Source organism: Cupressus sempervirens, chromosome 8 (assembly GCF_028749045.1).
Source record: "Cupressus sempervirens isolate cs-2001-9-10 chromosome 8, ASM2874904v1, whole genome shotgun sequence".
In the NCBI taxonomy this organism is placed as follows: domain Eukaryota; kingdom Viridiplantae; phylum Streptophyta; class Pinopsida; order Cupressales; family Cupressaceae; genus Cupressus; species Cupressus sempervirens.
In genome coordinates this window covers 159429475-159717832 of record NC_143125.1, presented here as the reverse complement: position 1 = coordinate 159717832, position 288358 = coordinate 159429475, and the positions used below count along the sequence as shown (strand labels likewise).

The following is a 288358-nucleotide window of genomic DNA, read 5'->3' as shown; positions in this document are numbered from 1 at the left end:
TTAGTTCTTACATTTGCACTTTGAATCATTATGTTAGTAGCCTTGTTCAAACTTTTTTGGACCTCTCTCTTAGAAGAACAACTAAGGAAAATATCTTCATCATTTTTAGAATCAAATTTACCATTCTTTTAATCTTTATGAATGTAGAATCTACTTCCAAATATCTTGAAATAACTCATATTAGTTGCATTACCATATTAGAGTTCATAAGGTGTCTTGTTTGTTACTTTATTTAGTTGAACTTAGTTGAGAGTTTAAACTACAATGCTAATAAATTCTCTCCAAAAAATTTGAGCAATTCCTTTTTCAATCAACAATGTTCTTGCATAGTAAAAAATTGATATATTCCATCTATTGTGGTGTTCTTAGTGCTAACAACTATCTTATAATACTATGCTCAACACAAAAGTTAGTAAAATCAAAACATACTCATCACCTTTATCAGATCTTAAACATTTCAATTGTTTTGTAGTCTAATTTTTAATTCTTTCTTTATACCATTTGAACATATAAAAAATATGTGACTTCAACTTAATGAACATGATTGTCATCATCCTAGAATAATGATAAAATAAGTAAAATGAAATGTCTTTCACCATAATATTTTTCTACTCTCATTGGTCCACAAAAACTAGTATGCACTAATTCCAGGATGTCATTATAATTATAGGTCGTACATGAAAAACTTGACTTGTTCATCTTACCTAGTTGACATTGTTTACACATAGTATTCTCAGGTTTATGCAAATTTGGTAAACCTCTAACTCTTTTCTTTTTATTGACCTTAACCATGTTCTAAAATTTTACATGACATAACCTTTTGTGCCACAACCATACATCTTCAACTTTTGCAAACAAGAATGTATCATTTGTAGGATCAAGATGACACAAATTACCTTTAGTTTGTTCTCTAGTTCCAATCAAATTCTCATTATCATCATAGATCGTGACCTTTGTGTTCTAAATTTATAGCTCATGACTTGTATTATTTAATTAAGAAACACTCAAAATATTATATCTTAGTCCTTGCACCCAATATGTATCATCACATTTAATCTTGTCATTCAACATCAATGAACCTAACATAGTGCAAGGTAAGAGAATCCCCAAAGGAGATGTCCTAACCCCCAATAAATAACCACAAAATGAAAATGCAACAACAAGAAACAATAATTCAAGAGTTGATACCAAATCATAAGACTTTATTCATAGAAATAATTGATTACACATAATATGCCTAATTGTAAGGCCTTTTGGGTTAGTGCCAAATACAAACAACAATTGCAATATCAATTCTACAAGATCCCACAAGATCCAACTTACAATCTCAAACCCAACTAGTCTAGACCTACACTCTGGAAGAAAACCACCAAGGAAATCTTAACTTGTGCTCACAAGCCCACCAAGCAATCTCCTAGTTTTCCAAGTCACATCTACTAGCTCTTCAAAATTTGCATCTATCATCATCCTCTTCTTCAAGCTGGATGATCATAATCTAAAGAATCCACAAAACCCCAAACTTATACCCAACTAAGCCACAAGTCAGACTAGTTCATTACAAATTAAATAAACTCCCTTATATTAAATATATGTTGAGCCACAATTCATCTACAATATAAATTAAATAACCATACATAAATTAAATGCCAAAAAGTTAGCTCATAGACAACTTGGCACCAATAGGAACCAAGACCAAGTTGAGTGCCAGATAACACAAAACTAAGCACCAACAAATTTACAAGCACTGTTGATCTCCCAGTGCATGCTGATCACCATAGAAATTGCCAAGCTCCTAGGCCTTTCTGAGCTCCATAGACCATGCTAAACTCTAAGACCATGCCAAGCTCTGTAGTGTATGGTAAGCTCCTAGAGTATGTCGAGCTCCTAGGCATAAACTATACCCAATAATGACCAAGCACCACTCCTTTGGTGACTGAGTCCACAACTACAAACCAAAATCCCTCTATCGTGTAGGATTGCAAGAAAGTCTAGGATGCTCTTATATTAGAACCTTTACCTTTTACTAGACATGGAATGTCATTCCCTAATTTAATAGTTACACCATCATATTCCTCAAATTTATCAAACTTACTAAGATCTCTAGTCATATGATGTAAGCATCCACTATTAATGATCCATTTTTCATTCTTACTACTATGTGAAATAAGAGCTTTATCATCCTCATACCTTTTCTCATTAGGAAATTCTTTAACAACAACATACACCAATTCTACTCCATCTTTCTCATCTTTAGTATCCGACTCGATGTGCTTGACTGGTCAATATAATACATTAGTATTGAAGGATTGGACATCCTTTACAATGATTCTATGGTTAAACAATATCATATGTCTTACTTAAAATAGTATACTAAACTCATTTGATTTATCAATTTAGGAGCGTAAGCTTGAAATGATGACTGCAAAGTATATGCTCTAGTTTTCCTTTAAAGTCAGTATAACTAAAGAAAAGATGATTGCTGAAAGAAATCTATACTAGGAATGGAAATAAAAACAACTTAGAACTTAAGGTATTGCTTCAAATAGTAAACCTAGCTGTGCACCTATGCTGTAGGAAACAACCAATGGTTCTATTACCATGTGGCTACAAGAGCAACAGAGTATAACTACTTTAAGAAAGCTTAAGTCTAATTTCTACTTAATCATTAGCTAAGTTCACCTTCCATGTGGGCCCACATGGAAGAGTGACTGAATTGGAAACTCAAAGACTAAGATCTAAAAATATCATTCATTCATTCATGAAAGCATAAGTACAAGATGAAGATAACAAAGTTGTATTTACTACTTGCTGGATTATAAAATGGGTTCCTTGAACATTTCCCATATCGAATCATGAACTCCAACTTATTTATATACAACTAGAAAACTAAACTACCAAGAACTAAGATCCTCCCATTCAGGAATACAACAAATTTCAGTTAAAAGAGAAACAACAACATTTAATGCAAGAGTAAACCGTATTCAAATACACAAAAATATAGAAATGCATGACCACTGGATTTCCTCCAAAACAACCACTGAATTAAATGACCCAATCTACAATAGCAACTACCACTGACTGGAAATGATGGAGCCATTATGAATTTTGAAAGTAGCTCATTGTCTTGATGATGCCACTTCAATGTTGAGTCTTCTTTTGTCACCAACTTATCCTTTTCTATAAGAGATTAACACACACAAAAACTACAACACATACCAAAGATAAAGATTCATAATAAGTTTTCCTACTTTAGCATTATCCTCATCACATGGCTATAAGAACAATACCCCATTAATGTAGAATGGAAAGAATACTATATTTCATCATACATAATCACATAATCTATATATTCAACATATTCCTTTAGTCTTAAAAGTATCAAATACACACATAAGCATACAAATATAGAGAGTCTGAATATTGTTTATATGAGAACTCATGAAATACCAAGTCTTAAACTAGAAAACCATAAACTAACTAACCATAAATTGGGCTCATCATTACCCCCTAGCTTGACCTTTTGCTGGTCCCACAATAAACATAAATTTCTTGATTCTGGATGTCATCTTGTAGTCAGAAGCTGATTTCTGTCCAGTCCCTCCTTGGTAGAACTCCAATAAAATCCTTTGGTTTTCCTATAAATTTTCCACCTATTCACTTCCCCCACCATATCATAACTTTCTAAGTTCTCTGAATTTTCTCATAGAGGAGACATAAGGAAAGGTGGCTGAAATGTAAGTGGAATCTAGAAACTATGTCTTAGTCTTCCTAAGGAGATATACCATGGTGCATGCCTATTTTCCATGTTGAAATTAAGAGGTAAATGGGGATCCTCATCTCTTAGTTCCTTGGTTAAACTGAGCCAACACCACTAGATGGAGTTCATGGCTTTAGGAAACTCAACATTAGCTAACTATTCATAATCATCAAATGTTGCATTCTGATGTGGGTAAATGTACCTTCTGCCTGAGTCTAAAGGTACAATCCTTAACCAGTTGAAATAACAAGTTTTAGGGTCCTTAACTTCTAGTCTGAGATAGAGGGGAATTTCTTCTTCTAATTCCCTATTTATCTTGTCTTGGGATTCTTGACTAATTTCATTTTGAATCCAAGACATAAGAGCTCTCAATTAGATATCCCCAATGGTCAATAAAGGATTCTAGTCTCTATCATTTGAAACCACTAAATTATGGAGAAAGAACTCACACAAAAAATTATTAATGACTACAAGAGAATTATGAAAAGCCAGTAAAAAATGAGGACCTATCTTGCATGATGCAAGTCATCTGGTAATTCAATAGTTGCTCCTTAAGAAATAGGGCATATAAAGGAGATGGGGACCTACAACTCATTAACTTAGGAATAAGGGCTGTTACTTTGTTGAGTTTCACATGCAGTTGGTCTACTCTTTCTTCCTATTCAAGGGCTTCTTGATAATGCTCATCTATGACCCTACTCAATTCTTTCTTTTGTTGTTTCCATTGTTCTCTTTCTAAAACTAATTGATTAGACAACTGAAAAATAATAGATAACAAAGACACGTAACTAGACTTATTCGACATATAACTGATACAAGATTTTTCTTCTAAATGAAGAATAGGGGACTTACCATTTTTGGAACTTACCCCTTTCATGGGATCTATCCATAACACCATGTATCTCTCAATATTATTGTATTTCTGTGCAACAAAGGCAAATGCATCTAACTCTTCACTTAAAATTTTCTCTACTACTTGGATAAAAAGATCCAAGTTAACATTGGGGTTTTCTTCAAACAAACTCTTCCTTGTTATTGTAGAAGATAGTTCTAGTTCATCTTCTTCAATTGTAAAGAATCCCTTAGACATCTCAACATTTTTTGAGCCACTACAATTATCAGTTGTCTGAGGACCCTTAGAGGATGAACCTCTTCTCTAGAATCCAAAAGCCCACTCTTCAGGGCTAGAGGTATCACCAATTATTATAAATTATTTAGTCATTTGTTTCATAGGAACATATTCTTTTTCTATCTCAGGAGATTCCTCAAATGATTCTTCCTAAACATTCCTAGGTTGTTTTTTTTTCTTGACAATTTTAGGTTCAGTAGTTGACCCTTCTAGTGATATGTTCATAGTCACATTTTGCTTCCTCCTATTGCTCCTTCTCAATGGAGTTTCTTCCTTTTTTACTTGAACTTTCCATTTCCTATAAGTTTTTGTAGCTCTAAGAGATTTTTCCCTTGTCTACTGACACAAACTAGGAATAGCTTTTCTTTTCTTATCTATGCTTATATGAGAAACCCTTTTTGACACAGGAGTAGATTTTTCTGCAAAGGTATTTTCCTCTTCCGTGATCTGGGCTGACTTAGAAGTAGAAAGATGAGGAGAATATTTAGGAGTCCTAACTCTAGAATTTCTCTTAGAGGAAGGTCCTGGTTCAAGTTCTATAATAATTTTCTTAACCCCTTGTTTAGTTTGAATTCTCTTCCCAACTCTTTGCCCTATAGGCTCTATGGTTTGTTCTTTAAATCCTTGTGACATAAATTATTCCCATGATATTTTTGACTATTCTCTCAAAATATTTTCAAAAATTAGCTTAACTAAACAATGGTGTGAAACAAAGTTAAGATTACCTTCTTGTACCAAAGTAGCCTTCTTCTTTAAAGTGTTGATCATAAAGCTAGGATCATTCATGGGCCAATTTTTATGCCATAGACAACTTAAAAACTTGAAATGAATAGAATGCAAATATGTTTGCCATCCCTCACAAGTGAAATATTTGATAATATGGATTTCGCACTACCTAAATGGGTCTAGAAAATACATTCTATATGTACCTTGCTTCTTGTCAATATCTAGAGGTGGGTCTAAATGCAGGGTAAACTGTGCCCTAGACATTGCTGGATCGAGATTTTCTAAAAACTCTTCCTCTTCCTATGGAAAACCCATAACATCAGCCACCACTACTTGTGAAAATGGTACCCTTAATCCCTTGACCATGGCCACTCCTTCCTTTAATGTGCTAAAAAACTGAAATGCAACCTCACCATCCCAACTGGTGAGCCTCTTAATGTAATCAAGCCACCCTCTTGCTTGGAAGTATGACATACAAGCTTGATCATTTAACAAAATGTCATGCATTGTGGGTTCACATCAAATGAGGTCACCTCCAATCTTCAATTTGTCAATTTACCCCAAAATAATGTTGTAAGAAATTCAAACACACTAAAACAAGGAGTTTTTGAAATGACAAGCAACATAAAATTTTTGTAGTGCAGAAGGTTCTAGTATTTTGAAAATGAGCTCTTAAGTAAATATGAGTGCAAATCAAGAATATATCACACATCAACTGCTCATAATTACATAACCACATACTTTGTACTAGCCATCCTTGCACGATATGTGTGAAATAAAATCATAGTTCTTTAAAGACTGTCACACCACTTGAAACAAAGGATGACAAGAAGTGTGCAAAAGTACAAGTAAGATTTGAAAAGATTTTAAGAATAAAATACAACAATTTTATGAATACATAAGGAAATAATAATGATATATCTTCCCCCCAACTTAATTTAGCAATTGGTCCCATAATTGCGTATGTGATGAGGCATAGCTATGAGTGTGAAAAAAAATTTAAGAAATAAATACCTAGGATAGTGTGTAAACATGAAAATTTGTTGAGGACATCATTGTCATCATCCATGGGTGGAGAATGATGAAGTAAGCATTATTATAGAGAAATTACTTTCATGAAGCAAGTGTTTATTATGGGGTGATGAGAACTTTTTAAAGAGAAGTACTTAAATGAGTGGAGGGCTCATTTGTAGAGGTTGCAAGAGAGATATGATCGACGACAAAAGAAAACTACTCAATGAACTCTGCTTTACTCTGTCATTTGTGGTACAATTTCAACCTTTGACCATTGACTAGTAACTTGAATTGAATAGGATCAACAGTAGATAACTTGACCACTCCATTTGGAAACACATCAACAATTTCATATGGTCCGAACTAATGAGTTTGAAAATTCCCTGGGTTGTGCTGATGCCTAGAATCATAAAGAAGTGCCTAATCACCAACAAAAAACATTTTATCTCTTATAAAATTATCATGCCACTGCTTCCTTTAGTGCTGGATGAATTATGTATTATTCAATGCAGAATTATGCCATTCATCAAGGCCATTTAAATCCATAATTTTCTCTTGTTGGGTAGAAGTAAGATCCATACCAAGCTCCAAAGAAGTTTTTAATGTCTTATGTTCAAACTCCACATGCATTACAACTGACCTACCATAGACTAGCTTGAAAGGAGTGAAGCCAATTGTATATTTCTATGTGGTTTTATAAGCCTAGAGAGCTTCAAGAAGACATGTGGCCCAATCTTTCTTATGAAGTGCTACTTTTTTGGTAAGAATGGCTTCCAACTCCCTATTGGTAACCTCTACCTAGCCATTATCTTGTGGATGGTAGGGTGATGATTTACCATGTTGAATGGTATATTCCTCCATTAAAGTAGCTATCAAATTAGAGGTAAATTGAGCTCTTTGATCAGATGTGAACTCCCTAGGAACCCCGAACCTTGTAAAAATAAATTCATATAAGAATTTGGCAACATTGTTTTCCCTTGGATGCTTCATTGGTTTCTCCTTTGCCCACTTTGTGACATAATTGGTGCAAATTAGAATATAGGATTTTCCTTGTGAAGAAGGTTCAATAGGATCTACAAATTCAATCCCCCATTTATCAAAGGGTGCAACAACTATCAGAGGCTACAGAGCCATTTCAGCTAATTTAGTGGGTCACCCCATGCATTGGAATTTATCACATTCCTTGGTGTACTGATCTGCATTCTTGTGTAAGCTTGGCCAATAGTACTTGGTAGTTAATATTTTAAAGGCTGTCTACTTGGCTACAAAATGACCTCCATAGGGCTCATCATGGCATGCCCTTAAGATATCATATGTTTCATCTTCCTGTATATACCTATACATGACTTGATTAGGACCAATATAAAACATAAATTCAAAAATCCAAGAATAGTTAAAGCTCTTTTTAGCTAATAATTTCCTTTCTTTAGCAGAGAAGTGAATTGGCATCTTTCCTGTGGTTAGGTAATTAGCAATATCTGCATACCATGGATTTTGTGCTGATAATATAAAGAGATGTTCATTTGTAAAATTGTCATCAATGGCTACAAAATCATCAAGGACATGCAACTGAGAGAGAAAATCAACTACTACATTGGCCTTACCGGGCTTATCTATTATTGTGATTTCAAATTATTGCACAAGTAGCAACTAGCGAGCCAATCTTCTTAATATTGCAAGCTTATTCATCAAGTACTTAATAATAGAGTGGTTAATATGAACAAATATTTCATATCCAGTAATATAGTGCCTAAATTTATTTAGTGCATAGATCATTGCAAGAAACTCCTTTTTAGTGATTGTGTAGTTGAACTCTGCACCTTGCAAATTTTTTACTGATGAAATAAATAACATGCTCAACTGAGTCTATCTTCTAACCTAGCACAACACCTATAACATAGTTTGAGGCATCTATATGACTGTGAAAAGGAATTCCCCAATTGGGTCCTCTCAAAACTGGTGCTATGTTGAGAAACTCTTTAAGTTGTAGGAAAGATGTAGTACATTCAGAGTCCTAGGAAAATTTAGAATCCTTTTTAACAAGTTATAAAGGGGTGTTGCAGGTTGACTGAAATTCTTTATGAATCTTCTGTAATACCCAACATGTCCAAGGAAACTTCACACATCCTTCTGCTTCTCTGGCATGGGCAAGGTACTGATTACCTCAATCTTTTCTAGATCTACTTGGATGCCTTGTGGTGAAATGAAATGACCTAGTACAACTCCTCCTTCCATCATCATGGAATTTTTTTCACTGTTTAGGGAAAGGTTATAGTCTTGGCATCTCTTGAGTACATTTTCTAGGTTTTCTTTTGCTTCATCAAAAGTAGTCCCATAAACAATAAAATTATCCATGTAAATCTCCATACAGTTAGCATATATATGAGAAAAGAACTTATGACAACTCGTTGGAATGTGGCTGGAGCATTGCACAAACCAAAAGGTAAGACTGAGTAAGAAAAAATTCCTCATGGAAATGTGAAAGTTGTTTTGTCTTGGTCCTTAAAAAACCATCCAAGAAAGAAAAATATTTCTTGCCAGCTAGGTTGTCAAGAACTTGATCTATAAATGGCGATGGGAAGTGGTCTTTCTTAGTGGCTAAATTGAGCTCCCTATAATCTACACAAGCTTTCCATTTCCCTCCCTTCTTTGGTACTATAATCGGGGGTGAGACCCATTGGCTATCAAAGATGGGGTAGATAAAACCAACACTTAACAACTTATGTAGTTCATTCTTATATATCACTCAAAATAGGGTTGACTCTCCTCTGGGGTTGACAGGCAGGCTTGGATTCAAGACTGATGTAGATCTTGTGAGTGTAGAGCTTAGGATCCAATCCTTCCATGTCCATGTTGTCCTAAGAAAATTCTTGTTGATTCTCCTGTAGTAACTATAGTACAATTTTAGCATTGCCAACATTCAGCTCTCTCCTTGGACCAACTGCCATCTTAATGACCTTATCTACCATGAATATCTAAGAAATTGGAGAGGAATCCACCTCATGAGGTAATAATGAGTGAAAAAATTGGGAGGCTTTTGAATGTTGAGGTGTGTTCAAAGGTGGTAATTTGGTTTCTAGGATACAATAAGCTTGGGGACACAATTGAGACTCTACTCCATACTTATTCATGAGAATGGATGAAATTGCCTCATCTTCTTCTTGAGAAGCTACATATAAATCTTGACCTATCATCATTAGCTGAGGGATGGAATTGACCTCTAGATCTTCATCACCCAAATCTGGCCAGACTATTTGATCATCTTGCAACTGTAGTTGAGCAGGGGAGTATAAAGTCAAGATCTTAGTATGGGCACCATTGGATATTGTCATCTTCCTAGAATGACAAGCTATGTAGGCATCAATAGTAGCTAACCATGGTCTCCCTAGAATTAAAGGATACCCACCCATGCTATCCTTTGGGAAGAGGACAACAAAGTCTACGAGATACTCTCAAGAGTTTAACGTGACTATGACATCTTCTATATCACATTTGCCTTGATAGTAGAACTATTAGCAAGCTAAAGTATGGTTGGTGTTTCTTAGAGACCAATGATATGTAGTTGAGACAATACCTCTTTTTTCGTGACATTTATGGATGGTCATAGGTCAACTAAAGAATTTTGGACTTGCATTCCATGAATGGTTACAATAACCATAGGACTCCCAGGGTTAGAATATTTGGGTACAGTTAGTTTTTCCAACATCAGATTAGACAATTGTCCTAAGACATGAATAGTTTTTGGATCCTTCAAGACATGAATAGTTTTTGGATCCTTCTTCTTTCTTCTTGGGTGTTTGATACATGCTTCATTGATGGATTTAGTATAAAAAGGAACTTCCTTAATAGCATCAAGTAATGGTATTTTTACCATCATCTACTTCAGCTGATTAAATAAATCAGTTATTGCTTGGTTTTCTGTAGGTTGACCCTATTCTACCAACTTATAAGGAAAAGGGGGCTCTTTGGCTATAGGAGAGGTTTTCTAGATTGACTCTTTGATTTGTTTAGCTGAGGAATCTTTAACTTTGGTTATTTTAGGCTGTTGTGGTGAAGGAAGAGTTGTGTCTAACCTTAAGCGGATATCATTCAAGGAAATAACATAGCTTTGTTATTGTGTTGGTTGTTTGGTATTGTTGGGATTAGGATTAGGTTAAACTAGTAGCTAAGTTTTCTTAGGGGGAGTATTAGTGGCTTCAAGAGGAAGCATTAGAATCTACTATTGATGTGGTGACATTAAGGCTTGCTGACTAGATTGGTTATTCCAATTATGAGGTTGCTTCCATCCTTGTTGAGGTTGTTGCCTATCTTGCTGAGGTTGTTTCCAACCTTGTTAAGGCTATTGCCAACCTTGCTGAGGCTATTTCCAACCTTGCTAAGGTTGTTTCCAATTATTATACCCACTAAAACCAATATTTTGATGATTTTTCCATTGACTATTATTATTATAATTTTGGAGAGGATCTTGTGGCATACTTGGTCTTTGAGCCCATGGCCTTCATTCAGTAACATAAAGCACCTCTCCAGTTTCATCAATGGATTTAAACTTACTAGGCATTGGCTATGACTCCAAGCTTGCAAAAAATTTGCATCTATAGTTCCTTTTCTTCTCTCTACAATGTGGACAATATTTAGCTAAGATGACATCAACTTTGTCCTTCTTCCTTCTCACCTATATGGTGTCCAACTGTATAGCTACATCATTAATGATGACTTATTTGAAATTTGACAAAAGGTTTGAAAACTCCACCTTGGAGACACCAGAGCCATTAGACTTATGAGGTAGTTCTCTTAGTCCTCTACCTTTCTTTAAAGTAGCTTCGAAATAGTTTAGGCAGATATCTCTAATATCATTCCAACTCTTCTAAGTAATATCACCACCTTCCATAAGACCCAAAGCTTCAATGCTACCATCATTTACACCTCTTAAAAAAGATGTTTTCGAGACTCCTCATTCAATTGATGTTGTGTATTGCATTGTAGGTTGAACATGAACCTTGAGACATAGTCCTCCAAGGTTTCTTCTTCCTTTTGGAACATTTTGAAAATGTGGCCTCCTTTCAAATCTCTTCCTCTACAATACTCTTTATATTTTGAAATGAAAAGATTCCTCATTTCAAGCCAATCTGCTATAGTGTTGGCACCTAACCCCACGAACTATCTTAGGGAAGCCTCCTTTAGAGTGGATGTCAAACTCAAAGAGGAATGTCTCAAGGTCTTTTATGATAAGGCCATAGAATTTAGGTAATGCAACAACATGCATGTTCTTCAAATGTTGGTTACCTTGCTGAGTGGGAATAGGGAAAGGAAAGGTAGGTTGCACCATCCTTAGAGGAAGTCTTGGCTATTATGGCTAATAAAAATAAGGGCAAGTAGATTATCTTGATACTCTGGGTTAACAAAAAGGTCATTCAGATGGAATGATTCTTCAGAGGATGGAGGTGAAGGTAATTGTTCATATGCATCAATGAACATGTTCTCAAATGGTTCTTCTTCTTCTTGTATGTTCTTGACTTGGGGTTCCTCAGGCTTTAGGTTAGAAACCTCAAATGGTTCATCCTAAATAATGCAAGGAAGGAATCTCCCAAGATGATCTCTTCTTCTATGCATGCAAGATAATGTAGAATTTAACTAACATAATGACTTTAGGGTTGAACTATATTGACAACATCCCCGAAAATGGCGCCAAAAATGATTGGTCAATATAATACCTTAGTAATGAAGTATTGGATATATTTTACAATGATTCTATGGTTAAACAACATTATATTTCTTACTTAAAATAGCATACTGAACTCATTTGATTTATCAATTCAAGAGCATAAACTTGAAATAGTGATTGCAAAGTATATGTTGTAGTTTGCCTTCAAAGTCATTACAACTAAAGAAAAGATGATTTATGAAAGAAATCTATACTAGGAATAGAAATAACAACTTAAATTAGAACTTAGGTAATGCCAAAAATAGTAAAACTAGCTATGCATGTATGCTACAGGACACAACCAATGGTTTTGTTACCATGTAGTTGTATGAGAAATAGAGTATAACTACTTCAAGAAAGCTTAAGTCTAATTTCTACTTAATCATGAGCTAAGTTCACCTTCCATGTTGGCCCTCATGGAAGAGTGAGTGAATTGGAAGCTCAAAGACTAAGATCTAAAAATATCACTCATTCATTCATGAAAATATAAGTACAAGATGAAGATAACAAAGTTGTATTTACTACTTGTTGGATTACAAAATGGATTCCCTAAACATTTCACATATGGAATCATAAAATCCACCTTATTTATATACAACTAGAAAACCAAACTACTAAGAACTAAGATCCTCCCATTCATGAATACAACAACTTTTAGTTAAAAGAGAAACAACAACATTTAACACAGGAGTAAACCATATTCAAATACATAGAAATATAGGAATGCATCTGAAACATATAAGAGCTAATTTACCTTTACCCCTTGATAACCTCCTTGCAAGTAATGCTTCAATGTAATCCATGTCATCTTTTGATTGTGACTCACTTTCATATTTATTTCTTTGTTCATTATTTGAACTACTAATGGTTAGTGAAGTCTTGAGAGAATTTCCAAGTGTAACCACACTATTATCAAAATTGCTTAACTCAAATGCAGTCATCTAACCAACTAAGCCATCAAGTGTAAGATTATTACCACACATAGCTCCGACTTCCTAAATTGTAGAAAAATTTATAGCATAGACATGTGAGAGAGTTCTAAGGACCTTACTTACAACTTCAATATTACCAATGACACCTCCAAAAGCTTTGATTGCACTCACAACTTCCTTGATTTGGTTCAGATACTACACATCATTTTCACCTTCCTTCATTCTCATGTCATCATATTTTCCTCTCAAACTTTCTACTCTTGCTCTTAGGAAATTATCATCATCACTATGTATAAGTGCCAAATTTTCCCACATTTCTTTTGCATTAGTACAATTCTTGATATCATCAAACTCAGTATCATTTAAGGCAGATGTAATCTCTATCATCAAACTATTATGATCTTTCTTCTGTGCCACCTCTTCCACAATCATAGGAGGGGTAAGAGCAACATATACATTTTAAAATTGGTGTAGGGTATTATCTACATTACTAGATACATGTAGCCTCATTCTAATTTATTTATGAGAAAAAATTATCCTTATTCAACTTCGGTACCTCTCTCTTTTACATCTTCAGATCTTTAGCTCAAGTTCCTTTAGACTTTTTCTTCCAAGCACTTAGGTTTGATACCAATTGTAATATAACTAGGGAGGGGGGTTGGTGAATCAATTATCACCAATTATCCTATAGGCCTTTAAAATAATTCAACACCAATTTTAAATTCATAAAATTTGACAACAATATCTTAGTAACCATATTCAACATCTCGTATCAAACTAGTATCAACTTTACTTCAAACTATTATCTCATTGTTCATTACTTTTACCAAGTATTAAAGTATTAACCTTTTTTTTTTTTTTTTAAAGAGGGGTAAACGCTTTGACCTGGAGTTATGAACCAGTGAGGCCACAAATAGGGGACCTCATCCCCATGAGATTTGAACTTTGATGGCAAGGATAACAATGCAACAACTTAACCATCACAACATGCCACTATTGGCAATTAAATTATTAACCTAGTTTATACTGAGTTGCAACATTAACTAAATAACATGAAAATCAACTTTGCAACACATAAGAAATCACACATAGTTAATGTGAAAACCTTGTAAAGGAAAACAAAAACACCTGAGAACTGACAACCCAAAAATTTCACTCTTTTGAAGTGAGCTTGGCCAAGTCCAACCCTTTTTTTTTGGTTTTGGAGGGTGTCCCCACAACCCAAGCCCAATAGGTTCCCTTTATTGGGCGAGCTTGGAGTGAGACTAGTCCCTTCAACCATGGGATAACCAACACTCCCCCCTAAGTGTCTGTGGTGGGGTAATGACAGGTAGGGGAGTCAAACATAAGACCATGGGGATCACCCACAAACCTCAGGCCAACTTACCTAACCTGTGGGGGCTGGCCAAGAACAACCTTGTTAACGGTTTACATGCACAATTTTAGTGTGACCTAGTTAGAGGATTTTAAACAAATATCATCTAAACCTTATCAATCCTTGTCATTATTAAAGAGTGGCCTACTCTAAAGGACTTACAAACATCACTGATCAATGTTGCCATATAGGGTTTGAAAGACTTGTTAGGTCCACATGGTTAAGATATTTTATTTTCTACAATAGTAAGAAAGTAAAAATCAAATGATCTACTAGGTTTAGCACTACCTTTCTTGTTCAAATCTTTTCTTTGCTCAGTTTCTACCTTATGATCTCTTTTTGGTTGATTCACACACTATCTCTTCCATTTTAGTACTTCTCTTGCTTGATCTATTCACCATTGTTTCACTCATTTGACCTTGTCTTTTTCTTCTTCAATTCTTGCATTTCATCAAAAATATCAACAAATAATTAGGAATAAAAAATAATTATGCCTTCCATATACTTCTAGATTTTATCGCTTAATTACAATCATAGATCTCAGATTAATTGCATAAAGTTATTTGGTAAATATTAGTTTACCTCAAAGTCTTTGCTCACTCTAAAAAATAAAAAATATTCTCCATATGATCATCTTTGAATTATTCTAGCCATTGATCTCATAAAAAACTTCATCCTTATCCTTTATGCTTCTTGAACATTCTCAACTTCCATCATTTGTCAACACAAACTAATATTTTCTTTGTTCTTCACTTAGTGAATATTGCAACTTGACCTGGGTAATACAACACATTATTAAAACACTAGAATTACTTAGTTAACACTACTCTTTAAATTTTCTTTGTCAGGCATTCAATGTCAACTATAATCATTCAGTTAATATTGTGGTCCTTCTTTCATTGACTCGCTAGTTACAAACTTAATCACAACATAACATGATTGCAAAATAGATGTAGTGCCTCTCAAGCTTGCAGTCTATACCTTATTATATTTTGATCCAAGAGATACTTGTTACTCATGTTATTGGAGATGAGCTGATGGTCAAGTTTTATACTTTGATTTCCAGTATCATACATGTTAGATTACTATGTTGTTCAGTTGATCATATCTACATTATGATACCTTTTTGAGATGACAGTATGTTTTATGATGATATTTGGTTATTGATGTTTAGACATATCATCTGATTACATTTATATATTGGATTTGATGCTATGGTTATTTACTTCATTCTTGCTTTGTGATGCTTTATGCAAAAGTAAGATAGTTAAATTAGGCCATTTAATGCATTTATTTCTTTAGCTATATTATTATATGCAATTGCACTTGATCGTGTGTTTTAGTGTGTAGGAATTTTATCCTTGGCAGTGGCACATGGAGTTAGTGGTTCAGCTATTCATATTTAACCAATGTCATCCTTGTATGGTCGACATATCCTATTTAACTATTTAAATTAAACCCTTCGATGATTTAATAATCCAAAATCGTTTGCATTATGTGATTAGACCTGTGAGCATGTCTCCACATTTAGAGGTTCACATTTGTTGCAAAATTTATTAAGAAATTTTATGATTTTGGTTTAAGGGAATTTTGGGCTTTATCTTATTTAATTTAATTCTTGACAACTTTGTCATAGATGAATTCCAATTACTTGGAATAACCTATTTTCATTTGGATTGATTTAGGGTTTAACTAGGTGACCTAGGTATTTACCCTAATCCTTTATTCACTCAAAAAGTGAATAGGTATCCAAAAAGGAATTTTATTCCTCACTTCTCACTTTTTGAAACAAGGAAATTGAGAGCAAATTTCCAAATCCTCTAATGTAGGATTGTGTTTTTGTTTTTTGTAGGAGCTATGGGCATGGGATTGTCACAAGATCAATCTAATTGGATCTAGCTCAGGGAGATCTTGGATTGCCATGATTTTTGGTAGCTTCTGCAAGATATTTATTTTATTGTTCAAATTCCTATTTTTGCCTTTTTGACTGTTAGATAGGGCTCTCCTATTTTCCTATTTCAGCTTTGTTTCAGCTTCATTTTTGGTAGCTATATATTAATAGGTTGAGAACTAGTGTCCCCCTCCATTTCTAATTGATAGCTCTACCAAGTTGGTTGGGTATGAGCATTTCCCTAATTTTTGTGATGGGGGTTTGGGGTTTTGCATCGTTATGCTGGTCATTTTTGTATATGCTGTTCAAATCCAACTTTTATTGGATTTCTATGGCTCATTCACCCATGGGTTGAATGTGTTTTATTTTCATTGATTTTTGTCAATGTTGTGTTTTTTAGGCTTTTACCTTGATTTACATGCCATCTAGTTTTCTTGAGTTTTCTTTGCATGATGTTGGTCATGGACTTGGATTATTTGTAGGATGTCAATCTGACCATTGTTTCACTTTTATGTTGTATTGGGATGTGTGCCACATCCATACTCACAAGCTTGTATTTGGTTGAGTGTTATTTTTCTTGTGTTCTCATCCAACCCTTGCTTTCATGGTCTTTGTGTTGTGCCCACACACGAGCATGTGCGCATGCATTTTTGGGTGCTTGCAAGGCCCAATCTCTCAATTGTTATCGATGGAGTTATGTTGGGTTGGGAATATGCATTGCCTATGGGCACTCATTGCATGATGAGCATGGGTATGTAGGGTAGTACCATGGAGGGGCTTCTCTCACAACCTTGGTGACTATTTCCTAGGTTGGCATGAAGCAATTTCTAAATAAGTGATAACTAAATAAATTACTGGGTAATAAATCTAAGATAATAAAAATGTGAGCACCTAGAGTTGACCTGAGGACACAATGTGATGCGCTTCTTAGGGTAGTTTGATTCCACACAATATTTAGCTTGGACTACATGATGCCAAGAAACTTACCCTCCATCAAGTCCCTACATAGTTGACCTATAGATTGTCTAACCAGGACCTGTTGTACTTGCATTATCTCATGATCTTGGTTTTAGTTCTCTTTACTATCTAGCATAAGTGTTAACCATGGGCAATTATTTTGTATGTGTTTGTAGTTAGATCATTATCTCCATTAGCACAATAGGAGTGAACCTATAGGGTCCACATGGTTGGGAGGCATAGATACCTATACCATTGCTAGGGACTAGTGTACAAAGATAGTTTATTTCTAGTTGAGACTGATGCTTGATGTTTCACTTGGTATATTCAAGTTTATAGAGTATGTTTCTTTGTGATTTATGCTTTAATTGGAATGCTTGGAAATCATGTTTAGATGATGTTAGTTTCATTTGATGCATTCCTTTATTATGATGTTAGCATATAGTTAGATGATGTGATTCACTATTAGATGGAGTATTTGTGCTTTGCTGGTTTAGCATATTAGATCTTCATGTTCTTATGTTGTTATTATGTTGTAGTAGTAACACCCTCATAAGATATCTCCAACCATCTAGTTGGCAGTTTGGGATGTTATGTTTGGGGGATGGCTAGGGCCCTTGAGGTCTCATGATGCTATTATATTTGGGAGAAATCGAGCATGAGTTTAGTTGTTTATGTTTTCCTTATATGTTGTTACAGATTAGATAGTTAGATGGTTTCTCCTTCCTATTGCAGGGTGTCATGTTATTCTTGCGATCGAGTGTCCAAGCCTCAATTTTTTGGATCCAATACTCCCCAGTGTGGAGGTTTTAACTCTTTTATTTCCCTCTGAATGTAACACACCACAAACAAAAAATAAAACTAAGCTATGAACAAACATAAAGAACCATGGAAATTTTTTTAATTTAATCATCAAATTGCAAGATCAAGTACAAAGATTGAATCATTCTCAGAATTGTAAATCTCAACATAAAAGAATATATCATCAAAATATATTTCCATAAAAATGTCTATACATAATGAGTTTAGTACAATATTGATGAATAGTATCATTCAAAGATGCCTAGGTCCCACAAATGAAATTTACAAGTATCAAATTCAATTTCATGAAGTAACTACAACAGTCTTCCTTCACACTAGATATTCAACTTGAACGCCTGAAAATAACACAAACATGCAACACAACACACAAAGGGCTTAGTACACACTGAGTTAAAAAGTGTAGTCCACCTGCATACATGTCAGAATTAACATATATATATATATATATATATATAAAACCTTAAAGTAGATATCTAACCACATAACCTAGTGCAATTCTAATATTACTATGCAAGAAGTAACACCTTCTAAACAATGCAAAATTAAACTCGCACTAAGAATAACTAGTTAATGAACCATATATATACTGAGGTGTCATCACTATGGTGCTAAGATACTGCATCCGTATATGGTAAGCCCTTAAACAACACATAGTGGGGTTCTCTATAATACTCGTGAAATGACGCAATAGAGACTTGCCTTGTTCTCCGTACTTAATCCTTCTGGTTTAAGTCATAGGTAAGACCAATTATCTTTTATTTATAATTAAGCCTCCCAATTCATCTTAAAATTATCATTGAATTTAATTAACTAAATAGAATAAATTGATATTCAGCCACCTCGATATATGTTCACTACAGCTACCCTTAACATACACATCAAACAGATATTCTAAGAATGCACATGTAACTAATAACAAGTCAGCTTTCTCATGATATTACATTCTTCATCTTTTAAAACTCTCATCTTCTACTATCAATTTGAAAGTAAACTTAAGTTATTTTAATAACAGAAGTAAATACTACAATATTACAATCTCGTAAATATCACTAAACTGCTACATCAGTTGAATGATATTTACCAGTTGCAATACTGTACTACTTATCTCTGCTATTATAACAAACTAAGCTTAACCTTTGAATTGACCAAGATAATAATACAATGTACATATGATACCCTTGTTTCATTACACCAACATATATCATAATTTGTCTCATATTTTAATACAACTTTCCATTTGATCTAAGAATAGAAATACATCTTATTTCAAAACAATCTGTAAATGCTTATTAAAACACTTCATAATAAAATCAAGTATTACTAAATCCAAGTGCAGTCAATGCTGAACAAAAGATAACCTACAAGGTTACTGAATGTCCAAGTGTCTTTTGATGTTTTACCACAGTTTAATGGTGAGATACCACCCAGTTATATCTACAATCAGCATTCAAAATACAATATCTAAATTAAATTTGAAATATGACTCACAAATATGTAATATAACTTACATTACATCAATGACCAAAAAAATAAATGAATAAGATGCAAAATCCCAAAAAATAGTAAGATGCTCACAAGTTGTTCGCATAATAACCTTGGTGATACAACATCAACTACCTATATCTATGCTCTCAAAATAATGTCTTGTTCATTTGCAACCAATTCCACAACAATAGTTATTCATAACTCAAGTCTCCATCATAAATTATGGAAAAATTTATACTATCACAAAGTTTCTTGTTCGGAACAAGTTTTCTTTTAAAACATTTGACAAAATGTCATTTCCAAAACCATCACCAACTATTTACTAAGTTACTGTTTTCAATAATTTAACCATATTATCGGATTCGACATTTAAAAATAAAATAAAATGACAAAACCCTCGTATTACTCATCAATATCATAAAACAAGGTAACTATCATAAGGAATTCGAACTAACAATGTTTAGACATTATATCGACCATCTTTCATGAAGATATTTCAAAAATTTCATTACCCATAAAATGCTATGCAAATAACATGATAATTTAACATTGTTATGGTTTCACGCAAACCATTTGACAAAATGCCTCTGCCCTCGACAGTAGACACGAGCCCATTTTTTTAAAAACATTCTCAAGTCTAAGGCTAAGCCACTCCCATTTTGATATATATTACCAAAAAAGCTAGAGGTATGGGTTCTCACAAAGCTCATACCAAAGGGAGCACAAAACTTGCTCACAAATAACACAACAACCAGCATGCTCACTACCGCATCCATATGTTTCTCACAAAACTCAACTTGGTGGGAAACATATGTTTGAGGCGAAGCTAAATAAACATAAATGAAGCAACTTCCAGTCAAATTTCTCCACAACTTCCACATTCAAAGGTGAATATATGCAGAACTATGCATCGCACGTAGTGCATATACTCATCCCTGAATGTAAAATTTTACAATATGTAAATCTGATAACTTTTACATTATGCAAAAAGAAAGTAACATGGCATTTGCAAACAGAGTGAAAGAGTAGGGTAAGAAATTGCCCCCACCTGAAAAATTGAAGATGGAAGATTGTTCTTCAATCCAACTTGATGCCAAAACCCCAAAAACTAAATCCAACACCGGTGAGCAAACTCTACAATGTCGACTCACACAATTCCCAGAAGACTTCACAATGGAGTGAAGTAGAAACCCCATAAACAACAACAACCAACTACTGAGAAATAACTCCATCGAGTTAAACCCAATATGCAAGTTAACCTTCCAACCAAATCCCATAAAAATGCCGATATCTCAGCACAAAATCACAGATGTAAAATCAATAGAGCAATGTCGCTCAAAAATTGGCCCATAACCAACAAAAAAACCCGACTCACATCAAGATATGGCCGACTGAAACTTCAGTGCCATAAGTTTGGCAGTACCAAGTCCACCGCCATGAATTTGGCTCAAACAAAATAACAATGTTACCCTCCTTCATAGCAATCGATACCCATTTAGGGTTACATCAATGCTAAATTCTTAAGAGGTGGTTTAACTCTCTTTTAAAAAAAAAATAAAAAAAAATACAAATGTATATGCCAACCTCCACCTAAGGTGTTAGACCTTTAATCATAAGAAAACACATATATAAATATATAAATGCAACCCATGGTTCCCTTAATTAACAATTCAATATGAGTCATGAAACAAAACCATCTTAAGGTTAACATGATCTAAATATTTAATCCCTGGATAGTAACATATATGAAAGTACAATGAAGGATTCTGAATAAAAACATCATATAACTATTTAAGTATATCTGCAACATCAAGTCAACATACAACATGAAACAAAATGCAGTAAACAAAGAGTTAAAAACATAATAACATAATCGATAATCTATCAACTTGAAATCAATGATATGCCAAATTCAATTCATAAAATCCTAAATCACATTTATTGCTAAAACATAGTTCTTCACAGAAAATACATTCAGCATCAGTCTCATGATTCAACAACAGTATTATAACCAAGTTCTACAGAAATTCAATCATAACATCAGAACGAAATCTTAAAACAACAAAGTCCTAATTTGTAGAAAAACCCGAAGTAGTGGTTAGGCATGACACCGAATGTATGTAAATTTTTTTCCTTGCATTCTTGGGCAAGGATATTTCAAAATTGGGGAATATTGGTAAAGTATTGCACACCTTAGGGAGTTATGTCGTACAATACTAGAAAGTAGTGCATGACAATTTTAAGTTCTATCATATGGTATTGAAGAGTATCACACAACTATAGCACACCCTATCACGTGGTCCTTGAAAGTATTGTACAATACTGGACAAGTATCACATGGCTGTTTTAAAGTATCACTTGGCTATAGTGAGAAATATTGCATGGCTATAGTGAAAAGTGTCGCATGGGTTTGTGAGAAAACCTTCTTGAGCAACCAACAAGCACTTTTTCACTTGACCAAAACTTTTTGAGATATGATTTGGCTACCCCTTTCAGAGTTCTCAAAATCTAGTGTTTGACTTTTCAAATTCAGGGTCTTTTGGATTCGAATGTATTTTGTGACCTCGGTAGCACTGTTATTTCTTTGGTTTTAGTATAGCTTGGAGATTTTTTGGTTGCTTAGATTTGATGGTTAAGTCTTCTGTTGTGATCTTATGATCGGTTGCATGTTGATGTTGTTTAATTCGATGCTTTAAAAAAATTGGCTTTTATTTATCCTTGTTCGAAGGATCTCCAGGCAGGGCATTACAATACTCAAACCAACATTATACTATCATAGTCCAATTCATTCAAGTACCCATTGAACATGAATAATTATCAACTCTTGCATCATCATACTTTCTTCAAATCCTCTTCATCAATCAAATAATATGGTACTCTAGTGAATTAGCATAGTGTCTAACCAACCGAGGCTTGACATCAATGAAAATATAACAACTGATATGAATCTTTTACATACAATAACAACATTCTCGGTTACATGATTAGTTCATGTGATAAGTAAATGAATGTTTACTCTCATCTAAAGTAACGACCTCTCCTATGCCAAAAGAATCAACACCCTCTTACCACCATGTGTGTATAAAGGGAGTCAAAGTATGTAATGTGTAAGTTAAAATCTGTAACTACCTTCTATATATAACAAATTAAAAAGTACTGTAAAATAATTGTTAAAACCAAAAATTTAACTTCTAAAAGTTACAAGAAAAATAAATAAAATCTGTTAAAAATATCAATTTTTAATGTATTCAAATACTTATTAAAATCTTATCAATATTTTCTATTTATATATATTTTTAAAAATCACGGTGTTATTAAAAAATATAACATAAATAATCATTATTTATTTATAAGTATTATAATATATTATTGTTAAAAAAAAAATAAACAATTAAAAATTTTAAACAAACGACTTATTATTTATATGTTTCCAAATTAAAACGATAGAAAAAATATTGTATTGACCAACATAAAGGACACCAATTGTTAAAATTGTCATGAATGAAAAATATTATGAACAAAAATAATAGAGTAGAAATTACGAACAAATACAAACTAGATAGAGCAAATAAAATGTGACATGCATGTAAACTAAAGGGACTTGTGAAAAATATTCACATGAGCATCAACCATTGATTTTGTCTATTGGCTTGGCCTTTTCAAAAAAGAAATGCCTTTAGCATAATCAGACATTTGATCTTACTTTATTTATTTATTTATTTTAAAATTATTTATTTAAATAAAAAAGAAAGAAAGTAGAACTATTTTTAATACTATTCTTAGTAAAAATTAAATAGTTTCAAAATTATATGTAAAATATATAAAGAGATATCTAGATACAATGTTAACATGTTTGAAATATTTTTTTTATCTTAATCAATAATTACTTAATTATTATGATCATATATAAACTCTAATCTAATCCTAAATGAACTTTAATTTTAAATCCAACCTTAACCATAATATTAGAGTTCATTATTTTGGTCACTATGTGACTCTCCCATATGTATGCAACTCTTTTTGATGATTAATAAAATGCTTTAATACTGATAAAAAAGAAAATATTAGAGTTCATTTAAGATGGCTCTATTTTTTGTTGCATCTGCGGCTTGAGTTTCTATTAGAGTAATTAGTTATTTTCTAATTAGAAGCTAAACTTTAGGCATCTAATGATTAATTCTTTTATTAATTATTATCTCGCAACCAAGGTTTTACCTTTTAGGGTTTCTGATCTCCTTTATAAGGATGACCTCTCTTTGTAATTGGTTTACTTTTGATTAATATAAATTTCTTCTTTTTCTCATTAAAATTGTCTCCTTTGTGGATCTGGGAATCTAACATCCATAGCTTTTACTTCTCTCTTTTTGTGACATGGTATTAGAGCTGCCAAGAATAAAAAAATATATTGATCACATTGTATTCAATAATGATTAAATTATGCACATTGTGCATGATCTATACAATTATAAACCACCGTAAGAAGAGAAGTTTTGATGAATATGCAATCATAAACTAAAAGAGGAGCTACAATCAAGGTAGGTAATCACCCTTGATCAGTGCAATAATAAACTAAATCATGCATAAATAATGAACCGAATAAAAGCTATCCACATCCATTATTTACATATGATTCAATATATTATTCCACCTATCAAGAGTGATTACCCACCTTGATTGTAGTTCATCTTTTAGTTTATGATTGCATGTTCATTGTAACTGCTCTTCTTATAGTGGTTTATAATCGTATAAATCATGCACAATGTGCATAATTTAATCATTATTGAATACAATGTGATCAATACATTTTTTTATTCTTGGTAACTTTGATACCATGTTGAAGTTGATGAAAGATCAACCTCACAACTCTCAAGAATTGCCTACATGCAAACACCTGTCACAGAAAGAGAGAAGCAAAATTTGTGGAGGTTAGAATTTCCAGATCCATAGAGGAGACATTATTGATGAGAAAAAAGAGAAATTTCCATTAATCAAAAGTTATCAATTACAAAGAGAGATCACCCTTATAAAGGAGATCGAAAACCCTAAAAGGTAAAACCTAGGTTGCATGATAATAAATAATAAAATTATTAATTATTATCATTCAACCTAGGTTTTACCTTTTAGGGTTTTCGATCTCCCTTATAAGGATTGATCTATTTGTAATTACTAATTCATTCAATACAATTTCAAAATATTTTTTGCACATCAAGAATGTTTCATCTTCTGTAGGGTTGATCTTTCATCAACTTTCATAGTTTTAATATCATCTAGTGCTCATGGATCATGCTGAAATCATACACATCTCATGTAAAATGGATACACTAAAAGTGTCAATGGGAATTTTGTTACAACACACATGTTTATCTTCAAAGTTGAAGGACAATCTTAGGGGTCAGTAGGGAACGGGTCCAATTTTCTAGTGCATATACAATGAAGGGAGGTTATTTGAGAGAGGAAACACCTCTCATTATGATTTCCTATGGATGGGTACATCCAAAAAGGCTAAAGCATCACATAGAAAAGGGAAATGATAGGGTTTGGGAGGGGGGGAGGGCTTTGATCATGGGACTCCATTCTAATGTGAAGAAAACCTTGGGGAGATTTTTGATGGTGGATGATAGCTCCTTCAACCTATCTCAATGTACTTTTGCATTCATTTTAATGAAAATTGATACTACTCAAGGACTTCCTATAGAAATAAAGAATAGAATGTCTAAAGGATGTTTGTTATGAAGAAATATCTTTTAGATGTAGAAAATGCTTTCAAATAGGTCATGTGGTTGCAAAATATGACAAATAAAGATTCAATAAATTTGCTACTTGGTGGAAAGATGCTTCTCTAGAACACTATATAGTATAAAATACAAGGGAGAAACATAAGAGCTTCTCCCAGATTGTTATGTGGAAGCAGATAAAAAAACCCTTAGGATCACCTTTATATGATGTGTAACTAGCATCACAAAATATCTCCTTCACATGATATGTAGCCAACAACACAAAAAATACCCACCTTCTTAATGGGGGAAGATAGGGGGTTACAACTAACATTGCTACTCATAAGGGTAAAGAAAAATAAAATTCATTGGGCTCTCATGCACCAAAGTAGCTTTAATTAGGGAAGACCAAGTACATCATGTGATCTCCCAACAACATTATAAATTAGGAAATTGAATTTTCCAAAGTTGAAGATGGTTGGAACACTATGAAAATAAAAAAGGAGAGGAATTAAAAGCCACAAGATGCATCCTTTGATATGAATCTTAGATCTCAGATCAAGGCTGGGAACAACACTTAGGATTATAAAATGTAATCTCTTAAGTTTATGTTTATTGTTGCATTATGTTATTTATAAATGGATCTCTTTGTTTCTTATACTTCAAGGATGGTGGTACCCATATTGTTACTACCCTTGGATAGACCAAGTACTTTTTGGTTAATTTTTATTAATAAAATATTATTTTTACCGATCAACAAAAATAATATCATAACTATAACTAAAACTTGACCCTAAGTCAAATCATAGTAAAGATTTGAACCTAATAGAGTCCTAACCCCAGTCCTAATGATTGGTTTTTTAGCATGGCTAATAGGAACCAAGTTTTTGAGGGAGGACCTTACTTTTACAATCATATTTTTTTATTCATGAAACCCTTTTATGCGGGTTTCAATTTCATTGAAGAGCTTCCCTCAAGGGTTTTGTCTAGGTTTGTCTCCCATGGATTTTGGTTGAGTTTTGGATAGAATATTTTTCTTTAGGATTACTACTTTTCTTGGGAAGTTGGATACAATTTCTCAGCAAAGCCTCGATGAGTAGGTAATTACATTTTCTCATATTTCTATGTACATTGATTAGAATAAACCCTTTGCCAAATTATTTTGAATTTTTTTTAGGATCTTCATCTTGGTTTTAGTAGTTCAATTATGATTCTCTTTATTTTTGAAATTTGTTTTTCATGACTATGGACACCTTCAACAATAATGTCCTAGAGTGAACGAATCTATTGGGGATTTTAGGTCTTTTCCTCCCTTGACTGTAAAATTGGATAATGGGATGAAGGAAAAACCTCTATGATGGATGGAAGTGTAGATAAGCATGATTTTAGGCTAAGGGGAGGGGTCAAAAGATGTATTATAGAGATATGCAACATGATGAGAACTTCAACTAGTTTGAGGTGTCAAAAACATTGACCTTGGAAGAAGAGATCACATTGCTATGACTTTTGGGGCTATTATTATGGGTATGAATGTTGTATAGGAGAAATGGATTACTGAGGACTCTCAATCTTTGCAAGGCTTGCAAAATCCTCAAGTTCCTCCTAGTGGTCTTAATGTGAGAGATCAAACTAATTATAGAGTTATGTAGGATGATAATATTTTGGAAGAATTGGCTAAGGATGCATTAGAATATGGTAAAGATGAATTTTCTTCTCATGCTTTGGGCTCTTAGAATCAACCACTTAAAATAGGTCCTTCTAATAAATATTCTAAAGGTGGATGCAAGGAGGACCAAGGAAAGATTAAATTAATTAATTATCGGTGGGTTCTAGTTCATTCAAACCTATTTATGCTCATTTTTACTACTCCCTTTGATGCATATTCTCTCTTTGAATGTAAGGGGTTTAAATAGAATTCCTTGACAAAAGGTTATTATGATTTTGTTGCACTTCCTTCTTTGGATATATATTTTATTGATGACATGCTTAAGTGTTCTTCTAGTATTTTTATTTTTTGTTAATGTTAGTGTATTTCTTCTTCAGTTGTTCTAGTTTGGCTCTTTTTGGAAACCCAAGAAAGATTGTTGCACTTTGTTGGATATCTAGTCATTTAAGTAATTTTGTGGTAGCTTCTAGTTTCAAACTCACAGAGAGAATTTTGGTTACTAATGTGTATTGTTTGATTGACATCCTTGGGAAAATTATACTTTGGTCTCATGTAAGATATGTTAGATACTGTGCTCCATATCTTCCTTGGGTTTTATAATACGATTTTAATTTAGTGATAAGTTTGGAGGAAAAAATAAGGGGGGTCCCTAGGTTGTGTCCATATGATATTTTTTGTGAGAATATGAACCTCCTTGATTTAATTGATATCAAATCATCTAATATTTTTTATAATTGGGTTAATGGATGGTGTGGAGAGGGATCTATTTATGAATAGTTGGATATATTTTTAGTATCCTACTATTTAGTGAATAGTAGTTTGATTGCAAGTCTTCAGATCCTTGATTAGAGGGGAATTGATCATTGGACAATTAAATTTTTAGATATTTTTAGATTTCCTAAGAACCCTCCTTTTAAGTGTTAGCTAATGTTGCTTCATGATTCTTCTCTTCATAGCTTAATGGTCAAGTGTTGAAGAGATGACGACCTTTTTTATGGTGCTACTATGTATTCCATTATTAAGAAATCATAGTTGGTTATATTTAAACTTAAAAGTTAGAATAGATTATGCTATGGTAATCTTCATTCTATGAAGAGGCATATTCAATTGTCCCCTAATTTTATCACTCTCCAATTTCAAGATTGTTGTTCTTAGAGGATTTAGGAATAGCTGAGTTGCAAATTGTGCATGATTATAAGGAGTTGGAACTTTATGAGGATATTTTATGCAAGAAAAAGGCTCACATTGTTTGACTTTAGGAAGGTGACATGAACACAATATTTTATAATAATTATGTGCAAGAACATTAGAATAAGTGTTATATTTCCTCTATGGTTAATCAAAATGAATTTATTTGTCTTCTTTGTAGGTGTCGTCTCACAAGGATACACAATACTATTATGATTTCTTTATTGAAGACTCACCTCCTTTTATCTATCAAGATAATATGATTATTTATAGTATTCCCTCTTTAATTACCAATTATATTAATCATTGCCCATTTTATCTCTCTCTCACTCTCTCTAATTCAGAAGGGGTTATTTTTGGGATGTGTAAGGGTAAAGCTCCTAATTTGGTTGGGTTTCCTATATAATTTTTCTATGAGTTTTGGAAAATTATATTTGGATTTTTTAGAGGTGGTCTAGGGAATTCCTTGGTAGGAAATTTTTTCCTTAAAAGGAAGGAGCTAATACACTTTCTTTAGGCCTATTTCTCTTTGTAATATAGTGTACAAAATTATTAATAAATTATTTGTAGAGATACTCAAAATCTACCTCCAATATTTGACCTCAAAGGATAAAGGGGGTTTGGTGGTTGGGAGAAAAATCATGGATAGGGTGGTGGTTGCTTTCAAAGCCATTAATTCTATGAAAATTTCTAAGGATAAATCTATGTTCATCACTTTGGATACAACTAAAGCTTATTATATAGTTAACTAGCACTTTTTGCAAAGAATTCTCATAGCCTTCAGTTTTAGTTAGAGGCGGGTTGGTTAGATGACGAGTTGTGTTACCTCATCTTTCTTTGTTACTATGAATGGTGATATTTTTGAGTTATTTTGAGCTTCTATGAGTCTTCACCAAGGGGATGCTCTCTCTCTCTCTCTCTCTCTCTCTCTCTCTCTCTCTCTCTCTCTCTTTATTTTTTATTATTGTATTGGATAAAGGCTAGGGTGAATTTATTAAGTCTCAAGTCTCCTAAGGATTTATTTAGGGTTAGAGATACAATAATGGGATGCCTAAATAGTCTCATTTCTAGTTTGTGGATGATACTAATTTGTGGGTTTCTTGTCTTCATGAAGTTGAATATTTTAGTTAGAAGATACATATTTGTTTAGTTCTTTCAATTTAAAATCAATGAGCACAAATATTATATCTACTTAATTAACACTTGCGAATCTATTTAGAGAAGGATTTCCAAAATTTGAGGTTTCAAATTGGTTCTCTTCCCTTTCTCTATTTGGGTATTCCTCTACTTGTTGGAAGGAAACTTAGGCCATACTAGTAGGAATTTATTGATAAGTTATGTGATAAATTTAATCGCTAGAATCCTCAGAGGCTTTCTATCATTTCTAGGGTGACCCTTATTCAAATTGTGATCCAAATATTCCTATATATAGAAGTTTTTTAGAGATGCTTATGTATTTTCTCAAGGAATTTTTTGCTCTCTCACGCCAATTCATTTGAAGTGGTACTTCTCTTGCTTCTTCATATAATTTAGTCAAGTTGGGGTATCTGTGTAAGATAGAAAGATGGGGGCATTGATCTTCAACTTCTAATATTGAATGTGCAAGTTATATTGGCAATAGTATACCAACTATAATAAAGTTTGGGCTCATATTCTCACACATAAGTTTTTAAAAGGATTTACAATCTTGTATGTTTCTTGTTATCATTTAGAGGGAAGGGGACCTATAATTCGGAACACTTTCAAAATAAGGGCTCTACTTATTAAGAGTGATTTTTTTGGATTTGTGATAAGGGCTTAGAAGAAATTTTTCAGATTGATTATTGGGATGGTAAACCACCTATTATTTACATTTATTCACACTTACAACCACTTTGTGATAGTGTTTTCATGCTGGTTGGACTACGGTCACAAATTATAAGACTTTTTAGAATTTAGGGTTGGCTACTAGTTACAAATGGAAAGATTCACGTGAATGGCCTCTATGTGGGCTAGAAGAGGCTTGCCAAGAGTCGGATCAGATTTTTTCTTCTTGTGAGTGCAACTCTTTGGCAAAGTATAAGGAAATTCTAGCATGGGGTAGATATTTGTTTGATAAGTACGTTGTTTTTGTGGGGTATTTGGAGGTAGAGAGACACCTTGGTGGAAACATGTGCAGAAATTTTTTTCTTGGACCAAATACAACTTTTTCATGTGATTGGTTGTCCAGAATAAATGTCATATTTGGGATATTTAATGTAAACATGACTTCCTTGGTCCCTCTAAGTGTGTTTTGTGTCGTAATAGTGAGGAATTTCTTTCTCATGTTATCTTTCAATGCTCTTTATCTAAGGATATTTGATATTTCTAGTGAAGAATATGGAACCAATAATGTTGGTACGTCTCCTCTTAGGACAAGATTCGGGTCGCCTGGGATAAAGATCTCATTAAGACTTATTTTCTTCAAGTTGCCTAGATTCTAGGAATCTCTTTCATTATCTGGCATATTTGGTTAGATAGGAACCATAGTATTTTTCATGATGATAGGATGGGTGTCCAATAGTGGTGGAAAATTATTCACTCATTCAATGAGATTATCTTAAAAAGTGTGGTTTTATTAGAGGTGTGGATCTTGGATATGTTAATAGCTGCAATTGGCTCAATTTTATTGATTAGGGAGATGATTCTTCTCTTAGGGTGAAGAGTGATAGGTAGGTCATGAGGAATATATGTAGATATAATTTGAGGAAGATAATTCAAAAGGGTCAACAAACCTTTCCTTTGTAGAAGTTTTGAAAATTACCACTAAAGGATCTTCTTGGGGAAATTCGGGTCATGTTGGTATTAGTGGAGTTCGGTATGATAACATTGAAGATGTCTAGTTCAAATTTTCTATTATAAATGTCTTCATATGAATGAATACATGAAAGATCTCACCATTTTGTATGTTGTAGAGAAATGTTGTATTGTTGATTTGAAAATTATAATTTATGAATCTAATATTTAGGTGGTGGTGATTTTTTGAATACATAATAACTAGATGACATTAATCGACACTTAGCTTTGGTTGTTGGGTAAATTCTTAGGTTGTGTGTTTCTTTTGAATATAATATTTTTATTCACATTCCTAGGGAGTGGAATGGAGTAGCGAATTGTTTGACCAAATGAGCCTCTAATCAAATGTAGGGTTGGATAAGTTAGTGAATAAGGACAAAGTTGTGTAGTGCTCTTTTCTTTATTGGACAATAGGCCCTTCTCACTTTGTAATTCTCTTTTTATTTAATAAAATTTAACCTCTCTTTGTGTGTGTGTGTGTGTGTTTGCACGTGCACGTGGACATTTGTTTGTGCATAATTTTTTCTTTTTGTAATGTTTTCATATCAAATGGTTGTGTGATTTTTTTATTTCATTTTGGTTTTCATCACATAACATAATTTTTTTAAGAATATTTTTTTAGTAATTATAACTATTCACAATCAATACCAACAACTTTGTTTGGAGTGGATTGAATTACATAAGGTCAAGTACCTTGCAACAAATAGTTGTTTAAATTTGAAACATTAAGATCATAGAAACATATTAGATCTAACTACAAAGTCGAAAGGGAAATGCTACATTTCTATTGTCATGCATATATTTTTACAACCAAAATCACACCCTTTTTTTTTCATTCATCAATGTAACTCAATGTAAGTTCATTAGTACATTCCTTTGATCTACAATACATAAAACTACACAATACATTTCTTTTAAACATAATGAAAAGACACATCACAATACTTTAAAATACCAAAAATAATCCATTTCAAATACATTATAGTGCACACTTGTCCACTTGACATTACAAGGAAAACAAATAATGAATATCATAATTCTTTTTTTTCACCAAAATATGGAATACACATTTCTTACAATAAACCCTTAATTTAAAAGTACAATATAGAAGTAAAACTATGCTCCTTTTCCAACTTGCATTTCCAAGACACAAATCTGCAATAAAACAAGAACAACTATGGAGAGATCACCTTCCAACCTAGGCCTCTATGAGATCACAATTACAACATTGAACTCCAATAACCATGAGCTTCACAAGGGGTCACCTAAGTACCCATGAACAAAGGTAAAGGTGGGCCTAATCAAGGATGAGATTCCATACAAAACAATGATATTGAAGAATTCCATGCCTTCTCAAGGCTTCAAATACACACATTTCTCCATGCAATATATCCCCTTATTACCCCAAAAAGGCAAGAATAACAATAAGGAAGCATGAGCCCATACTCCATGCATTATCTCTTCTCCAAGTGAAGATACTCTACACTTCAATGATAGGACCAACTAACCCCTTCACCCAAGGCCACTGCTTCCCTCCAAAGGGTGAATGATGCCTTGCACACCCAAGAATAACATACAATCAAAATCACAAAAAAGGAAAACAATGCAAAATCCTTCATATCCAATACATACAAAATATGAATAATCTATTTTACATAACAATAATTGCATAGAAAAACTATATATTCATTTCCTACAACAACAACAAATGAACTACAAAAATGTAAGAGATTTGTTTCATGATAAGATCACCAACCTTGCTCCTATGCAAATGAAAATTAAGGTTTGAGAAGATATTTTCCTTCCTTAGTCTTTTCCTAATATATGAAAGCAAGACCCTAATTCTCTCTAAAATTAGTGAAAGGATGAACACTTACTAAGTCCTCCAAGGTCCTCTAAAAGGCCTCCAAATCCACTACCAAAACCATAGCTATAAGTGGAAGCGATAAAAGTACCTTATTCTTCCACTATTGTCCTGCTTCTATAAATGTAAGCTTAATCAAGAGTGGGGGCAAGGGAAAGTGATTATGACTTCTCCATTTCGCAACTTTTGAAAAGTGGCATATTTGGAGGGTCGTAACAATGTTCTATTCTAATAGTAAAAAATAATCCCCTAAATCATAGTACCACTATATGGGTTGGTAATTTTCACAAAAAAGATGTCCTAAGGTCACTTTTTAGCCCTCAAAAGTCCCCATGAAGTTTACTTTCGAATTTAATCTTGATGGGACCTCACATGAAATTCATTATCAAGTGGTTCAAATTGGCTACCCTATTAGGTTTGACCTTAGGGTAGGTGTCTCTTTCTAAGCCTTAATTGACATGTTATTGTCACATAGACATTACAAGTGTTAAGTGACACCATTAAAATATATTTGATAATACTATGATAATACTAGGGACATCTAAATCACAAAATGAATTTAATCAAACAACATCATTCAAATTATGTTTACAGATAGAAAACATCACAATGAGGCTTTAATCTCTTTAATAAATTAAACCTTGACTTTCACAATTTGCACATAGGTTTAGCCCCAATTCTCCAATTAAATTACATGGTTAATTACCTACACACTAAATTTGAGCATCAATAGTCCAAGGAAAAATCATATACATATGAAATCAATATTACATAATTTAAATTCAACATTGACATTCATAATTAAAAATCAAATAGCCTTTTCATTTCTAAAGAAACATTCATAAATAATACTTGCAAAACTTGAACATCGTGTAATACTCATCAAAATCAATTTTGACTTTAAACACAATTCATGTATCAGTTCCAACCATAAGTCATCATTAGAGTATACATGCAAGAATCCAATCATTGTATACTACCTAACTAATCTCAACCTCTACATTAACACATAATTCATTTATTTTAATACACATAATGATTAATATATGCAATAAAAATTAGGACCCTACATCACTTGTATCCATAAACGTATTGCAATATAAAATGACTTCAATTACCAACCCCATTTGCCTCTTTGTGAACATTATTCAAATCAATTACTATAATGTAATAATTAGAGTATCCAACTATCATCCTAAAGTGAATTAATAATAACTCGGTTCATAACCATACAATCATTAAGCTAACTAAACATAATTGTATGTATAACTATGTTGACTAAAATTTAGTAATCATCCCTAACATGAAACACATAGCTCCCTTATGCTATTATTTCCTTACCAATGTAGTCTAAAACCATGAACCAATGATATAATAACCTAATGTTTCACCACATAATATCCTTATATCATTGCATACAATATAATTCACTTCTTACCTCTAATATTACTTAGGCCAAATAATCACTTAAGCTAACTATGCATGCATAAACAAGAGGAGGACATCATTTAATCATATATAAATTTAATTAATCCACTGGCATCAATTTATATTACATCATTGTATAAACCAATTCAAAATCTCACAAAGAAACTCCCTATGAAGCACCTACAAGATGCATATTAAGGGGTAGTTTATTTAGTCTCTTAATGTCCTATTAACCTCTAGTTTCCTCCAACACACCATTCAAAATTTATTATCGAATCGAATACTTCTATTGCATCATAGAAATCATACATATATTAGAAGATCGTAATGCATTCAGTAAAGTGGCATACTTGTCATCAAGAGCTTGTCACTAGAGTCAAATTTCATAATGTATCAACGTAATGAGTGTAATAGGAGATCTATGATGGAATTAATTGAAGTACTATACATAATAGAATAGGGTCTCACACACATCAAACCACAAAAGAAACATGAATATGCCAACATGAAATGTAAGGATCCCCAAATCACCATAAGGAGAAGGGTACATATGCAAACATAATTTCGACAAAATTGCCTGGGAAACTATAACATTTTACCAACTAAACACACCATCTCAATATTCTAATCTAATCTAATCTATTATAGGAAAACATATTTCAAGGATTTAAATTTATTTAAGTTCTCGAGAGGAGGGGTCTCACATCTATTTAAAATTTCTTTCAAATAAATCTAAATGAACTAAATATCTAGATTGTGAATGCATGAAAATTGTATCACTCATAATATTTGTGTCGGAACCATACATATATTTATAGTGCATAGAACTTAAGACCAAAAATAAAAATATGAATTTTCATCATAAGAATAACCTTAAAGTTCATAAAATAATCATTTCATAGCATAGTTTGAAAGATTTTAAGTATTTACTTTAAAGAAGAATAACAAACAATTCTTGACATGTTAACATGAACCCACAATAATGTTGTGGTCTTGAAAGAGGTTATGGGAAAAAACCACAATTAAGTTGGAGAAATTTGGACTTCAATAGTGTATTGAGAGGGAATCCAGTTCCCTCTAGAACATGGTACACAACATGACATTGGAAAGGCAAGCTTATTTCCTTCCAAGAAAAAAATTTAAGTGACATAACAAATAATAAAGTAGAGTTACAAGATGCTTTGTGTGTGATCTATTTGACTAAAAAGCTCCATGTTCCATGAATTTATTTGGATGGTGATTTGTTGACTATCACCAATGTAATTTGTAAAGGTGAATTTGGTTACTTGATATTTGAACAAGTTTATTAAATAAATCAAATATATTTTAATTAAATTTGATGATTTTAAGATGTCATGTTTGAAAAGAAATGGAAACACACTAGCAGATGCACATTTGAAAAATGCATTGTCATTGATGTCAGATCAAATGAATGAGTGAAATATTTTAATAACATCCATGAGGCAAAACAACCTATGTGATCCACAAATATCCTAAGATAAAAGAACAAGCAAAAACAAAATGCATAAGCCCCCACCCACTAGATCTCCTTCTCTTTCTACAACTTGGATCTTCTGTATCTTGGTTAGGAAATCCACTACCCTAGTCATCTTTTTTTCTTCAAATAAAATTCTCAAGGTTTTCACTTTTAAAGTATCAATGTAATTCTACTGCATATCAAGGAAGATTTTGGAGAATTTCCTAGACATTAGGTGTGTGGATTTAGAACAACTATATATAGTTGAATGAAATGGAATTGAAGTGATTCAACAAACATGGTTCATGGATGGAGTGTGTCAATTTTAAATTGTTAGAAAAGAGGGTTTTTAAAAACTTCATTTATCCCTTTAGCTTGTAAGGTGAGAGATATTTGGTGAAGGATAACATGGAGGAAAATTTCTCTTAGATCACACTGAAATAATAATAATTCTTTTAGGGACAGATGGAGAAGCATTTGAAAGGGGGTATTAAAATTGATAAATCCCTCTTTTGGAAAATTATTGACTTAATTTTTAACAAAGATCTTATGTAGTATGAGCATACATACCAATAAAACATTAATATTGCTTTAATTTTCATGGATTGGGCACTAGAATTGGATTCCAAGGAGGAAGTGTTATGGTCCATGAAAAAATGGTTGCATAGAATTAAGTTATGGTATGGTTTCCTTTTTGGCAGTTACATAACCTAGGGTTCACTTGCAAGCTCACCAAGGGAACTAGTAGAAGATTGGAGACTTGAGACCTATTATGTACCCAAATTTAGTGGGAGTCATTGAAGGATTTCTACACACAAGTGAGCTAGAATGATGAAAGGAGGAGAAAGAGAAGAACATCATGGATAAATATGGTGACAAGAAGGTGAAATACAACCTAGAAGACCATTGGTATAATGAGCCTATAAGAAAGTTGAAGGCTTAATGTTGGTGTGGTCATCTCCATTTCCTTAGGTCTATTCTTCGCATTATGCTTGTTTAGGGAAGGATTTGGGTGGTGCAATATTTGGGTGTAGCCCAATTTTGTCAAATGTGATAATATTTGTCGAAAAGATGGGTAGCTTTGTTGTTTATGGTATCTGTTTTATAAGAATGAGAGTAGTTGTATATACCAGTTTCATTGAGAGAAATTTTATGTGCATTGGCATAGATTGTTGTGTATGGGGTTATGCAGTTCACTTTGGCTCAATGAAATAATTTGTGATTTTGTATCAATATTTTTTTTGTTATCAATAAAATATATAATATTTTTTTATAGGTAATGGGTCAAATCCTAAATCAATTATTTTTATTTATTGATATTAATTATTATTATTATTATGTGTTAAGTTTGAGTAGACTCAAACCCAAGATCTCCCACATGAGAGGCTCATAAGTTATCATTGTATTCTAGGCTCATTCCTAATAAAATATGTAAATTATTTACTAAGTAAAATAAATAGATAAATAATTTAAATACCAAATAGAGTTGTAATTTTAAAAAATGGAATGTTGCAATTTTTTTTAAAACCTTAGAAATGGGTAGTGTCAAGGGACCTCAAAGATGCAAGGAAAAGTTGACTAGGGATGTAGAAGGGATTGTTTGCAATAGACAATAATCAAGGGGAAAAAATGATGTTTTCTAAAATCTCCATTACATCTTTCAATAGTAAAGGATAGTTTTACATAGTAGGTGTTAGGAAAAATCTATCTCTTAGTTTGACTTTGTGAATATATGTAGTTAGCTGGTTAGGTGAAGCCAATAGCCTGGTAAATGTAGTGTTGGGATGTTAAGCGAGTAGTTCAAAATAGTCATCTGATGATAAACTTTCATGATGTAATCTCTTTTGAATTTAATATAAATACAAATATTGTTATTGATAAAAAAATCATTTATTATATAAATATTAATTTGAAAATATAAAAAAATGAAATAAATATTCTTCATTATTAATTAAAATTTAACTATCAATCACATGCTTTTATGCATGCAATGGTTAGCCAACAGTATTGTTGATTTGTAGCATAATATCATTTTTTCATGACATTTCAACAAAAAGATTTTGAGCAATGATCATTGTCTAGTGATCTTGGGTGTGCATATTTATAAAATTTGTTCTAAGACATGAGTCATTTATATAGTAGATGTACTCAATTGATGTTAGTTAACATCACTCAGAGGAGGGAAAGGACAAGGTAGATGTGACAATTGTCTTCCCTAGTCTCTGCCATAGTGGGCATGGGAGCCTCAGAAAAAGGAATGGAACTATAGCAGAGGTAAAAATATTGAAGGGAATTAGGAGATAACAATGAGCACACAATGAGGAGATGTTATAGCTTTAGTGGGAGAAGGTAGAATGTGGCAGGTGGAAGCAGTAAAAAATGTTTTTATCAACAACATGATAATCCAAAAGAAATAATTGACTCGGTACCAAATACAATGGACAAAAGGCTAGCAAATCTATGGATATATTCAGACACATAGAGGGAAAATGTCAGAGACCTAATGGAGACTAATTTTTTTCTAAACTGGGGAGGAGGATGGCTAACATATCCACATATCTGCAAATGAGTTAATAACAAATAAGGTGAATACTTTATTCTCAAATCTCTAATGAATGGGTTTTTCTTGGTTAAGCTAGGGAAAAATGGAAAAAATGAATGGATATTATTTAATGGATCATTTATGATGGGAGGGATTGGATTTTACATAAGATATAGGTTACCAAACTTCAACCTAAAGCAATCTTTAGTGGAAGAAGTCTCAATTTGGGTAAGGCTCTATAATCTCCCCCATGAATATTGGCATGAGGAGATCCTTGAGAAAATAGGCAATCATTTGGGAAATTTCATTTGCAAAGATGAAATGATTCATCAATAGGAATCTCTATGCATGGATATATATATATATATATATATATATAGGGTGTAAACCCCATCCAACTCTTCCATATGTCATGGAGATCAGAACATATGATGGATACTGGCGATAGGAAATTGAGGTGGAATAAATTGAAAAGAAGTGTGAGTTGTGTCAAAAGTGTGGCCATGGGAGGGAGGAGTGCACTTTTGTGGAGAAAGTTAAAGGAAATAAAGAGAAGCTAGGGGAAACACTCTTGGATAAATAACACATGGAAAGTATCCAAAGTAAGGAAGAGTGAGAATGGCAGAGGAAGTAATTGAGAGATAAGGAGTGGAAGTCAAGACCAGTGCTACTGACCCACAAGTAGTAAAGGATGGAAGTGTCTTAGAAATTGTTTCACCTTTTAGAAAGTGAGGATTGGCAGAGAAAGGCTAGAACAAATTTATCCCCTTAAGTTGTGGGAGTACTAAATGATCAAGTCTACAAGCTAGGATGATCAAGCCTTGTAGTCAGGTCCTTGTATCGAGGGTCAAATAGAGGCTAGGAAAAAGATGGGTATTGGTTCACTATGTCTCACCACAACTCCCAAATATGAAGAGACAACACTTTGTTATGAAGTATTGGTGCCTAGAAGTAGTTCAAGTTGGGTAGTAAACTTGGTGGTAAATGTAGAAGACTTAAAATGATAGTTGATAGCAACTAATATGGAGGAAATTTTTGGATCAAGCCAAGATGACAATATCCTTGGGGAAGTGGTTTTCAAAGACATCCAAATGTGTCCTGTTAGGGGAGGAAGATGCATACATCTACAATAAAGGTCTTGTAGAGTCTAAAGGATGGGATTCAGATGAGTGAGAAGATAAAATAGAGGAGGATTTTGTGGAAGATGAAGTGGTTCTCTCTCCAAGAATGATAAAAAAGGACTCGATTGGAAGAGTTAAATGCTCAACTGGAGGAAAATGAAAGAGGTCTGGTCAGAAATCTATTCAAAAACTATTGGAAGAAGTGGAATGTATGAAAGAATAGACCAAATTGAGAATTGGGAGTGACATTGAATTTTAGGGGCTGCAATGCACCTCACAAATGTCATTTGATCAAGCAATGTTTTGATAAAATGAAACTAAATATAGTATATTTATAGGGGACTAAATTCAATAAGGAGATGGTAGCTAGATATTTAGGTGCAAGGGTAAGATGATCAGGATGTTTCATGAATGTGGTGGGGGCTTAAGGGGGTCTAAGGATTTAATGCAATACTAAGTGTGTGAAGAAAAAGCTAATTAACCAAGGTCATGATAGGCTTATGATCATTGTACAATTTCTTAATCAGGATGTAAGTCTTTTTTTGATAAACATATATGGTCTAACTAAGACTAAAGAAAAGAAGGCCATATCGATTAAACTTGCTATAATCATTGATTCTCTTGAGAAAAAGATTATTTTCTTACTTGGATAGGGCTAGGGTAGGTAGGATTGGAAGGGTTCAATTTTTTTTTAGGATTTTGTAGCAGATGATGGCTTATGGGAGATTAGACTAAAGAGTAGAAAATAAACAAGGATGAATAGACAAGTTTTTTTTTCATGTATAGTTGAGATTGAATTGATTATTTGCTGGTGGTAATTGGAGAACAATTCAGGTGTTGTTTGAATCAAATATTCTCCCCTTGTTGACTTTGGATCATTTTCTAGTATTAATCAAGATGATTGCACATTGTACTCCTACAAGGAACCTATATGTGGTTTAGGTAGTAATGTTTTTATGACATGGTCAAAGTGTGGTGGATCAAGGCCCTAGAGGTAGAAGGTAATCAAAGTTTCAAGTTCTTTAAAAGAATACAACACATTAAAAAAATTTAAAACTTTGGACCAAGGACCACTTCAAGAATATTTGAAAAGAAAAAGAGATCTTGGAAGGCCAATTGGTGGCTCTTAACAACAAAATAATTGAGAAGGGAATGGATGAGAAAAATTTTGAAATGAAGAACCTCAAGTGTAAGTATATGGATAGTCTTGTGAAGGGAGAATTTTTTTGGAAGAAAAAATTTAGGGAGTCATGGCTTAGAGTAGGGGACAAGAACACTAGGCTTTTCCACTATTTAGTTAAAACAAGGAGATCAACCAACATAATTTTTAAGTTGCACCTTTCACAAAGGGAAGATATTTTGGTGGCTAAAGAGATTAATGCATAGGTTGTTGAGTTCTTTTTGCATCTTGGAGTGCTAGAGAGATTCGGAGGAATGTGAATAGGAACCATATTTTGGATGTGATTCAACCAACCTTAACTAGAGATGATAAAAAGAATCTGATGGCTCTAATTAGTATGATAGAGTTGAAGGTGGTTGTTTTGGGACTTGTAGAAGACAAATCTCTAGTGCCTAGTGGCTTTTGAGCTTTCTTTTACTATAACTTATGGAGGGTCATCTTTGTAGAGCTGTTAGGGGTGGTAGAAGAATCTAGATCCAGTGAGTTTATGCTATGAGATTTTAATAATACTTTTGTGGCCTTGATTCCAAAGAAAGATAGGGCTAATGGAGTGGAGGATTTCAAACCAATTTCCCTTTGTAACACTATATATGAGACCATTTCAAAGATTGCAGCGAACCGGTTCATATTGGTCTTGGATAAGCTTATTTCCCCTAAAAAAAGTGGCTTTGCATCTGGAAGGCATATTTTAGATGGTATCAATATGGAGCACAAGGTAATCCATTCAATCTCCACAGGTAAGAGAAATGCAATGATGTTGAAACTAGATATAAGGAAGGTGCATGATAGGGTAGACAAAAAATTCTTGTATGAAGTTCTAGAGAGATTTGGATTCAATGGTAGGTAGATTGAGTAGGTTAAAAGTATGACTGATGATTATAAGGCTTCAATGTGTTGGTTAGCAATTTGTCTTCCTTAATTTCAATGGCTTATACCTTGACTCTTAATGTGCCCAATGGTAAATGGAAAAAAAGTAGTTATAAAAAAAAAGGGCTAATGTAGTAATCTATCAAAGACACCTAAATTGAAAGAAACAACTCCCTTTAAATGAAAGATTTGCAATGAATGTGTTTTTAAGTTTTTGGGGTATGCTCTTCACTAGAGAGAAGAAGAGGCAGAACCAAATTTCTTAAAACTTCAAACAATCTAGGCAACTTTCAAAACTAACTCCTAAAATGCAATCTATTCTATCTAAGACAAAAAATTGAAATCATGCAAGACTATCTACCGCAACATGAGAGGAAAGAAAGAGTGATTAGTTTATAAATTCTCAAATTGCTGGAATAATTGAAATGTGACAATACTTGGATTGTACCCTTTTCAGCTACTTCATTAATCAAATCCTAATTTTCTCATACAAATTGTAAAACACACATGAACTAACATGCACAACACAGGGGAATAAAGTACTGAGAAAAGTAAAGATTACAATCCACTGAGATGAAAGAGATAACACAAAGTCTATTTGTAATCTTTCAATTTTCATTTACAACACATTCATTCCAAGTAGTATATAACAACTAAATGAATAGAAAAATTAAAACATAGACTCGAAGTCACACACAGTAGTCCTAGCTAGAGGGGTTCACCCACAAAATAATTTGTCGATCTTATTAACTTCACAAAAATTTACATATATAGGCCTCTCTAGAATAGCCAGTTACATTCGATGATTACATTGTAGAGAATCTCTAAACATAGGAAGCTAAAAATAGGACTTGACTGGTCATCATCCATTATAGAGTTTAAGCCTACTACCAAAAATTATTACAAAAGAGAACTTGAGAAAATAAGAGAGAAAGATACAGGTGTCTACGAGAATATCAAAGCATCAAAATATCTTAGGGGTCACATCCTTAGCTCTATATGCTTTCATTGCATCCATTACTTTATCCAGTTCATTGATACCTAGGATTATGATGTTATCAAATTGAATCATCAAGTAGTCATGCATTTCTGTTAGCTTGTCCACTCTGACAATATTTTATTGGAACTTTTTTGATGCTCATCTTAGGATGAAATCTGTTGCTGAAAGCTCTTGAATCTTTGACACCTAGAATTTAACTGGATCATTAACCTCATCAAAAAATGCTAAGAATTTTGTTTTCATTCATTCAATGTCCACCGATTGACCATTACCAGATAAATATGATTTCTTATGCAACACTTTCAAGTATTCAAAAATCTTTTCAATGACCTTCTACACTAAATCTTGCACATCTTTAAGCTCATTTTCTGATCTTAGAAAGATTTTCACTATGAACTCCAATGATTGCTTCCAATGAAGCAAAGGTTCTTGACTTGTTTTGAGGATCCCATGGGTCATGGTGATGTTAGTCTTCATATCTATCACCTCTTGCAACAAGGCCAATTTACATCAGTTTATTTGATGCTTTGTGAATGGTAGTTTCATAACTAGAGGCTACTTCCCTTAACTTGTCAATGTTTACTAAAAAATTTCCAAGATTCTTGATAAGAGGGGGACCTTAGCCTTCATTTGATAAATCCATGAGCAGTCAATTTGATCAAATTGCCTTTCCCATTGTAGCAAGTTCTTGCTCTCTTTTGCATTTGGATCAAATGTACTAGTGGAAGTGCTCCCAAGTGTAGCTCTAATGTAGGCCATTAGTTCTTTATTTGAGGCTTTGAGTACCTCTTTCTCTACCCTTAATTTTTCTAGTCTATCCTCTATATTTTCATTGGTTGATTTCCATATATTAACCTTGGAATCATGTACGATAATACCAATGTTGACCATTTTGATTTAAAACTCATTGGCAGTGAGCACATGGAACTTTCCCTCTTTCTGAGGTTCTTCTATCTCCATCAACATATGACCAGTAGAGGGAATAGTGACCAATGCTACTATAGACTTATGCTTCTTTGTCTTCTTTGATTGTGGCTGAGAAGAAGTAGCCTGCACGATGAGGTCCTTGGATGGGGCAACTTCCTCATATCTTCACTTTTTTTGATCAATGGTCTCTTCCAACCATGACTCGGTTGAGAGGACATTGATCTCATACTAAAGGGTTGTAGGATCAAAGAGCTTCCTCTCCATTGGGGGTGTCTTCTTTCTCTGAGTGGCAGTGGGGAAAGAAATCACTTTAGTAACTGAGAGGGCCAAAGTATCATCATACTAGGATGTATCTTTCTCTTGACCATCCATGGGATTGGTGTCACCATCAAGATTGATGATTTGGATAGGGGAAGAAGGTTTGGCCACTAATTTCTCTTGCTCTAGCTCTTTATCCTTCTCCTTATCCCCAAATTTTCTTGTGTCTAGGAGAGATCCTCCTCCGCAAGAAGGGATAATATGGACATTCTTCTTCAGAGGTTGATCTTTGCCTTGACCAATAAACTTGATTGGGCCTGCTGATGTTGAAGTGGCAACAATGTTGGAGGTAGTTGTAGTTGATTGAGAAGCTCTAGAAGCTAATCCACTAGTAGAGCCTGCAATTCCCATTCTTTTCTTTCTTGCCATGGTCCACTCCACCCATTTGTCCATCCTTTTACTAATCCCATGCATTAGGATTTCCATTGTATTGATAAAAGGACCTTCATGCAGGGTTGACACAATGGGAGTTCTCTTGATCTTCTCAAATGATAAGGGATGCATATAGGAGCCATCATCTGCAATATCAAAAACATCAACAGAGTCATTGTATAACTTAATTTCATCAATTATTAGCCTGGACCAATACCTCTCCCTAGTTTGGTATTCTTTGTGACATCTGGTCCAATAATCTTTAATGTCTAGAATATTTCTATGAGTATATCTCAACTTCAAATGATCTCTTAAGAAATTCACTGGGTCATATTGAGGCCTCAGTACCTCATAATCCACCAGTTTGATCTTGTTCTCAAAAATTTTAACAAGATTTTGGGCATTGGACCTAAAAGCATAGGAATAGGTTCCAACTACTATTGTGAAGGAAATTTTGGCTATTTTCTTTACATTAGAGCATAAGGTGTTTTCTTCTAGTATTTTTCAACTTAATTCAATGAGAACAACCTTGTCCTTAGGGTACCTAGGAAGCCTTTTGGGAAACCCATCAAAAGCACCGATCTATAGGTAGGAGAAGCTTTGGAATTGGATAAAAGAGCATCCAAACTAGACTATAGCTAAAATAGCTTATGTTGGAAATCTTTGCTTTGGGAAGCCTTGCAATTCCTAGCACAATCTCATAGTGAAGGAATCATTCACTTTCATGTACTCTTCGAAGATCCTCTGCAGCTAAAGTTGAGGGAAGAACTCATACACCCTCGTACTCTTATCATAGTCTTCAATTCTAGGAAGACCTGGCCACAGGTGATGCATGGCTACGATATATATTAAATATAAGGACATATAGAAATGCTTAAAGGCCTTAGCTAAATTTTAACCATGAGGCAAGCTCATCACATATGATTTTGGCCCAGTCAATCAGTATTCCTTTGGAACATATGGTTTGCACCAAGTGGAAGTGATGCTCAATGAAATCCAAAATGTCTTCCTTTCCTTTCAATCTTAGTGGCAGTGCCAGGATGTCAATGATTTCTCTTTTCAAATTGGTTTTGAAAAGGGTTTTTGATATTTTTCTCTTTTTTGAATGAGGTGTTTAGAACCAGGTTCTATGCATATCCCCTCTTCTCAAAGTATTCTTTTCTTTGAACATAGATTCAGAAGACTCAAAATCAATATCATAGTACTCCTCCTTCACTGGCACACCAAATGTAGATTGCATCAAGGCATTATTTATTGAGAGAAGGATAGACTAATACGGAAGCAATATTTTCTTTGTTTCTAGATTATATCTCTCAATACACTCTATTACTAGTTTTGGTGCCTACACAACCATGGGAAATCTAGTAGCTTCCACCAATCATCTTTCCTTCAAGTTTTGGGTGATCAAGTGGATGGGCTGAGAATTAAACCTTCTGTGGAGCTCACCTAGGTCATCGAATTTGAATGAAGTATTGGCTATTTTTTTTGATTCACTTCCCAAGCCTAGGAGTTGATAATAACCTATTTTTCTAATTTCCATTTTCTTATGATTTCAAAGAGGGAAGAATTGCTCAATAAATAGTCATTAAAAAAATGAGGAAGCAAGTTTGAGGAAAATTCGATCAAATAGATGCAAAAATTCAAATGTTGGCACTACACAAATGAAATTAAATAAGACCAATGATCATAATGATAGGATTTGCAATAAATTTGATAATTAATGTTATTTAAAACTTTCCATTTCTATGCATGTAAGGATCCATGAGCATGGAAATCATATTACTCTCGCAAAGTGATATAATAGTGTGAAAAGCCACTTACCAAACCAAGGGATTTTAGTTTAGTAGAAATTCCCTCATTTACTCTAGAATTGAAAACAATGATTCACACAATAAGTCTTTATATGTGGAGGGGAAGTGTAGATCCATCTTTCTATAATATTATCTTTCCTTTGATTCAAGAATGTAGTGTGGGCAATAATCCTCCAACACCTCGGGCATTTCTTTTTCTTATTCTCCACATCTAGCAATTTAACACCTGATCTCCTTTATATCGAGAATGCACCTTCATGACTGACCTATTTCTCTACACAGAAATGGATTTTGACCTTGGAAATTTGATTTGAGAGTTTCTTAGTTATAGCTTTTGCTTCTCTAGATCCTTTCATCATAAGTCAAGCAAGTGTATATCTGTAGTGACTCTGATCTTCAGGTTCCTGCTCGATGAAGTTCACCAAGGTGGATAGCTACCCAAATGATTCAAAATTTGAAGGAAACAAGAATACTGGAGCAAGAGAAATGTTACAGAAATAAGAAAGATTCATTTCTCATCGAAAAGATGCTCAAACAATATCCCAACCAAACCTAAATCACCTAAGCCTCAAATGCGTTGGAATGATAATAATCCTGCATGGAAAAATAAGGAAAAATGAAGCAAGGGAGACCTAGAAAAGACACAAAGAGGGAGTCTTGGAGACTTGATTTGAAGTAAGTCACCTAGGGGCTATCTTGACAAGAAACTAGACAAAAGCTCAATGAAGTTCCAACAACTACAAACATAAAAGGAATAGACTGAAAGTTGGCAATAACTGGCTCTGATTGAGGACTTAGGCAGTGTAAATATCTAAGAAGGGTCCATGAATCTTTGGTTTCACACTGTCAAAATGAAAAATATAGTGGAAAAAAACTAAGCTAAGCATACAATGAAAAGAAAAACTAACCTAGGAAAGTAGGAAAACAAAGCAAGGAAGAAAGAAGAAATAAAATCCTACCTAGACTAACTCTAACTACAAGTGTTACCTAATTTCAATTATAAATTTGATAAAGCTTCAGATCCTAGAAATTGTAAGAAAATGGAAAAATCTTGCCAGTGGGATAGGCTAGAATGAAGGAGTTATTCTAATTTACTTGCACAATTTTGAAAGGGTCTTTCCAAAGAGAATCAAACTTATGATGCTTACCTTTGGGTTCATGTGTCTTATCTCATAATAGGACCAGATTGCTTTCCATGAATTCCTTGGCCTAGATTTCTTGTCAAAGAAACTCTTCATGCTCTTTTGGTGCTCTATGATGTGGCCAACCAATTTCTCACATTCTTCTTCCATCTTAGTGAGGTACATGATTCACTTTTCCAAACTGTTATGAAATATTGGGTTCTCAATCACTTACTACAGTTTGTAGATGGATAGTTCCAATGGTAGGGGAATATTAGGTTTGACTCTATATATAAGCTCAAATAGGGAAATTTTGATGGCCTTCTTAGGTCTCACTCTATCCTCCCAGAGTGCTTCATGTAGCCTCTTGTGCTAGTCCTTTTGATTCTCAAAGACCAACTTCTTCATGATATTAATAAAGTTTTTATTCCTCGATTTTGCCTGGCCATTCCCTTAAGGAAAGTATTCTAAGGAATGACTGAGGTGGATTTTTTGTCATAAAAAACTCTACAATCTCTATAGAAGAAAAATAGGTAGCATTAAAAATTGACAAGCCTAATTGGTACCTCATATCTCACCAGGATGCTTTCTTTGACAAACTCGTAGACAATCTTAGATGTGGTTCTCTTGGTGGGCTTTGCTTCAACCCATTTAGTGAAGTAGTTTGTATGTATAAGTGACCAGTAGAGGAAGGGAGATTAATTGGACCAATGAAGTCAATTCCCCACTACTGAAAGGGGCCTTCTATTACTACTGGCTTTAGTGGTAGTGTAGCTAACTGAGGTTTACTAGAGAAAATCTTACATTTTTCACCCTTGGTCACCCACTTATAAGCATCTTTGAACATACCAGGCTAGTAGTAGGACTACCTCAAAATCTTATAAGTTTTCTTTATAGAATAAAAATTTCCACCACAGGCCTCATTATGGAATGTGTGAAGCAATCTCTCCTGATGAGGTTTATCCACACATCTCAAGAAGGTTCCATTGATTTCCATTTTATACAATAGATCATCATAGATGATATACTTGCTTGATTTAGTTCTGAGATCTCTTCTCTGCTTGTATGTCAGTCCATCAGGGTATTCTTTGTAAGGAAATAAGAAATATTTGAAAACCAAGGATCTTGGAGGCTAACCATTAATACTCTTGAGGTTCCTTCTTCTTGAGTAGACTCCTATTTTTTTTTAAATTACTTTGCATAAGCCATTTCCTCATACCAACTTTGTTGGTTTCAACTCAATATCATACTCTTGGAATTTGGCTATCTAGGCTCCTCTAGTATTACATCCTATCTCTTGTTGGGTCAAGATACTCTCGACGACTGAGTCAAGTACATGCATAACTAAACACCAATGTAATACATGAAACCTAAATTTCTTAAGCGTCCTTACCACCATGTACACATGCTTTTCCATTTGAGAATACTATAATTCATGCTCCTTTAGAGAGGTTCTCATGAAAGAAATAGGTGCTTGAATGCCCTCCCTATTTTATTGCATGAGTATGGCAGATAATGTGTGGGCTAATGCATAATAATACAATATGAACTCTTTGGTGTAATCTGGGTGAACTAGGACATGAGCTTAAGCCATGGCATCCTTGATTTGATCAAATCCTTTCCTCCTAGAATCATTCCACTTGAATACTTGAATACCCTTCATCATGTCGACTATGCACTTGGTAATTTTGAAGAAATCAGGAATAAAGCGTTTCAAGAAAATTTTTTAGTCCAAAGAAGGTGATTCCAAATTTTCTTAATGGTAAATTCAACTTTTGGATAGCTCTAACACACTCAAGATCAATTTTGATGCTTTCTTGAGAAACTATGTGACCAAGCAATCTTCCTTCCATAACACAAAAGACATATTTCTTGCAGTTAAGAGAGATTCCATGTTCCCTACATCTGCTTAGTACTTTCTCTAGGTCCTTCAAATGACTTTCTCTTTTCTTGGAGAAGATTGTTAGATCATCTAAATATATAACAATGATCTTGTCCTTGAGATCAATGAAAGATGAATTCATGTCTCTTTGAAAGGTGGCTCAACATTGATCAACCCAAAAGACATCCTATTATAGGCAAAAGTTCCCTAGGGGGTGGTGAATGTTGTTTTAAATTAATCCTATAGATCCACTTAAATTTGATTGAAGCATGAGAAGTCATCCAACATAGACATCATTTTAGAGCCAGCCACTGTCTATAGTAGATGATCCATGTTAGGTAGAGTATAATTGTCTTTTAGAGAGGCCTGGTTTAAATTTCTAAAGTCAACACAAATTCTAATTTCACCACTCTTTTTCTAGATGGGGACAATGTTAGCTATCTAAGTTGAATGGTGTATAGGATATATGATCCTTTTAAAAAAAATATTGAGTGGACTTATTTAAAGATGACATTTGAGTTCATTGGGTTATAATTGCACTACTTCTATCTAAAAAGAGTTGCTTCATGCTTAAGGGTAATCTTGTGTTTAAACCTGCCATTCCTAAAAGTTTTCATATCGTCATACATCCATGCAAATACATGTTGGTATTTAGAACGTAAGCCTTTTTCCCTAGTCCTTTATTCATTTGAGCAACTACTACCAATATTAATCATCTTACATTTGGAATAAGTGCCTATGTCCATCCCCTCAAACTCTCGAGAGGTTCCACCATTCCTACCCCTTTCCCTTCTGATATATGGATCATGTCTATCAAACAAATTTTCTAGAGAAATGAGGTGTCTAGTAATTTTTTTACCTTTAAGTTTTTGAGCACCAAGCTTCAAATCTTTCTTGTTGTCAAGGGAAAACTCTCAACGGGTACTTTCATTTCCTTCAAAGTATTGGTCATTGAAAGGCTCAGGCCCTTCTAGGAAATATTGGATTTTTTTATCACTGGTGAAGAGTTTCCATGATTCAACATTATTAGGTACATTAGGTCTAAAGAGAACTTCAACCTTGTATTGATTATCTTTGAATTCTTGATGCGAAAGCAAAAGAGAAGAGGAGATAGCTAACATATCTACCTCCGCATTTTATTCCCTAGGAATGACTTGTATTGAAAAGGCATACAAGTCTTCAATTTCATGCCAGACGCAATTCTTGTAGTTCCAAAGTCTTGTGTTCTTTAGAGTCTATTGTCCTTGGACTTGCTTCACTATGAGCTCTACATCTCCTTGGGCTTTTAGGATTTTCACTCCTCTTTTCTTTGCATCAATGATACCCAACAAAAATGCTTCATATTCTATATTATTATTTGTGTTCTTGAATTATAGCTTATATGCAAGTTGTGTCAGATCTCCATTAGGGAAATGAGCAACACGCCTGCTCCAGATCCAGCAGTAGCACAACTACCATCAAACTCTAATGTCCAAATCTTTTGATCAACAGGAAGATCTAGCTGTTCTTCTAAAGTGTTGAATTCAAAGAATATCATGTAATTCCCAAATTCCATTTATTGATACAAAATTTGGGCCTTCAGATCATTGGACTTCATAACAGTAAATTTAGCTTTCTCCTTAGGTTTTAGCTTAATATTTTTATTACCAACAAGGATTATGACATGAGACCAATCTAGTTTAATTTCTCCACCCATATCTTTGTAAAAGCTTCTATTCAAAAGTATACCATAACTATCAGGGATATTAGCCACCAAGATGGTTAATTCATTCTCTTTGCAAGATGTGCGGCTAAGGCTGCTTGTGCATCTTTTACTTGACCTAATAGGGGAACTTGTTTTTCATCCATGGAATAAAAATGTCCAAAGGTCTTGGTTAGAGATAAGCCTAAGGTTCTAGAAATAGTAGAAGGCATGACATTATTAGAGGCTTTCAAGTCAATTATACAATTGCTCAATTTATGACGATTTACATATAAGGACACGTAAAATGGATCGAGTTTTTGTCCAAGAGAGGTAACTAAAACTAAGGACTCTTCTTCTTTAAAAAGAATAGGTAGGATTGGTTCTTCATCAGTGGGAGGGTCACTACTAAAATGAGGTTGGTCATTGCTAATAGTATTATTGACATTAAGTTGAGTTTTACATTTAGCTTCACCTTGGCAATAATGTACCAGTTTTTGTAATTTAGCAGGGTGAGTTTTCAAGTAATCAAGGGGAGAAACTTGGATATGATAATTTTTGCAATATTGAAAGATATCAAATGAGGGATGAGGCTTACCATTTAGCTCAAATTTTAATCTTGTTAGATTTCTTCCAAGAAGAAAGTAGATGCACTAGCCATAGCTGGTAAAGAGCCATGACCCATGTTAGCTAAGAACTAAGTTCATCAGATTCTTATCTCTTTGAATTCTCATTTCTATAGTCATTTTTACTCTATCCAAGGTGGTGAAGCAATCACCTCCTAAGTCTAAATCTAATTCATACTCCAAGAAAAATATTTTAGAGTCACCAGGGGGACTCATTACTAGTATTGAGATGCATGTACCTATTCATCTCTAGACAAGAGTCATCGTCATGATCTGCTCTTAAGTGAGATATGCACATATTTTTCTTCTTAGGAGCAATCTCTATGGAAAATTTTTTTTTGAGTGGATGGTAATTATAAGGGTTTCCCTTCATGTTTCCTTCTAGGAATGTCCTAGTAAGGTTGTTGTTGGAAGGAATTGTTTTACCCATTTGCCTTTTACATGGAAATCATCTCATTTGACTATTTTTGAAGCATTGCTTCCATGTTATTGGTTGTACCGGTAGTAGAGTTTGTCAAAGTTCTACTCTAAAGCTCTCTCTTCCATTTCTTGATTGCTATCAGGTCATCCTCCAACTCTATCGCCAAGGTCTTAGCAGGTTCAAGATCAACCACATGTGCTCTTCTAATTTGAAAACTGATATTTGGAGAAATCAAACTAATGAAAACATCTTCTGATTATCTGTAGTTGGCCTACTTGCAACATGGATATAGTTGACCAATTTGTTGAACCTTGCAATGAAATATCTCATGGGGATATTGGGTTCCTTTTTAATTTATGTGAGTTGAGAGAACAAAGTGTGTTCATCTTCTGTACTCTTATAGCACACCTTGAATCAATTCTATGTTTCATCCCAGGTCATAATGCATCTGATTGGAAGATCTTGAAACCAATCAGCTGCATTCTCAACAAGAGTCTCAATGAACATTCTTACCACTACATCTTCATGCTAAGGAAAAATACTGCTACATGCTACAAAAAAAAGTAGTGATGTGCTCATTAGTAGAGACTTTCCCATCACCATTAAATTTTGGGAAGTTCTTTTGGAAAGCTCTTGGTAGGTCATTATTATTAGCAAGTCATAAGGGGCAAATAGCATTACCCCAGGGCACAACCATTGAAGTGGGAAGAATTACTAGTATTGGTTGAAAGGTGACGATAGTAGGGGCTACTACTCCATGTAATTTGAGAGCATCCCACAGTGACAAAATTTGAGTGCAAAAGATAGGAGTGGAAGAGAAATGACTGTGTCTCTGAGAGATGAGAGGGGTGGTGGAAATAGAGCTTCATGCATACCTTGAAACATTGGATCCCATGAGAAGGTTCTCCCTCTTCTTAGAGGATCTTCTATTATTGGGAAGTTAGATTTCTTTAATTCCTCAAACACTGGGTCAACTTCCCCTTTGCCATAAGCACTTTTGGTATACTTGGGAACTAGGGTGAATTGACTTAGTTTATAATGGGTGTGCTTGTCTCAAACTTCTTTTTTGCAACACACATTCCCAATACTCATCATTGGCTTCCTCTCTCTCTAGTGCAAAGCTAACTCTTCAATACTCATCAAGGGATTTTTGATTTTTCCATTCAAGTGTATTCAACTAGTTTATTATATCTTTTTGTTCATCTTGGAAGCCAAGGTTGGGTTGCATTACTAGGATTTGAACTTCATGAGGAGAAACCATTCTTCCTCATGAGCTAATAGGCATGACTCAATAAATTGAGATAGATCCCTAAGTTATCCTAGCAAAGCCAAGAACAAACTTACTAACAAAAACTTAGGACAGGAAAGTTTTCTCCCCAGCAAAGTCACCAAAAACTGTTGGTTAACAATTTGTCTTCCTTAATTTTAATGGCTTATACCTTGACTCTTACTATGCCCAATAGTAAATGGAAAACAAAGTAGTTAACAACAGAATGGGTTAGTGTAGTAATCTATCAAATACCCCTTAATTGGAAGCTGTAACTCCCTTTAAATGCAATATTTGTAATGAATGTGTTTTTAAGTTTTTGGGGTATGCTCTTAACCAGAGAGTAGAAGAGGCATAATTAGATTATTTAAAACTTCAAACAATCTAGGCAACTTTCAAAACTAACTCCTAAAATGCAATCTATTATATCTGAATGAAAAATTGAAACCATGCAAGATTACCTACCATAGTATGAGAGGAAATAAAGAGTGATTAATTTAGCAATGCCTAGATCACTAAAATAAATTAAATGTGATGATTCCAAATTGTCCCCCTTTCAGCTACTTCATTAATCAAATCCTTAGTTTCTCATACAAACTATGAAACACACATGAACTAACACACACAACACAAGAGGAATAAAGTACTGAGGAAAGTAAAGCTTACAATCCACTAAGATGAAAGAAATAACACCAAGTTTATTTGCAATCTTTCATTTTTAATTTACAGGGCATTCATTCTAAGTACTATGCAACAACTAAATGAATAGTAAAATTAAAATGTAGACTCAGAGTCACACACAATGGTCCCAGCTATAGGGGTTCACCCACAAAATAATTTGCCGATCTTATTAACTTCACAAAAAGTTACATATATAGACCTCTCCAAAATAGCCAATTACATTCAATGATTACATTGCAGAGAGTCTTTGAACAAAGGAAGCTAAAAATAGGACTTGACTGTTCATCGTTCATTACAGAGTTTAAGCCTATTACCAAAAATGATTACAAAAGAGAACTTGAGAAAATAAGAGAGAAAGATACATGTGCCTGAGAGAATACCAAAGCATCAACCTTTCTTAAGGGTCACAACCCTACCTCTATATACTTTCATTGCATCTGTTACTTTATCTGGTTCGTTGCACTTGGGATCATGATGTTATTAGCTTGAATCATCCAATAGTCATGCATCTCTATCAGCTCTTCCACTCTGGCGATCTTTGATTGGAACTTTCCCAATGCTTGTCTTAGGATGGAATCTGCTGCTGAAAGCTCTTGAATCTTTGACACTTGGAAGTTAATTGGAGTAGTAGCCTCATCGACAAATGATAGAAATTTGGCTTTTATTCAAGTGATGTCCACTAATTGGCCATTATTAGATACATATGATTATGTTTGCATCACTTTTATGTATTCAAAAATCTTTTCAATGACCTTATGCACTAAATCATGCACATCTTTAAGCTCATTTGTTGATCTTATAGAGCTTTCCACTATGAACTCCAATGATTGCTTCCAATGAAGCAAAGGTTATTGACCTATTTTGAGGATCCCATGGGTCATGGCGATGTTAGTCCTCATAACTATCACCTCTTGTAACAAGGTCAATTACTCCATCACTTCATCTGATGCTTTATGCATCATAATTTCACGACTAGACACTACTTCCCTCAACTTTTCAGTTTCTAACAACAAATTTCCAACATTCTCGATAAGAGGGGGACCTTGAGCCTTGATTTGATCAATCCATGAGTGACCAATTTGACTGAATTTTGTTTCTTGTTGTAGCTTTAAAAACAAGTTACTATTTTCTTCTACACTTGGATTAAATGTACTGATGGAAGTGCTCCCAAGTGCAACTATAATGTAGGCCATTAGTTCTTTATTTGAGGCCTTGAGTACCTCTTTCTCTGCCCTTAATTCTTCTAGTCTATCCTCTATCTTTTCATTTATTGATTTCCATATATTAACCATGAAATTATGCACAAGAATACCAATGTTGACCATTTTGATTTGAAAGTCATTAGCAATGATCTCATTGAACTTGCTCTCTTTTTGAGGTTCTATCATCTCTATCAACATATGACCAGTAGAGGGATCAATGACCAATGTTGATACAGACTTATGCTTCATTTCCTTCTTTGATTGTGGCTGAGAAGAAGTAGCCTATGTGATGAGGTCCTTGGATGGGGCAACTGCCTCATATCTTCTCTTTTTCTAATCAATGGTCTCTTCCAACCATGACTCAGTTGAGAGGACATTGATCGTAGACTAAAGAGTTGTAGGATAGAAGAACTTCCTTGCCACTGGGGGTGTCTTCTTGCTTTGAGTGGTAGTGGGGAAAGCAGTCACATTAATAACTAAGAGGCCCAAGGTATCATCAAGATGGGATGCATCTTTCTCTTGACCATCCATTGGATTGGTGTCACCATCAAGATTGATGACTTGGATAGGGGAAGAAGGTTTGCCACCAATTTCTCTTTCTTTGGCTATTTATCCTTCTTTTTATCCCCAAATTTTCTTGTGTCTGAGAGAGCTCCTCCTCCACAAGTAGGGGCAATTTGGACATTCTTCTCTAAAATTTGATCTCTGCCCAGATCGATGGACTAAGCTGGGTCTATTGATGTTGAAGTGGCAATAGTGGTCGAGGTGGTTGTAATTGACTAAGTAGCTCTGGAAGCTACTCCACTAGTAGAGCTTGTACTTCCTATTATTGTCTTTCTCTCCTTGGTCCACCCTACCCATTTGTCCATCCTTTTAATAATCCCATGCATTAGGACCTTCAGGCAGGGTTGACACAATGGGAATTCTCTTGATCTTCTTGAAGGACAAGGGATGCACATAAGAGCCATCATATGCAATATCTAAAACATCAAAAAAGTCATTATATAACTTAATTTCATCAATTATTAGCCTAGACTAATACCACTCCCTAGTTTGGTATTCATTATGACATCCAACCCAATAATCTTCAATGTTTGAGACATGTCTCTGAGCATATCCTAGCTGCAAATGATCTCTTACAAAATTCACCGAGTCATATTGAGGCCTGAGTACCTCATAATCCACCAATTTTATCTTGTTCTCAAAAAATTTAACTAGATTCTGGGCATTAGATCTAGAAGCACATGAATAGGGTCCAACTACTGTTGGGATGGAAATTATAGCTATTTTCTTTACATTAGAACACAAGGTGTTCACTTCTAGTATTTGTCGACATAATTCAACAAGAACAACCTTGTCCTTAGGGTACCTAGAAAGCCTTTTGGGAAACCCATCAAAATTATTGATACGTAGGTAGGAGAAGCTAGGGAATGGGATGAAAGAGATTACGAACTAGGCTATAGCCAAAATAGCTCCTAGTGAAAATCTTTGCTCTAGGTAGCCTTTCAATTCCTGGCACAATATCATAGTGAAGGCATCATTCACTTTCACATACTCTTCAAAGCTCCTCTGTAGCTGAAGGTGAGGGTAGAACTCATACACCCTCATACTCTGATCATAGTCTTCAATTCGAGGAAGACCCCTCCATAGGTGATGTGTGGCTAAGGCATATATTAAATATGAGGACATATAGAAATGCTTAAATGCCTTAGCTGAATTTAACTACGAGGCAAGCTCATCACATATGATTTCGGCCTAGTCAATCAGTAGTTCTTGGACACATATGGCTTGCACCAAGTAGAAGTGATGCTCAATGAAATCCATAATTTATTCCTTTCCTTTCAATCTTAGTAGTAGTGTCAGGATGTCGACGATCTCTCTTTTCAAATTGGTTCCAAAAGGGTTTTTATCATTTTTCTCTTTTTTGAACAAGGTGCTTGGAATCAGGTTCTCTACATATCCTCTCTTCTCAAAGTCTTATTTTCACTAAACCTAGATGTAAAGGACTCGAAATTAATATCATAGTATTCCTTCTTCACTAGCACAACTAATGCAAATTGCATTAAGGCCTTATTTATCGAGAGAATTATAGATTGATCAGAAAATAGTATTTTATTTGTTTCCAAATTATATCTCTTGATAAACTCTCTTACTAGTTCTAGAGCTTGCACCACCATGGGAAATCCAACAACTTCCACCAATACACTTTCCTCCAATTTTTGGGTGATTGAGTGGATGGGCTGAGAATTAAGCCTTCTATGGAGATCACCTAGGTTGTAGAATTTGAATGAAGTATCTGCTAGATTTTTCAATTCACTTTCCAAGCCTAGGAGTCAATCATAACCTGTTGCTCTAATTTCCATCCTCGATAAATGGTTGTTTAAATAATGAGGAAGCAAGTTTGATGCAAATCTAAATGTTAGAGCCACACAAACAAAATTAAACACAACCAACAATCCTAATGGTAGGATTTGCATTAAATTTGATAATTAATGACTATTTAAAACTTTCTATTTCTATGCATGTAAGAATCCATGAACCCGGAAACCATATTACTCTCTTAAAGTGATATAGTAGCGTGAAAAGCCACTTACAGAACCAAGGAATTTTGGTTTAGTTAAAATTCCTCATTTACTCTAGAATCTGGAACAATGATTCATATGATAAGTTTTTATATGCAAAGGGGAAAGTGTAGATCCATCTTTCTATAAGATTATCTTTGATTTGATTTGGGAATGTAGTGTAGACAATAATCCTCCAACACCTCGGACACTTCATTTTCTTATTTTTCACGTCAATCAATTTAACACTTAATCTCCTTTATATCAGGAATGCACCTTCATGGCTAACTTTATCGAAAGCAATTTTCTAGCATCTCCATGGAATATTCTCATACTATACTTGCATAGTTCTTTTACCTTTCTAATCTTTTGGAGTAGTCTTTTATCTTTCAGAAGGACGAAAAACACCTCTAAGACCAACACTTTTCGAAGGAAGAGCTACCTTAGAACATTTTCTCTTGTTTTGGTTAGTTAACTTGTATATCCTTGAGATGAAATTTCATGAATGGATTCACCATCATGGGCTTGAATTTATTCCTTTTCAACATCTTAGCTAGGTCCCATTGATGCATAAAATCTTTGAATAGAGCATGAGCCTTGTTGGCTTCAAAAATAGAACCAAACAATTTTGTTTGCATCAGTTGAGCAACATAAAACATGCAAACCCGTTTCTCTACACATAAATGGATTTTGACCTTGGAAATTTGATTTGAGACTTTCTTAGCTGTATCTTTTGCTTCTCTAGATCCTTTCATCATAAATCAAGTATATTTATTTCTGTGAATGCTATAGTGACTCTGATCGTTGGGTGCCTACTCAATGAATGTCACTAAGGCAGATAGCTAGCCAGATGATTCAAAATCCAAAGGAAACGAGAATGCTAGAGCAAGAGAATTGTTACGGAAATAAGAAAGACTCACTTCTCATCAAGAAGATGCTCAAACAATATCCCAACTAAACCTAAATCAACTAAGCTCGAAATGCATTGGAATGACTAGAATCCCTCATGGAGAAATAATAAAAAGTGAAGCAAGGGAGACCTAGAAAAGACACAAAGTGGGAGTCTTGGAAACTTGATGGGAAGTGAGTCATGTAGGAGCTATCTTGATAAGCAACTAGACAAAAACTCAATGAAATGCCAACAACTACAAACATAAAAGGGATAGACTAAAATCTGGCAACACAATGTTAGTTAATGGTAGCTCACAGGGCTTATTCTCTACTTCAAGGGGTCTACGGGTCTGCAACAATAATTTTTAGGGAGGTTTATTGTTAAACAAAGAAGACAATGCCAAATGAAAGGAATTTGGATTGCAGATGGTTTGGACCCTTCTACGCATTCCCAATTTATTGATGATATCTTTTTGGTTGGTGAAGCTACCATGAGGGAGGCTAGAGCTATGAAAAAGGTTTTGGACTCATTCAAATATGCATCGATGCAAGATATTAATTGTCTAAGGCAAAAAACTATTTTTAAAATGTAGCAGAGGAGTTGCAAAGGGATATACTAGGAGTCTTTAGTGTTTAGAAGGGGAAGTTCCTGAGTAAGCTTTTGGGGGTCCCTTTATTTGTTGGTGTTGGAAGAGCAAGTTTGTTGAATCAATTAGTGGATAGATGTTGTAAGATAATGGAAGGATGGAAATCTTGATGGTTTATATTGGTTGGTAATAATGAATAAAGAATGAGGAAGTTCTTATGGAATGGTAATAATGACCAGGACAAAGTTTCATTGCTAGTGTGGGATAAAGTAAACCAAAGTCAAGTAGAGGACTAGGGCTTAGGAATTAGGGAAAGATAAATGAAGCACTCAGTGCAAAGTTGGTGTGGGAAATGTATAGAAAACCAAATTAGAGGTGGGTACAAATTCTCAGCTATAAATATCTGGAGGGAGGATGTAGGGAAAATATTTTCAATATTGAGGATCCACCAAGGGGATTCACTCTTTGAAATTTCATTGTTAGTTGTAGGCTATAATTATGAACCATGTCTCATGGTTGATTGGGAATTGTTGTAAGAATATTTTTGAGGTGATTCATGGGATGGTAAGGAGACGATGGGAGTATTGATTAATGATCAAGCAATGGTCAACATTACTAAAGAAAGATGGGGATCAAAGGTGAGAGATTACATGGACTTGGAAGACAGAGAGCATGGGGAAACTTTGAAATGGAAGGACCATGGAGAGCTAGGATTAGAAGTGAATTCCTCACAATATTTGAAGAGATTGTTGGTCGAGAGGGATATTTCCCTAACAAAGGAGGAAGAAATAATTATTTGGTGTTTTTACAAGAGTGGTAAAATACATAGTTAAGCAAGGATACAACTTGTTAGAAAATGAGGAATTTGGGGAGAAGTGGTTCTTGGGGATTTGTTGGCATCAGGCCTACCTTCCTAAGTAAGGTTGGGGCCTTTACTTGGCTTGCAAGTAAGGGGAAAATTTTGACTAGCAATAGTGTATTGAGGGGGAATTTGGTCCCTATGGAACATGGTTAACAACAAGACATTGACAAGGTAGGCTTATTTCCTTTCGAGCAAAATAATTAAGTGACATAACAAATAATAAAGTAGAGTTACAAGATGCTTCATGTGCAATCTATTTGACTAAAAAGATCTATGTTCGATGAATTTTCTTGGATGGTGGTTTGTTGATTATCACCAATACAATTTGTAAATGTGAATTTGGTTACTTGGTATTTGAGCAAGTTTCTTAAACAAATCAAATTTCTTTTAAGCGACTTTGATGATTTTAAGGTGTCATGTTTTAACAGAAATGGTAATGCACTAGCAGCCACACATTTGAGACATGCATTATCATTGATGTTAGATCAAATGAATTAATGAAATTTTTTAATAACATCCATGAGGCCAAAAATGCTATGGGATCCACAAATAGCCTACAATAAAAGAAAAAGCAAACAAAAATGTACGAGCCCCCACCCACTAGATCTCCTTCTCTTTCTGCAACTTGGATCTTCTGTATCTTGGTTACAAAATCCACCACCCTTATTATCTTTTGTTCTTCGAATGAAATTCTCAAGGTTTTCACTTTTAAGATATCAATGTAATTATACTGAATATTAGAGGATTTCCATGGATGCATGGATGTAGAACATCTGTATGCAGTTGAATGAAAGGGAATTGAAGTCATTCAACAAGCATGGCTCATGGAGGGAGTGTGTCAATATTAAACCATTACCAAATAAGGTTTTTAAAAAAATCATTGTTTCCTTGAGCTTGTAAGGTGATAAATATTTCATGAAGGATAACATGGAGGATAATTTATCCTTGATCACATCGAAATAGAAGTAGTGCTTTTAGGGTCAGATAATGGAAAAGCATTTGAAAGGGATTTTCAAAATTGATAAACCTCTCTTTTGGAAAATTATTGATTTAATCCATAGCAAAGAGCTTATGCAGTCTGAGCATATGTACCAATCGAACATTAGTATTGCCTCAATTTTCACGGCTTGGGCTCTAGGATATAATTCCAAGGATCAAGTGTTATTGGCCATAAAAAATTGTTTTCCTGGAATTAAGTTGTGGTATGGTTCTTTTGTTTGGCAGAGACATAACTTGGGGTTTGATTGCAAGCTCACCAAGGAAACTAGTAGACAATTGGAGACTTGGGACTACAAATGTACCCAAATTTATTGGGAGTCATCGAAGGATTTTCTAAACACAAGTGAGCTAGAATGATAAAAGGAGGAGCAAGAGAAGAATGTCATAGAGAAAGATGGTGATAAGAAGGTGAAACACGAACGAGAAGATCATTGGTATAATGGGCCTATAAGAAATTTGAAGGCTTAACGTTGGCGTGGTCATCTCCATTTCCTTAGGTCTATTCTCAACATCATGCTTGTTTTGGGAAGGATTTGAGTGGTGCAATACTTGGGCATAGCCCAATTTTGTCAAATGTAATAAATTGTATTTGTCTAAAAGATGGATAGCTTTGTTGGTTATGGTATCTTTTTGTAAGAATGAGAGTAGCTATATATGCTAGTTTTCATTGAGGAGTTTTTTTTCACTGGCATAGATTGTTGTGTATGGGTTTGTGTAGTTTAATTTGGTTCAATAAAATAATTTTTGATTTTTGTATCAAATTTTAAATTACTAATAAATATATATAAATTTTGCAATAGGTAATGGGTCGAAGTCTAGATCAATTATAATTATTTATTGAGATTAATTATTATTTGTTGGTTATAGTATTTTTTGTAATAATAAGAGTAGTTATGCCAGTTTTCATTGAGGGTGTTTTTTGTGTATTGATATGGATTGTTGTGTATGGGTTTGTGGAGTTCACTTTGGTTCAATGAAATAATTTGTGATTTTTGTATCAATATTTTTTGTTATTAATAAAATATATTTTAAAAATTATAGGTAATGGGTCGAGGTCTAGATCAATTATTATTATTTATTGAGATTAATTATTATTATTGTTATGAGTTAAGTTCCAATATACTCAAACTCAAGACCTCCCACAGAAGAGGTTCATAAGTAACCATTGTGTTGTAGACACTTTCCTAATAAAATATATAAATTATTTACTGAGTAAAATAAATAGATAGATAATTTCAATACCAAATAGAGTTGTAATTGAAAAAAATGAAATCTTGCGATTTTTTCAAAACTTTAGAAATGAACAATGTGAAGGGACCTCAAAAATGCAAGGAAAAGTTGAACTGGGGTAGAAGGGCTTTTTTGCAACAAATAGTAATCAAGGAAAACAACTAGTGTTTGCTAGAATCTCCATTATAGGTTTCGATAGTAAAGGATAGTTTTACATAGTAAGTGTTAGGCAAAATATGTCTCTAAGTTTCTCTTTGTGAATATATGCAGATATATGTAGTCGGTTAGGTGAAGCCAATAGCTTGGTAAATGTAATGTTGAGATGTTAAGTGAGTAGTTGAAAATAGTTGATTGATGATAGACTTTCATGATGTTATCTCTTTTGAATTTAATATAAATACAACTACTATTATCGATCAAAAGCACATTTATTAATATTTATTAAAAAAATATTAATTTGAATATTAAAAAAATAGAAGAAATATTCTTTATTTCAAAATCTATTTTTAAGAGCATAATTTCAAATTATAAATTAAAATTTAGAAAACTAGAAACCACATGCTTTTATGCATACAATGGTTAGCTAATAAAATTGTTGATTTGTTATATAGTATCATTTTTCCATGACATTTCAACAAAATGATTTTGAGCAATGATCATTGTCTAGTGATCTTTGGTGTGCACATTTATAAGTTTTGTTCAAGGACATGAGTCATTTATATAGTAGATGTACTCAATTGATGTCAATTTACATCACTTTGAAAACGACGAGGACATGGTAGACAAGACTTTTGTCTTCCCCGACCTCTGTCGCAGTGGGCGTGGGAGCCTTAGAAAAAGGAATGGAACTGTGGCAGAGCTAAGGGTCCGTTTGGTTCGTGGAATTTAAAAAACCCGAATTTCTACAAACCTTGGTTTAGCCAAATCAAGGTTTTGCATATCTTCATTCCAATTTTTGTGATTTTACTGAAACTGTTTGTTTCACTCGGAAGATGCGTGTGAAGTGTGTAAGCTTGGAGTTGAAGGCAAATTTCAAAAAGTAGTCCAATCTATTATTTTTACACTCCTTAAAAAACAAAACCAGGTTTTGATTTTCAATTCCTGCCTACTAGTAGGAATTTGGAAAATTGGTTTAGAGGCAAAATTGGAAGTCACGTATGCTAATTCCATTTTGCAAATTTTGAAACAAACGCACAAATTTTCAAATCTAGGTTTTGAAAAAGCCAATTCCTGTCATCTTCCACGAACCAAATGGACCCTAAAAATATTGAAGGGAATAAGGAGATAACAAAGAACATGCAACGGGGAGATGTTAGGGTTTTAGTGGGAGAAGGTAGAATGTGGTAGGTGGAAGCAGTCATAAAGGTTTATCTGAACATCACGATAATCCAAAAGAAATGATTGACTCAGTACCAAACACATCAGACAAAAGGGTAGCGGACCTATGAATAGATTCAGACACATGGAGGGAAAATGTCAGAGACCTTCGAGAGACTAATTTTTTTCTAAAATGGGGAGGAGGATAGCTGACATATCCACAAATTCAAAAATGGATTAATGATAGTTGGGTTGCGTACTTTATCCTCAAATCTCTTACCAAGAGGTTTTTCTTGGTTAAGGCTAGGGAAAAATGGGGAAAAGAATGGATATTATTTAATGGTCCGTTATGATGGGAGGGATTGATATGATATGATATGATAGATTTTAATGATGTCCATGAGACTAAAGTAGCCTATGGGACCCACGCAATCACCCTCCCGAGACATGAGCGAAACTAGTCAGTTGCAAAATTTTGTTTAACTTGTCTCTCCTTCTCTGACGTTTGTTTGGATTTTACATAAGAGATTAGGTACCAAATTTCAACCATAAATCTTTAATGGAAGAAGTCTTGATCTTGGTAAGGCTTTATAATCTCCCCCATGAATATTGGCATGAGGAGATCCTTGATCAAATAGACAATTGTTTGGGAAAGTTCATCTGTAAAGATGAAGCGATTGATCAATAGGACTTCAGCCTCTATGCGCAGAAATGTGTAGCATGGAAACCCCATCCAACTCTTCCATATGTCGTGGAGATCAAAACATCTAAAGGATGAAAGTGTCTTAGAAAATTTTTCCCCTTTAGGAAAGTGGGGATTGGCAGAGAAAGGTCAGGACAACTCTTCTCCCTTAAGTGGTGGGAAAATTGAAATGATCAAGTCTACAGGGGATGGTCAAGCTTTGCAGTCGTGTCCTTGTATCGAGTGTCAAATAGAGGTTGGGAAAAAATTGGGTATTGGTTCGCTATGTCCCACCACAACTCTGGTTTCTAAAGAGACATGGTTTTGTTAGGAAGCATTGGTGCCTGGAAGTAGTTCAACTTTGGGAGTAAACTCAGTGGTAAATGTAGAAGACTTAAAATGGTAGCTGATAGTAACCACTATGGAGGAAATTTTTGGATCAGTCCAAGATGACAACATCCTTTAAGAAGTGGTTTTCAAAGACATCCAAATGTCTTCTGTGAAAGGAGGCAGATGCATACATCTATAATAAAGTTATTGTAGAGTCTATAGAATGGGATTCATATGAGAGAGAAGAAAAAATAGAGGAGGATTACATGGAAGAGGAAGTGGTTCTCTCTCCAAGAATGATAAAAAAAAATTTGATTGGAAGAGTTAAATTCTCAACTGGAGGCAAACGAAAAGGGGGTCAAAAATATGTTTAGAAACTGCCATAAGAAGCAGGATGTATGAAAGGTCAGACCAAATTGAGATCCAAGAGGGATCTTTTCCCTTCTGGAGAGCAATTAGGCTCCTTACATGGAATGTTAGGGGCTACAATGGCCCTCACAAACGTCATTTGATCAAGCGATGTTTTGATAAAATGAAACTAGATATAATATGCTTATAGGAGATTGAAGTCAATAAGGAGATGGTAGCTACATATTTAGGTGTAAGGGTAAGATGACCAAGATGTTTTGTGGATACAGTGGGGGCTTCAGGGGGTCTAGGGATTTTATGGAATGCTAACTATGTGAAGGAAAATTCGGTTGACCAAGGTCAAAATAAGCTTATGATCATTATATAATTTCTAAATTAGGATGTAAGTTTTTTTTTTAATAAATATATATGGTCTAACTAAGACTAAAGAACAGAAGGCCCCATCAATTAAGCTTACTGGAATTATTGAGTCTTTTCAGCAAAAGATTATTGTCTTAGTTGGAGATTTTGATGCCACAATGGAACTAGCTGACAAGAGGGGATGGGTAGGTAGGACTAGAAGGGTTCAAAAAGATTTTTAGGATTTTGTAGTAGATAATGGCTTATGGGAGATTAGACCAAAGAGTGGAAAATACACATGGATGAATAGATGAGCTATTTTTTTAGGTATAGCTGAGAGACTGCATTGATTCTTTGCTGGTGATGATTGGAGAAGAATGTAGGTGTTGTTTGAATCAAAGATTCTCCCCTTTTTGGCTTGGGATCATTTTCAAGTATCCATTAGGATGATTACACATTGTACTCCTGTATGGAACCCGCTCAAGTTTTAATATATGTGGTCTAGGTAGGAAGGTTTTAATGGCACGGTCAAGGTGTGTTGAATCAAGCCCCCAGAGCTAGAAGGCAATCAAAGTTTCAAGCTCTTTAGAAAGATACAACACATTATAAAGCTTTTAAAACATTGGAACAAGGACCACTTCCAGTTTTTTTTTAAAGAAAAAGAGATTTTGGAAAGCCAATTGGTTACTCTTAACAACAAAATAATTGAGGGTCCACGGATGAAATAGATTTTGAAATGAAAAAGAACCTCAAGTATAAGTATGGGGAGATTCTTGCGAGGGAAGACTTTTTTTGGAAGCAAAAGTTGAGGGAGTCATAACATAGAGTAGGAGACAAGAACACTAAGCTTTTCCACTATTGAGTTAAAACAAGGAGATCAACCAACATAATTTTTAAGTTGCACCTTCACAAGGGGAAGAGATTTTGGTGGCTGAAGAGATTAATGCATTAATTGTTGAGTTCTTTTTGCATCTTTGGAGTGCTAGAGAGATTCAGAGGAATGTGAACAGTAACCATATTTTGGATGTGATTCATCAACCTTAACTAAAGATGATAACAAGAAGCTCATGGCTCCGATTAGTATGAAATAGCTGATGATAGTTGTTTTTGGACTTGGAGGAGACAAATTGCCGAGGCCTGATGGCTTTCAAGCTTTCTTTTACCATAAATTTTGGAAGGTCATATGTGTAGAGCTATTAGAGGTGGTAGAAAAATCTAGATCTTGTAGGTTTGTGTTGCAAGACTTTAATAATACTTTGGTGGCCTTGATTTAAAAGAAAGAGGGGGATGGCAAAGTGGAGGATTTCAAACTAATTTCCCTATGTAACACTATATACAAGACCATTTCAAAGATTGCAACAAACTGGTTGAGATTGGTCTTGGACAAGCTTATTTCCCTTAAGCAAAGTGGCTTTACGCCTGATAGGCATATTGTAGACAGTATCATTGTGGCACACGAGGTAATCCATTCAATCTCCATAGGTAAGAGAAGTGCAATGATGTTAAAATTGGATATGAGGAAGGCCCAAGATAGGGTGGACAAAAATTTCTTGTATGAAGTTCTAGAGAGATTTGGATTCAATGGTAGGTGGATTGAGTGGGTTAAACGTATGATCGATGATTATAAGGATGTGGTGTTAGTCAATGTAGCCCACATGGCTTCTTCTCTACTTCAAGGGGTCTGCAACAAGGTGGTTTGATTTCCACGTTCTTGTTTATTCCATTGACAAAAGTTTTAGGGAGGTTTATTGCTAAACAAAGAAGATAAGGCCGAATGAAAAGAATTCAGATTGTAGATGGTTTGGACCCCTCTACGCATTCCCAGTTTGTTGATGATATATTTTTGATTGGTGAAGCTACCATGAGGGAGGCTAGAGTTATGAAAAAGGTTTTGGATTCATTCAAAGATGCATCGAGACAAGATATTAATTGGCTAGGGTGAAAAATCTATTTTAAAAATGTAGCAGAGGAGTTGCAAGGGATACAGAAGGGGAAGCTCTCGAGTAAGATTTTGGGGTCCCTTTATTTGTTGGTGTTGTAAGAGCAAGTTTGTGGAATCAATTAGTGGATAGATGGTGTAAGATAATGGAAGGATGGAAATCTCGATGATTGATATTGGCTGGTAGGATTACATTACTCAAATCAGTGGTTTCTGCTCTGCTAATATATTCAATGTCTTGCAACATTCGACCTTAAAAGGTGTTGGAACAAATTGAGCAAAGAGTGAGGAAGTTCTTATGGAATGGTAATAATGATTAGGACAAAGTTGCATTCCTGGCATGGGATAAAGTTTGCAAACTGAACTCAAGTGGAGGAGCAAGGCTCGTGAATTGGAGAAGATGAATGAAGCACTCGGTGCAGAGTTAGTGTGGAAAATATATAGCAAACCAAGTCAAAGGTGGGTACAAATTCTTAGCTATAAATATGTCAAGGGATAATGTAGCGAAAATATTTTGAAGGTTGAGGATCTGCCAAGGGATTCTTCTCTTTGGAATTTCATTGTTAGTTGTAGGCATTTGATTACAGACCATGTCTTGTGGTTGGTTGGGAATGGTCGTAAGAAAGATTTTTAGGGTGATTCGTGGGATGTTAAGGAGACGATGAAATATTGATTAATGATCAAGCGATGATCAACATTACCAAAGAAAGATGGGGATCAAAGGTGAGAGATTACATGGACTTGGAAGACAGCATGGGGAAATTTTGAAATGGAAGGACCTTTGAGAGTTGGGATTAGAAGTGAATTCCTCACAATATTTTAAAAGATTGTTGGTCGAGAGGGATATTTCCCTAACGAAGGAGGAAGACATAATTATTTGGCATTGTTACAAGAGTGGTGAATACACAGTTAAGCAGGGATACAACTTGTTAGAGAATGAGGGATCTAGGGAGAAGTGGGTCTTGGTGAATTGTTGAAATCAAACATGCCTTCCTAAGGCTGGGACATTTACTTGGCTTGCAAGTAAGGGGCAGATTTCGACTGGCGAAAGGCTTCAAAGACTTGGTTTTATTGGTCTATTCAAATGTTTCTTGTGTTAGGAGGAAAATGAGAATACTGACCGTTTTCTCAGTTGCAGATTCTCAAGGAAATGCTGGAAATTTGTTGTGAGAAAGTTGGAGTGGTTAGGGCCACTTCCATGTAGGAACATAGATTGGCTAGTTTCATGGCCAAGTATAATAAACTTTTGCAACTATTTGGGTGTTGATCCCTTCGATGGTGGTCTGGGAAACTCGCAAAGAAAAGAATCAAAGAATCTTCCAAAAGAAGTAGGACTAGGAAAGGTTTTCTTAGAGGCTAGAGAGAGCCATTTCAGAATTGGTAAGTAATGCAGTGTCTCGGGTGAATGTTACAAAAATTCACTTTTCAAGATCATATTCAAGTATTATTCGGTTCACACCCCTTAATGGGTGTTCAAGGGTTAAACCTTTAGAGGAGCAAGGTGAAAATGAGGATGATGTGAGAAAGAAGGGGGAAGACTAGTTAAGGATCCATTTTGATGATGCTTCTAAAGGCAACCTAGGTCATAGTGGAGAAGGGTGTGCAATCTTAGTTGTAGACAACAATATTATGGCTCTAGGTACGAAGGCATTGCCAAAAGGAATAGACAATAGTGCAGAATGCTTGGCAACTTTATTCGCATTGCGAATGGCAAAGAAACTTGGTGGAAAGAAAATTCATCTATTTGGAGATTCTCAGATTGTGACTAATGGAATAACAAAGGGTAAGTTAGAGACTTGGTTCCTAGATAACTGTTACAAGGATTCGAAAGCTTTTAGAGGGATTTGAGGCTTTTCAAGTTAGCCATACTAGTGGGGAAGAAAATGTGTTAGCAAATAAGATGGCTAACTTTGGAGTTGATTTGTAAGAAAACACGAATGTGGTGGACTTTAGATCGATAAACCTTTCATCCCTTTAAAGTATAGTCTTTCAATGATTTCCAATCCCTTTATTGGTAGTGATAGAGCAACTATGAGGTGGAGAGATTGGCAGTTTGGGTGCAGGCAAAGAGGTATGTAGACACGTGCTGGCGATTTTGGGTTGTGGGCAGTGATTACAATAATGGAATGATGTCATTTCTTGTGACACTGTGAAACGGAGAGAACTTTCTAAATTTAGGCGAGTATTTAGCAAGCCCACTAAGCCTTGGTCGCTATCATAAAACAAAGTGGAGAAAAGAAAAAAGGGCAAGAATGGAAGATAACTTTTATTTGATGATGCCAAATAAAAAATAGACATTAGGATTCTATGGCGAAATCACACCAATGAGATTGGGAGTCATATTATGCATTAATGAGGACAACTTCCTCAAAATTATGTGTGAATTGTTTCGGAAGGAGTTCACTAGGGAGGATTTTCATCCAAAGATGAATGTAGACATTTTGTCCCTATTCTGTGCATGGGCCTTTCAATTAGCACAAGACAAGACAAAGGTGGCAAGGATGGTAGAACTCTATGTTGAACCTAAGTGGTGTCTAGGTATCCAAAGGTGGTTGGATTTAGCAGAAGTTGGGCTTTGCTTTTGCACAACAGAGGGTCGTTGGAGGTGGGCCAAAAGGGCGAACAAAGAGGGTGCAACCGTTCATTGATTTTAGTTCTGAGATACCACTTTACTGCATTTCATGGTTCAGTAGGAGGATAATCAACGAAGGATTAAGGAAGAGTGGACGAGGAAGCAGAAAACAATGTCAAGCAAAGTTGGAGAAAGGGATGAAGGGGTAATCCCAAAAGTGGTGCCACCGCTTGTTTTGGTTAGAAAGAAGAGTAAGGTCAACGCTATGGGTGGTGTGATGGTCATTGAAATCAAGGAGGCAATGATTTGTCGTTGGAGTCACCATGAGTAAGCCCCTATGCGGTATTGTGTCAAAAGCCCATTATCTTTAGTAGGTTTTATTTATTTGATGTAGTTTGTTGTAGTTTGAATTGGTCTCTATGTCCATGGTTGAAGGGTGGTTGTATGTTTTTGTCTGATGCATTATAAGGATGAATTGAGCAAATCAAGCTGTTAAGGCCTTTGCTGTTGAAAATGTATAAACTCTATATAAAAATTTATTTGAAGTAATAAAAATATAACTTGAAAATAAAATTTAAAAAACATCACTTGAAAATGATATTTTGATATGGTTTATAGTTACAACATTTTTATGAGATTGTGACTTATTGGCTTATTGCACAATAATGGTTCCATGCATAACAATTGTAATGTAAGGTTACTAGTGAGAGGGTTGTGAGTGAATGTTTCTAGGAAAGGAAATAACAAATTTTGAAAACTAATATTTTCATAAGAAGAAAGCTCCCAATCCATTCTTATTATTTTTTCTCTTTTTGCACGCGCATGACTGAAATCTGGAATAAATTCTATTTTGTACTTTTTTAATTAAACAATTTTGTAGTTATATTTTAGTTATTTTTATCATTTTTCATTCAAATCATTTCAAATTCTTCAATTGAAGTCTAGTTTTATTAATTCTTAAATGAAATGAAATTCTAGATAGATAAAAAGATTTTGAATTTAATCACCTATCATAAATCTTTCATATTATCTATATGTTTTGGAAAAAGAAAACAAGAAATTAAAATTTAAAAGAAAAAAGACATTCTATTGAAGCACAAACATTAAATTTTTTCAAAATAAGACTTAAAAAATGTTTTACTTCAATAATTATTTAAACACTTTATAAACACAATAAAAAATTACATATTTTAAGAACATAATGTTAATTTATTAATTTAAATTAAAAATATATATTTTAATTTTTTAATGGGACTATCTTTCTACATATCATTCTTATATTTTTCTACTATTGATTAAAAAATAAATCTAAGATCACTTTTAGCTATTCAAATATTTATTTAAAAACTTCTTTCTTTTTGCCTTTTGTTTTTGCTTTTAAATTTCTTTAGAATAAAAAAGATAAAAGTATAGATATTATTATTATCATTTATACCGTTCATATTTAAAACTTGCACCCTTATAACTACATAGGGAGAATAAGTCATAATCTACATAAAATTCAACATAAAAATTGTTTCATTTTATTAACCACCACAATGAAGAAGCAATGTTACATTGATCACTCTAACAGAACAAAAGAATATAAAGAAAAATTTCAAATAGAATCTGCATTTTTCCTCAAGGCTGCTCTAACAGATGTCTCTCTCTCAAAAAGTCTGTCAATGAGTTCATTTCACTTCGTCTTTCTATTAGCAATTTGTTCATTTGATGTGGATGCTGAATTCTCCTCTTCAAAAACAATTTCATCCTTTTATTTAATTCCTGTGTCATCAGATGATGAGAAAGAATGTAGTATTTGTAGGGTAGCAGCCCTCTTAAGTGCACTCTTGTGTTCACATGACAATGAAGAAGCAATGTTACATTGATCACTCAACAGAACAAAAGAATATAAGGCAAACTTTCAAATAGAATCTGCTTTTTTCTTCAAGACTGCTCTACCAGATGTATCTCTCTCAAAAAGTCTGTCAATGAGTTCGTCCCAATTTGTCCTTTCCTTAGTACTTCGTTTAGTTGATGCAGATGCTGAATTCTCCTCATCTTCAAAAACAATTTCATCCTTTCTTTTAATTTCCGTGTCATCAGATGATGAGAGAGCATGGGGTATTTGTAGGGTAGCAGCCCTCTCAAGCGCACTCTTGTGTTCTTCCTTGTGTTCTCTCACCATTGACTCTCTTCTTTCCATCTTTTGAATGTAAGGAATCTCCATAGCTTCCTCTTTTTCCTTCATTAGCTGCAAGATAATTTGTAAAACTCTGTACTTAGAAGCAAGAATTAAAAACAAATTAAGCAGTTTGATATAATTGGGATCATCTAACAATGATCAGCATATTCAATAACATTCAAAAGAAAGTTAGTAGATAACCACAATCCATGAGACTGTCTGTAAGCTGCTTCTGGATTTTGATTGGGTGTTTTTTTCCATCAACACTTCTGATCCGCTCTATACTCCATCATTACGATGATGGAGAGCATAAGAGGGGAAAAAATTCATACGTATGCTCTAATCATCCTTATGGTGGATCATCGAGTGTGCTCTGAAACACTGATGGAAAAAGGATTCACACAATCAAATCCAGCACCAGCTTACAGACAACATTCAAATGGAAAGTATTACAAAGCATTATTGTTGAGCTACCTGAAAACTAAGCCACCATTCTTTATTCAACTAAGCACAAATTTATACACAAGGAAGCGCTGTGTCATTAAATACCTTTTAAAATATAATGTATTGAGCTAGTTGTATATAAAGATTATATTTTGATATTTTAGACAGGCCTTGAATGATTTCATAGTTGTCAAATTTGACAAGGATACTTCCTCCACTAGTGGATACCTAGTTCAATGTCCCTAAATTCTCAGACATTGTATGTGTTAAGTAAGTACATTTCCTACCCAGTGAATTCTAGGTTCAACCGTCAATGTACCAAAATGTAGTCTACTACCTTGAAGAGCATGCAACTCTTTAATGTTCTAGTTGGTTGGAGTAGGTAGATATCACTCCTGCTGTAATATAATCATGCGAATGGTCAATATTGCAATAATTTTTATGTTTAGGACATTGTTTATATGAGATTGTTGGCCCCTTTTATCACCTATTTTTGTATCAATGTCTATTTGGAGAAGTATTTCCTCAACTGATTTTCTGGATTTACAGGTACAATCCTTTAGTGTTTGGGTGTTCGAGGACCTTCATTGAATTTTTCTTGTGAATTACTCTGTCAAGGTTGCAGGCATGCTACAGGTAGGATCAAAGCTAGATTCTAATATACAAGGCAGGAAAAGGATTATGTATCGCAGATGTCATAGCCTTTTTGCTAGGGTGTTGAATTAATTTATACATTGTTTCGCTAGAATGTAGACTCAAAGCAACTTCTAGTTAGTACTTAGCCATATCTTTTGTAGCATTGAGGTAGATGCAACTCTCACAAGTTGTTCTATTTCCTCCTAAAAAATACATCTACTACTCTCTTTTTCATCAAGGGAGCTTCACAGCCAAGTATTTCATCTAGTGTCCAAATGAGCATTTATTCATAATTTTTACGAAGTATCAATACAGGATGAAGCTCTCCATTTTAACCCTATTTTTCAGCCTCAAGACTGTATCTTACAAAACAACAAGTGGTGTATATCTCTAAAGTCAATCTACATATTGACTAGAATAGAGATAGATGAAGTCCTCAATAAACTTTATGCAGAGTTGTACAAAGCTTGGAAAATGCTGATAGACCTAAAAGAGGTTTCTCCACTGGATTGTCATTAAAAAAAGGAACAGCCACCAGTTGTGTAGGATGAATATGTCAAAGCAAGTGAAGCATGATAATATATGATAAAATCTCCACCTGGAGCAAATGAGCATACAAGCAGAAATCTGGAAAAGCATGTGCTTTGCAATGAGTAATTGGCCCTCAAACTGGTCAGTGTAAAAAAATTAAGTAGCGGAACAATTTTACACTAATTTTGAGGAGAGGGTAATCTAAAAACTTTCTCAGATGTTTATAACCTTTACAGAAACTTAACAGAAATAACATTAAATAACATGCATATCACAACACGGTGATTTATGTAGGGGAAACTCTTTAAGGAGAAAAACTGAATGTACTTGCAATAACAAATATAGGATAGCAAGCTTCTCTCAAGAGTAACCAACTAGAAATCCGGAGATAACTTTATAGCTCTAAGACTCTTACACACTCTTCATCATACACACCTAAAATATAGGAGATACAATACAATAAATCATCAAACAGTATTACAAACCATAGGCTACAAACTACATATAAACTTAAAGCAATGCCCATCTTATCTCCAATCAAAGACACCCTGTGATGCATTAATTCACACACCGATATGTGGAACTCCCTTTTACAACTCATTTAGGTGTTCAACACATTTTTACATTTCCTATTTCATGAGACCCACATACCGGAGCCACAACTGCTATCACCTTCTAAACTGCTGTGCCATTTAGCCACATATTTTGCCCATTTGGAGCCTCTTAAACTTCCAAGATTGAATTCAATCTTTTTACCGACAATTTCCAAAAACAAAAACCTTACTATCTTCAGAAGTAGACATGATCTTGCAGCACAGATTTGCTGGCATGCTTTGGGAAAAGCATAGAGAAAATTCATGCTCAAACAGAAGACTTATTCAAAAAAGTAATCCAATGTAGATGCGAGGTTGAGACACATTTTCTTAGCAGTCAGTGCTCTGGACTGAATCAGATTGCCAATAATTTTGCACAGATACAAATACCTAGAACTAAAAAATGGGGAAAACCTCAATTAAATTGCAATTTAAACCCAAGAAAATCGTTCACCCTCACCTGCCTTATAAAAACGTCAATTTTCATTTTGAGCCTCATTTCTCTATTGTAGATTTTGATTATGGAAGAGAAAAAGTAGAGGTTATCGAAGTAATGTCACTTGAGACTAGAATTAACCAACATTGGATCAAATATGATCCATTAGAGGATGCTTATTTTTAAGTTTTTTTGGCAAGAGATGTATCCTTGGTACTGGAGACTTTGCCAAAGACATCTCTAGTCACAGGACACTTTCAGCCACCTCTTAAAGACTTCCACTATCTCCCATGCAAAAGGCGCCATCTACCACAGAGATAAAATATAACAAACCTCAATGTTAAATGCACTGGGAGGCAAAAAAATAAACACACCGTAGAAGGGAAAATAGGAACCAAAACAACACAAGCCAACTCAAGTCAACAAGGCCACAAGTATTTTGTAATATCACCCTCTAGTTTTTAAATTCGACATTAAATAGTTGAATCCCTATTTGAAATAAATAAGTAATCGTTTGAAGATTAAAATGATTATTTAAAAATATCTATAATAAAGCATTTCACTATAAAATATATTAAATTAAATAGCTGAATACTGATCATTAAAGTAAACAACTATAGATCAACAAATGAAGGAATAAATAAATCAATAAATATACTATTAAATTAATTATCCATATTACCAGTCTAATGAACATCCCTACCCAAGGGTAGGGAAGGGATCTATTTTTTTTTATATAAGTTAAATCATATTTGAGCAGAGGGAATTCTTATTGGCCAGGTAGATCATCGATCATGGATAATGGACACGTGACGATGCAAGCACAAATAGATTCATTGTCATGCTTACAAAGTACATACTAAAGCAACGCCTTGTCAAGGGGAGTTTAAAATAAATAATATATACACTGGTTTAGACTGCGGTGAAACCATGATAACAATCAAGGGAAATATATAAACCAACGATCACAGAACCAAACCAATTAGAAGGATTGATCGACAGACACCGTGGATAGGTGGACTATACATGGAAGTAGAGGTTAAAAGTGAAATGACAACAACATAACTATTGGGATGTGAGAAAACCGCCACCTATGATAAAGTGGCAACAAGAAAAAGGAGTATGATTAAATTGGAGATTGCAAAGAAATTAAATCACATTGGTTTATGGACTAAAAATAAAAGGCATTGCATCTCAACATGAGGACAGACCGAAAATGAAGGGAATGATTCTTAATCAAAAAACAAGGAATCAACAAGAGGTAACTGCATTAACTCCATTTGCCTAGTCATGTGGAAAGGAATATAAAAAAAGATGGAGCGAACAGTCCTAAACTTACCTGCCACCTAAGCAAGGACTGTTAAGTTTTCAGGCTCACTGAAAATGTAATGGCACTATATATGTTTTATGTGTTTTCCAAGTGCAGATCCAAATACATATATATAGGCGTAGAATCTATGTTAATTAATATTAGACATTATTAACAACACACACACACATATATAATTGATGATTAATCAAATGCAATAGTGTTTAACCAATAAACATAGGGGATTAACTCTAGATCAATTTAATTTGACTGAAACTACAACATTGACACTCTCTCCTAGGTAGGGAGGATTTATATAGAACAAATTATGCTCTCAACCATATAGAGAGATATCACCTCAATATGATATTTAAAAAAAAAACGTATTTAAGGATATTAACATATATCCATCAAAATAGATGTTATCTTTCGACATCATCCAAAAGTATGATTCAACAAGGAATATCAACCATATGATATGCATCATAGTTATATTCTCTTGGTATGTGAACTGGCATCATGTCCATGATGCCTACAAGAGAATGTAATATCCTAGAAGATATGGGTTATCTGATCTCTGGCACACTCTGGGACAACAATCGAATGTAATCTATCAAATAACAGTCATGATCTCAAGGACAACGACTTAATGTAGTCCTTCATGACAATTATCATGTTCTTCAGCACATTCTGAGACAGCAACTTAATATAGTCTATCATGACCTTTGGCACATTCTGGAACGACTTAATGTAGTCCACCATAATAACAAGTCAAGCCATTGTTAAGATTGTCACCTTACAATAGTGACCTCACAAACACATCAATGAAAGATCATTACCTTTTATGACATCATCCACATATACAAAATAGCAACTCACATGATATCCACCATGAACCATGTCAAAGGGTGGAACAAAGGCTTTCACCTCAAACTTCTCTCTCACAGAGAAGAATGCATTACAAAAAATTTCACCTCAAACTTCTTCAAGAAGATCTCAATTTGTTGACTTTTACGTCCAAGGTTGCTTGTTGGACTCCCTCTGAAACAAAATGTCCAAGATCCATCGATGTCAACTAAAGTAGATCCTCCAGTTACTCACTCTTGAGTTATTGTGATAAGATCATTTGAACAACCAATCTTGATCATAGAACAAAATTCAATCACAATCTGCTCCCTCTCGATGAAAGAGCTCCTTGTCTTGTCTTTATTTCATAGTCTCATATGTTACCACTCAACAACATTCCTAATGCATCATTCTTCTTTTCTTGGAAGAATATTCCTTTGCACATCAACATCTGTAATACAAGTTGCTCCAATTGATGACGTCCCTTCTCTTACATCTCCCTTCTAAAGATGGTTCAAGTGGGAATGGAACATTGGTTATTATTCTCATCCACAATGTAAAATTCTCACTCTTATATCATTGAACAATTCTCACTCTTAAGAGAAGCTCATTTATTTTGGTAATGTTCAACTTCAAGACGAAGTAGTCACACTTGATAATGCTTAGAATCTAGAGGATGATCTTGTAGTATCTCTGATGTATACATATAGGCCAGTATAGAAGCAATTGCTATGCATTTCTTGACATTTCAATCATTCCAATTCACAGCTTCTACTATAGATCTTCTTCGAACTCAATCACCTTTCTATTGGTAAGGCCAGAATGTCCAATTTGTTGAATCTCTTGTATTCCAATACTCTAGCATGATGACAAGAAGACTGAAGGAATGAACCAAGTTGTGTCTCTTCTGAACTACAATAATGTTAACCACATTAGCAACGAAGATCACTCCCTCCGAGTATCAATCATCTGAGCTCCTCATCCAAAGTTGCCTTTGAAGAAGTGTCATACTCCCTCTGAATCTGAAATCAATCTCCCTTTTTCCTACAAGTACGTTCTTGGAGGAAAAGATCAAGGCAAATAGCTCTGATAGTACATGTTGAAAATATAAATAAGAGATAATACTTCAGAATAATAGATCATAGCATTATAATATAGATAAACGTCTAATTTAAATATATGCTAAGAACATATAACCATATATTCCATCTTATATATATATATACCATAGTTACACCACCCTAGGGGATAGGGGGATGGGGGAATAGGGGGACAAGTTTCTGGGACGAGGGTATAAAGGGGCCTTAATTTGGGGACAGAAGGGGGATGGCGGGGGAACGGTGGCGGGGAATGGGGGGGCTGTATATACTATACATATGGTACTTAAAATGCTAGTTATGATAAAATGTATTGCAATATAAGATATAAAGATGTAAAAGAGTAAATACTTGAACATTGCATTAAATTGCAACCTCGACATTGAACATAAATAGTCAAATCAGCAATTAGTTAACATCCGGATGTCCCCCCATCTTCAGTGGAGGTGGTGGAATCTGGTGGCATTGTTGGGACGGGGGAACAAAGTCCCCAAGTACTCGGTGTGTCCAAGTTCTTGGTGCGTGGGCAAAAGGGGGAGGGGACGCGTCTCCGTGTTACTATGACTATAATCTATATTTCCAACATATTATTTCCTTATTAATACCACATATCAAAATCTAAGGTAACCAACTTCATTTATATTCATAACAAATTGGTTAGAAAATATATTTTACTTCATATATACATGTATATAATCACCATATATTTTAGGTTATACTATCTCATAATCAAGGAACTTAATATATGTTATGCACTTACTTCAAAGGGAGCGGTCCCTTTTCCACCCTTATGTCATCTCCTTATAACTTTATTTATTTATGACTCCCGTTACCACTAAAGCTTAGATTAATCTAGTCTTTTCTCATACTTATATTTACAAATGGCAATGTGCACGCCGGATGACATTTTTTATCTTTGCCCATTCACAGGGGATATTTTTAATAGCTGTTTGACTTACTCTTTCCATATATTTTATTTGAGCAATCTCTTCTGCTCCATACTCTTAATAAGCTCCTCATTGATAGTGTCGTATGCAATGATGAAAATGGTCTATGTAGACAGGAAGCCCATTACTGGTTGTCAACACACAGAAATCACTTACATGGATGCTATGTGTAATAGTTATATTTCTTGGTTGAGATGGGCCACCTATCATCTTGAGAAAGCATGATTGAATCAAATGCCCATTATCTGAGAGCATTAGTTACTCATAACATTGTTTCATCCTGACTTCCACAGTCGTCTATTCCCTTTGCAAATTTGGCGTTGGGCCACATAAATAGAAGTTGAGATTCAAATCATTTGTGTCTTGCATGAGTCTGCAGTAGTGTGGGGTGGATCTATTGGAGTAAAAACTCAACACGAAATTCCCATGATATATGCCTCGTTCATAAACTACCTCATTATTTATTATCACATAAGATCAGATGTGTTTGCATAAGAATTTCTACTTCTGTGATATGTACAAGACAATTAACTCTGTAATTAGAGATGCCAGATTGTTGTCGATGTCAATTGTAATGGTTACAAGGACCACCGCTAAAGCAATAATGAATATCTTTGGCCTATAGATTCTAATATGTATATTATCTTTTCTTGATAGTTCCTTAGTAAAAAAGGTATTATATTATGCCCATTGTTCAATGAATATGGTGGATTGATTGTTCGTATCTACTATACTTATCATGAGTGAAGTTGTATTCGACGTAATCTTTATTCAAAGTGAGGGTAGATTTGTATTCGTATCCTCCATATGAACTTTGCACATGTTGAACTTGTTGTCTATGCCTACATTTGATTTAGAAACAAGCATATCAACAAAGGGAGAGATTTTGGAGAGGCTTGTGGTTCTTATGTTTAGTAGCCAAGTCATACCTTCAAGAAAATAAAAAAGAACAAAGCTTCACTCCCCAATGTGATTTCACAGGTGACTTCCTCCTTGTATGTGGCTGTGTTTGCATCAGCATTGGTGCAGGTTGCCATCTATGTTCTGCGTCTGCATTTTTTTGTGTATTTGTGTGGGTACAGATTGTGCCTGTGTTTGAACCGGCATTGGCATTTGTACATGCATTAGCCTAAGATCACTCCAGCTTTTTACCTTGGCCTTTGTTTTATTTACCTGGCATTTTTCCTGTATATTGTTGTAGATTAAAGATTCCCTCTTGGAGAAGATGCCAGACAAGAGGGGATTATATAGAACATGAACAATGATTCATTTCTCCTTGGTTATTTCCCATGCATACAGAGTGTGCAGATTTTTTAGCTTTTGCAGATTGATGAATGTAAAGCTATGCAGAAAGCAACTCGATATAGATTTACATAGGATGGGTGCCCAACATATGATAGATTGCAAAAAGTCACTTGTTTGATTCCTTGGTAATGTGTAATACATCCCATCTCCTGATCCTTAGATTAGACTATAAACCTGGCTATTGAATATTGGAGAGCTATATAGAACATTGCTTCTCTTCTGTTCAATGAGATTTAGAATGTTGTAGATAGGAATACGATGGTCAAACATTGGAATGATTTATATTGATCAGATGTCTTCCACTATGTGTCCATTTTATCTTTGTTACGTTTGCAGTTGGCTCTGATACCATGTTATGTTTTCAGGATCACTGCAAATGTTATAGCACTGCATATGTTTTATGTGTTTTTCAAGTGCAGATCCGAATGCATATATATAGAAATAGAAGAGACATGTCTTTATGTTAATCAATATTGGTTATTGTAAGTCAATTTCCAATAGATATTATTAACAACACACACACACACACATATATAATTGACGATTAATCAAATGCAATTGCATTTAACCAACAACCATAGGGGATTAACTCTAGATCAATTCAATCCGACTGAAGCTACAACATTAACAAGAACCCCACCACGTGCATGCATAGGAAACAATGAAACTTAAGGATCAGGTACAACACATGGGAATTATCTGAATATAACTATCCATGTCAGCAATCATAAAATGGGAGGAATACCAAATACATGGTATTGGGCAAAACCAAATAAATGGTAGTCTACACCAATCAAAGGGGTCCGCCATTGTCAACGGTATGGGACAGAACGACGACATGGTTTGAGCATTGGGATGGAAGGAAGCGTGGGCAAGCATGGACCCACACGGTAAGTATTAAGGTATGACATGATTTAATTAAATGTTAATAAATAAAAAGAATTGTATTTTGAGTAATGTATTAATTGGAGTTGTGAATATTTGACCATGATTATTGGAATATGAGGGTTAGTGAATATTTGAATATTATATTTAAATATAATATTTAAATATAAAGAAATGCTAATATTTGGATATTATTTGAATGTTATAACAATAACAATATCATTTGAATGAACATGATTCCTTATGTAAGGAATATATAATCCTTTTATGTTAGTCAAAGGCACTAACCCTATGGAGATTAATGGGATTCCGATCTGGAGACGCCTTTAAGGTTGGCGTTTAAGATAGAGGGTAGAATAATGTAGTTAGATTTATTATTGTTTAAGTTCTAACATTTATTTTGCAAGTATTACTTGTCCCAAACTAACCCTAATAGTGGAGACATTACATATTTTGATGCAAAACTCAAAAGATATTAATATTTTTTTATATTCTTGCTACTGTACTTTTATTTCTGCTATATAGACTTTGCAATATACACAATGGGGCTGAATTCTACTAGATCATTGACAGTTATGAATTTGACTGTGATAATACATTTTGTTTCTTCATTCTTGTGTCTATATTCATAATTTCATATCATGTATGTGGTAACACAGAATAGAAAAAGAATTTGTAGTGTTGAAAGATTCAATTTGTTGGTTTGGGCCCTTGCCTTCAATTTTTTTATACACTTTTTTGAATTTGATTCATTCCAATGACGTTTTATTTTTAATGGATGTTTTGTCTCTAAATGAACTCTTTGCTCCTTTTATCCTATAAAAATTAGATTGATGTTGGATTTTTTATGCTTCCTTTTCTTCTAGAATGTTTTTCATTGCCTTTTAGCATTTGGGCAATACCCTCAAAAAGTTCAATGTCGTGATATTTTGTATAATTTATTAAATTAAATGAAAAAGATGGTGTTTCCAAGTAACCTTGTGCATTTCTAAAAATAAACATATTGGTATTTTCAAAGAATTTGTAGTTAAAAAAAAAGGTATTTTAATGTTCATAATTCATATACTCTTATAAAGTATTCAACTTAGGTTAGTAGTTTGGGACCTTGCAACCCTGGATTTTGGTTTGATCAGCTCTAGATCAAATTTATCATTTTGGGGTATGATTTAGCATGGGTACATTTTTTACACTATTCCCTTATATCTTCACTTAAAAAGGCAACTATATTTGTAGTTTGAAAATAATTTATATATATATAAGGCTCTGTAAGGCGCAGCCAAGGTTGCAGAAAAGGTATAAAAAATTTAGAAATAAAATTCTACACATAGGTTTCTAACGACATTAAGTTACTATATTTTATTATTTATTGAGCTCCTTCTTCAGGAGACTTTCACCCAACCCATCCAAACTCCTTTTTGAGGCTGACTTGAGCAGCATCCAGTGCTTTCTAAAGGGGATTTCTTTCTTTTGACCTCTTTCCAGCCATGCTCAAAGTAAGGAGAGGCCACAGTGTTTTGACTTGTAACCATAAGAGGACTCTTTTTCTTTGTAAGTCGTTGAATTTCTTGTTATTCCATCTTTTAAGGTGTTGGCTAAAAATTTTGTAAGCCACTGTGACCACAGCTTACAAAATGAGAACTTTAGGCAACGATGTAGTGAGATAAATTGCTCCTCTCAATAATAGGGGAGGCTCCCTTCTTACCGTAGGTGGCTACAACAAAGATCTAACAGGAATTGACAAAAGGATGGTTTACTAAATCAATTTGTCTTTTTTCAAGAATGTTTTTCTCTTACCAACTACTACTTACAATTAAACAAAAGGAATCTATTGCTACAGTATTATTGATGGCTTAAGTATCGATATAAGAATGACCTTAAGACAGCAATTATACTTGTGTGGTTGATAGCAAGAACCCAAAGTCTCCTACAAGCAACCTTCTTAAAACAAAAGGACGAATAGCTAACAAAGCTCAAAGTCTTTGTTCAACTATCCAGATATGAAATAATATACTAATAAATCAAGCTCAAAGTCTTCAGCTCTTAGTACTTGCTACCACTAACAAACCAAATTAGTCTCGTTTACGAATGCTCAAAGTCTTCCAAAAACAACATCAAACATTCAAATGCTTTTAAAAAGAAAAATAACAAAGATGAATAAATCAATGTAACATAAGAAACAATGACCAATTCCAAGTATCTCAACACAAAGTTTGGGAAAAACTTGCCTCTTTATTCACTTCAGAGATTTGCAACAAGAAATACAAAGCCTTCTAGTCACAAGCCCAATCATTTCCAATAAAGCAAAAGATAATTATTTACCATGAAGTCTCTCCTTTATATAGGAAAAACGAAGAGAGAAAGGTGGAGGAAAAAAGTGAAACAACCTCAATCACCAATACTTATCCTAACAAACTACTTTACTTTATTCAAAGTTGCATGTCTAATGCAATTGCAACTTAGCTACATGAGCTCATTGTACAGGTACATATTATCATGTACTTACAACATAGATGCTCTTTACATGAAGCTTTCCTATTACTAATCTACTTAAAGCATGTAAAAATATGATTTGGAGTTTTCGCATGGTATCAATTAGCTCTCCAAATTTCCATAGGGACTCTCGTACAACTGCAAGATCCATTCTCCAGTGTGTTGTAAGATCATGGTAGCTTTCCTGAGCATGCTTGCTGCCCTAGATGTTTCCTTGTTACAATCCTTATTTGATTATGCAATTCTTCGATGAAAACTTCCAATTTGCAAATGTGTCAAGCATACTAATGTTGAAGTCATCCACTTCAAGCTGTAGGCGAATAGCTTCTACAAATTCTATGAAAATTTCTTGTTGATTTCTTACTATGTTGTCTTCAATGATCTCACACGGTAACTCTTTGAAAGCTTCTCTGATCTTATCTTCTTGAGTAGATACCATAAGTACTACTGCCTTTACCTCTTCTATGAGCTTTTGGAGAACTTGTTTCTTGTTTTCCATCACATGCACAAAATCATGGTACATTTCAACGGATGTAATGAGATCATACCCACATAAGAAGTCTAAATCAACTTTGTTGTGAGGTTTTCACACCATCGCCATAAAAATTTTGGGGACCCCCTTTTTGGGCAAGCCTTGGCAATTCTCGCAGGTGTTGGGAATTTTTCGGTTGCGTTAGCAAAATTCGGAATTGTCCAGAGTTTTTGAATTGACGATTTTACACCTTGGACGTCTTGGTCTCTAGGAGGGATTTGGTTTGTTTTCACCTGTTGCAAAACTTGATTTTCCAGAACATGTAATTTTGTCCTTAGGCCAAACAGAATTCAAACAACATTTTTTTGATGGTTAAAGTAATTTCTGGCAAGAAAAAATTGCAAATTTTGGACTTGGATGGATTTTTTAAAATTTGATGAACATTTTCAAAATGAATTTTAGATTTAGCCATTTTGGGAAAATCTTGAAATTTTTCGATGAAAATTTTTTTTGATAGTGAAATTGTATTTAGAGTTTGAATTTCGATTGCCATGAAAAGGATTTATTTTGTTAAAAAATTGAAAGTGTATTGCAAAATTGAAATTGGATTAAATTGCAAAATCTCATTAATTTGGTTGAAATTTTGCTTAGAGGATTTTAAAAATGTTAAAGGAAATTGGTAATTTGGAATTGAAATTTGATTTTGGCTTGCTAGATTCGATTTTAAAGATATTTTAATTGCCAAAATGTTGTTAAATGAAAATTTTGACATCTCCTAGGCTCACCTTATTTCTATTTTGCAATTTTGGGTCAAACTGGCAATTAGAAGGGCCAATTTTACTATAGGGCTTATTTATTTCCATGTTTCATTTAAATCTGGGCTATCTATGGGGGTTTAACTTAAATTTTGTTTCCCTCTAGGCAAGTTGGCCCACTCTGAAATTCAAATGGAGGATATAAGAAGGGGCTCCTTTTCTCTTATTTCCTCATTCATTTCCACTCCCTTTGCTTGAGGTTGAGCAATTTTTTCCTCCAGCTCGGCGATTTGTCCTTGGCAGCGATTTTGGGAGGTCTGATTTTCCTCCTAAGGCAGCAATTTTTCTTCCTAGAGGCTGGGCGATTTCTGTCCTAAGGCAAATTTATGGGTGAAGATCTGAATTTTTGCAAGATTGGGTGATTTTGGAGGTCTGATTTTTCTCCTAGGGCAGCGAATTTCTCCTTCAGCTTGGGTGATTTTATTTGGTGGAGAGATAGGGCACTTTGTGGTCTGATTTTTGGCAAGTGTGGGTGATTTTAGATGGAGGAAATTCTGATGAGCAAACTTTTCTGCCCTAGGGAAGTGATTTTCCTTCTAATTGGGCAATTTTGGCAAAGAGGTTGAAATTTGATAAAAGAATTAGATTTGTGCAAGTAATCCATTTGCTAAGGCATCACACTTTGGGGGAGGATTGAAATTTCTGAGATCAGATCTGAATTTGAAGAGGCCCAATTTTTTGTAGAAGGCAGATTTAAGGTAAGATTCTCATTCATTTTTAGAGGTGAAGATTGGTTTTAAAGGCAGATTTTATTCCTTGATCTTGCTTGGTTCGTTTCCCTTATCTTCTTCTTGTACTATTCATCCACCACTTCATCATTTCCATTGATAGGCTGAAATTGGGAGATATAAGTGTAGATTTCATGATAGGACATTTGGAGAGACAGAAATAAGTTAGACCACCCTAGGAAAAAAGTTGGGAGATATAAGTGTAGTCCATCTTAAGGTAACGAAGAGGTAGAAATAAGTAGTAGTTTCACCCCCTAGGATTGAAGTTTGAAGATTGATAAATGTGGAGATAGGATTTGGAGAGGTAGAAATAAGCTAGATCCCATCGATAAAAAGAACTTTGGAGATTGATAAGTGTAGTCCATATCATTTAGAACGAAGGAGTAGAAATAAGTGTTTAGGATGGTGGATGTTAGTGCAAGAACCCAAAGGGAACGAATACCAAAAAGACAAGAAAGACATGATACCTAAGACCACCTTCTTGAAAGTGAGGCGAATAAGTGACACCAATATCGGCATGGTGAACATGGTACAGTTGAAGGATAGATTAAGGAAGGAAAATCCCCCATGGCGAAGAAGATCTACAGGAGCAGAATTGTACACACGGCGGCTTTCCCTCCTACATTGCCTTGTCTAGAATTGGTAATGGAGTGTGCATCCCGATTTGATACTGTGACCAAGTCTATCATTTTTGATGAGGGAAAGAGAGTGTTGGCTAACATAAGTGGACAAGTGGTCGAAGAAGTATTCAATATTCCCCAACATAAAGGCAAGAAGGGAGTTACCAAGTTGTCAAAGTTCACCAGGTCAGATTTCAAATCAGAGTATGGTGACCTTATTGTGCTTCTCAGCCAGATCATGGGTGTGGCTCAAGGTATGCAATTCAAGAACTGGATGTACTATTTTATTGATGAAATTGAAAATGGAAAGAGAAAATTTGATTGGGCTAGGATTATAAGTGAAAATTTAGAGTTACAACTAAGGACAATACAAATTCAAAAGCAATTCTACATGGGGTTCTACCTTTTCTATCTAATTGTGAGACTATATGAATATCCTGGACTTAAGGCTTTAGGAGTGATTGGCAAAGGGCCGAAGCAATGTTTAGTGCATGAGTGCTATCCACAACTTCATTTGCACAACACCAAAGATTATAAGATGTTTTATGATGCCTTTTCCATGAAGATGATAAGGATACGACAAGGGACGCCTGCTAGGAGGCTCTCATGAGAAGCGGAAAAAAAAGTTAGGAAGTATGGGAGTAGGTTCATCCGATTTCCGCAATTCACATATATTAAAGTGGTAGGGAGTACAGTTTGTCCCAAGAGACCTCCAAGGTACCCACTCAATAGAATAGTTTTGATGGAGTTGGCCAAGCAACTTGAGCATTATGACAAAATGATGAAACTTAAAGCTGAGACAAGGATTACCTTCTCATTTGGAATAGGCAATGATACTTGCCCCAATCCTGTCGCCTTTGCAGCTGCGAAGGAGTTAGAGCGGTACCATCTAGGATGGTATAGAGCAAGACAAGGATTCGATCCTAATGATCTTATCAAGGCATCTCACGAAAACACATTCAAACATATTCCTACTATAGAAGATTTTTGGGCCAATGCACAGGATGACTTTCATGTGAGGAAGCTAGCTTTCTCAAGATTGTCAATGGACATGATCAGGACAATCCGATGGAGAGGCCTTGATATTCCTGATCAGCTAGAAGATGATGAAAATGTGCTAAGGGAAGATTATGATACAATGGATGGAACAAAATTGGGTCCAGTGGATTGGGATGATCATCAAAATCCTTCCTTAGAGGCAGTTACAAGGACAATTGATCTACACACTGAGTCATGGTTCAATGAAAAGTTAAGGCAATTACAAAGTCGGAAGGTACACTTATGAGAAGATGAAACTGAAGAAAGAGGATCCAACGAAGTCAGTCGGACAAAAAGGTGGGGGCAGTAGCCAACAACAAAGAACAGTTAAGAGCAAGAAGAGAAATTTGGAGGTTGAGAAAAGTAAAGAACATGAGGAGCCTCCAACAAAGAGACAGAATGCAACGCCGTCAAGGGAGAGCATAGTTGAGGCTAGGAGCCAAGGGGTTAATACAAATGGACAAAGGGTCTCGGTAGAGGTGAGCTCTAATTCGGAATCAAGTGGTTACAATGGCAGTACTAAATACTCTCCTCTCTCAGAGAACCAATATGGAGATGGTATGACAGTCACAAGTGAAGAAGAGGATAGGCCAATTGATATTGAGGAAGTAAGCTAGGTGCCTAAGGCTATTGGTGATGCTTTGCTAGTTGAACCGATTCTAGATTTGGGGAGATGTACTGCACCACTATGGTTAAGGAAAATGCTTATGCCAAGAGGCGAGGTGGTGACTGTCCGAACAGTTGAAGATATTCAAAGGTTAGTGAAAAAGGAAGATAGCTTAGAAATAGAGACAAATTGCAAAAACGGTGGCAAAGCTAATCAGGAATGATGATGAGAGTCGCCAAAAGGTTCAAATTGCTATACCAAAGGTTATCAAGGCAGTGGATGAGATTGTAGCCTAGGAGTATGAGATAGTAGAGCATAACTTGGAAGGAATCACGAATGACATGGAGTGTGAGGAGATCTAGGAAGGCATGGTTTCAATTAGAGAAAAGTTGAGAAAGGTGAACGAGAGGATTGTAAAGTTGGACGCCGAAAACAAATATTGGAGAGATTGCCAGCCTATCCAACAGTTGCATCAGGCAGCCCTTCTGCAAGTCAGCGGGAGCAACATAGAAAAGATATCGGCTCAGCTGCACAAAATCAAAGATTGGATCAGTGATATAATTCAAGATGGGCGAAATTTCTTGCCTTCCTTTATCTTGACATTCAGGTCATTGGTGGCTATTAGAGACAAATTTAGAACATTGAAGGGGAGTGGAAGGATTTCCTTCCAGTCAAGAACTTAGCTATTCCCAGGCTACGGGTAGTTATTGGGTTACTGGAAAGATATTTGAAAAGAACCAAGGTAGTGGATGAAGGGGAAATGAGTACAGTGGAGTCTTGGTATGTTGCCTTGACCATCAGATTGAGGATACTTGAAGAGATATGGAATGAGATTGCATAGCATAGCCCAGGCATTGACACCTCCATTTCAACCATGTTGGGCGATGTTGGGGTTGCACTTGATTTTGAAGGTATCAAAGAGGAGAATGTCAATGAAACAAAGTTTGGATCGAGATTGGATGAGTTGGGGAAGATTGCAATTAGGAAGAAACATTTGGGCACCCTTGCCTCCCTCATTGCCTTTATTGGATATGCGAGAGAATATGAGAAGGATCATGAGAAGACACTACAAGCAGCGAGCAACATAATGAATTCAGTTGAGCTCAAGATGAAGCACACGCCTTGCCCTCCCATGAAGGACGTCAACAACAAGCTAACCAAGTTCATTGCCTTGGCTAAGAAGATGAAAGAAAAGGGTAGAATTATATTAGAGGATCATTTGATGTAAGCCCAAGTGGAAAATTCTCCTTTCTTCTTGGGTAGGATAGGTGTTTGATTTTGATTGGCTACCATTTTGGTGCCTTCTCATTGGTTGCCACTTTTCCCTTTTTTCATTGGTCCATTGATGAGGTGGCATCTTCTCATTGGCTGATGGGGGGGTGGCAACCCTAGTTAGGGTGTCTCGGATTTGATCTGGATCGTTGATTTTGCCTCTTAATCTCTACCGTTGGTTGTAATTTTGGCCCCTATATAAGGTCATTTGCTCTTGTTTGTAAAGGGTTGAAGAAAATTGTTGCTTAAAATAATAACAAAATTGCTTCTCTTATCATTGTTGTGCTTTGCATGGTGATTAAGAACACTTGGTCTTATTGCAAAGTTTCTACTTCCAATAGTTAAACTTAAATTCCATTGAAGAAGCTAAAGATGATTTTATGTCAAGAAAGTTGTTAAGCAAGCATACAAATAGATGGATAGTTGTATGGTGATATTAGTGGATGTTTGATAAGCATCCATAAACTAGGCCGCTAGCATCCTAGTGGTTTGTTAGGAAGCCTTGTGTGGTAATCTAGTCTTTATTTTCTTTGAATCATTGCATCTATGGAGGTAGCGTCGCTGGTAAGCTTTCATCAGATTTGATCCCCGCCCATTTGCTAATTTTTCCATTCATAGGAGTAGAAGTAAAGTAGCAAGTAGTTTAGTAGTTGGAGTTCGTTCAAGAAGAAAGTTAGAAAATTAGAAGCACTGCTGGCATACATACCCTCCATCACCATCAACATCATTTGGTGCCAGTATACATTGCAAAGCTAAGATTTCATCATCATCAAAACAAAAGTTTGACATCCTTGAAAGAACAATGTAAGCCCGCCTACATGATTAACCAGCAAATCACATTACTATAACTGAGTTAGTATCCACAAGTGTAAGGAACCGTGGGGTTTTTCTCATGTTCTTCATGAGTATTTACTTTTCAAGAGAGGGTTAAGTGTTTGGTATTCTATACCGAGTATTCAATTGCTATATGTTATGTTGTGGTACAAAACTGACATCAACATTATTTGGCGCTAGAAGGAGGGCCAATAGTGTTTCTTTTTTAGGACTTGTTGGTATTTAACTATGATGAAGGATGGTGCTTCCTAGATCAAATCAACCTAGAGAAACTTGGGGAACACTTCAAGATCATATTGTAGCCACTTTGTACTCAACTACTTGGGAGGAAAGTGAGAATACTAGAGAATATCTAGGCACCATTGATGTATTGAATCAAGAGGAAAGAAAAACAAGAACTATTGAAAGGAGAATTCAGAAAAGGTTGGATTGTCAAAGAGAAATAAAGAGGAAGCTTGAAAGAGAAAGGAAAGCACAAAGACAAGCTCAAGTGGCTCTTGAGGAAAATTCAAATTAGGAAGATCAATCGGGTTTGAACTATAGTCAAGCTAGATAGAAGAATTGGGTCTTTCTCCCCCGAAAGGTTTGAGAAATTACAATTAGATAGGAAGCAAAGGTTACTAAGATCTACACCACACCAAGAAAAGGATTTAGTTGAGTTGCAATTTCACAGGAAACCAAGGAATCATTGGGTAGCTAATACTTCAAGTTTAGCTAGCTCCTCAAGTAAGCCAGTTCAAGCTCAAGTCAATCAAGCAACGATGGCTCAACCACCATGGATTCAGAACATTGCCTCAACCATCTTATTTCAACAGTATCATGACTTACCGAAGAATTTGATGACATTTTGCTCCAAGTTTTTTGTTAATGACCCCAATCGGACAACAAAGGAGTATATCAAAGTATTTGAAGATGCATTGTGCAACAGAAGGACTCTACATGAGGATGTAGCGTGTAGGCTTTTCCCTTACTCATTGGGGGAAGAACCTTATTACTGGTTCGTCAATCTGCTAGTGTCATCTATAACAGGATGGGTTCAGCTCAGAGAAGCGTTTATTGGAAAATTTGGCATGCCCACACCATTAGAGTTACATAGGATGTTTGCGGACATTAGGAGACAATAAAGAATCAATAAGTTCCTTCAACAATCGTTTCCATAAGGCTTACACGAGATTGCAAGCCCCTCACACAATGTAGGAGGTGGGTTCTTTGGAAGCATATTACAATGCCTTAGACAGTAAGACAACTATGTTTACAAGGATGGTGAATCCCACTCCCACAACGTTGAATGGAGCTTACACTAAAGCAACTGAAATAGGGAAGCAATTGGGCCAACAAGGAATGGAACCCCCAAGTGCTAGGTATCCAAACAATCCAGTTCCACAACTTACGTACCGAACACCTGCAAATCAGCTTAGAGTACACCTAGGATGTCCGTTGTCTTATGCGCCACCACCAATGTCAATTAATCTACAAAGTGCAAGTTCATCCACAAGAAGGCAAGAAGGAAAGGATGAAATGAAGGAATTGATCGAGCAAGTCAAGAAGATGTCTACTGAAGTTATTTATTTGAGAAATCAAAACAATCAACTCCAAGCTTCCTAGAGGAACAATCAAGGAAGTAATCAAGGAAGTAATCAAGGAAATAATTATCAAAATCAAGGTGGAAGTTATTAAGGAGGGTATTAGAGAAATCATCAAGAGGGTATACCAAAGGAACTATCAGGACAGACACTATCAAAAAAACAACCAAGGTAGTGTTTATCAAAGGAACAATCAAAATAACAATCATCAGGGTAGCAACCAGTCACAAGATCAAGGATATAACAATCAGTCTAACCAAAGGACATGGAACACAGGCCCAAACAATGGAAATGTGGTGTCGCCACTTGATAATAAAGCCTCAGCGGATAGTAGGCCTGTGGACAGAATATTTCTCGCTGGGTTTGCCTTGTCTATATATTGCAAATTCCATGAGACTTATCAACATTCAGAGTTAGGATGTGTTGAGTTCAAGAGGGCATCTAACCTGTTTCAGAACATAGTAGATGAGTCAATCAATCAGGAAGATATTAAGGTCACGGGGTATGAAATTGTCCCATCCTCAGGATATGACCAATGCTTGACTTTTGAGGAGATTTCATTTCCACCAGAATTTGAAGCATATGAAGAACACCGAGGGAGATTTCCTCCCGAGTCAGCCAATGGGCCAGTTAGTGAGATAATAGATCAAAATGGGTATAGCAATGGGTCAGATTTTTCTTTCCCACCTTTGGGTGATGTTGTTCTAGTTCAAGGAATGGGTGGGAACCAAACATTTCAACAACCGGCTCGCAATGCAAGGTTTTATCAAAGGAACAATAAGAGGAATAATGGACCTTTCACGTCCTCCATACCTCCGAACAATTTCAATACACCTCCACATCCCAATGCAAGTAATGTACCAAATTCTTCAAGGGATGCACCCGAGTACACACAAGGCAACCATAAAAATGGAAGTGGACAACAATGTTCTCAACAAAGTACGCAACAAAACAATCAGGATGTTCAAGGATCATAGAGTGTCCAACCAACACAAGAAACAAATAGAGGAAGAACAGGGAACAATGTTGCGAATAATGATGAGTTGAAAAGATTAGGGCAAAGTGTAACAGAGGAGATGAAGATCAAAATGAGTTTCCCTTTGTTTGAATTGTTGAAGGTAACAGCAATTAGAGATACCTTCCTTAATAGTTTGAAGGACAACAAATCACAAGGGTCTCACACTCAAAGCACAATAACACATATTCAAGGGAGGCTTCCTCCTAACTTGGTACATGTGATCCAAGACATTCCAGGTGGGAACACAACGAATTCATCTCAAGGGATTTCATACGGTGAGATAGAGAACTCTACACAAGAGATTGCATACGGTGACATTAGTTATTTCAACAAACAGCCAAGGCCTCAACTAGTTTATGTGGCCCAAGGATCAATGTCGGTGGAACAACAAACTCAAAGGAGTTAAGATTCAGTAAATAATAAGAAAACAGTGAAGGTAGAAGTAGTTCAATTGACAGATTTCGGAGTGAAGTTGACGCAAGTACATAAGACACTAGTGGTATATTATAAAGGGAAAGATGAGCCAGCCCCATTCCTGCTCTCAATAAGGATATTTGGGAAGCTCCATCATAATTGTTTGGTAGATTCAGGAGCACCAAGTAATGTCATGCCTTTGACTATTTGTAAAAATCTGGGAATCACGCCTTTGGGATCAAACAGAAGGGTTACCCAATTGGATAAGACAGAAGTGTCAGTGGTAGGTGAGCTACACAACATACACATGCAGTTGGCATTTGATCCAAGGATGGAACAGGATGATAGATATTTCAGTTATGGATGTGGCTGATACCTATGGTTTGATCCTAGGTAGGGATTGGGCCAAAAGGTTGAATGGATACATGGCAACTGACTTTTCTCACATGTGGCTCCCGTGGAGAGGACTTGCCAACCAAATCAGAATTGATAGCACCTCGAGGTTGAAATTAACGGTTACTAAGTATGGGGAATCAAATGAAATATTGTTTGCAGAGACAAGTATGAACACCTATAGACCTAAGAAGACAGAAGTAATAACATTGAATATCATAAGTGATGGGATGGATTCCACTGAGATCTTGATTGAGTCGGATCCCAACACTTCATTCGACAATAGTGAAGACATGTTTGAGAATTTTAGAAACTTTGTGATTAAGTTTGTACAACAAGTAGAGTTGGGCAACCAAACATCGGTGAGAGACTTATTATTGCCCAATTGGTGTAGAATCTACAATGCCTTTTATCCGGCATTATCTTGCTCCTTGTGCACAATTGCCTTGGAACGAGTAGAGAAGAGAATCCTAGGGGCACTAAAACAAGATGATCAACATGGCAAATAGAAGGTTGAATCTCTACAAGTTGATGAAGCAAAAAGTAGCATGATGGGTGAAACAAAGAACCAAACTACACCACCTAACTTGGAAGTGAAGACAAATGATAAATCAAACAAGTCCAAGGGTTCCCGAAAGGATCATCATGAAAGTGATGGAGTATGGACTCTAAGGTTCGATGGTTCCAAAACTAAGCAAGGGGTTGGAGCCAAATTTGAGTTAGTCAACCCAATAGGGGCAACATATTTGGAGGTACATAGATTGCAATTCCCATGCACCAACAATATGGCAGAATATGAAGCTTTGACTTTAGGCTTCTTGTGCACTATCAAGAAAGGTGCCAAGATACTTCATGTACTTGGAGATTTATATTTGGTAATTGAGCAGGTAAAGCAAAAGTTCGCTTGCCATGACAAGAGATTGAAAAGGTACAGAAACAGAGTGTGGGATTTGATAAAGGACTTAAATGACTTTAATATCAGGTTTAGCTATAGAGCAAATAATCAGGTGGCTAACACCTTCGCACAGGCTGCAAGCTCACTAGCACCAATTAAGTTGGAAGGCTTGAAGAAATTTAAATTTGAGTTAGCATCAGTCTCATCAGTACCAGATAATGTCAAGAACTTCCAGGTGTTTGAAGATAATAGACATATCCTCAACTTCTTGACCAATTCAGATGTTTTCACAGCAAAAATCATAGATGGTGAAGTGGATGAAGAAGCAAAAATCAATTTAGAAGGAATTGTGAGCTTGAAGACAAATACTATTCCAAAGGGAATGATTGAGTTAGAAAGAATATTTGACATGGACCAATTCAACAAAGTGCCATATCAACCCACAAGGGGTGATGAATGCGAAAAGGTAAATTTGGGAATAGAAGTTTGTCCCAAAATAGTTCATATTGGGAAAGTTTGCACACCTAAAGAGACATTCAACGTGGGTCACCAATCTCGTCCCAGTAACCAATAAAAACAGAGAAATAAGGTTGTGTCAATTTCGGGAATTTGAATAGAGCATCAGAAAAGGATAATTATCCATTGCCATTACTAGATGAGATCTTACAAGTTGTAAACGGAGCACAAATGATGTCATTTATGGATGGGTATTCGGGGTACAATCAAGTGATTGTGGAAGAAGATAAATTGAAAACAACTTTCACCACGAAGTGGAGAACATTCGCATACATGAGGATACCTTTTGGCTTGATCAACGTAGGTGCAACATTTCAGAGGGCCGTGCATTATGCTCTCAAGGACTTAAAAGACAAGTGCATTATCATTTACATGGATGACATCATAGCATTTTCAAAAAATAGAGAACACATTTTGGATTTGAGGAAAGTTTTCATGAGTTGTAGAAGGTTTGGAGTTTCTTTGAATCCAAAGAAATGTATGTTTGGAGTTATTGAGGGAAAACTTTCGGGAAATGTAATATCAGAAAGGTAGATCCAGAGAGAGTGGAGGCAATTTCCAAACTAGTCATACTAGCTAGCAAGAAAAAGCTCAAAGCATTCTTTGGGAAGATCAACTTCGTGAGAAAATTCATATCCACATTCGCGGAGATTGTAAAGCCAACGAATGACATGTTAAAAAAGATGCAAAAATGGATTGGACTAAAGCAGCGAAGAAGGCATTTGAAGAAATAAAGCATGCTAACATTAATGCACCAAATTTGGTAAGCCCGGATTATGAGAGGCCATTCAATATATATTTTGTCGCCTCTGATCATGCATGTGCGAACATCTTAACATAGAAGAATGAGGTAGATAAAGAGCATCTAATAGCATTCATGAGTGCACCTTTCAGGGAGGCCAAATTGAATTATCCAAATGTGGAGAAACAAGCTTATGCCTTGGTGAAGGCGATGAAGAAGTTCAGGCATTACATCTTGACAAGCAAAGTACATGCAATTATGCCTGACATAGCAATGAAGACTCTTTTAATGCAAAACAAACTTGGAGAGAGAAGAGGAAAATGGGTCACCCCTATCCAGGAATATGACATAGAAATTCAATCGATGAAATTGGTCAAAGGATAACAATTGGCGTAGACCATGGCATCAGAAGGACCTGGGCTTGTGCAACAAGTTTACGAATTGGAGGATGTGCACCCCGGTGAATGGTACCAGGACATAATCAATTATTTGTTAAATCATCAATGCCCTTCACATTTGAATCCGATATAGAAGCGGGCATTGAAATTCAAGAGAAAAAGATACATGTTGCAAGGTGTAATGTTATACAAACAAAATCATGAGGGGATATATTTGAGATGTGTCAAAAAAGATGAAGCTAGAAATATTTTGGAACATTTTTCATGATAAATGGGGAACAGGACATGGATCAGGTTTGGCTACGGCACATTGGATACTAAGAGCCAGATACTATTGTCCAACCTCGTTCAAAGACACTCATGAGCACATAAAGACTTGTCATGTTTGCCAGACATCGACAAAGAGAGAGGAATCCAACAATGCCTTTGTGGCATATTATTGAGGTGAGACCTTTCGTGATGTGGGGACTTGACTTCATTAGTACTATCAACCCACCTTCCTCGGCACAACACAGGCATATTCTAACCACAACTGACTACTGTACCAGGTGGTCAGAAGCTCAAGCTTTTAAGAATTGCACTGCTGAGATTATCATCAAACTTTTAGAGGAAAGAATCACTACCAAGTTTGGGTGTCCTGCTTTTGCCTGTGATAATGGTTTTGCTTTCATTTCTTTGAAATTTCATAAGTGGGCATTCAACCATGGGATCATTTTAAAATCTTCATAAGGTTACTATCCCTAGGGGAATGGCCTAGCAGAATCCACAAACAAGAACCTTTTGACCATGCTCGGAAAACATTTACACAGGAACCTAAGAGATTGGCACACACAGCTGAGATATGCTTTCTGTACAGACAAAACAAGAGTTAAAGAGTCCATAGGAATCACTCCTTATCATTTGGTTTATGGACAAGACCCTGTGTTCCCGATTCAATTGAAAATCCCAACTTAAAGGTTCATACAGGAATACTGAGATGAGAATGAAGATAGAGTCCAAGTTAGGTTGGCTCAACTGATGCAATTAGATGAAAAAAGAGACGAAGCCCTACAGAAATTTGCTAAACATCAAGGGATAGTAAAGCGTTGGTTTGACAGAAAAGTGCAAAACAAGGCCTTCAGGATCTCTGACTTGGTCTTATATTGGGACAAAGCCCATGAAAAGAAAGGACAACATTATAAATTTGACAAACTATGGAAATGTCCTTTCCAGATTTCAGAGATTATCGGGGATAATGCATTTAAACTTAAGACACTCACTGGCGGGGATGTTCCATTGCCTATCAATGGGCAATTTCTCAAGCATTATTTCCAAGCCTAGGACTCCGTCCGGAGCCCTTTTTGTACATAGTTAGAGTAGATTTGCTTTTAGTTAGTAGATAGTTTGCTTTTCGTTCTTTAGAGTAGAGTTTGTTTTAGACCATTTGGCCCAAGGGTTAGAGTAGTTTCCCTTTCTGTTGGTTAGAGTAGTTTTCTTTTAGTTATTTAGTTTAGGTTTTGTGAGGGAGCTCAAGTTTGATTTGCATCAAGTCATCTGACTTGGGATCTTTTAGCTTCCCTCAATTGGAGAGCAATTTTGGTTTTGGGGCTTTGCAAGTGCAAAGGGGGTCCATGTTATCACTAGTGGGTGAGGTGTGTAGATTTTACATTTTTGGTGACAAAGCAAAGTCCGTCTTGTTCATTTCTTGGATACATTTGACAAGGTTCAGAGATTTTTGGGTGTGCTTAGTCGTTTGTCTATGGTGGGACTTGTACTAAATTTGGTTCAAACTCGATAGAGGTTCTTAAGTTATCTTTGACATGGTTACAACATTCTACTCACACTTAATTGCTCCGAGTTCTTGGTGTTTTAAAATAAATTTGGACTTAGTGAAAATCATACACCTGCTTCAGCGCCATTGTGGTCTTCTGAACCCTCTGCGGACTTCATTGCTTGCAAGCCAAACAAAAGATTGAGAAAAAGAGAAATCTCATGAGAAAAGAGAAAATGAGAATTTATGCAAAAAGAAAGGCAAAGTCAAAGTGAAAATAAAGATGAAATTTGGCTCAAGGGTGTGCAATCATCTCCACTGGTGCTATTAAAGTAGTCACTAAAGGTAGAACCGTGATTGCGGTGCTACAATGATAACTCCGTTGGCGCTATAGACACTTGACTAGCAGCGAAGCTCCATCCAGGTTGCTTTTGAAGTATGGATATTGTAATAGCTAAGCTTTATAGAGCTGAGAGATTATCAAGTTCTTGTCGAGCGGGGAATAAATCATTTGCACAAACGTGAGTAACTAATGGCCAGGGTGCTTAGGTTCAACTTGAGAGTTCTTTCCCTTGTCGAGTACTTGTCCTTAAGTGGATTTTTGGATAAGTCATCCAAAGATTTTTGTTCTAAGTTGTTTTATTGTTGAAATGTTCAAGAACATTTCACCAGTGGAGTCACCAAATGTTGTGAGGTTTTCACACCATCACCCCAGAATTTTTGGGGAACCCCTTTTTCAGGCAAGCCTTGGCAATTTTCACAAGTGTTGGGAATTTTTCGGTTGCCTTAGCAAAATTCGGAATTGTCCAAAGGTTTTTGAATTGACAATTATACACCTTGGATGTCTTGGTCTCTAGGAGGGATTTGATTTGTTTTCACCCGGTGCATCTTGAGAAAGACCTCATGTGCATCTGTTGATAACTTAGTCTTCTTTTCTTACCAAGTTCAACCCTTGTGATTCTGTAATCAGTAGGCTGCATGTCTTCGATAGATTTCTCACACAAGGTTCAACCACTCAACATACTTGATGTGATTATCATCAACTACCACTCAAGAAACTGTTTTAGCTTTCATATTCTTTGAAACCCTTGGTTTGCTTACTTGTCTGTCATCTTCTTCAAATGGAATTTCTTCTTTCTTTCTTTTCTGTGTAATAACGCTCAACCATGCAGGAAGACTGAAAGAAGATGCACTAGTTGAAGCAATCAGTACCATAGCTAACTCAAGATTACCTTGCATATCAAAAGTAACTATACCTAGTGTCTAAGTCTAAATGGTTGCAAGAGGAGTGTTATGTGTGACCTCAATCACAAATTGTTCAAACTGAGCAAAAGTTACATTAAGCAATTTTGTAGATCGAATAATGGCAGAAGGAATCGACAATAATATGCATCAAAAACATTCTCAAAATCATATTGATTTCCTTGTGTGGTTGAGGATACAGGCAATGCTGGTGTAATGGTCATAGAATCTTCAAAAGACGGATGCACCCATAGCAACACCTAAAGGCGAATCATCAAATTCATCTGATATTGGAGCTGAATCCAGAAGAGAGGTTACAGTGAGAACATCAAGAGGACATGAAGCAAGAGGTGATGACTCCTTTGATTTCCTTGCTTCATCGTCACTTGAGTCAACTTGAATTGATTAAGATTCAATTCCTTTCACCTCAAGTACTCTTGAATCCTTTCCTCCTTTGATAGATAGCTTGGGCAAACTTTGAACTAGAGGTTCAAATGTAGATGAGGACGTGCCGTCTTTACCTTTACCCTTTATTTTTGATCTCAAAGCAATCAGACCAGCAGGATCAAAATCTTCGCCAAGCTTTATCTTTATACATTTAAGACCCCTTCTCTTTATCCATGTGTTGGTATTAGCAAGGATAGATTGGAATCTATCCTAAATGGACGTACTTTCTTTGCATAACCATGTAGGAGGAAGAATAGGTAACTTCTCCACATCATGCTGAGAATATTTAGGATCTAACATTTGATGATCGTCTTCGAAACCAAGAGGAATTGATGCCAAGTTGAAATCTACAATCTGTTTCACAATCAACTGAGTATAATCCATACGCCGTATATCCACCTTGGTACGTACATCAATCCAGAGATCTTCTAGACGATGAATGTGCAAGAACTGCTTTCTCATCTTGTCATGCAATCCCCTCCAATCAAAAAAACTCCTAGCTGCATACTTTTTCAGCATGATCCTTTGGAGTTCAAACTCCATATTCTCTGCCTTATGCATAGTATCTATTGAGTATCCTCCAATCTTTAATGGATTTTGAGAGGAGATTCCAACTTCGGGTCGATGCAAACTAGACTAATAAGCCTGGATTTCCATAAGTTGTCTTGCTAATTCTATCGGTGGGATACCTTTCTAGTGTGTATGGCTCTCCCTTGAAGCACCCAACTCACAGATATGTAAAGTTGGGGAATTGTAAAATCATACAACCATACTCATTAACCTTGTTCCATGCCTCATCAGATACTCACTTATTAGGAAGCTCTTTATCAAACAAACACATAAAATACCCAAAGAAGGCATCTTGAACTCTTCTGAAGTGTATCCGACTTTGCTTCAAAGGCAATTGCTCATAGTACTCCCAAACATGAACTATAGACCTATCATATCTTGTTGATAGACCAAAAAAGGTGCCTATAGCAGCAACAATGCATACCATGTAGAAGTTCATGTTGAACACAAAGTAGATAGTACGTTCACCAATTTCTCACATATAGTCACTCACCAATTCAGCCCAAAACACATTCTTTTTTTATCATTTATAAGTGAGATGTACTTATACATCCAAAGTTCGAAGATGTTTGAATCCTTAAGCCTTGCCAAGCAACTGAGAAGTGTGATGAGGTCATTGATTTCTTCTTTGGAATCACATCTGCTTACTCCTTAACTGGCCATCTCACAAGATTTGATTAGCCAGTTGTCATTTACAAACTTGGTACAAGATGGAGTATCCTCATTCCACCGCTCCATAGCCTTCTTCCTTGTGATATTCGTAACAACTGGAGTGTGAGGAACATGAAATATACAATCAACAGTCTCAGGATCAAGACTAATAATAGTATTGTCATCTTGATCTTTGATGGTTCATGAAGCCACATCAAAATGTCTTGCATATACAAGGATGAATTCCGGTTCATGAGCTGCCAAGGGAAAAGTGGACAAATGATGAATATGATTCCACTTGATCCACAACATATCTTCGGTAGTTGCAATCTCAAATCTTGCAAGAAAGTCTTCAATGTTCATATGAGAAATATGATTCCACTTGATCCACAACATATCTTCGGTAGTTGCAGTCTCAACTCTTGCAAGAAAGTCTTCAATGTTCATATGAGAAATATCAGTATCCCGTACTTCATCACAATATGAGGTTACTTGTGATGAAGGGATGTAGTTACGATACTAGTCATACTAGTACTTCATCTTCTTTTTGTCTTTGCCCTTTGCTGAAGTAGATTCTCTTGACATTGCAAAATGGTACGCCTGCACAACTCAACTCCACCAAAAATGAGAAAAACAAAACCTTGTCCAAATCTTGAGCAGATCTAAAAAGAATCCAAGAGATTTTCAAATTTTAGATTTGTCCAAAGCCAAGACTTAAATAGATTCCAAAATCCTCATAACATGGTTTGAATTTAGACATGTGGATATGGTTAGAGAAATGCAATGCCCAAAATGTGAAACGAATTTTGACTTAGCAACTCCAAATGCAAAGACATAAAAATGACATCTAGGGAAAGAAAATAGCTTGCAAAATGATGAAGAACAAGCTGGAAATTGAAATACTTACCCTAAAATGCTTCTTGAAGTGATTGGAAAACACAATCCATGAAGAAATGTGAAGTTTTTTTACCAAAAACGTGCCCTAGACGAGCTGTTTTCTACCAAATGCGTGTATTGGAGAACATGTTTTTTCTTCAAAAATCACCACTTGGTAAAAAATGGGTCTTTTTTTATCAATAACATATGCCAATATGTTATGAAAGCTTAAACGCACCTTTGGATATCAAAAACATGTCACAATATGCACCAAAGCTTCCCAAAAAACGTTGAAGGTAGAAAAACACAATTCTTGGATGTGAACGCATATAACAAAGTCATGCAATAGCAAAGAAAATTGCCACCACATAAACTATGTTAAAATTGTTACATCCCAAATTTTGACCTAATTAAAATAAAGTTTATAGTCATTGCAATGATTAGTTAGAACTATCAAATGTCATGATCATGTGAAAAGGGAAATTATAGTTAACCGTTTATTTCATATGAAATTGAATTGTTATAATCTGATGAATTTAAAATTGATTAATTGTTTATCATATATACTTATTTATGATGGTAATTAGCCGTTGTTACATTTATCAGAAAATATATTCTTATTTAAATGAAGGAATTTGTTATTATTGTGGAAATGTTGCACTAGTGGTTGCAAGAGGAGATGAAGGGGAGAAAGCATTGCTAAACAAGATTCAAGGAATGGGGCACTATCCTAGTCTATTGTCAGATCATCAAGTATGACATCTAACTACCTTGATGAAGGATTTAGTGACTTCGCAATAGAGTACAACAATGGACAATCATGAGCTACTTGGTCAAACATTTAAAAAGAGAACATCTAAATATATTGTTAAGAGCAAATACCTCTCTGTTGCTCTAAGTCCTCGTCAGTGTTATTATTATTATTATAATATTATTATTATTATTATTATTATATATATGCACATGCATATATGAAGGGGAAATGATGTTAGAAATAAATCATATATTCTCTCTGAATCGCATACATATATAAACATACATACACATATAGGTATGATTATAGGAATAATCAACATGATGATTCCCTATATTATATATATATATATATATATAATAATGTTTTACTTTAAATCAAATAGCTTCGTATTATTCTTCTTTCACATCAACTTGGTGACCCATCCAAGCTGGTGCTCTTTTTAACCGAAGAGATTTTAAAAGAAAATATGAGTCAAGAGGTCTTGCCAGCCGATAATCTTGATTTTCACTAATTGCAAGTCTAAGCTTTATACCACCGTGGGTGTGGGCGATGAGATATTCATTCTAGTCTTTACCGCAAAACAAGAGCAAGTAACTTTCCAATATTTCGCACATAGAGAAGGCGTCCTCTATAATTTCCTCGCTTTCCATTCTCTCTCACCTTGTTACTCACCTCATAACTTTCTCAACCACTCTAATATGTCACGCAAGACGAGCTTGGGCGAGTTTTGTTACTTCACCCTTTTGATCAGGTTACGTTTGATTTTCCATCAGCAAGGATTTGCAGTATTACATTCATAGATATCACAATATGTGAGACTAGCAAGAATACCAAAGTTTGTTCAGATTTTCCTATCAGAAGGCCGAACGCATGGCCAAGTACAATCTATGTTATGATCAAGTCTCTATCTTTGATTTGATCTCATGTAAATCTATCTTTTTTTTTCTTGCAAGCTCTAAATACCGTGAGTAGTAAACTAAGTACATGCGAGTGTACGCTATACTTCTAATATATGAATTCTTATAATGAGACTGTTTGAAAGGATCTCTAGAGTTTGAAAAACTCCAAGGACTCACCAAGGCGGAGAAGCCTTAGATAATGGGTGAAGAGGAAATTCTTATAATGAGACCGTGTGAAAGGATCTTTAGAGTTTGAAAAACTCCAAGGACTCACCAAGGCGGAGAAGCCTTAGATAATGGGTGACGAGGAGTAATTCCTTGCAAGAAAGTACAATGCGATCAAAAGTTTCATGATTGGTAAATATCTCAAAATACAAACTATTAAAGAGTCAACTCATGAATGTCCAATGTTATACTCTGTTGACAAGTCGGGTGGTGGTGATCAGGTATTTGATACCCATTTAAATCCTTGGCCAAGGTTGTTTAAAGGCATGCTTCTATTATTTGATCACAAAGAGGTCAATGGTGGCAACTAACAAAGCAATGGTTGGAGGAGGAATATCCTCAACCTTGCCAACTGTTGAGCGGACACTCTAACACCAGAATGCTTGAATGGTTGGAGTATAGTGCCCCAAGCCTAACTCGAGGTAGGGAGGGTCTTTCTTGTTTTAAGATTGTGTGGGGATGATATAAGGTCCGCGGTTGGGAGGTTAAGCCTAAGTTAATGCTTCTCCTCTTCTCTGAAAATCGAGGCTTGATCAACACTATTACGAAGTAATTGTAAAATATTTACTTGTTATTAACAGAGACCGAGAGATCTATATATTCAAAAGAAAAAAATGATGTTTCCTTAGGAAACAATCATAAAGAACAGAAATGTTCTATTCTAGCTAAAAAAGCTAACAAATAACTACAACTAACTAAATGTTAGAAACATTCTAATATATAAAATAGATTACAAATAGATTACCATTAACTAATAATAGATGTTTATCTATTATCGTAATACCCTCCCTTAATGGTTAATCTATCTAGAGCACGAAGCTATCAAAAAGCGTAAAAGGCAGATTCTGTTTGCTCAAGGTGCTCCACACTATTCGTTGTGGGCTGCAAACTAGATTGCTTAGATAGGGCAGCTAAGCACTTCCAACATTCAACCTTCATGTGCCCAAACTTGTGGCAATAGTTGCATTGGATGTTTTTCTTCCGAGAGCTGTCTTAAGCTAGAGTAGGAGACTTTTGTTGAGACAACTATTGAAACTTGCCTTTATCCTTCTGAAAGGATTTAGCAGCAAAGGCTTGCTCTATGGAGGTGGAGCTAGAGCTACTAACAAACTGTTGTTTCCACCGATCTTGCTGAAGCAGAAGTGTGCAAAGATCAGTGAACTTCAAATCAACACCAGAAGACGTGATGTTGAGAATCTCAATAAAATGCTCATAGGACTTTGGTAAACTCTGAACAGTGATAACCACAATGTCCTCCTCCATCTTGCAACCGATGCCAAGCAACTAATCATAGATTTCCTGAATCCTATTCAGGTGAGCCTGGAGCGACGTTCGCTCATCCATGATAATAGAAAACAGAGTGTTCTTCAAGAAGCAAGCTCTTCTTTTGTCTGAAGTTTCATGAAGACCTTTGAGATGTGTCCATATCAAGGCAGCTATCTTGCCGGATTGAATCTGAGAGAGTTGATCATCAACCATAGATAATTTGAAAAGCATCACCGCCTCTCGATTATTCAAATCCCAAGTATCCTGATCAGTACTAAGAGCATTCAGACACTTCGTAACACCCAAAACAATTTGATCGGTATTCTGATATTCAAAAATTGCTATGATTTGCTGCTTCCAAGGGTCATAATTTGGACCATTGAATTTTGAGTTGTTCTTGAGTAGAATGTTTGTCAAATATGCCATGACACATTTTTCAACAAAAAATGGAATACCTAAAAAAATGGAAGGATTACCCAAAAGAGAGCTTGAAAAACCCAAAAAGAATATGTTGTCATTTTCTGTATCTGTTGGCTCGAAAATGGAGGCACAAAATTCGAGGTACCTAAAAAAAACAGACAACAATCTAGTTGAGATCTTGTAAAACCCACCATGAATCTATAAAAAAATTGGACCCAGTACAAAAAATTAGGGTTTTGAGCAAAAACGGCCTTGGCTACAAAAAAGCTTCAAACAATGGCGGAAATGTGTAGAAAAAAATAGACGGATCTGGACAGAAATATGTTGCAGAATTGAATCAGAAGTTGGTGGATTCAGATCTCTCAGAACAAAAACCCTAGTGGGATTATGGAGAGAGTTGGAAGCAAATATGCATGTAAATAATTTCGAAAATAAAAGACAGATAATTTCAACCAAGAAATTATATTTATTTTTGAGACAATTTAGAGTATTGACTCTGATACCATATTACGAAGTAATTGGAAAATATTTTCTTGTTATTAACAAAGACCGAGAGGTCTATATATACAAAAGAATAAAGCGATGTTTCCTTAGGAAACAATCGTAAAGAATAGAAATATTCTATTCTAGCTAAAAGAAAGCTAAAAAAGCTAACAGATAACTACAGCTAACTAACTATTAGAAACATTCTAATATTTACAATAGATTACCATTAACTAATATAGACGTCTATCTATTATCGTAATAAACACAACAATAGTTATTTCAGTTACATGTATGAAATCTGATTTCTTATCTAGCCCCTATTAATTATCAGCATGGATTTCATTTTATTTCTAGTTTTCTTTTCAAATAAACATAAATGGCTTAGATTAGAATTGTTGTTTTCTTTCAAATGATTATAAATGTTGAGAATATGATTTTCAGTTCATTTCAAATGATTGGACATGAGTTACAACGTGTTACTTTTAGCTATGGCCATTATCATGATAATCTTTGCTTGATGTAGAATCATGGTTTTTCCACTATGTGATCATTTAACGGCTATAAATTCTAGGGGACACATCTGTTTTATATATTTATAGTATAGGGAAATTACTTGGGACTTAACCCTAGGTAAAAATCATCTATTTTTTTAACATTGGGAAAATTCGTATGTTACATATGTATCAGAACGTTGGGTTCAACACTGAACCTAGGGCTCATCACTTTGGTGAATTAGTAAACATGAAATTTTTTAGATCTAAATGTAGCAAGATGTATACATGGAAAACTCCTCGCAAGAAAGTGCAGCACCCCATATTTTTCTACTTGATTAAGAACATGCCAAAGTATGACTACTCTTATTGTTCTATGCCCCAGGATGACGAAACCTTAAGACAAGCACTGCAACGAATAAAGAAGGAAAGGGTCAGATGGACTCCTGCCAGGAAGGCAACTTATACGGACAAACTCATCAAAGCATGGAATGCCCACCAGGCTAACCCCCTTATGCTCTTTCATAAAACTTGGATGGTGTGGGATATGCACAGAACTGAAACTGAACAGAAAATCCTAGAATAGGGCATCGAAATGTTCAAAATTATATTCTAAAACCCTCTAAAGAGGGAATTTTGTAAATAAAACCTACTACAATTGTAGCTAAGGAAATAAGAAAATAAATAAGTTATTAGCTAAATTCTTGTCTATTCTTGTGTGTTTCTCTTTCTGAAAGAAGAGTATGAATAGGAAACTGACTTAAAATTTGTATGTATTTTTTCAGGCCAACTAAAATAGGAAACATGAACAGCAATGGAAACACTGCAGACAATGAAATAACCAATGAAAACAATCCACCCTTTCCCTCGGATCTGTTGCTTCAGGTTTTGCAAGACACGCAAATGAAGCTAGAAAGTATGGAAAAGAAAATGAATGATCTAGCAGCCCAAATTGGGCGAGATCAAGACGAGATGCAATCCTCGCCTCCTCCCAGAACTGAATATGAAATTATGAACATAGTGAAAGGAATACTCAAGCCTCACTCACACAAACTGAGAATCAAAAGAAACTTGAAATAGTTAATGACTTATCCTCGGATATCAAAAAGATCAATGCTCCTAAGTTTTCTCATTCCAAATTCGAAGAGGATGCAGAAGCCTGGCTGACCGTAATGGAACAATATTTTGAAATTAGGAATTTCTCTGAAACCTCAAAGGCAGTTTTGGGGATATATCATTTTTCAGGTGAAGTAGCTACTTGGTGAGGAAACACCAAGGTGGAACTAAATATTAAGACAACTGAAATTACATGGGGTAAGTTCGTAACAATCTTTAAGAACTGATGGTTACCCCAAACCTTCTACGACCAGAAGTTGTTCGACTTCCAAAACCTTAGACAAGGGGATATGTCTATACACAAATACTAGGAAAAATTCACTTGTTGAAATATGTAACTCCATATCAGCAAGACAAGAACTTAAAAGTTAGAAAGTTTATCATGAGATTAAATAATAGGATCGGAGGAGCAGTAGATGTTCTTACTCCTCGAACCATGGAGGAAGCCCTAGAAAAAGTTGTTTGTCAGGAACATAAAGTAAAAAGAAACAATTCTATCTAGGATAATAGAAGCAAAAATAATTGGAACCCAGATGGAGTAGATTCAAGATCCTACAAAAAACAATTTAGGAACTTCAAAACCAACAAATTGAAGTCGAGAGGAAAAGGTAATAAAGAATTCAAAGGTAATTCCAATACGAATAGGAATAGTAAAGGAAATGAAAGGAAAGGACCACCAACAGGATGTTACAATTGTGGCGAGGATCACTACACCAACAAATGCCCTGGAAAGTTGAACACTCACCAACCACCTCGACCTCCACTACCTCCGCAACAGAACATTTATCAACAAAGGACTCATGTAGCACTAAACAACCAACAAGAAAAACAACAACTAGGTCCAATTGAAACTCCGTGTAAGATTTACGCAAACCCTATTTCTATATTAATAGATACTAGAGCCACATAATGTTTTCTATCCCTAAAGTTGTTAAGTAGATTTCCAAAAAGGTCTAGTTTTATGACAAAACCATAGACAGTTGAGTATGCAAACCAGTCAAGGGCTAAGGTAGAGCAGTGTCTATTTGAGGCTCAGGTTGACTTTCCAAAATTCTCTGCATAATTGAATCTATATGTAGCACCTATTGGGTCCTATGATATCATCATAGGCATCAACTGGCTTAGTGAGCACAAGGCCAAGGTTGATTGTCTCACCAAAACAATAGAATGTTTGGATGATCAAGGCAATTTTCCAAGCATCAAAGGAGTTTTGCATGAAAACAAACCACGCCAAATATTTGCCATGTAAATCAAGAGATGTGGAAGGAAAGGATGCCAAATTTTTGCAATTAAGGTTGAGGACTTGAGAGAGAACATAAATGATCTGGAGGATGGAGAAATTAACGAGAAAAAATCATTTGAGGATAAGTATCCATATCTCAAGAAATTTCAAGATGTGTTTCCAGAAGAACTTCCAGGACTACCCCCATCTAGACTGTTTCATTTTACTATAGACTTGGTACCTAGGGTAGAACCTATATCTCGAGCTCCTAACCGAATGACCACCACAGAGTTGATGGAATTGCAAATACAGTTACAAGATATGCTAGATAAGAAACTTATTTGACCTAGTGTCTCACCCTGGGGAGCCCCGATGTTGTTTGTCAAGAAAAAGGATGGAACTATACGACTATGCATAGATTATAGGATGCTTAGCAAGCTCACCATTAAGAATCGGTACCTGCTTCCTAGAATTGATCTATTTGATTAGATGAGAGGTGCTACTGTATTTTCAAAATTGACCTAAGGTCAGCGTATCATTAGCTTCGTATTAAAGATGAAGATATTCACAAGACTGCATTCAAAACTAGATATGGACACTATGAATTTACTATACTACCCTTTGAGCTAACCAACGCTTCGGCAACCTTCATGAACCTTACGAATAGCATTTTAAAAGACACTATTATTATCTACTCCCAAAATGAAAGAGAACATCAAGAGCACTTGGAGATAGTTCTACAAAGATTACAAGAACATAAACTGTACGGAAAATTTTCTAAGTGTGCTTTTTGTTAAAAGGAGATCCAGTACTTAGGACACATTATATCAGCCCAAGGAATAGTTGTAGACCTCACAAAGATTAAAGCAATCAGAGAATGGCCTACACCTAAGAATGTGACAGAGGTCTTGAGTTTCATGGGTGTAGCAGGATTTTATAGAAAGTTTGTTAGAGATTTTTCTAGGATAGCCTATCCTATCACCTCGCTTCAAAGAAAAGGAAAGAAATTCATTTGGACAGAAAAATGTCAAACAGCCTTTGAATATCTTAAGTAGAAGTTAGCTACTACACCAATACTTAGAGTACCAGATCCTCTGGAGAAGTTTGTGGTTATAACAGATGCATCCGAGGAAGGATTAGGAAGGTGTATTGATGCAAGAAGATCAAGTTGTTGCATATGAGTCTACAAAGCTGAAAAATTATGAGCAAATTTATGCTCCACATGATTTAGAATTAGTCGTCATTGTGCATACCCTCCAAATGTGGAGAAATTATTTGATAGGGAAGCCTTTTGAACTCCAATTAGATCACCACAGCTTGAAGTATATCTTTACCCAGCCTAATCTTAACGCCAGACAAAGGAGATGGTTGGAACTTTTAGCCAGCTATGATTTTGAAATTAACTACATTAAGGCCAAGGAGAACAAGGTAGCAGATGCCTTAAGCTAGCGCAGGCATATGTCCGCTATGGTCATCATAAATACCCAACTTAAAGATCAAGTACTGCAACATCTGACACAAGATGATTTCTACACTAAGATCAGCTACGCCCTTCTCAGAGACCCACAGGATCCTAGGTATAAAGATTTCAGAATGGAAGAGGACAAGATAATGAGATATAGAGGCAGGATGTATATACCCAAAGTTTCGGAAATCCAATGGATGATTTGAGAAGAATTCCACACAACCCCCTATTATGGACACCCTAGAGTGACCAAAATGATGGCAGATATAAAACCATTATATTTTTGGAAGGGAATGAAAAGAGAAATAACGGATTATGTGGCTAGGTGCCTAGAGTGTGAAAGAGTCAAGGCGGAGCATCACTACCTAGTTGGCCTCCTACACCCAAACAAGGTACCTAAATGGAAATGACAGGTAATCACTATGGATTTCGTACAAGGGCTACCCATGGCCCGAAACAGACACAATACCATTCTAGTTGTAGTGGATAGATTAACCAAGGTGGCTCATTTTATATCCGGTAATTGGACTGATGTAGCACCAGAAATTGCTCACAAGTTTGTGCGAGAAATTTTCAGACTCAATGGAATTCTAGAAAAGATTATATTTGATAGGGATGTCAAAATAACATCCAAATTCTGACAAACATTATTTTCAGCCTTGGGAACTAAACTAATTATTAGTTTTGCTTATCATCCGGAAACCGACAGGCAGACAAAAAGAGTTAACTAGGTTTTGGAGGACCTTCTAAGAGTCTATTGCATGGATCAACAACACCAATTGGGGATGTACCTACCCCTAGTAGAATTCACTTATAATAACTCTTATCAGCCCGACATGCTAAAAGAGATGGAAGAACAAATAATTCAAATCTGTTAGAGGCTGAAAGAAGAAAATGATAGGCAAAAAAGCTATGCAGATGCAGAATGGATACCTAGAGAATTCTCAGTAGGAGAAAAGGGTCTATTAAAGGTTAAACCCCAAAAGAGTACCATTAAGTTCAGAAAGAATGCAAAATTGGCCCCAAGATATGTGGGACCCTTTGAGGTGTTAGAGGTTGTAAACCCAGTAGCCTACAGAATTGCACTACCTCCAGCCCTTGCCAGGATGCATGATGTCTTCCATGTGTCATATCTTAAGAAATATATCACTCATCATGAGCATATAATTAATTGGAATGTTTTACATGTACAAGACCCAAGGGTGGTGGAAATAGAACCACTCTGAATACTCAAGGTGCGTAAGCTTCGCTTACGAAATCAAAACATAACCCAATGCAAGGTCTAGTGGGACCAGTATGCTTAAGAGAACACTACTTGGGAAGATTATGATGAGATCTTCCAGTAATAATCACCTTATTCTGATTACAGTCTGCAAGAACAAATATTAGTCAATAGGAATATCTTGTGAGAGTCAAAAACTAAAAGAACATATATACAGTTCAGATATGTTAGTATATCTAATCATTATTAACATGGAATCAAAGCCTTGCTAAGGAAGATCCTATTAGATTTGAGAGTGCAGGTTATCTAGAGTATAAGTTTGCTCATTTTTCACAATCAGTCAACTTCTAAGAGCACCACATTAAACCCATGCATGGATGGTAAAGCCATGCATGGATAGAACTTATTCTGCTGCAGATGTAATCAAATAATCACCAGCACTGCTTGTACTAACCAAATGGTTTATGTCCTTTAAAATGCCAAAAGTGACATCTGATACTGCTGATCATATCAGATGCATACATATTATCTACACGTTGATCAGATGCCAAAAGTTACTATACATTCTAAACACAAGCATTATAATACAGAAGTTACTATATCGAAATTTGACTAGTTTGGGATGCATTCAATGTCGTGAATAAATGGTGGGCAACTTAAATCATGTGGAGTTTATACCTACAAGATGCTTGTATTCAACGGAAGCATGACCATTCTGCTTTGAATAATATTTATCAAAAGTAACCATTTGTGCTTGCATTAAGAGTATATGATAGAAACTCATTTCTGATAGACATTGATAATGTTTGAGCAAGTATTAATTTTTGTTGTCTTCAGCTTGTTTGTAATGTCCCCTTCTCCGCACTAGACCTTATGGCGCCTTGTTGGTCTATCTTCCCATCCAAATAGGCTAACAGCACTTATTTTGAGGATGTCAGCTAGTCACAAGAGTCTTTTTGGTTTCGTTGGGGAGATATTTAAGTGGGAACTTCCTATAGTTAAGTCTATTTTATAAAGTTACTTTATCATTTAAAGTCACTTTATGACAAAAGTAACTTAAGTACTAAAAGACAAAATTGGTTTTTATCCCACATTGCCTAGTTGTTTGTATCTTCCCTCACATCGAGGTTATAAAAGTAAGGAGCTACATTGGGATTTACATCTATTAAATATATCAATATCCTCGAAGACAAATTTGGGTTGCTTAAGTGTGATTGGTCTTTCCTTAGAGATGAAACCCCTTAAGGAGAATCGAGAAGCTGGAAATAGCCCCAACATCTCTCTGTTCGTAGTCAGTTTGGAATGAGACGTGGGATGCTGGAGACAGTAGGAGAGTTTGAGTTTGCAGCAGACAGAAGAACACTTTCGATTGAAAGAAAGATTGCTTGAGCCAAACCACTGGCATACGGGTAGCAGCAACACGATTAGAATTTGAAGTCGGCCGCAAAGGTGGACTGTCATTCCACACACACATGATAGTAGTAAGAATCACACCTTTACTAAGACATGGCACGGGTTGGAGTAAGCACAGCAGAAGTCATTCCACGGGCTCGGGATTTACGGAAAAGTCCCCACACTCATGAAAACTTGCTCATCACCCTGCGAGGCTCTCATACACATCACAGTGACATCTATAGGGCAATATTCTGGACAAGTAGCAGTTCGGGTTAAGTGGGTATGCAACATTTGGGCAGTGATAGACGTCTCAAAGGTGACTAGACGATGGGCGTTATGCAAACATAGACAGTACAGCTGGACTTCCAACTACGGCATCCTCCCTTGGTGAAAACGGGTCTATACTACACTTATTCGAATTGCATATCCAGTTGTTGTATGTTATGTTAACCTTCTACATAAATTTGGAGTTCCATCCATGGTGTCTTGTATAGCAAATTTTAGTTTTTTGTTACTGTTGTAAATCCATACTACTCATTCTATACAAAATTAATGTTCTGGTGCCACCCTTAATGCACATTCTTGAAGTCACTAAATCATTTGCTTGTGTAGCTATTCCATGAATTTCTACTAATAATCAATAAAGTGATATTACAATAGTATCATTGCTTAATATCTAGGTTGCACACCAACTATTTGTCAAAATTCCACTAGTCAAAGTCTAAATTCTTTGATAAAACCAAGCAAGGATTCTTACAGTGGTGTCAGAGCCACAAGACCTACCAACTTGTGAGTAAGTTCTTAAGTTGCAGGCTGGGCTAAACAGAAAAAGAAAAAGAAAAATGATAATTAGGCAGAGGAAATCTTATAAATTTAGTCACTTCCGACCTGAACAGGCACAATCTTAAGATCAGATTGACATTGAGGACAGTTAATCAATTGATGAGGAGTTAACTTTTGGGGCAAGCATATAGGTTGAACAAGGTGAATAGGTTGAACAGGTTGAATAAATTGAATAGGTACAAGTCTTTCAAATGGCACATGAGGGGAATGAACAGGAACGAGAAGTGAGAGAAACCTTGCAGGCTATTAGAGATGGACAAAATAACATCGCTACTGCACTTTAGCAGCTTACAAGTGTTATGCAGCAGCTAGTTCCAACTCACACGAGAGCACCGAGTCATCACAGTGGAGGTAGTAGTGTGGCAGGATCACCCCGGGCTACTAGGGCTCCCACACGAAACACTAACAGGCCATTGATGCCCATTTTGAATACCGAGGAAGGGGTAGTATAACCCGCGGCACCAGGTTTACTCCCGGATAATGTTATGGCTATGTACGATGAATGGAATTTGTTCCCTGAGCAGATTAAACAAAATCTGACTTTTGTTCAATACATGAATTAGAAAAGGGAGACAGAGAAACCACAGCAGGACAGGAGGCCTAGGGCATAGAATAGGGACTTGAAGCACAGCATGAACAAATTATCTTTTCCCATTTTTGATGGCAGCAATAAGACATCTGCTAGAGCTTGGATTCACAAGCTAGACACCTACCTAACACTTAAGCCCATGTCGAAGACAAAAGCAATTAGATTCGCCACAATGCATTTAGAGGGAGCAGCATATGATTGGTGGCATCATGAGTAGGTCACCCAGGATCATGGTCTCATTACGTCTTACAAGACTTTCAGCTCTAAGTTGATCACCCGTTTTGACAGGAAAGACGTTGAGGTCTACTACAGGGATTTGGCGCAGTTGCGACAGGGTGGATCTTTCAATGACTTCATTGATGAGTTTCAGCGGATTTCAATGATGGTCCTAGATATGACAGAACAACTAAGGTAATGTTGTTTACTAAGGGTTTATAGGACGGATATAGAGGTTGGTCAAGGTCCTTAAACCAAACACTTTGGATGATGCTATTAAGATCACACATGATCTAGATTCACCTTCTTTGATACTATAGCCTCCTAAGAAACCTTATAAGGGGTCTACTTCATTCCAAAAGAACAAGAACCAGCAAAAGACTACCCCTCCCAGGTTGGACTTTGAGACACAAAATGAACTCAGGAGCCATGAACACCGGATCACAGATGCCTTGGCAAAGGCAAAATACATTATGTCGAGGTACTCTTGGAAGATGATAATGCGCAGCAGGGGGGCAGCGATGTTGATGGCAGCGATGAGGAAGAAAGTGAGGAACGGCTTCCTAGAGAGAGAGAAGGAATCCATGTCGGGATAGTCTCCTATCATAGCTTCCCTTTCCAATGATCCTATGGGTCACCCCTTTCGCTTGAAAGGTGTAGTTAGAGGACAGCGTATTGTGCGTCTCTTAGATACAAGTGCATCACATAACTTCATAAGCACGCGTTGGGTTTCAAAGAGAGTTACAAATTGATGACATACCCGAGTTCGAAGTTAAAGTGGCAGGAGGCGAGAGATTGAGGTGCACAAAGAAAGTGTCAAGGCTTTCGATTCACTTCGATTACTTTCTTCTTCACGCAGATTTTTATGTGGTCTATTTGGATGGATTAGATGCCATGTTGGGAAGACAGTGGTTGCAATTCTTACAGAATGGCTGACAAATGATTCTCAAAGCTATGCCAAAGGGTGAATCCAGGTTGATTTCAGCCCACAGGATGGAGGCTATTATGAGGCATGATGACATGGAGTGGGGAGCTCACTATTTCATTTCCTCTGAGACTACTTCAGACTCAAAACAACAGATTTAGGTTGACATTCAACCAGTGCTTGATAAGCACGAGAGAGTTTTTGAGGACATACCCTCAAGCATTCCCCCAAACAAAGGGTTTGAGCATATCATTGAGTTAGAGGAGGGCATCAAACCCATCATCACCACACTTTATCGTCATCCACGACACTATAAAGAAGAAATAGAAAGGACGATTAGGGAACTCTTGGATATGGGACATATCAGACCTAGCTCTAGTTCTTTCACTTCTTCAGTCGTTTTGGTGAAGAAGGATAACACTTTTCGCATGTGTATTGATTATTGTGCTATCAACAAGAGGACCATTAAGAACAGGTACCCTATTCCTCGCATTGATGAGCTACTGGATGAATTACATGTGTCAGTTTATTTCTCAAAGATAGATCTTAGATCTGGGTATCATTAGATACGGGTCCACAAAGAGGATGTGCATAAAACAACTTTCTGATGTCACTATGGACATTATGAGTTCTTGGTTATGCCATTTGGACTCACCAATGCGCCAACCACATTTTAGTCATGTATGAACCATATTTTTAGAAAACAGTTGCACAAGAGCATGTTAGTAATTTTTGACAATATCCTAGTTTTCAACAGAACTTGGGAGGAGCATCTGCAGCACCTAGATGAGGTACTTAGTATTATGGAGTACTCATTGTTTGTGAAAGAGTCAAAGTGTGATTTCGGATTGACTGAGAATTTTTACCTTGCTCACATAATAGGTGCAGTTGGGGTGAAGGTACATCGGGAAAAGATACAAGCAATCCTAGATTGGCCACCTCCGAGGAACGTATCAATTTGAGGGGCTTCCTTGGTCTTTGCTCTTATTACAGGAGGTTCACTAGAGGCTTCTCTTAGACAATAGCTCCCCTCACCGATCTCACACAGAAAGGAGTATTCAAGTGGACAGATGATGCAGAGGTGACCTTTGATAAGCTCAAGAAGGTGATGAGCACATGCACGGTTTTGGCACTTCCTGATTTCTCTTGCCCTTTTGTCTTAGAGTGTGATGCTTAAGGGAGCAGAATTGGCACAGTTCTGATGCAAGATAGGCATCCGATAGCTTATGAGAGCAGGAAGCTCATGGACAGTGAGAGATTGTACTCCACCTATGACAAGGAAAAGTTAGCCATCATGCACGTTTTAGCCAAGTTTAGATAGTACTTGGTGGGCGGAAAATTTATAGTTAAGACAAACCACAACAGTTTGCGCTACTTCTTAAAACAGAAGGATCTAAATGAAAGACAACAAAAGTGGGTCAACAAGATTCAAGCCTATGATTTAAGAACAATATAGTTGTTGATGCGTTTTCCAGAAGACCTTCAGTAGTAGAGTGTTGTGTCATTTTCGAGATATCGGCAAATTGGATGTCCCAATTGCTAGTTGAGTATTCTAAGAATACTCAAGCATCTCAAATTATGGATGGACAGCTCTAGGACAGCAGGTACAATGTAGTTGATGATGTGATTTTTTATAAGGATAGGATCTATCTCGTACCAAAATCTAAACTCAAAGAAAAGATTATGGACACTCTTCATGAGGCACCATCAGCCGAACACCCAAGTTTCTTCAAAACCCATAAGCAGGTCAAGGAAAGATTTTCATGGAAGGGCCTCAAGGATAATGTCCTTCAGCGTATCAAAGAATGTCGGACTTGTTAGCAAAACAAGTCAAAGCAGAGCAAGAGTTTCCAGCCGGATTATTACACCCTCTTCCTATTCCAACACAGAAATGGGATAGTATCTCCATGGACTTCATTACAGGATTGCCGAAAGTGCAGAGAAAGATTCCATTTTCGTGGTTGTGGACAGATTGACTAAGTTTGCTCATTTTTTTGCTATAGCGGCAGATTGGTCGGCCTCTCAGGTAGCTGAGTTATTTTTTCGAGAGATTTTTCGTCTACATGGTCTCCCTCGAACCATTGTGAGCGACTGAGATAGCAAATTTCTCAGCACTTTTTGGCGGGAACTATTTAGATTGGCATGTACGGAATTGACACCCAACACAAGTTACCACCAGCAGATGGATAGGCAAACTGAAATAGTAAACAAATGGGTGGAGGGTTATCTCCAAAACTATGTAGCGGGATAGCAGGGAGCTTGGATTAAATGGTTATATCTAGGTGAGTACTGCTACAACTCCTCCTACCATATGTCCATCCGGATGACTCCATTTTGAGCTCTCTATGGCAGCGAACCTCTGTTGTTTGTAGACCTAGCTTTGCAGGACAGCAGGGCACCACTAGTTGGAGATTGGATATAGGGTTAGCAAGACATTCTCAAATCTCTTCGAGAGAACATTCTACAAGCTCAAAATCAGTAGAAAATGTATGCTGATCGTCGTAGGATAGAGAGAAGTTTTGAGTTGGGTGACATGGTTTACCTTCATCTCCAACCTTACAAGCAGAGCTCCTTGAAGAAGAGTGGGTCCGGAAAAATTCAGCCTAGATTTTATGGTCCCTATCACATTACTCGAAGGGTTAGAGAGGTTGCTTATGAGCTGGACTTGCCAGGTGACAACAGAATTCATAACGTTTCCACGTTTCTTGCCTCATGAAAGCGATTGGTCAACATGTAGTACCCTCCATTGGATTTCCCCCACTTGATGTGGAAGGGAAGCTACTATTAGTCCTAGCAGAGGTGATTGAGATCAAAAAAAGGAAGCTACGTAATAGGTCCATCAAGGAGTATCTAATTTGCTAGAAGGATTTTCCATACGAAGATGCCACTTGGGAGAGTGAATCAATTCTGCAGCATCCGGCACTAAGATAGCTTGAGGGCAAGCAATCCTGGGAAGGGAGGACTATAATGTCCCCTTCTCCGCGCTAGACTTTATGATGCCTTGTTGGTATATCTTTCCATCCGGATAAGCTAATGGCATTTATTTTGAGGATGCCAGCCAGTCACAAAAGTCTTTTTGGTTTCATTGCGGAGATATTTAAGTGGTAACTTCCTATAGTTAAGTCACTTTATTTTATAAAGTTACTTTATCATTGAAGGTCACTTTATGACAAAAGTAACTAAAGTGACTAAAACACAAAACTGGCTTTTATCCCACATTGCCTAGCTGTTTGCATCTTCCCTCACATTGAGATTATAAAAGTAAGGAGCTACATTTGGATTAACATCTATGAAATATATCAATATCCTTGAAGACAAATCCGGGTTGCTTAAATGCGACTGGTCTTTCCTTAGGGACAAAATCCCTTAAGAAGAATCGAGAAACTGGACATAGCCCTAGCATCTCTCTGTTCGTATTCAGTTTAGAATGAGAAGTGACACGCTGGAGACAGTAGGAGAGTTTGAGTTCACAGCAGACAGAAGAACACTTTGGATTGAAAGAAAGATTGCTCGAGCCAAACCATTGGCGTACGGGTAGCAGCAACATGGTTAGAATTTGAAGTCAGCCGCAAAGATGGACTGTCATTCCACACACACGTGACAGTAGTAAGAATCACACCTTCACTGAGACATGGCACGGGCTGGAGTAAGCAGAGCAGAAGTCATTCCTTGGGCTCAGGATTTACGGCAGAGTCCCCACACTCTCGTGACAACTTGCTCATCACCCTGTGAGGCTCTCATACACATCACAGTGACATCTGCAGGGCAGTATTCTGGATGGGTAGCTGTTTGGGTTAAGTGGGTGTGCAGCATTTGGACAGTGACAGACATCTCAAAGGTGACTGGACAATGGACGTTATGCAAACATAGGCAGTAAGCTGGACTTGCAACTATGGCATCCTCCCTTGGTGGAAACGGGTCTGTACTACACTTATTCGAATCGCATATCCAGTTGTTGTATGTTATGTTGACCTTTTACATAAATTTGGAGTTCCGTCCATGGTGCCTTGTATAGCAGACTTTAGTTTTTTGTTACTGTTGTAAATCGATACTGCTCGTTCTATACAAAATTAATGTTCTCATGCCACCCTTAAGGCACATTCTTGAAGTCACTAAATCATTTGTTTGAGTAGCTATTCTATGAATTTCTGTTAATAATCAGTAAAGTAATATTAGAGTAGTATCATTGCTTAATATCTGGGTTGCACGCCAACTGTTTGTCAAAATTCCACTAGTCAAAGTTTAAATTCTTTGATCAAACCAAGCAGGGATTCTTACACTGTTAGATGAGGTTGGGAATCTGGAGTTCCTCATTGAATGAATTCTGGAAACTGTAACACTTATTTGTCATGATCCTTCAAGGAAATAATATCGCCAGTCAGCATTGAAAAATGTCAGGGGATTGCATATACAGTTTGCAGATCTTATGAATCGAGTAAGACATCACCATGGACAGGTGTTAATGGCTCGATCCTCAAATTTGAGGAATATATAAAGGAGCAAATTCAATCAGACGTCTCATTCCCATATGGTAGGGAGCTTCTCTTAATATTACAAGCCGTGTAGTCTTGCATTCAATCCCCCGATGGATGTGATTGTGTAGATGATATTAATATAATGACATTTGGTAAACAACTCTCTCTTCGGTAAAAATATGTCAATTCATGTACATTTTTTTCAGACATTACACATAGAGCTGTCACTCAAAATCATTCTTGAAGATCACTGTCAAAACATATATAGTTGACAAAGGAGATTCGATAAATATTTGATTAGTGGAGATTGTGGTCTACAAAAATTATTATCATGACATATTTTCTTTGGCCAGAGACATGAAGGATTTACGTTAATGCTAACAGCATGAAGTTCCACGTATTCCCTATGTTGTGCATATCACATTCTGAGGTTTGTTATCCATTTGAATATGGCTGTGTTGTTTGTTATTAACTTATTACGTTACATCAAGATGACAGATGTATTTAAAAGTTACGGTGCCTGTATCGAAGTCTTCAAAATTGTTGCACACAAAAGCTTTCAAAATTTAATCCAACCTTCCACCATACTTTCCATGAGTCTCAGCAATATTATCATGGATATCATGGAGGCCTTAAGTTTGTTTGATATTATATTTTATGTTAGATGTGTTAGAGAAGATGTCCAGTTAAGGGTGTGCGGTTAGGAATAGTTTGTGAAAGCTTTCTCAAATATTGATGAAATTGATGGTAAAAGGCTAGAGCAGTAAGAACAAAGTTGGTGAAGTTCCCTGTAGAGAGGGCGTCAAAATAGTATTTGTGAGTTATGGATGGACAAATCGACGAAGTTGGGATAAGCGAGCCTTTGAGAAGCCAGTATGGACTAACTCTACTGATTCTTCAATAGTTTTGTGGAAATTACTGTTTTTGGTGCCATCATTAGAGAAGTGATCCATTATTAATTGTGGAATAGTATGGGATTTTGTAACAGAATCACAACATGGCAAAGTTCAGTACATACCATATGCTTTTGGATAAAGCACTTCTAAATTGTGAATTGTACTAAGGAAAAAGGGGCTACTAATGACGAAGGGGCAATCCAGTCAAGCAATGCCTCATTGGAGGAATCTTCAGAGATATATGAAACGTGTCATTGGACTTTTGGTAGATGATGTATCTACTCCTGAGACTGCTGCTATATCAGTTAAGACAATTGAGTGTCTAAGCATACCAGGAAAAATAAAGCTAATGATGTCGATCATTCAGATTTTGTGGGACCTACCAATAATCTTGGCAAGATTCGAGAAAGGAGCAAAGCCAACAACAAAATGCAAGGTAGCTTCAGTGGCAGGATAATTTATGGAAGTTGGTGAATTAGAGGATTGGCACATAAATGATGCTTGCTGGACACAATCTCTGAAGTTTCAGATTCACATGAAATTTTGGACATCAATCATGATGCTGGTTAGAGACACTCTTTGTAGCAGTAGTAGAGAATGATGGTTCATCCGTCATGAGTCATTGCAGACAACTCAGATCTAATTGCATTCTTGGAGCAAGATATGCTTCCATGAGGGAGGGAGAAGCTAGAGCATCTGCTTTAATTGACTATCAAGGATTATATTGGTTCAAAGGGAAAAGATCATGTCAAGATGACTTCTCTACTGACCAAGAAACCATAGTAATCAAGGAGCAGATAGTAGATATACAATACATGGACATTCTTGGTGCCTTGCTTGGAAATAGCAAGGTAGCAAAGAAAGAACCTTACTACAGTCTTGTGACCCTAGCTCTATGATCTACCAACATAAGAGATAAGTATTTCATACCCTTGGATAATGTTCATTAGCTCATGCTATAACACTGGTATGACAAATCTTGTATGCTTCTATGATTGACATTTCCCTTCAAGATAGTTTAGTTTTTTCAACTATTTGGAATGAAGGATGGATCAAGAAGCATAAGAAATTGCATTCAAGGGAAAGAAAACTTAATACTTAAAGTTATGAAACTGAATTGAAAATGGACATCAGATTCAGAGGGAGTCAGATAATCTACTAGAGGAAACCTTGGACGAGAAGGTCAAGAGGTTGTTGCATGTACTTGGAGCTTCAAATAGAAGCCACATTATCATAAATGTTGGTGTCACCAAGCCTAGGGATAAATCCATAATTTATTACATTCACTCATGTCACTATGAAATCAGACAAGTACATTTGTGTACGGGAAACTACTCCTACAGATAATGTTGTGATCAAAATAGAGAGTTGTTAGACGATTTGCCAAGTGGATCTTTGATTACTTTGATCAATGCAATTCAAAGGGAGTAGATCGTGGAGATGTTTTCTAGACAAGGTACATTATCACTAAAGAACGAACGGCTGATATTCTCACCTAGTCTCACACCAAAGTAAAGTTTGTGCATTTTGAGACCAGCTTGGAGTTGTAAAGAATGAAGTCTTTACTAAGAGGGAGTCTTGGCATCAGTGATTTCATGCAATGTACTTTATTGGATTCTTCTCTGTGAGAGAGAAGCTTAAAGTGAAACCATTGTTCCACCCTTTAGGAGCAGTTATGATGGATCCTCCCTCTGATATGGTTCATGGTGGATGCCATGTGTGTCACGCCATGACATCACCGCCTAAGAGAATCTATGCTGACTCCATGTAAAATCTTTTGTTGTCATGTGTGTGACTCCGTGACTTTATGGGCTATTGTGGACAATATTAAAAGGTGACAATCTTTCAAGTAATGAATACTTGTATTTGACATTATAAGTGACAACTTTACAATGTTTTTTTAACTATCATGATGGATATCATGTGACTTGATATCTATGGGACATGTCATGGTAGTTAATATCTCTCGGACAATTTGATAGATATCATGAGACTTGATATCATTATGATCCTTTAAGAGATAATCATGGTGGATAGTGTATCCGTGGATATACCATGATTTATTATGGTAGACATCATGAGACTTCATTGAAGGATTTGATCAAAACAAATCCACATAGCCTTCGAATACCTGCATGCAAAAAACTTGTCACAGAAGAAAAAGACGAGAGGAGGCAAGGGTTTTGCTTTGAAAAATATACTAATGTATTCTCAGAAATGGAAGAGATAAAAAACAATTACAAGAGTTCAACCTTAAAGGTGAACGAAACCCTAAAGCCTAAGAAAGCTAGGTTGCACATTAATAATTAATAAAAGAATTAATTATTAATGCTAATTATTAATGCACCTAAGAGAAAGCTTAAGCACTAAACAGTAATAACTTAACTAATTATATCAAAATGATTTTAGTAGTAAGGAAACAAAATATTACTCTAACACCCCCCCTTAAGCTAAGCGAAGGGGAAAAGCTAACCTAGCACAGCTATGAAAGCAGGAAATGGGTTCTGGCAACAAGGCCTAATTAGGTACCCAATACAAGGAAATCTTTGTAGACAAAGGAGAAAACCCAGTGGAGAAAACTCCTCTCCAAAAAGAGATGAAAAAACAACAAAAAGAAAATGGCTCAAGAGACTCTCCCAAAACCATAAATACAACCAAACCCCCATGAGAGAGAGATGAGACATCAAAGCCCCCCAGAATGATGGAGTCCCTGTAGAAATGAACGAACCAATGGAACTCTAATGCAGAAGAAACAAGGGCACATAACAAGGAAACCACTGAATGACCGGAAGGCCTAACTAATGCTAAAAGGAGAAAACATAAGGATCCTAAAAGGGAATCCCCAATGTAGGCATGCTAACACTGTCATGAAAGAGGAGATGAATGTCCTCTGTAGAATCCACAACAACTGCACTTGAAGGCTCAATGAATGGAGTTGGAGGGTCCGGCAGAGCGGAAGTAGAATCTTGCTGAAGAGAAAAAACCTCAACTGGATGTGGTGTGGTAGTCAAAACAGTGATCTCGGGAAAAATACAAAGGTTCAAGTGTCCTGACTGCACCACATGATGCTCTTGCGAAACAGAAGAGTTGTCCTCCAACAGTGGAGATGGTGGACCAAAGTGTGAAAAAGTGTAGAGACGAGTGGTATGATCTATCGTCCCTACAGCAATAAGGCCTCTTGTTGTACTATCCCGAATGAAGACTGAATCTGCTGTGAACTCAACTGTCTTCCTTGATCCACTACATGTAATTTGATAAATCGAGAGAAGGTTTGCAAACAGAGATGGAACATACAATACATCATTGAATGTGCCACCCTGAATGCCAACTGAACCTTTCCCGCAGACTATTAAGGCAGTGTTATTCCCCATGAGAATATGAGGAATGGGAGAAGCCTCAATAGTGGAGAAGACCCCTTGAGAAGATGCCATATGGTGAGAAGCACCCAAATCCAGTATCCAAGGGACCTGGCAAGGGGATGCAATGGAAGCCCGTAATGCATGACCCTGTCCAAAATCTAGTGTAGATGATGAAGAGATGGAAGAAGACTGAAAGGCAGACCCCTCTGAGGTAGAAGAGGATGGAGATGAAACAGTGCTCTTCTGAAGAAGAGCTAGCAAATCTGCAATCTATTTCTCATAGCCATCAAATCTCTTTTGAAAACAATGTGACTCATCATGAGGTCCCTTCCGACAATAGGAACAGGTAAGAGTCTCAGTCTTCTTTTTCTCCTTCTTAGAAGACGATGAACCAGTAGAGTGTTGATACTAGGAATCTGATATCTGCTTCGGCTTCTGTGTATTCGGAGGTGACTTGGCAAGCAATGCCTATGACTGTGAACCTGTAAGTGAATCCATATTTTCATTACGCTTTTTAAGTACCACATGTATAGTATATGGTATATAGTATAAACACACCCCCTCCCTCCCATTCCCGGCAGCCTTCCCCAAATTGAGGCCCCTTTGTCCCCGTTGCCCGGAAACTTGTCCCACCGTCCCCCAGGGTGGTGTAACTATAGTATGGAGCTAAGGTAGGATAAATTGAGGAACAAGTCTGGATCAGAAGGCAGAAAGTTACTGAAAAGGTGTATTAATGCATTGGAGAGTCTGAGAAATGAATCTTTGTGTACGTTAGTGCATAATTTACCTAAGCATGATATTTATGTAAGCCAATGACAAGGAAGACAATGTGAAATAGGTACTCTTAGGTAGGAAAGGATTAATAAAATAATTTCTGATCAGCCTAGAGGCCTCAGTAGGTTTATATTCTAAAATTCTAAATCAAAACCTCCACTATAATGAAGAGAAGAGCTCCATTCCATGCGATAATCTGAGTGGTCGTCTTCATGGACGTGAGCAAGATGCTGGTTATCCTTGTAGTGATTATGGTGATCTCAATTGTAACTGTATGAGATTGCTATGTTTTAAGCAAGCTGTTTCGATAGAAGCCAAAATCACCTTGTTCATGTGGGCTTGGGTCCAGTGGAGTGGTGGCAGCTCTCTTAGTTTGTGTAAGAGTCTTGTTTAAAGTTGAACATCCAGTCCCATGTGTGATTGAGGCACGAGTTCCTGCAGCATAGAGAGTATGGATGTATTGTAAAGAGGTGGCTGCAAAATTACTTCAAATGGCCTCACACCTTAATGATACCCCCATGAAACTGAATACCTCACAATCAGTGTAATTGGGTGGAAAAGAAGGCCTAATACTTAGGTTGGCCATTGAGCTATTTCTTCATACTTGAGTAACAACTTGATGCTAACTGATCCTGTGTTTTATATATTATAAGTAATCAGAATAATAGCATGAAACTTGTTAGTAACTTAAGATACAACAATTCTTTTTGTGATTAGCACTAAATTCTCTTGATAAATCCCTAATTGATGTTGCCAAGCGTGTCTTTGAATAGAAGGGAAAGAAGACATTCAACACTATATAGGATTCTTTAGGATGGCAAGAATATAACCAACAAGACCTTTGGAAATTGAAGGATGACCTTCAGATACTTGTTTAAGACCAAGATAGTAATTATGAAAGATTACTAGCTAGTAAACCAGAAGAATGCCTAATGTTTGTTATCATGATTACATTGTATTCTTGTTCTCAACAACTTGTATGGAATTTAGCTTCTAATCCTGGTGTCTATCTGTAATGCAATAAGTGAAGGAAAAGTATCTCTAATCTGATTTGCATGGACCAATCGACCTGGCATCTATATATTCACTCTTAAGGACTTCAAGTCTGATCTTGGTTGTTCGAATTCATCTTTTGAAAAATCATATTGGTAAAGCCAGTTCCTCGATTATTTAAGAATCTGTAATCATCTTATGGGACAAGTGTGTGCATTACGTTGCTTATCTTGTAGAAGCAAACTATATTCCCTAATATTTCCTTGGAGAGAAGAAGGCTTTATAAATTCATATAAATATGACTGTAATTATATTGATTCTATTGTTAGAATTTGAAAGACAAGTTTGATGTCGAGGACCTAAAGAGTTTATGGAGAAGTCCAGGACTTGTAATTATTCATAGGATTAGAAGCTTGTATTTATTTTAAGATATATATCAGGATGATTTGAAATTTAATGTTGTCTATTCTTGTCTACATTGTTAAAAACTCCAAGAACGTCAAGCTTTCCAATGCGAACAATTTTATTTATATCTCAGAAACGTTCAAGTCCCCATTCAATTATATTAACAGTCATAACCCCAAAGAAATTCCTTATCATTGAATTAAATCCAATCGATTTATTTACAAGAGCTATTTCGCAATAACCATATACTAAAAAAAGAATAGGAAATTCAAATGTCCAATCAAAATTGAAATTGCTAAGGTCAATTATTTCCTGTCAATTACTAAACTGCCAGCTAACCAAATGGTTAGCTAACACTAACATTTAACAATAGCACAAATAAAACAATAGGTTGTATCTGTAACCCATGTTACGATACAACAAACAAACATCAAATGAAAACAGTAACACTTTTCGATCATGAGGACACCAAAAGCCATCTAATATAGTGAACATTGTTTTTGCTATTTTTTATTTCGTAAAAATGTTTCCTAGGTCAATTTCTCGTCTTATACCATGAGTGTGCCATCATTTTGTTTTGCTGCATTTAAGATAGTCCAATCTGATTTAGTAGGACTTATTTCATCAATGGGCCTTTGCAGGGATCAAGCAATGACTGGCATTCAGGCATCCCCACCATGCTCATATGTGGGTAGACCTGTATTTAGGCCATCAATACCTTGAAATCACATAATTGTCTTCACATCACAGTAGCAATCTCCTATTTTGACTAGGTCTTAGACAGTACAAAATTACAAATTGTAGTGTTACAGTTTAAACCCACAAAAACATATATATGGATATGTTCATATGCATTTGCATGTGTCTGTGTGTGTATATATATATATAGACACACACAGTTATCCATTAGTCCAAGATTTGGAAAAGTAATCAAGACAATGATCCAATGCAAAAAATCAAGCTCCAAGATTAAACTTAGTGCAAATACGACAACTACACATCCAATTTTTAAATACCCACTCTCAATCTGATTTGAAAATACCCCCCTTCCGCAAGATATATTCAATAAGAACTAACAGGTATTCAAATTAAATACAAGAAAACTAATGATTATAACAATAGTTCACTTTTCCGCATCAACAAAAAGAACTTATGCTATCTGTTGAAGGTCTAAAAGGTGAGAATGTTTTTGACATACTCCACTTACATCTAAAGCTTTTTTGGCTTCCCTCTCAATCCAAATAATTGCATGATCTGATGTAGCATTGCATGAAAGGACAATGTGTTCAAACCTGCCATCAACAGGTATAGCAGTTTTCACCTCTGGTGGGTATCTTCCACATCTATGCGACATAAGGTCTTAATTAGCTGCCGCCTCTAGTGCAGATAGCATTCAAATCAATGCATAATAATAGTCCAACAAGAAAGTAAGCAGTACATATACAAACAAGCTAAAGAGCGAGCTAAAGAATATAAAACAATGTTGATTTACCTTACAAATTTTTAACGATAATTATCATTCTAATATTAGCTTCTATCATGTCCTCATATCTGAGGCTAAGATACTTATGGTTATTGACTCTACTTGATCAATATTTGGCATACTTGCAATACTTAAACATACAAAGGAGATATATACATGATACCGATAATATATAGAAACACATATCTACATGAATATAAACATACATACCTGAGGCTGAGACTATATGACATGAATGCATAATTCTAAGAACACTTTAAAAGTATCTTGATGTTTTGTAAAATTGTTTTACACTGAATTGGAAGCAAAGAGAGGTTGCCAGGCAGGCATTGACATCATAAAAAATGTCATATTTTACTCTTAAGTAGAAGGAAGGAAAAAATTACATGTATAGGTTTTCCCATGAACTAGAAGTGCCGGCATATTCAAGTGTTTATAGCTATTAACAATACTTAATCTATGAATGTAAAATTAAAGATCCATCAACAGAAAAGTGATTTGGTTTTTTTCACAAATAATAACTGTGGGTACTGTATGCATGATTGAAATAGAATACATGTTTTTTAAATAATTTTAATTCTTAACCACTACAATCACACTATGTGAGATAAAACAATTTTATTCTCTTTTTTCTAGAGCATCATAATTCCTTTTTTAGTAGTGGATTAATCTGAAATACATTAGTTTAAAAAAAAGTGTGCATTAAATACTAAGAGAGGACTGATCTGTGTAGCAGTTCAACGAAAAAGACTCTTTAGCACACACGAGACATCATTCTTTGCCCATCTTTCCCCTTGCTCCCTCCAACTCTGAAGAAACAAATGCCAACTTTAAAGGTTTTTGGAAAGGCAATGAATTATGTTCCATAACTCATAGAAATATAAGTGCAAAACCAAATATCAAGAAGTATTCGTGGGACACCCCATCAATGTCATATCTGTGGGGTGGGGCACAAGAAGACAACCAATCAAAAAATACCAGTTTCTGTCCACAGAAGAACCATTTTGAAGGTGGCAGATCCACCAAGAAGCAGAGAGTTATGCCGGAGCAATTTCTGAAACTGAAGAATCCTAATGTGCTTGGCTTTAAATGGACACATATCTTATAAATCTGTCATAAAATGTTCCAAAGGGAATAAAGATGTTGCAACTTTTTGTATGTAGAGTTTTCGACCTCAAGGTCATTTCTCCACATTAAATATTTGTATCTTCTAGGTGGATGCATGGTTTCTCTACTTCTGTTAGATAATTTTTCTAATATCGTTCCTACATAAAAAGTTCTGTAATCACCATTCTATTCTACTTTTTTATTACAAAGTATATGTTGATGAGTGTCTATTCTGGAATAGGCAAGGGAGTTTGATTTAAACAAAGTAAATCAAATACGTCTTATTTAGGTATTCTGAATAATACCAATGCAAGAGTTGCACACTGTCTGGATAAGGCTTGATTACTTGCACATAAACCTCCTAAAACCAAAAAATACGTCCTATGGAAATCAATCAATTTGGAAAAACAAAAGCTAAACAATATTGACAGATTAGTGGATTCTTTCAAGACGAAATTTTGAAAAAGAAAATGAAAAAGAGTGAAAGTTGGAGAGAAATAAAAGATTTTTTTTCTGAAAACATAAGCAACTCAAAGTATCATGATAGGACAAAGTATCATGATAGGACAAGTAGCCACATATCTATTGAAATCATGATAGCTTCACTTGGAACAGTTTAAATTGGTGTTAACAAGATTTAATAATCTTGATGCTCAAATTTAAATCTAGCATTGTGAACATCAAACTTCATCCAAACTCAAAACCCTTCAAAATCATATGAACAAATGCCAAAAATGACTTTCTCAAACCAACACTCATCACACAATTCATTTCAAAAAACTATTAGTTGCTCCCCACAAGGTACTTAAGATTATCCCAAAAAGTTGACAAACTTAATAAAAAAGGTTGTTTTTCAGTCTCTCCCCAGGAAAAGTTTATTTTCATGCATATCACATCCATTTTGTACCCCTCTCAGAGGTGCATTCAACTGTCAAATTTGTTTATGAAATTAATTACATACTCTGTAGTCTGTATATCTTGATTAACTATTGGTGTCTTTTGATGTTCTCATGGCTCCTTGATTTCCTAATTTTTATTTGGCTGCTTTTAATTTTTCGGAACCATTCACTTTTAAACTAGAGGTTAACCTTCACTTTCTGAAGAGCTTCTTCTTTTTATTCTGTCTGACAGTAACTGGTTTATGTCTTGTTTGGATGGAACAAGTAGATTTGACTAGGCTTGTTAAATTCTTGCATCCAAACCTTGTCACCCATCAAAGACTTCTCACAACAATTTTGGATGCACTCTAACGACATAACCAAGTTTAATAACAATGTCAGATTCCGCTTTTTTCACTAACTGTTTTTGTGCCATCATACAGTCACATATGCCACACAATCTCTTCTTGCATCAGCTGCAACTCTCAATCTTCATGCTAGACTTTTGTATCTCACAGCACCTGGTGCTTCAGACTCAAGAAGTGGCTTTTTCAGATTCAAGAAGAAATTAGAACCAAGTGAAATCTGTTATTATGCACATAGCTTCATCATGTTGTTTTTGTGCTCGTTTAACGACAGGCAAAGTCTCAGATCATTGTTGCCCTCCGAACCATAGACGATCAACTGTTATCATCAACCCCCAATCACTGCTCTACTGAATAATGTAGATTGTATATATTCTCAATTGCCAATGAGAGGGAAAATTAATACCCGTGGTTAAATGAGTACTAGAAACAACACATCAGGCCCCAACATTATATATTTTTCTACTACAAGGGCACCAGAAAGTAAACCCTGCAATTCAAATAAGTGAAACTCAAGTTATTGAGTTAGGCATCCAAAGAGTGTATGCATCAAAGGAGCAGGAACAAAATTAGATTTTAAACTCCCTTACATCAACATAGTTGATTTCTTACGTGATAGTCATGAGATATGTAACTTGGCGATGAGCCACAGTTCTTTGTTACAATCAGTTTAGTCACATGAACAAATACAAACACATTTAAAAGGTAATCTCGCATCTATTGGACTATCATGTCTACAAACAGATCAGAACTGCAAAAAAAGGAATCTGGTTAAATGTCAGTACCATGATGAAAAAACATCTATTAAATAAGGATTTATATCTGATGTTAAACTAGGTTAAAGAATTCTCTCAGATCCTTGAGGCTTATCAGGTGCAAAAAAATTAAGAAATTAAAATTACCCAGGGAGGAACCTCAACACAATGAAGCAATAAATAGAAATGAAATCCAAATCCCGGGTCCGTGGGCCTCTTGGGAAATAGGCAATCAGGAAGGCAAAATTCATCCAAGAGAAAATCTAGTTGTGAGAAAATATTAAAACTTTACCTTAACCAATTCAAAACGCAGATATGGCGTAAAAAGATTGATTGCAACTTGTAAGGAATCAGACCCAGTGAAAAATCACGTGGATTTAAAACCTTGTGTTTGGCTCTATAGGTCTAACAGAAGCAAAGAGGTTTCTTCTCAGGAAGATAAAGTGAAACCCAGATGCAATGAAACAGTTAAAACCAATCAGATCCAGACATCATGGGACCAATCTCATTAATTAGGTTAAAGAATTCTTCGATGTCATTGATGCTTATAAGGTGCAAAAAAAATTAAAGAAATTAAAATTAACCAGGGAGAAACCTGGAAAAATTGAAAACAATAAATAGAAATGAAATCCATCCGGGTCCATGGGCCGATTCCTAGGAAAAAATTGGCAATCAAGAAGGCAAAAGTCATCCAAGAAAAAACCTAGAAGGGAGAAACTTTTAAAGCATTACCTTAGCCAATTTTAAATGCATATATAGTGGAAAAAGATTTATTGTAACTTGTAAGGAATCAAACCCAATGAAAAATCATATGGATTTAAAACCTTGTGTTTGGCTCTATTAGTCTATCAGAAGCAAAGAGGTTTCCTCTCAAGGAAATAAAGTGAAACCCAGATTCAAGGAAACAGTTAAAACCACTTAAATCCAGACATCATGGGACCAATCTCACTACATAATTGCAGCCATCAGGATTAAGACTGGAAAAGAGTAAGAAAAGGCTGAAAGACACCACCTAGACAAGATAAGAAAATAAAAATCAGTTTGAACTTTAAGGCAACACAAACCAAGTTCTAAAACAATTACAAAAAAAATCTTGGCAAGATCTACTCAACTTGTGCAAACATGAAGGACTAGCTTCAGCCCAAGAAGCAAACAAAAATAACGATGAACCAAGGTTGAGAGAACTAGAAATGCAAATTAAGATATTCATTGGTCAAATGAAACCAAAAGCAAAAAGATACAAGGTAAGCTCATAAAAGAAACAAGGCCCCTGAGCCTAAACCAGATTTGAGATTTATGGGAAGCAAACCAGAAAAGAAATGATTGAACTGTAATGTCCGCATATAGCAACACCGGAGGAAACCCTCGCTCTGCTCCCTACCTTTTATAGGTTGGTGTACAAACAACGTTTCCCCAGCCCGATCAAGGTTTTTGTCATACAACAGAATGTTGTACAGTAGTTTAATAGGTCATATAAAGGAATTATATGACCATACGGTGGGATTGGGAAGCCTGTATGGTGAAGTTAGAAGACCATACAATACAACTGATGCACTTGTACACTATGACTGTCACAACAGTTTAAGATGTTGTACAATACATGGATGAGATGGTAGGGGTCATACAATGTGTGCAAGAAAGGTTGTAAACAGGAGATGATAGGGAATATACAGTGGTGTGCGGAAAGAATACTTTGTCTATGGGTATTTACAGTTCCAACCGGACTTTGCAAAGATTATGATGGAAATAACAAATTCTTAGGCAAGCGTATCACACATAACATAGAGCACTAAATATTGATAATGGAATCCATAATATAAAAATGTCGTTGAAATTCAGTGTTACCAGCCTCGGACTCTGCTTGGACTCGACCAAGCCCAAATCAGGCTTCGACTCGGACTCAGCGTCCGGGCTTAGCATAGACTTGGCAATTAAAAACCCATGAAATTCAAAGATTTTAAAAAATTTTAAGTATTTTTCATGCATCATTTAGCCAATTAACATCAGATACACAATAATTGAGATAAATAGAAGCTACTTTGCACACATCTACAACTTTTCATAGATCAAATTAAGTATAAATGCGAATTTTTGAAAGAAATTACTTAAAGCTCAACTGAATAACATAATAGAAATATAGTGTCACTATTAAATGTCTATAATATTCATGGAATATGCAATCCATTGAATCAAAATTTCGAATCATATATCAATATAAAGGCTCATTGTAGCCTATGTCCTCCTACAACTATGCCTAAGATAGGTCATAGTAGACTCTAGAGCCATCATCTCTCCTTGTGTGTGAAGTTGAACCTCGGTGACATGATCATCCTCCTCATCCCCATACTCATCCTCATCATCAAAGTCGGATCCATCACTCTTAGCCTCAGGGTCCTACACTAGGTCTCCTTGTGCTCTTGCCTCCTCCACTACCACTGCCTCTACCTCTCGATCCACCTAATCAACCCACTCCAAGTCTTCATCACTGAAGACAGTATCAACTTCTAGCTTCAATTTGACCTCAAATAGCCAAGACAAGTTGCATGAAATAACACTGTTGAAGGCATGTTGAATCCTGAAATTTGGTTGAACCTAGAATTTTTTGAAAGCCCCCAAAATCTAAAACCTGCATTTTAACTCCTATGAAGCTGAAACTTATCTCGAACATTCTGACAGTATTTATACAAATGTAACTTAAAGTATAAGAAAGAAAATAAATGCAACTTATACATAAATGTTATATTTGTTTAAATTTTCTTGCCCCTGAGCTGAAAAACTTATTATTTTTTCATTGGTTGATGGCAGAGTCCAACCAGGAAGACTTGCCAAGTTAGTCAAGGCAGCGGCCTCAATGAGACAACCAAGACTCAATCAGGACTCGGCCGAGTCCGAGTCCAGAGGCAATTTGCCTCATTTTTCCCACCTCGCCTTAGGACTCACTGAGTCCTGTAACCCTACTTTGAATGCACAAATTGGGCTCCAACTGAAAGCCCCCAAATACAATCCATCAAGCAAAATAGGTTGAGGTCTTACTCCCACTATAACTACAAATACCAAGCAAGGAGGATCTTTCACCTTCGAAATGGAAAACAAGCTAATATCCAACGAGAACTCGCAATTACAAAGAAAATATAGATTCACCATGCCTACAACAAAAACTAAAGTGGACTTATATATTGCTTCGGAAAACATCTTGGAGGACTAAAAATGTGCTAACACGACCAAAACATTACTAACTAATAAATTTAAAAGGGGCCAAAGATATATTATTATTAAGTTTCGAGGCCATACACAATTAATCTTAAAATGAATTCTTTGATTATATCAAGAACATTCCTATCCTCCCGGCCCAAGAACTAAATATCTGGAACATTTCTATCCTCCCAGCCCAAGAATTGCTTTCCCTCAAGCAACTGCAAACTCGGATGATCTAGAATTTGTTCACCTTCTCGGGTGGCATCTTCAAAGGACAGGTCCTTCCAATGCATTAGGTATTCTTTAACGGTGTGTGACCTTAGCTTTTTCTCTTTGACATCAATGATTTCTACAGGTTTTAGAATTAGTTTTCCTTCTTCATCAATGTGTGAAAGTTCCTTCGACATTGTGGCATGTTGACCAACAATGTTTTAAGGAACGACACGTGAAAAACATTGTGAATCTAACTCCCCTCAACAAGTTTCAACTTGTAGGCAACTTCGCCCACCCTCCAAACCACTTTGTAGGGTCCATAGAAGCGCAACTTCAACTTCTTCGTACCACATTTCCTCAAGGAGCATTGTCTATATCGTTGAAGCTAGAGGTATACCATATCTCCTACCTCTAAACTCCACTCTAACTTGTGTCAGTCGGCATAAATCTTCTACTAGTTTTGAGCCTCTGTAGGTAGTCCTAAGAGATCTTAGGATATCCAAACTCTCTTGTAGCCAGTCATTGGACTTGGTGTGCAATTGTCTCCCAACATGAGATCCACAAATGATGAAGGCTCATTACCTTAAAGCACCTTGAAGGGTGTCATACCTATTGACATGTTATGAAGTGTTGTAACAATGCTCTCCTAAATGCAACCAACCCACGCCTTCTGCTATGTTGAGACGTAGTTCTTGAGGTAACCCTCCAACCACTTGTTCACGGTCTTCGTTTGGTCATTTGTTTATGGGTGGTAGCTTGTACTTGGCGACAATTTTATACCTGCCAAGCAGAATAGTTCCATCTCAAAAATGTTGAGGAATCAACTATCCCTATCAATGACTATGTTCTACAAAAGACCATGCATGCAAGACACCTCCCAAAACAATAACTTGACCACTTAAGTGCCTGGCATCTTGTGAAAGTGGCAAAGAAGTGTGCATATTTTGTTAAACGATCCACCACAACAAAGATGCAATCTCTACCTTGCACTTGGATTTTTTTTGTTGGCAAGGGGAGCATTCTTGTGCGTACTGCAGTACATTATGCTTAAGGCCCTTCTAAGAGAATCTTTCCTAGATATGTCTGTAGCTCTTTAGGTATCCCAGGTGCTTGGCAAAAGGTGAGTCGTGAATTCTTTCCTTCACCTTGGATTCAGATACCAAGTAGATTCTACCCTTGTAGTAAATGATGTCGTCAACCACCTTGTACAAATCATCTTGTACTTGACCATACATCAACTAGCATGCGAATGTATTCTTGGAGTACTCAACCAACAAGTGTGCCTACCAATCTGCTGAGAACATATGGCAAGTCTTCTTAAAAGGGCATCAACTACCACATTGTTCTTGCCCTTCATGTACTCAATATCAAAATCATATGCTTGGATTTCACTCACCCATTTTTGTTGCCACTTGTTCAAATCCTTCTACTCCAAGAAATATCTCAAATTGTTGTGACCTATCCACACAACAATTTTTTCTCCAATGAGGCATTGCTAAAACTTAACCAGTGCATGGATGATGGCAAGCATCTCCTTGTCATAAATGGAGTACAATTGTTCTACTCTCAAGAGCTTCCAACTCTTTAACATGATGTGGTGACACTCTTGCAATAACAATGCCCCAATGCCTTCATTCGATGTATTGCACTCCAAGATGAAGGCCCAAGTGAAGTTAGGTAGTGCCAAAACCAAACACGTACTAATAAATTCCTTCAACTTGTCAAAGGTGTGTTGCACCTACTCATCCCAATGGAAGGATCCCTTCATCAAATCTAGCAGTGGTGCACCAAGCTGTGAAAATCCCTCATAAACCTTATGTAATAGTTGAACAATCTTAGGACTCTACGCAGCTCCAAGAGTCTTGGGAGGCAATCAATCCAAAATTGCTTGATTCTTCTCTTGGTGTACTGTTGATGTGAGTTTTGTATCACTTACATAACATATTAGGATTTGAATATTCAATATGGGATATCAAACATGCAACTCCTCTCTTGAAAAGTTATTACTCATGAAGACATAAGCAATAGCTCCAATGTTCCTTACACCGTTGGATACTTGCTCAGTTTTATCGATGTGATTCGCTAGTAATCACATAGGCGGCCTTACGCTATTCATTCAAGGATGACTTGGACTTTGGTGGAATGAAGATGATGGTGACTCGGTTTGTGAAATGTGCGGAGGCAGATAATGTTGATGATGGTGGTGATGGAGGATGTGTCTGCCAATGATGATGTTGATGGGAAAGCGATGGTTGTCGAAGGTGAATGGATGTGTTCTAATACTTAACTTACTCCTCTAACTTGCTTCTCTAAGCTTTGACAACCCAGCTACTTACTATTCTACTCCTACTCCTATGAATGGAAGGTTAACAAATGGACGGGGATCGAACCAAATGAGAGCTGACCAGCAGCCTCACTTCCATAGGTGCAATGATTCAAAGGAAAAATAAACTAGTTTACCACACAAAGCTTCCCAACCAGCCGCTAGGATGCTAGTGGCCTAGTATTGATCCCTATCAAACATTTACCAATGCTACCATACAACTATCCATCTACTTCACTCCTACTTAGCAATTTGAAATGAAACCAACTTTAACAACTTGAAAGGAAATCCAACTAAGTGGAAGTAGAAAACATGCAATAACACCCAATGTTCTTGATCAACATGCCAATTGCAACAATGAAAAAGAGAGCATTTTGGTATTATCTTCGCAACAATTTCTCCAACATTTTACAAATGAGAGCAAATGGCCTTTTATAGGGGCCAACAATACAACGGACGGTGGAGATCAAAACAAGATCAATGATCCAGATTGGATCCTCAAAACCCTAATTAGGGTTGCCACCCCATCGGCCAATGAGAAGCTGCCACCTCATCAATGGACCAATGAAAAAAGTGCAAAAAGTGGCAACCAATGAGAAGGCACCAAAATGGTGGCCAATCAAAAATAGACACTTGTCCTATTCTAGAAGAAAGGGAAATTGCCACTTGGACTTATATCAAATGATCTTCTAATATAAATCTTCCCTTTTCTTTCATTTTCTTAGCTAAGGCAATGAACTTAGCTAGCCTTTTATTAACTTCTCCCATAAGAGGATAGGGTGTGTGCTTTGCCCTGAGTTCCGTTGACTTTGCCACGCCACTTGCTGCTTGTAGTATCCTTTCGTGATCCTTCTCATATTCTTTCTCAAATCCAATAAAAGCATTGAGAGAGGAAAGGGTGCCCAAATGCTTTTTTTTGATAGCAACCTTTCCCAACTCATCCAACTTCGATCCAAAATCTGTCTCGTTGACATCTTCTTTGCCAAGGGGGATTGTCCTTCCTTCAGTCTGTCCCTCATCCGTATCATGTCCACTGTACAGATATTGGTGTCGGTTATTCACTTCATTTTCGAGAAGAAGAAAGTTTTGGGCGTCATATCCTCTTTGTCTTTCTTAGTGTTCGCCCGCTTGGGATTCTTACTTGCACTATCATCCTCCATACTCGTCGCCCTATTACAGGATGGTAGAGTGGTGGACCAAAAGGCAAGAAGAACCAAGCAGAGCAATCCTTAGACTAGAACGAAAGATGGATGTCAGCTTAAGCACTCCTTGCAACTCTAGATGATGGAAATTCACCTTAACCAGTAAACTTACAGCGACTTTTCGAAACCTAGGATATGACTTTCAAGAAGTTCAAATCCCTTTGCAAATTAGAAATTTATCATGCAATTCACCTCCAAATAAAATTTCCCAACCTAAGGCAAAAATCGCAGCCACTTGCAAAAATCAGAATTTTATCCCCCACAAATTTTGGCTCCCACAAATTTCGCCCTCCACAAAATTCGCCAAGCAAGAAAAGTGCAGATCTGCTCTTGCAAAATCACCAACACCTTGAGAAGGAGAAGTGAGAAGTGAGGAAGAAATGGGAGAGAGGCCTCCTCTTATACCCAACTTTCTTCTTGGACCCTGGGAGAAAGAAAAACAAATAATTAATGTAAAATTATGGCCCACAATTAAATACTTAACCAAAATTAATTTTGCCATGATGAAAATTAACTTTCTAAATTGCCAATTAGTTCTAAGTTGCAAAAAGAAATTAAATGGTGCCTTGGAGATGTTAAATATTCCCATTTAATGAGGATTTAGTCATTAATACGTCATTAAAATAAGATTTTGGCTAACCAAAAGCCATTTTTCAATATTAAATTACCAATTTCATTAAAGGCAAAAAGTTTTCAAGACAATTTTAATCTATTAAAATCAATTTTTTGCAATTTCTTACCCAAATCGATTTTGCTATGCCAATAAATTTATTTATTTTGACAAAAATAAAATAAAATTTCTTCTAAAGCCAAAAATCAATTTTTGCAATTTTATTTCACCATCACAAAAATTAATCTTTTTCATCAAAAATAATCAAGATTTTCCAAAAGACCAAATTTAACAAAAATTTCATTTTTGAAAATTATCCAAATTTACACAATTATATCCAAATTTTCAAAAGAAAAATGCCTAAGTACAAAATTTACAATTTTATCCTACCAAGTGTTGCTCTTTAAAATTTGTTCGGCTCAAGGATGAAATTGGTGGCTCTAGAAAATCAAGTTGAAACCGGGTGAAAATAAATCTAACCTTCTCCCCACTGGCCCTGAAGGTGTCCAAGGCTCAAATTTTCAAAACTCAAAATTGTTGGACAATCCAAAAATTTGCCAAGGCAATTAGAAAAAAGGGGGTCCCCAAAAATTTTGGGGCAATGGTGTGAAAACTTCACAACATGTACCTGTACCCCGGGGCACTGATGTCATGACCCAAGTACAACATCTCGATCATCCCAAACTCACATTTGGACCTTTTGGCAAACAGTGATTGTGATGAAATGTGATGAAATGTCAAAATATTTATTATACTATCCTGATTTTTTTAATTCCATTCTCTTGTATATATGGATGAGATCATCTATCTCATTATATACAAGCAAGAGGTGCCCTTTCTCCAAGGGACACCAATCTTTTATATTAATATAATATATTTTAGATTCTTATATTAATATAAGGTAACATATTATCAATAATAATATTACCACAATTATTAAATTATACAATTATAGAATACAATAACTATACAATATATTATACTATAATACACTCTTCTCATAATGTAAATAATCACAACCTTTATGATATCTAGGTTGGCTTGTGGATTTTTTAGCACAGCTACTGTAAAATCAACACTCCCTCTTAGCTAAGGAGGAATCCATTTAGACTGTCACACAATGACCATCTTTGTATAGATAAATTAAATAGATTCTTTAATAATGGAGTGATATTAGATTAGTCAAAGAAATCATTAATTAATTAATGTCTCAAAAAATACTATATTTGAGACATTATTGTGAATTAGATATGTAAGCCTCCCAAGGCTAACTTCAACACTCCTTAGCTAGGGAGACATCTTTATTAGGTTAAGTTATATTAAGGTTTAACATTAGTACCACAATGAGATATCTCTACATAACATAACCAGATATAATATCCATCGTTGTTAATTTAGAAAGTTCACATTTAGGCACAACTTGGATATCGTCGTATGTGTTATCCACCTTAAAGGGTTTTAAGATATCTACCATAATGTCCTTGGATACTACCGTATGTGCTATCCTCCGTAATGGATTTATGATATCACCTTGGGTAGCACCAAATGCACTTCCCACCTTCATGGCATGTCCACGGATATCACCGTATTTGTTATCCACCATGAAGGACTTTAAGATATCTACCATTATGTCCTCGTATAGCACCGTATGCACTTGTCCTCCATAATGGATTTACAATATCTCCTTGGGTTGCACTATATGTGCTTCCCACCTTCATGGCTTGTCCACGGGTATCACCATATGTTTTATCCACCATTAACGATTTTTAAGATATCTAGCATTGTGTCCTTGGATAGCATCGCATTCTCTTTTCCTCCATAATCCACTTACAGTACCATCATGGCATGTCCTCAAGTATCCCCACATGCGCTACCCACCATAATGGATTTGTAAACCATCATTATGAGATTGTTACCTCGCAATAAAGGTAACAGTGTACAAGTGTCTTATCATTGTGAGATTGTCACCTGACAAGGATATTAATATAACAAGTAAAAAGTAAAATCACCACAAATTATCTCATGTAGTGTTATCATTGTGTCACACATGACATCCATCATTAACCATATTAAAGGGTGGAATAAGGGCTTTCACCTCAAACTTCTATCTCACAAAGAACTCATTAAGCAGATATCAAGTTTGTCTTTTTGAGCTCTTTGTTCAAGGTTGCTTCTGATAAACTGTCAGAATCCCTCTGAATCTAATATCAACCTTTTGACCTTTTTTTCCAAGATTACTTTTGATGAATTGTCAGACTCCCTTTAACCTCATATCATCCTTTTGGCATCCTTGTCCAAGGTTGACTCTTATGGATTGTTACACTTTGGGAAAAGTTCGAGCTCCCTCTACTTCTCAACTAGCATAGAATGGGAGTTTCACCACATCGACATCAGCCATTCTACCCACTCTTGCATATGGGCTCTTCTCACCAAGTACTCCATTCTATGTTAGTCAATTATGTTATTGGGGGCATTGCCACATCCATCATTTTCAGTAGTTTTAACAAATGGAGAAGAAAGATGCAAGAAATCATGTCTTTATGAAGAGGAATGTTGTTGGACTCGAGTCGTTGTGAACAACTTTCATTAGAACTACCAATCCGGCCAAATGTGGGCATGACATAGAGGATGGAAAAATTGTCTCATTGCCATGCTCAAACTATGGATCACTTGTCTCATCTTTCTGAGAAATTAAACTATCTCTTGATAGTCAATAGTTATCCTTAAGTTTCTAAAATATATTGTGTGGTTTAAGGGTATCATGCTGTCATATCATTGTAGAATATATTATTGCAACATGTTCAGGCTAGGCAAATATATTATCTCATAATTTAGATTTTGGGAAGGTGGTCACATTTGATAGAGCTCATATTCATCCACGCTCTTACTTCACCAATCGATCTATGTATTGCATCCATCATGTGCGATCTTACAACATCATCCTAAACACAGACCAGTCCTAGTCAAACTCATATGTGCAAAACCAAGCATCAACAATAGCATTTGGATAATGACTTTCATAAATCCCCTATTGTATTACCATGCAGCCATATTATAGATGACTCTTCATGATAACATTAATTTGCATCCCCTTAGTTTATCGTTGATAATCTTAATGTAATTGTTGATTATGGAAGTTTCATCGTGTCTTTCACAATCACATTCGATATTTGACATACTTGATGCTCAAGAGCTCACACAATATTTTGGAATTGTATAAAGGCAATAGTCACGCCCAATAATATTAATGAATATTTCGTGGCACTTGACTGCATTGTAGATTATGTCTGGTTCATGCGTGGCCTCTAAGAATATATTTATCCAGCATTCATAGGTACCATGTTTCCAAGTCCATGACATTGGATGATAATCTGGTTTCAATGCTCTGTGGGTCTCATGTCATTGGTGTTATCTATCAATAAACACTGGTCCATTTATCATCATTCTATGGCATGGGTATTGAATCCCCAACCCTGCAAACATGGGACTAAGAAAGATGTAGTGGTAAGTCACAATTGAAAATCCCCAAAACTGTAATGATCATTAAAATGGTCAATGTCTTGAGGATTGTTTGAATTTTCTATTCAACATGTTCCCTGTTTCTAATGCATTATATCCTATCACTATGGAAGAATAGTTCATTGACATCAATTTGAACCTGTCATCACTTGTAAATTCTTGACTTAGCCTGGCTAGGAAAATTGCTTTGAAGCGTTTGAATTTTCTATTCAACATGTTCCCTGTTTCTAATGCATTATATCCTATCACTATGGAAGAATAGTTCGTTGACATCAATTTGAACGTATCATTAATTGTAAACTCTTGATTCAATGTGGCTGGGGAAATTGGTTTGAAACACTGATTTTTATCGATGCCTAGAATGGGAGATGTAACCCCCACCCTTTATATGCAATGAGAATTTCACCAATGCTTAGTCCTTCCTTAGCATCCTGTAAGCCAACATTGGTTTGTGACAGTTCCAATGTGCCTTGCTTTTTACCAATAGGATATATGCTACAATGTGAGGGTGTAAACTCCACATTAGAATTTAACTTTAGAACAAACATGTATCATTCTTTGTATCACATTTCTTGTCATTGAATGTGTTACAATGGGAGGCTGATCCATGTGTTGAGAGTGGTCCAAACACCTGCAAGAAAACCCGATCAACATCTAAAGATAGCATAATGTGATCGCTTTTGTGTACCTTACGTTCAAAAAATGCCTCTACTACTGACTTGAGCACACTACTATTCTTCTTTGACACCTCCATTACTTTTCTTGTCTCCACTCAATTTGTATTTACTCAAGCCTTCTCTGCAAGAAAACAATAAAATCAATGCTTCAATGGCAAGTATAAAGATGCAAAGATGACTAATCACGTCTACTATCACAATCTCAACAATACATCGGCGGTGATTCAATCAGGTTGGTTGGAAGTAGTGGTAACAACTTGTTATGGATCCTGTAAAACCAATTTAAAGTCTCATATAGTATTTAAGAAAGATAATGCCATTTTAAATGCTCCCACACATAATATTATTGCAACTGTCTCTTGAAACCAAAATCCTGAAGACACTACCATACAAATGTGCACACTACACTATTCTCTAATCTCTATTTTAATAATCGTAATCATAGCATCATCCACAAAGGTATCTTGGTGTTTTCCGAAGCAAGGTCATTAATGGTAAAAAAAAAATATAGCAAGGTCGACCAGGAGTATCTCGAGTCCATCATGTGGTAGCCTGCATCTTTGAGGGTTGCACTAGCGTTCATCACCATCTAATCAGTATATGGTGAGTGCCAGATTCTTGGAGGCTTGAAGGCAACCACTCGAGGATTTGTTTCTGTCGTGTCCTTTCTTGGGAAAAAAAAACACGACTAGCACTAGTGTCATTCACACTAAATATGCCTTATTAGTTTTCTTAGGATCTGCTGCAAATCTACTAAGCACTATCATAATATTCAGTATGTGTGTTCCAAAGCAACATCCTCTTAGATCTATATATAGAGAATAGGTCATGAATAGACATGTCCCTTCATAGAACATGTCTATTCATTAATCAGATAATTAATATAATAACAAATTTAATCACACACACACACATATATATATATAAAATTATTTTTTTTATTTTATTTTTCTTCTCATTTAATAATAACCATATATCTCAAATATAAAGAACACATATATAATAGGTTTATCCAACTAAAGCTATCAAACATCGACACTCCCTCTTAGTTTAGAAGGATAACAACATAAGAATAAATATTACATCTGTTGGGACTCTTAATTTTGGCAAAATTTAGAGCTCAAAATACCATGACAAAGGGAGGATTTTCGTGTGTGATGTGTAAATCTTCATTGTACTGTTGGGACTCTTAATTTTGGCAAAATTTAGAGCTCAAAATACCATGACAAAGGGAGGATTTTCGTGTGTGATGTGTAAATCTTCATTGTTAAACATGATCCCACCATTCTGAATTCCAAAGGCCTTCAATTTGAAGAGGAATGAGTTGAAAGGTTTACAGCAGATTTTCTTAGAATTGATAAGATACACGAATGTACAGTTGCATGGGATTATAAACTTTGGAGGCATGTCCACTACAGATCCAGTGTGCCATATAATCAAAAAAGAATGGTAGATAATGTGGCTAAAACATATGATGTCAGTTTATCGAATGAAATACAGACCACATTATTATGTTTCTATGAAATGATGGGTAGTGACAAATGGAAAATCAGTTGATAAGCCTACGGCAGAATTCAGATGCTGACCTAGAAGCAATATACCACTGATTGAAGAGAGACTGTGGAATAAGACATGAAGACTTGATGTTGTATGGCCAGTCCATTGGAAGTGGACCAACATTACATTTGGCCTCCCGTCTACCAAACTTGAGGGCTGTTCTATCAGAGATCGTTGCATTCATAATAAGGATTAGATTTAGAATGTATTCCTGAGGACAGAGTTAATAGTCTATAACCAGAGAATGCCTTAGAAAGTCATTTCAATGGGTGTCTCACGTTATATACCAGAAATGATTGTACTTCCATCTGTTTCAATATTCCTTCAATGTTCTGGAAATCATTAACAGTATTTATTCTGTCCAGCCATCACCTTCAATTTGGAGAATTGCATATTGATTATATTATATCAAGATTGGTTAGCTGTTCCAAGATATTGATTGGATGGAGAAAAATATGTATATAATGCTGGATGTTTACGATGAAGTTGTCAGAGGTCATACAATCACAAATTAAAAACAGGATTTAGACACCCAGTGCGTGCCTTGAATGGAGCAGCAGCAGTCATATACTATGACAATTGACAATAAATTTTGCACATGCAGATTCTAGGTTTTATGATTCATGTATATACATTTGTAGCAAAGGGAATAACAACCATAAACTTTATATGTATATGCATTACCGCCCAGAAAGAGCTATATCCAGCAATCAATCAATACAATCTATGCATCTAGTCTTTGTGAGTTTTCAGTCAAGCACTGGAGGAAGAGATGTGATTAAAATCTGAAGATGATTATCTTGGTAGAGTTCTTGTTCCATCCATAACCAAATTCAGAAGACACCTGTAGTATTCCTATGTGCAGTTGGAGGTCTTACACAAAGAGTTCAAATCATTTGACTGTGTTCATCAACATCTAACTCTTCTTTTCTTTTTGTTTGCAGGCACTGAAGCGTGAATATTATCAACAGTGCTATGAACAAATACTCACGATGGAGGGGAGTCCTGGAGCGGTTCCCGTAAACAGCAAGTCTATGATATGATGCTAAAAAGATGCACCATCAGCCAAAAGACACAATCCCGAAAGCTCACAGTGAATTAGCAGCATGGCATTCGCGGAAGAAATCAGGAGAACGAAAGGAGAGTCGAGCACAAAGAAACCTAAACATGGCATTGTTTACACATGCTTAAGTATGAAGCGGAAGCATTGCTATGTACGCACGGGAGGAATCAAAAACACGCACAGGCAGGTTGGAGCATCATCGTGGCAGCAGGGTGTCGGGTTGAACATTTTGTAGTGTGGGATGTATTGGTTCATGGCAACACAAGGAAAGGAGATCACGAGGAGTCATCACGCGCAGAAGAGGAAAAAATTATTTGCGTATCCAGCCAAGTCGACTAAAGACAATGATGGGATGATAATGTCTTTACCGCCCAATTCACCATTGCGTTCAGAAAACCATGATTCATTTCTTCTTTGAATAGCCAGAGATTGAGAATGAAGTATAAAAACTTCTATGTTCGGGATACTGTGTGGAAGACACCAAAGCATCATGAATTAATTATTTTAAGCCGCCTCCTTTGATTATCGATGGTTGTTTTGGATTTACTACTAAATAGTTGTAATTAGGTATCGTGAAGGGGTGTGTCCATTCCTTACGTACCTTTTTACTTATTATAAATATGTAATACAAAGAGAGGAGAGAAGACAATATTCATATCCATATTTTTAATTTTTACCTATTATATAAGCAATTGATAAATTATATTCTTCTATTGGTGAAGAATGAATTTTTGAACTAAGTCTATGGATGCAGATTATTGAATAAATGTATTTATATGCGACTTTGGAGTCAAATGCATTGGATGGATCGTCTAAAGGATTGTCTCCAATGTATTTTATTTCCGGCATGATCAGTAAGAAGTATTTATTTATTCTATTTGCTTAAAGTTTTTAGAAGTCAAGAATACTATATAGTTCGTCCTTTATGATCATTTCTCAATTTTATAAATAATTTATTGTCAAAGTAAGTAGAATAAATCAATTGTGGCTATTTGAATTCGACCAATACAAATAATGTGAAATATTTTAATTGTTTCCTTATTTGTATCTATTTTGTCCTAATAAGGGTTAAAATATTATAGATTGGTTTAAATATGCATAAAAACAATTGATTTGTCGCATCCTGATGACTAAACTATTTATAAATTCAATGTACATAACATCATAAAGTTGTATGTGAAAACTTATAGTTCTGATTCTATCACCCTTTGGCACTGGTCTTTATATTTTTTCATAATTCAAATCTATAGCTGGCAATTATTTCATATCCTTCCTTTAAAGAATTAATATATTCATTTATTGCAATCATTATTTTTTATTTAAAAAACATTCATATAGTCATTTATTATTCCTAACCCGTAATTTGCAAACTTAAAGTTTTCTATAATTCTTGCCATTTGGAAACTTTCACTATATTTGTGCTCTAACCAATCTACTATAAGGATCTTGGATATAAGGCTGTTGTCCAGGATCAAGTACACCCGCCTCGGTTTTGCAGAGCCGGAAGTGCAGGGAACTCGGACATTGTTGTTCAGTTCCGTTAAGTTGGCCTTAACCAGTTGGATATCCCAGCATCGAGCAAGCAAGGCTCGTAGGATTCCAATTTGCGGTTTTGGGAACCAACAACTTCAACATAAGATTACAAATAACAATTTTAAGGATATCACATTTGATATGTCAGGAGATTTCCACAATGAGTATTGGTCTTTGTAACAACCCGTTTTCCCGGGTCTTAATTAACAACTAACATACTCAAAGAAATACAGTTATTACTTCATTTTCATAAGAAGATAGTTAAATCAGTTTTGATCATATGAAAGAGATTGATGGTTAAAATCAATTGCACAAAATTTCTTAACCAAGAACTTAATACACCATCAAGGAATTTACTATAGAAATTTCAAATCCACCTACCAGGGAATTGCAACTGATAAATCATTGTAAGAAAGCTTCTGCAATCACCCAGATTAGTCCACAAATACCACTATAACAATCAAATAACGACTACCATTCAATACCGCTATATCAAAATCAAATGACGATTACTATTAAATACCACTATATAAAAGTAGGGCATCATAAAACACTGTATTAATTAGGGCATTGATCACCATTAGATCATTTAGGGCTTCAGATACCACTGTATCACTTAGGGCTTCAATTACCACTTGATCATTTAGGGCATCAGATACTATTGTATCAATTAGGGCTTCAGATACCACTGAATCAATTAGGGCTTCAAATACCATTGTATCATTTAGGGCTCCAGATATCACTTTATCATTCATTTCCTTCCGATTGCTTAACTGTGGCAATAACTCAAGATTAGAAGCTATGCTCATATTCGATATTCATATAAATGAAAAACAATCCACAAAACTATCTCTCGCATCTAGGTGTAAAATAACTGTAATGATGAAATAACTCAATTAATCTTATCTTCTTGCATATACATCATAAAAGTGAATTACCTATTTTCGACAAACAATTGAATGTATAGCTTATTTTTGTCTATTGTACATCCGACAACTTGGGGAGAGGTGAAACATTGTCAGGGGCTTTACCACCCAACCTCGGACCTTAACTTATTCCCCACTAAATCTCCAACGAGAAAGGCCCTCCCTACCCGGAATTGGACTTGGATCATTTGTCATCTACTGAGCATCCTGGTATCTAACCACACCACTAGACTCAACAACAAGAGTTACATTAACAGGATCATGCATGAGCTATTGAATGATATTATTCTAAATTTAATGTATCATATCTGACTTTTATTTTCTAAGTCATTGCAGACTCCATCTCACCTCTTCACCCTTTCCATGGCTATATAGCCGGCAAATCCTAAGTGTTCGAATCTCAGAGCAATCGGCTCTGTCTATTGATTTCCAACAAATTCATGAATAACATATATGTTCTAGCTTATCACAATTTATGATTTGAAAAGAATATTCTTAAGGATTGCAGAATTTATTGTTTAATTAATTAACTTAATCATATCTGATTTCTCTTCTATGTTCTTGCAGATTCATTCCACCTCTTCACCTTTTCTATGGCATCTTGTCGATGAATTCCTTGGTGTTTGTGAGATTATGAGCATTTTGATATTATTTATACCTCTTCACCATTTCTATGGCATCTTGCCGGTGAATTCCTTGGTGTTACAAGTATTCTGATTATGTTCGGAAATTATGATAGCATGGTCATTGATGTCGGTTCACACAATCAATCAAGTTTTCTACAGCTACCATTTGTATTCATAAATGATATAAATCACAAGGATACTCGATGAAGATCTTCAATGATCTCTATGTAATGCAGGGGATCAACAACAAGGTATTATAAATTGATTCAGTCTAACAATGCATAGCCGGCTATGGACGAATATCAAAATAGAAAGAAGTTATGAACTTGAAAACATATTTTGTTTTATTCTCAGTCCTATCATTATGTACCAACTATAATCTGACATTATACTTAGAGAAAATTGAACTATGAATTACAAATGCTTCTACTGTATTTCATTCAACCTTGGAAAGAGTAGCTGACTACAGTCGGGCTTAAACTTAGAAAAGAAGAAGGTAAATTATGACATGCAATTGCTTAAATTCATGACCTGTGATTAAGATGTGGCTCCTCTCGCCCTTGGCCGGAACTTCTATTGGCTACTAGCTCACCCGCTATTTGAGACTTGGTTTCAAACTTCAGTCACCGGTAGAATTAAGGAAAGAAAAGAAATCGGGTTTGAGAAAAACTGGGGAATGTTCGGTTGCAAACGTCTAAGCTTGGCTTAATATGAAACGTATCAGATAATAGAAAGGAGAGGAAGGAATGAATGATCTGCCTTATTCGATTCATGGATTCTTTAAAGGTTAGCTGAGACTCCTTGGCTTCCATCGGTTTTTTTCAAGATGTCCATTCAAATTCATAAGCATAAATTCGATTTAACATGCCAGATGTTAATCGATTAAAAGCAAGAATATTAAAATGGAAAGGATAGAGTTGGAAGATTATAATTTGAATATTATAATTCAAATGTTATTATATTTTCGCAAAAAGAGGGGTAAAAATTTATCAAGACAGAAAGGAATACAACAAGGAGAGCTCAACAAGGAGCTCGATCCTGAGCAACAAGATCATCAAATTCTTGCACCATCTCAAAGGACAGTTGCCTCCTATCCCTAATATTCCAAACCGGATCATGACTAGATGCCCATTTGGCTAAACAATCAGCAGTTCTATTCCATTCACGAGGAATATACGTGAACCTAATGAACTGAAAAGAGGAAGAGAAGAAAAGAATCTGCTTAACAACAGTGGCCAGCTGCCAACTAACATCCTCAAGCTCTTGCGAAGAAAGCATGTTCACCACCACCTGGGAATCAGACTCACAGATAATCTTACTCCATCCCCGCAAGCAACACTGTTCCACAACATATAAAATAGCCTGAGCTTCCATGAGATTGTTAGTATAATCACCCTTATGAACTGAGAAGAAAAATTTAACATCCCCAGAACTACAACGAGCCACTCGGCCAATACCAGCCGGACCAGGATTCCCACGGGAAGAGCCATCAGTGTTAATTTTCAGAACTCCACAGGGAGGAGGAATCCAGTGCCCATTCCGGTTAACCCGACCTTCCTCTGATGGTGAAGCTGCCTAGACATAGAAGGAAACCTATGAGCTGCAGCCCCATCCTGCAGATGAAAATTGAGGCGATTACAAATAGCAAGATCAACCGGATCCATACCCCCATCAAGCTCACACTTCACAAGAATAGTTTCCTGAAGAGAATGTGATATTTTCCACCAAAGACGCAAAACACCAAGCCGAACATCTTGGAATATGCGACGATTCCTCTCCAACCAGATATGCCAAAGCATGAAAGATGGGCCAGCAATCCAAGCAGCATGGAGAAAAGAAGACTTGGAGGCAGCAGTACCCAAGCGGGCCCAGAACTCAGGCAAAGAGGAAGCATGCTGACAAGAGCAACCCCAAGCGCGCCACCAAAGGTGCCATATCTAAGTAGAATAGGAGCAATGGAAGAACAGATGGGAGACAGACTCCTCTCCATTACCACACAAAACACAATAAGAGGGGCCCTGAAATCCACGTTTACAAAGATTATCCCAGGTAAGACAACGGTTGTGAGCCACTAGCCACATGAAAAAATTGCACTTGGACCAAAAAACTTTATTCCAAACTTGCTTCCACCAAGGGACCTCAGCATCCCCAAATAATTGTCTAGTTATCTCCTGATACCCAGCAGAGACATGATATTTACCAGACAAGGTACCGCCCCAAGCCAAAACATCTGGACCAAGCAAAGAACACTCTCTAGAGGCCAGAATTTGAGAAAGCTCCTGACGATCCATGTCTGTACCTCCAGGAGGCCAATCAGAAGAATGCTTCCATCTGTAACCAACAACAGGTCCCAATTGATAAGGAGTCTTGTAATGAGCCACTTTATCCCATCCAGCGGCAAGAAAAGAGTCACAAAGAGGCTGGAGATGAGGGTATATGGATAAAATGGAAGGGAATCCATCCCAAGCATTAGACCAAAACAAAGCCTGAGAACCTCCTTTACATATCCAAAACAGACCCCTCTTTACCAACATCACACCTGTCTTCAAAGTATGCCAAACCATTGAGCCACGACCTTCAAGAGGAAGTGCAGAAACAGAGCAAGGATCAGCACCATGAAAATATTTATGAGTGATAATACGAGCCCAAAGTTGATGTTGTCCAGAGCACCATCGCCAATAAAGTTTAGCAGCCAAAGCTTGACTACTCAATAGAGCAGATCGAAGACCAAGACCACCCTCCTTTTTAGGCCTACAAACAGTTGCCCAATTAACCAAGCTCCATTTAGTACTACGCAAATTACCACTCCAAAGGAATTGTCAAGAAAGAGCATCAAACTCCTTGAGAAAGTAAATAGGTGCAGCGTGAACCATGCTTCGATAAGTAGGAAGAGCTTGGATAACAGCTTGAAGAAGAGTAACCCGGGCAGCAGTAGAAAGCCATCTATGAGTCCAATGATTTATCTTATCCTGAAGCTTGGTAATCAAATTTTGCCAGAAGAGACGTGGCTGCCTGGAAACAGCAATAGGGATGCCAAGATAAGTCAAAGGAAGTGATCCTATCTGAAACCGTAGGATACCAACAATCCTGTGCTGAACAGAATCAGGAGTGTTAAAAAAGTAAATGGAAGATTTGTGCTCATTAACTTTATGGCCTGAAGCTGCCAAATAGACGTCCAAAGCATGTCGAAAGGCTTCAACTACCTTGATTCTAGCAAGACCAACAACAGCAGAATCATCAACAAATTGAAGATGGGAAAGAGAAGGTAAGCCATTACCCCACCGCCAGCGTTGAATAGAATTCTGGGACACCTGATGCTTAATGAATCTGCCCAAGCCTTCAGCCATGATGATGAATAGATATGGGGAGAGAGGGTCACCCTGGCGGAGGCCTCTAGAAGCACCAAATAGTTGAGAAGGTTGACCATTAATAAGAACAGAAAAAGAGGCAGAAGTAACACAACTCATAATCCAACTCACCCAGTCGGAGCTAAATCCAAAAGAAAGAAGAATACTCCTTAGGAAGCTCCATTTAACTCTATCGTAGGCCTTAGCCATTTCCAGCTTAACAAACATGGCTCTCTCCCTTGAAGTAGCCATAGAGTGAATAGCCTCAGTAGCAATAACCACCCCATCCAAAATTTGTCTGCCAGCAACAAAACCACCTTGTTCTTCTGAGATAATAATGGGAAGCCACCTTTTCAATCTCTCAGCAATCAACTTAGTAATAACTTTGTAAACCACATTACATAAGGCAATTGGTCTAAAAAACTCCAATTGATTAGCACCCTCTCTCTTAGGAATAAGAGTCAAGAATGTAGAGTTCAAAGCTCGAAGCATCTGCTTGCTAGCATAGGATTCTTTAACCACCTCCAACAAATCATGATTAATGATGTCCCAAAATTCCTGAAAGAATTCAACTGGAAAGCCATCAGGACCAGGAGCCTTCCCCTTAGGCATGCCAAAGACCACCTCCTCCAGCTCTTCCAAATAAATAGGACGCATGAGATAATCATTCATTTCCTGAGTGATAAGGGAAGGAATACAGGACAAAATAAGATTTTCTTCATTATCAGCAGGAGGAGAGTCCTCAGAGAAGAGGGTAGAGAAGTACCAAATAGCCTCCTGAAACAAAGCTAGCAAGGAATTCAGTTGGATACCTTGAGAATTAACCAAAGAAGAGATAGTGCTCTGATTCCGGCGAGATTGCACTGTTTTATGGAAAAAGGCAGTGTTACGATCACCTTCCTGGAGCCAATCAACTCTAGCTTTTTGCTTCCAAAAAATTTCCTCTCGAAGTTCCCATTCTTCTAGAGCTCTAGAAGCAAGGGATTCAGCCTTGCCAAGATCCTCTGAGAAACCTCGATCTCTAATCTCCCTTGTGATGACATCAAGATCTTCTTGAGCAAGCCTCTTCATAAAGTGAAGGTTCCCAAAGCATTCCCTATTCCATATCTTGAGCTGCCTTTTAACATATTGAAGCCTTTTAGAAAATGAGAACATTGCAGTACCATATGCAGGAGCACCATCTTTTCACCAACAGAAAACACAATCATGAAGAGAGGAGTCCCGAAGCCACATCAACTGGAACTTAAAAGGAGGATGCTTCGGAACATAAGCCCCTATAGTGGAAAATTTGATTGGCCAATGATCTGAACCCCTCCAATCAAGGATTTCTGAAGAGATAGTAAGGGTGCCACTAACCCAGAAGCAAGAAACAAGAAATCTATCCAGACGTTCTCAGATAGCAGCAACACCAGTCCTGCGATTATTCCAGGTATAGAGACCATTAGAAGGCTTAACATCAGAGAGATGCAAAAGAGATATATGTTGCCGAAGAAGAGCAGAAGAAGGCCCCAATCTAGCCAAACCACCATGCTTCTCCTCCAGACTTAAAACTGAATTGAAGTCCCCTGCTAACACCCAAGGATGATAAGGATGACAATTTCTAACATATTGAATATGTTCCCAAAGTTCCTCCTTTCCCACAAGATCAACAGGTGCATACACATTAGTAACCATGATTACCTCTCCTGAGTCTAGAGCAGAAGCTACCATATAGAGAGCTGAGCGAGAAGACATCTAGCCAAGAGGAGAAATTTTTTGAGGATCCCAAAATATAGCTAAACCACCCACACTGCCTGTTGCCCCAACACACTGGCATTGGCCACAAGACCAAATACTAGAGGCATGTTGGACCATAGACTCCATAGAGAGCTTAGTCTCTTGGATACAAAAAACATCAAGGCTATTATCAACCACCAAGTTATGAATAGCCTTTTGTCTAGGGATGCTATTCAACCCCCTTACATTCCATGAGAGAATAATCATCATTGGGTAGAATTGGGAAAATGAGAATCCAAAGGTTTCACTGAACCAGACTCGATCAATATCTCCTGTGAGTTTAATCTTCTCTTGGTCTGTTTTGCGCCCACTCCTTAGAGGAGTAGAAGAAGCCCGCTTAAAGGGTCGAGACATCAACCCCAAGGGGAGAGGAGAACCCTTGCCCTTACCTAATGGTAGCACATCCTTAACCAAGTCAGCTAAAACAACATCATTATCCTCCAACACTGCAGGAGTCACCAGAGCCTCTGTCACAGGAGCTACAAGGACCTCACAGTTCTGATATACTACAACTTGGGATGCCCCACAAGCATCATTAGGAACAGATCTCTCATCTGGGCAAACTGAATTAGAAGAGATAGGAGGAGGAATACCCTCCTCTAGCACCATACTATCTAGCACCTCAAAGCAGTTAAAACATGAATTAGATAATCTTTCTTTCAAAGGCCTCTTTTGACCACGGCCCTTAGCACGAGGGCGAACAGGGGTAAATCCATCCTTATCCTGCATTTGAGCCTTACCCTTACCTGTAGCATCTTGCGGATTCATCCCCTTGGTAGTATTAGCCATTTGAGATTGTCCTTTCCCTGTAGTATCTGCCAAACCACCAGTATTGCCAGCTGTAGAACCATCCACTCCTTTGAAACTTGAGTTACGGGGGCACTGACGCAATAAATGACCATACTCATGACAAATCCGGCAACGGAAAGGGAGAGATTCATAATCTAACTGCTGCACCCAAGAAAAATCCCCCATACAAATTTCCAAAGAATCTGGTAATGGGTTATTCAAATTAATTTCAACACAAATTCTAGCATAAGAAATAACCTTTTTATCGAGGGATTGATGTGTGATCGCAGCCGGCTTCCCCAACAAAGCAGCAATTTGTCGAAGGATGTCTTCACGCCAAAATTCCAAGGGAAGACGAGGCAAGCGAACCCAAACTGGCACTGTTGAAGGGAGATCCTCAGCAGAATTAAAACCTGAATGCCAAGGTTTGACAAATAACCCCACATGGTTGTAGAAATAAGGGCCTCCTTCAAAAACACGATCCCGATCAGACATGCAAGAGAATACAACAAAAAAATAACTATTCCCCGCCAACATAATCTCCATATCGCCTTCCACCTGCCATGAGCGGCGGATCCATGCCTCAAGAGTGGATAGGGAAATCCGGATTCCAAAAAATTTGCATATCAAAGCATGCTTGGTCCAATAATCAATGCCCTCCATTACAGCCGTTGGAGGAATAACCAGAACAGGGCGATCATGGCTACGCGGAAAACAACCATTAACTTTTTTCAGCTTGGAGCTCTCCCCTAAATAAAATGATTCAGATCGCATTGCATGCATAGTTGGAGAAGAACCATCTGTTCTCACCAACAGAGAAGAAATCCCAGGCCCTGCCATGCAAACAATAAAACCCCAATCCAAAATTGACTGCAGAAGATATCCAAAAACACCGATGCAAATTATGTCCAGTCTTATTATATTTTGAATATTATTATAATTTTATATTTATATATGTACATGTAAACATCACTTTATTAAATTATTAAAATATAATGGTGCCAAATCATTTTTTTATTTATATGCACGTATATAAATATTTATTAAAATAACATGATGAAAGATCAAAAATCCTTTGAGGTATGTTTTATATTTTAACTCAATTATTTTATGTTTCTCAATTTATTAATTTAAATATCTCATGTGGGTCCCACAGATGTATTCCTATTTCAAGTTGCTAGGTTCTTAACCCATCTGCCCAGTGATGGTGATGCTCCTATGCCTAATTCTTTTCTGACAATGCTTCCACCCCTTCAACATGTTTCCTGCAAGGAAATTCTCCGTAGTTAATTTATATTATCATGATAAATTATTTAATCATAAATAATCATAACAATTAACCATCTTCTCAATTCCATGAATTCATAATAAATGATCAACTAACTTGTTATCATTATTTGAAATTATAACGACTAACCATCTTACCATTTTGCAAGATTATAGCAAATTAAATTGCCAACTAACTTCATGTGAACCTCAACAGCTATATTTCAAATTAGGTTGAAAATTGGGATGTAACAATCTTCCAAAATATCAATACATGATATTCACCAAGGTACTCAAAAGGTTTTGATATCACATCTGATATCAAGAGTATTGGTCTCCCAAAATATCAATGATATTCACCAAGTACTCAAAATAAGGTTTGATATCACATCTAATATCAAGAGTATTGGCCTCCTAGAATACCAATGATATTCACCAAATACTCAAAATAAGGTTTGATATCACATATGATATCAAGAGTATTGGCCTCCCAGAATATCAATGATATTCACCAAATGCTCAAAATAAGGTTTGATATCAAGGGTATTGGCCTCCCTGAATATCAATGATTTCACCAAATTCTAAGTAATGGCCTTCCAAAATGTTGAGATGCAAGGCATTCACCATATACTCAATTTGTTTGATATCATAATACAAGTTATTGTAAGATCGTCACCTTAGAGTAATTTTTGCAAATACAAGTGACATCATTTGGAAGTCGTCACTTCCTCATGATGTACACAAGGGGTAGGCCCATTAAATCATGCAGTCATACACATGATACCATAAGTTTACATGAAGTCAAAACTCCCTCTAATTCCGATATGATCAAGATCTTCAAAGACCCACTAATACATATCCTCTATCAACTCCTTTAGACAGATGTGTCAAATGTCAGACTCCCTCTGAAGCTCAATCTTTTGAGCTCCTTTATCTTAGAAGAAGTGTAAGACTCCCTCTTAATCTAATATTAATTTTTCTTTTCCTGCAACAACATCCTTGGAAAAGATCAAGGCAAATAAGTCTTATAGTAATAAAAAAATCATCTTTAATAATTATTCTCAATAATAATATAACTATAAGAATGTTAGAAACTTGATTTAAAATAATCATCTATGTCTAAATAAATAATTAAATCATGTTTACAAATATCATTCCTATAATATCTTATCAATACCTTTGCATATTATTGTATATTTAATACCATAATAATGTAAAGGAAATATTACCTTCATACCGTAACAATAATAATGTAAAGCAAAATTACTTTACCTTTGTACATGTGGTCCTATGTCTTTTCACTTTTGTCAGTTATCCCTAATTTACATATAGCAGTCTTTTCACTTTTGGTTTGGGCTTGGGCCCACCTCTTATGTTAATGTATAAATGCAGTGCTTATTATCATCAGGTGGCATGTATGAGTTTGACCGGACCAACATGATTTGTGTAGGACACTGCTTGCAGACCGTGAATTTAACAATAACGGGGTAAGGGTACTAATACATCATCTGTCCCTATTGTGTTTTGTATGCCTCTTATGCGTGGTCAAGATTCGTTCTTTCAAATTCTTGTTCTCTTATTTACGTTTTCGATGTTGTTGCACGATGCATACATTTTGAGTGAGACATGTGAATGCCACCTTTGAAATATGTGCTCAGAGCTCTTTGTTACATCGTGTATTAATGGGACGATACTTGTATTGTGTTTCCACATTGTATATTTATTTTCAACCCTTATTTCTCCATCGCTCTCTACGTCATACCTCCTTATCCATTCATTGTGTTTTTCCTCCTTATCTCTCTGTCGTTTGTTAATGACAAGCCTTCACTTGTGCATGTCGTTTGATTTATATTGTTAGGGACCCCTACTTGATAAGATGGGTCCTATTTGTTATTATATTTCGTCAAGCTTTTCCCATTCCAAATTCCCGCTCCGTTCCTTTCGTTTCTCTGATTCATTTGTTTTGATTTCCAATAACCTTTCACAATCCTTGCCAATGTCGATCAGGTATTGGTGTTTCTCTCTATGCAACCACATGGTGGGGTCTAAATTTTATTTTTCAGTCCAATATTTACTGGAAATACATAATCTCCAACATATGTTTGTATTTTTCAATACTGACATGTTCTCAACTAAACCTTTCTACCATTGAATGCCCACAGTTTCTAGCATACATATGTAGACTGAAACTTATGGCTCATAGAATATCAATAACATTTCAAAATCATTCAATATCATTGTGAATTTAAAAATAAACTTTATATGTTTACAATTGTTTATACATTTAATGATTTAGAAGATTATTTTCATTCTCTTAAATTGGATATTGACATCATGTTGATTCTTGCTTCCTACATTTGCAACCTAGCTCTGATAGCATGTTAGTTTTCTTAGTATTTGCTGCAAATGTACTATGCACTACCATGATATTTGGTATGTGTTCCAAATGCAACATCCTCTTAGATCTATATATAGAGAATAGACCATGAATAGACATGTCCCTTCATAGGATATGTCTATTCATTAATCAGATAATTAATATAATAACAAATTTAATTTTATATGTATATATATATATACATACTATTTTTTCTTATATAACAACAACCTTATATCTCAAATATAAAGAACACATATATAATAGGTTTATCTGACTAAAGCTATCAAACATCAACATGCCTATCGCTAGAGGATTAATTACTCTGTCTATGGGCTCACCAATTTCATTATTGAAACTTCACAGGCTAGTACGGTCCAGCTTTGATACATGTTGAAATGTCAAAATAGTTATTATGCTATTATGACTTTTTTAATTCCATTCTCTTGTATATATGGACAAGATCACCTATCGCATTATATATAGGCAAGAGGTGCCCTTTCTCCAAGGGACACCAATCTTTTACATGAAATATATTATACATTAAATAAATATATTAATATAGGATACTATATTATCAATAATAATATTAACACAATTATTATGTCGTAATTATATAATATAATTAAATACAATATATTATATTATAATATACTCTTCTCATAATGTAAATAATCACAACCTTTGTGATATCTAGGTTGGGTTGTTTCTGACCATAGTTACAATAAAATCAACACCATGATCCCCAATACTTCATCCAAATGTCTCAGATGTTCCTCCCAGATCTTGTTGTAGATGAGTATGTCATTGAAAAACACCAATAGAAACTTGCATAGTTGTTTGTTGAAGATGTGGTTTATGCAAGACTAGAAAGTGGTCAAAGCGTTGGTCGACTCAAATGGTATGATCAAGAACTCGTAGTCTTCGTAATAGCAACAGAAGGCTCGTAATAGCAATAGAAGGCTATCTTCTCCATGTCTTCCTCCTTCATGCGAATCTGATGATAGTTGGGGCAGAGATCTATTTTGGAGAAATAGATGGGGTATCTATTTTTTATAGTCTTTTTGTTCAATGCACAGGAGTCCATGCGCATCCTAAGGAATTCATTTTTCTTCACCAACACTACCAAAGATGCAAAGGGACTAGAGCTAGGCCTAATCCATCCTTTGTCGAAGAGTCCTTGGATTGTCTTCTCTATCTCATCCTTGAATTTCTTAGGATGGCAGTAGGGCATAGTGAGAACAGGCTTGGCTCCTTCCTCCAACTTGATGGTGTGCTCAAAGCCTCGATGTGGGGGTATGCCAAATAAAATATCAGCGCAGACCAAAATGCTTTTATCTAATACTGTCTGAAGTTCATTATCCTGGTAGTAAGTTGTTTGTCCATATATAGGTTCTCTTGAGACGAAGCAATGTGCCCACCCAGACAAAATCATCATGTCCAAAGATTGCTTCCATCCGATGGGCTGAGATTTCCTTCAAGCCACCATTTGACATCCCTCTTAGCTCCACATTTTTGCCTTCCACTTCGAAAGAGAACTCCATCCTCTTGAACTCTATGTGTTCTTGTCAAGAGCCTTCATCCATTGGATGCCCAATATGACATTTGTGTCATCAAGAACTACTACAAAGAAGTCATATATCACTATGTAGTTTCTCATGGTGATGCTTAGTTGCAAAAACATATAAGTACATGACAAGAGATTTCCTACCACCGCCATGACTTCAAACCCTTCCAATCTCTCTGTACACAAACCCCTTTGTTTCACAACTGATGAGTTGAAGAAGTTGAGTGTGGCCCCTTTGTCAAGCATGACCACGACCACTCACCTTGGAGTGTTTTTTGTACCCGAAATATTCCACACCTTGAAATACCAGCTAGTGCAGTGATGGTGCCTCCCCTCCATACCAGTGCGGCAATCCTCTTTGTGTGGTTAATGTTAGCCTCCTCCACGTCTTCCTAACAATCTCCTTCATTCTCCCCTTTTGGAAGCTCCATTTCCTCATGCTCCTCACCATCAAAACATCACCTCAATGTAACAGATTTTCCCTTTGCCTAAGCACCGGTGCCCTAGTTCCCATAACTCCCTGCAGGTAAAACAAAATATCTTCCTCCTGAGCTCCTGTCCTATGGCCTCATCTAATGATGGCTTATTCGGATGGGATTTGTTGTCTTTCTCCTTCGGAGCAAGGGGTGGCTTCGGGTGCAAATAAATCCTGGAAGAATAGGATGCAACCATGTCACGTGCCTTCTTAATTGCTTTGGTGAGCATGTTGGGGTTGAACAAAGTCCGAGATGGCAGACATAGTGTCATGATCAACACTAGACAAAATTACTACTACAATATGGTCTATGATAATATCCCAAGCTGACTTGCCTCCTAGTGTGGATGGTTCAAGTAAAATTTCCAAGCATAAGGCAACTGATCTAGCTGCTTGAGATGTGTCAAGTGCCATTTCACCAAGACTCATAATTACACTTTGACAGAATAATAACAGAAGGATGAACAGAAAAACCCATGATTACTCCTCAAAGTGAAATAATTTGATCCCAAAGAACCTTAGTACATGTAAAACAGATCAAATAAAGTCCTCTTTCATAAGCATATCCTTTCCATGTGCCAAAAAATTCAAGTAAATAACCAATATGTGAAAGCATTAAAAAACTAAACAAGATGTACTTGGGGCAAAATCAAGAAAAGAGCACGTAAAGATCTGAAGAGCTCCCAATCACATTTCCATTGCCATAAGAATTACAAAAATTGGAGTTACTGATGATAAAATGAGTTTGAAAGTTGAAACTGAGAATCTAATTTTGATAAAGTATAACAAAAATATTGAGCAAAATTTGATGATGAGGCCACCACCATTGGAAAGAGATTAGAACCACCTTTCCAGTGATATCTCATTTGCCCAATATCACACTAGATGTCAAAAGGTAAACAACAAACAACAAATTTGGCTAGATAATAAACAACAAACATGACCCTTCTGATTTGATTTCTGCAAAATCGATTGCCTACATGCAAACAGGATAGATACCTAATTTTTTTTGGAGACAAAAACAGACGCCAAATATATATTTTTCTAAAAAATTGCAGAAAAAAGTTATGTCTGAATCTAGGTTTCTTTTTTCTTGACTGGCTTACATCAAAATCCAAAGTTGATATCTTGTAATCTTGTAATTTTGTTTTTACTACATCATGAAACAAAATTACAAATTACAATTAGTAGCAAATGGTAAAAACAGAAAGCTAACTTTTATGAAACCACAAGTGGTTATAGCATTTGTGACAGAAGCATGTAATGGTACATTAATATTTTGAATGTCAGTTATGACAGATGGCAATAAATGATATCCAACCATTAAATTGCAATGGTATCCAAAGATTTCAAAGTGACTGCTAGAGTTGACCAAGACTCGAGCAATGTGGGAAAGGCATCGAAGGTTAACCAAAGGATCTAAAAAAGATGGACTCTTTAATGCAAGACCAAGCTAGAAGGCGGTGAGAGGTCAATAAGCTCATGTGTGACCATATAGGTCACCTTGGCAATGTCTCTGGGCCATCTCCTTTTGATGTAATTAAAAAGGAAACACCCCCTTTCCCAATACACCAAAATTTCAAACTTGAATGCCTTATTTCTGATCATATGGAAGTTTGAATACCACTATTCAGTGTGTTCTAGGTTTGCATAAATGGGATGCTTGCTTGCTTAATGCAATTGATATAACAGTGATATTCAACGATGTATAATTTATAAATGAACATAAATATAGAGCACAGAGAAAGAAACAACTATTTCAAAATTTCAAATATGAAAAACTTAAAAGAGAAATAAATGTAAGAAAATGCTAGAATCATTTCAGGAGACACCCTACGAGTATCATGGGAACATATGAACAGATTATGGCCAATCCATGTAGCCATGGACGGGAGAACGAAGAATTCGTTAATTCAAGTTTTCACTACCACCAGAAAGAACATTTTGATAATTCACATAAAAAAGATTCAATCAGTTCAAGCACTCATCATTTACAACTAGTTTACAGATTCGGCCAGTCTCAAAATCATTTCCACTAGATGATTCACAGCTCCATATTTAATGGTCAAACAATGGAATTCATCAATGAGGCTTAGTGGCTAATTTTGGGAATGTGTATATTTTCTCAAGTTGTCCCCTATTAGAGGTCAGGTTGTGGTTCCAGTTCCAGTTCAGTTCTCCTCTGGGTTCGGTCTGAAGAGCACACAAGAAATACTGAGAGTGGGGAGGGAGGCTGGGGGGTGAACTAGTATTTTAGAACTTTTAAACTTTTAAATGCATGAAATCATATAAACACAAAGAGAGCAACAATAAAAAATGCAAACACAATTTCTGATGGAAAACCTTATGGAACAAAACCACAGCATATAATAGCTTTCATTAACAAAGGGCACCAACCCAAATTACAAAAGTGAGCACCAACCCACAAAGAGCACCAACCCTCTTCAAAGCATCAACTCCGAACAGCAGAAGTACCAACCCTCTTCGAAGCACCAACTTGGATCAGCAAAATTTAGAGCACACACAACTCAAAAATCTCTCCTTTTTACCACCACACTCAGAGAAATGCATTCTCATTCTATCCAGTCCAAAACAAACTCTAACAAGCATAGCTGAAGAATCCCTTTTTAATACACTCAGCTCCAATAATTTTAAGTCTCATAAACCAAGCTGTGGATGATAATAAATGTTCAGAATCATTATCAGCAACTATTTCATACATTTCAATCATAATATAATATTACTCTGCCCAAAATAGTGGACAACTTTTTTCAAAAAATGGTGCAAGACTGAAAGGTAAACACAGAGAACAACATTAAACACCTTTGACCATTTTCAAATAATTCTTGGCATCAATAACTTCCTCTTTACACAGCTTTCAGTGCCAAAAGCCATGACTCGGTCACAATCCATTCATGCATATTGACTCCCTTTGTTAACCTCCAGTCTTTAATCGCATTTGTTATATCCAATTCAAACAGTATGCTTACTTCATTTTATACAATACTGTAGCAGCACATTATTTTAATCCTTACTCATGTCTTCCAAACAATTATTCCAATTTCCCGCTATTCATTTTCAAACACCACTCTTATTTCAGTCTACAACTCCAATAATAATATATCCGTTTCAGTCATTTCAACCAAGCAGCTCAACCAGGCACTCAACCAACTCAACTAGACAACTGGGTAGGTCAAGCACATCAAGTACCTCAACCAAACTTTTATTACACAGCATGATCCCCTGAGATTTATATGACCTTGATAGTCAACCTTGGACATCAATGACAACATACTCTATGTGATCTGGGTCCCTAAGGAAGGAACTTGGGTGCTGGGGCTGAACCCAAGTGCAACTACAACAATGGATGCCAAAAAAATGGGCCCCACATACCTTAAAAACTATTTTAGACCCTAAATAATCCATTCACAAATACATTTTGAGACTTTTGCAAATTATGAAAATTATACATGAGGCATTTTATTTATAGTTTTATTTTCTGAATATAATTATTTGTATGAGTATTGTGCTACTAACTTATTATTAGTATATGTTAAAATTTTGAAAATGTATGAAGTGTATATAAATTTGTATGTCATATCCCCTTTTTAAGATAGAATTTTAATAATTATTAGATGATACAATGTTTTTGAAATTAAAAGTGACCAAAAACAAGGGGGTCAGCCCTTACATCCAAAATACTGGTAACCAGCACATCACCAGCCAGAACCAACAGAGAACATTATTGGAATGAAAGCAAACTAAGAAGTATTTTAACCACAATATTTCTATCCAAACATCTAACCAGCAAACTATTATAAAAAACTAATCTATAGAAGAAGTCCTTAATGATAGCAATACTACTTAAAGTTCACAAAAGAACTGTTGGCGCGTTCAGGCCAATCAAAGTCTGAGTAACAGCTGAAAACCAGCAAACCAAGTAGCAACATAATAACATAAAATAACAAGGATCCAATGATCCTTTAAAACAATATAATTATTTGTCAAATTTCTCCTTTCCCTTCCTTGCCAAAAGAACCTGGGCCCAATCATCAGCAAGAAAGTTGAAGAGAAGCTTATGATCTTCCATGTTCATCCATGTGTCTTCCTTCTCCTGTGCCAGCAATTGGAGGGTGGAGGCAGAAGCATGTGTGACCTTGAGGGCGAATTTAGAGAAGGTAGAGAATCTTTCCTCTAAACCATTAACCCTTTGATTCAGTTGGGCAATCTCCTCCGTTTGCTTCTTGACCTTCACTTTGTTTTCAGTTCCCACCTTTTTGGCTTTTTCCACCTGGTTATCATCCTGCAAGACCTTTGGGTTAGTATAAACCTTCGCTTTTTCCTTGACCAGGGAGGAAATGGTAATGGGGGAGGTATCAGCTTTGTTACTATCTTTACAGAAGATTATGGGTTGTAGGGTGAAGCTGGCAAAAACATGGGTAGTCTCTATAGTGATGGCATTACCAGCCGAAACCTGAGTGTTCCCTACAGACATCTGGGCATCATCAACAAAATTGTCAGCAGAATTCTCACTCTTTTCTACCTCCTCTTTCCCTTTTTCTCTCTTGGAGTCAGAATTATTCTCCTTTTCCCTCTCCCTTTCATTATTCTCAAAGCTCTCCTCCTCCACCTCTTCAACCCTAAATCTGTTAGATTTTTGTTTATGCCTTGCTTGGGATTTGGCAAGTCTACCAAACCTTCTCCTACCCTTTCCATATCCCTCCTCCTTTGAGCCCTCCTCTTCCACCTCCACCGGTTTTTCAACTTTAATCTTTTTACTAGACTTATGCTCAACAACCACTTTAGCTTTCTTCTTTTTCTTATTGTCACGGCTAGGGGAAGGCCGCGAGGTATGAATTTTGGTACCAGTACTGGTAAATGAGGGGGAGCTTTGGCGATGGCGCTGCTTGTCAACCACTACCACCCTAGGGGGTAGAGGGCAAGGTGGAATTGGTATAGGCAAAAAATTAGGCCTTGGTGAATAATGGTGAAGTTATGCCCCTTGTTCTTCTTCTCCCTAACATCACTAACCATATCCTCCAGAGAATGTAGCAGAAAAAATGGGATAGAGATAAAATCCTAGTAATAGTAGTAAACGCCAAACCATGCCCTCTAACGTGATATATTTCATGAGCACTACGCAGAGATCGTCCCACGGAGTTGGCAGCCTATCCCTCTTAAATCCTCCTCTATAGCGCACTGGCTCCTCACCGTCCACGAAGAAACTATTCATACTGGCTTCATCTGCCATTTTAGTGACCTTTCTCCATTTTCTTCCTTTCATAGATAGCCCAGTGGCCATGGCTATTACTTCCTCATTTACTTGGAAAGTAATGCCATTTATGGTTACCTTTCGGTCATGCCACCCATTAATGAATTGGAGGGCACAATTCTCATCATACCCCGCCATCGCCTGCATGTAAGGCAGAAATCCCCCTTCCTTTAATAGGAACCAGGTCGCCATCCTGTCTTTAAAATTCTCAACTTTTGTGGGCTCCGGCCTATTCAAATCTCCACCCATTTCTTCCCTGCTTTCTTTTGAATCCCTCATCTCAGTGATGCACATTTGAACCTCCTTTTTTCCAATATCTTTGCTAATTTCTTTAGCTCTGTACCTCTCTATGAAGAGCGAAATGGTTATACAGGCCTGTTTTCGAGACACTTCAAAATTCCATGCGAATTCATTATGAGAATCGTGCATGTTTAACATCATAATTTTTACACCCCTCAAATCTCTGACACTGTTTAATGATATTATTCGTACTTTCAAAGAGGAAGTAATTTGAATTTCTCAGTAAGTTACCATAATGGCAAAATGACACTCTCCTTAATTCGTATCTATTCAATTTACCATTTGTACCGCCACATCTTTTCCTTATTTCCCTAAAACAACTATTAAATTTAGCGAATTTCCACTTTCTAAAGGTAAACTTGCCAAATTTGGCCCTGGCCTTAAATTTTGTATTCATAATTAATTAATACTCCCCCCTCGTTCCTTGCGAATCAAGGACTTAATGTCCTCATTTAGATTTTCCATACTTCTCCAGCATGTGACCACTGTTAATTCAAAACCCATGGCCGCCGTCGCATCTGCCACCTTGTTTCCTTCCTTATAGATGTGTTGCAGGTGGACCCTTTCCATTCCTTCCAAAATGTGCCTAATGTCCATGATGATAGTTCAAATATTCCATCCCGGTTGGGATACTCCGTTAACCAAATCAATAATTAATTTGGAATCCCCTTCTATAGTTATTTCCTTAACATGCATTTCACTAATTAGCTAAAGACCCCAAAGCAGAGCCATAGCTTCGGCCAAATTATTACTTCCATCCCCCACCTTACCAAAGTGGATTAACAGCGTATTGCCATTCCCATTTCTTAGCACTCCCCCCACCGCTCCTACACCCCCTCTAGCAGCCCCATCAAACCTTAGTTTGAACTGGGTTAGGGTTGGTGGTTTCCATCTCATTTGTTGTCTCTAACACTTTTGAGTTATCAAAAAGATAAAAGTCCTCTTGAACCCCCCATCTTTCAGCAATTTGACCTTCCAGCCTACCTGGTTCTTCCTTCGGTAACTTACATTTGGCTACCCTTAAATTTTCCTTCAACAATTTTTCCATGATTCTCATCACCGCCTCTCCAGGTTTTTCCACCTCCCTAGATATTATGTTATTTCTCTCTTTCCATATATGCCAGCAAATATATGGTGGAACAATTTTCCATAGAAAAACCAATTTTGGGTGGTAGAATAGACAGCTCCAATTCTCCACAGATTGACCCAAGTTGTCCTTCAGAACCCAATTCAGTCCAAAAATTTTCCACACTATAGGCCAAATCTTCAAGGTATACGGACATTCAAGGAACAAGTGAGAGATACTCTCCTCATTTTCTTTGCAGAGATAGCATCAGTTTGTGATAATAAAACCCCTTCTTTTCAAATTGTCAAGAGTTAAGATTTTACCATGCTAAACAATCCACTAGAAAAAATTAATCTTAGGGAGGACATTACTAATCCAAACTTTACCCCATAATGGTGGGCAGAAATCCTTACTGAAGAACTATTTATAAGCCGATTTGACTGTAAATTGACCACTAGTAGTAAAGTCCCAAACTATAGTATCCTCCTGGATCCTAATTGGGGGTCTTTGTGCTCCTAATATCATTTCCAATTCCTTAATAAGTTGAATATCCTCCTAAGTGTAAGTGTCTTTACATAGTTTCTTCCATTTCCTCCCTTGATCTATATAGTCTTCCACTCCCATGTCTTCTTTTAGTAACTCCATTAATCTTTTAAATTTGTTGTAAACCAGCAATTTCCCCCCATCCAATTATCCTCCCAAAATCTGATACTACTCTCATTCCCCACAATCCACCTTGTCCCTTCCCTTAGCAAGCTTCTAATCCTGACAATATTCATCCAGATTTTGGAGCCTCCAGGAAGTTCATTATTGAAGAGATTCCAAGTGAAGGGAGAATTTGACAAGTATTTAGCTTTCCTCATATTACTCCAATCTGTCTTGTCCTCCCCTAGTCTCCAACCAATCCTACTAAGGCGTGCTTTATTCAGATCCCAGAGTCTTCTAACTCCTAACCCCACCTTCTCCTTTGGCTTACAAACCTCATCCCAATTGACCAAGCTCAATTTGTTCTTCTCCTCTGTCCCTGACCAGAGAAAATTCCTCTGTATTTTCTCAATTCTGTCTACCATATTTTGGTTAATTTTAAAAAGGGACAGGAAGTAAATTGGAATGCCCTGTAGAGCCACCGAGAGCAATTGTAGTTTGCCAGCATTGCTAAAGGTTTTCCCTTTCCATCCTACTAACTTCTTTTGAATTCTTTCCACTATAGTATTCCAAAAATCGTTAGTCACCTCCTTAGTGGTTAATGGTAGGCCAAGATAAGTATCTGGGAGGTTGGCAGACTGACAGTCTAAAATGTTTCTTATCTTCCTTTGTAATGAGGCATCGGTATTAAAAAAATAGATCTTACTTTTATAGTAGTTAACTTGCTGGCCTGAACTTTCCTCATAATTACGAAGGATAGTCTTCCATGTTTCAACCTCCATAACCGAAGATTCTCCAAAGAGGAAAGTATCATCAACAAATTGCTGCAGCACTTCAGTATTCGCTGTAGTAGCAAGCTTAATCCCTTTAACACATTCTGTGTTAACCAATTTAGTGAAAGACCTCCCCAGCACCTTAGCAACCATGATAAAAAGGTAGGGTCATAGTGGGTCACCTTGTCTTAGACCTTTCTCTACTCCAAAATTGCCCCAGGGGGAGCCATTTAAAAGAATTGAAAACTGAACCGATCCAACCATCCTCTTAATTAGGTTTATCACTTTGTCATTGAACCCCACTCTTTTAAGCACCTCATAGAGGAAGTCCCACTTCACCTTATTATAGGCCTTACAGATATCTAACTTAAAGGCCATACCAGGTCTTTTATTTTTCTCCATAGAATGAATGACCCCGTGTGGTTATCACTGCATCCAAGATTTGTCTTCCCGAAACAAATCCCTTATGTGGAGTACCAATTATTTTTTCCAGAAATGGTTTTATCCTGTTGACAAGAACTTTGGCAAAAATATTATAAACAGTATTGCACAGACTTATTGGCCTAAAATCCAATAGGCTTATGGGTGTCGGATTTTTGGGGACTAAAGCAATGAAAGTTTTATTAATCCTTTTTAGCATCTTCCCAGTTTTAAAGAAATCTCTGGTAGCCCAGACCAGTTCACATTTAACAATCTCCCAGAAGTGTTGGAAGAAAGCAGGAGGGAAACCATCCGGACTTGGGGCCTTATAAGCTTTCAAAGAAAACACAGCACATTTCACTTCCTCCTCCGTAACGTTTCCAAGAATGTGGTTGTTTTCCACTTCACCCAGCACTTGTGGGATCATATTAATTAAACTTCTTCTAATAACCTGATTTCCTGCATTATTATCCTTGATGTAAGCCTTGCTAAAATATTCCACCGCATGTCTTCCCATTTCCTCTTGGTCCTTATGTATCCTACCTCCTTCCCCTTCCAATCTGCAGATTGTGTTTTTTCTTTTATGATTGGAGGCTGACCTATGAAAGAAAGTAGTGTTTTTGTCCCCCTCAGTTAACCATTGGACTCTTGATCTTTGTTTCCAAAAAATTTCCTCCCTTAACATAATATCCTTCCATTTTTTCCTATATTCCTCTTCTTCCGCAATTGCACTTTCAAGGTTATTTCCGTCGGCAATTTCCCCTTGGAGCTTTTTCAATTTTTCCTCTACTTCGCCTTTGATTTTGAACAAGTCTCCAAAGGAACTCTTAGCCCAACCCTTGACAGTTTTCCTTATATTATCAAGCTTTTGAGTCAGTCTATACATAGCAATGCCATCTATCCTTATATTCCACCATTCCTAAATTCTATCTTTAAATTCTGGGTGAGATTGCCACATTATTTCATACCTAAAAAGTTTCAGTCCACCCTTTAAACAATCCTCCCACTGAAAGATTAAAGGGAAATGATCTGATGCAGTTCTAGCAAGGTTCTCCAGCAAGGAATTGCTCAAGCTATTCCAATTCTCTGTCACCATCAGCCTATCCAATCTCACCTGGATAAGATCATTACCTTTCCTATTATTGGTCCAAGTAAACGGGTTCTCTCTCAAATCCACATCAATAAAATCCATTATGCTCATAAAGTCATTAAGGTCTTGCAAGCTTTCAAGGCAATCCCTGTTTCCCCCTAGTTTCTCCAAATGATGAAGGGGGGTATTAAAATCTCCCATACACATTAATTGCTTATCTTTCATATTTTCTAGGATCCTTTCCAGCTTGTCATATGTTTCCTTCCTCCCTACCCTACTATTAGAAGCATATAAATTTATAAGCCCCCAATGTTCATTACTAGTTTGGAATGCAGTAATTATGAAATTTCTATCCTTCCAAACTTCAATCCCCGTCATAGAGCATGGGTTCCACATAGTAGCGATGCCCCCCGAGGCTCCTTCAACATCCGTATTAGCGATGCCCCTCGAGGCTCCTTCAACATCCATATGAATGTAAGCAGCACCCGACCAAACATGGCTAGCAATTTTCTCAAAATTAGCATTAGACATTTTAGTTTCTTGTATTAACACACAATCTACCTTTTCCTGAAATATGCATTGTTTTAGAGCATATTGCTTTTGGGGATTGTTTAACCCCCTTAGATTCCAAGAGAGGAATTTCATTTCTTACCTCTAGTTACAGTCTCCAGTGTAAGTTGCTTACTGCTGGCCACGTCCCTTGCTACTTGTTTGGTCCTGGTTGCTCTGCTAGTCAGTCTTCCAGCTATCCCACAAGCCCCTACATCTGGTTTTTTCCCCCCCCTTTTCTTCCTTTTCTGAACCTCCCATTCTCCATTATCCCCCTCCTGTGGTGAGGTGGGGCTTAGTTCTTTTTCAACCTTTTCAATGCTTTCCATCACTTTAGCAGCAATCTCCACTAGAGAGGCTTTAATCATCCTTATGGGGGTACATACCCATTCCTGGGCAACACCTTCTATTGTCATAGGTTCTTGGGGTCCCTCTCTATCCTGTTTTCATGAAGTGCAAGGAAGAGGGTGATTAACCACTATTTTGCCTTCCTCCAACATTTCTCCTTCATTAAGTTGTCCCATTGGTGAACTCACTAATTCCTCTAGCTCACATCTAAAGGGATATTCACCCATTTTCTCATTATTTGCTAAAGCTTCTCCTTCTTCAGGAAGAATAACCCCCTTTGGTCCTTTTCCTGGGGAGGTCTACACCATGCTATCATCCTTTTTTTTTACATCGACAGTCTCCTCCACCAAACTTGGGGTATCTGAGGGTTCCCCCACCTCTTCCACAACTATTCTCGGGGAGCCTTCCTTTAGTTTATCCTTCTGCACTTGAACCTTACAGTCCACTATGAGGTGTCCAAATTGACCACATTTCTAACAGAACAAGCCCGCATTCTCATATTCAATGGGTTGAACTTTCTCTCCCCATTTGGTTTTGAGCATGACCATAGTCGGGAGAGCACGGTTCAAAGCCACATTCACACAGAATCTAGCATATACCAATCATGATTTCTGCATAGTTACTTTGTCCATAGTAACAAAATGCCCAAAAGAATTCCCTACCCACCTTAGGATCTTCTCATCTCAAAATTCAAGGGGTAGTCCTGGTAACCTTACCCAGACCGGAGCTAGCTTATTTAGCTCAGTACTAGCATCAAAGCCCGGGTGCCACTTTGTCAAGGCAAGACAATGCTTTCCATAGTACCAAGTTCCTGAGAGAATGAGATTGATGTCTTCCTCCGACGTAAATTTAAAATAGAAGAGGCCACTTGGCATTACTGAAACACCCACACTACCCCTAATATTCCATTTCTGACTCACCCATTTTCGAACCATCTCGATTGTAGGTCTAAAGGCAACAAATCTGCCCACAACACAAAGTTTAAGACCAGAAGTAACGCTGTCCACTAAGGTATCGGGGAGGGAGATCACTGGCCCATCTTTGCCATGAGTAATCTTGGGATCCTCCATTGACACATTAGCCACCGAAGAACCCACAAGTGCGTTCTTCCAACCTCTTAGTGTCCTATCTGTCAACTTCTGACCTCCATCCAGTGGAACACCAGGAGATCCCCCACTTCCCAAAATCACAGTGTCGGAGAAAGACTTTCCAACATCACCCAAGGACCCACCACCCACTGTCGTGTCTTCCAAATCCCTGTGCAAGGCAAGCACCATCTACAGGTCCGTGCAGGGTGGAGGATCCGGAGGCCCAGGGCTTGCCATGAACGAATTTGAAATTCAAAATTCAAAACTTCAGTGGTAAGCAATTGTAGAGCTCTTGTTGAACAATGTTATTAAATAAATAATTAATTTATATTAAAACTAATACTAAAATATGAAACAAGAAAATAATAATTATTTAATCTTATATTATTAATAAAATAATATTTAGTATGATATTATCGGAAGCTAAGATTAAAGGGGTAAGAGTCACTAATGAAGTTGAGAACACCACTCATCAACAATTCGCTGATGATACCATTCTTGCCGAAATCAGCTCTCTCCAAGAGGTAGATCATTTCAAAAACATTTTAGACACATATACTAAAGCCTCAGAACAAATGATTAATGCTGAGAAATCAGAAATGTTTTTTCTCAATACAAAGGAGGAAGTAGAAGACCAAATTTGTAATAAATCGGGCTTCAAAAAAGGAAAGCTTCCATTCAAATATCTAGGGATATACCTAGATAAAAATAATTATTCGAATCTAGGTTGGGAACATATTCTTTAAAAAATTGATAATCAAACAGAATCATGGAAAGGTAGGTGGTTAACAAACGCTGGCAGGATGACCAAGATCAAAGCTGTCCTATCAGCCATACCTATTTATCAACTCTCCTGCTCTCATCTCCCTAAAAATATCAACTCTAAATTAGAAAGCAAACTTCGTGACTTCTTTTGGAATGGATTGGAGGAAAAGAAAAAAGCAACCTTAATCAACTGGTGTAAAATCTGTAAACCCAAAGAATATGGTGAATTGGGGATCAAAAATCTTGAATGGCAAAACGAAGCCCTAGGGGCGAAGCAAGTTTGGAGAATATATCATGAAAGCGAAAGAAAATGGGCTAAATCCTTTGTAATAAATACCTTAATCCTTTAGAAAAAACCTCATTATTCATAATTTAAAATCCCCCAAAAGGCTCTCCAGGGTGGAACTTCATGGTTAACAGCAAAAACCTGATCACCAAGTATTTAACATGGGACCTAGGGAATGGTGATGAAGCTCTATTCTGGGAAGACTCATGGAATGGTTTTCCCCCGCTTATTCGTCAGGACTTTTCACCTAAAACCATCGCGTTCCTTAAGACCTCCCAAGGAATAAAGGTGAAAGATTACATAGAAGAATCAAATTTAGCTCCAAATATTAAATGGAAGTGGAAACCATTACCAAAAAATGGTATCACCTTGTCAGATAAGGAGAAACTGGAAGACATCCTTAAAAATCGTATAATTCCAATTTGAGATAGAGAGGATAAACTTATTTGGGCAGCATCAAAGGATGGGATTTATAAAGTAAAGGAAGGGTATAGAATGATCACAAATTCGCTGAAATGGGAAATCAATACCCTCCCTCTGGACCTATGTTGGGATCCTGTTGGTCTCCCCAAAGCAGGAATGTTCCTTTGGGCAGCAATGCAAAAAAGAATATTAACTGCAGATAGAATCAAGAAGATGGGATTTGAAGGACCATCAAGATGCATTCTATGCAAAGAAGCAGAAGAAAATGCAGAACACCTTTTATATATATGTAAAGTGGCACAGGAATGTTGGAGATGGCTTTAAAGCAAACTTAAATGGAACTCTCCATTAGCCAGCAATTGGATAAATCACTAATTAGGATGGCCTAAAGATTCCTCAAAAAAGATCTACAGGAAACTTTGGAATATTTCACCAGCTATGGCCCTATGGGAAATTTGGAAAGAACGAAACTGTAGGCTATTTTTAAACCAAAACCTTTGTAAACAATCTCTCTACTCAAAAATAGAAGTGGCAATCTCTAAAGTGATGAACAGTGATCTTAGGAAGAGACCCAGAGAAGAAGGATCCTTTTCAGAATGGGTTGCCGAAATCAAAAAAAGATGGCCATTATTAATAAACCCACCGCTCTATTTCAAAAAGAAGAATAACCTCGCTAGACTTAACTGTAAATGGGAACCCCCTCTGCCTGGATGGAAAAAATTAAATTTTGATGGAGCCTCAAGAGGGAATCCTGGTAAAGCTGGAATAGGATGTATTATTAGAGATGAGTGTGGGAATTGGTTAGTTGAAAGATCCAAATCTTTAGAAAAGGTGACCAACACTATGGCAAAGCTGGAAGCTGTTGAAGAAGGCATTAATCTTAGTATTAAACTCAAAATTAAAAAACTTATGATTGAAGGGGATTCCCAAATTATTATTAATGCCCTCAGAAAGGGAGTCACCCCTAATTGGGTTTTAAATTCCAAACTAGAAAACATCATCAAATCACTCTTTGTATTCGAAGAGACAAGATTTTCGCATATATTCAGAGAAGGCAATAACGAAGCAGATAAATTAGCTAATTTGGGTGCCGACGGTAATAACTCTTTAACTTATCATCATATCCATAATTAAAACACATGGAAGAACTCTTCATTATCGAATCACACTTCTGCATGTAAAGTGATTCAGAAGAATTGGGCAATGTACCAAATATTTATTAAAATCTCAATTTCACACAATTGATACCTCCATGATGAAACCGAGAGGAAACTTAGATCATTAGGTTGTCATCGTAATCATTTTGTGTCTAGAGTGTTCACTTGTCACTATTTATACATGTCTTTCGAGGCCCTTTTACCACTTCATATCAAAAAGTGATTGATTCGGACTATGTCATAGGTTTAGGTCTAGCTTCGGCTGAATGGATTCCAACATTTGCCTGTATCATGCATTTGAGAATCGCATTATGGCCTTTTGTGGGCTGATAACACCAGAAAGGTGGAATAGGCTCCTCTGGCCTATTGATGACATGACTAGGGTAGTGGTTAGTCGGGCAATAGGTGAAGGAATTTTCAACTACGCATACTCTTGGAGGACCAACAGTGATGTTGTTGGGATTTGGGAGGGATGTTTAGCCAGGGCAGGTATGGAGAAGTGGGATATCATCAGATTAACTTACAATATTTTCGACCCTTGCTGGCTAGTAGGCTTGAAGATAGCAATAGCTAACATAGACGCCAGGCTTCGTATTCCCCTCCCTGAGCATTATATGGAATTTGATGTACACAGCCCAGAGATTGGGAGGAGTCCACAGTGTCCCTATCTAGTAGTTAGGGATAATGTCCAGTACTTCCGTGAATGGCCAAAAATGGAAATGAGTATTAATTTCCTTCTAAGATGGAGGGGAATTGTTGTAGATCCAGGTAGAAATTGGTTAACTGATTATCTAAGGGCGTATGATGCTTACATCCACTCGGATGTAGACTTTACAGATTTGGAAGAAGTGGAGTTCAGCTTGCCCAACTATGATAAAACCAGTAGGGGCAGGACAACCTTTGAATTCCCTCCAAGTTCAAAGGTTTCATCATTTCAAGAAGCTTCGAAAATTATAATGGTCTCTAAAAGATCTTGATAACCGTAAGTAATGTGGGTCTCTGTGATAACGACCCAGAATTTTAAATATGGGTCATTTTGTAGGTTCTCTCGACCTTGAATTTTGGAACTATAAGTACTTAGCAGTAAGGTCGTTTAGTAATCTTTATCGATTATAGTTAAGTAAATCTGTTGCATGCAAGACAAAATGTAATTGAGACCCCTCCTATACTTACAGGGGCATTTTGAAAATGTAAATATCGAATCTTATAATAAAGATAATTATTATACAGCTAATATTTCGCCCCATTCACTGGTATCGATGGCAGTTTTTAAAACGTGGTATTTATCAAATCTTCTTGTCACATGGAAAGCAAGAATTTAGGATTAATTTCTTGCAAATCTTCCTAGTTTAGCGTAAATTAGTTGATCCTTTTGTGAATGCTCTCGTATCGATGTATAGGAATGCGTATAAAGTTTACCCCTTCCACCTTCATTAGGTATTTTGAGGGACTGTTCTTAACAATTTCTGCAGTGGTTTGCTCCCCCTGACAAAGGTGTAAATGGAATTATTTTTCCGTATAACCATTTCTTCGAATGATGAACAAATTAGGTAATAATAATGATATAGATTATGAATCATAACAACATAATTTAATCTCTAATTAAACTCTCAACTTGAAATTTAGTAAAGATAAGGAAAGTTATTTAATTTAAAATACAATATTAATGCAAACCACTAAAAATAAATTATCCTTATTAGCACTTTATGGATTGGGACATCTTTTTCTATCATTAAGAATTTGATGGTTTTATTTATTTGACTAACCCCTAACGTTTGAAGTGATTATGGTGTTATGAATCCAGAGATAAGATTCAGATTTCCTTTTATCCTCAAACAAGCATGATTGAAATAGACTAGAAATTTGATCTACAATAATATAGGACTTTGGTCTCGAGCAAGACTGGAGGTTTTCTTTCCCCGTTCTTTCCTACCAGTGCCCATCAGAACGGAGGACAGCTTGTAATTTAGTTTTATTTAATAAAAAGTAATCATGGCTAAGACCGTTTACCGATCAAAAAAAAAAAATTTAGTATGATATTTTAAATAATTAAAAAATAATAAAATTTCAATGAGTAAAGAAAGAAATAAAATTAAATAGAAGAGACAATATTGTAGAAAGTATGTTAACTTTCTAAATAGAATTTAATAATAAACACAAATAAGTAAGTAAATAAATAAAATAATATAGAATAATATAAATTAACTAAATCTAATAAAAATTCAAGAGATGTTTAACAAATAGACATGACTCCTTAAAATTAAGATATAAAAGGGAGGAGAGTTTATTTTAGAGAGGAGAATAAAGGAAGAGAAGAAGAGAGGAGTTCAGAGAGGAAAAAGGGAAGAGGAAAGTAATATGAAGAAAATAAGGAACTGACTTTCTAAAGAGGCATCAATGGTATTGAAAGGATGCGAACCTTTGAAAGGGTCATAATTATGAATAGTTGTGACTCTTCAAAAATATTTTGATTATAAAGTATTTGGACTTTTCCAAAAGATTTTAGTTATGTCATGACTTTTCGAAAAGATTATAATTATGAAATGGTGTGACTTTTCAAAAGATTTGTATTATGAAAGGTTGTAACTCTTGGAAAAGGAGAAACAAAATAGTATATTTTGTCCTTTCCTTATAATTAGAAAATGAAGAATTTTGGAAAGTAAATATAGAGTTCAGAGAATCTAGAAGGAATAATTCATCGAAGGGCCAACTAAGGATAGAGCCACATGGACCAAGAAAAGAAGAAAGTGAGAAAGGTATGTTTATGGATTATATTTATTTAATTATGTTTATGACTTTATTTATATTAATGAATCTATTGAAGAGAAATGTAGTACATGTGTTAAGATAGTCTTGTAGGTCTTTAAAGGATAATGGCTAACTAATTGAGGATCATTCTGAGGAACCTAGAGGGTCTTCCCAGAGGATTATAAAGCCCAACTTGAAAGGTAGTTTCAAGGAAGAAGGCCAAATGATCGAAGGTCGTTCCTCATGAACACAAGGGATCCTCCTAGAGGGTTAGGAAGCCAAATTAAGGGATCCTCAAAGATGTGTAGAAATAGTAACATTCCTAGATATCAATCATTAGAATTTAATCTAATAGATTATATTGCTAATAATCTCTATAGGTAAATTTGTCTGTAATAATACATTAATCTATTAGGAGAATTATAAGACTTGAAGCATGGGGGTAGCAAGGTATTAACACCTTGAACCAACCACCATGGCCGAGAATTCTTCATGTTGCCAAAATATTTCGATGTTGTCAAACATATGCATATGCCGTTGGCCTTGATAGAGGATGCTCGTCCAAGAAGAATCTTAAGGGGTGCACTCCCAGGATAACAGCGACGTAGCTATGAGCTATGAAGTCCGATCTGGAGACATCCTTAAGATTGGGGTTAACTTAGAGGGTAGAATAATATAGTTAGTTTTATTATTATTGAGATTTTAACCTTTATTTTTGCAAGTATTACTTGTCCCTAACTAACCCTATTAGTGGGGGCATTACATTGTATTATATCAATATGTGTTTGTGTATGTGTGTATATATTATATATAAAACACGCGTATGTTGAACCATGTACCCAATCCTGAACCCAAACTTGTATGAGTTTCAAGATTGGTAACATAGAGATTTTCATGTTAGTCCAATATCATATGGTGAAGTTATATCTTCTACACCAAGTTTGTTTGTTATATACTACACACTTGTATTGTTTTTTGTCATTTGTCATTGTTGGTGAATCATAAACCTATTATGACTACCCATATTTTCCTCAAACCTATGGAAGTGATTCGAACATGCATTCTTAGCCCTTGTCCACTTTAACAAAAATTATATCTTTGGATGTTGTATGTTAGAGTGTTAAAAATAGGTTGTAATAGTGAATGTCATTGGAACTAAGCCATTTGCGATCTTCAGAGTTTGTGCATAATAAGTTAAAAACGTAATACAAGAGTTTTAGGTGACTACAACACCCCTCGATCAAAGAAAGACCAAGATAACATTCACAAAAGAATGATAAGAAGATATACATCACAACGCAAGAATGATGATATTGCTCATGGAAATGAAAATGTTGCATAATGAAACTTGCATATATAGGCAAGGTGAATAAACAAGACATTAACAAGTGTTGGAAGACTAATGCACAACCTCTCACCTACTTAAGGTGGAAAACTGATAGTGCGATAAGACCAGTAAAGATGGAAGATCCACATGAGGAGGATAAGTGATAACTTGACATTACCATCAAAAGTGGAGATGCTCTTATAGTGTGTCTTGATCACTAAGTAAACTTAAGTGATGTGTAATTAGGACCTAAGTGAGGGTATCACTAGGTAAAATACCTTAGTACCAACAGCCCCCCTTGAGTGCAACCTTCAATGCAACTTAGGCAGTACACTTATTATGCAAGGATGCAATATGGGTCCTAGCTACTACACCATGTTAGGTACCCATGTACAAAAGCAATGCAATTTCTCACAATTGGAGAAAAGGATAAAACCATATAGGACTAAACTCTTCTCCATAAGAGAGAAAAGAAACAAACAAACCATAATGCATGGACTCAAGATCCTCCAAAGACTACATATATACATCATGTATATACAATCAAGTACCCCTTGTAGGAAGGAAAGGAGACTACATAGCATCCCCATTACAAACAATGTCCAAAAAAAATGGTGAGTGCTTTAAGGAAAAACATAGTCCAATGCCTACAAACAACATTTCTCCCCTTGGGTAAAGATAAGCCAAGCACAATTAAAGGAATGATTCTCATTCTGGATAGGAATTAGAAAGTAAATCCAAATGTAGTATCAATGAGTCTAAAATATGCTCATATGTTGCTATGTCCTTGGACGGTGAAGATGCCATGAACCAATCAAAAACATACCAAATCACATAGAAAGTGACAAGCAAGGGACCAATGGTAACTTCTTTTATAAAAGCTTCAAAGATAAATGTCATGTCCCCTTTTTAGTGACATGTCATTTTCAGTGAATTTGCCTATTATGTACTCTCGTAGGCAGATGATTTTGGTGAGAGAGTCATTCTAATGATTATTTGGGGATTGGATGGTCTATTTTGCTCTTGGAGAATGGGGTTCATCATATTTTTATTTTATGTGTTATGTGGGACCAAAATATTATAATTTTGAGTTGAGTTGCACTTTTTATTTTATAAAGTTACTTTTTATATAAAAGTGCATTATAAAGGAATTTCATAAGAATATTTTATGGATACTTCTAGAAGTTCTAGTGGCTTCTTAGGAAAGTGAATAAATAGAGTGCTTGGCCTCTCATTTGGACATCCTATGACTTGAGTTTACACTTCTTTTCTCTTTGAGCATTTGTGGCGCCATCTTGGTCTGCAAATTGTCATTCGATCATTAGGAACGAAGTCTCCTAAGGATTTGCATAATTGAGGAGGTGAAATATCCTTTGAAGGGTTGCACTTTGGAAGTGGTATTTAGGTACTTCAAGTTGGTCTTATTTGGACATTTCCAGCAGGATTCAATTTTCAGCCTAGACATACATTTTTACTCATATCTCACTATTGGCTAGGAGTTTGATTTTTATTTTCTGGGAGAATTTTCCTTGGAGCCTAGCGATTATTTGCATAACATTTTCGGCACCTTCCAGCCCAGCATTTATTTTTGCTAGGTGTCGTACCAGTCTGTACATGTACAGCTATACCTACAGGCCATACGGACAGCAAGTTTGAGGGCAGGTTGGAGTTGCATTTTCATCATTTCGTCTTCAGCATTCAGTCTCCAGCATTTGCTCAATCCAAGTTCTTTCATTTCAGTTTGTAGTTGCAAGAAATTCTCAATTGCATTCAGCCAGTGAGGGTTTGTTTATAATGTGTCATATTGTAATTCTTTGAGTTGAAAATTGCATATCATATGTAAAAGCATTTGGTTATCATTGAATAAATATATTGGCACTATGTTACATCAGCTATTTGAGTAGATTTGTTGCACAACAATTTCCTTTATTCAGCATTTTACTTTCAGCAGTGTATTTAGTTTGCATGTCAAGTGTTTGACAAAATTTCACAGCTCAGAATTAGTGGTTATTAGTGACCTATTGGCAAGGGCCATTACAATAAAGATGAAGTGACAACATTGGTGTGATAACTGTCATCAAATAGGAAAGACCCTCTAAATACTAATTAGGACTCCAACCTCAAAGAAGCCATAACATAAGCATGATCAAACTGAATCATGAAATGTGATAAATCAACTGAAGGAGGAGCCTCAACAATACCAATCTCCAAAGAAGGTGAATGAGAATATCCAACACTAATGAAATTGGCATCAAAGAGAAGAGAAAACCCCCTAAAATATGTCTCCCAAATCTGAAATGTGAAACTCCACAAACAATGAGCCAATATCTGACAAACAGGAATCCCAATCAGAAACACTATAGAGTTGGAAATACAAGTGTTGAGAGATGGTGAAAAATCATGGTCTTCATATACCTCCTAAATGTGAGTCTACAGATCATAAAGCCCAAGGGGGCTCAAAGTAAATAACGAACTCCAAAAAGTCATCATCAACATGTTCAGAAATGACAATAACAATGCTAGCCCTAAAACCTTTCCAAATAAGATACATAGTGTGCAAGGAGAACAAACTTCATTATACAAATATGGCAATAAATCGCGTTCACCAAGACAAGTGAGAATTAAATTAATCCATTGCCTCTGATTCTCTTTCTCCAAAGTAATTTAAAAGCCCATTATAATAATAAAAATTAGAGACAAAAATGTCCAAAAGTGGCTAAATGAAAATTAGGGCATATTTTAAATGCCTATACCTAATTTACAAAAATAAAAATTGTGCCCTTTAAGGGCGATGAGTTGGCGGTTCCATGCACCAAGCAACTGCTAGACCAACAAGAAGTGTGCCCTTCCCAATACAAAGATGCCAACTAGTCACAACTCCAAACAATGAGCTAGATTCGCCATGTAGAGTTTTCCAGCCAATCATTGTAGACAAAACAATCACAAAGCTGCAATAGAGGGTGTTGCCGGTCACTAGGAAGTCTAGCCAATCGCCCCAGCCACCAATGATATATGTTGTGTCAAATCAATCGACCAACAAAGCAAATCTAGCCATGGACAATGTTTTTGATGACCAACTTGCCTCAAAGCCAATCACCAATAATATTAGGACAAAACTCCACTTCAGCAGGTTGTGCAATTGCCTAGCTTATTGTTGTTCAACAACAAGCCCAAGGACCACAATCTAGGCACACCTTTCATCCAAGTGCTTGGATCATTGTCACTCAATTCCAAGCGAACTTGTACGCTTTCCAAATGCCTCGGCATTCACCTTCCAACCACCTCGAAATGGAGTATAAAAGGTTGCCAATGACAGCAAGATAATCCACCAATCACAGATTGAGATCAGTAAGGAAAATCACTGCTTATAGAAGTCGACCACTAAAACTGATTAGATCTGTTGACTGAACCATGAAAAATTTGAGCACAATATAATGAATGGGCAGTACAAGCCACTGTTAATGCAACTAGTGAAGTTCAAACATTGCAAGCAACCATGTGTCCATACGCAGGCACAAGCAATGCTCAAAATCTTGAATATGTTACCACCTATCTCTAGATAGTAATGAGACTGGATCTCAACATTTAAACTGCCAAACTGCTGCAAAATAAATGTGGTTACAAAGAAACAAAGGATGTAACATAAAAAGGACCCAAGGCCACGACAGAGGTTCGCAGACGTCACAAGTTGCAACCTATAAGCCGATCTAAATCAAGGCTTGATCGAAGGACAAAAAAGCCTTCAGTCTGATACTAAAAATGCTAATACTGCATTAAACAAATCTTACTAAATAACCCTCCCTACAAAATATGAGCTGCAGAGAAGACATGGACTCCAAACAAGAAACTGCCTATGCACAGATCCAGGGTCGTCAAATGCTCACCTGATAAAGAGCATATCAAATCAATGTACTGCATTGATCAACATACCCAAAACAATAAAAAATCCATAACAAAACCTTCAACATTCCTTAAAGGGATAGATCTGACTACAAAATAATGTAATAATCTGCAGAAAATGATAAATGACAGGAAAAACATTTGCAATCTACTGCTCAGAAAGGGACAAATGGCCCTCCGGGTAAAATTTTTATGCTACAAAAACAGTTTTACCCAAATATATGGATTGTAGTCAAAAAGCGTCAAAATGACCTCCTGGACACAATGGTGATGCCCACACATCCTCAATCTGCACCTAGAAAAAGCTTAAAGTAAAAATACAACTCTTGAGAAGGAGTCTTCACATCTTGAGGGCTCTGATACTATGTTAGAGTCCTAGGTGACTCTACAACACCCCCAAGAACAAAGAAAGACCAAGATAAATTGCACAAGAGAATGGCAAGAAGATTGGATCACAATGCAAGAATGATATTGCTAATGGGCATGAAAATGTACTTAATGAACCTTGCATAGATAGGCAAGGTGCATAAACAAGACACTGACAAGTATCACAATACTATGCAATGCACAACCTATCACCCACATAAGGTGGAAAAGGGATAGTGTGATAAGACCACTAAAGATAGAAGATTTACTTGAGGTGGATAAGTGATAACTTGATATAACCATCAAACATGGAGATGCTCCTAAAGTGTAATGTGACCACTAAGAAAACTTAAGTGATATGTGTAATTAGGATCTAGGTGAGGTTATCACTAGGCACAATACCTTAATCACACCAACAGGTACATCTTGTGTTCTAAAACTTTAAGTGCTCTTGTATGTGATGTGATTTTGAGTTTATATGGATTAACTTGATTATTAGTGTAGCCTACTGCTCGTAATCACATTAGAAGTGGTATTGTAAATTTGATAGAGTATGCAAATAATTACAAACTTGATTACCAGTACAGCCTACCGCCCCAAATGATATTAGCAATGATACAATAAGTTTGACAGTATCTATGTATCATGTGCTAGAGTATGAAAATGTAACTGGAAAAAATGCATACAAGACAAAGCAGTAGCAAACAGAAATTTAACCATGCACTTGGAAGATGCAGCAGGCTAGTAGGTACCATAAATATAGCTTGTGAATGAAAAGAAAATGGATAATCATATTTCCATTGATGAATGTAAGCAAATACCAAAGATTCCTTTAGACCTGCACACCTTCATTCATTAACAAGATGCAGCAGGCTAGTAGGTGCCATAAATATAGCTCGTGAATGAAAAGAAAATGGATAATCATAATTCCATTGATGAATGTACACAAATATCAAAGGTTTCTTTAGACCTGCACACCTTCATTCATTAACTCAAGTGCTAGTTCAGAATAAAGTCTAAAAGTTTTGGACTATATCTTCACAGGAATATGAATGCCTTTGACACTGGCAAACATGATTTTGAGAGAGAAACTTTTAAATGGCCCTAATGTTTGTCATAATTAAGAATCCTTTTTCATTTTCAAATTTAGTTTTGTGAAGTATCTCCAGCATTCTGTTTCTGTTTTGAAGTTCTCTTCTTTATGAATGCTCTGAAAGCTATCAAATTGGATTCTTAAAATAAGGATCATGGTCATTTCTCAAACTGAAAACTTGCTTTATAACAAATAAAATTTGTTAATGGTCACCAAGTAAGTAGTAGAATTATTTCAGTTGAAATAAAAATGAATGTCAATACAAGAGTCAATATAGAAACAAATATATTCTCATTCTCAAATAGCTAACACGGCAATTCTTGAATATCACAATTTGTAGCATTTGAATAAAAATATTTAAGAACACGGTTCCTTATTGCAAATCAAACACAATTTCTTCCCACTAACACCTGATCATAGCTGCAATCAATATGAGTGTATTCTGACTGCTGATAGAAGACTCTCATTCTTACCTGCAGAGTTTTCTCTCCACAATGTGATAAAGCCTTCCTGGAGCATACAGCCTCCTTGGGTCTTTGAGCTTTCTTTCATCAGATGTAAATGTATCTTTCATACATCTGATACACAATAAACAAGGCAAGCTGTCCAAATGCATTGCACTCTTAATCTTTCAATCAGATGTCAGTCAAGCAATATGAGACAAACTATCAAAGCCAAGTGAAAGCCATAAATACATGAAAAAAATCAGTCTGGAATATGGTACAGAAAAGACCATCTGAATTTATAAATAACAATCACTGAATTAAGGAGCTTCAGAATCAATATAATGCAATTGCCAATTAACAGTGATAGTGGAGAAAGATAATTCTACCACTATGTAAGAAACCATCAGTGCAAATATTTTCATACCAGAAAACTGACTTAAAAATGTCTTCCAATGGAGTAGCAGTCCTTGGCAAGAAATCATCCTGCAGGAATTTACAAAAACAGAACAAAACAAATTCACAACATGCACTGAATATCAAGAAGCAATAATTTTCTTTAGTCAAGTTAAAATACATCTGTCAATGAAACTTACATGTTAACCCTTGATTTAGAGAGGGGAGTATTAATGTCTACTAATAACATAGGTATGTCAATGCGACAAAAAGGTACAACCAACAGCGGTAGCTGAATAAAGTGTCACCAAACAAAGAAAAGCAAAGATAGCTATACAAAAAAATGGAATCACTAAAGCAAAAGTATACCTACAAGTACAAAATGCACCAGAAATATATTTCTAGAACTCCCACAGAATATAGCAATGACAAATGATCTACAAGACCTATAATGCATACAATGTGAGCTCCATATTTTATTGCCCTATCCAAGGCCCATGATACAGACGTCTGTGTGTCTCTTGTTCATCCAAAAGGATGACAAATTGGCTTGCCTTCATGATGCTAGGAATCTGTAGTGTCTCTTCCATGAATCCTCCAATTTGCTTGTAGCTTGATATCCAGAACACCATACTCTACTTAGTCACAAAATCTTGAGAATCAAAATGCCATCTATTTTTATTATCATCATCTTAATCCAAGAACCCTATGGTGACTATCTCCATTTGGCCTTCATCCACAATTGTGATACTTGGCTCCCGTGAGTAATTTATGAACAGTGAATATGGATCCTTTATAAAATGGTTAGAATGCCCAACAATCCCTATTAGATTCCTTGTAAACTTCCTTCCAATGCAAATGCAAGAGATGGGGAGCTCAATGCTAACATCAATGCCTCTATCCACTTTGTTCCTGGGGAGAAAAATCAGATCCCATATGTAAAAGTAAGTTTGGAACTTGAAACGAAGTCCACCCGCCCTATGCTGTAAGTTGTATCCCTTACTCTATCACATTTTTTTGGGTACTTCCCATGATGACAAGAATTTTACGGCAGCATAGGAATTAGCAAATTTGAAATATTTTCATGCCTTGAGCTGTAAACAAAATGCTCAATATCTTGTGTCAAATAAGAGATTCTTGGGATGCCAAATAAGAGATTCTTGGGATATCCCCAACTCCTCCCTTTTTGTCACTCAAAACTCTCAACTTTGGGCTAACCAAAATGTTCTCCTCAAATACCTATCCACAAGGCTACTCCACAAATCAATTAATGTCTCACCCTTTGTAAGTTCATGGGATAGTGCATGTTCCTCCCTCTTAAACGTTTTGCATCCAACAAGTAAAGCCTTTTTTGTCTTGACTTCATCAATATTTTCTTGACACTTGCAGAAGTTAGAAGTCAGAAGAACTATAAACATCTTCAATCATCAAAGAATTTTTTCCTTCAAACCTGTATGTTGGCTCCCCTTTTGTTTTTGCTCAATGGTGCCTTGCAGCTCTACATTTGATTGTTCTTTATGGTTCCTTCTTTCCAAAACTTTATTCAAACATATTTTTGTTCATACCTTGCTATTTTTGTCTATTCACTCTGGAGTGTTGATATCCTTAAATGAATTTATAGAATCTCGTGTCTAATTTCCCATTGTGATATATTAAAATTAACTTTAACCCTAAAGACTGGCAAGATCAATGCTTTGATACCACTATAATATCCCCAGTTAAATCATGCAATATTTTGTACAACCTTGTGACTTTCACCCACAACCTAAAAAATGATCAAAAGTACTATTGCCAGCAGATTATGAATGCGAATTTCAGAATTTTACATAGCAAAGTACCATTTCATAGTTCATGTTTGTTGGATTTACCAATAGTCATGGAAGGGCTTGCGGAGGAGCCTCAACAGTCCAAGGAAGCTCAAAGGACTCAAACAAATCCAGCAACATTGGCAAAAGTTTCAAACTTGGAATTATAAATGTAATAGAAAAAATTACCAAAATAGGTCTATGCTAAATTGCTAATTCATATTGTTTGAGTTGATCAAGTGAAACTAAAAAATTTCATAATGGGCTGATGTTGGGAAAATTCTAAATTCGTGTGTATGTTCTAATTCACAGTATTTGAGGCGACAAAATATTTTACTCATAGTCTATAAGAATGCGAAAATATAAAAAGGGAAAATAACATAAGAGCTCGCAGAGAGCAAGCTATCTTTAAATTGTTCCATTCGTGGCAGAATCTGAGCAATTTCCAAGGCAAAGTAATCTGTGAAATAGAATTACCTGCAGTATAATAGAATTGATAATATCTGCATATCTTACTGCCAAGTTGAGAGACATGCACCGAGCGGGAGCAATTGCATAGCACCGAATTTGACTTCTCGGTATATTTGCCAATCGATCCCTCGCATTTGCTACAACCAAAGTAAGAAGGGCGGCAACTCCTGACCCAAGCGAGTGCCCTGCAAATGTAAGGGTGTAGGAAGGATTTTTCTCAATTAAATCTCTCAATGTCTCAGATTCGGTATTAAGTAGCCATTTAGCTGAATTAAGTAGCCCATTGTGCACATAACCTCCTTCTAACTTTCTTTGACCCAATTTATTGTCAAGCAGTACAGCATAATCGCTCTCCTTGGCCAAATTGAGCCCTCTAATCGCCAAAACAATGTCATGGTTCTCGTGATCTACATAAATTAAGTATGGAGGAGCATTTCCTTGAGTAGTTTCATAACCAACTTTTTTCACCACATTATCAGGATCAATTCCATAGCCTCCCGGGGGAGCCCATTTGGGATTTCGTAGATCGTCCTCATAGACTGCAAGAATTATCCTGCAAATCCTCGGAACAGGCTCAAAGGCCTCAATGCTAGCAAGCGTCCACTCTTCACTGTCATAGGCTCCTGTGTATGTACACCTTTTCCATGCCCACCTCGAACATGCCAAACAAGATACGCATTCTAAAATTGGCACGCCGATAGCAATAGACATCTTTATCTCACTATTCTTCTCTCATTAAAGACCCCAACCAAGCGTGTCTACAAGCAATAGAGCAGCGGAGAACTTCAGAACCCAAAGATACTCACAGGTGTGATTAATGAAAATTCCGAGTTCTTTACTAAGGACAATGACAAACGAATTTAAGCCCAGATGATGTAGAAATATGCAGCAGTAAACAACAAATGACGCACCCGATATGCTTCTGTAAATTTCAAGGCAATGTAATCGGCTCTTTGGGCATGGGTATTACCGTCTAAATGTTGGGCCCTGCCAAACCCAATTCGGTGGCAGGATAGTTGATTGAAGGTGGAGAATTTTGAATAGGTGGCGTGTCAGAGATAAACGAACTTCTTGATAATTAGGTGAGTAGTTCGGAAAAACTTACGTTGCGAACCTGTCGGAAACGTAGATTAATGTTGCAGGCAATCTTCGATTGTACTGTTCTGGTTCCATGGGGCCAATGTAGGCGAGGAGCATGCTTAACAATTTATTTATTTTCCCGTGAAAACGATGGAAGAATTAGGAGAATTTAAATTTTTCAGAGAATGGTGAATCGTGCCCGCTTTGTAGTTAGCTGTTTAAATGATTGCCATCGTGTTAAATACATACCATCATTATATTCTAGCATACCTCTTCACATTTGACAATATAACGTTTGAAGGTATAGTTTCATATTAATTATTACGGTTGTATATATATATATATATATAATTTAATTTTAATGATTTAAATGTTTAATATTCATATGACATATCAATTATAATATCAAATAAGTAAAAACAGTTTTGCTTTGAAGAGTGTGAATTATCTCAAAAAAAAAAAAAGGATGAGGGACTATTAGGAATCCCTTCTTTGGAAAATTTTTCTCAAGAATTTCAACCTTCATCACATGACCCAATTGCATATGTTTGTGCATTTGCAAGAACAATGAAAGTTAAGTATATAGAAGAAAATTAGGGCAAATAGAAATACATTTAACATCGAAGAAAGGATGGGGATAAGCACCAAAGCATTTGTGATTCTAACCAAGACAATGAGACCAAATGGGATCACTACAAAAAACCATGGAATATATGCAAACTAGAGTGGTAAAGGTCAGTCAATTAGCAAGGTTGTGAATTGGTGGAATTCAACTTTCTTGGGCCAGGTAAGTATCTATATCTTGCCATAATATAAGGCAAAATGGTGTACCATCTGTATTCAACTTTATTTACAACATAATAATTATATTAAGGAGGGCTTCGACCTTTCACTAATAAAAAAAAGTATCTCTATCTTGACAGGAATTTTTCTCTTTTAGATATCAAATTTCAACCTTGGGAATTATTAACCTAAGAAGTTCCCATGATGAGTGTAAATTTAAAAAAAAACATCTTCATTACAAAACCCTAGAAGCCATAGATAACATTGTAGATCTTTTCATAAGAGTATAAGATAGATTCATGACTAAAAATAGTTAAAATGTTATTAGATCTAGACACAGATATGGAATGTTTGGAACCATCGAAAATAATTATGGAGTTGATTGAACTAGAAGTTTATAATGGAAACATTAATGTGAATGTGATAAGAAGGACAAAAATAAAAGAGACCCAAGAACACATTGTTAGATTGAAATGTTGTTGCCATTGTTGTCATCAAAGTCAAAACACTCATATCAAGATCTTGGCGGTATCAATTGGTTGTTGGCAATTTCATTTGTGTACCTATTAGCAGTCAATAATACATCATAGGTATTGATTATTCATGGGACAAATCCAGAATGTATAGTTTTGGTGTTCTATGGCAAGTGTACTTGGCTCTACTCATGGCTTACATATTTTGACACACTTATATGCTTTTGGTAATCAATGTTGCATGGAATTTTCTATCAGTTCCTATTGACTATTGTGATTATAATGTTCTTCCAAATGTCATGATCTTGCAGCTACAAGAATCCAAGTCTTTCGTATCATCATAGCTAAAAACTGACTTAACATAAAATGTCCATGATCACTTGACTGATGTGAACCTAACTACATATAATATTCAATCACACTGTTGCAGCTTCAACTTTGGTCAAACCCTAATTCTCTACAACCAAGTGAAACCAAAAATAATTGTTTTTATTGATCATTTGAGTGGTCTCGACCCTAACCCTGAGTTTTTTATTAATTAATGTGACTATGCAAACACTGGAGATATGGCTTTTTGTAGGGTCGCAACTAGAAATTGTATACAGACATAAAATGCTATGAAATGATGCTAAAACGACTTAGCTATTTCACGCCTTCGTGGTGAAGTTGGTGGTTAAGCCATAAACATGTGCAACCAGACAATGAAGAGCAGTTGCCAGGTCGCGACAACAAAATATTGGAAGGATATAATCATGAAACGCTTGAAGACTTAGTGTAAAATGGATAAGACCAAAGTTTTAAATAAAACCTTATATAACATTTGATCATTTGAATACTTGAAAAGATATGATCATTAGACATGTTTGACAGGAAAACTCAAATTTTGGTAGGAGGGAAAATATGGCTAAAAATTTTGGCAACTTAGAGGGGATGCAAGCTTTGTATGCATGAACCATTAGCGTACGCATCCATTGGGAAATAGAGTCATAGAAATCACAGAAATCCTCCCAAAAAAACCCTAAAATCGTAGAAAAACATGCCCAATAGAACCTCAAAACTGCTCTCTGCAACTGCAAAACAAGAACCAAAACTCTCTGCAACAAAAAAATGTGCTCATACACTTCTTGGAAAATAGGAAAGAACATGAAACAAACTAACTAACTATATACATGAAACACTCATTTCTATTAGAAATAGGGCTTGAGGTATATTCCATTGACTAGAATAGGCAATATTTCACCATCAGGCTTGCTTAACTGGAAAGCATTAGCCTGCTTGCAACTGATAGTTACATAGGGACCACTCCATAGTGCATAAAATTTTGAGTGCCTCCCTAGTTTTGCTCTATTTGCATCCCACTTTAACACAAGATCACCCTCTTTGAAATTTTTTAACTTAGCCTTTTTATCAAAGCTCTTCTTCATCTGTTGTTGGTGTGCTTCCAAGGTCTACATGACCTAATTTATTTTTTCCTCATCAACTCTGCTATTCTTATAGACATAACATCATTTTGAATTAGTTCCAATTGATGGGTTAATTCTAGGGATGGAAACTCTAATGAGATGGGAAGCCTTGCTTCCTTGCCATACTCCAACATGAAAGGTGAATTTCCAATAGCTCTTTTAGGTGTTATTCTATCAGCCTGAAGGATAGTTCTCAATTTCTAGTGCCAACACCTTTGATTATCTTCAATAGTCCTCTTAATGATTATGATCAAATTCTTATTGCAAGACTCAACCAAGCCATTACCTTGGGGGTAGTAATTGGAAGAAGTGCCCATGTATATGCTAGGATCAACTGCCGATGCACAAATCTGGGCTCCTACTAATGATTTTGCATTGTCTGAAATTATGGTGGAAGGAGCACCAAACCTTGTAACAAGTCCATCTAAGAATTCAATGGCTAAATTCATAGTAGCATCTTTTAATGCGATTACCTTTGTTCACCTGGTAAAGTAATCTGTAGCAACTAGAATCCATTTATGACCAGAACTAGAAGGAGGATTAATAGGACCTATGAAATATAATCCCCATTGAGCAAAGGGTTGATCAACTTGGATAGGATGAAGTGGAAGGGCGGCAAGCGTCTACTTACCTGAAAAGAAAGAGAAATTTTCACATTTTATAACATACCTATGGCAATCATTGAACAAGGATTGCTAGTAATATCCTGCGCTCATTATATTCATAGCAGTTATTCTTGCTGAAAAGTGGCCACCATCAGGACCATCATGAAGCTCCTTAATCATTCTCTCTGCTTGATATGCACCAATACACCTTAACAAAGCTCTATTAAAGTCCTTCCTAAAAAGAACACCATCAACAATGACATAGGGAATGGACTACAATCTGAATTTGTCTTCTTTTTGCCCTATCCAATCCTTGAGAATATCCATTGTCTGATAAGAAGACCATCATGTCATCTATCCAATTCCATGGATTCTCATCTCTTGCTTGTTGTTGTTCTGTCAATACCATAGAAACTTCCTCATCTGATTCTTGAGATGAGACCATCTACTTGCACAATCCTTTCCCTCTTACCAACTTGGTGATCTAGATGTCCACATCATATTCGATCACCTTAGTGATCCAACCTACTCTTTTCTCACTGATATCTTTTCTCGAAAAGAAATCTTTAACACTTGCATGAGGGACCAATAAGTGGATCTTATTGTGGGATAGAAGATGTCTAGATTTCTTTAAAGACCTTATGACTGCAAGAGCTTGCTTCTCTACATAACTATACTTATCCTCATACTCCTTAAGCCCTTCACTAAAGAAGGAAATGGGTTTTTCTTCATTCTTATCATTTGATTGATTCAAGACAACAGAAATGCCTAACTCACCACCCAAGGTGTAAAGAATAAAGTCTTTCTCAAAATTCAGATTGATGAGAGTAGGGGTCGAAGCTATGGCTACTTTGATCTCTTTAAAACTTTCTTTCCCTTCCTTAGTCCATGAAAAGACCATATTTTTTTTAAGAATAGCTATAAGAGGTTTCACCATGCAAATTGATTAGGAATAAGTCTTCTCACAAAATTTATTCTACCAAGAAAACTTTGCAGACCTTTCTTGTGGTTAGGAAGAGAGAGAGAGAGAGAGAGAGAGAGAGAGAGAGAGAGCGAGTATTGCCTTCATTCTTTCAAGATCAATGGTCAAACCATCATTAGATACAATGTGTCTTAACAATTTCCCTTGATTAGTGGCAAAGATACACTTGCTTGGATTCAAATATACTCCATACTCTCTACATCTTATGAATACTTGTCTGAGATGGCCAAAATGATATGCTACATTCTTTGAATGCACTATGATATCATCAAAGTAGACCAACACAAACCTTTCAATCATGTTCTTGAAAGTCATCTCTATTTCCTTTTGAAATGTGGCACCTGTATTTATTAGTCCAAAAGGCATTTTACTATAGGCATAAGTGCCTCATTTAGTGGTGAAAGTAGCCATATATCTATTAGCCTCCTTGAATAACACTTGGTTATAACCTGAGAATCCATCCAAGAAAGAGAATATATCTAAAACACTAATCTTAGACAATATTTGTTCCATGGAAGGGAGAGAAAGATGATCCTTAAGGGAGGCTTGGTTAAGATCCCTAAAGTCTACACATAGTCTAATTTCTCCACTCTTCTTTCTAATAGGGACAAGGTTAGCTACTCATGATGAGTGCTTGATAGGGAAAATTATATTGACCTCAATAAATTTGTATAGCTCTTTTCTCATTAATGACTCAATCTTAGGATTCACTGGCTTCTACTTTTGCCTAACATGTTTGATATTATCAACTAAATCTATGGTATGTTGAAACAAAATTGGGTCAAAAGCCTTTAAATCATCATATGTCCAAGAAAATACATCATTAAATTCTTGACATAAATGAACAAAACTTTCTTGCTCTATTTCAAGATATACCTTCCCCATGTTTAGAGTCCTTCCATCAACAACTGCAACTAGTATATGATCATCTTTGTTTGTAGCAAGGTTCGTACCTCTATCTCTTGCTTGGTCATCATGATTGAAAGCACTCTCTAAGGTAATGAGACCCTTAGGCAACTTGTTAGAAATGAGATTGATAATTTGATCCCCATACTGGTCATGTAGCCTTGATTGATTTCTATTTGAGAACTCTACTTCATTCTATAAGAAACTTACAATTTGTGCATCAGATTCAAAGACTTGCCAATTGACATTATTATCAGGGACATCAGGCCTAGGCACCACTCTAATCTTCTGCTTCTCATATTTGAGGCTTCTTGGCACATCATAAGATGCACCAACCATTACAAGTCTATCGGCATGTCTATTTTCTTTCATAGGGATGCTTTGGATATTAAAAGCATTTAAACCTTCAAGAAAATCCCATACTCTATGTTTATAAGACTTGAGTAAACCATTCTTAGTGCTATTCTGATTTCTCACCTAATTGACAATCAACTTACTATCTCCATAGACACTTAAGGCTTGGATTCCTCTTTTTTGAGCAAGCAGGAGACCTTGGACCAATGCCTCATATTCTGCTATGTTATTGGTGCAACTGAATTGAAACCTAAATGAGAAGTAGTACCTTTTTAATGCAGGAGAAACCAATATCACACCAGCCCCTGATCCATTTTTATTCCTTGACCCATCAAAATGCATACTGCATATCCTACTTGTATCTTCTTTATCTTCATAAGGTTAGGGACAAGAGCATCCTTTTCTGATATATAATATGTACCAAGGCCTATCTCTAGGGATTCTGATATAGGACCAAATTGGTATGCATTGGCCCAGTCATCTAAGAGAAAATCAGGTATCTCTACTAGGGAAGTGGCAAGCTCCCTTGATATGTAATTTCCCTCTATTTCATGTATGGTATAATTCATATTTATGAGATTAGGAGTGTAGGGCTCAATGTGATTGAGGGCTAAGGGCTCTACTCTAATTGAAGCTTTAGTTCCATATCTTGTTCTAAAAAACATGTATGACCAATTAGATAATATGTAACCACCTATTTGGGCAGTGGAATCTCTTGAGAGACAAATGGAAAAGTGTGGCTTGACTTCAACAACTGATATATCTTGGACTACAGTACAACCAGGGCATGCATGTAGGCCCACTTCAACATTCCTAAGGATACCTATAGTTTTGATAGTATTACCATCCAAATGCAATACATCCCTAACAATTGGTTCATATTTCATTTCTAGGATATCAGCTACATACTTAGGCATCACTGAACTACTAGCCCTTGAATCAATCATGCAATTGTGGACTAGTTTATCCCCTATGATCAAAGAAACATAAAATGGAGGAGGTCTATTCTTTTTACTTGTTTGTACCTCCCTTGATGGTTGAACGAGACTTGTAGCATTTTCTTCTCTTGACGGTTGATCCTTTGGTTCAATGCTCTCCAATTCTTGCCACAACAACTTCTTTTACATAGGTATGTAGAACCAACATCCCATGTGGAAATGTTCACATTTTTTTCTTCATCTGTTCTACCACACTAAATGATGTATTAGGTGCTTTGATAGAAGCCTTGGGGAGGTCATTCACATCTCTTCTACTATTATTTTTCCTTTTTTGCTGAGAAGCATTAGTAAATTGATTAGCATTGTGTTGCTAATCCACTGCTTGTACATGAGGTATTGTGCTTGATGTTGAGGCTTGATTAGGAGGAGGAGGGGAAGCATCTTCAATAGCTCTTCTTTTTCTCCTAGTATTGTGAGCATAGGAATCTTGGTTTACATTACAATGCTCTTCCACCTAATGATTCATGAAAGAACAATCACCTTGTTGAGAAGCATCAGCAAGTTGATTAGCATTGTGTTTCTACCCTGACACCTGCTCTTGTGTAGTTAGTACCAAGTAAGACTCTACCCTCTAGCACATACAATATCCATATGAGTAGTTACAAGAAGGGCAGAAGCCTTGGTTGTAGTGTCTGCCCCTGGTTCACATTTTGTTATCCTTGCTGAACTCTTTTAGAACTAGTTTTATGTTGTTGATTAGCAGCATTCTTTTGAGATTATCAGATATTGTGCTATGGATTCAGTTTATTATGTGATGAGATTACTTAGACTCTACATTTCATGTATGTATGATGATTATTTTTAGTGTTCACAATTATTAATGATGATTATTACATTGCTTTCAATTATTAATGATGATTAGTAAGATGATTTATTATCATATGTGCTTTCTTATGGATACTTACCCCATACTTGCATGTGTATGGTGTGTGTGTTTGCCTTGCGTATTTGCTTTTGTATGGCGTGTCTGATGTGGTTAAGGAAGGGAGTCGTAGTCACCTGCTAGTTGGGATCTACACAATGCACCACTTCCTACCATTGTCTGTTTAGTTTAGTATATATTGTGTTTATACATGCATAGTTTTTATGCAGGGTGCAGGTACTGGGTATCGACTTTCCTGAATTGCCAGGATGAGCGTACCCTATCACATTATCTCAATGATAAGAGAGGGGAGATAAATTCTCAAGTCCAAATCTCAACTCTTTGAGCCATTTGTCCTAATTGGAAAATTAGGACAAGTATCTGAGTTGAATACCCACCGAATGTGTCAGATGACATATTTTGTGATTTTTAACCCTTTAGATTTATTTTGTATGATTTGTTTTATGATGGGTTTTCATATTTTATCTTAGAGGTCTATGGTGAATTTTTCATTAATTAAGTCTTAATAAATAGATTTAATTAATAAATTATTTATTTGAAAAAATTAATAAAATATCATAATCTTTGATATTTTGATTGTAATTAATTAAATGTGAATTATTGAAAAAAATGAATTAAATAAAAGAAAACTAGAAATTAAAATTAATAATTATTATAAAATAATAATAAAGTAATAAATAAAATAATAATAATAAAAGTTATAAAAATTAAAATGAAAGTTATAAAATTTAAATAGAGATTATTTAAAAAGTAAATTGGAGTTATAAGCTTGCATGAGAATTAACATGTGTCAACAACACGGGGGTTAGTGCATCAATTAAGCACAAGGTGTCTACAATTCTATGACTCATCAAAAAGAATTGGAAAAGACCCATGCTTAGTTGGTGACACCTTTCAGCGGTTTCAAGAAGCATTCCAAAAGTTTTTTGAGAGCTCTTGATATTTAGGCATTCATAGAAGCTTAAATGAAAAGCTTAATGGAAGCTTCGAGCTACAAGCTAAAAAAAATAGAAACTTCAAAGCTTACATGCATGGGAGAAGATTCATATGCTCATATATTTTCTACTTGCTTCTATGCTCCTTCTAGCTCTTCTAATCACTTGGAGGATTCGATCGGCTTGGATTCTTGGAAGAATTGTGAATGATGGAGAAATAAGAGATTTTTTATGGACTTCTGAGGCATGACAAATTAGCATCAGTGTCCAGGTGCACTCGTGATATTCTCATATTCCCTTTGCACTCTTTCTCTTCCTGTCTTCATCATATCTGTTTTATGTGTCTGAATACTCTCTGTATTTGAAATTAGAATCTAGATATTTTATTTGGATGAGAAGAAAATAATAGAAAAATTCTAGATCCAGTTAAGGAGAAATAATTAGATCTTAGTTGGGTTTGGGTTCGAATTTATATTGTGAAATTAGAAAGACAAGATTTGGAATTAAAATATAAATTTTATGGTGAAAATTCAAATGATTAGATGTAATCTTTCTATCAATTATATTTTTAGATGCATATGAACAAACCCTTTTATGGTTAAATTTAGAGAACAATTATTTTAACAGAAAATTCTTAATTCATCACAAATTGTCTTGTCGCTGCCCTTTGGATAGACCCAAACTCAGTCATTCATAACTTTTTATCGTGATCGAATTTATTCGATCACTCCAGTCAGAATTGGCGCAACTTGGCCCTCTCCAACATATTTAAATTTCAGCCCGATCCAACGGTTCATTAGGGAGATATGGCTGTCGTACTGGGACTGTTTTATTCAAAGACAGATATTTTTCCATTTTCCATAACCAAGAGTTTTTTATGCTTAAACTTCACAAAAATATATATCAAAGCATGGAATGAATTAAGATATTATTGCAATATTCCCTTATTAGAATCTTATTAATATGCATTAGTTTTATATGGTTTATTATCTAATCTAATTAAATCAAATTTAATTAAGATTAATTAATAGTAGAAGAAGTGTAAGTAATTACTAGTCAATCTAAGTAAATAGATTTTTAAATGAAAGAAAATTAAAAGAAAAGAGATTTTAATATAGTTTATATAGTGGACTTTTTATAATGTATATTGAATACTATTTAATATATATTAAACAATTTTAGAGTTGTTTAATGAAGATGATAATGTTAAGAATTTGGAGATTATTCATGTTAAAATCTACAATGAGTCTTATTGGTTTGTGATAGGGATCTCTTTCAAACAACGTTTATATAGACAAAATATTATTAGAACAATTAGAAAATGGAGTCTAATGGTTGATTTTAATATTGATTAAATAATTGTAAGATGATAATTTATATTATGTTGATTTAAATTTAGAAACTCTGAATGATATTGGATAAAGACTGAATTATTATGTTATTGGTTAATACGTATGAATACCTTAATGGTGTTAAGAGTTAGCCAAATATTAACTAATGAGTTTATGAAAGGATTCTATAGATCGAGTATGTATAGTTTGAGGAGTTTATTATTTATTAATATTTGTAAGGACTAGCAAACTATTAATAAATAATGGTTTAAATAGATATCAACAAATTTGGTTAGAGTTAATCTAGAGGAGATTAGTTAATGATTGAATTACTGTAAAAGATATTAATCAAATTGAATTGGTTAATAATTTGGAGGAGTATTAATTAATTGAATCAACGTACATAGGGAAAACTTATTTGAAATAATAATACTTGGTATTGGAGATTTATTATAATTTGTTATTATGAAAATAAAAATGGAAACATGACGAATGTGGTCATTATAGATTTATTAATAAGATTTCCAATATAGTTGTCATTAAATATTAGCAAGTTATTATTATTGAACTATGAATATGAACATTTCTGTATGGTTGACTTTTAGTTATTAGTCAACTAAATATTCATTGGGTTAATAGTTTGGTTGTGAAATTATTAATTAAATCAATTAACTAAAGTTAATTGGATTTAATCAATAATTATGTTATGTAATAAAGATTTAATTGATATGATTCTTTTAACGAGGTTGTAAAATATTGATATCAAAGTTGATAGGCCTTATTCTCATGACTTGAATAATAACCTTAGATGTTTTAATGGTGAGACGTAGTAATATTGAATTGAAAACTATTAAATGACAAAAGTCATGAAATCATGTACTTATGTTAATTGGTAAATTAAATTGATCATTTTAATTAAGTTATAATCTTTTTAATCGAAGATTGATAATTGGTTCTTTTATGAATGAATAATGATCCTTTGATTATGTTGAAATATAGAAGTAACATTAAGGAAGAGTTGATCAATTAGTACTATGGATCTTAGCGAATAAAGCAAATGATTTAATGAGTAAATATTTATCCTTAAGTTATTCTTAGAATGTAATTCTTAATAATGGAAGGATAATGCTATCGGGGAACAATTGGGTTGACTTCTAGGTCAAATGATAAAACTTAAAACACTTGAAGTATACTTGCAAACAGAAAACTGGAAACCCCTACACATTATTCAACTATGTGAATTTAGTAAACCAAAACATGTGTTTGCATCATGTATTCTATATGCTTCTTGTTTAGGGTTTTTGGGTTGACTAGTGTTGACCAGTCCTAGGATGTTACCAGAGGCTCGGGGGTTATGAGATGTGATGGCATGTTGATCTTATTTGGTCTTGATCTTTATAAGTCCAACTATGGTTATGTGATCGTATGCTCTATGAAATGTTTGTATTTGTTCTTCAGCCTTCATGTGTGAAGCTGAGATGTATATATATCTGAGATGCTTGAGCTAATCATTTTTGAGACATCGATTAGTTATCCTTGGATTACTTTCTAGTCGCCATGATGAGACTGAAATATGGATTTATTTCTTGATGATGTCATGTTGTGACATGTTTGACTCAACAATTTTGGAGTCTTCGATCAGTATGATTTTGAGATATTCTTGGTTGCTTGTTGAGAACCATTTATCTTGAGATATATTTTGGTTATTGAGAACCAATTGATACTTATGATTATCAGTGATGCCTTCAGTTGCCAATAGAGAACTGTTGTGGTCATGATTTTCTATGGATGCTTTTCGGATGCTCATGGAGATTTGATGATTCTTATTATGGATATTTGATGATTTTATTATGGATTATCTTTTATGATTTTGAGATTTATGATTCCATGAGCTTAGGGTAGGTAATCTACTTGTAGTGTCGGAAAGTGGCTTGCAATGGGGGTTGGGACCTTAAGTGGTTGCCAAGGTAACTCATTGTAAGTTTGGTTAATAAGTGATAACATTTACACACTAAATGGAGATTAAATGAACTTAAAAAGATAATTGTTTTGATGTTCTCGCCCATGCCTTGAGTGCTTGTACAGGCTAGGATGGGAGTAGTGAGAACGCATAGTTGCGACCGTGCATTCCGTAGTATGCCTTGTCAATATGAGAGGATACTAGTGGCCGCATGAGATCAGTATGAACCTATGGAGTTTAGCTAACTGCCAGGGTAACTTGTACATGATAATTGCGATGACACTTTCCCACTTGCAAAGTAGGTTTCCTACATGTCTTTGTGTGCCTCTGGGAATTAGATGTTAGTTTTGTGTGATGGAACCTTTGATTTAGTATACTTTTAGGATTTCTAGACTTATAGAGATTTGTGCTTTGGGAATTGATATCCTGTTTGGGACTTGAGATTATCTCCTCAGCACGGTGGGAGTGGACCAATTAGGTTCCACGCGGTCGGGTGGTAGTGTATTTTCACTCTTATCATTTGAGATCCGTCCGAGACACCGTGGCTGGAGTATCCTTGGTTGGTATTTATTCTTCATTATGTTCTTGGAGCATTATGATAGATAATATACCTTATGATGGATGTATTTACTGGTATGTTTCTTATATTGATGATTTGCTTTACTTTGTATATGTTAGTTGATGATTTATTATGCTTTACTTTGCATGTTAGTAGGATGTTTTATGAGTGACATTCCTACTATGTTAATACCGATGATCTCTTCAGTGCTTTGGAATGTTACACATGGAGGGATGGCTAGGATCCACGATGGTCTAATGATTCTATTTACGGTTGGGAAGAACTGTGCACTTAGTTATTTATGTTTGTGATATATGGTTATCTTTTGTGATGGATGTTTATATCTTTTGTGATGATGTATCATGTATGATATGTGGTTTCATTTATGTTATTGCATCATGGATTAATATTAGATGATGATGATGTACTTTATTTACTTGGATGTTTATTCTTTTAAGCTTTTCATACCCTGTGATATGTGCAGTGGATGATTGAGCTAAATTAAAACATAATTACAAAAGGATACTTGTATATTGTTTAAATACATTGGATGTATCATTGTTATTTCATAAGGATGGGATGTTAGATGAATAGTTAATTTAGATGTGATACAACGTTAAAGGATCTTTAAAGAATGTAGCCTGTTATGTATATATGTTATGTTTATTTTCATTTGAATTGTTGCTATTACTTCCACAAATGTTATGAATGGTTTTATCTTTCATGTTTAAAAAAAAAAAATTGTTTGGCAAACTTAGTAAAATTTTTTGGATCCCTTGGCGAGGCATTACATTGGTCTTGAGTAAGATTATTCTGAGGGACCAAAGCCCTATTTAGGTTGGTATTCATAGCATGGGAACTATCGATAGGTTTACTATGACTGTAGGGGACATGACTCTAGTTTGGGGATCTATTATGTATGGGACCCTGATACTAAAGCTAGGGAGGTTTATTATTTTGAGCTTGCTACCTCTCCAAGGTCACCACCTTATTGCCCACTTTCTACATCACTGAGAGGCCATCCTTTAACTTCTTCTCTTGAACCTACAATCTCTTATATATATTTAGCATCATCTCCTTGATTTCATCTATTCCATTTCGAAGATGTGGAAGCTTGAGGGGCAATGGCAAGATGTTGTGATGTGGAAGGTATGGGAATAGGAGCTACTGTGGATTAATGATTTGGAATATCAGGGAAGAAGGGCATAAGAGGCTTTGGAGCTCACTTTCCTCCTTGTATCAATATATTCTCTGCCCTTGCGGCTATCTCGTAAGCATTTGGTAAAGTGTCCCCTCCCATAGATTGTAGAGTGGTAGCAATATCATTGTTGAAGGCTCTGAGGTAATGCAAGAATGCATTACTAGGGGTAGACTTCATTATAGTAGGTATTATGTCCCATGTCTTTTGAAATCTATAATTAAAATTTGTCATATATTCATGGGGTGCTCTTTTGATGGTTGTTAGCTGCTCTATAAGTGATAGGTGATCACTTTTATCCTCAAAATTTTTGCATAGGGATGCTCTTAACCCATCCCAATCAGTTATAGAGTTATGAGGCAACCCTCTATACCATTGTAATACTTTCCCATTTAAGGATGGGGCTAGAAGCCTAATTGCTACATCATCTTCAAATATTCCATTTATATTATAAATATTTGCAACCTCTTGTAGTTTTTCTAAGGGAGAGATGAAAGTTTCACTAGTAAACTCAAGTATACTTTTAAGAGATGATACTAGTATGTAATGTCTTTGGGCTAACAAGAGATGACTTCCACCATTAAAGGTGGCAAAAACATGAGTTCTATCCATATAAGTAAGTGGTCTATTGATATGAGCAAATGGTATTCTAGGTTGAGATCTAACAACAGGAGGAGTGGAGATGGATCTTGTAGGGGTATGTGTTACTGCTACACTCCTAACTACTAATAGAGATACCCTAGTCTATCTTCTTCTAGGATTTGAAAATGAAAGCTCTTGGTATTGAAACTTACCTCTAGAAGATGCCCTTGTTTTAGCTTTGGGTATGAATCACAACAACTTTGGTCTGAAACTAGATGTGGAATGGAGTAGAGTCACCAAGTTCTTGTATATGAGCCTCTTGAAAACCTGGAATACTAAGAGCAATATTGTTTCCTCAACATCAATCTTGAAATTCTTCTTGAATATTTGTCCCATCGAGCATGCCAAAAATTGTTGTCACAAAAGCTTGCACCCTTGTCCAAAGTTTTTACCTAAGGACAACCTTGTGAAACATGGAAACAACCTCCAAGCTGTGGGACTTGAACTATGAGGTTGATTCTCTAGAGAAGGTTGACTTCCTTTGCTATCAAGATGCACCTAACTATTCTTGGAGGGGAAAATGGAAGAAGGAATGTGTAAGACATTAACCTAATCTATTCCTAAGGAGGTGATGCACCAAAATAGAGTGTTCAAACTAATCTCTTCCCATACATGCACATTTGAACTATTATGATATCAAAGATATATAGATTCAAACTTATTTAAATCCAACAATCACATTCAGATCAGACAACCAAAATGAATAACACAAGGAAGAAGAGAGTTCACCTATATATCATTCATAGGTCAAAAGAGATACAATCATGCAAGTTGTAGATAGCCACAAAACATTGAAGAAAGGAAAATAAATATTGCACAGTACATCAATGACTGAAAGAGATAGGGTAGAATATCATTAGGTCTAAAGGCAAAGGGAATTTACACTGAACTTGCAGAGGAATATCAAAGAAAATAGAGAAGATTTGATGCTTACAAAAGAATTACCACTTTTCTTTTATAGTTCAAGCATAACTAAGATATTTGTGATTGATAGTTACTCCACAACCACTACTACAAATCTAGAAAATATCTAATCATGGTACACCTCTAGATGCAGGAAAATTACTTTTTCACTAAAACAATGCTTTGAGAAGACATAAACGATGGTCATTAACTTCTGACTAAGTAGATGGATCTACCAATAAATATGAAGTGTTCTTTTGCATTTATCAGACTTGGGGAATGATGAAAGTGGGTGAAGGAGATCAAAAAGACCATATCTACCATCAAACAATTGCTTGAACTCTATTATTAGTACACCATATCAACCATATCATCAGTCAATCAGAGTTAATCCCTCAATGTGTGCCATATGGCCCAACACAATTTAAATGTTTTGCCACCTCACCAATCTTCAAACTTTTATGTTGACCTGTGCTTCTCTTTGTTCATAGCTTTGTCGTCTTTATCTTTATTAACTGTTTTAATCCTGTGAAGCTGCGACACCATCAAAATAACCACCAATCACTATTTTGCAGCCTAGCATCACATTATTTTCTTAACTGTCATGACCTTGTGACTATAGGAATCCAAGTCTTTCACATCATCCCAACTAAAAATTGACTTAGCATAAAATGTCCATGATCATGTGACTGATGTGAACCTGACTACATATGATATTCAATCGCACTTTCACAACTTTAACTATCATTCGTGTGGTCACAACCCTAACCCTGAGTTATTTATTAACTCATGTGACTATGCAAACACCACGGATATGGATTTTCATGGGGTCATAACTAGAAATTGTATGTAAACATAAAATACTGCAAAATGACACTAACATTGGACTTAGTTATTTCACACTTTCGCGGTGAAGCTGGTGGTTAGGCCATAAACGCGTGCAACCAGATGATGAAGGGCACTCGCAAGGTCGCAACAAAAATAATCTTGGAAGGTTATAATCATGAAAATCTTGAAGACTTAGGGTAAAATGGATAAGACCAAAGTTTTAAATAAATCTTTATATAACATTTAATCATTTGAATATTTGAAAAGATATGACCGTTAGATATGTTTGACAGGCAAAGTCAAATTTTGGCAAGAGGGAAAATATAGCTAAAACCAACCTTTGCAGTCTGAAGTGGATAAATAATACACTATATCATCACTATCTTAACTGATCTTTGTACTCATTTTTCATACCATAACTCAACCTTTCCTCTAGGTGCTCTTGTTATCTCATTTAATCAAATCCTCTTCATTAATCAAACAAATGATAGTAGTCAATCAAACTAAGCAATTGCCTTACTAGCAAGTAGAAGGTTTGACATCAATGAAAAAATAATGATTGAAACACATCCTCATACTTCTATCAATCTTTTCTCAACACAAGGTAAAGGAACAATACCTACTTGAAGCTTATGAAATTAAAATACACAAGAAAAGGAAAAGTTTAAAATGAAAAGATATGGATGTGGCAATATATAATGAATAATTTTAGAAGTTGTGTTTAAGATCAGGACCCTGAGAAGAAGAGCTTCTTAAGGTCGCTAGGTATCTAGGCGGGTTGAAGTGGAACATATAAGAGGAAATTAGTCTATGGACACCTACAATAGTCCATAAATGTTTCCAGTTGGCACTAAAAGTGGAAGAGAAGAATAGATAGAAATCAAACACCAAATTTAGAGGTAGAGGTAGAGGTAGAGATGGTAGGAATCAAAGAGGTTATGGTGGTAGAGTTAAGATTCAAGGACCCAAGGGGAAACTAAGTTGACTAAACAACAAGAAGGGAACTCAAATAGAGGGAGTTTCACTAGGGGAAGAAACAACAACCAAGGTAGAGTATCCTACTTTGCAACCATGAAGTGGTGAAATTGCAACAAGATGGGACACCCTACATATAGGTGCCCTAAGAAAGGTTCTACTCCCTAGGGAGTGTGAAATGAGTCAATTATGTGTAAGAAGATTCTAGTAACAACACCAAACCATCTTAAGTACCCTTAGAATCATAAGAAGGAGAAAATCTAATGATAAGAAGGACATTGATAAAGGAACCCATAAAGGAAGAACTAAGACAAAGACAAACATTATTTAGGGTAAAGTGGAACATGATGGGAAGATTGGGTAAGGTCATCATAGACTCAGGGTCCATAGATAATATCATATCAGAGGAGGCAACTAGCAAACTAAATATGAGAAGAATTCCACATAGCTATCCCCATAAGCTTACATGGCTCAACTAGGGGCAACATGTTCTTGTAAGTGAACAAGCATGGGTTGAATTTTCAATAGGAAGGTATAAGGACAAGGTGTTATGTGAAATTTTACAGATGGATGCATGTCACCTTCTACTAGGAAGGCCATGGTAGTTTGATAGACAAGCAATGCATGATGGAACAAAAAATACATACTGTTTTAAGAAAGATGGTGTGACATTCAAGATTCAATCCTTAATAGAAGAGGGAGAGGTGAAATCTCCAAGTCCTAATGTCCTCATGGTGGGTGAAAGGGATTTCTTAAAGACCTTGGAGGAAAGAGAAGGAGTAGGGTTTGCCTTAGTGTTGAAACCTAAACAAGCAGGTAAGAAAACAAAGCTACCTAAGGAAGTACAAGAAATGCTTGAAGAGTAGAAGGACATTATTAGTGATGGACAACCTTCTACCCTACCTCCTAAGAAACCTATTAGCCATCAACTTGAATTTTTTCCAGGAGCCACCCTTCCCAACAAATTTGCCTATAAAATGACCCCTCAACAAAATGAGGAAAATTGCCAAGCAAATCCAAGAACACTTAGGCCAATGCCTCATTAGGAAAAGTATAAGCTCTTGTATTGTACCTACTATTTTAATGCCTAAAAAGGGGGGAACTTTAAGAATTTGTATTGATTCAAGATCTATTAATAGGATCACCATTAGGTATAGGTTCTCAATACCTAGGATTGAAGATCTAATGGAATGTTTAGGGGAAGCAAGGTATTTTACAAATATAGACCTTAAAAGTGGCTATCACCAAATCAGGATAAGAGAAGGGGATGAATGGAAAATAACCTTGAAGACCACAAAAGGTTTGTTGAATGGCTTGTAATTCCATCTGGCTTGTCAAATGCTCCCTCAACTTATATGAGGCTTATGAACGAGGCATTGAAGGTCTAAATTGGTAAGTTTGTTGTTGTCTATTTAGATGACATATTGATTTTTAGTAGAACTAAGGAGGAGCATGTTAAACATTTGCAAATTGTTTTCAAGAAATTGCATAAGGAAAAGCTAATGATAAATTTGGAGAAGTGTGACTTGATGAAGTAGGAGCTAGTGTACCTTGGGTTTGTTTTGTCTCAAGGGAACCTCAAGATGGATCAAAGTAAGGTGGATGCCATCCTAAATCAACCTACTCCCAAATTTGTAATAGAGGTGAGGAGTTTTCATGGTTTGGCCCAATATTATAGGAAGTTTATTAAAATTTTAGTGTTCTTTGTTCTCCTATGTTAGACACTATCAAATGTGGAATGAAGATAACATTTCATTGGACTCCTCAAGCAAATGAAGGGTTTGAGACACTCAAGAAGAGGATAGCTAATCAACCCATTCTCATACTACCAAGTTTCAACAAACTCTTCACAATGGAGTGTATTAGAAATATGGTTAGTAAGATGTCTTGATGGTTTTCATTTATGGCAACATATAATCAACATTTCATTTATGCATTCAGAGACAAAAAATTGTTTAAGTATTAGATAGTTTGCAGCAATACAGTGAACATATCTTAACAACATGGATGATGCATAGAGAGTTATCTTATGTGTAGTTGAGGAAAGGTTTGTGACATTGTAATGATGATGTGTACCAGTGTGCATGTAAGTATGGTCAATATGATGTAAGTTACAATAAGTTTAACTGTGCTGGTATTTAATAGTGCAGATTAGAGCATAGCAAAAAATAGAGTTGTATAGATTTAGGAACTATTTGGTTTCATAATAATTACTAATTCATGTTAGGTCAACTATGTAGATATTATTTTATATTATGTCAAGCATGTGAAGACATGGAAGCCAACTGAGCAACAATTTGTGAATGCGCAAGATATAAGTAAAGATCTTATGTTACGCAGATAAAGTGTGAGTTCCATAGTGAATGTATGTGATGCGCAGATATTGTGGAAGTTGCATGATTAGATGTGACATGTGAACTATTGTGAAAACTATCTGTGAGCCTTATGTGATGCAAAATTTGATGTTAGATAAGAGCAAGTGTGAGTTCCAACAACAAGCAAGTATTGTATGTATATCTATTTTGTGAAGGAACTGAATTGTATAATTGCATGTTAGGGAAGTGGGCTCTTCTTGCGTACATTGTAATTGGCCTACCAACTCCTAATAGGGTTGTAGCAACTCCTAATAGGGTTGAGGCTTCTAGCAAGGACTCAAGACACTATATGTACTTCATAGACTCCTAACAGGGACAATATCCTTAATTGTATCCTATTGTTTAGTGAATCATCTAGTGGGTATCATCCCCACCAGGGTTTTCCTTTGGCCAGGGTTTCTCTAGTTAACAAATAATGGTGTCATGAGTTCTCTATGTGTATGGTTGTATTTACTATTTAACATTGTTGGTTTACTTTCATATGCAAGTTATAAAGTAATTAACAATATTTAGTTGCGGGCAAAAGATAGTAGTATATTGATTCACCCACCCCACCCCCCCCCCCCCCCCCCCCCCCCCTCTCAGTATTGTCTATTTCTAACAATTGGTATCAGAGCACATATACTTTGAAGAGGCTTAATAGCTTAAGTAAGATCCCAGTGAGTATGAAACAGTTGAAGAAGAATCTTGAAGAAGCCCTTGAATAGATTGACCTTCTTACTAAAGGGAGAGATAGCTTGAAAGATAGATACAAAGATGCAAAATTTTACATAGGAAAACTGAAAGATGAAATTGATGATCTTAAATCTAGCAAGGAACCTTTTGCACAAATTAGTGTTAATGATGATACAAAAAATCTGAAGAAAGAGAATGAGATGTTGAAACATGAGTTGAAAATTATTGAACTAAAGTTGAATCTTAAGAATAGTGGCAATAAGAGTGAACCTAATCTAGAATCTGAGACTGCAGATCTTAGATCCCAGTTAAGTCAAGTGACATTTGAATTAGATTCTATTAAGATAGAGCATGTAGAGTTTGAAAAATACAACATCATCATGAAAGGAGAGTTGACACAAGCTAAACAATAGTTAGAGAAACTTTACACAAGTTTTGAGAAAATTGATGAACAAATATTTCATCAAAGACCTTCTTATGACAAGATAGGCCTTGGATATCTTCTTGGAGAGAAGTTAGCAAAGAACGATGAGATTAGGATAACCAGATCCTATGACAAAAATCCCTAAAGAAAAGTTCAAGTGGTCTAATGAAGTTGAGAGAGTTAAATTGACAGAGAAATTTGATGAACTTAGAACAATAAAGCAAGTTGAAGAACCTAAGCAAGATGATTTATCCAAAGAGATAAGACATGAATTCAGATGTAGATGCTATATATGTAATGAATTTGGACATATGAAGAATGATTACACAGGTAAGTCTTTTAAACCTACTACTAATTTCTATTGTCATAATTGTCATGGTTATGGAAATAAGGTAGTGGAATGTAAGAAACCTAAGTTTGTTGATGATTATAAGAATAGTAGAATGTCTAGGAATACTAACCGTGTAGGTCATAAAAGAAGTAGACCGCAGAGTATATATCATGATGGAGAGAAACCTAATGGTGAGAGAAAGAAATTTTTTTGTTACTAATGTAACAATCTTGGACATATTGCAAGGAATTTCAGAGCACCTAAAAGTCAAAATGGAAACAATCAGAGGAGAAATGCACCTGTATGTCAGTTATACAATAAATTTGGACACATAACAAGATTTTGTAGAATGGATAGAAGGAACTTTAATAGGAATCCTAATCATAGAAGGAACACCAACATAGATAATAGAAGGAATGATAATGAAAGTGATAACAGTAAGAAAGAGGTAGTTAAAGAGCATTTTGATGAATTAAAAGAAGCATTTGTGAAGGCTTGTAATCTAGATAGTTCACATAAAGTATTGGAAGAATAATTCTTTGATGCACCTGATGGAAAGTTGAAGTCACAGATTGTATGTGACTCAATGTGTCTGAATTAAGCTATTATAGAAGCAACATAGCATCAGTAGTTAGAACTGATGTTAGAGAGTGAGTTAGAGATTGTGTAGTTAAAAAAAGGTAGAAGACATAAAGATAAAGCTATGGTTTAGTGTGCAAATCTTGATGTGATCGTAATAAGTGGGAATTGTAAGATCAAGGTCATTGGTAAAAAGAGACAATATTTTGAGTTTGTGGTAGATACACATTCATTGCGCAGTGCAATTTGAAATGATTTAAGGATTGCAAACAAGATTTGATGTACCATTTATTCATGTGAAGTGTCTTGAGTGAATTGAAGAGCAATTTGACAACAATTGGACTGTGAAGCAAGCTTGTGAGGATGAAAGTTGCAAAAGCCTTGAAATCACAAAGTTGAGGTATTTTGTAGAGTATTGAATCCAATTTCTTGAAGTATTTATAGTTATAAAGGAATGGCTAGTCAAAGAGTGTATGATGTTAGTGATACACCAAGATATGAGTTTAAGAAACATCCATTTGTTTCTTTACTAGATGATCTTGTAGGCACATTTTTGCAAGTTTTGAAAAGTGTTTTACATGTAGAAGATATAAGGATTTATATACATTGAAAAATTGAGAGTATAGGTGATGAGGAGATTCACAAGGACTTAGGAGTCATGTATAATAATGACTTGTCCCTGAAGTCTGAGTGTACACACCTTGAAGATTTGAAATTGGTGAAGTATATGTTGTACACAAAATTTGACAATCACAAGTGGACCCAAATTATATTGAGCAGAGTACATGATGATATGTTCTGGTTAGGTGATGCACAGATTGTCATTGACAATGACCTAATCCATAAGGTCATAGGATTTATCAATCAAGGTTGTAATCCTATTAATGAGAAAAGCATAAGGAAAATAGTGGAGACAAACCTGAAAACCAAGTTTGATGGAAGGAATATGAGGGTTGATCATATCCAAGATAAAGGAGCCAAATTGTTGACTAAAATCTTAGGGTACAAGTTGAATGATGGATCAAGGGTAAACTTTGTATTAGTTGGATTCCTTCATACAACATATGTGATGGCCACTAAAAGGAGAAAAGTAAATTTGTTTGACATTGTGAGAGTATAGCTATTGGACAATATTGCAAAGATAAAGAAAAAAAGAGTGTAGTATTTATATTTGAGTTCCTATTGACTCATTTGTTCTTCTATGTTACAAGGAAGTTTCTTGGAGTGATAAATTGGGATAGGAGCAAGTGTGCAATGAAAAAGCTATAGATCTAAACCTAAGAATGTCAGAGACATTGATATTGATAGGATGATGAAGAATTTTTGATCTGAGATGAAATTGAGCTATAGGATACCTCCCTCTATGGTAGAGAAATATAAGGATGATTTATGCTTCATGGTGGAAACTAAAACAACACCTGCATGGAAGAAGTGATACCTAGAGTGAGTTTTATTGAGCCTATGGGTTATGAGATGAATGCATAACTAATTGAAGGGTACGTGCAGATCATACTTGAGTCTGAGAAGGCACAAAATGTCCTAGATGGGGAACACATGATGAAAGATTAAGGATTGTAGAGTCTGAGGTCTATAACAAGGAGAGTAAGAAGAAAGTAGAGAAAGAGATAGATTCCATCCTTAAGAAATTTGGCATATCAAGGCAAGAATTCAATGAGCTAAAGGGAATTGTGCTAGAGATGAAGGCCAGTGGGTAGTCCAAAGTGTTGGAAGAAACACCTATTATAGTAGTAGGACCTTCAAAAGGAGTGATAGTGGCACAACCATGTGCACAAGCTCCCATTGCACCATATGCAATAGTTGCGCAAGTGCAACCTATAGGAGTAAGATATGAGCAAAAAAGAAGGCAGTCAGAGATGGAAGCACCTATTGCACAAAGGAAGTTAGGGAGACTAGTGAAAGTTAAGAAAGAACCTTCACCTCAAGCAAAGAAAAGAGTAAAGCATATCAACAACAAGCTTGGAAAAAGGAGGAAAACCATGCAAGTGAGCAGTTCTAAAAGCTTAGATGATGATGATGATAAAGATAAACTTGTTGAGTAAGATGCACAAGAAGCCAAGACAACCACAGGTAAGAAGGAATGAAAACCAAAGGTAGAGATTCTGAACATGTAGATTATAAATGATGACAATTTTGTTTAGTTGAATAAATTTTATAGCATGCATAGTAGAATGGATAGGAGGCAATTAGAGAATGCTATAATAAGAAACATGATTATGAGAAATAAGAGATTTGATAGCATGCAAAAAAAAATTCTTGAAGACCTATACACTAGGTTGATCAATAGGAAGAGAAGAGTAGTAGAAGAAGATTTGAATATGAGTATCACATTCATAAATAAGTTATGTAATGTTGGATCAAAAGAGGAATCTGAGAAAATTTTGAAGGGTATTGAGCCCTTGATTAGGAACAAAAGAAGATAAATTCTTATGATGGGAGGCAATTATGAGGAGGTAAGGCAAGAAATAGAGGAGGCTGTAGTTAAATATGTGTCCTTAGTACCTAAGGAGAGTGCACAGGGAAAGGCTGATAGTCCAGTATATGTATAGGAAGATACACCTTCCAGTGAAGAGGAAAAGGCAGAATGGACACAACTAACACTATCTCCATCTCACATTGTTATGGGTACTGAATCCATGCTAGTGGATAGTGCGTAGATAACTGTGGATACAAAGGAGAATCCATTTGTAGCATATGGGGAAAATATTGTTGGCAATATCACTGCCTACACTAGTTTTGATGATGAAGAGGAAGAGAAAAAGAAGAAGGAAGAAGAAGAGAAGAAGCATAAAGAAGGAGAAGAAAATAAGAAGAGGAAAAGAAAAAGAAAGAGGAAGAGGACAATAAAAAGATAGAAGAAGAGGTGAAGAAGAAGAAAGAGGCTAAGGAAAAGAAGAATGAAGAGGAATAGAAGATAAAGACTATTGTATCTTCAGTAGTATTAGTAGCTGGAACATCAAAAACAATACCTATTCCATCTGATGATGAAGATCAAAAAGAGCTAATGGACACTTTGAGCAAATTGTTTGAGAAATTTTTTTATGTAAAGTCTTTGAAGAAGACCCTTTCTGAAGTCTTGGAGTGCATGCAAAAGACAGTTTCCACAACTGTAGCTAATCTAGACTTGCAAGCCAAGGCAAAAGAGTTGGTGAAGACCTTTGATGGGAAATTCACAACCTTAGCTGAAGTAGCAGCAACACAAGCACATAATAATCATGATGCAACCCTATTCAACACAGTGTGCACCAATGCACACAATAATTTGAAGGCACTTGATGGAAACATCAAGGAACTCAGGAAGTGTATTGCTAAATGTAAGAAGTTGTATGGAAAGTGCACAATGTCTTACACTTACTTATCTGATTTTGATGCAAAGATCAAAGGCCATATGAGTGAGCTTCAGTCACTCACTACAAGATTGTAACAACCTGAGATCAAAATTGAAGATTCTGAGAATGAGATTGAGAAGATATGCAATGTTGTCAGAAGCATTGAATGTGACAAGGAAAAGGTAATAAGAAGATTATCTATTCTTGGAGAATATCTGGCACCTAAGGTTCCAATTTTGTAGAGGCAATTGGAGGAATGTTTTCTAGCAAAGAATTCATATTATGATATTGCCATCAAGATTTAACTATGTGATTTTTGAGTCAAACTCATTGACCCATGTTTCATGAGTAGTGATTCAACATGAATCCATCTCTCATGAGAATAAATGGAACACTTAGCACTCATTAGATCTAGGTGATTCTCACAGGGGTAAAGCACCAGGACTTCCCAGGAGGTCGCCCATCCTATTACTACTCCAGCCTGAGCATGCTTAACTACAAAGTTTTCTCCATGGTTAAACCCAAAGCTTGCAACCCCATTTGCAAAACCTTCACCAACTATTGTGCCTTATGAAGCATTCATTAGAAATCCCCTTAAGCCATCAATTGATAAGTAAAAGATAATTTCCACAATAAGTCAAATTGTGATATTGCTATCTGTTGGTGTAAATAAGTATTTACTATTTAAATTTTACTTAAGTTTACTTAGGTTAATGCATTACTTTATTATATTGCATTATTTTATTATTTATTTTGTGAGACACTTAGGAGTTTGCGTACTATTATGAGTTGTCATGTTGACAACACAGAAGTAAGCAACTCTAATTCTGTAATCTACAACACTAGAGTTTGCATAATTAACGGAGTTGTCATGTAGACAACATAGTTATTCACACTCGTATTATAGCACATGGTGTCTATAACATTATTTTGCATACTACACCTTTGTAGACTTATCCTCTCATCATCACACTTACTCCTATGCTTAATGGAGGATAATCCATATTTGGTGGACATGTACCTGGTTGTATGACTTATTATGTTACTGATTCCTATGCATTCTAGAGGCCTTTATATATAGGCACTCCTAGTGTACTTTTACATTGAATCGAATACATATCAATATTTTGATCATACTCTTTTTGGTCTACTAATGTGCTTGTGCTTGAGTTCTTTGATCTTGGGTGAATTTTTCCCTAACACAAATTCTTACATGGTATCAGAGCTTGGAGAATTTCTCTTCACATAGCCGTTCGAGACCATTGTTGCTTTAGCACCTCGACCTAGATCTAGAGTATCATAGTCATTGGGAGCGTCTAGAACCAGAACAGACCTCATCATTGCATCTGGAATGCCGATTCGATGAAAATTGGCTATAAATTTGCTTACCCTAGGCCAAAGTTGATTTTGAGGAAATTTTTTATGCAAATCGACACTCGAAGGCCCGATTTGCAAGTTTGGGTATGATCTTTTAGATCTGCAATTTAATTTCATTCAGATCTATTATTTAATTTCTCTGTATTTTCGTCACAATATTACTAAAAAAAATTGGAATTTTTTTTTGCCCTTCGGGTAGCAGAGAATTTTTTTTTTGTATAGGTACTAGACAATGACACCCCGGCCCTGTAGCCTACGCAAAATATTTCACAGAATATTCCTATATTTCTTTTGGCAGCATTATCATAGTTCCGAAAAGTTTCCACCGACTTAGCGGCATACTCCTCACAAACTGGCAGACCAACTACCAACAACAATACCTTCACCAGCAAGTGGCAACATTCACCACCGATGATAAGCTTTTATTTTGAAATCAGCATGCTCTTCTTTTTAAATAGAAAACACTACTATTTTCCCACTAATGTGGGATAATTCCAATAGTTTTAGCATCATTTTTTAAATCTCTGATAGGTGTGTTTTGCATTTCCAGCCCATTGGTTTATTCACGGCCCGACAACAAATCCCTGACGATCTCTAACTTTTGGTTCTGACTCCTGCATTGACGCCATTACCAAACCTTCATCGTCGGCCTTCCATTACTGGCCATTCAATGCTTTATGTCTTCAGCCATGTGGGCAATCCAATCAACCTCCCACCTCATCACATCCTCCATAGGCCTCACCACATGGCCCAATGACAAATCACCATGTGGCCAGACCTTGCCATGCTGGCACAATGGATAGCTCATCAACATAGTCCACATGCATACATCACCACAGTGATAGGTCGAGTATAGTAGGGTACACCTTGTCTTCCAGCTCCAACAATAAAGGATGACTATTTAGCAGACATTTCAGGTTTGTTTGGGGAGTCGTACATAGCAGACTTAGGGGACATCCTTGATGATTTATACCTTCTCTTCGATGAAGATGATCCTTGTTTAGTTGTTGTGAGGGCTCACTCTAACCCTCGTGTCCATTCTCTACATGATCAATCTTCACAGGTTGATATGATTGTGGATCCTTATGTACAACAATTGTAGGAGGTCTCTTTATCATTTGAGGAGATAGTTAGTTCTTTGGGATATGTTCTACATCCATCCTTGCTAGATCTGACAGTGTTCTTTTTAGTAGCATTGGAAAGGGCGACAGTTAGTATCGACACAAGGACAGTTGAGTAGGTTTTAGAGGCATCAATGATCATAGGGATTCTTTCTACACATAGGGGAAGCATCTCATTAGTACCTTTGCCATTGTTTCTTCCAAAGGGGAGGAACATTATTCAACATTCATGGACCAACTTCTACCTTGGAGTAGCTAGCATTGATTGACACTCTTCATTTTGGGGGGGGACTACCTTGTCTCTTTTCCTCTTCTTTCTTATGGGGAGGGACTTTTTCCTCTTATGAAGTTTTGTTCTTCTCATTCCTCACTATTGTATATACTTGATGTATGTCGTAATGGGGGGGTCTTGATTACTCCATCCATCCATGCATCTTGTCTTTTCATCTCTCTTTTTGCGGGAGGGTTTTTCCCATGAGGTTTTCCCTCTTTCTTTACTTTATGAGAGATTACATTTCATTATGTACATGGGTACCTAACATGGCTTAGTAGCGAGGACCCATCTTGCATTTCATCCTAGCCTTCGTAAGCTTAAGGGCATTCCCCCAAGTTGCACTTAACAGGGGGTTTTGGTGTAAATAAGTATTTACTATTTACACTTTACTTAAGTTTACTTAGGTTAATGCATTATCTTATTATTTATTTGGTGAGACACTTAGGAGTTTTCATACTTTTATGAGTTGTCATGTTGACAATACAGAAGTAAGCAACTCTAATTTAGCACATGGTGTCTACAACATTGGAGTTTGCATAATTAACTGAGTTGTCATGTAGACAACACAAATATTTGCACTCCTATTATAGCACATGGTGTCCACAACTTTATTTTGTGTGCTACACCTTTTTAGGCTTATCCTCTTATCATCGCACTTACTCATGTGCTTAATGGAGGATAACCCATATCTAGTGGACATGTGCCTAGTTGTATGACTTATCATGTTGTTGATTCCTATGCATTCTAGAAGCATTCAAGAGGCCTTTATATACAGGCACTCCTAGTGTACTTTTACATTGAATCAAATACATATTGATATTCTAATCATACTCTTTTTGGTCTATTGTTGTGTTTGTGCTTGAGTCCCTTGATCTTGGGTGAATTTTGCCCTAAGGCAAATTCTTACACTATCAAGATTTAATTGTGTGATTTTTGAGTCAAACTCATTGACCCATGTTTCATGAGTAGTGATTCAACATGAATCCATATCTCATGAGAATAAATGGAACACTTAACACTCATTGAATCTAGGTGATGCTTAGAGGGGTGAGGCACTGGGAAGTATATTCGATATAGTCAAAGGCAATTGGAAGAAGGACTTTGACAGACTGAAGATTGATTTTGCAGATTGCGTATCCAAATTGACGAGCTAATCAACAATAGGCAACAAGTTTGTGTGATATAGTTTTTGAAACCTTTTCAATTGATATCTAAGGGGGAGTATTGTGTTATTATGTAGAGGAAAATTGTATAGATGTTAACATATATGTAAGGGGGAGTTTATGTATATATCAATGTAAAGGAGTGATAAGTAATGTAACGATCCATTAAAACATGAATAAAATTGTTATACATCATTTTGGGACTTAGCTAATTTTCTCAAATATTGCCATCAATTCCAAAGGGGGAGATTGTTCGGAATATGGCCAATTAGATGTCTTGATGGTTGTCATTTATGAAAACATATACTTAGCATTTCATTTATGCATTTAGAGACAAAAAATTGTCTAAGTATTAGATAGTTTGCAGCAGTATAGTGAACATATCTTAATAGTATAGATGATGCATAGAGTGTTAGCTTATGTGTAGTTGAGGAAAGGTTTGTGACATTCTCATGATGATGTCTACTAGTTTGCACGTGTGTATGGTCAGTTTTGCCCAAGTTATAGTAAATTTAACTGTGCTAGAATTTAACAGTGTAGAACAAAGCATAACAAAAAAAAAGTTGTAGGGCTTTAGGAATTATTATGATTTCATAATAATTACTAAGTCATTTTAAGCTGACTATGTGGATATTATTTTATATTATGTCAAGCATGTGAAGACATGGAACCCGTCTGAGCAACAATTTGTGAATGCACAAGATATAAGTAAAGATCTTACAGATAAAATATGAGTTGCACAATAAATGTGTGTGTGATGTGTAGATATTGTGGAAGTTGCATGATTAGATGTGACATGCAAACTACTATGAGAACTATCTATGAGCCTTATGTGATGTGAAATTTGATGTTAGATTAGAGAAAGTGCGAGTTACAATAGCAAGCAAGTATTGGATGTATATCTATTTTGTGAAGGAACTAAACTATATAATTGCATGTTAGGGTAATGGGCTCTTCTTGCATAGATTATAATTGATCTACCAACTCCTAACAAGGTTGTAGCAACTCCTAATAGCTAGTTGATGCTTCTAACAAGGCCTAGTCCTCTAACAAGGACTTGAGACACTATATGTACTTCATAGACTCCTAACAAGGTCAATATACTTAATCGGATCCTATTTTTTAGTGAATCATCTGGTGGGTATCATCCCCACCAGGGTTTTCCCTTGGTTAGGGTTTCCTTAGTTAAAAAATAATGGTGTTATGAGTTCTCTATGTGTATGGTTAGATTTACTGTTCAACATTGTTGGTTTTCTTTCATATGCAAGTTATAAAGTAATTAGCAATATTCAGTTGTGGGCAAAAGTTTGTAGAATACTGATTCACTCCCCCCTCTCAGTGTTATCTATTTCTAACAGAGTGTGATTCTAGCAATATGGCTATTGGGGTAGTCCTAAGCCAATAAGGGAGACCAATGACTTTTCATAGTGAGAAGCTCAATGATGCAAAGATGAAGTACTCTTCCTATGACTTAGAGCTATATGCTCTAGTCCAAGCTTTAAGAAAGTGAAGGCATTGCTTGCTTCCAAAGGAGTTTGTGGTATATTTAGATAATCAAGCCCTCAATTTCCTCAACTCCTAAGATAAACTCAATAGCAAATACATAGTAGGTAGAATACCTATAAGCTTACACATTTAACATCAAGCATAAGAAAGGAGTGTAGAACAAGATAGTTGATGCATTGAGCATGAGACTCCTAACATTTCAAGAGGTTCAATTGTAGAGCATTGGTATTGTTAGCTTCAAGAACCTATATGTTGATGATGAAGATTTTGTAGACATCTATAAGGTATGTAAGGAGTACAAGAATAATTTCTATGGTGAATTTTTTAATTACACTTTGCAAAATGATTTGTTGTTTAAAGGGAGTCAACTATGTATCCCTAGGGGATCAATGAGGGAAAATTTGATTCAAGAAAAGTACAATGGGGCACTTAGTGGTAATTTGGGAGTCAATAAGACTTAAGAGTTAGTCATTACATTCTACTTTTGGCATAGAATGAATAGAGATATTAGGTAGTATGTTGAATGTTGTGTGGTATGTCAAAAACAAAAAGGCACATGTTCCAATGCATACTTTTATCAGCCCCTTCCAATTCCTAGCAGGCCATGGGAGTGCTTAAGTATGGACTTTGTGGTAGGGTTACCAAGGACTAAGCAAGGGTTTGACAATATTTATGTTGTAGTGGATAGATTCAAAAAAAATGGAATATTTTATCCCTTGTAAAATAGTCCATGATGCTTGTCAAATTGCTCATTTGTTCTTCAAGGAGGTGGTAAGAATCCATGACTTACCTTTGAGCATTGTTTCAGATAGGGACACAAAGTTCATGAGCTATTTTTGGAAAACCTTGTGGCATAAACTAGGAACAAATCCATCTTTTGGATCTGCCTACCATCCTTAGATAGATTGTCAAACTAAGGTCATAAATATGAGTCTTGGAAAATTTCTAAGGTGTCTTACCATGGAATATGGATAGGTTTAGGATCAAGTCATTGGGTAAGCTAAAGATGCATAAAATGATACAGTTAACAAGTCAACTGGTAAAAGCCCATTTGAAATTGTTTATGGGTTGCATCCTAGAGGGGTGCTTGAATTAAGGGAGCTGAAAGATTGTGCAAAAGGTAGTGGATATGCTGAGGACTTTTCCCACTCCATGAGGGAAGTCCATGAGATAGTAAGGAAGATCTTGACTGAAAATGCTGAGAAACTCAAGCATAAGGTGGATAAAAGTAAAAGGGATGTACAATTCCAACTTGGGGATCTTGTGATGGTTCATCTATAAAAATAAAGGTTGCAAAAGGGAGTCCCTCATAATCTTCAAATGAGAAAGTTGGGACCTTGCACAATACTAGATAATTATGACAAACAATGCATATAAAGTGGAGCTTTCTAAAGATATTGGGTCATCACCAATCTTTGATGTTGTTGATTTGGTTAGGTACAAAGGCCCTACTCCAAATGTTGATCAAATACTTAAGGAAGTCATTCAAGATTTAGAAGACCCTCACTTAACTCCTACACCACCCAAGACAATTGAAAAGGTGCTTAAATCAAGAGTTTACAAGAAAACTAGGACAAAGTCTTATTGGGAACATCTTGTCAAATGGAATGGAAAGGATTATGTAGAGGCTACTTGGATCAATGAAGCATGCTTCAAGAAGTTGGGCATAGACTCCATATTACTCAATCTAAGGATGGATTGAACTCTATTTTTAGGGAAGTATGTTGCAGGAGCACCTAGGCTAACTCCTAATCCTAGTTCCACATTTTGGTTTTTGGCTTGTACTAACCTTAGCCAAGTTAGTATGGTGTGTTTAGACCTTATAAGGTCATGTGAGTTTCTTCTAGATGTATTTGACTAGGTTCAATCCATTCTAGATGTTTTTGCTTGCCTTTGTGTTTAGGTTGTTCAAAAGCAAGATTAGGGTTATTAGGGTTATGGGTCTTATACCCTAGAAGTTTGGGGAAGTTTTGTTTTTAGGTTAATTTGTCCTCTATGGTGTTTTTACATCTTTTTCTATAGGTTGGAGGTCATACATTGTCATTTGATTCAAAGTTGGGAAAGATGTCAAAAATATGTCATTTGTTGCAAAAGTTGTAAATTAGGCCAAATTGGTCCAAATCAAGTAAGTTCATGTTTTGAAGGCTAAATAATGCTTATACATCATAAAGAGGTCATGTAGACCTATTTATAAGTTTCCAAGGGTTAAATGTTAAAATTGTTAGGAGATGCAAAAAGTCGTTCGCAACTTTGAAAAGTTGCATGACAAGATTTTGGGAAAAGTTGCATATCGTGGAAATGGAGGTAATAGTTATGGTAAATATCTAAAACCTATGAGAAAATATATAAAATCATGAAGGATACCCATTCCAATGGTTGGATGTTGTAGTAAGTGGATTTTGAAAAGTTAAAGGCACAAACTATTGTCCATAATTGACAATTTTTCATGTTTTTGATTACTTGAGTACTTTGATGGATTGAAAGACTTCTATTTGTGTTAGATCCTTGAATTTTATGTTAGTTAAATGCCCTTTTTTAAGGTTTAAATTTGGTAGGAGTTATTTTTCTTACAATTTGAAAATTATTTTTAAATAGATAGTTTGTTGTTGTTTTGGCAATTTTTGTGAAAAATGGATCCTCGATGAACCCTCAGCATGGAATCATCATGGCCTTGAGGGTGATGGAAGTGGAGTCTTTTTATAGTTTACCTTGCAAAGGAGAGGCTTGAACACACTGGTTTGGCATTTTTCAAGTGATGCCCTAGCCAAGCTTTCAATGCATGGCTAGGCAATCATTAGACCCTACTAAGTGTTCATGTGAATTGCTTGAAACCCTCATTTTTAGGCATAAAAGTAGAAAAGGGGTGTACGGAAAGCTAAGGATCCAAGGCCCAAAAAATATTGAAGTACTTCCAAAAGGGTGCTCATATTGGCAGTTAGTTTTCCACCTTGTCAAGGGAAATTCAGAGGTATAGTCCAAAAACTAAGTTTAGAGTCCTAATTCAACTAAGCCTAATTAGGATAGTTTTCCCATGTTTAAAGTAATTGATAATGAAACCTATGGATTTTGAGTCCAAGATGGTAGGAGTAGTCTAAAAACCCTCAAGTTGCATATCTCACTCCATTTTGAAGGTAGAATGACTAAGTTTGATGAAATTGAGAGTTTGAAGGACAAGGGAAGATGTCTTTAGGGAGGGAGCAAGTTGTAAAAACATTGGTGTAATTGGATAGGGAAGATTGGAGGATAAGATAACAATCCTCTTGAGGTTAGGGTGACAAAAGGGAAACCCTAGTAGGCTAGAAGAGAAGCCTAGGTGAGTTCTTAGTGAAGAAAGGGCTAGAAGCAATCTAGTTTACATCACGTAGAAAATCTAATTTATATAAAAAAGGTGCTTTTAATGTTTACTAGGGTATATTAAATGCTCCATACCTTATACTCAATCAACAAACAATTTCTTTCTAAAATTTACTCAGTTTCTATAAGATACTCAGGCAAGCAAAACTTTCATCTTTAACTCACTTAATATGTAAAGCTCATTTGATCAACATTTACCTTGAATCCTCTACTTGGTATGGATTTACCAACTTCTTTAACTTCATACATCCCGTGAGTTTTCCTAATGTATCATAAATTATGTTGATACAAACTTCATTTCATTGATTTAAGGAATTGATGTAAGATTTGACAATTCAAATGTAGTTTCATACCTTCTTATAAGGTATAGTTAGAAGTAGAGGTTTCACCTAATCCATCGGATGAGGTGTCACCATCAGTTGCATTTGATATTCCATTCTCTTCTATCTTCCTTATTCACTTCTTGTTTATTTGTTCATGAACTTCATCAATATTGACTTTTCCTTTTCCTTTTGGATCTTCATTTTTAGGTGTTAACACTCGATACCTTTAGTTCTTGATTAAGTGATTGACCTTGTGACAATCATAACATACTATTCTAGGATTTCTCTAGTTTCTAAATCTTCCTCCAAAGTGTAACCTCACACAATTACTAGAAATGTAACCATATTTTCCACACATATTACATCTATACCATGTATTATAGTCCTAATTGATTGTATTACCTTTCTTGCTCAGTGTCTAGCCAGACTTTTTTTGTAATTTGCAACCTTATTACTTGTGGCCAAACTTATTACAAGTATAAAAATATCCATTTAATGCATACTTATTAGGGTAGTAACTGAAATTGGATCTACATTCATATGCTTGGTGACCATACTTATTGTGATTGTAATAGTAACCATTAAATTTAGGAGTAACATTAGACTTACTAGTTTTTCTCCTACAAACATTTGTTGTTTTTCTAGGTTTTCCACAATGATAGAGTGTAGGATTTTTCGTCTTGGGATTTGTATAGAAATTCCTTTATTTAGATTTCTTAGATGATTCTCCTTGATCAATAGTAGAATGCTTGGTATAGCCTAGTCTAGACATGTCTCTCGATCACCTCTGTCCTCTTAGTTGTTCATCCAATATCTTTACAATTTCTCTCTTCAAACTTTCATTGATTTCTTTCTCAAATGTCATTTCTTTCTTCATATTTTCATTGTCAAATATTAGTTCAAAAAATTCTTCCATCTTCTTGTCAATCTCATGATTGGCACTGATTAGTTGGTTTACCATATCATAGTGATCATGAGTCAACCCCGTGATTTCTTCAACCTTAGCATTCAGTCCTGTAGCAATCTATCTCTTATCTTCTTCAACATTCTTTTCTCATCTTCAACTTGTCTCTTTTGTTCTAGCACTTTACACATCGTAGTATATTGTAACTCTCATTATATTTTCATTGATTTTATCTACTTGGTAAGTCTACGATTTTTCTACAATAGATCAGCTATGTCAACATCAAATTCATTAGACATATTTCTATCTCATAGTTCCTCAATCACTTCTTCATGATATCAATGTCATTCATTTATTGGGAAATTTACTTCCTTTTACGCAGTCACTGCTTTAGTTTCTCCTTTATATCATATCATTTATTTAGGACCATCCTTAGTTCCAATTTATGATTTTCAATGGTCTTGTTAAGCTTATACCTTTCCATTTCTCGAATCTTTTCTCTTAGGTGGTAAAATCCCACAATAAAAGAATTATGCTCTGATAACATTTTTTATATTATTATGGAAAGATAGAATTGTGAGAGGAGAAGGAGGTGGGGGGTGAATCAATATCCTCAAAAACTTTAACTCACAAGTTAAATTTGCAATTGTTGGTATCTCTAACCACTATTGGCTATTAGAGTTAATTACTTAGTCATTTATAAGGCAGAGTCAGATAATCATCATTGTGATTAAGGTACTCTACATAGGCTGGAGTCATGTACATAAGATAGTATGTACCGAGTAATTCTATAGAAGCCAAGTAAGTATGGTCACAAAGAAATTTTCTATATGGATCGAGCTCATTTGGTGAATGAGAAAGTCATCAGCAACCAAGTAAAATTCTAAGTATATAAGTACCGGGTGGTATAGTATGTGTTGAGTAACAATAATGCCAAGCACCAATAATAGTAGAGGTTGTGCAATGTAGAGTCTACATAAAAGTCAGGAATGGAACATAGTTTTAGGCAAAATGATTATTAGGTTGACTTGGAAGGATTATTTAAGTTTTGAAGAGGCTGTTATAGAAAATTTAATACTTGAAGAGGTTTTTATAGAAAATTTACATGGTGTGGATCACATATCCTCATGTGTATGTTCAACGATTAGGATGAAGAGGCAAAACATGGAACTATCTAGAAGACTCTTCATGGAATATTTATATAGCGATGATCTTAACCTAGATCATAGTTGATCATGTGTGTGCATGTGAAGACCAGAGAGGAGAAGTTCAAAAGTCATTAAAGAGTTTTGTTATCATCTAATAGAACAAGTGACCTATTTATAAGTAGTGAAGGTGGAAGGGAAAGAAAAGAGTACCATATCAGAGGAGAAGATCAGTTAGAAAGGAGAAGACTCGAAATCAACATATATAGAAAACTGAGAGTCAGGTACATAATCAATTTTAACATACTTGAATCAAGGTAAATAGTTTAATGGAGTGGTCTTAATAGATCTTTATAAATCTCCTAATAGAGTCCTTACTTAGTTGTAAGTGTCAAATCCTCTAACAAGGTGAAACCTAATAGTTTCTTAAGTCTTTAATAAGATAGACTTCCCATAGAGTAGATCATATGTTATGGTCAAACATTGTAACCTTAATTGGTTAACTTTATTACTGCAGTAGTGAAGATTTGTGGGTGTCATCCCTACCCCAGTTTTATCCTCACCTTGGAGGTTTTTGGGTAACAAATACTGTGTTATGTGTTATTACTTTCATGCATGTGATTCAATTAATTTACATGTTACATCAAGTTTACATTCATAGATTTGCATGTATAAGTTATATTGGATGTGGATGAATCTATGAAAAGGTATAAATTGTTATAGATTCTGATTCACCCTCTTTCTTAGTATCTAGTTTACTCCTCCATACATCAACAATTGGTATCTGAGCTCTAGTTCTCTAAAGGAAGTTTAAAGGCTTCGAGATTAGTTTTTGGAAGATGGAGGCTTTCAAACTAGACAAGACTATTGATAATCAAGTGATCAACATCCAAATCACACTATAGAAACTAGAGTAGGCAAGACAAGGTCTGAAGGATTCCCTAAAAATGAGAAAGGAAATTGGCATCCAGATAAAGCAATTCTCTTATGAAGAAGTTGAAAATGAAGGAGTATTTGAACTAATCAATCCTAATGAAAAAGCATCTTTTGAACTACTTGAAAGGAAAAAAATTCTCAATGAAGAGATAAGGGCACTGAAAAGAGAACATGGAATCCAATCAGTGAGACTATGTGAAGTGACTGAATAGAGAAAGAAAGATGAAGAAGAGAAAACTATGGAAGAAGATGACAAGAGGGTAATGGCTACCGGACTAGAATAAAGGATATTAGATGCGCAGAAGATCACAAATACAAAAATGGATCTGATAAATCAACTAATGACTGCAAATTAGATACTAAATCACAAGGATATGGATATTGCAAATCTGAAATCTCATAATGAGATATTGAAGAATGAGAAGGAATCTATGGAGAAATTTAGAAAACCAAAGCAAGGAATAAAATATTTTGAAGAAATTATGAAGTCATCAAACTGATCTAATGGGTCAGGACATTCATTTACTAAGAAAGGGGAATCATCTAGGAATGGAGAAATGAGAAATGCAAAGCCAAAAGACAAGCCAACTTGCTATCACTATGGAAAAATTGGACATATTGCAAATATATGTCAAAACAAACATGGTATGAAAAATTCTAAACCTAAGTTTAGTGGTTACTAATTTTACTGCAAGAAACAAGGACATAAAGTGCATGAGTGTAGGTCAAAATTAATAAATGCACCTAGTGCACCTAGATTAGAAGGATACTGCTACAACTATCATAAATATGGGCATAAAGAAATTGAATGTAGATTAGAGACAAAAGCTTAGTGGCCAAATTAGAGAAATAAGAATTACACACCTAACAATGCATGTTCCAAATGTCACAAGTTTGGACATCAAAGCAAGAATTACAGGACTCAAGTTCATTCAAACAATCATACAAAGGACAAAGGAAAAGACAAAGTGGATATTGAGAAAGTGAGGAATGAAATGAATTAGAAATGGAAAAAGAAACCAAAAGATGGAAATAGTGGAGTTAATGGAGCTGAGGTCACCTAATGCAATGGAGAAGGTGATCATGTCATCTTTAACTAAGCAAAAGAGGTATGTATGGAAATGTATTCTTAAATGATACATCATACAAAAGTTCCTTACATAAATGTGTGCCAAAAGTTCATGTCTGCATATATAAGATGCATGAGAACAAAGTTTGTGAAATGTTGTTGAGTATCAATATAATATCTATGTTTGCAACATAGACCAAGCATTCTAATAAAGACCAATGGCTATGGAAGGGACTGAGCTACTATGCTAGTTGGCTTTCACTTAATGAAAGACACAACATTAATGACAAAGATAATTGATCAAAAGATGAGGTATTTAATAGATTTCAAATACATTACTTCATAACTTGCATCCATATTTTTTAAGATCTTTGAGTGATTAAATGATCAAGCAAATTCAAGCAACCAAAAGATATTTCAAGGAGCAAATTGAAGAAAAAGGTTGAATGAGACCATGATCAAGTGCTGAATATCCATAGAATGAAATACATCAAACCATAGTTATGATCATGGCAGATTCATCAACCATTAGAATGAGCCAAAAGGTTAGTAAAGTTCAATTGGTGATGAGTGGTACTTGTCCTCCACCTAAATTTTGTGCTATTCTAGAAATTTATATTAAATAAGATACAATGGGTGTGTTATTCTCGATACCACCTAAAGTCATTATGACTCACGATGTCAGAAGTTGCTGCATGTGCAAAATTGGAGAAGTAGGAGACTATGAGATCAGGGAAGCTTATGAGAAGTTGTGTGATGAAGGAACCTTGAAGGATGAGTTTACGATTATTAAAAGGAAAGGGTTAACTCAAGCCCTAGAATTTCTAAGAAATTTTAGAATGGAATGGATGAAATTTGTTTTAAGTAGAATTCATGATATGAAGTACTAGCTACATAATAGACCAGTAAAAATCATGAAGATGATGATGCATAAGGTTACTAGCTATCCAACCTTAGATAGGAAAAAAACCATGCGATGCTTGAGCCAAGGAGAAGTTGAGGCTAATACAGGAGCCAAGTGGAATGAATGTGGTCTATCCATTACAAGAATTTTTGATCCACTTATAGAATTTTTAGTGAGTCATTTCTCAAAATTTTTATCAATCTAACTGATTAAATAGTGTGTCGAGTACGACTGTGGACCAAGCATGGAAGATTGTGATGAAATATCACGAGTATGATCTTATCAAGCTATGAATGTTACAACTGGTAGAAAACCTATCATCCATAAGAAAGGAAAATAATTTAATGTGTAAGTTTGGTTCCCTAATTGTTTGTACATTCTTTTATATTCAAAAGTATTTTCCTGACATAGGTAATGTTGTATGGGAACAAGACAAACTAGTTACAAGGAAATTCAATGAGTTTATTACTCAATTGGGAGACAATTTTGATAATGCAATGAATACATATTTTGATGAATTCAAGTTGAAAGTGAAAAGGAGAATGAGAATTCTAGAGGAATTGGTCACAAAATGCTACAATGACATTTATTTTCTTGTTGATACAGACGACACATTTGTGCAAGCAGTAAAGCCAAAGAAGGCATGACTACAAAGTTTTGGATATGAAATAGAGAGTGATGATGTTAGTGCAAATATTGATGCATTATTAAAAGAAGAGATAGATGCTGAGGAAAAATCATTTTGAAGATATGAAGAAGAAAAGGAAAGGATACCAATGAACATAAAGAGAGCTTCCCAAGAAAAGAAAAGGAAGAAGATGATTGAAGACCTAGAAGCTAAATTAGGCATCCTAGGTAAGGAAAAATAACCATTGCAATTGACTCAAGGTCTCAATGAAGACAAAGAACAAGAGAGTGGTGATGAGGAATAAGAAGAAAATGAGGAAGAAGCTGACAAGGGTAAATCCCTTTTTGTTGTCATGCTACCAAGAAAGAAGGATCAAAGATCAAAGATCAAAGAAGAAGAAGGTAGTGACACCTCCACCACAAACTAAGAGAAGGACTAGAGCAACTACTACTACCAAGTAGTCTGTGAAGATGAAAGTAGAAGATACTACTGAGTCAAGTGAACCTTGAACTAGGAAAAGGAGATTGGTCAGAGGACCACCTATTAGGCAGATCAATACTATTGAAGAGGTATGTGAAAGCCTAAGAAGATCTGTAGGTTTATCTATTTTCAAATATATGAGATATAATACACTAGATAATTATGATAGAAATAAAGTTGAGGAAGATATGGTAGAAATGATTAAAAATCAAAATATATCTCCTAGTGCAATAGAAAGAAGATACCCAAGGATCTATATGATAGATTAGAAAGAAAGTGGCAGTAGGATGAAGTAATAGAAAATCAGATAAGAACTGACACACTAGTCAGAGCTATGCTTGATATGTCTCAAGAACAAAAAGGACACATTTTTGAAACAACATAGGAGTAGATTTGTTCCTAAATTCATAATGTTTTGATACTAAAAAATAAAGAGGAAGTTGTATGACAATAGAGAAAATTATCATGGAAGAGCATTTTTGGGCTTACAATAAAGAAGGTACAAACTATGACTATTGATGAGGAACATAATAGTGGAGAAAGCTCAAGTGTACTAAGTCCACAAGGTAACATGTCTCCTATACATGTCGACACCCCTAACACTCCAGAATCTAAGTAGTCAAGGCATACAAATGAAGAAGATAAAAATGATAAGACTATTTCAGCACCTCAAATTGAGAGAAATAAAGAATTAAATAAGGCTGAACCAAGTGCTACTATTTTTGTCTCAAGCACTGATGTACAAGCAAGACTGAGTGGTGACACCCCCTCACCTACTCCTAAGGTAGTGCCAAGAAACATCACCCCTATATTGAAAAGGAAGAGAAAATAAATAAAGGACATTTCACCAGATAGTGAAGTAAGTCTGGATGAACATATTGAGATGCCATAATTTGATCTGGTAAATCTCGCCTTGCAACAAAAGTTTTTTCTACAAGAAATTTTGAAGAAGAAAAAGAGGTGAGAAGAGATCAAGAGAGAGCTAAAGCAACAACATACACTACAAGATGTAAAGCATATTTTTGTTGAAGCTTTTGGCATACAAAATATAAATGAAGAGACACCAATCATTGATTAACTTGTATATATCATTGATCAAGTGAGTGCTGAAATTTTTGAATCCAATGACAAGTTAATGGATTAGTCAGCAAGAAGATTTCAGACCAAGGCTATGGACAAATTTTTCATAACTATAGCTGAGCAGAAAGTGCTATTATAGGAAAAAGCACAAGTAATGATGAATCATGTACAGAGGGTACAACAGGTGTACACAATTTTGTCAGATGTGCCAAGATTTACAAATACTATTCAATCAAAAGTAGATAAGACTCAGGCTGAGATGAAGGCATCCAACATTGTTATCTTAGAGTCAGCAAGATCTAGCATAGATAATTACAACATTCTACTAAATGCTCAAGGTACAATGACTAAGCTTCAGGCAACTGACAACACCATGAAATCCAAATTGATCTCAATTCAGGCAATGTTGATACCTCATTTGGAGGTCATGAAGAGAGAACTAAAAACAATCCAAGATCTTATCACAAAAGATCATAACTTATCAGTGGCAAAGAGTCTGATAGATTTAGTTGCAAGACTAAAACTATAGAATCAAATTTTAGAGGCAACAAGAACCACATGGAATCATTCACTAGCCATGATTACTAGAGTTCACAAGGAATTCATTGAAACATATGGATTACTTCAACTCTTTCAACCCCAGTAGTAGTAACATCAAGTGTTCAAAAATAAGGGGGAAATATATATAAGGGAGAAATGTATATAGAAGGAGTATCATGTATAGGTAATGCATAAAGGTTGTAATGAATTTTTATATTCATTTTTCACCAATCATAAGACTTAGGGGTAGAGATCATTTTTGTATTGATATGACAAAGTGCAAATATGACAAAGTGTTTTTTCCACTAATGTCAAAGGGGGAGATTATTGGTATCTTTAAACACTATTTCCTATTAGTGTCAATCACTTAGTCATTTATAAGGTAGAGTCAAATGGTCATCATTGTGACTGAGCTACTCTACATAGGCCGGAGCCATGTACATAAGATAGTATGTATTGAGTAATTCTATAGAATTTGAGTATGGTCATAGAGAAATTTGCTATATGGACCAAGCTCATTCAATGACCAAGCAAGTCATCATTGACCAAGTAAAATTCCAAGTATATAAGTATCGAGTGATATAGTATGTGTTGAGCATTAGTAATGCCAACCACTAGTAACAATAGAGGACAAGCAATGCATAGTCTACATAAAAGTTAGGAATGGAATATAGTTTTAGCAAAAATAATTATTAGACTAACTTGGAATGATTATTTAAGTTTTGAAGAGGTTGTTATAGAATATTTAATACTCGAAGAGGTTGTTATAGAATATTTACATGGTGTGGATCACATATCCCCATGTGTATGTTCAACAATCAGGATGAAAAGACAAAACATGGAACCATCTAGAAGACTCTTCATGGAATCTTTATATAGCAATGATCTTAACCTAGATAATAAGTGATCATGTGCGTGTGTGTGAAGATCAGAGAGGACAAGATCATAACTAATTCAAGGGTTCTATTGTCATCTAACTGAACAAATGACCTATTCATAAGAAGTGAAAGTGGAAGGGAAATAAAAGAGTATCAGATCAACAGAGACGATCAATTAGAAAGGAGAAGACTCAAACTAAGCTTGTAGAGCAAACTGAGAGTCAATTTTAATAGACTTGAATCAGGGTAAATATCTTAACAAAGTGGTCTTAATAGATCTTTGTAAATCTCCTAATAGAGTCCTTACTTAGTTGTAATTGTCAAATCCTCTAACAAGGTGAAACCTAACAATTTCTTAAGTCTTTAACATGACAAACTCCTCACAAAGTAGATCATATGTTATGGTCAAACATTGTAACCTTAACGGGTTAAATTTATTGCTACAATAGTGAAGATTTGTGGGTGTCATCCCCACCCCAATTTTACCTTCACCTTGGAGGGTTTCTGGGTAACAAATACTATGTTGTGTGTTATTAATTTCATGCATGTGATTGAATTTATTTACATGTTACATCAAGTTTTACGTTTATAGATTTGCATGCATAAGTTATTATTTGACGTGGATGAATCTATGAAAAGGTATAAATTGTCATATATTCTGATCCACTCCCCACCCTAGTTTAGTCCTCCATAAATCAACAAAAATGCCTTTGTCCCTTTTTGCAACTTGGTAAACATATAACAATAATCCCAATAATTGAAAATGAAAGTAACTTTGTCTAATCTAATTTGCATGAAACCATAAAAATATGCCATAACATCATCACACATAACACAAGTATTTGGTCATGCATAAACCCTTCATAAGAGGGAAAACCATAGTGGGGATGACATCCACAAATCCATCACTACTGCAATAAGAGGGTGCCTTATAGGGTTTATAATGTGGTGTCACTTCTAGGGACTTACTCTGCTAGGAGTAATAAAAATAATAATTAGTATCTACCTTCTTCAAGGATTTTACAACAATATACTAGTGTGTACTACGTAAAGAGATTTTGCAAAAGAGTGTAATGTCTACCTTGTGAAAGGAATTAATATACTATAATGATTAAAGAATAACAACAAATTGATTTGTATAATGAAACTTACTTTTCTAGTTCATATACCTCTTCTTCTTATTGATATATCACCTCTTGTGATTGATAAATCAAATTCATCCTTATGTTTCTTAAATATTTTCTCATCCTTTTGTATCAAACTCTTCTCCTCATAATACTAACTGCAACAACATATCTCAACTTAGCAACAACTAAATATTATTCCATGTTGATTTTGGAACTCTATAGAATGTATCGTAGATTAAAATTAATGATCTAGAATGGTCCTTATTCCATACTTTTGCTTTATGTCATTTCATTGGCCTTCTCTTCCTTGAAATAATCAATAGTCAATTTACATTTACCAAGAAATCTTTCCAAATATTTTCCTCAATTTGTGTAAAATCATGTATACTCGCTTGATAATATCATTACATAAACTTATGTGCCATTATAGATTTGTATGAAGCCTTTGTACATCATATTTTTAAATCTGTTTTTTCTTGATATTCATGTTGTCACTTGGTGTCCTTAAGACTCGATAATACTTGCATATCTTAGTAAAAAATATGCTTAGTTAATATCTATCTACTCAGTGACTATTGTGACTTAGTTATAGACTCTCATACTTAGCTTCTTTATTCTTCTTTGCTTGGGCACTATAATGTAACTTAGTTGATTTTGTGACTTAGTGACTTTATTCATTAATCGATATCTTCTATCTAATCAACTATATTTTGAACTATTTAACACTAATGGAAATATGAATATGTCATAGGTGTTGGAAATATAGATGGAGTAACTGAGAGAGGGGGGGGGGGAGGTGAATCAGTTACCACAAAAATATATCCACAGATCTTTTAGATGTCTGTCAAACCTAATTATTGCTATCACTTGGTAAACATACTAAAAATGTTGTAACTCGGTAAATGCAGAGTATGTTTTATTTTAGCAGATCTAACATCAATAGTAATAATTTGCAAACATGAGAGAAAAGAAATGAACACAAGAGACACAAGATTCAACGTGGAAACCTAATATGGGAAAAACTGCCAATGTAACTAGTTACTATTTTCACTCTTCTAAAGTGAGCCATGTTAGGAGCCAACCTGGTTAAAGGTTACAAAACACACTATTAGTTGTGACCTTGTTAGAGGATTTAATCACCTTGTTAGGAGTGGCCTTGTAAGAGGCCTTTAGAAAATTCAATGGAACTATCACCCTATTAGAGGATTTACAACTGGCTATTAAACCAACTCAATTAAGAGATTTTGGATCACTGCTACAATGGTAAGAAAGTAACAATGAAATGACCTAATTGAGATACAACTAAATTGCTAATTATAGATCTCTATTCTACTTAATACTAGATCCTTCCTCATTGAATATTACTTTACTGCTCCACAAGGATATCTGACCATCCTTAAATTTTGCTCACACACTTTTCTTCTCAATCAATCAATACACTTGCATACTGCAAAAAATCACAACTTGACCTTATATTTATATCATTCAAATTATCAAGTTGGCTCAATTACAAATTATAATGACCAATAATCATTACCATAGTCAGTTACAAATAATACTTAAAATAATTAAACTTCATATCCCAAATCAACAAAATCCTTTGACAGCCGACCCAACTCATTAAACACTAGTTCTAAAATGATTTCCTGTGTTAACCATGAGAACTCGGTTAACACTACTTTCTACCATAAATTCCTTCAATGCCTGAGTGAGCTTGGTAGACATAGTCTTCGTAGAGTAATCTCCAGGAATGCTCCGTAGACAAGAAAAACTATCTTGCTGACCAAGTGAGCTTGGTAAGCATTGACTGACAACTGATATGACATGTATGTAATATCAAAGACAACACACAATTAGACAATTATATCCAACAATCTCCCTCTTTGGCATTGATGGAAATACGTGTCATAGCACAATGAAATTTGAGAACAAGAATTTCTCTGATAGAAATTTTCTCCCTCTTAGATTTTGTACCACAAGCTTCTCTTTCATGTCGTAATCTCCCTCTGTGAAGGAATTACATAGCTTCTTTCTTCAAGCAAATTTCAGAAAGATATGACAATAAATTCTCTCTCTTTGACAACACATGCCAAAGACAATACATACCAAGTGAGTATCAATGTACCTTGAGTACTGATTCATATGCAATGTTCTCTTGATTATGCATCATCAACTGATTTTTCTTCAACTAGGTTCTTGTCGATGCATCATTAAAGCTTTACTTAGTGAGCTTCAAATAGGGAAATGAACCCTAACTTGCCTCTTAGATACAATAATGCATCCTTAGGTAATGGCTTGGTAAATATGTCTGCAATCTATTCTTTTGTATGGACATATTCTAGTCTGATTTCTTTATCCTACACTAGTTCTTTGACAAAATGATATTTTATAGCAATATGTTTGGTTTTGGAATGCATCACTGGATTCTTTGATGTGTTGATTGTGCTTGTATTATCGCAAAACATGACAATTGGTTCTTTGATCTCAACCTTCATGCCTTCTAGCGACTGTTTAAATGAAACAATATTTGAATAGTTCACTACTGCTGCAACATATTCTGCTTCTGCTATGGATTGGGATGTGTAATTTTGCTTTTTGCTTGTCCAAGATACCAACCTTTTATGAAGAAATAATGCTCCACCACTTGTACTCTTTCTGTCATCAAGATTTCCAGCCCAATCAGCATTAGTAAACACTTTCAGGTCTATATTTCCTCCAAGTTTATACCATAAACCATAGTCTTCAGTGCCTTTCAAATATCTCAATATTCTTTTGATTGCCATCATATGATTTTCTCTAGGTTTAGCTGAGAATCTTGCCACTATCCCAACTGCTAAAGCAATATCAGGCCTTATATGAACTACATACTGTAATTTTCCAATCATTGATCTATATAAGGTCTGATCTACCTCTTTTGAGTCATCATCTTTGGTAAGCTTTAGTCTAGTACACATGGGGGTTCCAACTAGTTTTGAATCTTCCATACCAAACTTCTGAGTATCTCCTTGATATACTTAGACTGAGTGATGTAGATACCATTCTTGCTTTTTTGTATCTGCAGTCCAGCAAAGAACTTAATCTCACCAAACATAGACATTTCAAACTCTTTGTTCATGTGCTCTGAAAATTCTTTGCATAGATCACCATTCCCTGTAAATAGAGTGTCATCCACAAATATCTCTGCCAATACAATCTTGTTATTTGGTCCTTCCTTGATGTACAAACTACTGTTATCATTAGTTTCCTAGAAACCAATCTGCATAAGGTAGTTATGTAATCTTTCATACCATGCTCTAGGAGCTTGTTTTAGACCATACAAAGCTTTGTGCAACTTGCAAACCATGTCCCTTTTTTTTGGATCAACGAAATCTTCTGGTTGTTCAATGTAGGCTTCTTCATCAAGAATACCATTGAGAAATGCAGATTTAACATCCATCTGATATACCTTAAATCCTTTATGTGCTGCATATGCAAGTAAGGTTTTGACACCTTCCAATCTTGCAACAGGAGCAAAATTTTCACCATAATCAATTCCTTCTTCTTGAGAATATCCTTTACACACCAGTCTTGCTTTGTTTATTGATACTTGTCCATCTTCATTTAGCTTATCTCTAAATACCCATTTTGTGCCAATCACATTTTTGTCTTTATGTCTAGGAACAAGGGTCCAAGTTTTGTTCTTCTCTATTTGCTCTATTTCTTCATTCATAACCTCAATCCAACTTTCATTTTCCAATGCATCTTTAACACTTCTAGGTTCAAAATCATCAAGTAAATATGTACCTTTTAGCTTACTTCTTGTCATAGTACCTACTAATTTATCTCCAATAATCTGATCAGGTGCATGATGCTTTTTGACATACTTAGCCAATACAGGTTCTTTGCCTTTTGACTAAATTCCACTATCTTCATTTTGAATTTCAACTTCTATCTCTGGCTGCTTAGACTCGGTAGGCATTGGCTTGGTAGCTTTAGAATGTGACTTGGGTCCTTGTGACTCAATTTGAACTTCTTGCAACTCGGTGACTGAGGAAGACTCAGGAGTAGAAGTCTCCTTATTGATAGATGTATCTGGCAATGTATCAGGTTCGATGTAAACAAATCTCCTATAATCTTTTGGTTCCTTTTTTCTTTCTTCTTCAGTCCTTTTTGCAAACTCATCAATTCTCACATGTGCACTTTCTATGATTTTATGAGTAGACAAAGTTAAACATCTATATGCCTTACTTCTGCAAGAATATCCTAAGAATATACCTTCATCACCTTTTACATCAAACTTGCCTTTTCTAGATTCTTTCAAGATAGACCATTTACTTCCAAATATTTTTAGGTAGCTTACATTGGGTTTATAGCCATACCATAATTCATAGGGAGTTTTATATGAGTCCTTCTTCAACTATACTCGATTTAAGGTATGAACTGCAATGCTGATGGATTCCTTCCAGTATTTGATAGCAACATTCTTTTCAATCATTAGAGTTCTTGCACAATCCATGTGGATCTATTTCTTCTTTTAGCTATTCGATTTTGCTCAGGAGTTCCAAGGGCTGATACTTGTCTTTTGATTCCTCTTTCAATGCAAAAGTTGTTGAATTCATTGGAGATGAATTCACCATCTCTGTCTGATCTTAAGCATTTTAGTCTTTTCCTTATTTCTTTCTCTACTCTTGCCAAATACCATTTGAATTTCTCAAATGCTTTTGACTTCTCTCTTAAATACATAATAGTCATCATTCTAGAGTAGTCATCAACAAAAAGAATAAAGAATTTTTCTCCATATAGCTTTCTATTCCAATAGGTCCACACAAATAAATATGCAAAATTTCCAAGATATCTTTAGATTGATAGTTTTTGCTTTTAAAACTAGTCTTTCCCATTTTGACAATTTGATAGTTCTTGCATAAACCAACATCTAGTTTCTTCAAACTAGGAATACCTCTTACTTTCCTGAATTTGCTTATTTTCACCATGTTATCAAAATTTACATGACATAACCACTTTCTTCAACTTGAGCAATAAAACATGAGCAATCACCAAGATCAAGATAAAATAGGTTACCTTTTGTTTGTTTGCCTGATTCAATCATTTTTCCTTTGTCATCCAATAGTCTTGCCTTGCCATGCATGAATTCCACCTTGAATCCAATGTTGATTAGCTGTGCCAAACTCAACAGATTATGTTTTAGTCCTTCAACCCAATAGGCATTGTCACATACAAGTTCTTTGGTTAATGAGATTTGACCTTTCTCTTTTATACAACAAGGTTCATTGTTTCCAAATCTTACACTACCACCATCATAGTCTTCAAAGTGTTCAAACTTTGTTTTATCTCCAGTCATATGATGTGAACATCCACTATCTATGATCCATGTATCATTTTTTCTCACATGAGAGATAAGCACCATCTTATCTCCTTCATCATTAGATTCATCTTTTACAACAATCTAAACTATCTCATCTTTATTGTTATCATAATCCTTAGCCATAAAACAAGTTTTCTTACCTTTGTACTTGAATGATTTGTGATTTTTGAAATCCTTCTTGGCATTGCACTTGTGACTTTTCTTCTCATCCTTGCTTTCTTTGTTTGGACACCTGGTCGCAATATGACCAACTTCTTCACATGAAAAATAGATTAGGGGAACTTTACCTTTATATTTTCCTTTGCCTCTAGAATATTTCCTTGCAAGCAAGGCTTCAACAACTTTAAGATCACTATCAAAAATTTCCTCTGGTTCTTCTTCACTTTCTGACTGAATGTCCTTTATTTTCTTGCCTTTCTCCTTAAGTGAAAGCTTGGCCTCAAATGCAGATTCAATATTCTTGGAAGCTGGAGCATAATTGTCATAGTTGTCTAGCTCAAAAGCTATCAATCTTCCTACTAAGGCATCCAAAGTTATCTTATGATTTGTCTCACACCTCTTTTCTTGAATAGTAGATACACTAATTGCATAGATAGGAAGTAATGTTCTGAGAACTTTATTTACAACAGTTTCATCCTTGATTTCTCCTCTAGAAGCTTTGATTGCACTGACACTGGCTTTGACTCTTTCCACATATTTGGCAATATTTTCATCTTCTCTCATTCTCATTTGATCAAATTGTCCTCTAAGGCTTTCTTCTTTGGCTCTCCTCACATTTTCATCACCATCATAGATGTCCTTGAGCTTGTTCCACATTTCAAAAGTACTTTTGCAGTCCTTAATCTCATCAAATTGTTCACAGCTAAGAGCAAATGCAATATCTATCATCATGATGTTATGGTTCTTTTTCTCAGCAATATCTCCAATAGATAATCTACCAGTAGGAGTTATGTATTCTTCATCAAGGTATTTCAAGCTTGAATCACCCATGGAAGCTAGATGAAGTTTCATGAGTCCCTGGCATGCTGAAAAGTTGTCTCTATTAAGCTTTGGAATTTCTCTCTTGTAAGACATCCTGATCTTTAGCTTAGGTCCTTGAAACCTTTCCTGCAAGCACCAAAAGCTCTGATACCAATTGCTAGAAATATAGATGGAGTAACTGAGGGGGGGGTGTGAATCAGTTACCACAAAAATATATCCACAAATCCTTTAGATGTCTGTCAAAACTAATTATTGCTGTCACTCGGTAAACATACTGAAAATGCTATAACTTGGTAAATGAAAAGTATGTTTTATTTTAGTAGATGTAACATCAATAATAATAATTTGCAAACATGAGAGAAAAGAAATGAACACAAGAGACATCATATTTAATGTGGAAACCCAATATGGGAAAAACCACCAATGTAACTAGTTACTATTTTCACTCTTCTGAAGTGAGTCCTATTAGGAGCCAACCTAGTTAAAGGTTACAAAACACACTGTTACATGTGACCTTATTAGAGGATTTAATCATCCTATTAGGAGTGGCCTTGTAAGATTTTTTTAGACAATTCAATGGAACTATCACCTTGTTAGAGGATTTACAACTGGCTACTAAACGAACTCTGTTAAGAGATTTTGGATCAGTGCTACAATGGCAAGAAAGTAACAATGAAATGACCTGATTGAGATGTAAATGAATTTCTGATTACATATCTATGTTCTGCTTCATACTAGATCCTTCTTGATCGAATATTACTTTGTTGCTCCACAAGGATATCTGACCATCCTTCAAGTTCACTCACACACTTTTCTTCTGAATCAATCAATACACTTGCATACTGCTAAAACTCACAACTTGACCTTATATTTATATCGTTTAGTTTACCAAGTCGACTCAATTAAAAATTACAATGACCAATAATCATTACCATAGTCAGCTACAAACAATACTTAAAATAATTAAACTTCATATCTCAAATCAACAAAATGCTTCGAGAGTCGACCCAGCTTGGTAAACACCAGTTCTGAAATGATTTCCAGAGTTAACCATGAGAACTCGGTTAACACTGCTTTTTGCCATAATTTCCTTTGATGCTTGAGTGAGCTCGGTAAACATAATCTTCACAGAGTAATCTCCAAGAATGCTCGGTAGACAAGAAAAACTATATTGTTGACCAAGTGAGCTCGAAAAGCATCAACTAACAACTGATATGACATTTGTGTAACATCAAAGACAACACATAATTAGACAATTATATCCAATAATAGGGGTAACAATATGCACTGATTGTATTTCATTAGCTCCTAGTAGAGTCTGTCCTTTCACAAGGAACATTTATATTAGTATATCATCATGTGGGAATCACTCCCACTGGGATTTTCTTTTTGATCAAGGGTTTCCCTAGTTAACATATTTGGTGTTATTTTACATGGTTCTCTTTCTATATTTGTTTCATATATAGTTTACATGTTTCAAAATTAATTAATTTTTTTGATAATTACATAACCGATTCACCCCACATCTCAATTATCTTGGTGGACTTTACTTTCTAACAATGATAGTCTGGGAAATTATTCTCTACCCCCTTCGATAGATTCTCCTATACATCCACATAAGGTCCATTCACTTTTTTAACTAACAATACTAGTTTCTCCAATATGGAGGCTTTCTCATCTAAGGTAGTATCAGGAACAACTTCCAATAGGATGTCCTTGATATCAGTAAAAAATTGTCTATTCTTAAGTTCCTATTGAAGTATATCTTTCTTTTTTCTTTCTAGTGCATGATTCTCCATATTCTCTTAGTGCTTCTAGGTCTAGTGTGTAGGGTCCCAATTGGGTATGATCATAACTTCATCTAGGGTGACAAGATTGGTCTTTGTTGATGTCTTCTTCTTTTTCTTCTTCTTGTGATGCAGGAACATCCTGGGATTACTTGCAATCCTACATGGTTGGAGGTATTTTGGCTAAGTGTTGTGGACTCAATCACCAAATAGTGGTACTCAGTTGCTGAAGGGTCTAGTTTTGGGTGAGGATCTTAGCATACACTATATTGATTGACATGCATTAGAAGCTCGACATACATTGTATTGCTCGACATGCATTGGGAGCTCCACATACACTATATTGCTTGACATGCTCTATGAGCTCAACATACACTATATTGCTCAACAATTCTTGGGAATTTTTTGATGCTTGGCTTAGTCATTCTGATGCTCATCTTGGTCTTAGTTCTTATTGGCACCCAATTCTCTGTGAGCTGACTTTTGGCATTTAATTTATTTAGGGGTATTTAATTTGTGTTGTAGCCAACTTGTGGCTCAATATATATTTAATGTAAGGGATTTAATTTAGTTTGTAATGAATTGGGCCAACTTGTGGTTTAGTTGGGTATAAGCAGGGGGTCTTATTGAGTCTTTAGGTATTATTAGGAGGATCCATCTTGGAGAAGAGGATACAAACTTTGAAGGGCTAGTAGCTATGGCTTGAGGATCAAAGAATTTCTTTCCCGATGGATTCGAGGGTACAAGTGTAGATTATTCTTGGTATTCATATCCAATTGTGGATATGGACTAGTTGAGATTGTGATTGTAAGTTAGATCTTGTGAGATCTTGCAAAATTGATATTGTAATTATTGTTTGTATTTGGCCCTAACCTGGAAGGTCTTACAACCGGGTATATTGCATGTAATTAGTTATTTTATGAATAAAGAGTTGTGTTTTGGTATCAGACCTTACATTTTCCTTACTTATTGTTGTGTTTCCAATGTGTGGTTATTTTCTGAGGGTTTGGACATCTCCTTTCAAGATTCTCTTGCCTTGCACTACCTCATCTTATCCTTGGATATAGAAGTTGTTGTACTCGGTAATATCTTAAGTGACATTTTTTAATATCAGATCGGTTTTGATAAGTGAGTGTCTATCATTTACTTAGTTCATGCCAAACAAGTAACATATGTCGAGCACAACATATAAGTTAGATCATGTCGAGTAAACAATGAGTGCCGAGTCACTCAAGTGCCGAGCATATAGTATGTGCTGAGTGATTTAGGTGTTGAGCAAGCAGTGCATGCTGAGTCAATCAGATGTCGAGTGATAGCATTGAAGTTACAGTTAGTGTTGAGCACCAGGGACTTCAGATGCTGAGCAACATAGTTTTGACATAGTTGTTTGTATTGGCAAAAATTATCACGTAAACCATTTTAAAGACAAATTAAGGATTGATCTACAATCTTTTGTTAATAAGGACGAATCTTAAGTGTGAATCCTTATGCATTACATGTATCCAATAAAAAAAGGGATGATTTAAGTTGAAATATGGGTGAATCATAGTCGTTGATTCATACCTAATCCTAAGTCACCTAGGTCTTCTTAAGGAGGACAAACCCTAAATGTTCTAAGATAAGAGAAGAGTAGAGAAGTGTAGAGAAGGAGAGTTTGCATGCGCGACTAGGACATTCATGGTGACCAAGGTATTATGATTTAATTTTCATTATAGAATCAGTTAAAGGAGAACAAAGGAAAGGAAATAGTGGACATCAGAGAGACATCTGATTAGAAAGGATCAAGTACACATCAATATAGAGGTGATTTGACATCAAGCAATAGAGTGCTGATTGTAGGATCATTGCTGAGACATTCTAATAGGTGAATCAATTAAATCTCTTAATAGAGTAGTCCTAACATGTTGTATTGAAATCTTCTAACAAGGTTCTTACTTAATTGTGAGTTAAAGTACTTTAATCAGGCACACTTCTAATAGGGTGTTGAAATCCTTTAACATGGTAAGACCTAACAGTCTTTGTAAGATTTTAATAGGGTAAACCTTTCATAGGTAGATCATGTTTCATGATGAAACATTGTAACCTTTATTGGATACACTTTATTACTATAGAAGTGAAGATTTGTGGGTGTTATCCCTACCCCAGTTTTACCTTCTCATTGGAGGGTTTTTGGGTAAACATGTCTTGTGTCATACATGTGTGAATGATTAATTGTTTACATACTTTAGATGTATATGCTTCATATGGTATTTTAGATTACTTCTTGATCTAACAATGATACATTTGGATTGGGATACACTAGTACTGAAGAAGAAGAATCATCCAAAAGTGGTGAAGAAAGAAGTAACAAAGGTAAGAACTCCAAACCTACTTGTCATAATTATGATAAGATAGGTCATACTGCTAATGTTTGTAGGAGCAAGACTATAAATTTGAATGTTAAGCATAGGAACATGGGTTACTACCACAAGTGTAACAAACAAGGTCATTAGGCACATGAATGTAGAACCAAGACCATGTACACTCAAAGATTTGAAGGATACTACTATAACTATCAAAATTATGGACATAGAGCTTTTGAGTGTAGATCCAAACCCGAGTGGTCATCAAATAAGAAGACAAAGGTAAAGAACAATGGAAACTCTTATAATTGGGATTATAATACAAGGTATAGTTATCACTACTATCAAGATTATGGACATATTCTTGAGAATTGTATTAAAACACATTTTAAAAGTGATTACAAAAGGTAGAAGTCAAACCACATGTTTTAGCTATTTTAAGACTGGTCACATAAGCAAAAATTATCCAACAAGGTCAAAGGCACCAAATTGTGAGTTCAACAAAGGAAAAGGAAAGGGAAATATTTAGAATACCAGAGATGAGATGAAAAAGACATGGAGGAGAAAGGAAGATTGCAACACATCAAGTGTGGATGGGATCACTTCACCCAATGGGTCAGGTGATCACACCTCATCAAATTAAGAAATCAAGAGGTATGTGGAACTAATATTTAATAGGATATGCCATACATCAATTCCAAGGATTTAGTTTTAAAAAGATTACATATGCATCAATAAAGATGCAAAGTGTTGTTAGGAATCATGAATAAATCTTTAAGTTTTGTCAGTTTTCATGTTACTACTGAGCATGAAAAGTTTCACCATGGTTGCTGAGTGAAATGTTAGTGGATGCTGAGCTAGAAAATTTGTTAGTGAAGGTCGAGATTGTAGTGGTTGCTGAGCATATGTAAAACACATGTATGTCGAGTGAGCTAGAAATTCAATTGAAGCCAAGTTTACATCTGTGTAAGCACTTAGCATTAAAAGCAGTATTTTAAGGGCTATTTGATCAATTTATACTCATTTAACATCATTCAAATTTGAAGTAGAGCATGTAGAGCTAAAGGCAATCTAGAGAAATTAATATGAGTGTTTGCAAGAGATTTAGAAGGCTATTCGACACCATTCCAACAAGATTCACAAGGTATTTATCATGTGTTGAGATACACAATTTTCAATTTCATAAACCCTAGTTTCATGTAATGGAATCTAGTTCTTTAGCAACCAATGTTGTAGAGGGAAAAGAGGTTTTAAATGTGCAATTGATAAGCAATGAAATAAAAAAACCTACCTTTAGGTCTAGCCTAGATATAACTTACAAACAGGATCCCTCTGGTGCATTATCCTTGATACCACTGCAAGTTTTGATGATACAAGATGTTAGAAACTATTATACATGCAAAATTTGAAGTATAGGTGATATGGAAATCAGGGAGACATAAGGAAAACTATGTGAGAATGGAGCCTTGAAGGAATAATTTAAAATTTTTGAGAAGAAAGGGTTAACTTGTGCCTTAGCTTTCCACAAAGTATTCAAAATAGAGTGGATAAAAATTACTTTGAGTAGAATTCATGAAAACTCTGTATGGCTAGAGAACGGATCGATGACTATCACCAAGAAGATTGTACATAGAGTCACAGGGTATCCAACCCTAGATCAACCCAAGATAATAAGAAGTGGAGCTAAGGAAATAATTGAAAGGAACATAATGGCTGTGTGGAATAAATGAGGGATTACAATTGATACACTCACAAATCCCCTACTAGCTTTTGCAGTGAGGGTTATAGCACACAAGTTCTATCAATCTAGTAGATTAAATAGTGTACCTTCCATTGTAGTTGATGTGGGTTACAAAATAGTGAAGAAGGATAATACTTATGACCTTGACAAGTTGCAATTGCAAAAATTGATTGAAAATTTGGGAACTATAAGGAAGAAAAAAAGTGCATAATGTAAATTCACATCTATTCTTGTATGCATTTTCTTTTATGCACAAAATACATTTCCCACATTTGGTAAAGTTGCATGGAAAGTAAACAAACCTATTGTATTTCCAATAGGTGAATTTATTGAGCAACTAGGCGATAACTTTGAATATGTCATGACAAGTTAGTTTGAAGATTTCAAACAATCAATGAAGAAAAGACTAAGGATACCAATCTCACTAGTGGAGAAACATTTTGATGATGTTTACTTTCTAGTTGACACCGACTTCACATATGTTCAAGCAAAAAATCCTAGAGTGAGATGGCTAAGGCCATTAGGATATGAAATAAATGTTGATGAGGCCTCTGCAACAATCACAATATTACTTGCAGAAGAAGTGGATAAAGAAGCCACAACATTTGGAAACTATGACTTGGCCAAATCAAAGATTACAATGGAATTGAAGACTGCCTCAATGATTAGGAAGAAGAATAATTTGGTTAAGAAAGTGAAAGAAATATTTGGTGAAGGAGCCAAGGAAGAAGAGGAGGAAGATGAAGAAGAAGAAGAGGAAACACAAGCTCAAGCACCATTAACATTAACACAAGGTCAGGGAGAAGACCAACAAGGAAAAGAAGTGGAAATTGTAGAAGGTTCTGAGGAAGAAGAAGCTAGTGAAGCACCTACAACTAATAAGAAGAAAAAGAGAAAAGAAAAGACACAAACATTGAACAAACCAAAGAAGGTTGCTAAACCTACTCAGCCTAAACCTACAAAACCTACCACAAGGGCTAGCACTAGAGTCACTACACAAAAGGCTAAAGAAGTAGCAAAGCCTAAGGAGAAGAAAGTTGAAGCTTAGAAGAGACCAAAGAGGAAATATATTGCTCTAGTTGAATCTAATGAAGAGAAGATTGAATTAGATGACAACAACCAATTTGAAGGGGTAAGTCATAGTCTCTCTTTAGATTTGGACAATCTATGTGATAATATTAGGAAGAATGCTGATTTATCAGGTTTCTCTCATATTGAGTTTGACAATCTTGTGAAGATTGAAAGGAACCAAGTTGAAGAGGAAATATATGCCATGATGGAAATTGTAGTGCCTCTTGCATTTGATTTCTGTAAGTCATCCTAATTGATGCAATCTTGTTGATCTTTCATTGTGATGGATTGTGATTGGGACCATGAGTTGTCTACACCCTTGAGGTGAGTGGATTTATGTGATTATGCTTATGGCTGATTTATGAGATTATGATTTAAGATAATTGAAATGTGGATTGTATGCCTTCCGTTGGGAAGTTGATGCTGCCAGGATTGTGCACCTTCCGTTGGGAAGTTGATGCTGCCAAAATTGGCTTGGGCTTGTCATTGCCAAGTGACTCTCCATGATGTCAGCCCCTACTTAGTAGCCCATTGAGTGTCTGACCAAGACCTATAGTTTATGGATTGTCTATGTTCTTGATTTTAGTCATCATACTGTCTGACATGAGTGTTAGCCATGGACATTTATTTTATGTGTGTTTGTGGTTGGATCATTATCTCCATCAACACAGTGAGAGTGGAGCTATGCGTTCCATGTGGTTGAGAGGCGTAGCTACCTTTACCACTGCTAGTGACCAGTGTATAGAGATGGTCTATTATCCTAGTGTGACCGTTGTTGAATGTTTTCACTTGGTATTTTAGGTTCTAGAGTATGCTTTCTTGTGATTTATGCTTTCCTTGGAATGCTTGGATATCATGTTTAGATGATGTTAGTTTATTTGATGCATTCCTATATTATGATATTTAGCATATAATTAGATGATGCAAATTGCTTCGTTGGAGTATTTATTGCTTATTGGTTTACATGTTAGATTTCCTATTCGTATGATGTTTAGCATATGGTAGATGATGTGGTTGATTTATTGGAATATCAAATGCTTTAATTTTAGCATGTTAGATTTCCTTATTCTTATGCTGTAGTACAATTTAGTAGTGACATCCTCATAAGATAACTCTAATAATTTGGTTAGTGGTTTGAGATGTTATGCACAGGGGATGGCTAAGACCCATGATGGTATCATGATGCAAGTAACAGTTGGGAGGAACCGTGCACTTAGTTTGTTATTTTAGTACATTGTAATGTTGCTTCTATACATTGCGATATTGCTTTTAGTTATTTCCCTTCACTGATATGTTAGATGGTTAGATGCAGTTTCCATCTTTCAGTTATTTTGTTCGAGTTTCTTCGTCTTGAGTGTGGATCTAGTACTCCCTAGTGTGGAGAAAATTTATTTCCTAGCTTTTCACCTTTATGTTTTCTAGCTTATTGATTTGTATTCTCATGCAAAATTGTACTTTCTCACTCGAGAATGCAAATGTTCACATGGTGTGTTGGGTTTCCTCATGCGGCTTGTGGTGAATCCTCATGCAAAACCCCACACCAATTTGGGTGTTTTGGCTACTAGGTCAAGCATGTCCTTGCATGAGATGGTGTTTCCTCATGTGGCTTAGTGTACTTTCCTGCATGAAGAGGTACTTCCTTGTGCGAGATTGTGAGTTGTTATTCTCTCGTGCAAAAAATAGTGGGCCTCTCTACTATTCTTTGAAGAACGCAAATTGGAATTTTGAGTAGCTTTTAGGATTGCTTGTGGTTCCATGCTTTGTCAAATTAGAGACTTTGTGTTATGATGTTGTCTTTGGTTTTTGTTCTTGAGTTTGTGTGTGTTAGTTTGGTAGTGGTGTTTAGAGATTCATTGGTTGCCAAGATTGTTGGTGAAGTCTTCCATTGTGATCTTTGTGATCCCTATATGATATTTTCATGTGCATTCATACTTGCAAAAAAATATATCTTGGATTGTACTAAATCCTTGTTCCAAGGATCTTTGAGTAGATCATTACATCTAGTATCAGAGCCCATGTTCTATGTATATGTTACCCATATGGTTGATGCTGCGTTGTGGGAGTGTGAGTGTCTTGGTGAGAGCTCGTGATCTTTGTTGCTTTGGTATCTACTTGGGATAGACTTGCTGGTCTAGTAGATTTTACTAGAGTAGTGTGAGGAGAAGGAAGTGAGTCTTTCATTGTTTTGTAGATGGAATTGATGTGCTTGGTTACCCTTTTGGATGGGACCACTAATTGGTGTCCATTTGTTGGCTTTGAGTGCCTCCTTTTGTTTTCCTTGTGGAGTAAGGTGCATTGTTTTCCTATTTTCTCCTATTTGTAAGTAAATAAATGAATCATATTTGTGATTCTATTTTATGTTGTCATACTAATGAAATGGTTCCTTTCATTGAGAAATGAGTGTTTATTGTGAATCACTACAAAGAAGTAGGTGTTGCATTAAGATCCTTTGGTTAATGACTTAAGTCCCCAATCTGATTGCTTCATAAGCTTATGGAAATTGTATTAAATTGATGGATATATAAATGTTGCATTGCATGGAAAATAATTAAGAAAATTATTTTAGTCTGCATATGCAAGAGGTTATTGATGATATATATTGCTTGATGTGTGTGAGTGTGTTCTCTAACGCTGCTAGGATGATGTATTCCTTAGCATTGTGTGGTGGTTTATCCTTTTGTGTGACTATTCCTAGTCATCACATGTAACATAATTTGATTGATTCCTTATTTTATTTGGTTGGAGGTGTTTTCCTCATGTTGTTGGGCTAGCATTGGTTTTCAATATTTTCCTTTCTTGGACTAGTCATCAAATTTTCTCTATTGCTTTCTCTTTGTGTTGATTGTCACATTTGACTTATTGTTGAACTTATATCTTTTGTGATTTACTCATGGAATTGAAAATTCTCCATTTGGGCTTTTTTTTTGGTTCATGATGACTATTCTTAATGTGTTTTAACTACTACCTAGTTGTGTGTTGTGACTCTATCATGTTCATCTTGAACTTCTGGTAGTATGTACAAGGGATAATATCATAGAGAACATACTAGTATTCTTGTAATAGATGTTAAGTTGATGGTATGATTGGATGGTTTAAATGATGATTAAACATCATGTTTTTTTGGAAGGAAATTTGAAAAGTTATGTACTTGTTTATGGTAAGTGACTCTTGAACCCTTGCTTTGGAAACCTTTCAGTTTCATTGTACATTAGTACTTATGTTATATTTAATTAATGAATTTATGAAAGATAAGTTATGGTGGTTTCAATGTGTGAATAACCCTGATTTTCTTGTCTTTTTTCATTTTGGGCATGTGTGCTCTTTGGTTGTTTTGGACATTTCATCAATTGCTTGTCTTGGTAATCAAGATAGTTTGAGTTACCTATGATGTTTTATCTTGAGTGGTGATTCAAACTCTTAGGTCTTAGGATTCTCTAAGATCCACTATGTTTTAGGTCCTATCAATATCTTTATAACACTTTTTGAACGGAGTCAATCGGAGTTTGGACGTGAAAGTTACGACCTCTAGAGTGAAGACAATTTTTGTGCTGATTTGAAATTTCGTGTGAGAATCAAGTGGTCATGCACTTTCTCACCTATTTCTTTGCATTATCTCACTTGGTTTGGTGAGAAAATTCATGTGAGATTGTGCTAATGTGAAATTTTTCCTGGGGAACAATGAGCAACTCTTTCGCACTTCTGAAGGTGCAGATCGATGTTCTGAGTACCCTTTCATTGAGTAGAGGCCAATTAAATCATGACATATCACATTAATGGCCATTGGAGAAGTTTAACCATTCATTTTATTCTTATGGAGGTGTTAGCAAATATTCATAATCTACTAGGTACTTTTTTGGATTTGTGCTTGGGTGTGTGTGTTTCTTATAACACCATCCCACCCTTGTGAGGTGAAGTGTGGTTTGTGAGCATTCCTTGTTTGAGGTGGATGTTGCCTTGTTGCTTGATAGTGACTCAGTATTTTGATGAGTCTAGATTATCCTTTTTGGACATTGACTTTGGCACATCTCTGTACCCTTTTCTCTCTTGAGAAAGTAAGCTAGCATGGTTTTTCCATTAGCTCAATTAGTGTTGTTTGAGCATGTTGATGGTTGGTGGAATTGTGAGTTCCCTTATGCATCTTGGGCTGATTTAGTGTAGAGGTTGAGGGTGACTCCCTCTCAGTCCTAATGCTCTATAATTTCAATCTCTATAACCTTTTATCTTTTAGAGGAGTGTCTCAGTCAAGTTGCTCATTAATAGTTTGTTTGAGGCTGGAGATTGAGTTTAGTGATAGGTTGGGTGTGGTATTCCCAACATGGTGCTAGAGGGACATGGTATCATTGGATGCATATTACCATCTTATGAGTTGGTATACATGATTTTTTCTATTGATGATATTCTTTGTAGCCTTTTGGAAAGTTCATATCTTGTCTGGTTGGGTTATGTAACCAATTTCCCAACAATAATTGAGCTTTTTGTACCATAGAGACTAAGTGCAGCTTGGTGGTTAGTAGTGGTGAGTATCCTTTTGGAGTGTGTAATTTTGTTGGTAAACCATCATCCTCTTTGTTCAAAGGATGAGTTTACATGGTTTCAAGGATGCTTATGTGTGGCATGATAATATTCTTGGGAATTTTGGGATGGTTATTCCCCATAATTCCAACTCTAGTTGGAAGTGCATAGTATTTTGACCTAGTCTTGTAGTCACATAGTAGGTGCATGTCATAGTTGGGCACCTGTTGATGAGGTAGAGTGACTTTTTCCTTACCTTGTATTGTTGACTTTATGGCTAGATGGGTTTTCCTAGTGCATGGGAGGTTCCTTGTTGGGGGACCTTGTGTCAATGAGACACCTATTCTCTGATGTTTAAACTTATCTATGGGTTGAAAAGATGGTTTGAGAATGTTGGAATGACTTGGTTGGACTTTTGAAGGAGTCAGTGAGTCATCCCTATTGCTCGGTTTTGATTTTTCTCTTAGTGTGGTTTGATTTCTATTCTTGGTTTGCAAGCTTCTAGGAGTAAGCCTAGTCTTTGGGGGGGATGATGTAGTGTCTCTCTCATTTGATTTATGCAAGTCATCCTAATGGATACAATCTTGTTGATATTTTTTTGTGATGGATCCTGATTGGGACCATGAGTGGTCTACACCCTTGAGGTGATTGGATTTATGTTACTATATCAGTTGTTTTGATTATGCTTATGGCTGATTTATGAGATTATGATGTGTTAGATGGTTCATTGAGGTTTATGCTAGTGGTTACTAGGATTGATGTGGTATCATGATGTTGTTTAGTGATTACCCTGAGATGTGTGTAGAGATTGCACTATGTACTATTACCATGCTACACTAGACTAGGTTCCTATAGTAGTGGTTAGTCATGTTTATGACTATGTTTGCTTATGTGTTTTAAGTGCCTTTTCATGTTGTTTAATCAACCATTATTAAATGCTTAAATAATTAGAAATGGATTGTCCATGTTGGATTCTTTGGTTATGTGTTGTGGATATTTACCTTGTTGTATTTTGATCCGAGAGATATTTGTTACTCATGTTATGTTTTACATTTGAGATGACCCGAGGGTTAGGTATTATACTTGATTTCAATATCACAAATGTTAGACTACTATGTTGTTTAGTTGATCATATTGCATGATGATGCCATTTTGAGATGACAGTGTGTTTTATGATGATATCTGGTTATCCAATGTTTGGACATATCTCTAATTATGTTATGTGATGGATTTAATGCTATGGTTATTTACTTCATTCTTGCATTGTTATGCTTTATGAAAATGTAAGTGATGTAAATGGATTATTTTAGTATAATTAAATAAATTGTTAAATTAGGTGATTTAATGCATTTATTGGTTCGGCTATGTTAATATATGCAATTGCACTTGATCATGTTGTTTAGTGTGTAGGATTTATATCCTTAGAAGTGGCACATGGAGTTAGTGATTTAGCCATTCATATTTTACCATTATCATCCCTGTATGGTTGACATATCCTTATTTTAATTGTTTAATTAATCCTTTCGGTGATTATTAAATCCAAACTCATTTGCATTATGTGATTAGACTTGTGAACATTTCTGTGCATTTAGAGGTTCACATTGTTGTGAAAGTTGTTAAGGAAATTTCTATATTTTTGGGCTTTTAATTTTATTGAAATTAATTTTTGGCAGCTTTCCCATAGATGAATTCCTATTACTAAGAATAGTCTATTTTCATTTGGGTTGATTCGGTGTTTAACTAGGGTGGCTAGTTTTTTCCCTAATCGATTATTCACTTGAGAAGTGAATAAGTATCCAAAAAGGAATTTAATTCATCACTTCTCACTTTTGAATTAGAAGGTTTGAGAGTAAAACCCAAAATCCTCTTCATGAGAAAATACTATTTTGTTCATTATGGGAGCTATAGGCGTGGGATTGTCGCGAGGTTAGTCTTGTTGGATCCACCTTAGGGAGACCTTGGATTACCACAATTTTAAGCAACTTTTGTGGGATTTTTATTTTATGGTTTAGATTCCCATTTTTTCCTTTTGGCCATGATGTAGGGCTCTCCCGTTTTATTCTTTCTACTCTGTTTCTACTTCTATTTTTGGTAGTCATTTGTTAGGAGGTTGAGAACTAGTGTTCCCCTCTGTTTCTATTCACTGGTTTTGCTCAGTTGGTCGAGTATGAATATATTCCCCATTTTTAGGATGGGGGTTTGGTGTTTCATGCCATTATGCTGGCTATTTTTGTGTATGGTGTTTGAACCCAAATTTTATTCAATTTTTAGGGTTTTTGTACCCAAAGACCAAATGGGTTTTAATTTTGATTTTTTCTAGTTTTTGGTGTTTTTACCTCATTTTGTGTGCCCCCTATTTTCTCAAGTTTTCTTGGCATGGGTTTGGTCATGGACCTAGATCATTCATTTAGATGTCAGTTAGACCATTGTTGTGCTTTTATGTTTGCATTGGGATACATGCCACATCTGAACTCTCGATGTTATTTCGGTTGAGTTATTTTATATCTAGTGTTATTATTTCTTTTGGATCTTTGCTTTGGTTTCATGGACACTAGGATTCATGTAGAATCCATACTCCTCGGTTGAGGCCACTTGAGTGAGTTCATGATGTTTGGTCTTGTTTCATCATTGGGATTCATGTAGAATCTATACCTCCAGGTTGTTGGTTGATGATTTCATGATGTATGGTTTTATTGTCTTTGGAATTCATGTAAAATCTGTCCCCCTGAGTTGTTTTTGTTTGAGTGACATTTTTTTTGTGTTCTCATTGAGTCCTTGTGTTATGGTCTTTTTGATGGTGGTGCACCACACATGAGTATGTACATGTACCTTTTTGGGTGACTTGCAAGGCTCAATCTTTTGTGGACTTGCTAAAAGTTATGATCATTTGGTTGGGTTAGGAATATGCATGCCTACATGCACTCATCATTGGATAAGCATGGGTAGGGTAGGGTGGCATATGGAGGAGCTTCTATCTCACAACCTGGTGACTATTTCCCGAGGTTGGTGGAGGAAGTTTTAAGTAAGTGATAACTAAATAAAATGTGTGAGTGGTAATAAAATTTAAGATAATTAAAGTGTGGATTGTGCACCTTCCATTGGGAAGTTGATGATGCCAGGATTGTGCACCTTCCATTGGGAAGTTGATACTACCAAAACTGGCTTGGGCTTGTTGATGACAAACGAATCTCCATGATATCAACCCCTACTTAGTAGCCCATTGAGTGTCTAACTAAGACTTGTAGTTTATGAATTGTCTATGTTCTTGGTTTCAATCATCATACTATTTGGTGTGAGCATTAGCCATATAGATTTGCTTTATGTGTATTTATGGTTGGATCATTATCTTTATCAACATGATAGGAGTGGACGTATGGGTTCCACGTGGTTGGAAGGCATAGCTACCTTTTCCACTATTGGGGACCGATGTACAAAGATAGTCTATTGTCCTAGTATGACCATTGCTGGATGTTTTCACTTGGTACTTTGGGTTCTAGAGTATGCTTTCTTATGATTTATGCTCTCATTGAAATGCTTGAATATCATGATTAGATAATGTTAGTTTATTTGATGCATTCCTATATTATGATGTTTAGCATATGATTAGATGATGTAAATTCCTTCATTGGAGTATCTATTGCTTATTGATTTAGCATGTTAGATTTTCTATTCATATGATGTTTAGCATATGGTAGATGATGTGGTTGATTTATTGGAACACCAAATGCTTTACTTTTAGCATGTTTGATTTACTTATTCTTATGTTGTAGTATGTTTTAGTAGTGACATCCTCATAAGATAGATCTAATGTTCTGGTTAGTGGTTTGGGATGTGAAGCACAAGGGATGGATAGGACCCACGATGGTCTCATGATGCTATTAACAGCTGGGAGGAACCACACATTTACTTTGTTATTTTAGTACATTGCAATGTTGCTTTTGTACACTACGATGTTGCTTTCAATTATTTCCCTTCACTGCTATGTTAGATGGTTAGAAATAGTTTCTATCTTTTAGCTATTTCATTTGAGTGTCTTCACCTTGAGTGTGGATTTGATACTCTTGGTGTGGAGGAAATTTATTTCCTAGCTTTTACCTTTATGTTTTTTGGCTTACTGATTTGTATCCTTGCGTGAAATTGTACTTTCTCGTGCAAGAATGAAAATTTTTGCATGGTGTGTTGGGTTTCCTCCTACAACTTCTGGTGAATCCTTGAATGAATCCCATACTAGTTTTGGTGTTTTGGCTATTGGGCCAAGCATGTCCTCATGCGAGATGGTGTTTCCTCACATGGCTCAATGTACTTTCTCATGCAATGAGGTACTTCCTTGCGTGAGACTATCAATTGTTATTCTCTTGCATGAAATAAAGGGGGCCTTTCCACTATTCTTTAGAGAATGCAATTTGGACTTTTTAGTACCCTTTAGGATTGCTTGTGGTTCGATGCTTTGTTAGATTGAAGACTTTGTATTTTGATGTCATCTTTGGTTTTCATTCTTGTTTGTGTGCATCTATTTAATAGTGGCATTTTGAGATTCATTGGTTGTCGAGATTTTTGGTGAAGTCTTCTATTGCAATCTTTGTGATCCCTATATGATGTTGTCATATGCATTCATACTTGTAAAAAATAAATCTTGGCTTGTATTGAATCCTTGTTCCATGGATCTCTAGGTGGGACATTACATAAATATTCAAAAAGACTCCTCTAGAACTTGCCAACTCCGTACCTAAAAGCTTGTATGATAGAGTTGAGCAAAAGTGGCATTATTGTTTAAACACTGAGAAACAAATTAGGAAGACATCTCTTGCCCAAGTTATGCCAGAACTTAGTAAGGTTGAAATTACCAAAGCTATTAAGAGGTATGCTACAAGATTTGTTCCAAAATATAAGGCATTCAACATCTTACAAAACAACATAGAGGATGTCATACAGAAGTCAAAGCAAATATGGAAACTAACATATGGACTATCAACATCTGGGGAAGCTGAGTAGACACCTACTAAGGTAGGGGAGGATGAAGAAGATGACACTAAGCAAGGAATAGTTGAGGGAGGCACATATATGAATATTGACACCTAGGCACCAGCTGAAGAAGAGAAACAAACATAATAGAGTGTACAAGATACACAAGTGCCGAGTACCAACCCTCCATAGGAGACAAGTGTAAACATTGAAATTGTCAAAGTTAAGGATGTCTCTGAGACTATTTCTCAAAACATCAATCTCCTTATAGAGGATGATTTGAAAAAGATACTTGTTGAGACCACTCTCTAGGCCAAACTATGTGACAACCTTGTACTGGTGAGTGTAGATGAAATTCAAAAGATAGATACAATGATTGTAGGGGAGGAAGTGAAAACACTAGGTACACCTTTAGTCACTCCTCAAGTCACAAGTGTACAACCTTCACTACCTATAATGGTATATCAAAGGAAGGAGACAACAAGTTCCACTATCAGTACACTTATGCAAGACACTCCAATTTCAGTGAATGTGCAAGATCTTGAAAAAGATAAGGATGAGATAGTTAGAGAAGACAAGGTAGAGACATAAGAGAATGAAAGAACTCAAGAAAAAATAGGTTAGGTGGATACATCTGCACCTCTAGCACAAGATCAAGGTGCAATTGGATCTACATAGGAAGAGAATGACAAGACTGAAGAGTCGAGTTTGACAATAAAGCCAGAGGAGCAACTAGCAATTCAAACATTGGTGACATTACCATAATCTACTACTCCTCATAGTCAAGCTCTTTAGAGGTCGAGCATAGATGCTACACCATTGCAATTTTCAAGGCCGAGTCCTAGTTCGTCTAAGGCAAAAGAGGTAACTACATATGGTGATGTTAGCCTAGATGAAGAGAATGTATTGCCTAATTTTGATTTGGTAACAATCACAATTGAGCAAATGTGTATATTACAAGAGGCCCCAACAAAGAAGAAAAATCAAGAACTGCTTAGAAGGGAGCATAGGCAGAAGCAAGCTTTGATTGAGATCAAAGAGATTTCTCTAGATGTATTTAGTTTGCCAACTCTAGATGAAAACAAGCCCATAATTAAACAATTAACCAATATAGTGGAAAGAAATGGTGAGCAGTGTGGAGCAAGGTGGAATTTTGAATCAAAAGCTGGGCGGGAACACAAAGAAGATGGGAAATGGTCATTAGATTGTAGGGTCAGAGCAGGACAAGGATGGGAAATATGCCAATGCTACAGAGGATGGAGATCCATGTGATTTGCAACTACATCCAAGCAAAAAGAATATTTTCATCCTTTTCCTAGGTCTTCAGGAGGAGGGGCCCCAGGAGCCTGGGGTCAGTAGGTGAATCTCTTTGGAGTCAAACCTTCAAGTAAGTTGATTTTCCCCAAAGTTATTGATAAACCCAATAAGGAAAAGGGGATCTTTACTCTAGAAGTACCCACCAAAATTATAGACCACATCTTGAGCATGGCGACTACCCTAGTGGTTAAATTTATTGGACCCAGACCAAACATTGATCTTGTTGGGATTTTGCAAGGAACAAATGGGAGATGAAAGGGTAGGTTGAAGTAACGACCATGGTTAAAGGTTTTATTTCTTTTAAAGTTCTCTTGCCTAGAGTACTACTCCAAAATTTTGTGTGTGGGAAACTGGTCGATGGGTAAGTCTACTCTCATCCTTCAAAAGTGGACTTCCAACCTTGACCTAAACAATGACTTCCTCACCCAGACCCTAGTTTGGGTAAGGTTGCTGGAGCCACCCTTAGAATATTGGCATAAGGATGTTTTTGATGACATAGCTAGATCCTTTAGAGAACTTATTTTAATTGATCTTGTTACTACAGCCAAAAGAAGACTTACGCATGCCAGAATATGTGTCGGGGTGGCTGAGGGGCAGGATATGCCCCAAGTGATTGAATTTTAACCTCTGCTAGGAAGAAGGGTTCATCAGATTGACTATAAAAATGTTCCTTTTGGCTACTTTCATTGCAAAAAGGTAGGACATAAAGTAAAGACTTGCCCAATCTTCAAAGAGAAGGTTAAGGTTGGTAAAGCCCAGAACAAACCAAGTAAGAACAAAGTAGGTGCACCCAGAAAAGTGTGGAAGGAAAAAGCCTTAGAAGGAAAGAACCCAAGGGGAGATGAAGGTAAAGATAAGAGGTATTTACCAAGGGATAGGAATAGTCTGATAAATGTTAAAGAACCTAAGGAATTGGATCACTCTATGAACAACAATGACTTGTCGTCTATTCCAATGACTTGTCTACTATTCCTGAATCAATTAACCCTATGGTTGAGAAGGGTGGGATCCCCTCTCCTAAAATGGGTGGGAAGTGCTCTACTTCAGATACCAAAGAGAAGGAGATTGATACCTCTATTGTTCCAGATTCTCAGGCAGGGCCTATTGGAGAGCTACAGGATCAACCTCTCTCCCAAGAATTAAACACCAGCCCTAATAAAGGGGCTTCCCTTGCAACAGTGAAAAGAATCCTTGAAAGGTTCTTAGCTACTACCCCTGGGCACTTATCCCAGTTAGAGGCTCTCTTTGACAGCTGTAAGGAGGTAAATGAGGCCCCTTGGATATCTGTCAAGAAGAAAAATAAGAACAGTAGGGATCCTTCCCCAATCTCTCCAGCTACCACTAGGAGCAGGGTGAAAGCTAATCTTGGAAACAAATCCAATACCCTAGGAAGAAGAAACAAGAACCAAATCAGAAAGGAAGAAATAAGAAGGAATCTGATGGATGGGATGCAAAGAACCATCCAGGAATCATGTACTTTAATCAAAGCATGAAGATAATTTCCTGGAACCTTCATGGGCTCAATGGAACCCAAAAATAGGAAATAGTCAAAAATATGGTAAGGGACCATAGACTAGATATTTTTTAAATCCACGAAACCAAAATGAAGAAGGAAAAGATTGAGAAGATTTCCTTTGGGAAAGGCATGCAAAATGTAGCTACGAACTTGGAGGGGGCTTCTGGGGGGCTGCTTACCATATGGAAGGACTATTTGGAGGCTAGTATCTTATTTAATGAAGGTAATATTTTTCTTATGAACTTTTTTAATCCTAAAGATCAGATGAGGTGGTTTTTTTTGAATCTCTATGCTCCTAATACCAAGAATAGTAGAAGGATTTTTTGGATCAAAATTTTGGATCTGGTTAGTAATTTAGGTGATACCAAAAGCATTATTATGAGGAATTTTAACACTCCTCTCTTAGCTACTGATAAGTTAGGAGGGCTTCTACTTGATGTTGAAAGTAGACAAGACTTGGCTAATTTGATTAGGGATCTGGCTCTTTTGGATGTGGACCTTGGGGGTTGCAAGTGTACTTGGTCCAACAGGAGAATTGGCCAGGATTGCATTCAGGTAAGGTTAGATAGAGCTCTTATTTCTTTGGATTGGTTGGGCAACTTCCACTGTAAGCTTTCTACTCTTGTGAGGCTTGGTTCAGACCATTCTCCTATTTCTCTTACTCTGGACAAAATCAATAGAAAGAAGGCCTTCCCTTTAGATTTGAAAAACTGTGGTCGACTCACCTTGGGCTGCATAAAAAAATCAAAGAGCATTGGGATATTGAGGTGGATGAGACTACCATGTATAAGGTTTCTAAAAAACTTAGGCTCATTAAATCTGAGATTTGCAAATGGAACAAATTAGATTTTAGTAATATTTTTCAAGATAAGGAGAGGATCATGGGGAACCTGGCTGAGGTGCTAAACAATATCCATACTTGGGGTTATGATGATAAATTTCTTAACTTTGAGAAGGAAATCTTGGCTGAACTACACAACATTGTTGGGAAAGAGGAAATTTTCTAGAGGTAGAGGTCGAGGTCGGTATGGCTCAAGGAAGGGGATAAAAATTCTAGATTTTTCCACTTGTGCACTATGAAACATTGGGTTGCAAACATAATTAGTGAGATCAAAAAGGGTAATGACACTTTAAAAGAAGATAATGAAATAACAGAGGAGGCTATTAGCCATTTATCTTTGATTCTTACAAAAGATCTCAACTTGGATGGTGAGGACAAGAATAATGTTGTTAACTCCATCCCCAAGATCATTGGTAATGCTAAGAACTAGGCCTCACTAGCTATACCTAAGTATGATGAAATCAGAAAGGTAGTTTTTGATCTTTTGGTTGAGAAGGCCCCTGGCCTAGATGGTCTCCTCAGTTTCTTTTTTCAGTTGTATTGGGATATTATTCATGCTGATATTGTTAAAGCTATATAGGAATTCTTAGGTACTAAAGACCTTTTGAAAGAAGTTAATGCTACTTTTCTAGTTCTAATTCCTAAACTTACCAAGGTAGATTCCTAAACTTCTTTTAGGCCTATCAGTCTCTGCAACTCTTTTTATAAGATCTTTGTGAAAGTTCTTGCTAATAGACTTATCAATCTTCTTCTGGAGATCATCTCACCCCAACAGTCGAGCTTACTTCCTTCCAGGAAAATTTTGGATTCCATGATGGAAGTCTATGAAGTTATCCATTCTTTGGAGATGGGGAAGCAGGAAGGATTTTTTCTCAAGTTGGATCTTTCCAAGGCTTATGACAAGGTGGACTAAGGGTTTTTCGATATAATTCTTGATGCTTTTGGTTTTAATGCTAAAGTGAGGAACCTGTTATCCCAATTGGTTTCCACCCCCACCTTTGCGGTCCTTGTGAATGGGGTCCCCTCGGATTTTTTTAAACCCTCTAGGGGTCTTTTCCAGGGAGACCCTTTATCCCCTCGCCTCTTCATCTAACATCCCATCCTTATGAAATAACAATGATACATCCAATGTACTGAAACAATATACAAGTGTCCTTTTGTAATTATATTTTAGTTTAGCTCAATCATCCACTGTACATATCACAGGGTATGAAAAGCTTAAAATAATAAACATCCAAGTAAATAAAGTACATCATCATCATCTAATATTAATTCCTGATGCAATAACATAAATGAAACCACATATCATACATGATACATCATCACAAAATATATAAACATCCATCACAAAAGATAACCATATATCACAAACATAAATAACTAAGTGCACGGTTCCTCCCAATCGTTAATAGCATCATTAGACCATCGTGGATCCTAGCCATCCCTCCGTGCGTAACATCCCAAAGTATCGAAGAAATCATCGGTATTATCATAGTAAGAATGTCACTCCTAAAACATCCTACTAACATGAAAAGTAGAGCATAAGATATCATCATCTAACATATACAAATCATCAAGAAAATCATCAATATAAGAAACATACCAGTAAATACATCCATCATAAGGTATATTATCTATCATAATGCTCCAAAAATATAATGAAGAATAAATACCAACCAAGGATACTCCAACCATGGTGTCTCGGACGGATCTCAAATGATAAGAGTGAAAATAAACTACCACCCGATCACGTGGAACCTAAGTGGTCCACTCCCACCATGCTGAGGAGATAATCTCAAGTCTCAAACAAGATATCATTACACATAGCATAAAAAGTTCAAGAATCTTAAAAGTATACTAACTCAAAGGTTCCATCATACAAAACCGACATCTAATTCTCAGAGGCACACAAAGACATGTAGGAAACCTACTCTGCAAGTGGAAAAGTGTCATCGCAATTATCACGTACAAGTTACCCTAGCAGGTAGCTAAACTCCACGGGTCCATACTGATCTCATGCAGCCACTAATATCCTCTCATACTGACGAGGCATACTACGAAATGCACGGTCGCAACCCTGCGTTCTCACTACTCCCATCCTAGCCGGTACAAGCACTCAAGGCATGGGCAAGAACATCAAAATAATTATCTTTTTAGGTTCATTTAATCCCCATTTAGTGTGTAAATGTTATCACTTATTAACCAAACTTACAATGAGTTACCCTGGCAGCCACTTAGGGCCCCGACCCCCATTGCAAGCCACTTCCCGACACTACAAGTAGATTACCTACCCTAAGCTCATGGAATCATAAATCTCAAAATCATAAAAGATAATCCATAATAAAATCATCAAATATGCATAAAAACATCAAATATCCATAATAAGAATCATCAAATCTCCAAGATAAGAATCATCAAATCTTGATGAGCATCTGAAAAAGCATCCATAGAAAATCATGACCACAACAGTTCTCTATTGGCAACCGAAGGCATCACTGATAATCATAAGTATCAATTGGTTCTCAATAACCAAAATATATCTCAAGATAAATGGTTCTCAACAAGCAACCAAGAATATCTCAAAATCATACTGATCAAAGACTCTAAAATGGTTGAGTCAAATATGTCACAACATGACATCATCAATAAATAAATCCATATTTCAGTCTCATCATGGCGACTAAAAAATAATCCAAAGATAACTGATCGATGACTCAAAAATGATTAGCTCAAGCATCTCAGATATATATACATCTCAGCTTCACACATGAAGGCTGAAGAACAAATACAAGCATTTCATAGAGAATACGATCACATAACCATGGTTGGGCTTATAAAGATCGAGACCAAATAAGATCAACATGCCATCATATCTCATAACCCCCGAGCCTTTGGTAACAACCTAGGACTGGTCAACACTAGTCAATCCAAAACCCAAAATAAGAAGCATATAGAATACATGATGCAAACACATGTTTTGGTTTACTAAATTCACATAGTTGAATAATGTGTAGGGGATTTCAGTTTTCAGTTTGCAAGTATACTTCAAGTGTTTTAAATTTCATTATTTGACCTACAAGCCAACCCAATTGTTCTCCGATAGCATTACCTTAAGGATAACTTAAGGATAATTATTTACTTATTAAACTGATCATCACTGACCTTTAATTAAATTGCTTTCTTTATTTAGCTAAGATCCATATTCTAATTGATTAACCTTTCAACTTCCTTAGGATCCTTATTCGTTATATTATAAGAGGACCAATTATCATTCTTCGAATAAGAGATTATAACTTTATTAAAATGATCAATTACATCAATCAATTAACATAGGTCCATATTCTAATAGTCCTCAATTAAATATTACTAAGTCTTCACCATCAAATATTTAAGGTCATCATTCAAGTCATAAGAATAAGACCTATCAACTTGATATCAATATTTCTACAATCTTATTAAAAGAATTATATCAATTAAATCTTCATTACTTAACTTAATTGTTAATTAAATCTAATTAACTCTCATTGATTGATTTAATTAATAATTACATAATCATAACAACGTTCCAATTAATATCAGTTGACTAATAACTAACTATAATTCTGTATGATAAAAGTCAACTATAATTCAATACTCAAAAGATTATATTAATAATTCAATAATAATTATTGAAAATCTTAAATGACCATATTCGTCATATTTCAAAGAATACCAACATTCCCTTAACAAATTCGTATTATCATTTTTCAAATAAGACTCTATTGCACAACTTAATTATTAATATCATAGTTATAATATCAACTCAATGAATATCAATTGATTAAAAATCAATTATAATCCAACTTCAAAATTTATTATCTTTTACCAAACTTCAATCAATAAATAATCTCCACTAGATTAACTCTAATCAAATTTGTTGATATCTATTTAAACCATTATTTATTAATAGTTTGCTAGTCTTTACAAACATTAAATAATAAACTCCTCAAACTATACATACTCAATCTATAGAATCCTTCCATAAACTCATTAGTTAATATTTGGCTAACTCTTAACTCCATTAAAGTATTTAAACGTATTAACCAATAACATAATAATTCAGTCTTAATCCAATATCATTCAGAGTTTCTAAATTTAAATCAACATAATATAAATTATCATCTTACAATTATTTAATCAATATTAAAATCAACCATTAGACTCTATTTTCTAATTGTTCTAATAATATTTTGTCTATATAAACGTTGTTTGAAAGAGATTCCTATCACAAACCAATAAGACTCATTATAGATTTTAACATGAATATTTTTCAAATTCTTAACATTATCATCTTCATTAAACAACTCTAAAATTGTTTAATATATGTTAAATAGTATCCAATATACATTATAAAAAGTCCACTATATAACCTATACTAAAATCTCTTTTCTTTTAATTTTCTCTCATTTAAAAATCTATTTACTTAGATTGACTAATAATTAATTACACTTTTTCTACTATTAACTAATCTTAATTAAATTTGATTTAATTAGATTAGATAATAAACCATATAAAACTAATGCATATTAATAAGATTCTAATAAAAGAAGATTGCAATAATATCTTAATTCATTCCATGCTTTGATATATTATTTTTGTGAAGTTTAAGTATAAAGAACTCTTGATTATGAGAAATGGAGAAATATCTGTTTTTGAATAAAACAGTTTCAGTACGACGACCATATCTCCCTAATGAACTGTTGGATCGGGCTGAAATTTAAATATGTTGGAGATGGCCAAGTTACGCCAATTCTGATTGGAGCGATTGAATAAATTCGATCCCGATAAAAAGTTATGAATGACTGAGTTCGGGTCTATCCAAGGGGCAACGACAGGTCAATTTGTGATGAATTAAAATTTTTTTGTTAAAATAATTGTTCTCTAAATTTAACCATAAAAGGGTTTGTTCATATGCATCTAAAAATATAATTGATAGAAAGATTACATCTAATCATTCGAATTTTCACAATTAAATTTCTATTTTAATTCTAAATCTTGTCTTTCTAATTTAATATAAATTCGAACCCAAACCCGATTAAGATCTAATTATTTCTTCTTAATTGGATTTAGAATTTTTCTATTATATTCTTCTCATCCAAATAAAATATCTAGATTCCAATTTCAAATACAGAGAGTATTCAGACACATAAAATAGATATGATGAAGACAGGAAGATAAAGAGTGCAAAGGGAATATTAGAATATCACGAGTGCACCTAGACATTGATGCTAATTTTCCATGTCTAAGAAGTCCATAAAAAATCCCTTCCTTCTCCATCATTCACAATTCTTCCAAGAATCCAAGCCGATCGAATCCTCCAAGTGATTAGAAGTGCTAGGAGTATAGAAGCAAGTAAAAAATATATGAGCATATGAATCTTCTCCCATGCATGTAAGTTTTGAAGTTTCTATTTTTTTTTAGCTTGTGGCTCAAGGCTTCCATTAAGCTTTTCATTTAAGCTTCTATGAATGCCTGAATATCAAGAGCTCTCAAGAAATTTTTAGAATGTTTCTTGAAACCGCTGAAAGGTGTCACCAACTAAGCATGAGTCTTTTCCAATTCTTTTTGATGAGTCATAGAATTGTAGACACCTTGTGCTTAATTGATGCACTAACCCCCGTGTTGATGACACATGTTAATTCCCATGCAAGCTTATAACTCCAATTTACTTTTTAAATAATCTCTATTTAAATTTTATAACTTTTATTATTATTATTTTATTTATATTATTTTATAATTATTATTAATTTTAATTTCTAGTTTTCTTTTATTTAATTTTTTTTTCCAATAATTCACATTTAATTAATTACAATCAAAATATCAAAAATCATGATATTTTATTAATTTTTTCAAATAAATAATTTATTAATTAAATCTATTTATTAAGACTTAATTAATGAAAAATTCACCATAGACCTCCAAGATAAAATATGAAAATCTATCATAGAACAAATCATACAAAATAAATCTAAAGGGTTAAAAATCATGAAATATGTCATCCGACACATTTGGTGGGTATTCAACTCAGATACTTGTCCTAATTTTTCAATTAGGACAAATAGCTCAAAGGGTTGAGATTTGGACTTGAGAACTTATCTCCCCTCTCTTATCATTGAGATAATGTGATAGGGTACGCTCATCCTGGCAATTCAGGGAAGTCGATACCCGGTACTTGCAACCTGCATAAAAATTATGCATATACAAATACAATATATACTAAACTAAACAGACAATGGTAGAAAGTGGTGCATCGTGTAGATCCCGACTAGCAGGTGACTACGATTCCCTTCCTTAACCACATCAGACACGCCATACAAAAGCAAATATGCAAGACAAACACACACACAATACACATGCAAGTATGAGATAAGTATCCATAAGAAAACACATATGATAATAAATCATCTTACTAATCATTATTAATAATTGAAAGCAATGTAAATATCATCATCAATAATTGTGAACACTAAAAATAATCATCATACATACATGAAATGTAGAGTCTAAGTAATCTGATCACATAATAAACTGAATCCATAGCACAATATCTGATAATCTCAAAAGAATGCTGCTAACCAACAACATAAAACTAGTTCTAAAAGAGTTCAACAATGATAACAAAATGTGAACCAGGGGTAGGCACTACATCCACCCCCCCTAGGATTAGGCTTACTCCTGGAAGCCTACAGGAATGAAAAACTAAGATACTCACTATGTGGGTCCCATTGAACCATTTCCTTCTGTAAGGAAACATGTTTGTACTGAGGATATTACAACACACTTAGAGCAATATGATTCTGGTTTAATAGTAAACCGAAAACCACATTGATCCAGCATTCATTCTTTTAACAACTACTAAAATAGATCCCTTAATTCATTCTAAACAAGAGCAACTTAATGATTGCAAAGATAAACAGAGGTTTACTACCTTACAACATAGATAAAAGATACATGTTTTGCAGCTAGAATGAGTTTCACTTTTTAGTTTTGCCTTCGTTTAGATTTTCAGTAAAATTTTTAGTTTTGAAAGCTAAGAGTTGAAATATAAAAAAAATATGCAAGTAACAGTTTTAAGTTCTGTTTCAGTTCACTTAGTTTCAAGTTTTCAGTTTGAAAAAGATACACATGATAGTTTTAAGTTTTCGTTTTATTCAATTAGTTAATAACTAGTAGCATTTCAATATACCTAGAGCTCCCAATGTTGAAACTCAGACTTTGATACCAAATGTAATGCCTCACCAAAGAATTCAAATTTTTTTACTAAATTTGCCAAACAATTTTTTTTTTAAACATAAAAGATAAAACCATTCATAACATTTGCGAAAACAATATCAATAATTCAAATAAAAATAAACATAACATATATACATAACAGGCTACATTCTTTAAAGATCTCTTAACGTTGTATTACATTTAAATTAACTATTCATCTAACATCCCATCCTTATGAAATAACAATGATACATCCAATGTACTTAAACAATATACAAGTGTCCTTTTGTAATTATATTTTAGTTTAGCTCAATCATCCACTGTACATATCACAGAGTATGAAAAGCTTAAAAGAATAAACATCCAAGTAAATAAAGTACATCATCATCATCTAATATTAATTCATGATGCAATAACATAAATGAAACCACATATCATACATGATACATCATCACAAAAGATATAAACATCCATCACAAAAGATAACCATATATCACAAACATAAATAACTAAGTGCACGGTTCCTCCCAACCGTTAATAGCATCATTAGACCATCGTGGATCTTAGCCATCCCTCCGTGCGTAACATCCCAAAGCACCGAAGAAATCATCGGTATTATCATAGTAAGAATGTCACTCCTAAAATATCCTACTAACATGAAAAGTAGAGCATAAGATATCATCATCTAACATATACAAATCATCAAGCAAATCATCAATATAAGAAACATACCAGTAAATACATCCATCATAAAGTATATTATCTATCATAATGCTCCAAAAATATAATGAAGAATAAATACCAACCAAGGATACTCCAACCATGGTGTCTCGGACGGATCTCAAATGATAAGAGTGAAAATACACTACCACCCGACCGCGTGGAACCTAAGTGGTCCACTCCCACCATGCTGAGGAGATAATCTCAAGTCTCAAACAAGATATCATTACACATAGCATAAAAAGTTCAAAAATCTTAAAAGTATACTAACTTAAAGGTTCCATCATACAAAACTGACATCTAATTCTCAGAGGCACACAAAGACATGTAGGAAACCTACTCTACAAGCGAGAAAGTGTCATCGCAATTATCACGTACAAGTTATCCTGGCAGTCAGCTAAACTCCACGGGTCCATACTGATCTCATGCGGCCACTAGTATCCTCTCATACTGACGAGGCATACTATGAAATGCACGGTCACAACCATGCGTTCTCACTACTCCCATCCTAGCTTATACAAGCACTCAAGGCATGAGCGAGAACATCAAAACAATTATCTTTTTAAGTTAATTTAATCTCCATTTAGTGTATAAATGTTATCACTTATTAACCAAACTTACAATGAGTTATCCTGGCAGCCACTTAGGGCCCCGACCCCCATTGCAAGCCACTTCCCGACACTACAAGTAGATTACCTACCCTAAGCTCATGGAATCATAAATCTCTAAATCATAAAAGATAATCTATAATAAAATCATCAAATATGCATAAAAATATCAAATATCCATAATAAGAATAATCAAATCTCCAAGATAAGAATCATCAAATCTCTATGAGCATCTAAAAAAACATCTATAAAAAATTATGACCACAACAGTTCTCTATTGGCAACTGAAGGCATCACTGATAATCATAAGTATCAATTGGTTCTCAATAACCAAAATATATCTCAAGATAAATGGTTCTCAACAAGCAACCAAGAATATCTCAAAATCATACTGATCGAAGACTCCAAAATGGTTGAGTCAAACATGTCAAAACATGACATCATCAAGAAATAAATCCATATTTCAGTCCCATCATGACAACTAGAAAATAATCCAAAGATAACTGATCGATGACTCAAAAATGATTAGCTCAAGCATCTTAGATATATATACATCTCAGCTTCACACATGAAGGCTGAAGAACAAATACAAACATTTCATAGAGCATATGATCACATAACCATGGTTGAGCTTATAAAGATCGAGACCAAATAAGATCAACATGCCATCATATCTCATAACCCTCGAGCCTCTGGTAACAACCTAGGATTGGTCAACACTAGTCAACCCAAAATTCAAAACAAGAAACATATAGAATACACGATGCAAACACATGTTTTGGTTTACTAAATTTACATAGTTGAATAATGTGTAGGGGTTTTCAGTTTTCTATTTGCAAGTATACTTCAAGTGTTTTAAGTTTCATCATTTCACCTACAAGTCAACCCAATTGTTCTCCGATAGCATTACCCTAAGAATAACTTAAGAATAATTATTTACTCATTAAACTGATCATCACTGACCTTTAATTAAATTGCTTTCTTTATTTAACTAAGATCCATATTCTAATTGATTAACCTTTCAACTTCCTTAGGATCCTTATTCGTTATATTATAAGAGGACCAATTATCATTCTTCAAATAAGAGATTATAACTTTATTAAAATGATCAATTACATCAATCAATTAATATAGGTCCATATTCTAATAGTCCTCAATTAAATATTACTAAGTCTTCACCATCAAATATCTAAGGTCATCATTCAAGTCATAAGAATAAGACCTATCAACTTGATATCAATATTTTTACAGTCTTATTAAAAGAATTATATCAATTAAATCTTCATTACTTAACTTAATTGTTAATTAAATCTAATTAACTCTCATTGATTGATTTAATTAATAATTACATAATCATAACAACGTTCCAATTAATATCACTTGACTAATAACTAACTATAATTCTGTATGATAAAAGTCAACTATAATTCAATACTCAAAAGATTATATTAATAATTCAATAATAATTATTGAAAATCTTAAATGACCATATTCGTCATATTTCAAAAAATACCAACATTTTCTTAACAAATTCGTATTATCATTTTTCAAATAAGACTCTATCGCACAACTTAATTATTAATATCATAGTTATAATATCAACTCAATGAATATCAATTGATTAAAAATCAATTATAATCCAACTCCAAAATTTATTATCTTTTATCAAACTTCAATCAATAAATAATCTCCACTAGATTAACTCTAATCAAATTTGTTGATATCTATTTAAACCATTATTTATTAATAGTTTGCTAGTCCTTACAAACATTAAATAATAAACTCCTCAAACTATACATACTTAATCTATAGAATCCTTCCATAAACTCATTAGTTAATATTTGGCTAACTCTTAACTCCATTAAAGTATTCAAACGTATTAACCAATAACATAATAATTCAGTCTTAATCCAATATCATTTAGAGTTTCTAAATTTAAATCAATATAATATAAATTATCATCTTACAATTATTTAATCAATATTAAAATCAACCATTAGACTCTATTTTCTAATTGTTCTAATAATATTTTGTCTATATAAACGTTGTTTGAAAGAGATCCCTATCACAAACCAATAAGACTCATTGTAGATTTTAACATGAATAATTTTCAAATTCTTAACATTATCATCTTCATTAAACAACTCTAAAATTGTTTAATATATATTAAATAGTATCCAATATACATTATAAAAAGTCCACTATATAACTTATATTAAAATCTCTTTTCTTTTAATTTTCTCTCATTTAAAAATCTATTTACTTAGATTGACTAATAATTAATTACATTTCTTCTACTATTAACTAATTTTAATTAAATTTGATTTAATTAGATTAGATAATAAACTATATAAAACTAATGCATATTAATAAGATTCTAATAAGGGAAGATTGCAATAATATCTTAATTCATTCCATGCTTTGATATATTATTTTTGTGAAGTTTAAGCATAAAGAACTCTTGATTATGGAAAATGGAGAAATATATGTTCTTGAATAAAACAGTCCTAGTACGATGGTCATATCTCCCTAATGAACATATGAATCTTCTCCCATGCATGTAAGTTTTGAAGTTTCTATTTTTTTTTTAGCTTGTAGCTCAAGGCTTCCATTAAGCTTGTAGCTTTCATTAAGCTTTTCATTTAAGCTTCTATGAATGCCTGAATATCAAGAGCTCTCAAGAAACTTTTGGAATGCTTCTTGAAACCACTGAAAGGTGTCACCAACTAAGCATGAGTCTTTTCCAATTCTTTTTGATGAGTCATAGAATTGTAGACACCTTGTGCTTAATTGATGCACTAACCCCTGTGTTGATGACACATGTTAATTCCCATGCAAGCTTATAACTCCAATTTACTTTTTAAATAATCTCTATTTAAATTTTATAACTTTTATTTTAATTTTTATAACTTTTATTATTATTATTTTGTTTATATTATTTTATAATTATTATTAATTTTAATTTCTAGTTTTCTTTTATTTAATTTCTTTTCTCCAATAATTCACACTTAATTAATTACAATCAAAATATCAAAGATCATGATATTTTATTAATTTTTTCAAATAAATAATTTATTAATTAAATCTATTTATTAAGACTTAATTAATGAAAAATTCACCATAGACCTCCAAGATAAAATATGAAAATCCATCATAGAACAAATCATACAAAATAAATCTAAAGGGTTAAAAATCATGAAATATGTCATCCGACACATTCGGTAGGTATTCAACTCAGATACTTGTCCTAATTTTCCAATTAGGACAAATGGCTCAAAGGGTTGGGATTTGGACTTGAGAACTTATCTCCCTTCTCTTATCATTGAGATAATGTGATAGGGTACGCTCATCCTGGCAATTCAAGGAAGTCGATACTAGGTACCTGCAACCTGCATAAAAACCATGGATGTACAAACACAATATATACTAAATAAATAGACAATGGTAGGAAGTGGTGCATCGTGTAGATCCCGACTAGCAGGTGACTACGACTCCCTTCCTTAACCACATCAGACACGCTATACAAAAGCAAACACACACACCATACACATTCAAGTATGAGGTAAGTATCTATAAGAAAGCACATATGATAATAAATCATCTTACTAATCATCATTAATAATTGAAAGCAATGTAATAATCATCATCAATAATTGTGAACACTAAAAATAATCATCATACATACATGAAATGTAGAGTCTATGTAATCTCATCACATAATAAACTGAATTCATAGCACAATATCTGATAATCTCAAAAGAATGCTGCTAACCAACAACATAAAACTAGTTCTAAAAGAGTTCAACAATGATAAAAAAATGTGAACCAGGGGCAGGCACTACAATTCGTAAGCTGAAATAGTTCACCTTAGCTCTTCAAGCGAAAGAGATTTGGAGAATTTTCAACAACAAAAGTGAATGGAGAGATATTTTGATGTCCAAATATGCCAATGATCTCAATCTTAAATAGTTCATTAATAGGGATCTTGACCCCAGTGGATCTTCCATATGGAATGGTCTTATGAGAATTAAGGATCTTTCCTTTGAGAAAGCCAAATGACATGTGGGCAATGGGGAAGATATTAACTTTTCACTTGATGAATAGCTCAGTACAAGTCCTCTCTGGGAAAATGAGGCTTTCAAAAAATGGGCTAATGTTTGCATTGAAAGATTTGGGAGAAGGGCGAGTGACTACATAATTCACCATGGGTGGATTGACTTGGCAGAGGTGCCTGAGGAGCTACATATTCCTCTTTTCCACAATAAAGATGTCATTGTCTAAGGCGAGACTGTGCATGGTCTTTATACTGTGGCCTATGGCAATGAGATACTGCAATTTCAAGGCCAAGCCCTAGTGTGGGCCAAAGCCTAGTATCCGAGCCTTATCCCAAAGATCAACATTTTCTTTTGGATCTTCCTCCAAAATTGGATTCTCACAGTGGATAACCTCACCAAAAGAGGTAACATGATTCCCAATAGATGTATCTTATGCAAAAATATTAGTGAGAGTGTTGACCATATGTTTATTCACTGTCCTTTTATTAATTTTATCTGGTCTCTTTTCCTATCTTTTTTCAACTTGTCCTTGTGTTTTTCATCCAATATTCTAGAGCTCTTTGTTCAATGAAAATTTGAGATGACTGACAAGGAATCCAAGACTTTATGGATTTGGGCCTTACCTCATGTGTGCTGGGGGGTCTAGAAAGATCGGAATAATCAAATCTTTAGGGATAAGGAGTCTAATGCCAAAGTGATTTTTCACAAATGTCTTAAAGCTTTGATGGAAAATTACACCAACACTAAAGGCCCTATCCCCCCTCTAAATACAATGGTCAAAGACAAAAAGGAGGGCTATAGTTGGTCTTTCCCGCCTGTGGGTTGGCTTAAGGCCAATTTTGATGGGGCAGCAAAAGGCAACCCAGGAAAGGCCGGGGTTGGTGGCATCATAAGAAATGAACATAGGAAAGGGATTGCTGCTTTCGTTGCACCCCTTGGGATTCAAACTAATCATTATGTGTAGGCCATTGTGGCACACCAGACAATCAAGCTAGCAAAAGAAATTGGAGTGAAATTCCTTTAGCTCGAAGGAGACTCTAAAAACATAATTGATTTTCTCAATGGGAGAAACAAGCCTACTTGGACTACTACAAATATTATTGATGAATGCATCCAGGACCTGCAAACTTTTGAAAAAATCTATGTTGCACATGAGTACCGCGAGGCCAACAATGTGGTTGATAGGTTGGAAAATTGGGCAGTCAAGTATAATGAGGTGGCTAAGTGGATGGATGGACATGATATCCCATCAGATTTTAATGAGGTCATCAAAAGAGATCATATCCTAGGTAGATTGGGTATAATTAGATGCCATAATGCAAGTTAGTAAGTTGCAAGGTACAATTAGTAATCACATGTTTGGATTTATTATGATAATCAATGATTTATGGGGAATTGGCATAGTTGTGAGGTGGAAGTATGATATTTCTTGTACTTCCCATATCTACAATATCCATCAACCTATGTCAAGTACTGATTGTGGGAAGCGAATTCACAAGGCAAAAAGAAGGTTTAAGAAAATGAGGAGAGCCGAAGGCTTGCAGGTTTTGAAGGGTTCTAATATTGACTATAAAGACTACATTGGGAAGAACACCATGGTTGGGGAAAGACACAGGAGAGAACAAGAGGATGAAGCCCAAAAGTGGAAAAGAAGATCCAAGGTGTGGAACATCCTGAGGAGAGGAGAAATAATGAACTATATTGAATGCCTCCATAGATGGAAACCCTTTGTAACCAAAAGTATGGTTAGAAACTAGAACAAGGGCATAGTTAAAATCAATGGGGAGGAGTTCCTTGTTACAGAAGAAATTATCTCCCAAATAACTGGCATCCCTATTATTGGGAAGAAATTTTACAAAGATCGGAAAGTTTCTGGGCAAGTGGTGGTAGAGTTTACTAAGAACCAAGGAGAAAGATGTGCTAGTGAAGAAAGATACCAATTATCTCCTAAGCTCCACCAAGCCTCTATGGAGATTTGTGCTCTGTGCCATCATCAAATATATTAATCTAGATACCAGGTTTGATTGCATATGCACTTATCACTTCATGCTCCTCAACCATTTCAGGTATGGGGCAAAAATCTCTATCCCCTTCTACCTTTAGTAATCTGTGAATGATAATATTAATGAGTATAAAGAAAAGAAAACTAGAAATTCAATGCTCCATGAGGGGCTACTACTGTTAATCTATGAATACTTCAAAGCTAGGACTATTAGTAAACAAATCAAAGATAAGAAAGAGGGCAAGAAAATAAAAGGGGATTCTAATGAGTCTAAGGAGACTTATTCACCTTTGGATACAAAGGAAAGCCTTGAGATGCACATGGATTCAGAGGACACCAAATCTTGGCAGCATGGTTCAGGTGAAAAAGCCCTCAAAATTGATGGCAAGGAGAAAATTATGCTCCTCAAGCCTGCATAGGACATTGAGACTTCTTTGGACAAGGGTTATAATGAACAGTTTGAAGGGATGGACACAAGTGAAGACAGTGCTAGGGAAGAGGAGAGAATCATGGAAGGGGAAGGTAAGAAAAGAAAGAAGAGTAAGAGGATCATCACTATCAAAGTGTTGGAAAGCAAAGAGAAGGAGGCCATAGTGTCAAGGAATCAGAAAAGGAAAACCCTAGATGACAACAAGGAAAAACAAGGGGAAGAGAGTGAGAAGGTGGAAGGGGACCCCATTGATAGGGAGGGACCCGAAAAATGCTATGAGGAATTTGGCACTAGTACCTATAGATGTTTAGTCATGGGGAAGGATAGGAATGTGGTGTGGAGGAACTTTGACTCTACTTCAGCCAATATGAGCATTAAATAGGAGCTAATTAGAACTTAAGTCAAGGAAAATGAAGAGGGAAGAATCTAGTTGGAGGAGTTGATTGATCCTACTCTGGTTATCCTTGGTGACATCACTAAGGAGAACTTGGACATGGATGCCCTTAAAAATGTGAAGAACAATGTGGTGGATAGCTTCTGAACTGCTAAGTGGCTTTTCCACAAAATCCTTCACCTCAAACACAGAATGAGCACCCTAGAAAGGGAGACCTATAGTTTAAAAAATATGATCAATGAGGATGAACAAAGCATGGACAAAAGGGTGGAGGAAGTCAACAACAGAACTCATGCGATGGATATGATAATGCAAGGTATAGTTGAGGAAAGCTCTAGCATCCTCAAGGACAATGAGAACATCAAGAAGTTCATCCACTATGCGGACAATGAGAGCATCAACAAGGAGTAGGACCCTAACACCCACTGTTTAAAGGATAGGACTTTGGATGAAGGTGCAAGGAAGCAAACTAGATCCAACACTAGGAAAAAGGATACCCTGGCTCCAAATTAGGAGCTTTTTGAGATGAAGGAGGTAGTAGGCAAGCTGTCAGAGCTGGGGATCAACACAGCTAAAATCCTGAGAGACATCATTTGAGCACCTTGACCTTTTTTGGGATGCCTTGGTTTTTTGGCATATCTCCCTGGCTTTATTTCTATTTGTTTCTTTGTTTAGGGAGATGTTCTTTCTTTTTGCCTTTGAGCTCAATTTTTAGCCTTTTGCGCTTTTTTGTAGACTAATTTTTTTTATGTTTAGGTTTCAGGGCCCTTTTAAAGCCTATTTTCCTTAATCAAAAGCCAATATAGTGGAAAGGTTAATGACATAGACCTAGATACAAATGTAAAACTACTTGAATGGTCTAAAAGGAAGTTCCAAAATAAGGTAAATGAGAAGATATCAAGTGTTATTGCACTAACATAGGTTGGGCTAGCAACCAAGATAGAGAGTGTGAAAAAGGTACTAGAGGAAATTTTCTCTTTATACACCAAATTATGTAATCCTACACTCTTCACACAAGAAATAAGGATTCACATCCTAAGTTTGGAGAGCAATATGTAGTCATCTAGCGCTACTTTTCCCAAGTCTCTAGCTCAAAGTTTAGGTACCTCTTGCAATCCCAGAGTTAGTTAGCATATTTAAAAGTAGATGAAGCCAAGATTAGGGCTAAACTAATCAACATCCAATCAAAATTGACTCCACACATGGAGATATTGCACAAGGAACTAGGCTATGCTAAAACTCTTATAAAGAAAGATCCTCATCTCTATACACTGGAAGGCTTAGTCCACCTTGCTACTGAGCTAGCCATCAAACACAAATCTTTTGAGGTAGCTTGTACTAATTGGGATGCAACTCTAAAGATTATACTTGAGGTTCATAAATCTTTTTTGGACAACCCATTGAGATAAGTGTCAAAAAGGGGGAGTAAGGGCAATGGGAGGGCTAATGGGGGAGCCAACAGAATAGAACAAAGGGGAAGAAAACCCCAATGAGGAGTAAGTGAGTAGAGAAACAAAAGATCAAATTATTAGCTCAAATAGAAAGATAGATAGAGTATTAGTTTATGTAAATCTACTCAGTAGGAGAAAGATTTTAATATAGAATACATAACAGAATTGAAAAATCAACTTAGGGGGAGCTATGAAATTTTGAGGTATGACTGATAAGTCATGTGTTGCAAAATTTTGATATTTTGTATAGAAGCCAAATAGATATCTATGTTATGCTTGTAAGGATAAGATCATTAATGCATAACCAAGTTTTTTTGACACTCATGTCAAAGGGGGCAACTGTTAATCTCAGATTGATTTTGACAAATGAGTGTCTATACACTTAAGTCATTTACTTAGTTCATGCCAAATAAGTAACATATGCCAATCACAACATATAAGTTAGATCATGCTAAGTAAATAGTGAGTGCTGGGTCACTCAAGTGCTGAGTAAATTGTATGTGCTGAGTGAGTCAAGTGCCAAGAAAATAGTGCATGCCAAGTCATTCAGATGCTAAGTGACAACATTGAAGTTACACTTAGTGCTGAGCACCAGGGACTTTAGATGCTGAGTAATACAGTTTTGACATAGTTGTTTGTATTGGCACAAATTACTATGTAAACCATTTTAAAGCTAACTTAAGGATTGATTTGTGATCTTTTGTTGATAAGGATGAATCTAAACTGTGAATCCCTATGCATTACATGCATCCAATCAGAAAAAGGGAAGGTTTAAGCAACAATATGGGTGAATCACAATCGTTGATTCATACCTAATCCTAAGTCACCTAGGTCTTCTTAAGGAGGACAAACCCTAACTATTCTAAGATAAGAGAAGAGTAGAGAAGTGTAGAGAAGGAGAGTTTGCATGCACAAATAGGATATTCATGGTGACCAAGGTATTATGATTTAAGTTTCATTGCATAATCAATTAAAGGAGAACATAGGAAAGGAAATAGTGGACAACATAGAGACATATGATCAGAAAGGATCAAGTACACATCAATATAGAGGTGATTTGACATCAAGAAATAGAGTGCTAATCATAGGATCATTGCTAAGACATTATAATAGGCGAATTAGTTAAATCTCTTAATAAAGTAGTCCTAACAAGCTGTATTGAAATTGTCTAATAAGATGTTGAACTCCTTTAACAGGGTAAGACCCAATAGTCTTTGTAAGCTTTTAATAGGGCATACCTTTTACAAGGTAGATCATGTTTTAGGATCAAACATTGTAACCTTCATTGGATACACTTTATTACTAGAGTAGTAAAGATTTGTGGGTGTCATTCCCACCCCAGTTTTACCTTCTCATTGGAGGATTTTTGGGTAATCATATCTTGTGTCATACATGTGTGAATACTTACTTCTTTACATATTTTAGATGTATATGCTTTATATGGTATTTTAGTTTACTTGTTGAATTGTGAGATGGATGTATTGTGAATGTGTTTATGGGTAAAATTTTTAAGCACTGATTCACCCCCCCCCCCCAAAATTCCAACAACATTGGATCCTTCTATTCCTAGTTTGTCCTTGTAGGCTCACTAACTTTATCTTTCCCTCCTTCCACATTTCTTTTTTCTAGGGCTGACTATAGAATAATATCTAAACTTGTGCCACATAAGGTTGATCCTTAGGCTGTTTTTGTTTGTCCTTTACTTATTCACCTTATGGACTCTACTTAGGTTGAGCTTTATTACCTTGCTCCTCCAATCCCTCACTTTGAGTCGCTTGAGCTTGTGGCCTATTTTTTGTGCTAGTAGCATAATTATCTATTGTATTAACATTCGTGTTGCCTTGAATTTGTGTTGTATCATCATTACCATCTCCAGTTCAATTCTTAGTACCCTTATTCTCTTCTTGAGTAGTCTGACCTTGTTTCTTAGCTTTTTGTACATTTTTTTATCTCTACATCAATGGGCACATTTGTAAAAAAAGAATTTAATGAATCATTAACATTAATATTTACATTTTGTGGCTCTTTTTTTGTTCAGGCTTCTTGTATGCCTTGATTTGTTCAATTACATGTGCATAGCCTAGTATGTACATGGTAATTGACTCGGTGGATGTGTTATCTTCAAGATTTGGCTCGGTATCTACCATCACATCTTTATCTTTGTGTTGGTATCTCTAAACATTGTTATCTATTAGTGTCAAATACTTAGTCATATATAAGGTAGATTTAGTTAGCCATCACTGTGACTAAGCTACTCTATATAGGCCAAGTCATGTGAAAGACTTGTAAATAAACATGTATATGTCAATCACTATAGGAGCAGAGAAAGTCTTTGGTCACCAATAATTTTCAATATAAGTTGAACCTAGTGAATCTAGAGTAGTTAGAGCATATTGATGCCAAGTTATATAGAAGGTTCCAAGTACAGTAGAGATTGAGCATCAGAGATAATAAGTGTCAAGCAATGTAGAATTGGAATTCAAGTCAAAAATAATACAAACATTGAGGTAACCCATTTCAATCCAACACAAGCACAAAATTTAATATTTGTAGAGGTTTTTATAGAGGCTATTGCACATTTATGATGTGGATCATATATCCCTATGAGCGGTGATCAACTAATAAGATGAAGAGGAGAAAAAGGGAAGCATCTAGATAAATAGATAGATCTAAACCCTATTTGTGTGTGTGTGTGTGTGTGTGTGAGTGAGTATGTATATTTAGAAGAGTGAGAAAGTTATGCATGCAATCACAGAGTAGATCAAAGTGTGAAAGTACGAACATTGCGAAGAAGGTAATAGAGTTGAGTTTTGATATTGTAGAATAGAGATGGAGACTTTATCAAGTAGTGAAGGATAGAACAAAACTATATTAGATTGAAGATTATATTAGAATTGAAGAGAGGAGATTCATCATCAGTACAAGAGTTCAAATTGAAGGACTAGGTACTGAATATAACTAAGTCAGGGATAATATCTTAATAGAGTGGTTTTAACAGAGCTTCGTAAATCTCTTAACTAAGTCATTACTATATTGTAAGTGTAAAATATTCTCAAGGTAAGACCTAACAATCTTAACAAAATTTAGCAAGCAGACCCCTCATAGGGTAGATCATCATAAATGATCAAAAGTCTAACCCTAACAGGTTAACTTTATTACTGTATTAGTGGAGGTTTTTGGGTGTCAGCCCCACCCCAATTTTACCTTCACCTTGGAGGGTTTTTGGGTAACTAGATCTTTGTGTCACGTGTTTACATTTCATGCATGTGATTGATAGACAGATCTACATGTTACAACATTTGATTTTACAAGTTATGCTATGCATGAATAAGATATGAGATGGAAAATGTGGTGATACACTAAAGTCTTTAAGATCCTGATTCACCCCCCCTCTTAGTATCTTGTTTCCCAATTAAGACTTCCAACAATTGGTATTAGAGCATTGGTTCTCTTGATAAAGTCTAACAACTTGGGAGTTTAGATCTTGGAGATGAAGGCTTACAAATTGAGAAAGGTTATTGAAAATCGAGTGATTGACATCCAACTCAAATTGCAACAACTTGAGGTAGAAAGAAAAAAAATGAGGATATATCTAAAAAGGAGAAAGGAGATGGCCATTTAGATAAATGACATAGATTATGAAGAAGTTGATACTAAAGGACTATTTGACACTAGAAACTCAAAAGAGAGTGATACACCAATTGCAAATTTATTTGAGAAGAATAATATCCTACATGAAGAAGTTAGAGGATTAAAGAAAGAACATGAAATTTATTCAATAATGCTATGTGAAGTGACCGACCAAAAGAAGAAAGTTAAAAAAGAAAAGATTGTGGATGAGGAAGATAAAAGAATAATGGCTATCAGACTTGAAGAAAGGTCATCTAATGTGCAAAATCTTACAAACACCCAACTAGACATGATGAATCAGTGAATGCTTCTAAATTAAGAGTTAAATAGGAAGGACATGGAAATAGTAAATTAGAGATCATAGATTGATTTACTAAGGAATGAATTGAAGACTAAGAAACAACTTGTGGAGAAGTTGAACAAGCCTAATGCAATAATAAAGTACCTCGAAGAATTAATCAAATCACCTAAGTCATCTGGCAACACTTCTGGACCATCTACTAAAGAAGGAGAATCATCCAAGAGCGGAGAGTCGATAAATGTGAAGTCAAAAGGCAAGCCTACATGCTATCATTATGGTGAACTTGGTCATACTACAACATCTATAGAAGCAAAAATGGTATGCAAAATCTTAAACCTAAACTTGGTGGTTATTAATTTTATTGCAAGAAGCAAGGACATCAAATACATGGGTGTAGATAGAAAATGAAGAATACATCTACTGCACCTAAATTTGAAGGTTATTGTTATAATTGTCAAAAGTTTGGACATAGAGCATATGAATGCATATCATAGGCAAAACCCTACTGGACAAACAAGAATGCACTTAAGAAATTTTGTTCTAATTGTCACAAGATTGGACATGTGAATAAGAATTGCAAGACCCAAGAACCACTACCAAATAATGACCACAACAAGGGTAAAGGAAAAGTGGATGTTGGAAAAACAAAGAAGGAGATGAATCAAATCTGGAAGAAAGAGGTGGAAGCTAAAAGTAGTGGAATAAATGAAACAAAGGTCACCCTATCCAATGGAGAAGGTGATCACACCACCTCAAACTGATCAAGAAAGGTATGTAAGGAACTATATATTTAATAATCTATTTTACATCAGTTCTTAACATAAAATGTGCTAAATTTCATATCTACATAAGTAAAGATGCATAAGAATGGATCTATGAAAAGAATAGTGCAAAAGAATCATTTACACAATTAGTGCCAAATGTCAGTAAAATTTTAGTACTGAATGAGCATTGCAATTTGGACTACGTACTTCAATGTCAAACTGATGAATAGGCTGAGTTAGATGGAATAGATTGAGCTGTATAGTGAAGACCAAGTTCAAAGGCACACTATAGACTAAGCTAACTAGATTCCACCTAACAGTGAACACATTATTACTGGAGACCCTAATTTGAGAAAAAGGAAGTATATATTGAAAATTTGAAGATATTCTTTATACCTTGAATTCAAATTTTGAGAGCACAAGGCAATTTGAGTGAAAAAGTGATTTGACTGATTTGTAAAAGTGGTTTTAAGAAGGAAGTTTGATTGAGCACAAAGATTTAAGTTGTGTCAAGTTGTTTAGGAGACACAGTTTCAAAACCATAATGAGGAAACATGGAAGCTTCATTCACTATAGGAAGGAGTCAAGGAGTAGAGGTAAGTAATGCTCAATTGGTGAGGAATGATGCTTGTCCTCCACCAAAATTTCAAGCTATTCCCAAGATTGCTATGAAAGGAGATTCAATGGGTGTGTTATCATCAATACCACCTAAAGTAATTATGATCCATGATGTACAAAGTTGTTACATGTGCAAGATTGGAGAAGTTGGCGATTATAAGATTCGAGAGACATATGAAAATTAATGTGATGAAGGAGTTTTGAAAGATGAAATCAAAATTGTTGAAAGGAAAGGGTTAACTTGCACCCTAGATATTCCAAGGAATTTCAAGATGGAATGGACCAAGGCAGTGCTAAGAAGAATATATGATATGAAGTTATGGCTAGATAATGGGCCTATCAAGATCACAAAGAAGACAATTCACAAGGTTACAGGGTATCCACCATTGGAAAAGAAGAAGAATTTATGTTGTCTAAGTAGAGAAGAAATTGAGGCTAACACAAAGGCTGAGTGGAATGGACGAGGGTTGTCCATCTCTACCATCACTGATCCAATGATTGAGTTCATAGTGAGAGTGATTTCTTACAAATTCTATTAGTCAAGTAGACTGAACAGTGTGCCATGTATGGTAGTTGACCAAGCATGGAAGATTGTCATGAAGGATCATGAATATGATCTTAATGAGTTACAAAGATCACAAGTAGCAGAAAACTTGAAATTAATAAAAAAGGAAAGGAATTCAATGTGTAAGTTTGGATGACTGATTATGTGCATTTTCTTTTATGCTTAGAATTATTTTTGAAGTATTGGAAACATTGTTTGGAGTAAGAAAAATCTGTCACAAGATAGGTTAGTGAATACATAGCCCAGTTAGGATAAATTTTTGAGAATGTTATGGATATGTATTTTGGAGATTTTAAACAAAAGATGAAGAAAAGGCTAAGGATCCCAACAAAACTAGTGATGAAATACTATAATGATGTATACTTTCTAGTACAAATAGATAATACATCTATTCATTTAGCAAATCCTAGGGAATTATAACTCAAATCATTTGATTATGAAGTTGACAGTGAAAATGTGAGTGCAAATATTGATGCACTACTTAGAGAAGAGATTGATGCAAGAGTATAACCGATTGGGAAGTATGAAGAAGCTAAGGAAAGAATTATAGTGGATATCAAAATAGCTTCAAAAGTGAAGAAATAAAATAAAATGATTGAAGACCTAGAGGAGGAAATAAGAACACATAACAAAGGCAAGGAACCTTTGAAGCTTACACAAGGTTTTGGTGAAGATGAAGAAAAAGAAAATGGTGACGAGGAAGAGGAAGAAGGAGAAGGAGATCAGAGTAAAGCCCTAGTAGTGGACACTCTACTAGTAAAGAAGGCTAAAATTGTGAAAATCACAAGACCTAAGGAAAAGGAGGTTGCAAATAATCCAATAGTGGCACCCCTTTCTCCTCCTATACCAACTAAGGTAAGAACTAGGGCAACAACAGTTAGTGCCAAGCATCCAATAAAGAAAGGGGTAGTCAAGATTACCATACTGAGTGGCTCCAATATAGAAAAGAAGAAAAGTCAAGCCCTGTGAGCCAACCAAAGAGAAGATAGTTGATAAAGAAGAAAGAAGGTAAAGAAGATGATGTAGAGAGGACTGAATTAGAAGAACTAGGGCATCATCAAATGACAATACCAAAAAGACCAATGGATATTGATGAGGTATGTGTTGATATTAGGAGCTCTATAGGCTTATCAAGTTTTAGATTTGTAAAGTATGATACATTGAATAACATTGATAAAACCAAAGTAGAGGGAGTAGATATGATGGATAATAATAAATTGGCCCCTACTGAATTGGAGAAGAAGATTCCAATTGATTTTTGTAATAGATTAGAAAGGAAATGCTAATAGGCATCTAAAGTAGAGAAACAAATAAGAGAAGGCACATTGGCCAACATTATGCCCGAGTTGTCCAAAGATCATAAATCAACATTTTTGGACAAGTATAGGAATCAATTTGTTCCTAAGTTTGGAATTTTTTTGATTGTTTTGAATAAAATTGAATCTGTAGTACAAAAAAATGAGTTATTGTGGAAAAGCATTTTTGGTCTATCCACTAGAGGAGTGCAATAGGAGAAAGCAATTGAGACCATGACCATCAAAGATATTGATCACATTGATGAAGATAGTTCAGGTGTACCAAGCCCTCAAGGAAACATTTCACCTCTTCATGCCACCACACCTAACACACTAGTTGGTGAGAAACAAAATCCCTCAGATGCTAAGGGATAATAGGAATAGGTAGATCAATTAGCAAATGAAACCAATGTAGAAACTTCTACCAAAGGTTAAGAAGGAAAAATGTTTCAAGACCTCATAATGAGAGAAGCAAGGAAGTAGGTCAAGAAGCATAGCATATAGTGCCGAGTACTATAGTTATTGTCTCTAGCACTAAAGTATAGACAAGATCGAGTGGTGACACCCCATCACCTACTCTGACAAAGATAGTGCCAAGAAGCAACACTCCACCCCCAAGAAAAGGAAAATATATAAATTATACTTCTCTAGATATTTCTATTAGTCTAGAAAAAGTCATTGAGATGCCAAAATGAGACTTGGAAAATCTCACTCTAGAGAAAACTATTATGTTGCAGGAGATTTTGGTGAAGAAAAAGAAACAAGAAGAAATGAGAAGAGAGAAGAAACAAAGATAAGTGTTGCATTAAATAAAGGATATATTTGTTGATGCATTTGATGTACAAAATTTTAATGGGCAAGCCCCAATTATTTCCCAGCTTGTATAGATTGTTGAACAAATAAATGCTTGAGATATTGAAGCCAATGAGAAATTAATGGCATGGTTAGTGAAGAAATTTGAAAATAAGGTTATAGAGAAAATCTCTACAACCATTTTTGAGCATAAGGTTGAACTACATGCACATGTATAGAATGCAAAAGAGCTTGTACATAAGATGCAAAACTTGTATAATATTTTATGTGATGTACCAAGGTTTACCAATGATTTCCACACAAATATACAATGAATTCAAGGTGATATGAAGAAAACATGAAACTCTATTTCATAGTCAACTAAATCCAGTACAAAGCACTATAATGAGCTATTGTTTGCACAAGGTAAATTGGTTGAGTTACAAACAACTAACCGAAACATGTGGGCCAAACTAATCTCAACCCAGTCAATGTTGATACCTCATTTGGAGGTTATGCAACATGAAATAAAATCAACAAAGGATCTAATTTAGGTAGATCATAATATTTTGACTGATGACAATTTAACTGACTTTTCTACATGATTGGAATTGTAGATTCATGTATTGGAATCAACAAGAACCACTTGGGATCATGTTCATGCCATGATCAACTACATACAAAAACTCTTCATTGAAAAATATGGTTTGATTCCGCCGAACTCAACCCTAGTCAAAGCCACAAGTTAAAAAAAAGGGGAATGTAATATTAATGATTACATACTAAATGAGACAACGATGAGATCGAGGAATACACAGGAGTTCAGAGTCATAATTTAGAAGTTAGACATGGTATGAAATAGACATAATCATACTATTTAGAGTCATGTAAATATGTGTATTTTCATATTGATCACTAATTATTTAGTTTCCAAAATTTTTGAAGTTCTATAAGAATTGAGTCATAGGCTTAGGGGGAGTACTCTTATTCTTTTATTGTCTAGATGTAAGCATGAAAAAGTGTTTTTTCCACTAATATCAGAGGGGGAGATTGTTGGTATCTCTAAATATTGTTTTCTATTAGTGTCAAACAATTAGTTATATATAAGACATAGTTAGTTGGTCATCACTATGACCGAGACACTCTATATAGTTCGAGTCATGTAAAAGACTTGTAAATAAACATGTATATGCCAAGCTCTATAGGAGGTAAGAAAGTCTTTATTCACCAAGTATTTTTAGTATATGTCAAACCTAGTGAATGCCGAATAGTTAGATCATGTTGATGTTGAGTTATACAAAAGGCGTCGAGTATAGTAGAGACTGAGCATAAAAAATAGTAAGTGCCAAGAAACACATAATTGACATTCAAGCTAGAAATAATAAAAACTTTGAGGTAAACCATTTCAAACCAACACAAACATGACATTTAGTATTTGTAGAGGTTGTTATAGAGGCCATTACACATTTATGACATGGATCATAGTGTTAGAAATATTTACAATAACTAAAAGGGGGGGAGGGTAATCACTTACTCAAGGTCTATATGCACCTCTTGAATAATTAAACATTAATTGTAGACACCTAAATTTGATTACACTGCTTTGGTAATCTAATTTAGCCATCTCTAAAGGCATCATTAATTAAATTCTTATTTAATTAATCCTTTGTCATCCCCTAGTTGATTAATTTAATTAATCATCTATAGTCCTAATTGATAAATCAAATAATCTATTATTTATCAATTAAATCCTATTCTTCTATCTAATTCCAAAAATCCCCATTTATTAAATAAATCTATTTGATAAATGAAATCCTCAAATTCAAAAACCCCTAACCTATCTCTAATCCTCCATTTAGCCTAATCCACCCCATCCACCCATGCTAACCAAGCTTAGCCACTAACTCACCCACCCTCATTAATGCCATCCACTTGCACATCTCTAACATCCCTAATCTAATCCTAAACCCAAGCCTAATCCACCCCCTAATGTTGTCACATTCCTTAAACAAGTTTAAGACTTTCCTAATCCAACCAAAGTCTCCCCTCAAAAAAACCCAACCACTAAGTCATGAGTGCTCTTACAAAACATAAAGACTCTTACAAGCCCACTCATGACTCTTACACCCATCTTCCACACTCTTCCCTCTTCCACACTCATTCCTCTTACATCCCTCTTACATACTCAACCCCACTCATCATGACTTTAACCAACCCTTAACCCTACCCTCTCACACTCATCCTCCTTGTGACAAGTGTCACCTTCCCATTGGTGCTAAACAAGCACAATCCATGTGCTCCCCTTTGAGTGCATCTTAGCCCTCCTTAAGCCTTCATCCATCCTTGCATCTAAGCCCTCCATCCCTCTACCCCTTAGCCTATAAATTGAATCCCATCCCAAGCCATTTCATCAACAATCTTTGAGCTAAAGTTACCATGCTATTTTGAGAACCAAAGCCATCAACTATACCCTTATAATGCCAAATTGAGAGCTCACAAAGCTACCAATTTGCCATTACCCATCTCCATTGAAGCAGCTTTTGAGCATCTTTGAGCATACATCCACAGCAAAAGGACACATCTACAGAATCAAGAAAGCATGGAGTGCTTTTTCTTGTGAGGTTTGCACTTCTTGTTTTCTTCCTTTGTCTAAGCATATATGTGAATTTAGTTTTTGGTTTGTGAATGTTTACTTCATTTGTTAATGTTCTTTGCATACTGATTCTGGTTCTACATTAATCACTTCACTATTCTTCTTATCCTATTATTGCTTATTCACTACTGTAAAAATGTCATATACATAACTTGCATTGCATAGTGAAAACATTTTCAAATGTAAAACATTCATCACAGTTTGACACTCGGATTTTACATGGAAACCCAATTTGGGAAAAACCACTAACAACATGTCACTCTTTTTCACTCTTTCAAAGTGAGCTCTATTAGGATCCAACCGTGTTAAAGGTTACAATACACACTTTATATGTGACCTGGTTAGAGGATTTAATCACCCTATTAGGAGTAGCCTTTTAAGAGGACTTTGATCATTCCATTTAGAATGTCACTTAGTTGAAGGATCTACATAGACTATTAAGTCTTCAAATGACTGTTAGGCCAACCTCTATTAAAAGGATTTCAATACAAACTATTTACAATAAGAAAGAAAATAGTAAGTTTGATCTATGTGATTACAACTCACTTTTGCTGCTTCAGATCCCCATTCAGTCCTTATGTTGGTTCACTAATAAGCCTTTCACTATCATCTTTGATCTTGATCTTCTTGAGCATTCTTTAAGTAATTAGTCCACTCTTCTTATCAATACTTAAGCCTTCTTCTCTAGTTTACTTATCAACAACAACATCATATTTGCAAGCTTTCTCCTTTAGCTTCACATTCACACACTTGTGTAATTATGATCAACCTCACTCTGTATGTCTCTTTACATACAAACTCACTCATACACACATTGGCTGGGCTTGGCTTGTCTTGACTAGATATAGCTAGACATTGCACCAAATGATCGATTCAATATATTTTTAAATAGGAAATTCATGCTTTACCATTTTCTACATCCACCATAGATCTTAGGGTTTATGATCAGATTCAACTCAATTCAATGTATCTATTCATCTTCTTTATCATCCTCTAAATTTTTTTCTAGAACCTATCTATTAGGCCTTTACCTAATCACCTCCTTGAATTTAATGATCCCAATAATTAATCTTATCTTCAACACATTTTACATCTACCAAGAAACAACTAAGTTGGCTTTATCTTAAAATCTCTTTGAATTTTGTTCTCTTATTGTCACTTGACAACATCTAAGTTCTGATACTTGATCAACATTGAAATAATCGGTCACAATAAAGATTCTTTCTTTGCATGAACTAATTGGTTTGGTCGATGCTAATTCTGAGTCAGCACTAGATTTTCTTAGCACTAACTATAGCTTGGTTGACACTAGCATTACTTGTCACTCCTTAGTATTTTTCTCTTTTGCTTGGTTTAGCCTAGCTTTCTTGACATAAACATTTACTTTTCTTTATCAAAGTCTATCTAATCAAATGTCCATTGTAACTTCCTTTTCATAACTTCAACCTTTCCTCTAGGTGCTATAGTTATGAGTAACTCCACAAATCCTCTTCATCAATCAAATAGATATTCCATTTATATTAGGTAGCAACATGTCTCATCCATAGATTTGACATCAATGAAAAAAAAACAATTGTTCCAATTAAAAGTTTCCAAAAATCTCCCTCTCTGGCATTGATGGCAACATCTCAAACATCTAAATACTAGTAGTAACTAGGTTACCATACAATCCCATAGATTTCACTGTCATGAGTGAACAATATCCTTAGTTTCATTCTAATTCTTATCCAATTTCTCTTACATGATTTTCTCCCTCTGAGGTTTATCTTACCTCCTTTCTCAGTAATCTCTCCATTTGACTTCTCTTAGAAATCTCTCCCTCTTTCAGTAATCTTAATCTCTCCATTTGAATTCTCTTAGAAATCTCTCCTTCTTTTAGTAATATCTCCCTCTTTGACAAAAATGCCAAAGACATGTATCTCTCTCAACTTCAAAACTCTTCATACATATGAATTATGTAGATTTTGCATGTCTAGCTAATACTTGTCATCTGTCTATAGCTGATATGTTTATGTTGTACTAAAGTATTCTACCTTAGGCATATCCCAAATTAGAGCTGTATTGCATCACTATGTAGAATATTTTGATTGGCACATGTGATGCAATGCACCTTACCTTCTTAAGTAGCTTTAGTTAGGGGAATCACCCCTAGTTTACCTCTAAGATATTCATGAGCATTTTTGGGTAATGGTTTTGTGAAAATGTCAGCAATATGTTTCTTTGTATTCACAATCTAGCTTCACTTCTTTATCTTGAACTAATTCTTTCAAGTAGTGATATCTTATAACAATGTGCTTTGTCTTAGTGTGCATCACTAGATTCTTTAAAATGTTGATAACACTTGTGCTGTCACAATAGATAACTACTAGATCTGTAATCTCTTCTTTCATACCTTTTAACAATTGCTTAATCCACATTATGTTTGAATAATTCACTGTAGCTGCCACATACTCAGCTTTAGCTATTGATTGGGAAATGCAAATTTTCTTCTTGCTTATCATGACAACAATCTTTTTCCTAAAAAGAATGACATCCACTAGTGTTTTTTCTATCATCAATATGTCCAACCCAATCTGAGTTAGTGAAAACCTTCAGTTCAAATTTAACACTTCAGTTATAATATAATCCATAGTCTTTCGTACCTTTCAGATACCCCAATATCATTTTTACAACCATCATGTGATTCTCTTTAAGACTTATTGAAAATGTAGCAACTATCCCAATTGCCAAAGCAATATTTGGCTTGTTGTGAAGAACACATTGTAATTTTCCTATCATGGATTTGTATAGGGTCTGGTTCACATCAGTAGAATCATCAGACTTAGATAGCTTATGTTCTAAAGACATAGCTATACTCATTAGCCTTGAATCTTCCATACCAAAAGTTTTTAATATTTCCTTGATGTATTGGGATTGTGAAATGAAAATTCCAAACTTCATTTGACACACTTGTAATCCAAAAAAGAATTTGATTTCACCAAACATAGACATTTCAAATTCCTTTTTCATTTCATCAAAAAATGATTTACATAATGCTTCCCTTCCTTCAAATATGATATCATCAACAAATATCTCAGATAACAATACTTCATTGTTCTTACCATTATTGAAATATAAGTTGTTGTTATCATTTATCCTTTCAAAACTAATTTTCACTAAGTAGTTATGTAGTCTTTCATACCATTCTCTTGGGGCTTGCTTCAATCTATAAAGAACTTTGTTCATTTTACATACCATGTTCCTTTTTTCTAGATCTAAAAATACTTGAGGTTGTTCAATGCATACTTCTTCCTTCAGTATACCATTTAAAAATGCAGATTTGACATCCATTTGATATACCTTGAAATTCTTGTAAGTTGAGTATGCAAGCATAGTTCTGACTCCTTCAAGTTTGGTCATAGGAGAAAAAGCTTCTTCGTAATCAAATCCTTCTTATGCATAACCATTGTATACTCATCTTTCCTTGTTTCTTTTTGCTTCACCATTTTCATGGAGCTTGTTCCTAAAAACCCACTTTGTCCCAATGACATTTTTGTATTTAGGTCTTGGCACTAAGGTCCAAGTATTGTTCTTCTCAATATGGTCAATTTCCTCGTCCATTGCTTGTATCCAATCTTCATTTTCTATAGCATCCTTTATTGACTTGGGTTCAAACTCACATAATTAGCATGTATCACCTTTGAGTTTTCTTCTTTTCATTAGACTTGATTCAACATATCTAATGATTTGATCAGGTTTGTGATGTCTTCTCACATATTTTGATAACAAAGGTAGTTTCCTTCTAGGTTCTTCTTCAGGTTCATCTGGAAAAATAATCTCAGGATCATTTCCTCTTCCTTGTTCAAGTTCAGGTTTAGGTTCTGAATACTTGGTATTCACTATCTAATGGTCAAAAATTCCTAACTATGACTCGACATCTTTACTCTGTTGCTCGGCAGTCACTCTCTACTGTTTGGCAATTTGCATTTGCATTCCATCATTTCCTGTCTGATGGAAACT

General features: G+C 35.5%; 1 protein-coding gene across 2 annotated transcripts; it reads right to left on the bottom strand.

Moving 5' to 3' along the window:
• Window positions 1–71137: 71137 nt before the first annotated feature.
• LOC149542048 (uncharacterized) lies at window positions 71138–187292 on the bottom strand. 2 transcript variants are annotated; one of them, XM_089797083.1, is made up of 6 exons: window positions 186912–187050; window positions 186007–186758; window positions 183756–183814; window positions 183359–183487; window positions 126848–126983; window positions 71138–71870 (listed from the first exon to the last, which is right to left on the bottom strand). In XM_089797083.1, exons 2-6 carry the CDS (start codon window positions 186709–186711, stop codon window positions 71541–71543), a joined length of 1359 nt encoding a protein of 452 aa, XP_089653209.1. In that variant the 5' UTR covers window positions 186712–186758; window positions 186912–187050; the 3' UTR covers window positions 71138–71540. The 2 variants fall into 2 exon arrangements, with proteins under 2 accessions (XP_089653209.1, XP_089653208.1); XM_089797082.1 differs by having other exon boundaries at window positions 186007–187292.
• Window positions 187293–288358: the final 101066 nt, after the last annotated feature.

Excerpts from the sequence above, each read along its gene's own strand:
- LOC149542048 (XM_089797082.1), bottom strand. The coding sequence starts at position 186,711 with ATGTCTATTGCTATCGGCGTGCCAATTTTAGAATGCGTATCTTGTTTG. Across the intron at positions 183,815-186,006 it reads TCAATTCTATTATACTGCAG|GATGATTTCTTGCCAAGGAC; the intron begins GTAATTCTATTT and ends AAATTCCTGCAG. Across the intron at positions 71,871-126,847 it reads AAGCCAAAAAAGCTTTAGAT|CTAATGAAGGAAAAAGAGGA; the intron begins GTAAGTGGAGTA and ends ATTATCTTGCAG.